This window comes from Pristiophorus japonicus, chromosome 17 (assembly GCF_044704955.1).
Source record: "Pristiophorus japonicus isolate sPriJap1 chromosome 17, sPriJap1.hap1, whole genome shotgun sequence".
Taxonomy (NCBI): domain Eukaryota; kingdom Metazoa; phylum Chordata; class Chondrichthyes; family Pristiophoridae; genus Pristiophorus; species Pristiophorus japonicus.
The window spans coordinates 44423720-44667512 of record NC_091993.1 but is presented as its reverse complement, the minus strand read 5'-3'; the positions used below and the strand labels follow the sequence as shown (position 1 = coordinate 44667512).

The following is a 243793-nucleotide window of genomic DNA, read 5'->3' as shown; positions in this document are numbered from 1 at the left end:
AGGATTAGAAGGATAAGGTGATGGGGTTAGAGGAAGAGAGGTGTGAGGGGGCGAGAGTGGAGCATAAACCCCGGCACGGACCTGTTGAGCCAAATGGCCTGTTCCTGCGCTGTACACTCGATGTAACCACGGCAAATGTTGAGTATGCTGCACATGCCACACATCGGACTAATCGAAAAGAAACTCGCCCCTACAATGTTTACATCCTATCGTTATATCAGAAGTATAACACTAAGAAAAATTATATAATTCCGTGCTTTCGAGTCCGGTGGAGATTTCCAGTCACATTTAACCTGGTTGCATTATTCCTCTGGAGCCGAGGCACAAAACAGGCGGCATCGGATTTGCCGCCGTTATACACAGCGCCTGATATTGTATCTCAGCGGAACTGACTATCAGGCGCTGCGGATAAAGAGCCCATATGGTGCCTCTGGCCGATACTAAACGGGCTTTGGGGAATGAAAGCCTGTTGTACTGAACCTGACTGAGGCACGGATCAAAGGCATTGAGCAAGCCGAGCGCCTGCACTGGGCGTTACAACACACGCACTCCCCATTGGCTCGGGGAAACTCAAACACTCACAGGGAGTGCCCCGCAGTCACTCGCTCTCTTTCTCAACTGTCAACATGTCCTTCCTGAAAGTTGCAGAGCACTCGGATTTCCCGATCCAGAACCTGCCTTTCGGTGTGTTTTCCACCGCCGACAATGTGAGTGAATCGAGGGGAGGGGCGGGCGAGGAGGGGATTTGTCAGTTTCAATCGGTGTGGCTGAAATTGACAGTGTCCGGCGCCTGGGCTGTGACATATTGACAGTGTTAGCGCCTGGGTTGTGACACATTGATAGTGTTAGCGCCTGGGCTGTGAAGTGCAACTTTCCCACTCAGGGCAGCACTGCAGACACCGCAATTGCTTTTATAAACTCTTCACCCTGGAATTGAAAGATGGAAATCCCCAGGTGGGGTAGGAACCCCCTGGGTGTCCGTGCAATAGGTGCTTTTTTTGTCTCCTGGCCAGTTTGCTTCGCTTTGTTTTGAATTTTTTTTGCCTTCCCTGATGTATAGCTCCCTGTGTAATGTTCATGGTGCCCATTGACTATTGAGCATCAGGACTTGCATTTATATAGTGCCTTTCACGTTCTCAGGACGTCCCAAAGTGAAATATTACAGCCAGCGAAATATTTCACAAGTGGTCACTGTTGTAATGAAGGGCACCTATCTAATTGCTCACAGCAAGTCCCAGAAACAGTGAGATAACAACTACTTGTATTTATATAGCGCCTTAAACGTCCCAAGGTGCTTCACAGGAGTGTTAAGTGAAAATCTGCTTTTTAAGTGATGTTGGTTGAAGGATAAATATTCGCCAGGATACTAGGGGGAACTCCCCAGCTCTTCTTGGAAATAATGCCGTGGTATCTTGTACATCCACCTGAGAGAGCAGACGAGGCCTCGGTTTAAATGTCTCATCCGAAAGACGGCCCCTTCCTCTGTACTGCACTGGGAGTGCTACCATCGGGCCTATCCAGTTATAACTTCTGTTCTTCAAATTCCCGACCAGTGCCATCTATTTGGCCTCATCTGGAAGTGGCATAGAGAGGGCTGAGTCAGGATAAGGCTGGGTAGTGTGCAGAGGGCGGGCAAGCACTCAGGTACAAAGACACATATCTGCTAATTACCATTGTCCATTTTACAATAATTTACATGGAGTGAAGAGACAGCTCGGACGTCTGTGGTGATTATTTTTAGAAAGCACGAAGTAAATCTCGTTGCAGGATATTGGCTGCTCAACATGCAAGAGCAACATTATTGATTTGGCAGAGATTTTGCAACTCTGTCCTTTTCATATCCCACAATCAGTACCAGAAGCACGTTGTCAGTAACATTTAGCAATGTAATCAAGAGGGAATATTAAAAGCAATTTAAATTAATTGAAAGAAAGATCCCATGTATGGATCAAATGAATCCGCTTGCACGCGCTTCACTTTCCATTGTGAGCGTTGTGGAGCTGGCAGTATAACTTCGATCTGCCCACCCTGCATTGCTGTCCACAGACGTCAGTCTGAGACCTGTATCAGTGAAGTCACCATGGCCTTGGATTGCATCAGGAGGCACACATTATCAGCAATCGTTGTTGCAAAAGTCAACAGGGGCTCTACAATTGTTGGAACTAAAGGAGACTGCAGAAAATGTGTTACTGATTTATAGCCATACCCCAAATAGATCGAACACAGACAGAGAATATAGCTGCTAACCTGCTCAATCTCTTGACTGAAGCAAGCGCTACTCCTAAGGGTCTAATACCAGTAATGGTTTATTTTTGTGCAATGTATTTATAATGACTAAACAGTGAGTGATCTCCCTGATGCTGCTTATGGGTAGTCTGGGTTCTGCAGCGAGGTTGTGGTGTTGGCCGCGGTCTCATTCGGGATGGGATTGGTGTTAAGGGGAGGAATCCCTTACCTGAAGTGTTTAGGAGAGGGATGCCAGGCAGATTGGGCTACCTGAAACATGTTTGATGCCCACCCATCAGTGCTCACCCACCAGTGCTCACCCACCAGTGCTCACCCACAGTGCTCACCCACCAGTGCTCACCCACCAGTGCTCACCCATCAGTGCTCACCCACAGTGCTCACCCACCAGTGCCCACCCATCAGTGCTCACCCACCAGTGCTCACCCACAGTGCTCACCCATCAGTGCTCACCCACCAGTGCTCACCCACCAGTGCCCACCCACAATGCTCACCCACCAGTGCTCACCCACAGTGCTCACCCACCAGTGCTCACCCACAGTGCCCACCCATCAGTGCCCATCCACCCACCAGTGCCCATTCACCAGTGCCCACCCACACACCACTGCTCACCCATCAGTGCCCACTCATCCACAGCCACAAAAGTGCCAGGCATGTCTCTGTAAAGAATCTCTTTTTATTTTTCAGTACAGGCTTGAAAAAGAGATTAGATAACTACCTTTTTCAGATTCACCTGTCTATGACAGTATTGGTAGGAGTGACCACCGCACAGTCCTTGTGGAGATGAAGTCATGTCTTCGTACTGAGGACACCCTCCTCCATCGTGTGGCACTACCACCATGCTAAATGGGATGATTCAGAACAAATCTAGCTGATCAAAACTGGGCATCCATGAGGTGGGCCATCAGCAGCAGCAGAATTATATCCCACCACAATCTGTAACCTCATGGCCCGGCATATCCCTCACTCTACCATTACCATCAAAGCCAGGGAACCAACCCTGGTTCAATGAGGAGTGTAGAAGAGCATGCCAGGAGCAGCTCCAGGTGTACCTAACAATGAGGTGCCAACCTGGGGAAGCTGCAACACAGGAGTACATACATGCAACACAGTGGCAGCAGCATGCTATAGACAAGGCTAAGCGATCCCACAATCAACAGATCAGATCAAAGCTCTGCAGTCCTGCCACATCCAATCATGAATGGTGGTGGACAATTAAACAACTAACGGGAGGAGGAGGGGGCTCCATGAATATCCCCCTCCTCAGTGATGGCGGAGCCCAGCACGTGAGAGCAAAAGACAAGGCTGAAGCGTTTGCAACCATCTTCAGCCAGAAGTGCCGAGTGTATGAGCAATCTCGGCCTCCTCCTGAGGTCCCCACCATCACATCATCTTCAGTTAGGTTCACTCCACATGATATCAAGAAACGGCTGAGCGCTCTGGATGCAGCAAAGGCTATGGGCCCCGACAACATCCCGGCTATAGTGTTGAAGCCTTGTGCTCCAGAACTAGCCGCGCCTCTAACCAAGCTGTTCTAGTACAGTTACAACACTGGCATCCACCTGACAAAGTGAAAAATTGCCCAGGTATGTCCTGTCCACAAAAAACAGGAGAAATCCAATCTGACCAATGAGGTGAGAGTGACTGCCCTTGACATCAGGGCAGCATTTTACCGAGTGTGGCATCAAGGAACCTGAGTAAAACTGAAGCCAATGGGAATCAGGGGGAAAACTCTCCACTGGCTGGAGTCATACCCAGCACAAAGGAAGATGGTTGTGGTGGTTGGAGGTCAATCATCACAGCCCCAAGACATCACTGCAGGAGTTCCTCAGGGCAGTGTCCTAGGCCCAACCATCTTCAGCTGCTTCATCAATGACCTTCCCTCCATCACAAGGTCAGAAGTGGGGATGTTCACTAATGGTTGCACAGTGTTCAGTTCCATTCGCAACTCCTCAGATAATGAAGCAATCCATGCCCACATACAGCAAGACTTGGACAACATTCAGGCTTGGGCTGATAAGTGGCAAGTAACATTTGAACCACACAAGTGCCAGGCAATGAACATCTCCAACAAGAGTTAGTCTAGCCACTACCCCTTGACATTCAACGGCATCACCATCGTCGAACCCCCACCATCAACATCTTGGGGGCCACCATTGACCAGAAACTTAACTGGACCAGCCATTTAAATTCTGTGGCAACAAGAGCGGGTCAGAGACTGGTTATTCTGTAGCGAGTGTCTCACCTCCTGACTCCTCAAAGCCTTTCCATCATCTACAAGGCACAAGTCAGGAGTGTGATGACATAGTTTTTATTTGCCTAGATGAGGGCAGCTCCAACACCCTCGACACCATCCAGGACAAAGTGGCTTGCTTGATTGGTGTCCTATCTGCCACCTTAAACATTCACTCCCTCCACCACTGGCGCACCGTGGCTACAGTGTGTACCATCTACAAGATTCACTGCAGCAACTCAGCAAGTCTTCATCAAAAACACCTCCCAAACCCGCGACCTCTACCCCCTAGGTGGACAAGGGCAGCAGGCGCGTGTGAACACCACCACCTCCAAGTTTCCCTCCTAGTCACACATCACCCTGACTTGGAAATATATCGCCGTTCCTTCATCGTCGCTGGGTCACAATCCTGGAACTCCCTCCCTAACAGCACTGCAGTGTATGAAGTAATAGGGCTCGGACTTGATCTCAATTAGTAATGATAAATCTTTTTTACGATTGTACAATGAAGATATACATCTTTATAGAAATACAGCGCTGAACAGGTTCTACATTATCGATTCAGGCACCGGTCAGCCTGGCACAGCAAACAATGTTTTCACCCTCTCCGGGGGGGGGCTCACTGCGTCCGCCCCCTTGGGGGTGGGGGGCTCACTGGGTCTGTCTCCTCCGGGGGGGGGGGGGGCTCACTGGGTCTGTCCCCTCGGAGGGGGCTCACTGGGTCTGTACCCTCGGGGGGAGGGGGGCTCACTGGGTCTGTCCCCTCGGGGGGCTCACTGGGTCTATCCCCTCGGGGGGAGCTCGCTGGGTCTGTCCTCTCGGGGGGTCACTGGGTCTGTCCCCTCGGGGGGAGCTCGCTGGGTCTGTCCCCTCGGGGTGGGGGGGGGGGTCACTGGGTCTGTCCCCTCGGGGGGTCATTGGGTCTGTCCCCTCGGGGGGAGCTCGCTGGGTCTGTCCCCTCGGGGGGAGGGGGGCTCACTGGATCTGTCCCCTCGGGGGGAGCTCACTGGGTCTGTCCCCTCGGGGGGAGAGGTGCTCACTGGATCTGTCCCCTCGGGGGGAGCTTGCTGGGTCTGTCCCCTCGGGGTGGGGGGGGGGGGTCACTGGGTCTGTCCCCTCGGGACAGCTCACTCGGCCCGTCCCCTTGGGGGGGGGGCTCACTCAGTCCGTCCCCTCGGGTGGGGGGCTCATTCAGCCCGTCCCTATGATGGCGACGATTAGTTACAATCCTTCTTCAATTGTACCTTTTTGCTGATTCTTTGATCACATGTCCCAGTTGCACCAGTTATTAGGGTATGTGCAGTAACTTACCCTGTGCACACTGCTTCTATCTTGTCTGGCACATTAGAGTGGTTTTCCTTTTCTCCCCTTCTCGACCTTTTGCAGTTTCAGTGGTTAAGGTTCAATTTATAATTGTCGCCCAGTTGAATAGTTTTAGCGCTATCAGCACATTGTTTTTTGCAAGCCAAGTCTCTACCTTTCGCAGAACAATCATCTCACATTCTGCAACAACAGGACGCAGCCATTGGCTTGAAGCTTAACGGTCAATTTAACAAGGCCCCAGCCTTATTAACCACACAATACAGCGGGAGCACCTTCACCGCACGGACTGCACCTTCTTGACGGGCAATTAGGGATGGGCAATAAATGCCAGCCTTGCCAGCGATGCCCACATCCCAGGAATGAATAAATAAAAACATTCTCCCCGGGGAGCTGGCATAACTTGAATAGAAAATCTACATTATGCACTTTAAGGTTCATAACTACTAACTGAATTGTAGCTGTACATAAAGGTGATTTGCATATGCACAGTTGTAAAGTGTGCCACATTCTCAATAACAGTGCACTTGGCACTGCAGGAAATTACACAACGAATAAAGCACAGAGCACAGTGGTATAGAATTGAGCCATTTGTGGATTTTTTAAGATACTTCAAACAGCTGCTCAAGTCCTTCCTCTCCACCCACCTTTTTATTGCCCCTCCCCGATGGGCCTCACTTCCACAGTCCAGAGTCCACAGCTGGCAGTGCAAATTTGCTACCTCGTCAGATTTTGTGCGTAAACCTGGTTAATGACGATAGCCAGGTATCTTGCCATGTGACTGCAGCAGCCCAATCCAGCCCAGCCTAGCTCAGTCCTGTCCAATCCAGTCAAGTCCAGCCCAATCCAATCCAGTCCAGTCCAATCCAGGGTCCAATCCAGCAGTCCAGCCTTATCCAGTCCAGTCCAGTCCTGTCCAGCTCAGTCCAGTCCTGTCCAACTCAGTCCAGTCCAGTCCTGTGCAGCTCAGTCCAGCCCTGTTCAGTCCAGTCCAGTCCTGTCCAGCTCAGTCCAGTCCTGTCCAGCTCTGTCCAGTCCAGTCCTGTCCAGCTCAGTCCAGCCCTGTCCAACTCAGTTCAGTCCATTCCTGTGCAGCTCAGTCCAGTCATGTCCAGTCCTTTCCTGTCCAATCCAATCCAATCCAATCCAGTCCAGTCCAGCCCAGCCCAGTGCAGTTCTGTCCAGCCCAGACCAGTCCTGTCCAGCTAAGTCCAATCCAGTCCAATCCAATCCAATCCAGTCCAGTCCAGCCCAGCCCAGTCCATTCCTGCCCAGCTCACTCCAGTCCTGTCCAGCTCAGTCCAGCCCAGCCCTGTCCAGCTCTGTGCCTCAGTCCAGTCCTGTCCAGCTCAGTCCAGTCCTGACCAGCTCAGTACAATCCAGTCATTTCCATACCAGTCCAGTCCAATCCAGTCCAATCCAGTCCTGTCCAGTCCAATCCAATCCAATCCAGGCCAGTCCAGCCCAGCCCATGCAGCAGTCCAATCCAATCCAGTTCAATCCAGTCAAGTCCAGCCCAGCCCAGCAGCCCTGTCCAGCTGTCGTCCAGCTCAGTCCAGCCCTGTCCAGCTTCCAGTCACCCAGCTCAGTGCTGACCAGTCCAGCCCTGTCCAGCTCAGTCCAGTCCTGTTCAGCTCAGTCCAGTCCTGTCCAGCTCCATCCAGCCCTGACCTGCAGTCCAGCCCAGTCCAGTCCTGTCCCATTCCAGCGCTGTCCAGCTCAGTCCAGTCATGTCCAGCCCTGCCCAGCCCTGGCCAGCTCAGTCCAGTCCTGTCCAGTTCAGTCCAGTCCTGCCCAGCTCAGTCCAGTCCTGGAGCTCAGTCCAGTCCTGTCCTGTCCAGCCCTGTCCAGCTCAGTCCAGTTTAGTCCAGCCCCATTCAGCTCAGTCCAGACCTGCCCAGCTCAGTCCTTTCCAGCTTAGTCCAGTCCTGTCCAGCTCAGTCCAGCCCTGTCCAGCAGGGGTCATTGGATTGTGCTCTGGGTTGCACTCTGTTTCCTGTAATGTAACTGTGGGCTGCACTAGCACCGTGTCTGTGACTGATTAACTCAGCACGGACTGTGGATGAACCTTGTACTGGCGGCTGACAGAGCGCCAAGCAAATCTGTGACATGCTCAACCATAGAAATGTATTTATTCATTCATGGGATGTGGGCGTCGCTGGCAAGGCCAGCATTTATTGTCCATCCCTAATTGCCCTTGAGAAGATGGTGGTGAGCTGCCTTCTTGAACCGCTGCAGTCCGTGTGGTGAAGGTGCTCCCACAGTGCTGTTAGAGAGGGAGTCCCAGGATTTTGACCCAGCGACGATGCAGGAACGGGAATATATTTCCAAGTCAGGTGTGTGACTTGGAGGGGAACGTGGAGGTGATGGTGTTCCCATGCGCCTACTGTCCTTGTCCTTCGAGGTGGTAGAGGTCGCGGGTCTCGGAGGCGCTGTCAATGAAGCCCTGGCGAGTTGCTGCAGTGCAACTTGTAGATGGTACACACCGCAGCCACGGTGCGCCGGTGGTGGAGGGAGTGTTTAATGTGTTGGATGCTTCGTCCTGGATGGTGTCGAGCTTCTTGAGTGTTGTTGGAGCTGCACTCATCCAGGCAAGTGGAGAGTATTCCATCACACTCCTGACTTGTGCCTTGTAGATGGTGGAAAGGCTTTGGGGAGCCAGGAGGTGAGACACTCGCTGCAGAATACCCAGCCTCTGACCCGCTCTTGTTGCCACAGTATTTATGTGGCTGGTCCAATTAAGGTTCTGATCAATGGTGGGAATCAGCAATGGTAGCCCTGTTAAATGTCATGGGGCGGTGGTTAGATTCTCGCTTGTTGGAGATGGTCATTGCCTGGCACTTGTGTGGCACGAATGTTACTTGACACTTATCAGCCCAAGCCTGAATGTTGTCCAGGTCTTGCTGCATGTGAGCATGGACTGCTTCATTATCTGAGAAGTTGCGAATGGAACTGAACACTGTGCAGTCATCAGCGAACATCCCCACTTCTGACCTTATGATGGAGGGAGGGTCATTGATGAAGCAACTGAAGATGGTTGGGCCTAGGACACTGCCCCGAGGAACTCCTGCAGCGATGTCCTGGGGCTGAGATGATTGTCCTCCAACAACCACAACCATCTTCCTTTGTGCTAGGTATGACTCCAGCCAGTGGAGAGTTTTCCCCCCGATCCCGATTAACTTCAGTTTTGCTCGGACTCCTTGATGCCACACTCAGTCAAATGCTGTCTGGATGTCGAGGACAGTCACTCTCATCTCACCTCTGGAATTCAGCTCATTTGTCCATGTTTGGTCCAAGGCTGTGATGAGGTCTGGAGCCACGTGGCCCTGGCAGAACCCAAACAGGGCATCAGTGAGCCGGTTATTGGTGAGTAAGTGTCACTTGATAGCACTGTCGACGATACCTTCCATTACTTTGCTGATGGTTGAGAGCAGACTGATGGGGCGGTAATTGGCCAGGTTGGTTTTGTCCTGCCTTTTGTGGACAGGACATATTTGGGCAGGTTTCCACATGGTCGGGTGGATACCAATATTAGTGAAAGCAGGAAAAGGGTACTGAGGTGAATGATCACCATGATCTTATTGAATGGTGGTGCAGGCTTGAAGGGCCGAATGGCCTGTTCCTGCACCTATTTTCTATGTTTCTATGTTTCTATGTATGGCAGAAATTACAGGAAGAGGCCTGTCCCAGGGCGTGCTCTTGAACTGGAGCAGTCTACCCTAATCCTGTCTTTCTGCCCTTTCTCTGTATTTTTACATACTTCCTTTTCAAATCCTTACCTAGTTATATTTTGATTGATCTGTGCTTTTATTTTCTCCCTTCAGCCGACCCATAGAATCGGTGTTGCCATTGGAGACCAGATCTTAGACCTCAGTGTCGTTAAACATCTTTTTACTGGCTCGGTTCTTTCCAAACACCAACATGTCCTCGCCCAGGTAACACACACCAGTTGCTGTAATTCGTTGTGAGTGGGAGTGAATGCTATTGGGCTTTCTGGTTTCTTGTTATGGAGAAAGAATGGTATGGGACTGGGGAGTGAGTGTGGGGACCGGGAGTGAGTGTGGGGACCTGGAGTGTGGGGACAGGGGGAGTGTGGGGACCGGGAGTGTGGGGACCGGGGAGTGTGGGGACCGGGGAATATGGGGACGGGGGGGAGTGTGGGGACGGGGGGAGTGTGGGGACCGGGAGTGTGGGGACCGGGAGTGTGGGGATGGGGGGAGTGTGGGGACCGGGGAGTGTGGGTACGGGGAGAATGTGGGGACAGGGGGATTGTGGGGACGGGGAGAGTGTGGGGACAGGGGGAGTGTGGGGACCGGGGAATGTGGGGACGGGGGAGTGTGGGGACTGGGAGTGTGGGGACGGGGGGAGTGTGGGGACGGGGGGAGTGTGGGGACGGGGGAGTGTGGGGACCGGGGGAGTGTGGGGACGGGGGGAGTGTGGGGACGGGGGAGTGTAGGGACGGAGGGAGTGTGGGGTACAGGGGGAGTGTGGGGCGGGGGAGTGTGGGGGGGTGGGGGAGCGTGGGGACCGGGGGAGTGTGGGGACCGGGGGAGTGTGGGGACGGGGGGAGTGTGGGGTACAGGGGGGGTGGGGGAGTGTGGGGACAGGGGGAGTGTGGGGTACAGGGGGAGTGTGGGGTACAGGGGGAGTGTGGAGACCGGGGAGTGTTGGGACGGGGGGGGTGTGTGGGGACAGGGGGAGTGTGGGGGTGGGGGAGAGTGGGGACAGGGGGAGTGTGGAGACAGGGGAGTGTTGGGACGGGGGGAGTGTGGGGACAGGGGGAGTGTGGGGGTGGGGGAGTGTGGAGACCGGGGAGTGTTGGGACGGGGCGAGTGTGGGGACAGGGGGTGTGTGGGGACAGGGGGAGTGTGGGGGTGGGGGAGAGTGGGGACAGGGGGAGTGTGGGGACAGGGGGAGTGTGGGGGTGGGGGAGAGTGGGGACAGGGGGAGTGTGGGGCGGGGGTGTTCGGGGGGTGAGGGTGGGGGAGTGTTTGGAGGTGAGGGTACAGGTGGGGGGGAGGGGGGATGCGGTGGTGACGAGTGTCGGGCTATTCTGTCATGTTAATTCCCGGGCATCATTTAAATACCAGGCCCGACCCCCACTTGAACCCGACGTCAGTGTTGTCGGGCCAGTGGGCAGGAGTTGTCCAAGCGTGGCAGCAGACATGACCAGGGAGCCACGGGTCAGCTGTGTGATGACGGTGGGGCCGGGGGAGGGGGGGATGGGGGCGTGTGGGGGATTGCAGTCAGGGGAGGGAATCCCAGGGTCCTAGGATTTCCTTGTGGGGCCCAGAGGAACCCCTATTGGCTCACAAGGACTTGTCCTTTCGGCCCGATTCTATGTCGTCTGCTGGCAAGGCTGGAACCGGCCACTGAGGGTTAAAATGTAGTCGGGTCTGAATTACATCATCAGGCCCCAACTTTTGAATTCCAGTGGGTCTGCTGAGAACACGCCTGTGGCATGGTGCACGGCCAGTGAGGATCGCTGCGAGCAATTTTAGATCCCTCCCCTTCCCTCCCTCCCCCCCACTCCCGCCCCCGCCCCCCCTCCTCCCCGCATGCTCTGTTCTTGTTGGGTGCAGGGGGTTAAAATCGGGGCTTCAATGTAAATCAAAAGAAAAATAACTGGAAGTTAGGGAACACTGGGCAAGTAGCTTGAAGAGATTCACATCACTGGGTCTAACCACCAGGGAGAGGGAAGAAGGGCCTGGGGGAGAGCTTGCCTGTTAACACTTGGACTTAAAGCATCATCTGGGCAGAGCAACAGAGGGTGAGGGGAAGCGACGGACATAGCGGAAGAGCCCGACTGTCCGCAAGACACTCACACTGCCCCCAGCGCCTTTTCCGGCCCTGAGCTTTCTACGTTTCTGAAGTACACGTTTGGAACACACCCCGCTGACACACTCCTTTAGCTTTGCTCCGCTGTGCCTCTGCTCTCATCTCTTGGGTCAGTTTATTGTATTTTTCCTCTAATCGATGCCCCTTTCTGATGAGCTGCTGGTTTCTATTTCTATTTGAACGGTCTCTCTGAATCTACAATCTCTTTGCTGCTCTGAATCTCAGCCAAAGGTTTAGACAGACTGGAGCTCAAAGGTCAGAGTTTGATGTTCTCTTTTTATTGATCCAATTGTTTGGTTTCTGCGGTGGTGAATGTAGTGTTTAGTTAATATTGTTTTCCCACTGGTGTAGGCCTCTTCAGTGCAGACATCCGTCTACTTTATAAGTTTTTAGAAGATATAAAGTATCTATAAAGAAGCCTTTTTTAAATTCGTTCGTGGGATGTGGGTGTCGCTGGCAAGCCCTAATTGCACTTGTGTGGTGCGAATGTTACTTGCCACTTATCAGCCCAAGCCTGAATGTTGTCCAGGTCTTGCTGCATGCGGGCATCGATTGCTTCATTATCTGAGGTGTTGTGAATGGAACTGAACACTGTGCAATCATCAGCGAACATCCCCACTTCTGACCTTATGATGGAGGGAATGTCATTGATGAAGCAGCTGAAGATGGTTGGGCCTAGGACACTGCCCCGAGGAATTCCTGCAGCGATGTCCTGGGGCTGGGATGATTGACCTCCAACCACCACAACCATCTTCCATTGTGCTAGGTATAATATAAGAACATTAGAAATAGGAGCAGGAGTCGGCCATACGGCCCCTCGAGCCTGCTCCGCCATTTAAAACGATCATGGCTGATCCGATCATGGACTTAGGTCCATTTCCCTGTCCGCTCCCCATAACTCCTTATTGCCTTATCGTTTAAGAAACTGTCTACTTCTGTCTTAAATTTATTCAATGTCCCAGCTTCCACAGCTCGCTGAGGCAGCGAATTCCACAGATTTACAACCCTCTGAGAGAAGAAATTTCTCCTCATCTCAGTTTTAAATGGGCGGCCTCTTATTCTAAGATTATGCCCCCTAGTTCCAGTCTCCCCCATCAGTGGAAACATCCTCTCTGCATCCACCTTGTCAAACCCCCTCATAATCTTATACGTTTCGATAAGATCACCTCTCATTCTTCTGAATTCCAATGAGTAGAGGCCCAACCTACTCAACCTTTCCTCATAAGTCAACCCCCCTCATCCCAGGAATCAACCTAGTGAACCTTCTCTGAACTGCCTCCAAAGCAAGTATATCCTTTTGTAAATATGACTCCAGCCAGTGGAGAGTTTTCCCCCTGACTCCCATTGAAGTATTATTTGCTGTCCCATTTATCCAGTGAAGTACATCCTTCTAATGTAATCTTTCTTTGCCAACTTACATAGAAATACATATAATGTACAGCACAGAAAGAGGCTATTCAGCCCAACAGATCCGTGCCGGTCTTTATGCTCCACACGAGCCTCCTCCCATCCCTCTTCAACTAACCCTATCAGAATAACCTTCTATTCCTTTCTCCCTCATGTGCTTATCTAGCTTATGCGCTTAAATGCATCTATGCTATTCACCTCAACCACTCCCTGAGGTAGAGAGTTTAACATTCTCACCACTCTTTAAAGAAGTTTCCCCTGAAGTCCCAATTGGATTTATTAGTGACTATCTTATATTTATGGCCCCTAGTTTTGGTCTCCCCCACATAGAAACATCTTCTCTACATCTACCCTATCGGAACCCCTTCATAATTGTAAAGACCTCCATTGTACCTTCTCCTCCCGAGCCTGGCAAGGACGGTGTCATGTATTCAACTGTCATTGTAACCCATGTATAAGTTGACCTAAGTTGTACACCTTGAGAACATTGACCACAAGGGGGTGAACTTGTGGGAGACACTCCTAACCTGGACTTTCAGGTATAAAAGGGGAAGCTCCACCCACCTTCATCACTTGAGGTCTTGGTAATAAAGGTAACTGGTCACATAGTGACCTTCTCTCAAGTATGGGCCTCGTGTGCATTTATATTGTATAGTAAGGACATATCATTGGCGATGAGAAACTGGGATTTAAACCACGTGAGCATGGCCACTAGCAACACAGAAGAGAGGTACTGTGTTGGTGATGATTGGGACGACTTTATTGAGAGACTACAGCAAAGTTTTGTCACTAAGGAATGGTTGGGACAGGATTCGGCCGACAAACGCAGGGCTCATCTCCTGATGGTTTGTGGATCCAGAACGTACTCCCTGATGAAGGACCTTCTAGAGCCAGAGAAGCCGGCTGACAAGATGTTCGAAGAGCTCAGTAAGTTGATCGGGAAACACTTTAAACCGGCGAGCAGCATGCACATGGCAACTCCCCGGTTTTACACGCACTGACGGTGAGAAGGGCAAAGCGTTCCAGACTTTGAGGCAGATCTCCGGCGACTGGCGAGCCTATGTAAGTTCCCAGATGCATGCAGAGCGGAGATGGTGCGAGACTTTTTTATTGAGGGCATCGGGCACGCTGGGGTTTTCAGGGAACTGATTGAGACCAAAGACTTGACCTTGGAAGCGGCGGCTCTGATAGCCCAGATAATTATCTCAGGGGAGGAAGAGACCAGAATGATGTATGACAAAAATCTTGGCTCAAATGCGGCAAACGACCAGGGAGTCAACATTGTTAACGCGGCACACAGTTCTCTAGGCAGACAAGGGCAATCGGATATGCCCCAGCATGTAGTCGAACCCAAAGGGGGAAGTCAACAGAGACAATAGCTAGCTGAACGGCGATTCATGCCATCGCAGTGGACAATGCTGGGTCCATCAACACCTGTTAATGGTGCGCTTAAGGACAGTTACAGAGACAGTCAGAGACAATCGACTGGTAATGGACCTTTTGTTTCCAACAACGGGGCCTCCAGCTCATACTGGAGGTGTGGAGGCAAACACCCAGCCAGAGCTTGCAGGTATCAGCAATATACCTGCAGAAACTGCAACGTCAGCGGTCACTTGGCGCATATGTGCAGGAAGCCTGCAACCAGGTTGATGTACGAGGAGGACAGGCCTGATGTAAGCCCTACGAGGCCAAATGAATACTGGGGGAAATCGCTGGAAGCTGAAGTTCAGTGAGTTCATGTGGAGCACATATACAGTTCATATACCAGGACGCCACCGATAATGATGAAAGTGCTCCTCAATGGCATCCCAGTATTAATGGAGCTAGACACGGGGGCCAGCCAGTCCCTGATGAGTATCAAACAGTTCGAAAGGTTGTGGGTGTCCAAGGCCAGGAGGCCAAAATTATTGCCGATTGACGCACTGCTACGGACATATACAAAGGAGATCATTCCGGTGCTAGGCAGCGCCACGGTAGTCGTGACCCACAAAGATTCGGAGAACAGGTTGCCACTCTGGATTGTCCCGGGGGATGGTCCCGCACTACTGGGGAGGAGTTGGCTTGCTGTCATGACATCATTGGCTTGATGTCAATGCAATTTCTTCTGTGGAGCGAGTATCATGCTCACAGGTCCTGGACAAATTTGACTCATTATTTCAACCCGGCATCGGCACTTTCATGGGGGCCAAAGTTGTGATTCACATAAACCTGGACGCCAGGCCAGTAACACCACAAGGCCAGGGCGGTGCCATACATGATGCGGGAAAAGATAGAATGCGAATTGGACCGCCTGCTGAGGGAAGGCATTATCACGGCAGTCGAATTCAGTGACTGGGTGAGCCCGATCGTGCCAGTGCTCAAGGCGGATGGGTCGGTCAGGATATGTGGCGATTACAAGGCCACCATCAATCGGGTGTCACTCCAAGACCAGTACCCACTACCGAGAGCGGAGGACCTCTTTGCGATGCTATCCGGTGGCAAACTTTTTTCAAAATTGGATCTGACCTCAGTTTACAGGAGCTGGCGAGTGATTTGAAGAAGCTGACCACCATCACGACACATAAGGGGTTGTTTGAGTATAACAGATGTCCGTTCGGTATTCGTTCGGCCGCCGCGATCTTTCAGCGAAATATGGAAAGCCTCCTCAAGTCGATTCCAAGGACGGTGGTTTTTCAAGATGACATCCTCGTCACGGGTTGCGATACTGAAGAACACCTCCTCAACCTGGAGGAGGTGTTACGCAGACTGGACCGGGTAGGGCTGCGACTGAAAAAGGCGAAGTGCGTCTTCTTGGCTCCAGAGGTAGAATTCCTGGGGAGGAGGGTAGCAGCAGATGGGATCAGACCCACTGCGTCCAAAATGGAAGTGATCCAGAGAGCACCCAGACCCCACAACACAACGGAGCTGCGTTCATTCCTGGGGCTCCTGAACTATTTTGGTAACTTTCTTCCAAAATTGAGCATGCTGTTACAGCCGCTACACGTGCTCCTACGCAAAGGTCACGATTGGGTCAGGGGGGACAGCCAGGAAAGGGCTTTTGATAGAGCACGCAATTTGTTATGCTCCAACAAACTGTTAACGTTATATGACCCATGTAAGAAACTTGTTCTAATGTGCAATGCATCGTCCTATGGGGTCGGGTGTGTGTTGCAGCATGTGAATGCCAATGGTCAGTTACAGCCGGTAGCTTATGCCTCCCAGGCAGAAAGGGGCTAAGGGATGGTAGAAAAGGAAGCACTAGCATGTGTGTATGCAGTAAAAAAAATGCACCAGTACCTGTTTGGCAGGAAATTTGAACTGGAGACAGATCACAAACCCCTACCGTCCCTTTTGGCCGACAACAAGGCCATAAATGCGAATGCACCGGCCCACATACAGAGGTGGGCACTTACGTTAGCCGCCTATGACTACACAATTCGGCACAGACCGGGCACCGAAAACTGCGGCGATGCACTCAGCAGGCTCCCACTAGCCACCACTGAGGGGGCAACTGAGCATGATGCTGAGATGGTCATGGCTGTTGAAGCTTTCGAAAGCGAAGGCTCACCTGACAACCCATCAGATTAAAGTCAGACAAATAAAGACCCGCTACTGTCTTTAGTTAAGAAACATGTCCTGAATGGGGACTGGGCAGCCACGTACGGGGCATGCCCTGAGGAATTTAAACCGTTTCATAGGCGCAAGGATGAACTCTCGATTCAGGCCGATTGCCTACTATGGGGAAACCGAGTCATCATGCCCCAGAGGGGCAGTGAGTTGTTTATCAGAGAACTTCACAATGAGTACCCGGGCATTGTCATGATGAAGGTAATTGCCAGGTCACACGTTTGGTGGCCAGGGATAGATGCAGACCTGGAACTTTGTGTGCTCAGCTGGGCAACACACCCAGGGAAGCCCCCCTTAGCCCCTGGTCCTGGCCCACCAAGCCATGGTCACACATCCATGTGGACTACGCAGGTCCTTCCATGGGAAAAATGTTTTTGGTTGTAGTAGACGCCTACTCCAAATGGATTGAGTATGCCATTTTAAAATTCAAGCACGTCCTTTGCCACGGTAGAAAGTCTACAGGCAATGTTTGCCGCCCATGGTCTACTGGATGTCTTGGTCAGCGACAATGGCCCGTGCCTCACAAGCACTGAATTACAGGACTTCATGGCAGGCAATGGAATCAACCATGTCAGAACGGCACCGTTCAAGCCAGCCTCAAACGGCCAGGCAGAATGAGCAGTGCAGATAATCAAACAAGGGATGCTCAGAATCCAAGGGGGTTCCCTACAATGCCGCTTATCACGCCTCCTGTTGGCCAATAGATCCCGACCACACTCACTCACAGGGGTTCCACCCGCAGAGCTGCTAATGAAAAGGACACTTAAAGCCAGGTTATCCCTTATACACCCTACTATGAAAGAAATTGTTGAGCGCAGGTGTCAGTCACAATGTGACTACTATGACAGGAATGTGAGGGCGCGATGTATTGATGTCAATGACCCTGTTTTTGTCCTTAATTACGCTGCAGGGCCCAAATGACTTGCAGGCACTGTGACTGCCAAAGAGGGGAATAGGGTTTTGGTAGTTAAACTTAACAATGGACAAATCTGCCGCAAACACGTGGATCAAACTAAAAGGAGGTTCAGCAACCCCATAGTAGAAGCAGAGGAAGAACACAATGTCGAGTTCACTCCACCATAGGTGATCGAACACCGGAACCAAGTGGAGGAGGGCCCAGTTACTGTGGGCAGTCCGGACAGGCCTGAGGCACCGCAAACAGCAGACACTCAGGCCAGCGCCCAACAACCGGAGCCTCAACTCAGGCGCTCTACAAGGGAGCGTAAACCACCAGAGAGACTTAACCTGTGATCCCAATAAGACTTTGGGGGGGAGGTGATGTCATGTATTCAGCTATCATTGTAACACATTTATAAGCTGACCTAAGTTGTACACCTTGAGAACATTGACCACAAGGGGGTGAACTTGTGGGAGACACTCCTAAGCTGGACTTTCAGGTATAAAAGGGGAAGCTCCACCCACCTTCATCACTTGAGGCCTTGGTAATAAAGGTAACTGGTCACAGAGTGACCTTCTCTCAAGTATGGGCCTCGTGTGCATTTATACTGTATAGTAAGGACATATCAGACGGGGAATTTGCAAAGGGACATAGACAGGCTAAGTGAGTGGACAAACATTTTGCAGAGTGATTATAATGTTGGAAAGTGTGAGGTCATGCACTTTGGCAGGAAAAATAAAAAAGCAAATTATTATTTAAATGGGGAGAGATTACAAAATGCTGAGGTACAGAGGGATCTGAGGGTCTTTGTGCATGAAACACAAAATGTTAGTATGCAGGTACAGCAAGTAATTAGGAAGGCAAATGGAATGTTGGTCTTTATTGCAGTGGAGTCCTGCAACAACTGTTGGTGAGACCACACCTGGGGTACTGCGTACAGTTTTGTATATTTAAGTATATTTAAGGAGGGATATACTTGCACTGGAGGCAGTTCCGAGAAGGTTCACGAGATTGATTCCTGGGCTTAAACAAAGGAGTCTATGAAGGTATGAGGGCAGAGTTGGATAAAGTGGACTGGGAAAATAGATTAAAGTGTAGGACGGTTGATGAACAGTGGTGTACATTTAAGGAGATATTTCACAACTCTCAAGAAAAATATATTCCAGTGAGGAGGAAAGCGTGTAAGAGAAAAGATAGCCATCCGTGGCTAACTAAAGAAATAAAGGACGGTATCCAATTAAAAACAATGGCATACAAAGTGGCCAAAACTACTGGGAGGACAGAAGATTGGGAAGCTTTTAAAATCCAGCAAAAAACGACTAAAAAAAATAATTAAGACTATGAAAGTAAACTAGCACAAAATATAAAAACTGATAGCAAGAGCTTCTATAGGTATATAAAAAGGAAAAGAGTGGCTAAACTAAATGTTGGTCCCTTCGACGATGAGACCGGGGAACTAGTGATGGGGAACATGGAGATGGCAGAAACTCTGAACAAATATTTTATGGCAGAGGACACTAACAATATTCCAACAGTGGATAGTCAAGGGGCTATAGAGGAGGTGGAGGGTGGGGGGGAGGAACTTTACACAATCACAATCACTAAGGAGGTGGTACTCAGTAAGATAATGTGACTAAAGGCGGATAAATCCCCTGGACTTGATGGATTGTATCCTAGGGTCTAGGGACTAGTAGTGGCAGGGATAGAGGATGCATTGGTTGTAATTTACCAAAATTCCCTGGATTCTGGGGAGGTCCCAGCAGATTGGAAAACTGCAAATGTAACGCCCCTATTTAAAAAAGGAGGCAGACAAAAAGCAGGAAACTATAGACCAGTTAGCCTAACATCTGTGGTTGGGAAAATGTTGGAGTCCATTATTAAAGAAGCAGTAGCAGGATATTTGGAAAAGCAAAATTCGGTCAGGCAGTGTCAGCATGGATTTATGAAGGGGAAGTCACGTTTGACAAATTTACTGGCATTCTTTGAGGATGTAATGAACAGGGTGGATAAAGGGGAACCAATGGATATGGTGTATTTGGACTTCCAGAAGGCATTTGACAAGGTGCCACATAAAAGGTTACTGCACAAGATAAAAGTTCACGGAGTTGGGGGTAATATATTAGCATGGATAGAAGATTGGCTAAAAAACAGAAAGCAGAGAGTAGGGATAAATGGTTCATTCTCTGGTTGGCAATCAGTAACTAGTGGGGTGCCACAGGGATCAGTGCTGGGACTCCAACTCTTTACAATCTATATTAACGACTTGGAAGAAGGGATCGAGTGTTACGTAGCCAAATTTGCTGATGATACAAAGATGGGAGGAAAAGCAATGTGTGAGGAGGACACAAAAAATCTGCAAAAGGATATAGATAGGCTAAGTGAGTGGGCAAAAATTTGGCAGATGGAATATAATGTTGGAAAGAGTGAATTTTGGCAGAAAAAAAATCAAAGAGCAAGTTATTATTTAAATGGAGAAAGATTGCAAAGTGCCACAGTACAGCGGGACCTGGGGGTACTTGTGCATGAAACACAAAAGGATAGCATGCAGGTACAGCAAGTGATCAGGAAGGCCAATGGTATCTTGGCATTTATTGCAAAGGGAATGGAGTATAAAAGCAGGGAAGTCTTGCTACAGCTATACAAAGTATTGGTGAGGCCACACCTGGAATACTGCGTACAGTTTTGGTTTCCATATTTACGAAAGGATATATTTGCTTTGGAGGCAGTTCAGAGTAGGTTCACTAGGTTGATTCTGGGGATGAGAGGGTTGACTTATGAGGAAAGGTTGAGGAGGTTGTGCCTCTACTCATTGGAGTTCAGAAGAATGAGAGGTGATCTTATCGAAACGTATAAGATCATGAGGGGGCTTGACAAGGTGGATGCAGAGAGGATGATTCGACTGATGGGGGAGACTAGAACTAGAGGGCATGATCTTAGAATAAGGGGCCGCCCATTTAAAACAGAGATAAGGAAGAATTTCAAGGGTTGTAAATCTGTGGAATTTGCTGCCTCGGAGAGCTGTGGAAGCTGGGACATTGAATACATTTAAGATAGAAATAGTCAGTTTCTTGAGCGATAAGGGGATAAGGGATTATGGGGAGCGGGCGGGTGTGGACCTGAGTCCATTATCAGATGAGCTATGATCGTATTAAATGGCGGAGCAGGCTCAAGGGGTTGTATGGCCTGCTCCTGCTCCTGTTTCTTTTGTTCTTATGAAGGGGTTGTCATATGAAGAAAGGTTGAGCAGGTTGGGCCTATATTCACATGAGTTTAGAAGAATGAGAGGTGATCTTATTGAAAAGTATCAGATTCTGAGGGAGCTCGACAAGGTAGATGCAGAGAGGATGTTTCACCTCCTGGGGGTATCTATAACTGGGGGCATAGTTTCAGAATAAGGTGTCACCCATTTAAAACGGAGATGAGGAGCAATTTCTTCTCTCAGAGGATCATGAATCTTTGGAATTCTCTGCCCCAGAGAGCTGTGGAGGCTGGGTCATTGAATATATTTAAGGTGGAGATAGACAGATTTTTGAACGATAAGGGAGTCAAGGGTTATGGGGAGCGGGCAGGGAAGTGCAGCTGAGCCCAGGATCAGATCAGCCGTGATATTATTGAATGGTGGTTTCTGCTTCTGTCACCTCTAATTCTCAATCTATTCTCCATGGTCCGAGCAGTTTAAACATAAGGATTTTGGCCAATCTTCTCTAGCTTCTTTGCTGAGACTCTCTCTCCATCAAATTATAAGATGTCCTCCCTCTCCTTGCTGGATTTTGTTTGATGCCATTTATTGCACTCCCACAGATCAGAGCACTGCAACCTCTTCATATCTACAAACTATTTCCTTTTTACTTATAACAACTTTAACTTTTTGCAGTTCATACATGGGTCTCTGAAAGCACACTTGGGCCCAATCTCTAATGACTGGAAAGGAGTCACACACTGAGTCCCGAGTTCATATCATCAGTACAGATCAACAAATCTGGTTGGCTTCGAGTACTTTACTCTATTTACAAACACTTGCAAGCGTCATCAATCAATTATCCAGTCCCTCACTTTACATTTGTCCACAATTATCATTACACTGGAGGCTAAGTTAGGATATTATAAGACTTATCTTTTATAAGAACAGGTTTTTATCCTGTAAAGTTTTGTCTTGTTCTTTTCACTAAACAGAGTCAAGACTTATTTACGACTTGACTACACTTTCAGAATTCAAACTTGTGAGACAAAGCAATAGGGGCCACGCTGCTGGCTGAGCTGCAAGACACAAATTATGTTATTAGAGAAGAAGGGGGTTCTAGGGTGACAAGGTGAGTCCAGCGCTACACACAGCATATGCACGACAAAAGCACCACCGCTCTCAAAATCATCGCAGACATCACATTTCATGACCATCAACACATTGTGCATTGCAATGATTTTCATTAGGCCAGCATTATTTCTATGACACTTTTTAGAAATCATCTATCGTATATGATTCTTCGGATATGAGTTGATGTGGTGTCTATTGACTTTACATCACGCAATGGTGCAAGCTTTTCTCACGTGGCATCACTTCAGGGTCTGCAGATGCATCCGTGGCTGTCCGGGGGTGCTTCCCCACGAGTGTGAGCACTCGCTCCTCCATCTCAGTGATGTCGCTGGGGACTGGTGGCCCCCCACCCGTTCACTTCTGCACAGACCTCATCGTCGATAGCTTCTTCTGTAAAAGGTGACAGGACGACATGGCATGAGATCATTGCGTGATATCATTGCTCGGTACTGTCACAGAAACTGATACAACACATAACCGACAGATGTAATCATGATTATTATGATTATTATCATTCTTTACCTAAAGACATACACCGTGACCGCAGGCTTTGAGTAAAACATTCCCGGTAAAAGTGAAAGACCTCACATCTGCTGATAGTCACTCATGACTGTTACAAATCAAATTATATAAATACATAAGTACATGTAAATCAATGTATTATTTACTCTTGCGGATCCCACAAGATCATTCCATCGTTTGCGGCATTGGTTGCCATCATGCACCTCATTAGTCGCCAACGAGACCACCTCTGCTATCTCGGTCCTTATCCTCTGGTAGGCCTTTGGGGTGAGCTTCCCACGCCCTCCCTGAATCAAATCACCCCAGCGTGACTCGACCTCCTGCAGGAGGGAGGCATTTGCCTCGTCCGAGAACCTCCTGGCTCTTTTGCGGCCTCCGATGTGCTCCTCTCCCACCTCACTGCTCTCTCCAGCGTCAGTCTCCACAGCATGCTGTGATGCCTCCTCCTCTCCCTCCATTATCGGGCAAATTCGGTCAAATATGTGGCTGGTAACAGCTACTTTTTGTTTGCCTACTTGCTGTGAAGCTCTAAAGTCTCTCTCTTTCCTCCCAAAGCAGCCACACCACACCCACACACGCCTTCAGTCCCTCTGAACTCCCTCCCTCTCTGTCTCCTCTTCTGCGCATGTCATGATGACCCTTGAGCTCCAAAATTGCGGGAATCGAGCGTTGCCATGCCATTGCTAAGGACGGCCACACTTTACGGCAGAAGGTCAAAAGAATTTAACGCTGCTGCCCATTTGATATCGCTCATGGTAACGCCCATTTAAAAAAATGTAAACTAGGTGTTTTGAGAATGGGCGAGAAGCCGGTGATCGGAAAATCCTTTTTTACCGCCCACGCCGGAAATAACGCCCATTTTTGGGCGATAAGCACAAAAGTGGAGGTTCTAGCCCATAGTCTCACACTGTTGCAAATCAGGACTTGACTTGCCAACGATGCACACACACCAGTATAACTGCAGTCTTAATGCCTACCACACACCAAATCTACCAATTCGTTTCCAAGGTTTGTAAAAATAAGAAGCCTTCTTCTGTCCACCCAGAAGAGCGCCATCAAATTAGTTACTTACGGTGATAACGTGATTTAGAATCATAGAATGATAGAAAGACTTGCATTTATATAGCGCCTTTCACAACCACCCGACATCTCAAAGCGTTTTACAGCCAATGAAGTGCTTCTGAAGTGTAGTCACTGTTGTAATGTGGGAAACGCGACAGCCAATTTGCGCACAGCAAGCTCCCACAAACCACAATGTGATAATGACCAGATAATCTGTTTTTTTGTTATGTTGATTGAGGGATAAATATTGGCCAGGACACCGGGCATAACTTCCCTGCCCTTCTTCGAAATAGTGCCATGGGGTCTTTTACACCCACCCGCGAGAGCAGACGGGGCCTCGGTTTAACATCTCATCAGAAAGACGGCACTTGCGACAGTGCAAGCTCCCTCAGCACTGCACTAGGAACGTCAGCCTAGATATGTTGGCACTCAAGTCCCTGGAGTGAGACTTGAACCCATAACTTTCTGACTCAGGGGCAAGGGTGCTGCCCACTGAGCCACAGCTGGCACTGATACGGCACAGAAGGAGGCCATTCGGCCCATCGTGCCTGTGCCGGAAGTGTGCTGTTGTGTGAGTTGTATGAGGCAAATGGATTTTACAATTTGCCGGGGTTTGTCTTCCAGCCGACTCTCAACTCCTTCATGGCCCTGGGCCGTGAGGCCTGGAGGGAAGCCCGAGCCTTTCTCCAGCAACTCCTGTCGGCTGATGAATCGACGCTACGGGACAACAAGGAACTGAGGAAGAAGTAAGAACGTAGACATGGAACTCACCACCACAGCTTTATTCATGCTGTTAAAAGTGATATTCTGAATTTAGTGTTGAGTAACCTCTCGCCCCTGAACCTTAGGGAAGGATTGGTTGACAAAAAATGCACATTGTGGAACTGCTGCTGATTGGCCTGCCAGTCACTCTAGGGCAATGGAACAATGCAGAAAGAAAGGGCCTCCCCAGCATAAATACCTACAACAACAACATTTTGTATTTATATAGCTCCTTTAACGTAGCAAAATGTCCAAAGACACTTCACAGGAGCGTTATCACCCAAAATTTGACACTGAGTTCCATAAGGAGTTACTAGGGATTAGAAACTGCCCCCTGCCTGAAATGGGGCTCACGCCTAAGGGGTGATGGTAACACCGAAGGGGCGGAAGTTGGGGCCGGAGTGGAGTGACCACCGCGATGACGTCATAACGGCACCGCATCACCACGGCTCTCCCCTTCACTTAAAGGAGAGAGCCTTCGCAATTTTAAGACTTCAGCCCACTGGGCCACCGGTTTTGGCCGGGCCAGTGGCTTGGCACCCAAGAGGGGGTACCAGACTGCCTGCTGGCAGCCCAGCCGAATCCGGGGGCATAATTATCGGACCGACCTGGCAGTTGGCCGACAAAAAAAACTCACGGCGGCAGCGGCAGTGCGCCTTCCCCTTTAAGGGAAGCCGCACCGCCGTTGCAGAAGGTCACAGCCTCACTGTGGACCACCGGGAAAAACAGGTCCTGGCATCACCGGGCGGGCTGAAGATTTTCAGAGGGGAATGTCACTGTCGGGGTGGGGGCGGGGGGGGTGGTAAAGGGGTAGATCAGCGGTGCGCACAGTGATGACGCACTTACCACGGATCAGCAGCAGCGGAGTGATGGCAGGAGGGAGGGCCATGGGGGGATGGGACACCGGGGCACCGCTCGGATACCTCGGGAGGGCAATTGGGCGAGCAGCAGCCGTTCCACCGAAAGTCATGGCCACTCCACTCCGCAGCGGGGCCGCCGATTTGCGGTGGTAACAGGCCTTAAGGAGACGGGCAATTTCGTCTCCTAGGGCAAGTGGCCAAAAGCTTGGTCAAAGAGGTATGTTTTAAGGAGTGCCTTAAAGGAGGAGAGAGAGGTAGAGAGCTAGAGAGGTTTAGGGAGGGAATTCCAGAGCTTGGGGCCCAGGCAGCTGAAGGCACGGCCGCCAATGCTGGAGCAACGGAAACTGGGGATGCGCAAGAGGCCAGAATTGGAGGAGCGCAGAGATCTCGGGGGATTGTGGGGCTGGAGGAGGTTACAGAGATAGGGAGGGGCGAGGCCATGGAGGAATTTGAAAACAATTTTGAAATCATGGCATTGTTTAACCGAGAGCCAATGTAGGCCAGCGAGCACAGGGGCGGTGGGTGAGCAGAACTTGGAACCAATGTAGGTCAGCGAGCACAGGGGCGATGGGTGAGCAGAACTTGGAGCCAGTGTAGGTCAGCGAGCACAGGGGCGATGGGTGAGCAGAACTTGGAACCAATGTAGGTCAGCGAGCACAGGGGCGATGGGTGAGCAGAACTTGGAGCCAGTGTAGGTCAGCGAGCACAGGGGCGGTGGGTGAGCAGAACTTGGAACCAATGTAGGTCAGCGAGCACAGGGGCGATGGGTGAGCAGAACTTGGAGCCAGTGTAGGTCAGCGAGCACAGGGGCGATGGGTGAGTGGGATTTGTGGACAGCAGAGTTTTGGATGAGCTTAAGTTTACGAAGTGCTTGGGTACATCAGTGTATAAATACAGCCCTCCATTCAGTTTCTTTTTAACAAAAAAAGTTGATATCTTCAACTTAAGATGAGGTGGATCTCCTCCAATGAAGATGAGAATGAGAGTGCTGGGAGATGAGATCCCATTAATATTTGGACTTTTACCCCAACACTTTTAAAATAAAAACAGAAAATGCTGGAAACACTCAGCAGGTCGGGCAGCATCTGTGCAGAGAGCAAAAGAGTTAATGTTTCAGGTCAATGACTTTTCGACAGAACAGACTTTCACTGCTTGTTCACAGAAAGAAAACATCTGTTTCTGTCTGGCTCCGTGTGTCCAGAGAGATATTGTGGAGCTCTTTACACGTCAGTGGGCAATGAAATGGAGGCTGAGCAGGGAGGGGGAACGGGAAGACAGGTCAGGTGGTCAGAGAGTCGCGGCTTTAGGAGGCAGCGAGGGAATGCTGAGGGAGGGAGTTACTGAGGGTGGAGGTATAGAGGCTGGAGTAGAGGGTGTGTATGAGCTAGAAATTGGTGGATGTTGGAGAAGCACAGAGACGGTGGGGACCATGGAAATTGGGAAGGATAACATCATACCCCCTAATCTGCAAGACTGTTGGAGAAAATAATCTTCCGTAGACTCCCTGAAAGCAATGTTTGTACATGAGTGAGGCCATAATTTCGCCCAACACTTCCAAAATGTGCTCCACCCAGCAGGACCTGCACCCTGCCTGTATTTGTGGGCTTAGGCCCCGACACTGTCCTGGTGCATGAATGCTCCTTAGAAAAGGCTGGGCCCAGAATAGAAACGTATCTTTCGGAGCTCCAGGAGCTTTCCTCCTGTCCCCTCTCAGTATCCCCCATTCTATGAGGGATGGCCATAAACACTGAGGCCTACTTCTTACGGGTGCTACTGCATTCGGGCCTCAGCCAAGTGCAGACGCCGGAGGCCTCACTCCCACCTCGTCACCATGCCATTTCAACCCTGCTGCCTGTTCCTGACTAAAGGGGTCTACACCCCTCTCTCCCGGGAGACCCTCAGAAGTGGACGTGAAGCGCAAATCAGTGAAAACCCAGAGGTGTAATTCTGCATTGTTTCTTTCTGTGCTTTGCACCCGGAAAATTAGGAAACCTGGGGTCAATGCAGGGAGGAAGCAGTCTATCGCTTGCATCACATGCAGGAACTGAACTGGGGTTAACACTGAACTCTGACCTTCAGCACTGAGTTGAAGAGGTGGCGGCTCCGTGTCAAGCAAAGCCTCTCACTTCAAGTGTTGCTTTCAAGGTGGCCCCGATTAGGGTGCTATTGGGTGCGATTAGAGACACGGACCCCGACAATCCCCGGACCCCCACAATCCCCGGACCCCGACAATCCACGGACCCCCACAATCCCCGGACCCCCACAATCCCCAGACCCTGACACAGACCCAGACAATCCCCGGACCCCCACAATCCCCGGACCCCCACAATCCCCAGACCCTGACACAGACCCAGACAATCCCCGGACCCCCACAATCCCCGGACCCCCACAATCCCCAGACCCTGACACGGACCCAGACAATCCCCGGACCCCCACAATCCCCGGACCCCCACAATCCCCGGACCCCCACAGTCCTCGGACCCCCACAATCCCCGGACCCCCATAATCCCCAGACCCTGACACAGTACCAGACAATCCCCGGACCCCCACAGTCCCTGGACCCCCACAATCCCCAGACCCCGACAATCCACGGGCCCCGAATCCCGACAATCCCCGGACCCCCATAATCCCCAGACCCCGACAATCCATGGGCCCCGGATCCCGACAATCCCCGGACCCCCATAATCCCCAGACCCTGACACGGACCCAGACACTCCCCGGACCCCCACAGTCCCCGGACCCCTACAATCCCCGGGCTGCCTGGTGCGCTCCTGCTCTAGGTCAGGCGAGCGGTGGAAGGCCCATGAAATATGACGGGTCCCGGACTGAGAGTTTCTGCGAGAGCCCGTTTGGCGTGGACCTTCCCAAATACAGGGTCACTCATCCAGGGAGGCGCGGCCAGGGGGCAGGAATCTCTCGGACCGAGAGTTTCTCAGCTCCGGCTTGGACTGGCCAATGAGCTCGGCCATAGGAGGTATACCGGCCTCCAGCCAGGACCAAGTGGAGGTCCAGGCCTGGATTCTGCCACCCGGGAAGACAAGGGCTTCCATTTTTCTGTAAGCGGCCCCTTTACACTCCGCAGAAAAATGCTGCTCCAGCCTTCACATCACTGAGGGCGTTAAATCACCAAGCAATTCCTTTTATTTATAAATATTGCTTTTAAATTGAATATAGGGCAGTATTTGTGAGACAAATGCACCAAGAGTCAGACTCCAAGAGCGATGAGACTGAGCACAGTTGTGTCTTTCTATAAACTCTGTCTTTGTTGTTTTGCAGTGCCTTTGTCCCACAGTCTGCAGCTGCCATGCATCTCCCTGCAGACATCGGTAGGTTGGATTTATCAATACAACAGTTCAATAGGATTGACAGCGAGGGGGTGCGTGAGAAGTATAAACACCAGCATGAAGCTGATGGGTCGAATGGCCTGTTGCTCTGCCCCAGATTCTGTGCAGTGTCTGAATCTAGGAGCATTTGAGTGAACAGCAAAAGACCAACAGGTCCATCCAGCCCGCCCCATACAGTTCTGGGCTGGGAGTTCCCGCTCGGTTGAGCTGGTTTTTTTGGGTCATAATTCGGCCAAAATCGGCACAACCCAGGCAAAAGATGGCAGAATTTTAAACGCAAATTACGTTCGGCACAACTGGAGTTTCCGCCATCTTTTGCACTGGTTTAAAAAACATTGTGCTGGAAGCTGGCCCCGCCCACAAAACCTTCCATACCCCAAGGGAGAATTAATCACCCATTGGGAGATCCCGCTAATTACACTTGTTTGTGGGCCTTCAAGGAGGCTCCAATAATTAATCCGTTTTGTTTGGGTGCAAGGACACTATCGGCACGTTTTTAAAGCTTTTGAATATAATTTTTTAAAATTTACTAAGAAACTGACTACCATACCCAAATATAACCAACAAATCCTTCTGTATAGTTTTTTTTAAAGTTATTTTCAGTTATTTAAAATTAGGTTACTCACAGGTGGTGGACTAGACAATGAATACAAATTCTCATTTTTTGTGATGAACCCATTTCCAGCTGGATTAATCAAACTGCACCAAGTTACTGCTCCATGGCGCTGGTCCATGACAGATTTTGCATTCAGCGATATGCAAATGAGTTAAAGCAGAGCTCGATTTCTGGGAGACCCGAGATTTACTGAATGGGCCCTGGCGGCGATCCTCGCGGCCTTACTGGGCCTCCTCCGGCTCCCGGTCGGCTAGGCACCCAGGGTAGGAGCAGCTCTCACTGCTCCCCAGCTCAGGCCTCAGATTAGGGCCTTGTCACACCATCAGAGCCTGATCTGCATATTTAAAGGGGACCCGCGGGTAAGGTCTGTGGGTTCAGTGACCGTGCATTGTCAGCGTGGAGCCTCAGCCAACAGGCCACAGACAGGGTCACAGCACAGGAACTCTCACCCTTTGCCCTGACACGTAGCCCAATGATTCCCCCTCCATAGAGCAACATATTGGCCCCTGCTGCCCATCGCTGAATATTGCTGTCTCATTGCTCCCCAAACCCGAGCACCACAGAAACCGCGCCCCCCTCAACGAGTCACCATTCCTCCGCTACATCGTATTGAGCATCATCATGCCCCGCCCCTTTCTGAGTCACCCTCCCCTCCTCTCCTCCTCCTCTCCCCCCTCCCCTTATCCTTCACCATGCCCTTCCATGGTAACTTCCCTCAACCATGGGCTCACCCCACTGCACCATTGGAAGGGTAACTGCGTGGAAAGAGATCTTAACAACACTCCCACCCCCTACCCTGTTAAGAAGCTTGTCAATCCCCTCCCACCCCATGCCTCCTTCTCCCACTGACCACATCGGGAGGTGGGGATCCCCCTCGCACTCCCTCCAATAGTGACCTGAGCAGCTCGTTCTCTCCCAGCCCCCCCCACACTGAGATGGGATAGAAGCTTTAGCTCCCCCCACTGCCCCTCCCAAACTCAGATGCCCCTCAACGCTGGGGTTGTTTCCCTATCATTGCCCCCCGCCCCTCCGCCATCCCCGACTGAGCATCAGGCTGGTCCCTGCTCCCCACCCCTACACTGAGCAGCAGCCCTACCCAGAACACAGGCACCCACCCACAGTTCGCCTCTCCCCCCCCAGATCTGCCCCCAGGAGGTGAGCCGAGCATGTACAGCGTTAACACCATCCCACAGTTAGATGGGCTGCGAGGCCTGTGTGTCTCGCCAATTGGTGAGCTTTTGTCTGTTGAACATTAAAACCTCTAACTTCATAAACTCAACATTTCAAATATTTTTGCTGACTGATCGTGTCGAACCTTGCTGTATGTTTTAGCAATTGCCCAAGTTATTGTCAGCAAACTGTCCCTTGCTTTCTGCGATTCTCCTGAAGCGAGTGCGCGTTTAGAAGTTGCTTCAGTCGTTGTACACAAGGGGGCAGCAGAGGGAATGCTCACTGCACAGAAATCCTCCCTCAACCATCATTGAACCCAATAATGTGACACAGCTTTCGGTATGAAAAATATCCCAGGTTGTCCTACTCCTGACCTGGCAACGTGCAGCTTGTGCTTCCTTTGTGTAAGAGTAACTGAGACCAGAAATGGTTTTAAATTTAACAGGATAAGCTGTTGTTATACACTTTGTTTTATTTTTTTATCTCCAGGGGATTACACAGACTTCTATTCATCTCGTCAGCATGCCATGAATGTTGGAATTATGTTCCGTGGGAAGGACACTGCCCTGATGCCCAACTGGTTAGTGTGACCCTGTAATGCTGTGCTGAGATACTCCAGGTGTGACTCTGGGAATGGGAGGTGCCTGTGGGGAGTTATCAACTCTGGTTGACTTATTCCTGGAGGTTTCATCCCATGATCTCCCGCCACAATCCGTCCCGCCCATATCTTTAGCACTAATAAAGGAAAATTTTCAAAGACAACGGTGAAAACACAGAATTTCTTCAATGGCCTTTGATTTTTCTCCCAGCAACATCCCGGAGATTAATTTTTAATTCCTGGAGGCTCCTGGAGGGTTGGCAAGCTGGTGCCCAGGCCAACAGAGCAAGTCATTGTGGTGAGCACACACCATGGGCGATGATCTCACTGTTACAGGCGTAGGTTTGAGGCCAGAGTACTGAGGAATCTCCGATTGGCACTGCAGCCAGTGATGCCTCTCCTGGTCGCTGAGACTTGCACTGGTATCAGTGCCAATCTCACAGACTGACCACAAACAACATGTGGATTTAACAGCCCATCGTGCTGTGCTGCCAGCTGCTATTCGCCCCAAAATTCCTCATAGCAGACATGTAAAATTACCCCCTCCGGCAATTTCTCCCAACTTCCCCCTACCTCCCCTCAACTGCCCGTCCAACTCCCAACTCTCCAAACTTCCCATCCACTCCCCCCCCACCTCCCCCTACTTCCCCTCAACTCCCCCAACCCCCCAACTCCTCCCAACTCCCCTCCCACCTCCCCCTAACCTCCCCAACTCTCCCCCAATTCCCCCCAACTCCCCCAACTCCTCCCAACTCCCCCACCACCTCCCCCTAACCCCCCCAACTCTCCCCCAAGTCCCCCCAACTCCGCCAAACCCCCCCAACTCCCCCCCACATCCCCCTAACCCCTCCAACTCCCCTCCATGTCTCCCCAACCCCCTCCGCCAACTCCCCCAAGATTGAGGAGACTAGGTCCAGCCTAATAGAACAAGAACCAGTCCTCTTGTTATGAATGACTGCAGAGATAGCCAGACTTTAAACCAATGCTCTGTCTAACACTCCCAGGTTGCATTTACCGGTTGGTTACCATGGTCGTGCATCATCTGTCATCGTGTCTGGGACCCCCGTTAGAAGACCCATGGGCCAGATGAGACCAGACGAGAGTAAGTATGAGGCCACACGGAATGTAGAGTGGACAAGGGAGAACCAGTTGATATGGTGTATTTGGACTTTCAGAAGGCTTTTGACAAGGTCCCACACAAGAGATTAGTGTGCAAAGATAAAGCACTTGGGATTGGGGGTAGTGTGCTGACGTGGATTGAGAACTGGTTGGCAGACAGGAAGCAAAGAGTAGGAGTAAATGGGTACTTTTCAGAATGGCAGGCAGTGACTAGTGGGGTACCGCTGTTTACATTGTACATTAATTATTTAGACGAGGGGATTAAATGTAGTATCTCCAAATTTGCGGATGACACTAAGTTGGGTGACAGTGTGAGCTGCGAGGAGGATGCTATGAGGCTGTAGAGTGACTTGGATAGGTTAGGTGAGTGGGCAAATGCATGGCAGATGAAGTATAATGTGGATAAATATGAGGTTATCCACTTTGGTTGTAAAAACAGAGAGACAGACTATTATCTGAATGGTGACAGATTAGGAAAAGGGGAGATGCAACGAGACCTGGGTGTCATGGTACATCAGTCATTGAAGGTTGGCATGCAGGTACAGCAGGCGGTTAAGAAAGCAAATGGCATGTTGGCCTTCATAGCGAGGGGATTTGAATACAGGGTCAGGGAGGTGTTGCTACAGTTGTACAGGGCCTTGGTGAGGCCACACCTGGAGTATTGTGTACAATTTTGGTCTCCTAACTTGAGGAAGGACGTTCTTGCTATTGAGGGAGTGCAGCGAAGGTTCACCAGACTGATTCCCGGGATGGCAGGACTGACATATCAAGAAAGACTGGATCAACTGGGCTTGTATTCACTGGAGTTCAGAAGAATGAGAGAGGATCACATAGAAACGTTTAAAATTCTGATGGGTTTAGACAGGTTAGATGCAGGAAGAATGTTCCCTATGTTGGGGAAGTCCAAAACTAGGGGTCACAGTCTAAGGATAAGGAGTAAGCCATTTAGGACCGAGATGAGGAGAAACTTCTTCACCCAGAGAGTGGTGAACCTGTGGAATTCTCTACCACAGAAAGTTGTTGAGGCCAATTCACTAAATATATTCAAAAAGGAGTTAGATGTAGTCCTTACTACTAGGGGGATCAAGGGGTATGGCGAGAAAGCAGGAATGGGGTACTGAAGTTGCATGTTCAGCCATGAACTCATTGAATGGCGGTGCAGGCTCGAAGGGCCGAATGGCCTATTCCTGCACCTATTTTCTATGTTTCTATGTCTATGTTTCTAATATCATCTCCGAGCGGTGAGAAATATTTTTAAGCTCCGAGCGTTGGCATATGGAAATTGCTTATTTAGAAATCATTTTGAAAGTTATTTTAACATTTTTATTCCTTAATAATTCCTCAAAACATTGACATCAGAAAGGGCCATGCTGGATGGACAACAGTAGCTCTGTTGATTAATGCTGAACCCTGCAGCACTTATGTCACAGTTCCGATATCTTTATAATATTGTCATATTGATTTTGTGTTCTGGATGTCCTTCAGCTGCTGATGAGGGTGGAAAATAGCAACAATGTTTGACACCATTTAATGGAAATTCATTTTAATAATCGTAAACAGTTGTGAGGGGGTGAAATTCCTCAGCAAGGGAAATGAATTAAATGGAAGCGAAATCATCCCCTTTACTTGGTGTGTACAACAACAACTTGCATTTATATAGCACCTTTAACGTAGTAACCTGTCCCAAGGCGCTTCACACGAGCGTCATAGAAACATGGAAATTTACAGCACAGAAGGAGGCCATTCCGACCCATCGTGTCCGCGCCGATCGACAAAGAGCCACACGACCCTCGGTCAGCAGCCCTGAAGGTTACATATAACCGTATAAGGTTATCAAACAACATTGACACCGAGCCATGTAGAGATTTTAGAACAGATGACCAAAAATTTGGTCGAAGAAGTCGGTTTTAAGGAACGTCTCAAAGGAGGAAAGAGAGGTAGTGAGGCGGAGAGGTTTAGGGAGGGAGTTCCAGAGCTTCGGGCCCAGGCCTCAATGATGGCTGAGCGATTATAATCGGGGATGCTCAAGAGGCCAGAATTGGAGGAGCGCAGATATCTCAGGGGGCTCTGGGACTTCAAGCAACATTCCCTTTAAGCTGCACTGCTGTTTCGAGGTCCCGTGCAGCCTGTGAGCTTCAGATAGGGAGGGGCGAGGAGGCCATGAAGTCAATGGAAAACAAGGATGAGAATTTTAACTTCGAGGCGTTGCTGGACCAGGAGCCAATGTAAATCATTGAGCACAGGGTGATGGGTGAACAGGGCTTGGTGTGAGTTAGGACACGGGGCAGAGAGCACAGGGTGATGGGTGAACAGGGCTTGGTGTGAGTTAGGACATGGGGCAGAGAGCACAGGGTGATAGGTGAACAGGGCTTGGTGTGAGTTAGGACACGGGACAGAGAGCACAGGGTGATGGGTGAACGGGACTTGGTGCGAGTTAGGACACGGGGCAGAGAGCACAGGGTGATGGGTGAACGGGACTTGGTGCGAGTTAGGACACGGGGCAGAGAGCACAGGGTGATGGGTGAACGGGACTTGGTGCGAGTTAGGACACGGGGCAGCAGAGTTTTGGATGAGTGCAAGTTTATGGAGGGTGGAAGATGGGAGGCCAGCCAGGAGAGCATTGGAATAGTCAAGTCTAGAGCTAACAAAGGCACGGGTGAGGGTTTCAGCTTCAGGTGAGCTCAGGTGGGACGGAGACGGGCGATGTTACAGAGGTGGAAGTTGCTGATCTTCGTGATGGAGCAGATGTGGGGTGGGAAGCTCATCTCAGGGTCAAACAGGACGCAAAGGTTGTGAATGGATTGGTTCTGCCTCAGACAGTAGCCAGGGAAATTTGCCCTGTTGTAAGTTGCTAGTTAGCTTTAATTGTATTAAGAACATAAAAAATAGGAACAGGAGTAGACCATTCGGCCCCTTGAACCTGCTCTACCATAAATTATGGACAACCAAGAGCTGGCTTAATTGTCTTTGGAAATCAGCAAGGAATTTTCCAGAGTTTTTCCTAAATTGGCCTCTCAGGGTAGTGGTGCTTGTAAAGTTGAACTGTCAAGTGGCTGGAGCAGTTTTGCCCAGGATGTATCACTTCACTCAGTGCCTTTGCTGGAGGTTGGGTAAATGAGTACGGAAGGGGCCATATTCAGCTATCAATGTAGATAGCCATTTATGCACGTCAGCAGCCCATTTTACATCTCTTCGAATTGTATTTCATTTGAAGTCAATGAATATAAGAGTGGGGAGAGATATGTAAAACAGGTTGCCAATTCACTATCACTCGTTTTACACTATTGGACAAAGTCAAGAGCTACCCCCATGAATCCCTTCTCTGTTGGGCCATGTGTTGGGTTGTGTATGTCTTTCCACCTCATTAACCTGAGAGCTGTCAGTTTTGGTGACTGGAGCATGTTTCTCACTTTGACTAGACGCAGAGTCCAATCCCAATAAAGAACCTCAGTCTGCCCAGTGAGCCTTTCCCTCTGGTTATTATATAAGAACATAAGAAATAGGAGCAGGAGTAGGCCATACGGACCCTCGTGCCTGCTCCGCCATTTAATACGATCATGGCTGATCCGATCATGGACTCAGGTCCACTTCCCAGCCCAATCCCCATAACCCCCTATTGCCTTATCGGTTAAGAAACTGTCTATCTCTGTCTTAAATTTATTCAATGTCCCAGCTTCCACAGCTCTCTGAGGCAGCGAATTCCACAGATCCACAACCCTCTGAGAGAAGAAATATTTCCTCATCTCAGTTTTAAATGGGCAGCCCCTTATTCTAAGATTATGCCCCCTAGTTCTAGTCTCCCCCATCAGTGGAAACATCCTCTCTGCATCCACCTTGTCAAGCCCCCTTATTATCTTATACGTTTCGATAAGATCACCTCTCATTCTTCTGAATTCCAATGAGTAGAGGCCCAACCTACTCAACCTTTCCTCATAAGTCAACCCCCTCATCTCCGGAATCAATCTTGTGAACCTTCTCTGAACTGCCTCCAAAGCAAGTATATCCTTTCGTAAATATGGAAACTAAAACTGCACGCAGTATTCCAGATGTGGCCTCACCAACAAGGAATTTCTTCTCCCAGAGGGTTGTGAATCTGTGGAATTCTCTGCCCAAGGAAGCAGTTGAGGCTAGCTCATTGAATGTATTCAAGTCACAGATAGATAGATTTTTAACCAATAAGGGAATTAAGGGTTATGGGGAGAGGGCGGGTAAGTGGAGCTGAGTCCACGGCCAGATCAGCCATGATCATATTGAATGGCGGAGCAGGCTCGAGGGGCTAGATGGCCTACTCCTGTTCCTAATTCTTATGTTCTTATGTTCTAATACCCTGTATAACTGTTTTTACACTCCATCCCCTTTGCAATAATTCTTGTGCCTCACAGAGCCAGGCTTTCACTGTGCAGCCTCAATTTGTGGGGAGGTTTGTTTCCGTGAACCACACCCACAGAGAGCTCAATCAAACTGCTCAATCTGATTTCACGCGAGTTATTTAAGGGGTTAGTGCAGCCGACGCCCGAGCTCTCTGTGACAGGGGTACATTTCACTCTGGAGTCATGGTCCAGTTAGTTTCTATCCACTACGTCCACGATCGGCGGGTGGACAGTCAAGCCTGCTGGGAATCGGGTTGTATACAGACCTCCGAAGGCTCTCCCCTCAGGCAAGGCTCTGCGTAGGAGTAGCTAAATCATAACACTTAGCGCACATGAGTGAAATATTTTATGTATAATGTTTGTACTTTAGAGTTGTTTAGTAATTTTATTACTGGAAGTATGCTTTCCTTGCTCGTATAATTATTACGCTATTTGTTGTTAGAAAGTTCTAACTAAGATTAAGAAGAATACATTGCATATGGTTGCCATGGTAATGTTTAACTGTTTGCGATGAAACGTTCTTGTTCCAGCGAAGCCGCCTGTGTTTGGAGCTTGTAAACTGCTGGACATTGAGCTGGAAATGGTATGTTTATTTCCTTCATACTTGGGACAGGGTGCCGCGAGAAAGGCCAGTAATCGTCAGTGTTGACGTCACTGTGTCAGCCAATGAGTTGGAGGCAGGGCGGGGCTCACGGCAAGGCTCACAGCAAACAGTCTACAGAGTCTATTTAAAAAATAGTGGGGAGAAATTCGCGTCGTTTGCCCCTCTGCCAATAATTTCTCGCCCAGGAGGGGGCGTTAGTGGCTCCCGCGAAATTGCGTGGGAGTTACGGGAGGCGCAAAACTGGCAGTGCCCCACTCCCGCCGGGAGTGCCCCGCGCCGCTGCGCCGACGACGATGATGTCATCACCGTGCGTGGCGACCTGCTTTCACCCTACGGCGGAAATTAGGGAGCACCCCGTGAGGCCACCGTGGGTGATGTCAGCGCTAACCTTGAGGGTCGCGAACCGGTCACACTCCGCTCGTGGGGCGAACAGTAATGGGGAGGTGCGTGCTGCCGTGATGGTGCAGCCCGACACTCCGCTTCCGTGCCGGTGCTCCGGCTATGGCACCCCGCTCCTTGGTGGCTGAGTGGAGGCCCCTCATCCCACGGCAGAGCTCGCGGAGAGGCCGTGTAGCGCTGGAAAATTCACGCGTTTACCACCCAGGTCCCGCCCCCCAGAGGAAATGAAGCGCCCGACATTACACCCCACTTCCTCTCGGGGGCGGGACCCCCAATTTCGCGGCCAGGGCGGGACAGGTGCAGGAAGTCCCGACTCGCCTCGGTTACCGCCCCCAATTTCGACCCCTAGGTCTCTACGAACTGCAGCAAACAGAACTCCTGAAACTGCAGCAACGTCTCCCGGCAAAGGCAGGGTTAAAATCAATCCCGGTCACTTACAGCACTGCAACATCTTCTGCACCTTTCTTTCTAAACTAGGCCTTCTTTGTGGGACCGGGCAACAAGTTAGGAGAGCCCGTCGACATTTCCCAGGCCCATGAACATATCTTTGGCATGGTTGTGATGAACGACTGGAGCGGTAAGACAGTGTATTTTGTAAATCATTATCTCACTGGTCAGGTTTACCGTCCAACGAAGGAAAGCTCACTGCCCGTGCAGGCCAAAGAACTTCGCCCAAACGCAGACGTTTCGACAGCCAATTGAAACCACCCAGGTAGTTTTCCTGTCAGTCTGCTCACATTGATTTCCTTCCACATAAATTAATAGCAGAACATGCTGGAAATCATCATTATCATCATAGGCGGTCCTTCGAAGCGAGGATGACTTGCTTCCACGCCAAAAATGGATGAGTTCACAGGTGTTTCAATGAAGGACCTAATATTCCGGATCCCGAACTGCATCCTGAAGGGTGGAAGATGCCTGTTCGTGGATTTTTTTAACGTGTGGTGGCCGTTGCACACCAACCACCACACGGGCTTGACAGAGCTAGGTCTTGGTCCAGTGGCAAGGGTTAACTAGGACGACTGGAGACCAGCTCTGCTGCATGGGTCTAGTGCGCACACATATTGCAGTGTGGGCTGGCCCGTGCTGCCCCTGGGCCCTCGCCTCTCCTGGGCCCCGAACTCACACCACTCCTGGGCCCCGGTCACATCCCTCCACAGTCTCTCGCCGCTCCTTCGCCCCGACCTCGCCGCTCATGCTGTACCTGCCCACGCTCCAATCAGCGACCTGGAACTTGATGATGTCATGGTTAGAAATACACAACTGGTCAGTCAGCAGCTGGAAAGGGAAAAGTTCGCTCATCATTTTCCTCTTCCTGTTATACGTGGAAATGGGCTGCTCGACCTAATGAGACCGTGTCAGCAATTACCCTCCACAGAAATAAATAGTCCTAATCCCATCTAACCACCTTGGTCCCATCTCCCTCCATCATCTTTTGCTTCATCCACCTATCCAATCTAATCCTGAGTGTTGACATCGTTTCAGCCTCAGCCACTATCCCTGGGAGTGAATCAGCCTCACAGCTCTCTGTGTAACCACGTTTCTCCCGCCCTCTGTTCTAAATCTCTAACATTTATTCTTGTATCTATAACCTCTTGTTCTTGACCACTCAACTACTGGCAACAGTCTGTTTCTATCTAGCCTGTCCCATCATTTCATAATTTTATCATAACACACTATAATCTGCATTATTCTAGTGAAATCAGACCCAATTTTTCAAGACTTTCCCCGTATTTCCTCATCCCTCTCTATTGCCCTACTATCCGCCCTATAGTGTGGAGCCCAACACTGTACACAGTACTCGAACTGAGCGCGCTCAGGCGTTATCCATGCTCATCATGTGATTAGGTCTAAATGTGATTAGGTTTTTATATTCTACACCTTGTGATAAAACCTGAAATTCCGTTATATGTTTTACAGTTTTATCAACCTGAGGTGCTGCCTTTAATGTCCTGTGAACCTGCCCCCCCCCAAACCCCTCTGCTCTCCCACCGCACTGAGCCCACTCCCATTCGCAGAGTAATTACAGCTGACGTTGATCCCCTCACACTTACTGACACTGAATTCCATCTGTCACTATTTAGTCCATTCACCCATTTTATCAATATCCCTTTACAGCTTCCTTTGTCTTCTAAGAAATGTATTATTCCTGCTTTTTTGGTATCATCTGCAAACCACTCCTTCTGGTCCAAATCATTGATCAGCGCACTGCACAGATTCAGCCCCAGAACTGAGCCCTGGGGCATGACAACCCATGACCCACCCACTCTGAAAAACTGCCCTTAACTCCTATTCTTCCCTCTCTTTGAACTAATGTTTAATGCAGTCTGCTATCTTCCCCTTAATTCCATACCCCTTTAATCTTCTCTAGTAACCTAGTCATCTAGTAATTGAGGGTACGGTAACATAATGGTTATGTTACTGTGTGCCAGGGGTAATCCCGAGGCCTGGGCCAATAATCCAGAGACGTGAGTTCAGATCCCACCACGGCAGCTGGGGAATTAAATTCAGTTAATTAAAGAAATTTGGAATTAAAAAGCATGTGTCAGTAATGGTGACCATGAAACCACTGGATTGTCAGAAAAACCCATCTGGTTCACTAATGTCCTTTCAGGAAGAAAATCTGCCGCCCTTACCCAGTCTGGGCCTCTATGTGACTCCAGACCCACACAATGTGGTTGATTTTTAACTACCCTCTGAATGGCCCAGCGAGACACTCCGTTGTATCAAACCGCTACAACAAAGGCAGCATTATGGGAGCACACCACACACCACACGGACTGCAGCGTTTCAAGAAGATGCCACCACCTTCTCAAGGGCAATTAGGGACGGGCAATAAATGCCGGCCTTGCCAGCGATGCCCATATCCCATAAATGAATTTTTAAAAAATCTCCCGTGTGGTATCTTGTCAAAGTCCATGCAGACTACATCCACCATATTTCCCCATCCACCATGCCTGTTACCTCCTCAAAGAATTCTATGAGATTTATCAAGCACAATTGTCTGTTTTGAAATACATGTTGGCCACTTCTATCTATTTTATCTTTATCAATTCGGGGAATTTCATCCTCAATTAGAGACTCTAAAAATGTTCCTGCTACAGATGTTGAGATAACTGGCTGGCAATTACTTGGATTAACTCTGTACCCCTTTTTAAAAATGGGTAATATATTGGCCATCCTCCAGTCTCTGGCTCATATCCACACTCAATACAGCCCTGAAATATGCGGGTGATATTACCCGTTATCCACCTGGCCATTTTACCCGTCAAACTCCAGTCCCACTGGTAATGGACCCTTCCCCGTGAGCAAAGCTCCTGCGACACTACCCAACACTGCCGGGAAGGATCATGTCCTGGTGTGAAAGGTTTCAGTGTTAAAGCTTATCTCATCCAATGGCAGAAAGCCTGGTGGAGGATAGAGTGGTGTTTGTGAGCTATGGATCGGTTGTGCCGTACTGGCTCCAGACTGACATGTGTGGTGTTTTGCAGCTCGAGATATTCAGAAATGGGAGTACATTCCTCTGGGACCGTTTCTGGGGAAGAGTTTCGGAACGACCATTTCACCCTGGGTTGTACCAATGGAAGCTCTACTGCCATTTGTCGTGGCCAATCCTGTTCAGGTAAATTGGGAGGTGACAAGTTACCAGACATGTTTCATGTGAATGTTAAATTAGAAGTGAAATAACTGACTCTGTCGTTGTGGCACCGTATGTCATTAGTTGATTAGAATGAAGGACTTGCATTTATATTTTCACAATCTCAGGATACTCCCAAAGTACTTTACAGCCAGTCAAAGACTTTTTGAAGTGTAGTCATTGTTGTAATGTAGGAAACATGGCAGCCAATTTACACACAGCAAGCTCCCACAAACTCATCATCATCATTATAGACAGTCCCTCAATCCAGGATGACTTGCTTCCACACGAGTTTCAATGAAGGATCTGATGTTCCAGTCCTGAACTCCAATTGAAGGGTGGAAGATGCCTGTGCGTGGATTTTTTTAACGTGTGGTGGCCGTTGCACCCCAGCCACCATACAGGCTTGACAGAGCTAGGTCTTGGTCCAGTGGCAAGGGTTAACCAAGATGACTGGAGACCTGCTTTGCTGCACGGACCCAGTGTGCACACATATCGCAATGTGGGCTGGTCCGTGCTGCCCCTGGGCCCTCGCCTCTTCTGGCCCCGAACTCACGCCTCTCCTGGGTCCTGGTCACTTCCCTCTACAAACTCTTGCCGCTCCTTGGCCCCTCCTGCTGTGCCTGCCCGCACCGCAATCAGCTCCCACAAACAGCAATGTGATAAATGACTCGATAATCTGATTGAGGGATAAATATTGGCCTGGACACCTGGGAAACTCCCCTGCTCTTCTTTCAATAGCGCCGTGGGATTCTTTACGTCCACCTGAGAGGGCATCAGTTTAACACCTCATCCAAAAGGCGGCACCTCTGACAGTGCAGCGCTCCCTTAGTGCTGCACTGGAGTATCAGCCTGGATTTTGTGCTCAACTATTTGGTGTAGGACTTGAACCTACAACCTTCTGACTCAGAGGCCAGAGTGCTCACAGTACCCAGCTAATGAAGCTTTGTGGCCAGCACTGGCTGGAGAATCAGGGCGATAGTGTTCACACCAGCCAACATGGCAGCATCTATCACTGAGAATGCCAAGAGTTTGACTCCCAACTGTAGCTGGTTTTGTGATGTGAGCCTGGACATATTTCACACATTTCGACAGCGAGACTTTCACCTGATCGGAGCTGGAGACAAAACCCAGGTGATGCACGTCCTCGCAGCAGATTTCCTGAAGAACTGGGAGGCCCATTGCCCATGTGTGTACTGCACAGAGAGAGAGAGTGGACTGGAACCTTGTAGGCAGCTAACGTCTAGTCAATCGGATAATTCTGGCTCTGCCAGTATGAGTGAGGTGGCATTATTCAAAGCACTTCACTTGGGACGTATGTGTGCAACAGTAACCTGTTACTCACTAGTATTTGTGAATGGGAGCACAGGTAAATGTCACAAAGAACTAATGATGATGCAATGGTCTTTGCCATTGGCTGGTGTCTGTAGAGGGCTAGTTTCCCTTTGTTTCCTGCATTGTCCCATTCAGTCTGTCTCTGGGGTAATGGACACAAAGTGCGGCAATCGCATCCAAGATTTCCAAATATACATTACTGACTGGCAAGGGAATCGTGGCTGCAATACTCCTGCCCTTCCACCTATTATAATATCGGAATCACTGGTACTGGAAGAGCAAGCTGAACTGTAATGAGAAGGTCCTGGACTTGAAATGAGAACAAGGGTTGTGAGAGATCTGTTTATGGAGTACCATTATATCTTTAAGCAGTTTAGGTTTAAAAGTGTGGCCTATTTTGATGGATGCTCCGATTAAAACCCTATCCCCACAAGTTTAAATGATTTTACAACATGTGTCACTCTTTATACTCATTTGTCCTGTTATTGGCCCTGCCATTTTTTAACTAAAATTGAAAACCACGAGGCAAAACCCACAAATCCCTGCATTTGGCCCCCATACAGGGATTGGTTGCCTAAGCCCTCCTGTACGGCTCAGATACATGGCCCAGAAACAGTCGACACCTCGATTTGCTGGAGAAATACCATCAACGATGTCTCCGCAAGATCCTGCAAATCCCCTGGGAGGACAGATGCACCAACATTAGCGTTCTCGACCAGGCCAACATCCCCAGCATCAAAGCACTGACCACACTTGATCAGCTCCGCTGGGCAGGCCACATTGTCCGCATGCCAGACACGAGACTCCCAAAGCAAGCGCTCTACTCGGAACTCCTTCACGGCAAACGAGCCAAAGGTGGGCAGAGGAAACGTTTCAAGGACACCCTCAAAGCCTCCCTGATAAAGTGCAACATCCCCATTGACACCTGGGAATCCCTGGCCAAAGACCGCCCTAAGTGGAGGAAGAGCACCCGGGGAGGGCGCTGAGCACCTCGAGTCTCATCGTCGAGAGCATGCGGAAATCAAGTGCAGGCAGCGGAAAGAGCGTACGGCAAACCAGTCCCACCCATCCCTTCCCTCAACAACTATCTGTCCCACCTGTGACAGGGACTGTGGTTCTCGTATTGGACTGTTCAGTCACCTAAGAATTCATTTTTAGAGTGGAAGCAGGTCTTCCTCGATTCCGAGGGACTGCCTATGTTGATGAAGTATTTACATATAAAGTTCCAGAGGCCATGCTACAGGAGGTATCTGAGCAATCACTTTCCCTAACATGGGCCGTGAAAGGACATTAACATGTGTCCTAATGCAGAGATTTCCTCTGGTGCAAGAGCCCAGAACAAGGGGCATAACCTTAAAATTAGAGCCCGGCCGTTCAGGGGTGATATCAGGAAGCACTTCTTCACACACAGGGCAGCAAAATCTGGAACTCTCTTCCCCAAAAGCCGTTGAGGCTGGGGATCAATTTCAAAACTGAGGTTGATAAATTTTTGTAAAGCAAGGGTGTTAAGGATTATCAAGACAGGTACATGGAGCTAAGATACAGATCATCCGTGATCTACATGAATGGCGGAACACGCACAAGGGGCTAAATGGCCTCCTCCTGATCCTAGGTTCTGAGAGTACAAAATCAAAGAACCATGCAACTTTATATCAGCAGAAGGAGGCCATTCAGCCCATCAGGTCTGCACTAGAATAATCCAAACCTATCCCACTGCCCCACTCTCTCCCCATAGCCCTGTATCCATCCCAAACCTACCCCACTGCCCCGCTGTCTCCCCATAGCCCTGTATCAATCCCAAACTAATCCCACTGCCCCGTTCTCTCCCCATAGCCCTGTATCAATCCCAAACTAATCCCACTGCCCCGCTCTCTCCCCATAGCCCTGTATCAATCCCCAAACTAATCCCACTGCCCCGCTCTCTCCCCATAGCCCTGTATCAATCCCAAACAAATCCCACTGCTCCGCTCTCTCCCCATAGCCCTGTATCAATCCCAAACTAATCCCACTGCCCCGCTCTCTCCCCATAGCCCTGTATCAATCCCAAACTAATCCCACTACCCTGCTCTCTCCCCACAGCCCTGTATCAATCCCAAACTAATCCCACTGACCCGCTCTCTCCCCATAGCCCTGTATCAATCCCTAAGCTAATCCCACTTCCCCGCTCTCTCCCCATAGCACTGTATCAATCCCAAACTAATCCCATTGCCCTGCTCTCTCCCCATAGCCCTGTATCAATCCCAAACTAATTCTACTGCTCCACTCTCTCCCCATAGCCCTGTATCAATCCCAAACTAATCCTAATGTCCCGCTCTCTCCCCCTAGACCTGTATCAATCCCAAACTAATCCCACTGCCCCGCTCTCTCCCCATAGCCCTGTATCAATCCCCAAACTAATCCCACTGCCCCGCTCTCTCCCCATGGCCCTGTATCAATCCCAAACAAATCCCACTGCCCCGCTCTCTCCCCATAGCCCTGTATCAATCCCAAACTAATCCCACTGCCCCGCTCTCTCCCCATAGCCCTGTATCAATCCCAAACTAATCCCACTGCCCCGCTCTCTCCCCATAGCCCTGTATCAATCCCAAACTAATCCCACTACCCTGCTCTCTCCCCACAGCCCTGTATCAATCCCAAACTAATCCCACTGACCCGCTCTCTCCCCATAGCCCTGTATCAATCCCTAAGCTAATCCCACTTCCCCGCTCTCTCCCCATAGCACTGTATCAATCCCAAACTAATCCCATTGCCCTGCTCTCTCCCCATAGCCCTGTATCAATCCCAAACTAATTCTACTGCTCCACTCTCTCCCCATAGCCCTGTATCAATCCCAAACTAATCCTAATGTCCCGCTCTCTCCCCCTAGACCTGTATCAATCCCAAACTAATCCCACTGCCCCGCTCTCTCCCCATAGCCCTGTATCAATCCCAAACTAATCCCACTGCCCCGCTCTCTCCCCATAGCCCTGTATCAATCCCAAGCTAATCCCACTGCCCCGCTCTCTCCCCATAGCCCTGTATCAATCCCCAAGCTAATCCCACTTCCCATCTCTCTCCCCATAGCACTGTATCAATCCCAAACTAATCCCACTGCCCCCCTCTCTCCCCATAGCCCTGTATCAATCCCCAAACTAATCCCACTGCCCCGCTCTCTCCCCATGGCCCTGTATCAATCACAAACAAATCCCACTGCTCCACTCTCTCCCCATAGCCCTGTATCAATCCCAAACTAATCCTAATGTCTCGCTCTCTCCCCCTAGACCTGTATCAATCCCAAACTAATTCCACTGGTCCCGCTCTCTCCCCATAGCCCTGGATCAATCCCCAAACTAATGCCACTGCCCTGCACTCTCCCCATAGCCCTGTTTCAATCCCAAATAAATCCCACTGCCCTGCTCTCTCCCCATAGCCCTGTATCAATCCCAAACTAATCCCACTGCCCCGCTCTCTCCCCATAGCTCTGTATCAATCCCAAACTAATCCTAATGTCCCGCTCTCTCCCCCTAGACCTGTATCAATCCCAAACTAATTCCACTGGTCCCGCTCTCTCCCCATAGCCCTGTATCAATCCCCAAACTAATGCCACTGCCCTGCACTCTCCCCATAGCCCTGTTTCAATCCCAAATGAATCCCACTGCCCCGCTCTCTCTCCATAGCCCTCTATCAATCTCCAAACTAATTCCACTGCCCCACGCTCTCCCTATTGCCCTTATCAATCCCCAAACTAATCCCATTGCCCCGCTCTCTCCCCATAGCCCTGTATGAATCCCATACTAATCCCACTGCACCGCTCTCACCCAATATCCCTGTATCAATCCCAAACTAATTTCACTGCCCCGCTCTCACCCCATAGCCCTGTATCAATCCCAGACTAATCCCACTGCCCCGCTCTCTCCCCATAGCCCTGTATCAATCCCAAACTAATCCCACTGCCCCACTCTCTCTCTATTGTCCTGTATCAATCCCAAACTAATCCCACTGCCCCACTCTCTCCCCATAGCCTTGTAATAATCCCCAAATTAATCCCACTGCCCCGCTCTCTCCCCATAGCCATGTATCAATCCCCAAACTAATTCCACTGCCCCGCTCTCTCCCCATAGCTCTGTATCAATCCCAAACTAATCCCACTGCACCCCTCTCTCCCCATAGCCCTGTATCAATCCCGAACTAATCCCACTGCCCCACTCTCTGCCCAAAGCCCTGTATCAATCCCAAACTAATCCCAATTACTAATTCTGGTTATCCGCTCATTCCCTTGGGCTGAAATCTTACACAGAGCTCTGCTGCTAAACAGCCCATGTTATATACTTTATCCTGTATTGACGAACATTCAATCCATTTAATCTGTATCAATAACATCCTGACCATGTAGACTCAGAAGCTGCTGCTAAACCACAGTGTAGACTAAAATGCCAAATGTGATCAATTTAATAGCAGACATATGTAGTGTATTTGCTTCATGGGTTCTTTGCTTAAGAATTCATTGGAACACATTATGATTAATAACTAGTTGGTTTATTAGCAAAGGTTTAACAATCACACTACACATTACCAGTTCATCCACCAGGCTCACAACCACCTGCCTCATTGTGGATCCCCCGAACCCAACTGGCTGGGGTTTTATTGAGTCTTGTGAATATCACGTGACTGACTAAGCCACTCCCAACTCAACAGCTCTACAACTATTTTAGTTGCACCTGTAAATCAAATGCTCCCTTATTAACAGGGGCACTAAAACTGACAAATAAACCAATTAACTTTTTGCCATAACTTAAATCAGATTAAAATTTGGTTGCTGGGGGCGATGATGCACTCCAGTCTCTCCGGCGCCCATCTTTTGCGGAAGACCACGAGCGTATCGGTGGGCACTGCGTGCTCCATCTTCAGGGACACTCTGGCTCAGATGTAGCCGCGAAAGAGAGGCTGCAGTCGGGCTGAACGACCCCCTCGATGGCTGATGGCCACCTTGACCTAAAGTTGAGCCCATTGTCACCATAGTATTTAATTAACTGAATTTAAATTCCAGAGATGCCACTTTGGGATTTGAACTCATATCTCCGGATCGTTAGTCCAGGTCGCTGGATTACTAGCCCAGTAACATAGCCACTGTACTACCGTACCTCCAGCAACAGTTCTACCAACCTGTGAGCATACTCACTGGTGCATACATTACAATAATACATACCGTCTGTTAATTTCTCACCCAGCTGATTAACCTATGAGGCCTTTCTTCGAACAAGGTTCCTACCTGTACGACTCCTACAGGGCGCCCCCTCTGGTGTGCAGAGCAGAGTTGGTGGGACGGGCTGTTCCTGCAGGGAGGAGGTGCCCGTGGCTGGTGACTGCCAGGCGTTGAGGGCCGGGCAGTCTGGCCCAGCCGGCTTGATGTCATGGTGGCAGGTTCTGGTTGAGCGGGTCACTGCCCTCGCCCACCTGCTTCACCCACGCCCCGTTACAATCAGGGCAACAGTTACTGCGGGGTGAATTTTAACCGTGGGCTGAGTTATCACCATCAGGCAGGTCCAGACAACACAACTGTCCAACATTCAGTCTATATTATTATATTTCAATCTGCTTAAAGCATTTTATGTGTTTTCTCAAAATCAAACTTGATTTCATTTTAATGCCATTAATCCAAAACTGTTGCTGGCCTGTTGTCTATAGTAAAATCTGTTTAAATTCAGGCTTTGTTAAGCAACTGTGCTGAAATGGAAGGGGGAGCAAACGGTCCCTTGAAATCCTGTTCCCTCTCGGCCGGGACTGGGTGCTCATTATTTCAGGGTAGAAAACATCTGACAGCAAAGGCTGATACTGTCATTTCCTAATTTTAACCGTCAGGTTGTAAAATACACCCGTTGGGTTTGTGGTGACGTCAGTGATTCTGGGGGAGTGAATGCTGAATATTAAACGAAAAAAAAGAAAGACTTGCATTTATATAGCGCCTTTCACGACCACCGGATGTCTCAAAGCCCTTTACAGCCAATGAAGTGCTTTTGGAGTGTAGTCACTGTTGTAATGTGTGTTTAAGTATTGAATGTAGCCTAGATTGTAGCCAGAGTCTATCGACTCTGGATCAGTTCCTATGGACTGGAGGATAGCTAATGTAACACCACTTTTTAAGAAAGGAGGGAGAGAGAAAACGGGTAATTATAGACCGATTAGCCTGACATCAGTAGTGGGGAAAATATTGGAATCAATTATTAAAGATGAAATAGCAGCGCATTTGGAAAGCAGTGACAGGATCGGTCCAAGTCAGCATGGATTTATGAAAGGGAAATCATGCTTGACAAATCTTCAGGAATTTTCTGAGGATGTAACTAGCAGAGTGGACAAGGGAGAACCAGTGGATGTGGTGTATTTGGACTTTCAAAAGGCTTTTGACAAGGTCCCACACAAGAGATTGGTGTGCAAAATTAAAGCACATGGTATTGGGGGTAATGTACTGACATGGATAGAGAGCTGGTTGGCAGACAGGAAGCAGAGTCGGGATAAACAGGTCCTTTTCAGAATAGCAGGCAGTGACTAGTGGAGTGCCGCAGGGCTCAGTGCTGGGACCCCAGCTATTTACAAAATACATTCATGATTTAGATGAAGGAATTGAGAGTAATATCTCCAAGTTTGCAGATGACACTAAACTGGGTGGTGGTGTGAGCTATGAGGAGGACGCTAAGAGGCTGCAGGGTGACTTGGACAGGTTAGATGAGTGGGCAAACGCATGGCAGATGCCGTATAATGTGGATAAATGTGAGGTTATCCACTTTGGTGGCAAAAACATGAAGACAGAATATTATCTGAATGGCGGCAGATTAGGAAAAGGGGAGGTGCAACGAGACCTGGGTGTCATGGTACATCTGTCATTGAAAGTTGGCATGCAGGTACAGCAGGCAGTGAAGAAGGCAAATGGTATGTTGGCCTTCATAGCTAGGGGATTTGAATATAGGAGCAGGGAGGTCTTACTGCAGTTGTACAGGGCCTTAGTGAGGCCTCACCTGGATTATTGTGTTCAGTTTTGGTCTCCTAATCTGAGGAAGGACGTTCCTGCTATTGAGGGAGTGCAGCGAAGGTTCACCAGTCTGATTCCTGGGATGGCAGGACTGACATATGAGGAGAGACTGGATCGACTGGGCCTGTATTCACTGGAGTTTAGAAGGATGAGAGGGGATCTCATAGAAACATATAACATTCTGACGGGACTGAACAGTTTAGATGCAGGAAGAATGTTCCCAATGTTGGGGAAGTCCAGTCTAAGGATAAGGGGTAAGCCATTTAGAACTGAGATGAGGAGAAACTTCTTCATTCAGAGAGTTGTTAACCTGTGGAATTCCCTACCGCAGAGAGTTGTTGATGCCAGTTCATTGGATATATTCAAGAGGGAGTTAGATATGGTCCTTATGGCTAAAGGGATCAAGGGGTATGGAGAGAAAGCAGGAAAGGGGTACTGAGGGAATGATCAGCCATTATCTTATTGAATGGTGGTGAAGACTCGAAGGGCCGTATGGCCTACTCCTGCACCTATTTTCTATGTTTCTATGTGCCTTTGGTTACCCTGCGTCCTGTGATCTTTTGACTGTGTAGGATCCCAAGCCTTTGCCGTACCTGTGCAGCGATGACCCCTACACTTTTGACATCAACCTGTTTGTTTCCATTAAAGGTGAGTGACACACAACAACGTTCAGCCTGCCCGCCTGCCACTTCTTAAAATCAACAGCAAAAGTTTACAAAGGTAAATTTGTAGAGGAGTTTGAACAGTGTAATGGTCGCGTATATTTGATAAATGCAAATATTCACTGTCTCGGGAGACTGAGGAGCCATTTCAGTCTCCCGATAGGACGGGTTTGTTTCGAATTCTCATTTAAATGATGGCCCTGCATTTCCTGGGGGTTCTCCCGATCCATGGCTGCAACCGGCGGGAAATTGCTGCTGTCCCAGAGAAACGGCATAAATAGCGGTTTATGCCCATTTGACTAATGCTGGAAATCCGTGTGCTCATCCATCTGTCCCATATTTGCATGTAATTTGCATGTGCTTTGCCTTGGTGCGCCCTCTTCAGGCAGAGTGGGGTACCAGCATCAGGGAGGACGTTTTCTGACCCAGCGCTGCTCAGTAGGGATTGCCTCTCACTTTCCCCTCTGTAACCACACCCCATTTCTCAGGCGCTATGTGGGAACAATGCAGAGGGAAGCTCTACCCAAGCATTTCATACTTGGGGGGCTGGTTTTATGATTTATGAGAGTTACTGGTGAGAAATTACAGGTGCACTGCCCATGATTTGCTGATCGACACCGGTGAGTGAGGCTCTTACATAAGAACAGAGAATTAGGAGCAGGAGGCCATTCGGCCCCTCGAGCCTGCTCCGCCATTCAATGAGATCATGGCTGACCTTCGACCGCAACATTTTCCCATGTGCCTTGATTCCCTTAATATTTAAAAATCTATCGCTGTCTGCCTTGCATATGTTCACCGACAGAGCCTCCACAGCCCTCTGGGGTAGAGAATTCCAGAGATTCACCACCCTCTGGTGAAGAGGTTTCTCCTCATCTCAGTTCTAAATGGCCGACCCCTTATTCTGAGACCGTGACCCCTGGTTCTAGACTCCGCAGCCAGGGGAAACATCCTCCCTGCCTCTATCCTATCCAAGCCCTGTAAGAACATTAAATGATTTCGGACAAGGGGTCTACAAGTGTGCGGCAACATTTGCAGAGTGTTCCACGAGTCACAGTATGCAGACCACAGCCTTCATTATTTGTACACATTTGTAAAAATAGCCCCTACACCCTGCGGGAACTTTGCTGGGATTGTAGCCCAGTGTCCCGGGTTTGTTCCCAGTGTCCCGGGATTGTTCCTAGTGTTTCGGGATTGTTCCCAGTGTCCCGGGATTGTCACTGGATGAATTCAGGGAGATGTTGCCCAAAATGTTTTCATACACAGAGGGTTCTTAGAACCTAGGATTATTTAATACAAGGGGCTGTTGAGACAGAGATGAGAACATTATTTTCAGAGGAATCAGACAAGTGTTGGCTTGGAAATATACTTTTGTTTCATTGGATGAAGTGATGGGAAGCAGAGAGTGAGGTGTAACCTCGCTCGATGTTTCAATGGAACAATCTATCCCTTTTCTAGTAATACTGAGACTGGGGACTGTTCAGTGGACTGGCAGTGAGTACAGTCGTGTTTGATGTTCAGCCCACTGGTGCACTAGATTCTGTTTAAAAATTAAATAAAAATGCTTGTTATTCCATTGTATCTTTTTTTTTAACCATTTAACGATTGTTTAAACGTTGACCTCTGACCGGGCTTCACGAATTCTCTCTGTGCACTTGACGGCAGGTGAAGCGATGACTGAAAAGGCAACTATCTGTCGGTCCAACTTCAAGGTGAGATCCCCTGACTTTCCTTCTCTAATATAACTGAGCATCATAGAATCTTCCAACACAGAATTGGCCATTCGGCCCATCGTGCCCGTGCTGGCTTTGTGACAGAGCGATCCAATTAGTCCCACTCCCCCGCTCTTTCCCCAAAGCTCTGCAAATTCCCCACTTCATGTATTTTTAACATTCCCCATTTGAAAGTTACTATTGAATCTGCTCTCACCGCCCTTTCAGGCAGCGCGTTCCAGATCACAGCAACCCGCTGTGCAAAAACATTCTCCTCATCGCCCCTCTTGTTCGTTTGCCAATTATCTTAAATCTGTGTCCTCGAGTTATCGATCGTCCTGACAGTGGGAATCGTTTCTCCTTATTTATTCTAAAAAATCTTTCATCATTTTGAACACCTCTATTAAATCTCTCCTTAACCTTCTCAGCTCTAACCCTAACCCTAACTCCGGGTTCCATTCTCCTCTGCGCCATCTCCAAGGCTGTGCTGTTACAGCTCATGTCCATTTACTTGCTTTGAACATTTCCGATGCTGGGATTGTTCCAGGGTGAGAGCAATAGTTTGTCGCCAGGCTGGAGAAATGGGCTTGGAAATCCTGCATGGATTCTCCCGATCTCCCATTCTACCTCTGGTGGGAAACCTACAAAACCCCGAACAAACAGCAGGAACCGGCCTTATCCTGGAGACTGGGAAAACACAGGCAATGGGCCCCAAGGGTTAAGTGTACGGAATGGTGTTGGGTTAGTTAGCACTCCTGGGGCAGAGCTCGGGTAACAGGAACGCAGATCGGGAATTCAGGGGCAGAGAGCAATGCACCTGATTCATGGCCTGGTGACATTCCATCGAATGGCCGCACAGAAAACAGAATACAAATCGAGGACGCTGAACTCCACATTGAATCGCTGATACCACCCGAGTCCCAGCTCGCACCAAGTCCCGCTCACCCATCACCCCTGTGCTCGCTGACCTACATTGGCTCCCAGTCCGCAACACCCCAATTTTAAAATTCTCATCCTCTTTTTCAAATCCAGCCATGGCCTCGCCCCTCCTTATCTCTGTAACCTCCTCCAGCCCTGCAACCCTCCGAGATCTCTGCGCTCCTCCAATTCTGGCCTCTTGCACATCTCCGATTTTCATCGCTCCACCATTGGTGGCCGTGCCTCCAGCTGCCTGGGTCCTAAGCTCTGGAATTCCCTCCCTAAACTTCTCTGCCTCTCTCTCTCCTCCTTTAATTCGCTCCTTAAAACCTTTGACCAAGCTTTTGGTCACCAGTCCTAATACCTCTTTATGTGGCACGGTGTCATGGAATGTTTTACTATGTTAAAGGCGCTATATGAATGCAAATTGTTGTTGCTTTGTTGTTGAATGTGTTTTCAAACAGACTATTCTTCATTCACTGTGCTTGTCTGCTTCTCTTCAGTACATGTACTGGACCATGAAGCAACAGTTGGCCCACCACACTGTTAACGGATGCAACATCAGACCAGGAGACTTGATGGCCTCTGGAACGATCAGTGGCCCCGTGAGTACCTGCTATCTTTTCTCTCTCATTGCTTGGTGGAAGTGAAATGTACAGAAAATCACAACAGGATTGTTGTGGATTAAACTTAGCATCTTTTGAATAATAATTATTTAACTTTTTATGATTAGCAACCATCTTTGTCATTTATTTCTGTGCATTTAAAATTGAGTTTACATTCAAATATGTTTAAGACATATCTGTTATATATTTAAAAATACCACCGGATCACAACAGTTTAATGGTATTGTGCCTGTCAGCGGCACTGTCAGGCTAAAATTATGGGACTCATTAACTTCAGTGGCACTCGATCTAACGTTATGTGACCGACAACCAACTTTCATAAAGCATCTTTTGTGAAATCTCAGTGCAGTTCTTGATTTTGGCCACTGGATGGTGCTGCAGCAATCCTTTCCTTGGAAAGGGGCAGACATGTTCGTGTAGGTGGCTCAAGGCTGAGGTCCAACAAAAAACCTGGGACCTTAAGAACAGGTGGTGGATGGAGAAAGCACAGGAGATACAGCAACTGGCCGACAACAGTACAAGGATTCTTCATCGCAGTCACCTACAGGCCAAACACCCAAGGCCCCACCCCACTGCTGGCCAAGAACGGGGAAACACTCATCAAGGACACCGAGGCAGTCAGGGCCCGCTGGAAGGAGCACTTTGAAGATCTCCTCAATCGAGACTCTACCTTTGACTCGAGTGTTCTCGACTCCATCCCGCAATATGCTACCCGCCACCACCCCAGTGAGACCCCAACACTGCACGAGGTAGAAAAAGCCATAAGACAGCTTAAAAACAACAAGGCTGCGGGTGCGGACAGAATCCCTGCTGAGGCATTGAAGTATGGCGGAGAGGCACTACTGGCACGAATACACGACCTCATCTCTCTCATCTGGAGGGAGGAGAGCATGCCGGGGGTTCTCAGAGATACAGTAATTATGACCATCATTAAAAAAGGGTACAAGTCCGACTGTGGCAACTACAGAGGAATCTCCCTGCTATCAGCCACTGGGAAAGTCATCGCTAGAGTCCTCCTCAACCGTCTGCTCCCCGTGGCCGAGGAGCTCCTCCCGGAGTCACAGTGCGGATTTCGTCACCTATGGGGCACAACAGACATGATTTTTGCAGCGCAACAGCTGCAGGAAAAATGCAGGGAACAGCACCAGCCCTTATACATGGCCTTCTTCGACCTTACAAAGACCTTTGACACTGTCAACCGCGAGGGTCTATGGAGCGTCCTCCTCCGTTTCGGATGCCCCCAAACGTTCGTCACCATCCTCCGCCTGCTCCACGACGACATGCAGGCCGTGATCCTTACCAATGGATCCGTTACAGACCCAATCCACGTCCGAACCGGGGTCAAACAGGGCTACGTCATCGCCCCAACCCTCTTCTCAATCTTTCTTGCCGCCATGCTCCACCTCACAGTCAACAAGCTCCGCGCTGGAGTGGAACTAAACTACAGAACCAGTGGGAACCTGTTCAACCTGTGCTGTGTCCAGGCCAGGTCCAAGACCACCCCAACCTCTATCGTCGAGCTGCAGTACGTGGACGACGCCTGCGTCTGCGCACATACAGAGGCTAAACTCCAGGATATAGTCGACGTATTTACTGAGGCGTATGAAAGCACGGGCCTTACGCTAAACATCCGTAAGACAAAGGTCCTCCACCAGCCTGTCCTCACCACACAGCACTGCCCCCCAGTCATCAAGATCCACGGCGTGGCCCTGGACACCGTGGACCACTTCCCATATCTCGGGAGCCTCCTATCAACAAGAGCAGGCATCGACAACGAGATCCAATACCGCCTCCAGTGCGCCAGTGCAGCCTTCGACTGCCTGAGGAAAAGAGTGTTAGAAGACCAGGTTCTCAAAACTGCCACCAAGCTCATGGTCTACAGGGCTGTAGTAATACCCGCCCTCCTGTACGGCTCAGAGACATGGACCATGTACAGTAGACACCTCAAGTTGCTGGAGAAATATCACCAACGATGTCTCCGCAAGATCCTACAAATCACCTGGGAGGACAGGTGCACCAACATCAGCGTCCTCGTCCAGGCCAACATCCCCAGCATTGAAGCACTGACCACACTCGATCAGCTCCGCTGGGCAGGCCACGTAGTTCGCATGCCAGACACGAGACTTCCAAGGCAAGTGCTCTACTCGGAGCTCCTTCACGGCAAATGAGCCAAAGGTGGGCAGCGGAAACGCCTCCCTGATAAAGTGTGACATCACCACTGACATCTGACCCAAGACCACCCTAAGTGGAAGAAGTGCATCCGAGAGGGCACTGAGCACCTCGAGTCTCAACGCCGAGAGCATGCAGAAATCAAGCGCAGGCAGCGGAAAGAGCGTGTGGCAAACCAGTCCCACCCATCCTCTCCCTCAACGACTGTCTGTCCCACCTGTGACAGAGTCTGTGGCTCTCATATTGGACTTTTCAGCCACCTAAGGACTCACTTCAGGAGTGGAAGCAAGTCTTCCTCGATTCCGAAGGACTGCCCATGATGATGATGATGATGTAAAGGTAAGTTATGAACATATGAAAATGAATGGTCAGGAAAGGACCATTTGATCCATCATACCTGCCACACGCAGTCATGATGCCTGAACCATCATGATTGTGCACGAAACACAAAAAGTGAGTATGCAGGTACAGCAAGTAATCAGGAAGGCAAATGGAATGTTGGCCTTTATTGCAAGAGGGATGGAGTATAAAAGCAGAGAAATCCTGCTACAACTGTACAGGGAATTGGTGAGGCCACACTCAGAGTACTGTGTACAGTTTTGGTCTCCGTATTTAAGGAAGGTTATACTTGCATTGGAGGCTGTTCAGAAAAGGTTCACTAGGTTGATTCCAGAAATTAAGGGTTTGACTTATGAAGAAAGGTTGAGTAGGTTGGGCCTATACACATTGGAGTTCAGAAGAATGAGAGGTGATCTTATTGAAACATAAAAGATAATTCGAGGGCTCGACAAGGTGGCTACAGAGAGGATGTTTCCACTGACGGGGGAAACTAAAACTAGGGGATATAGTCTTAGAGTAAGGGGCTGCCCATTTAAAACTGAGATGAGGAGGAATTTCTTTTCTCAGAGAGTTGTAAATCTATGGAATTCTCTGCCTCAGAGAGCTGTGGAGGCTGGGTCATTCAATATATTTAAGGTGGAGATAGACAGATTTTTGTGCGATAAGGGAGTCAAGGGTTATGGGGAGCGGGCAGGGAAGTGCAGCTGAGTCCATGATCAGATCAGCCATGATCTTATTGAATGGCGGAGCAGGCTCTAGGTGCCAAATGGCCGACTCCTGCTCCTATTTCTTATGTTATGTTATTATTAGAGGCAAAAATCCAGATTAAAAACCCAAGGCAAATTAGGAGGAAAGAAATCTGATAAATTCGATAAGAACGTGAGCAACAGGAGCAGCACTGGCCCCTCGAGCCATTCAATAAGATCATGGTGGATCTGATCTTGGCCTCAACTCCACTTCCCTGCCCGTTCCCCATTACCCTTGACTCTTGTACCATCTTTTCCAATTTCCTTAGGTGATGAAAACAAGTCCAGGAGCTCATGTTGAATGTTGTTATATTACCTGGTATCTCACCTACCTTTTATCAGAAGTGATCTCTGCCCCAGCCAGGGACAGGTCCAGCTCTCTTTTGAAGGTTGAGAGAGAGTCTGTACTCACCGCATGAGCCTGCATCTTGTCCCATAGGTCTACTATCCTCTGGGAAAAGATGAACTGCCTACCATCTAACCTCGCCCTCTACACATCTCTAAAGTGAATACACCCAGCTTTCTCAACCCATCCCAATAAAGGTTCATTGGGCTAGAGATTGGTCCTTGCTGCACGTGTTTTCTGGGTGGAGAACTGGGACAAAAAGGATCAATATTGGGCACAATGCCCCGTGCCTGTTCTGCGCCTGCAATAGTAGTGCTGCCATATTTCTCAATGGCCTCCTTCTGAAGAAAGGTGTCTTCATGGAAACATTTTTATGATTCCATGAAGGCACCTTTCCAGGCATCCCTGGCAGCCACCTGAAACAGGCATTAGGCCCCCTACCTATGCCAATCTGGATCTAACGCCTGATTCAGGCCCCCTGCCGGATATTCGTCTGCCTGGCGCCCCAACTCAAATGTAAGTATTTATTTCGAGACTTAGCTTGGTGTGGAGCTGAGAGGATCAGGAACTCTATCCAGCTCCAGATCATTATTGCAGATCTTTCCTCCATCAGTAGGTCTGAAGTGGGGATGTTTGCTGATGATTGCACAGTATTCAGTTCCATTCGCAACTGCTCAGATAATGAAGCAGTCCATGCCTGCATGCAGCGAGACCTGGATAACATTCAGGTTTGGGCTGATAAGTGGCAAGTAACATTGGCACCACGCAAGTGCCAGGCAATGACCATCTCCAACAAGCGAGAGTCTAACCACCGCCCCTTGACACACAACGGCATTACCATCGCTGAATCCCCCACCATCAACATCCTGGGGGTCACTATTGACCAGAAACTTAACTGGACCAGCCACATAAATACTGTGGCAACAAGAGCAGGTCAGAGGCTGGGTATTCTGTGGAGAGTGTCTCACCACAAAGCCTTTCCACCATCTACAAGGCACAAGTCAGGAGTGTGATGGAATACTCTCCACTTGCCTGGTTGAGTGCAGCTCCAACAACACTCAAGAAGCTCGACACCATCCAGAACAAAGCAGCCCGCTTGATTTGTACCCCATCCACCACCTTAAACATTCACTCCCTCAAACATTCACTCCCTCCACCACTGGCGCACCGTGGCTCCAGTGTGTACCATCTACAAGATGCACTGCAGCAAATCGCCAAGGCTTCTTTGGCAGCACCTCCCAAACCCACGACCTCTACCCCCTAGAAGGACAAGGGCAACAGGCACACGGGAGCACCATCACCTCCAAGTTCCCCCTCAAGTCAAACCCCATCCTCACTTCGAAGTATATCGGCCGTTCCTTCATCGTCGCTGGGACAAAATCCTGGAACTCCCTCCCTAACAGCACTGTGGGAGCACCTTCACCACACGGACTGCAGCGGTTCAAGGTGGCTCACCACCTTCTCAAGGGCAATTAGGGATGGACAATAAATTCCGGCCTTGCTAGCGATGCCCACATCCCGGAAAGAATAAAATAATACAGTGGTGCAGTATGGAGGATGAACCTTGTGCATCTTGAGATGTGCACGGTATGACCTTGAGTTGTTCCTGCGCACATTTTGCTGCAGGTGATGCTGAATGTGCATCTTTTCCCTCTCCTTGTTCCTCGTCCAATAACCAATGACCTTGGACTTGTTCTCAGGTCTCCTTCTGTTTTCTGTTGTTGAGGTGAATGCGGTGCCAAGGTGGAGATGTGTCTGTGGGAATCTGTTTGGGATTGGGGCTAAAACTCCAGCATGTGATTGGCCACTGGGTGCTGAGGTAGTGCCTCAAATGGAGGTAGAGAAGCTGGTTGTGGTAAGAAGTGAAATTTGTCGGCCAACAGAGCAAGATCTAGGAATAGTGAAGGGGCCTGCCTGTTCTGATGACTCCATTCTCGCTCCTGGATGCTTCCCATTGCACCAGATTTCAGCCACAATTACATTAATGCACGTCGGCTTCATACTGACTAAAGTTTTGGCCAAGATCTTTGCTTCTGGGTAGAGTATCTCTCCCCACTGCTGGTCCAAGTTCCTCTCCAAGTCACACACCATCCTGACTTGGAAATATTTCGCCATTCCTTCATCGTCGCTGGGTCAAAATCCTGGAACTCCCTCCCTAACAGCACTGTGGGAGAATCTTCACCACATGGACTGCAGCGATTCAAGAAGGCGGCTCACCATCATCTTCTCAAGGGGCAATTAGGGATGGGCAATAAATGTTGTCCGTGCTACTAACGGCCACATTCTATGAATACACTTTTTTAAAAGTATTTTTATGTGCATTTGGGCTCCAGTTCATAACAATCTATCGTCAGAGCAACAGGCTCATTATTTCTATTTGGGAGGTCGTGGCATCTCATTAAATTCTGTCCTTGATGTCCATTTCATAAACCTTAACTTGTTCACCATCTCCGCGATTTCATTTGTTGCCAGATTCTTTGACTCAAACTAATCCAAGGTCATTCCTTGTATTCTCAGCAGTTTGACAAGCTACGTGTGATGGGTTCAGGCCAGATCGGGTTTATCTGAAGGAGATCCGGCACATGATCTTGGCAGGATTTCTGCAGGCCATCCACATCGGCCTTGGGCCATCCCATTTTCCGCTGGAGTCCACAGCAGGGCCTGGCTGTAACACTGCTGGAAATCAGCACATTTTCTAATCTGCCAGTGCCTGACACACTGGGTGGTTTAAAACAAACACTGCCAGTGTATCTGTTGTCTAACCACCCATTTACTTTCCCACTTTGCCACAGGCAATGCAAACAAGGAACATTGGAGCAGGAGTAGCCATCCAGCCCATCGAGCCTGTCCCACCATTCAATGAGATCATGGCCGATCTGTATCTTAACTCCATCTACCAACCTTGGTTCTGTATCTCTTAATACCTTTACCGAACAAAAATCTATCCCTCTCTGTTTTAAAATTCTCAATTGACCCCCGGCCTCAACAGCTTTTTGGGGGAGAGAGTTCCAGATTCCCACTGCCCTGTGTGTGAAGAAGTGCCTCCTGAAAACACCCCTGAACGGCCGGGCTCTAATTTTAAGGTGACATGAGGAAAAACTTTTTTACGCAGCGAGTGGTTAGGATCTGGAATGCACTGCCTGAGAGGTGGTGGATGCAGACTCAATCGTGGCTTTCAAAAGGGAATTGGATAAGTGCCTGCAGGAAAAATTGCCGGGCTGCGGGGAAAGGGCGGGTGTGTGGAACTAGCTGAAGTGTTCTTGCAGGGAGCCGGCACGGGCTCAACGGGCCGAATGGCCCCCTTCTGTGCGGTAACCATTCTGTGATTCTATCATTCAATGTATACCCCCTTGTTCTGGTGCAGCTCCCTCAGTACTGCCCCTCCGACAGTGCAGCACTCCCTCAGTACTGCCCCTCCGACAGTGCAGCACTCCCTCAGTACTGCCCTTATGACAGTGCAGCACTCCCTCAGTACTGCCCCTCCCACAGTGCAGCGCTCCCTCAGTACTGTCCCTCTCACAGTGCAGTGCTCCCTCAGTACTGCCCCTCCGACAGTGCAGCACTCCCTCAGTACTGCCCCTCCGACAGTGCAGCACTCCCTCAGTACTGCCCCTCTGACAGTGCGGCGCTCCCTCAGTACTGCCGCTCCAACAGTGTAGCACTCCCTCAGTACTGCCCCTCCGACAGTGCGGCGCTCCCTCAGTACTGCCCCTCCGACAGTGCGGCGCTCCCTCAGTACTGCCCCTCCGACAGTGTGGCGTTCCCTCAGTACTGCCCCTCCGACAGTGCGGCGCTCCCTCAGTACTGCCCCTCCGACAGTGCAGCGCTCCCTCAGTACTGCCCCTCCCACAGTGCAGCGCTCCCTCAGCACTGCCCCTCCCACAATGCAGCGCTCCCTCAGTACTGCCCCTCCAACATCCTCATTCTCTCTATCTACTCTATCAAATCCTTCGATCATCTTAAACTCCCCAATCTTCTATCCTCAAGGGAATACAAGCCGTCCTCATCATTTAACCCTTTTAGCCCCGGCATCATTCTGATAATTGCAGACAAGGTGCTAAGTGCTGCTGAAGATGGTTTGAACCCACCCTCTCTCCCCACCCCGCTCTCCCCTACCTCCTCCCCCCATCCCCCACCCCCCATCCCCTCCCCCCACCCCCTCCAAAACATGGCAATTTCAGAAACAACCGTGCTACCTCAAAGGGAATAAAACACCAGGTTGGAACCAGGCCACTTGCTAAGGGAGCGCTGGTGTGTCATCACTTGGTGCAGTATTATTAATAGATTTGATGGATTCTTGCCAATGTTCCTAAAGTTCCCACAGAGAGTAATCCAACTCAATTACCCATTATGAAAACAACTACGTCGACAGTGTCATCGGTACAGTTTTCAGCATTGATATTTTCTAATCTTAGATAATAGTATTGGTTTTTGGCTGAGTGCTCAGTTCAGGTGTAGGATTGATGTTTGGGCGGACTGTGTGATGGACTATATGTGGTTATGCTCCACAGGACCCAGAGAGTTTTGGCTCAATGCTGGAGCAGTCATGGAAGGGAACGAAAGTCATTGACCTCGGCAATGGACAGACACGCAAATTCCTTCAGGATGGTGATAAAGTGACCTTGACTGGTAAGGCCACTTGTAACCAAATCACATCAGATGGTTCTTGTATGTTTAACTGCGTAAGCAGACCTTACAGGGTCACGCTCTCTGGGGCAGAGGGAGAGCAGACTCTGAGGCCATTTTCAGAATGGCAGGCAGTGACTAATGGGGTGTCGCAGGGCTCAGTGCTGGGACCCCAGCTCTTTACAATATACATTAATGATTTAGATGAAGGAATTGAGTGTAATATCTCCAAGTTTGCAGATGACACTAAACTGGGTGGTGGTGTGAGCTGTGAGGAGGACGCTAAGAGGCTGCAGGGTGACTTGGACAGGTTAAGTGAGTGGGTAAATGCATGGCAGATGCAGTATAATGTGGATAAATGTGAGGTTATCCATTTTGGGGGCAAAAACACGAAAGCAGAATATTATCTGAATGGCGGCAGATTAGGAAAAGGGGAGGTGCAACGAGACCTGGGTGTCATGGTTCATCAGTCATTGAAAGTTGGCATGCAGGTACAGCAGGTGGTGAAGAAGACAAATGATATGTTGGCCTTCATAGCTAGAGGATTTGAGTATATGAGCAGGGAGGTCTCACTGCAGTTGTACAGGTCCATAGTGAGGCCTCACCTGGAATATTGTGTTCAGTTTTGGTCTCCTAGTCTGAGGAAGGACGTTCTTGCTATTGAGGGAGTGCAGCGAAGATTCACCAGACTGATTCCCGGGATGGCAGGACTGACATATGAGGAGAGACTGGATCAACTGGGCTTTTATACACTGGAGTTTAGAAGGATGAGAGGGGATCTCATAGAACCATATAAGATTCTGACGGGACTGGACAAGTTAGATGTTGGAAGAATGTTCCCGATGTTGGGGAAGTCGAGAACCAGGGGACACAGTCTTAGGATAAGGGGCAGGACATTTAGGACTGAGATGAGGAGAAACATCTTCACTCAGAGTTGTTAACCTGTGGAATTCCCTGCCGCAGAGAGTTGTTGATGCCAGGTCATTGGATATATTCAAGAGGGAGTTAGATATGGCCCTTACGACTAAGGGGATCAAGGGGTATGGAGAGAAAGCAGGAAAGGGGTACTGAGGTGAATGATCAGCCATGATCTTATTGAATGGTGGTGCAGGTCGATGGCCTACACCTGCACCTATTTTCTATGTTTCTATGTTTCTACCCAGGTGCAAGTCAATGTGTTGTCGGCTCGCTGCCTTCTGTCTCTGAATTCCCGATACACACTCCCAGGGCTCAAGTTTGCCCAGGAGTTGCTCCTATTTTTTTGGAGCAACAAGATTTTTTTGGAGTATCTTAAAATTCTGCCCATTTAATTTGCTCCGTTCTAAGTGAGTTAGTTAGGTTTTTCTTTAGTTTAGTTTTTATTTTCAAAAGGGGGCTTAACCAGCCACTTATGCCTGTTTTGGCCATTTAAGCAAGTTTAGACAGCTAAAAGTTGCTCCAAACTAACTTAGTCCAGCGTATGTGGCCACTTGTGGCCACAGAGAAAAACCTTGCAGTGAGCTAAGATATCAGCGCAAGTAGCCAGAGTTGGTGGGGGGGCGGGGGTGGAATGGAAGTGAGAGACCTTGCAAAGCACTAAACACCTTCACAACAACATTAAAGAAGCATAAATACATGTAAACATCCAACACTAAACAAAGCACAACAATAAGCATTCAATAACAAATAAAAAATACAAGGAAGCTGAGAGAACCTGCACCAAGACTTACTTTTTTGTGCTTTGTTTAGTGCTTTGTAATCAGAAATTAATTAACAAATAAAAAATAGAAGGAACCCTGCACTTAAAGCATCAAGAGCAAAGTAATAAGCAATCAATCAGTAAATAACAAAGAAATAATAGAAGTCCGACCTTAGGGAACGCAGCGGGCCGCCGATGAGGGAGCCCATTCGGGCAGGGCTAGGGACGGTGTGCTTCGGGTCCTTCCCACACAGCCTGCAGAGCGCAAACTCTAGCGCGCATGTGCAGAGGTCCCGGCGCTGTTTTCAGTGCCAGGACCTGGCTCCACCCCCCCCCTGCCCCCCCACTGGATGTGGCGTGCTACACCGAGGCCGAAGACATCCTGAGGAGCGGGGAGAATTCCTCGGTAAGTTTTAGGCGCGGTTTTTCTTTTACAAAGTCGGTGTGCCTCACAGAGGTGCGCCGTTCGAAGCAGAGGGTGGGAAAACTTGAGCCCCTCAAGAAACTTGTGCATCTCTGTACAGGAGCTCAAATTCATTAAAGTCGTTCCTCATGGATCCAAATGTCATCTTCCAGTCTCACATTCCAGCCACAATAGTGCTGGAGGTGAGTCCAGAAACTAACTCCAACCCATGTACGAGTTAACACGTTCTTCAGTGAAAAATATTGTCCTTCAAGCTTTGGAATTGGAAGAAGAATCTTGAAGATTGCAGCTGGTTTCTCTTACACACGCTGCTGGAAACACTGAGGCGGTCAGGCAGCCCCTGTAGTGAGGACATTTTGGGAGTGGACCCTTCATCAGACTGGAAGAAATTGCAGATGAACAGCATTTAAAAAGAAACAGAATGTGGGGAAGGGTGGTCGGGAATAAATGACACAACCGCCCAGGCAGGAAAATAAATTAAATGCTCGAGTGGGGAACAGGATGGTTAAATGGCAGAAGTGATGTGCTCTTCCTCAGTGGTCCTCGCCTCTGAACGCAATGTTTAGTGGGTCAAGCCCCGCTCCAGAAACTTGAGCACATAATCTCGGCTGAATTTTCAGTGAGGAGGTGCTGCCTCTTGAATGAGACGTTAAACCGAGGCCCCGTCTGTTCTCAGTTGGAAGTAAAAGAGCCCATGGCACTATGTGAAGAAGAGCGGGGAGGGGGAGGGGGGATGAGGGGGGGTGGTCTGCCTGGTGTCCTTGGCCAATATTTATCTCTCAAATAAACAGATGATCTGGTCATTATCACATTGCAGTTTGTGGGAGCTTGCTGTGCGCAAATATGCCGCTACTTTCCGTACATTACAACAGTGACAGTGTCCCTAACGCTGCACGAGGTAGAAAAAGCCATCAGACAGCTTAAAAACAACAAGGCTACGGGTGCGGACGGAATCCCTGCTGAGGCATTGAAGTATGGCGGAGAGGCACTGCTGGCGCGAATACACGACCTCATCTCTCTCATCTGGAGGGAGGAGAGCATACCGGGGGTTCTCAGAGATGCAGTGATCGTGACCATCTTTAAAAAAGGGGACAAGTCCGACTGCAGCAACTACAGAGGAATCTCCCTGCTATCAGCCACTGGGAAAGTCGTCGCTAGTGTCCTCCTCAACTGTCTTCTTCCCGTGGCCGAGGAGCTCCTCCCGGAGTCACAGTGCAGATTTCGTTCCATACGGGGCACAACGGACATGATCTTTGCAGCGCAAGCTGCAGGAAAAATGCAGGGAGCAGCGCCAGCCCTTATACCTGGTCTTCTTCGACCTTACAAAGACCTTTGACACTGTCAACTGTGAGGGTCTATGGAGCGTCCTCCTCCGTTTCGGATGCCCTCAAACGTTCGTCACCATCCTCCGCCTGCTCTTCGATGACATGCAGGCCGTGATCCTTACCAACGGATCCGTTACAGACCCAATCCACGTCCGAACCGGGGTCAAACAGGGCTGCATCATCACCCCAACCCTTTTCTCGATCTTCCTCGCTGCCAGGCTCCACCTCACAGTCAACAAGCTCCCAGCTGGAGTGGAACTAAACTACAGAACCAGTGGAAACCTGTTCAACATGCGCCATCTCCAGGCCAGGTCCAAGACCGCTCCAACCCCTGTTGTCAAGCTACAGTACGCGGACGACGCCTGCGTTTGTGCACATACAGAGGCTGAACTCCAGGACATAGTCAACGTATTTATTGAGGCGTACGAAAGCATGGGCGTTATGCTAAAGATCTGTAAGACAAAGGTCCTCCACCAGCCTGTCCTCACTGCAGAGCACTGCCCCCCAGTCATCAAGATCCACGGCGCGGCCCTGGACACCGTGGACCACTTCCCATATCTCGGGAGCCTCCGATCAACAAGAGCAGGCATTGACGACGAGATCCAACACCACCTCCAGTGCACCAGTGCAGCCTTCGGCCGCCTAAGGAAAAGAGTGTTTGAAGATCAGGTCCTCAAAACTGCCACCAAGCTCATGGTCTACAGGGCTGTAGTAATACCTGCCCTCCTGTATGGCTCAGAGACATGGACCATGTACTGTAGACACCTCAAGTTGCTGGGGAAATAACACCAACGATGTCTCCGCAAGATCCTACAAATCAGCATCCTCGACCAGGCTAACATCCCCAGCATCGAAGCACTGACCACACTTGATCAGCTCCGTTGAGCAGGCCACATAGTTCGCATGCCAGACACGAGACTCCCAAGGCAAGTGCTCTACTCGGAGCTCCTTCACGGCAAACGAGCCAAAGATGGACAGCGGAAACGCTACAAGGACACCCTCAAAGCCTCCCTGATAAAGTGCAATATCCCCACCGACACCTGGGAGTCCCTGGCCAAAGACCGCCCTAAGTGGAGGAAGTGCATCCGAGAGGGCGCTGAGCACCTCGAGTCTCATCGCCGAGAACATGCAGAAACCAAGCGCAGACAGTGGAAGGAGCGTGCGGCAAACCAGTCCCACCCTTCCCTTCCCTCAACGACTATTTGTCCCACCTGTGACAGAGTCTGTGGCTCTCGTATTGGACTGTACAGCCACTTAAGAACTCAATTCAGGAGTGGAATCAAGTCTTTCTCGATTCTGAGGGACTGCCTATGACTGATGATGATGATGACAGCACTTCAAAAGTACTTCATAGGTTGTAAAGCGATTTAGGACGTCCTGAGGTTGTGAAAGGCACGATATAAATGCGGGTGCTTTCTTCCTCTTTTCTCCTTTCCCTTGTTCTTCCTGTTTAAAAGCTGTTCATCTGTACAATCTTCCAGTTCTGACGAAGGGTCCGTACCGAAAACACCTTGCCTGCCCTCTCCACAGACACCCCCCGCCCCGCTGAGCATTTCCAGCCTCTGTTTCAGATTTCCAGCATCTGCAATATTTTGCTTTCTGTTCAATGTTTTCTTACACACCTGGACGAGTATCGGTTTTCACAAGCTGCCTTTGCGCTCAATGTCCAGAGGACTTGTTTTTCATGGGACACTTGGACAAATCCTGGTTGGTGTGCGCTCTCTCACCATTTCCTTTGTCCTATTTGTGTTGCTAGGAGCTACCCGCTGCCTTGTTGGGCTCCAACAATCAGCAAGTAGAAATTAGCGCATGAATTTACCCAAAGTATCTCTCAGTATGGAGTCAGATTGTGGTCACAGAGCAGCGCTAACTTCTAGAAATGGCGAAAAGGTCACAGTGAATCCCACTTCGACTCAATCCTTCGGGAAAGTAGGAATAAAGAAAGGATGGAAGGAAGGAAAGACTTGCATTTATAAATATGAAAGTAGCTTATACCTTTTGAAATCAAAATGGTCACATTTCTTCAAAGGTAATCAAATAATCATCACTGCAGCATATTAAAGAATGAAAGGCTTGCAATTATACAGCGCCTTTCACAACCACAGGACGTCCCAAAGCGCTTTACAGCCAATGAAGTACTTCTGAAGTATAGTCCCTGTTGTATGGCTCAGATCGATAGATTTTTGGAGTCGAGGGGAAATCAAGGGATATGGAGATCGGGGGGAAAGTTGAGTTGAGGTCGATGATCAGCCATGATCTTATTGAATGGCGGAGCAAGCTCGAGGGGCTATATAACCTACTCCTGCTCCCATTTCTTATGTTCCAAATGAAGGAAACACGGCAGCCAATTTGTACACAGCAAGCTCCCACAGACAGCAATGTGATCATGACCCAATCATTTGTTTTTAAGCATGTTGGTTGAGGAATATTGTCCTGGACACCGGGGAGAACTCCCCGCCTCTTATTCGAAATAATACCATGGGATCTTTTACTTCCCACTGAGAGGGCAGACTCGGTTTAACATCTCATCTGAAAGATGGCAAATCCGACAGTGCAGCACTCCCTCAGTACTGCCCCTCCGACAGTGCAGTACTCCCTCAGTACTGCTCCTCCGACTGTGCAGCATTCCCTCAGTACTGCCCATCCGACAGTGCGGCGCTCCTTCAGAGCTGCCCCTCCGACAGTGCAGTACTCCCTCAGTACTGCCCCTCCGACAGTGCGGCACTCCCTCAGTACTGCCCCTACGACAGTACGGCACTCCCTCAGTACTGCCCCTCCAACAGTGCAGCACTCCCTCAGTACTGCCCCTCCGACAGTGCAGCACTCCCTCAGTACTGCCCCTCTGAGAGAGCTCCCTCAGTACTGCCCCTCCGACTGTGCAGCACTCCCTCAGTACTGCACCGCTGACAGAGCTCCCTCAGTACTGCCCCTCCGATAGCGCAGCACTCCCTCAGTACTGCCCCTCTGACAGAGCTCCCTCAGTACTGCCCCTCCGACTGTGCAGCACTCCCTCAGTACAGCCCCTCCGACAGTGCAGCACTCCCTCAGTACTGCCCTTCTGACAGAGCTCCCTCAGTACTACCCCTCCGACTGTGCAGCACTCCCTCAGTAATGCCCCTCTGACAGAGCTCCCTCAGTACTGCTCCTCCGACTGTGCAGCACTCCCTCAGTACTGCCCCTCTGACAGTGCAGCACTCCCTCAGTACTGCTCCTCTGACAGTGCAGCACTCCCTCAGTACCGCCCCTCTGAGAGAGCTCCCTCAGTACTGCCCCTCCGACTGTGCAGCACTCCCTCATACTGCCCCTCTGACAGAGCTCCCTCTGTATTGACCCTCCGACAGCGCAGCACTCCTTCATTAGTGCCCCTCCGACTGTGCAGCACTCCCTGAGTACTGCCCCTCCGACAGTGCAGCACTCCCTCAGTACTGCCCCTCTGACAGTGCAGCACTCCCTCAGTACCGCCCCTCTGAAAGAGCTCCCTCAGTACTGCCCCTCCGACTGTGCAGCACTCCCTCAGTACCGCCCCTCTGACAGAGCTCCCTCAGTACTGCCCCTCCGACTGTGCAGCACTCCCTCAGTACTGCACCGCTGACAGAGCTCCCTCAGTACTGCCCCTCCGATAGCGCAGCACTCCCTCAGTACTGCCCCTCTGACAGAGCTCCCTCAGTACTGCCCCTCCGACTGTGCAGCACTCCCTCAGTACTGCCCCTCCGACAGTGCAGCACTCCCTCAGTACTGCCCTTCTGACAGAGCTCCCTCAGTACTACCCCTCCGACTGTGCAGCACTCCCTCAGTAATGCCCCTCTGACACAGCTCCCTCAGTACTGCCCCTCCGACTGTGCAGCACTCCCTCAGTACCGCCCCTCTGACAGAGCTCCCTCAGTACTGCCCCTCTGACACAGCTCCCTCAGTACTGCCCCTCCGACTGTGCAGCACTCCCTCAGTACTGCCCCTCTGACAGAGCTCCCTCAGTACTGCCCCTCCGACAGTGCAGTACTCCCTCAGTACGGCCCTTCTGACAGAGCTCCCTCAGTACTGCCCCTCTGACTGTGCAGCACACCCTCAGTATTGCCCCTCCGACAGTGCAGCACTCCCTCGTACTGCCCCTCTGACAGTGCAGCACTCCCTCAGTACTGCCCCTCTGACAGTGCAGCACTCCCTCAGTACCGCCCCTCTGAGAGAGCTCCCTCAGTACTGCCCCTCCGACTGTGCAGCACTCCCTCAGTACCGCCCCTCTGACAGAGCTCCCTCAGTACTGCCCCTCCGACTGTGCAGCATTCCCTCAGTACTGCCCCTCTGACAGAGCTCCCTCAGTACTGCCCCTCCGACTGTGCAGCACTCCCTCAGTACTGCTCCTCCGACTTTGCAGCACTCCCTCAGTACCGCCCCTCTGACAGAGCTCCCTCAGTACTGCCCCTCCGACAGTGCAGCACTCCCTCAGTACTGCCTCTCCGACAGTGCAGTACTCCCTCAGTATGGCCCCTCTGACACAGCTCCCTCAGTACTGCCCCTCTGACAGTGCAGCACTCCCTCAATACTGCCCCTCTGACAAAGCTACCTCAGTATTGCCCCTCCGACAGCGCAACACTCCCTCAGTACTGTCCCTCGGACTGTGCAGCACTCCCTCAGTACTGCCTCTCTGACAGAGCTCCCTCAGTACTGCCCCTCCGACAGTGCGGCACTCCCTCAGAACTGCCCCTCTGACAGAGCTCCCTCAGTACTGCCCCTCCGACAGTATGGCACTCCCTCAGCACTGCCTCTCAGACAGTACAGCACCCCCTCGGTACTGCCCCACGACAGTGCAGCGCTCCCTCAGTGCTGCCATTCCGACAGTGCAGCGCTCCCTCAGTACTGCCCCTCCGACAGTGCGGCACACCCTCAGTAGTGCCCCTCCGACAGTGCAGCACTCCCTCAGTCCTGCCCCTCCGACAGTGCGGCGTTCGCTCAGTACTGCCCCTCCGACAGTGCGGCGCTCATTCAGTACTGCCCCTCTGACAGTGCAGCACTCCCTCAGTACTGCCCCTCTGACAGTGCAGCACTCCCTCATTACCGCCCCTCTGAGAGAGCTCCCTCAGTACTGCCCCTCTGACAGTGCAGCACTCCCTCAGTACCGCCCCTCTGAGAGAGCTCCCTCAGTACTGCCCCTCTGACAGTGCAGCACTCCCTCAGTACTGCCCCTCTGACAGTGCAGCACTCCCTCAGTACCGCCCCTCTGAGAGAGCTCCCTCAGTACTGCCCCTCCGACAGTGCAGCACTCCTTCAGTACTGCCCCTCCGACAGTGCAGTACTCCCTCAGTACGGCCCTTCTGACAGAGCTCCCTCAGTAATGCCCCTCTGACTGTGCAGTACACCTTCAGTACTACCCCTCCGACAGTGCAACACTCCCTCAATACTGCCCCTCTGACAAAGCTACCTCAGTATTGCCCCTCCGACAGCGCAATACTCCCTCAGTACTGCCCCTCGGACTGTGCAGCACTCCCTCAGTACTGCCCCTCTGACAGAGCTCCCTCAGTACTGCCCCTCCGACAGTGCGGCACTCCCTCAGAACTGCCCCTCTGACAGAGCTCCCTCAGTACTGCCCCTCCGACAGTACGGCACTCCCTCAGTACTGCCTCTCAGACAGTGCAGCACTCCCTCGGTACTGCCCCTCCGACAGTGCAGCGCTCCATCAGTGCTGCCCCTCCGACAGTGCGGCGCTCCCTCAGTACTGCCCCTCCGACAGCGTGGCACTCCCTCATTACTGCCCCTCCGACAGTGCAGCACTCCCTCAATCCTGTACCTCCGACAGTGCGGCGCTCGCTCAGTACGGGCCCTCTTACAGTGCGGCGCGCATTCAGTGCTGCCCCTCCGACAGTGCAGCACTCCCTCAGTACTGCCCCTCTGACAGTGCAACACTCACTCAGTACCGCCCCTCTGACAGAGCTCCCTCAGTACTGCCCCTCCGACTGTGCAGCACACGCTCAGTCCTACCCCTCCGACAGTGCAGCGCTCCCTCAGTGCTGCCCCTCCGACAGTGCGGCGCTCCCTCAGTACTGCCCCTCCGACAATGTGGCACTCCCTCTTTACTGCCCCTCCGACAGTGCAGCACTCCCTCAGTCCTGTCCCTCCGACAGTGCGGCGCTCGCTCAGTACTGCCCCTCTTACAGTGCGGCGCTCATTCAGTGCTGCCCCTCCGACAGTGCAGCACTCCCTCAGTACTGCCCCTCTGACAGTGCAATACTCACTCAGTACCGCCCCTCTGACAGAGCTCCCTCAGTACTGCCCCTCCGACTGTGCAGCAAACCCTCAGTACTACCCCTCCGACAGTGCAGCACTCCCTCAGTACTGCCCCTCCGACAGTGCAGCCCTTCTCAGTACTGCCCTTATGACAGTGCAGCACTCCCACAGTACTGCCCCTCTGACAGAGCTCCCTCAGTACTGCCCCTCGGACAGTGCAGCGCTCCCTCAGTACTGCCCCTCTGACAGTGCAGCACTCCCTCAGTACCGCCCCTCTGAGAGAGCTCCCTCAGTACTGCCCCTCCGACTGTGCAGCACTCCCTCAGTACCGCCCCTCTGACAGAGCTCCCTCAGTACTGCCCCTCCGACTGTGCAGCACTCCCTCAGTACCGCTCCTCCGACTTTGCAGCACTCCCTCAGTACCGCCCCTCTGACAGAGCTCCCTCAGTACTGCCCCTCCGACTGTGCAGCACTCCCTCAGTACCGCCCCTCTGACAGAGCTCCCTCAGTACTGCCCCTCCGACAGTGCAGCACTCCCTCAGTACTACCCCTCCGACTGTGCAGTACTCCCTCAGTATGGCCCCTCTGACACAGCTCCCTCAGTACTGCCCCTCTGACAGTGCAGCACTCCCTCAATACTGCCCCTCTGACAAAGCTACCTCAGTATTGCCCCTCCGACAGCGCAACACTCCCTCAGTACTGTCCCTCGGACTGTGCAGCACTCCCTCAGTACTGCCCCTCTGACAGAGCTCCCTCAGTATTGCCCCTCCGACAGTGCGGCGCTCATTCAGTGCTGCCCCTCCGACAGTGCGGCACTCCCACAGTACTGCCCCTCCGACAGTGCGGCGCTCCCTCAGTACTGCCCCTCCGACAGTGCGGCGCTCCTTCAGTGCTGCCGCTCCGACAGTGCGGCGCTCCCTCAGTACTGCCCCTCCAACAGTGCGGCACATCCTCAGTACTGCCCCTCCGACAGTGCAGCGCACCCTCAATGCTGCCCCTCCGACAGTGCAGCACTCCCTCAGTACTGCCTATCCGACAGTGCAGCACTCCCTCAGTACCGCCCCTCTGACAGAGCTCCCTCAGTACTGCCCCTCTGACACAGCTCCCTCAGTACTGCCCCTCCGACTGTGCAGCACTCCCTCAGTACTGCCCCTCTGACAGAGCTCCCTCAGTACTGCCCCTCCGACAGTGCAGTACTCCCTCAGTACGGCCCTTCTGACAGAGCTCCCTCAGTACTGCCCCTCTGACTGTGCAGCACACCCTCAGTATTGCCCCTCCGACAGTGCAGCACTCCCTCGTACTGCCCCTCTGACAGTGCAGCACTCCCTCAGTACTGCCCCTCTGACAGTGCAGCACTCCCTCAGTACCGCCCCTCTGAGAGAGCTCCCTCAGTACTGCCCCTCCGACTGTGCAGCACTCCCTCAGTACCGCCCCTCTGACAGAGCTCCCTCAGTACTGCCCCTCCGACTGTGCAGCATTCCCTCAGTACTGCCCCTCTGACAGAGCTCCCTCAGTACTGCCCCTCCGACTGTGCAGCACTCCCTCAGTACTGCTCCTCCGACTTTGCAGCACTCCCTCAGTACCGCCCCTCTGACAGAGCTCCCTCAGTACTGCCCCTCCGACAGTGCAGCACTCCCTCAGTACTGCCTCTCCGACAGTGCAGTACTCCCTCAGTATGGCCCCTCTGACACAGCTCCCTCAGTACTGCCCCTCTGACAGTGCAGCACTCCCTCAATACTGCCCCTCTGACAAAGCTACCTCAGTATTGCCCCTCCGACAGCGCAACACTCCCTCAGTACTGTCCCTCGGACTGTGCAGCACTCCCTCAGTACTGCCTCTCTGACAGAGCTCCCTCAGTACTGCCCCTCCGACAGTGCGGCACTCCCTCAGAACTGCCCCTCTGACAGAGCTCCCTCAGTACTGCCCCTCCGACAGTATGGCACTCCCTCAGCACTGCCTCTCAGACAGTACAGCACCCCCTCGGTACTGCCCCACGACAGTGCAGCGCTCCCTCAGTGCTGCCATTCCGACAGTGCAGCGCTCCCTCAGTACTGCCCCTCCGACAGTGCGGCACACCCTCAGTAGTGCCCCTCCGACAGTGCAGCACTCCCTCAGTCCTGCCCCTCCGACAGTGCGGCGTTCGCTCAGTACTGCCCCTCCGACAGTGCGGCGCTCATTCAGTACTGCCCCTCTGACAGTGCAGCACTCCCTCAGTACTGCCCCTCTGACAGTGCAGCACTCCCTCATTACCGCCCCTCTGAGAGAGCTCCCTCAGTACTGCCCCTCTGACAGTGCAGCACTCCCTCAGTACCGCCCCTCTGAGAGAGCTCCCTCAGTACTGCCCCTCTGACAGTGCAGCACTCCCTCAGTACTGCCCCTCTGACAGTGCAGCACTCCCTCAGTACCGCCCCTCTGAGAGAGCTCCCTCAGTACTGCCCCTCCGACAGTGCAGCACTCCTTCAGTACTGCCCCTCCGACAGTGCAGTACTCCCTCAGTACGGCCCTTCTGACAGAGCTCCCTCAGTAATGCCCCTCTGACTGTGCAGTACACCTTCAGTACTACCCCTCCGACAGTGCAACACTCCCTCAATACTGCCCCTCTGACAAAGCTACCTCAGTATTGCCCCTCCGACAGCGCAATACTCCCTCAGTACTGCCCCTCGGACTGTGCAGCACTCCCTCAGTACTGCCCCTCTGACAGAGCTCCCTCAGTACTGCCCCTCCGACAGTGCGGCACTCCCTCAGAACTGCCCCTCTGACAGAGCTCCCTCAGTACTGCCCCTCCGACAGTACGGCACTCCCTCAGTACTGCCTCTCAGACAGTGCAGCACTCCCTCGGTACTGCCCCTCCGACAGTGCAGCGCTCCATCAGTGCTGCCCCTCCGACAGTGCGGCGCTCCCTCAGTACTGCCCCTCCGACAGCGTGGCACTCCCTCATTACTGCCCCTCCGACAGTGCAGCACTCCCTCAATCCTGTACCTCCGACAGTGCGGCGCTCGCTCAGTACGGGCCCTCTTACAGTGCGGCGCGCATTCAGTGCTGCCCCTCCGACAGTGCAGCACTCCCTCAGTACTGCCCCTCTGACAGTGCAACACTCACTCAGTACCGCCCCTCTGACAGAGCTCCCTCAGTACTGCCCCTCCGACTGTGCAGCACACGCTCAGTCCTACCCCTCCGACAGTGCAGCGCTCCCTCAGTGCTGCCCCTCCGACAGTGCGGCGCTCCCTCAGTACTGCCCCTCCGACAATGTGGCACTCCCTCTTTACTGCCCCTCCGACAGTGCAGCACTCCCTCAGTCCTGTCCCTCCGACAGTGCGGCGCTCGCTCAGTACTGCCCCTCTTACAGTGCGGCGCTCATTCAGTGCTGCCCCTCCGACAGTGCAGCACTCCCTCAGTACTGCCCCTCTGACAGTGCAATACTCACTCAGTACCGCCCCTCTGACAGAGCTCCCTCAGTACTGCCCCTCCGACTGTGCAGCAAACCCTCAGTACTACCCCTCCGACAGTGCAGCACTCCCTCAGTACTGCCCCTCCGACAGTGCAGCCCTTCTCAGTACTGCCCTTATGACAGTGCAGCACTCCCACAGTACTGCCCCTCTGACAGAGCTCCCTCAGTACTGCCCCTCGGACAGTGCAGCGCTCCCTCAGTACTGCCCCTCTGACAGTGCAGCACTCCCTCAGTACCGCCCCTCTGAGAGAGCTCCCTCAGTACTGCCCCTCCGACTGTGCAGCACTCCCTCAGTACCGCCCCTCTGACAGAGCTCCCTCAGTACTGCCCCTCCGACTGTGCAGCACTCCCTCAGTACCGCTCCTCCGACTTTGCAGCACTCCCTCAGTACCGCCCCTCTGACAGAGCTCCCTCAGTACTGCCCCTCCGACTGTGCAGCACTCCCTCAGTACCGCCCCTCTGACAGAGCTCCCTCAGTACTGCCCCTCCGACAGTGCAGCACTCCCTCAGTACTACCCCTCCGACTGTGCAGTACTCCCTCAGTATGGCCCCTCTGACACAGCTCCCTCAGTACTGCCCCTCTGACAGTGCAGCACTCCCTCAATACTGCCCCTCTGACAAAGCTACCTCAGTATTGCCCCTCCGACAGCGCAACACTCCCTCAGTACTGTCCCTCGGACTGTGCAGCACTCCCTCAGTACTGCCCCTCTGACAGAGCTCCCTCAGTATTGCCCCTCCGACAGTGCGGCGCTCATTCAGTGCTGCCCCTCCGACAGTGCGGCACTCCCACAGTACTGCCCCTCCGACAGTGCGGCGCTCCCTCAGTACTGCCCCTCCGACAGTGCGGCGCTCCTTCAGTGCTGCCGCTCCGACAGTGCGGCGCTCCCTCAGTACTGCCCCTCCAACAGTGCGGCACATCCTCAGTACTGCCCCTCCGACAGTGCAGCGCACCCTCAATGCTGCCCCTCCGACAGTGCAGCACTCCCTCAGTACTGCCTATCCGACAGTGCAGCACTCCCTCAGTCCTGCCCCTCCGACAGTGCTGCGTTCGCTCAGTACTGCCCCTCCGACAGTGCGGCGCTCATTCAGTACTGCCCCTCTGACAGTGCAGCACTCCCTCAGTACTGCCCCTCTGACAGTGCAGCACTCCCTCAGTACCGCCCCTCTGACAGAGCTCCCTCAGTACTGCCCCTCTGACTGTGCAGTACACCCTCAGTACTACCCCTCCGACAGTGCAGCACTCCCTCAGTACTGCCCCTCCGACAGTGCAGCACTCCCTCAGTACTGCCCCTCTGACAGTGCAGCACTCCCTCAGTACTGCCCCTCTGACAGTGCAGCACTCCCTCAGTACCGCCCCTCTGAGAGAGCTCCCTCAGTACTGCCCCTCCGACTGTGCAGCACTCCCTCAGTACCGCCCCTCTGACAGAGCTCCCTCAGTACTGCCACTCCGACTGTGCAGCATTCCCTCAGTACTGCCCCTCTGACAGAGCTCCCTCAGTACTGCCCCTCCGACAGCGCAGCACTCCCTCAGTATTGCCCCTCTGACAGAGCTCCCTCAGTACTGCTCCTCCGACTTTGCAGCACTCCCTCAGTACCGCCCCTCTGACAGAGCTCCCTCAGTACTGCCCCTCCGACTGTGCAGCACTGCCTCAGTACCGCCCCTCTGACAGAGCTCCCTCAGTACTGCACCTCTGACAGTGCAGCACTCCCTCATACTGCCCCTCTGCTAGAGCTCCCTCTGTATTGACCCTCCGACAGCGCAGCACTCCTTCATTAGTGCCCCTCCGACTGTGCAGCACTCCCTCAGTACTGCCCCTCTGACAGAGCTCCCTCAGTACTGCCCCTCCGACTGTGCAGCACTCCCTTAGTACGGCCCCTCTGACAGCGCTCCCTCAGTACTGCCCTTCCGACAGTGCAGTACTCCCTCAGTACGGCCCCTCTGACAGAGCTCCCTCAGTACTGCCCCTCCGACAGTGCAGCATTCCCTCAGTATTGCCCCTCTGACAGAGCTCCCTCAGTACTGCCCCTCCGACAGCGCAACACTCCGTCAGAACTGTCCCTCCGACTGTGCAGCACTCCCTCAGTATTGCCCCTCTGACAGAGCTCCCTCAGTACTGCCCTCCGACAGTACGGCACTCCCTCAGTACTGCCTCTCCGACAGTGCAGCACTCCCTCGGTACTGCCCCTCCGACAGTGCAGCGCTCCCTCAGTACTGTCCCTCTGACAGAGCTCCCTCAGTACTGCCCCTCCGACAGTGCAGCACTCCCTCAGTACTGCCCCTCCGACAGTGCAGTACTCCCTCAGTAGGGCCCCTCTGACAGAGCTCCCTCAGTACTGCCCCTCCGACAGTGCAGCATTCCCTCAGTATTGCCCCTCTGACAGAGCTCCCTCAGTACTGCCCCTCCGACAGTGCAGCACTCCCTCAGTACTGCCCCTCCGACAGTGCAGTACTCCCTCAGTATGGCACCTCTGACACAGCTCCCTCAGTACTGCCCCTCTGACAGTGCAGCACTCCCTCAGTACCGCCCCTCTGACAGAGCTCCCTCAGTACTGCCCCTCCAACTGTGCAGCACTCCCTCAGTACCGCTCTTCCGACTTTGCAGCACTCCCTCAGTACCGCCCCTCTGACAGAGCTCCCTCAGTACTGCCCCTCCGACTGTGCAGCACTCCCTCAGTACCGCCCCTCTGACAGAGCTCCCTCAGTACTGCCCCTCCGACAGTGCAGCACTCCCTCAGTACTACCCCTCCGACTGTGCAGTACTCCCTCAGTACTGCCCCTCTGACAGAGCTCCCTCAGTACTGCCCCTCCGACTGTGCAGCACTCCCTCAGTACGGCCCCTCTGACAGCGCTCCCTCAGTACTGCCCCTCCGACAGTGCAGTACTCCCTCAGTACGGCCCCTCTGACAGAGCTCCCTCAGTACTGCCCCTCCGACAGTGCAGCATTCCCTCAGTATTGCCCCTCTGACAGAGCTCCCTCAGTACTGCCCCTCCGACAGCGCAACACTCCCTCAGTACTGTCCCTCCGACTGTGCAGCACTCCCTCAGTATTGCCCCTCTGACAGAGCTCCCTCAGTACTGCCCCTCCGACAGTACGGCACTCCCTCAGTACTGCCTCTCCGACAGTGCAGCACTCCCTCGGTACTGCCCCTCCGACAGTGCAGCGCTCCCTCAGTGCTGCTCCTCCGACAGTGCGGCGCTCCCTCAGTACTGCCCCTCCGACAGTGCAGCCCTCCCTCAGGGCTGCCCCTCCGACAGTGCAGCACTCCCTCGGTACTGCCGCTCCGACAGTGCAGCGCTCCCTCAGTGCTGCCCCTCCGACAGTGCGGCGCTTCCTCAGTACTGCCCCTCCGACAGTGTGGCACTCCCTCATTACTGCCCCTCCGACAGTGCAGCACTCCCTCAGTCCTGCCCTCCGACAGTGCGGCGCTCGCTCAGTACTGCCCCTCTTATAGTGCGGCGCTCATTCAGTGCTGCCCCTCCGACAGTGCAGCACTCCCTCAGTACTGCCCCTCTGACAGTGCAGCACTCCCTCAGTACCGCCCCTCTGAGAGAGCTCCCTCAGTACTGCCCCTCCGACTGTGCAGCACTCCCTCAGTACCGCCCCTCTGACAGAGCTCCCTCAGTACTGCCCCTCCAACTGTGCAGCTCTCCCTCAGTACCGCTCTTCCGACTTTGCAGCACTCCCTCAGTACCGCCCCTCTGACAGAGCTCCCTCAGTACTGCCCCTCCGACTGTGCAGCACTCCCTCAGTACCGCCCCTCTGACAGAGCTCCCTCAGTACTGCCCCTCCGACTGTGCAGCACTCCCTCAGTACCGCCCCTCTGACAGAGCTCCCTCAGTACTGCCCCTCCGACAGTGCAGCACTCCCTCAGTACTACCCCTCCGACTGTGCAGTACTCCCTCAGTATGGCCCCTCTGACACAGCTCCCTCAGTATTGCCCCTCTGACAGTGCAGCACTCCCTCAATACTGCCCCTCTGACAAAGCTACCTCAGTATTGCCCCTCCGACAGCGCAACACTCCCTCAGTACTGTCCCTCGGACTGTGCAGCACTCCCTCATTATTGCCCCTCTGACAGAGCTCCCTCAGTACTGCCCCTCCGACAGTGCGGCACTCCCTCAGTACTGCCCCTCTGACAGACCTCCCTCAGTACTGCCCCTCCGACAGTACGGCACTCCCTCAGTGCTGCCCCTCCGACAGTGCGGCGCTCCCTCAGTACTGCCCCTCCGAAAGTGCAGCGCTCCCTCAGGGCTGCCCCTCCGACTGTGTGGCACTCCCTCAGTACTGCCCCTCCGACAGTGCAGCACTCCCTCAGTCCTGCCCCTCCGACAGTGCGGCGCTCGCTCAGTACTGCCCCTCCGACAGTGCAGCCCTTCTCAGTACTGCCCTTATGACAGTGCAGCACTCCCACAGTACTGCCCCTCTGACAGAGCTCCCTCAGTACTGCCCCTCGGACAGTGCAGCGCTCCCTCAGTACTGCCCCTCTGTCAGTGCAGCACTCCCTCAGTACCGCCCCTCTGAGAGAGCTCCCTCAGTACTGCCCCTCCGACTGTGCAGCACTCCCTCAGTACCGCCCCTCTGACAGAGCTCCCTCAGTACTGCCCCTCCGACTGTGCAGCACTCCCTCAGTACCGCTCCTCCGACTTTGCAGCACTCACTCAGTACCGCCCCTCTGACAGAGCTCCCTCAGTACTGCCCCTCCGACTGTGCAGCACACGCTCAGTCCTACCCCTCCGACAGTGCAGCGCTCCCTCAGTGCTGCCCCTCCGACAGTGCGGCGCTCCCTCAGTACTGCCCCTCCGACAGTGTGGCACTCCCTCATTACTGCCCCTCCGACAGTGCAGCACTCCCTCAGTACTGCCTCTCCGACAGTGCAGCCCTTCTCAGTACTGCCCTTATGACAGTGCAGCAATCCCACAGTACTGCCCCTCTGACAGAGCTCCCTCAGTACTGCCCCTCGGACAGTGCAGCGCTCCCTCAGTACTGCCCCTCTGACAGTGCAGCACTCCCTCAGTACTGCCCCTCCGACAGTGCAGCACTCCCTCAGTACCGCTCCTCCGACTTTGCAGCACTCCCTCAGTACCGCCCCTCCGACTGTGCAGCACTCCCTCAGTACCGCCCCTCTGACAGAGCTCCCTCAGTACTGCCCCTCTGACAGTGCAGCACTCCCTCAGTACTGCCCCTCCGACTGTGCAGCACTCCCTCAGTACCGCTCCTCCGACTTTGCAGCACTCCCTCAGTACCGCCCCTCTGACAGAGCTCCCTCAGTACTGCCCCTCCGACTGTGCAGCACTCCCTCAGTACCGCCCCTCTGACAGAGCTCCCTCAGTACTGCCCCTCCGACAGTGCAGCACTCCCTCAGTACTACCCCTCCGACTGTGCAGTACTCCCTCAGTATGGCCCCTCTGACACAGCTCCCTCAGTACTGCCCCTCTGACAGTGCAGCACTCCCTCAATACTGCCCCTCTGACAAAGCTACCTCAGTATTGCCCCTCCGACAGCGCAACACTCCCTCAGTACTGTCCCTCGGACTGTGCAGCACTCCCTCAGTATTGCCCCTCTGACAGAGCTCCCTCAGTACTGCCCTCCGACAGTACGGCACTCCCTCAGTACTGCCCCTCTGACAGTGCAGCACTCCCTCAGTACTGCCCCTCTGACAGTGCAGCACTCCCTCAGTACCGCCCCTCTGAGAGAGCTCCCTCAGTACTGCCCCTCCGTCAGTGCAGCACTCCTTCAGTACTGCCCCTCCGACAGTGCAGCACTCCCTCAGTATTGCCCATCCGACATTGCAGCACTCCCTCAGTACTGCCCCTCCGACAGTGCAGCACTCCCTCAGTACTGCCCTTAGGACAGTGCAGCACTCCCTCAGTACTGCTCCTCCGACAGTGCAGCACTCCCTCAGTACTGCCCCTCTGACAGTGCAGCACTCCCTCAGTACTGCCCCTCTGACAGTGCAGCACTCCCTCAGTACCGCCCCTCTGAGAGAGCTCCCTCAGTACTGCCCCTCCGACTGTGCAGCACTCCCTCAGTACCGCCCCTCTGACAGAGCTCCCTCAGTACTGCCGCTCCGACTGTGCAGCACTCCCTCAGTACTGCTCTTCCGATTTTGCAGCACTCCCTCAGTACCGCCCCTCTGACAGAGCTCCCTCAGTACTGCCCCTCCGACTGTGCAGCACTCCCTCAGTACCGCCCCTCTGACAGAGCTCCCTCAGTACTGCCCCTCCGACTGTGCAGCACTCCCTCAGTACTGCCCCTCTGACAGAGCTCCCTCAGTACTGCCCCTCCGACAGTGCAGCACTCCCTCAGTACTGCCCCTCCGACAGTGCAGTACTCCCTCAATACGGCCCCTCTGACAGAGCTCCCTCAGTACTGCCCCTCCGACAGTGCAGCATTCCCTCAGTATTGCCCCTCTGACAGAGCTCCCTCAGTACTGCCCCTCCGACAGTGCAGCACTCCCTCAGTACTGCCCCTCCGACAGTGCAGTACTCCCTCAGTATGGCACCTCTGACACAGCTCCCTCAGTACTGCCCCTCTGACAGTGCAGCACTCCCTCAATACTGCCCCTCTGACAAAGCTACCTCAGTATTGCCCCTCCGACAGTGCGGCACTCCCTCAGAACTGCCCCTCTGACAGAGCTCCCTCAGTACTGCCCCTCCGACAGTACGGCACTCCCTCAGTACTGCCTCTCAGACAGTGCAGCACTCCCTCGGTACTGCCCCTCCGACAGTGCAGCGCTCCCTCAGTGCTGCCCCTCCGACAGTGCGGCGCTCCCTCAGTACTGCCCCTCCGACAGTGTGGCACTCCCTCATTACTGCCCCTCCGACAGTGCAGCACTCCCTCAGTCCTGTACCTCCGACAGTGCGGCGCTCGCTCAGTACGGGCCCTCTTACAGTGCGGCGCTCATTCAGTGCTGCCCCTCCGACAGTGCAGCACTCCCTCAGTACTGCCCCTCTGACAGTGCAACACTCACTCAGTACCGCCGCTCTGACAGAGCTCCCTCAGTACTGCCCCTCCGACTGTGCAGCACACGCTCAGTCCTACCCCTCCGACAGTGCAGCGCTCCCTCAGTGCTGCCCCTCCGACAGTGCGGCGCTCCCTCAGTACTGCCCCTCCGACAGTGTGGCACTCCCTCATTACTGCCCCTCCGACAGTGCAGCACTCCCTCAGTACTGCCTCTCCGACAGTGCAGCCCTTCTCAGTACTGCCCTTATGACAGTGCAGCAATCCCACAGTACTGCCCCTCTGACAGAGCTCCCTCAGTACTGCCCCTCGGACAGTGCAGCGCTCCCTCAGTACTGCCCCTCTGACAGTGCAGCACTCCCTCAGTACTGCCCCTCCGACAGTGCAGCACTCCCTCAGTACCGCTCCTCCGACTTTGCAGCACTCCCTCAATACCGCCCCTCCGACTGTGCAGCACTCCCTCAGTACCGCCCCTCTGACAGAGCTCCCTCAGTACTGCCCCTCCAACTGTGCAGCACTCCCTCAGTACCGCTCCTCCGACTTTGCAGCACTCCCTCAGTACCGCCCCTCTGACAGAGCTCCCTCAGTACTGCCCCTCCGACTGTGCAGCACTCCCTCAGTACCGCCCCTCTGACAGAGCTCCCTCAGTACTGCCCCTCCGACAGTGCAGCACTCCCTCAGTACTACCCCTCCGACTGTGCAGTACTCCCTCAGTATGGCCCCTCTGACACAGCTCCCTCAGTACTGCCCCTCTGACAGTGCAGCACTCCCTCAATACTGCCCCTCTGACAAAGCTACCTCAGTATTGCCCCTCCGACAGCGCAACACTCCCTCAGTACTGTCCCTCGGACTGTGCAGCACTCCCTCAGTACTGCCCCTCTGACAGAGCTCCCTCAGTACTGCCCCTCCGACAGTGCGGCACTCCCTCAGTACTGCCCCTCTGACAGAGCTCCTTCAGTGCTGCCCCTCCGACAGTCCGGCACTCCCACAGTACTGCCCCTCCGACAGTGCGGCGCTCCCTCATTACTGCCCCTCCGACAGTGCGGCGCTCCTTCAGTGCTGCCGCTCCGACAGTGCGGCGCTCCCTCAGTACTGCCCCTCCAACAGTGCGGCACATCCTCAGTACTGCCCCTCCGACAGTGCAGCGCACCCTCAATGCTGCCCCTCCGACAGTGCAGCACTCCCTCAGTACTGCCGATCCGACAGAGCTCCCTCAGCACTGCCCCTCCAGCAGTGCGGCACACCCTCAGTACTGCCCCTCCGACAGTGCAGCACTCCCTCAGTCCTGCCCCTCCGACAGTGCGGCGTTCGCTCAGTACTGCCCCTCCGACAGTGCGGCGCTCATTCAGTACTGCCCCTCTGACAGTGCAGCACTCCCTCAGTACTGCCCCTCTGACAGTGCAGCACTCCCTCAGTACCGCCCCTCTGAGAGAGCTCCCTCAGTACTGCCCCTCTGACAGTGCAGCACTCCCTCAGTACCGCCCCTCTGAGAGAGCTCCCTCAGTACTGCCCCTCTGACAGTGCAGCACTCCCTCAGTACTGCCCCTCTGACAGTGCAGCACTCCCTCAGTACCGCCCCTCTGAGAGAGCTCCCTCAGTACTGCCCCTCCGACAGTGCAGCACTCCTTCAGTACTGCCCCTCCGACAATGCAGTACTCCCTCAGTACGGCCCTTCTGACAGAGCTCCCTCAGTACTGCCCCTCTGACTGTGCAGTACACCCTCAGTACTACCCCTCCGACAGTGCAGCACTCCCTCAGTATTGCCCCTCCGACAGTGCAGCACTCCCTCAGTACTGCCCCTCCGACAGTGCAGCACTCCCTCAGTACTGCCCTTAGGACAGTGCAGCACTCCCTCAGTACTGCCTCTCCGACAGTGCAGCACTCCCTCAGTACTGCCCCTCTGACAGTGCAGCACTCCCTCAGTACTGCCCCTCTGACAGTGCAGCACTCCCTCAGTACCGCCCCTCTGAGAGAGCTCCCTCAGTACTGCCCCTCCGACTGTGCAGCACTCCCTCAGTACCGCCCCTCTGACAGAGCTCCCTCAGTACTGCCCCTCCGACTGTGCAGCATTCCCTCAGTACTGCCCCTCTGACAGAGCTCCCTCAGTACTGCCCCTCCGACAGCGCAGCACTCCCTCAGTACTGCCCCTCTGACAGAGCTCCCTCAGTACTGCTCCTCCGACTTTGCAGCACTCCCTCAGTACTACCCCTCCGACAGTGCAGCACTCCTTCAGTACTGCCCCTCCGACTGTGCAGTACTCCCTCAGTATGGCACCTCTGACACAGCTCCCTCAGTATTGCCCCTCCGACAGCGCAATACTCCCTCAGTACAGCCCCTCGGACTGTGCAGCACTCCCTCAGTACTGCCCCTCTGACAGAGCTCCCTCAGTACTGCCCCTCCGACAGTGCGGCACTCCCTCAGAACTGCCCCTCTGACAGAGCTCCCTCAGTACTGCCCCTCCGACAGTACGGCACTCCCTCAGTACTGCCTCTCAGACAGTGCAGCACTCCCTCGGTACTGCCCCTCCGACAGTGCAGCGCTCCATCAGTGCTGCCCCTCCGACAGTGCGGCGCTCCCTCAGTACTGCCCCTCCGACAGCGTGGCACTCCCTCATTACTGCCCCTCCGACAGTGCAGCACTCCCTCAATCCTGTACCTCCGACAGTGCGGCGCTCGCTCAGTACGGGCCCTCTTACAGTGCGGCGCGCATTCAGTGCTGCCCCTCCGACAGTGCAGCACTCCCTCAGTACTGCCCCTCTGACAGTGCAACACTCACTCAGTACCGCCCCTCTGACAGAGCTCCCTCAGTACTGCCCCTCCGACTGTGCAGCACACGCTCAGTCCTACCCCTCCGACAGTGCAGCGCTCCCTCAGTGCTGCCCCTCCGACAGTGCGGCGCTCCCTCAGTACTGCCCCTCCGACAATGTGGCACTCCCTCTTTACTGCCCCTCCGACAGTGCAGCACTCCCTCAGTCCTGTCCCTCCGACAGTGCGGCGCTCGCTCAGTACTGCCCCTCTTACAGTGCGGCGCTCATTCAGTGCTGCCCCTCCGACAGTGCAGCACTCCCTCAGTACTGCCCCTCTGACAGTGCAATACTCACTCAGTACCGCCCCTCTGACAGAGCTCCCTCAGTACTGCCCCTCCGACTGTGCAGCAAACCCTCAGTACTACCCCTCCGACAGTGCAGCACTCCCTCAGTACTGCCCCTCCGACAGTGCAGCCCTTCTCAGTACTGCCCTTATGACAGTGCAGCACTCCCACAGTACTGCCCCTCTGACAGAGCTCCCTCAGTACTGCCCCTCGGACAGTGCAGCGCTCCCTCAGTACTGCCCCTCTGACAGTGCAGCGCTCCCTCAGTACCGCCCCTCTGAGAGAGCTCCCTCAGTACTGCCCCTCCGACTGTGCAGCACTCCCTCAGTACCGCCCCTCTGACAGAGCTCCCTCAGTACTGCCCCTCCGACTGTGCAGCACTCCCTCAGTACCGCCCCTCTGACAGAGCTCCCTCAGTACTGCCCCTCCGACTGTGCAGCACTCTCTCAGTACCGCCCCTCTGACAGAGCTCCCTCAGTACTGCCCCTCCGACAGTGCAGCACTCCCTCAGTACTACCCCTCCGACTGTGCAGTACTCCCTCAGTATGGCCCCTCTGACACAGCTCCCTCAGTACTGCCTCTCTGACAGTGCAGCACTCCCTCAATACTGCCCCTCTGACAAAGCTACCTCAGTATTGCCCCTCCGACAGCGCAATACTCCCTCAGTACTGTCCCTCGGACTGTGCAGCACTCCCTCAGTACTGCCCCTCTGACAGAGCTCCCTCAGTATTGCCCCTCCGACAGTGCGGCGCTCATTCAGTGCTGCCCCTCCGACAGTGCGGCACTCCCACAGTACTGCCCCTCCGACAGTGCGGCGCTCCCTCAGTACTGCCTCTCCGACAGTGCGGCGCTCCTTCAGTGCTGCCGCTCCGACAGTGCGGCGCTCCCTCAGTACTGCCCCTCCAACAGTGCGGCACATCCTCAGTACTGCCCCTCCGACAGTGCAGCGCACCCTCAATGCTGCCCCTCCGACAGTGCAGCACTCCCTCAGTACTGCCTATCCGACAGTGCAGCACTCCCTCAGTCCTGCCCCTCCGACAGTGCGGCGTTCGCTCAGTACTGCCCCTCCGACAGTGCGGCGCTCATTCAGTACTGCCCCTCTGACAGTGCAGCACTCCCTCAGTACTGCCCCTCTGACAGTGCAGCACTCCCTCAGTACCGCCCCTCTGACAGAGCTCCCTCAGTACTGCCCCTCTGACTGTGCAGTACACCCTCAGTACTACCCCTCCGACAGTGCAGCACTCCCTCAGTACTGCCCCTCCGACAGTGCAGCACTCCCTCAGTACTGCCCCTCTGACAGTGCAGCACTCCCTCAGTACTGCCCCTCTGACAGTGCAGCACTCCCTCAGTACCGCCCCTCTGAGAGAGCTCCCTCAGTACTGCCCCTCCGACTGTGCAGCACTCCCTCAGTACCACCCCTCTGACAGAGCTCCCTCAGTACTGCCCCTCCGACTGTGCAGCATTCCCTCAGTACTGCCCCTCTGACAGAGCTCCCTCAGTACTGCCCCTCCGACAGCGCAGCACTCCCTCAGTATTGCCCCTCTGACAGAGCTCCCTCAGTACTGCTCCTCCGACTTTGCAGCACTCCCTCAGTACCGCCCCTCTGACAGAGCTCCCTCAGTACTGCCCCTCCGACTGTGCAGCACTGCCTCAGTACCGCCCCTCTGACAGAGCTCCCTCAGTACTGCACCTCTGACAGTGCAGCACTCCCTCATACTGCCCCTCTGATAGAGCTCCCTCTGTATTGACCCTCCGACAGCGCAGCACTCCTTCATTAGTGCCCCTCCGACTGTGCAGCACTCCCTCAGTACTGCCCCTCTGACAGAGCTCCCTCAGTACTGCCCCTCCGACTGTGCAGCACTCCCTCAGTACGGCCCCTCTGACAGCGCTCCCTCAGTACTGCCCCTCCGACAGTGCAGTACTCCCTCAGTACGGCCCCTCTGACAGAGCTCCCTCAGTACTGCCCCTCCGACAGTGCAGCATTCCCTCAGTATTGCCCCTCTGACAGAGCTCCCTCAGTACTGCCCCTCCGACAGCGCAACACTCCGTCAGAACTGTCCCTCCGACTGTGCAGCACTCCCTCAGTATTGCCCCTCTGACAGAGCTCCCTCAGTACTGCCCTCCGACAGTACGGCACTCCCTCAGTACTGCCTCTCCGACAGTGCAGCACTCCCTCGGTACTGCCCCTCCGACAGTGCAGCGCTCCCTCAGTACTGTCCCTCTGACAGAGCTCCCTCAGTACTGCCCCTCCGACAGTGCAGCACTCCCTCAGTACTGCCCCTCCGACAGTGCAGTACTCCCTCAGTAGGGCCCCTCTGACAGAGCTCCCTCAGTACTGCCCCTCCGACAGTGCAGCATTCCCTCAGTATTGCCCCTCTGACAGAGCTCCCTCAGTACTGCCCCTCCGACAGTGCAGCACTCCCTCAGTACTGCCCCTCCGACAGTGCAGTACTCCCTCAGTATGGCACCTCTGACACAGCTCCCTCAGTACTGCCCCTCTGACAGTGCAGCACTCCCTCAGTACCGCCCCTCTGACAGAGCTCCCTCAGTACTGCCCCTCCAACTGTGCAGCACTCCCTCAGTACCGCTCTTCCGACTTTGCAGCACTCCCTCAGTACCGCCCCTCTGACAGAGCTCCCTCAGTACTGCCCCTCCGACTGTGCAGCACTCCCTCAGTACCGCCCCTCTGACAGAGCTCCCTCAGTACTGCCCCTCCGACAGTGCAGCACTCCCTCAGTACTACCCCTCCGACTGTGCAGTACTCCCTCAGTACTGCCCCTCTGACAGAGCTCCCTCAGTACTGCCCCTCCGACTGTGCAGCACTCCCTCAGTACGGCCCCTCTGACAGCGCTCCCTCAGTACTGCCCCTCCGACAGTGCAGTACTCCCTCAGTACGGCCCCTCTGACAGAGCTCCCTCAGTACTGCCCCTCCGACAGTGCAGCATTCCCTCAGTATTGCCCCTCTGACAGAGCTCCCTCAGTACTGCCCCTCCGACAGCGCAACACTCCCTCAGTACTGTCCCTCCCACTGTGCAGCACTCCCTCAGTATTGCCCCTCTGACAGAGCTCCCTCAGTACTGCCCCTCCGACAGTACGGCACTCCCTCAGTACTGCCTCTCCGACAGTGCAGCACTCCCTCGGTACTGCCCCTCCGACAGTGCAGCGCTCCCTCAGTGCTGCCCCTCCGACAGTGCGGCGCTCCCTCAGTACTGCCCCTCCGACAGCGTGGCACTCCCTCATTACTGCCCCTCCGACAGTGCAGCACTCCCTCAATCCTGTACCTCCGACAGTGCGGCGCTCGCTCAGTACGGGCCCTCTTACAGTGCGGCGCGCACTCAGTGCTGCCCCTCCGACAGTGCAGCACTCCCTCAGTACTGCCCCTCTGACAGTGCAACACTCACTCAGTACCGCCCCTCTGACAGAGCTCCCTCAGTACTGCCCCTCCGACTGTGCAGCACACGCTCAGTCCTACCCCTCCGACAGTGCAGCGCTCCCTCAGTGCTGCCCCTCCGACAGTGCGGCGCTCCCTCAGTACTGCCCCTCCGACAATGTGGCACTCCCTCTTTACTGCCCCTCCGACAGTGCAGCACTCCCTCAGTCCTGTCCCTCCGACAGTGCGGCGCTCGCTCAGTACTGCCCCTCTTACAGTGCGGCGCTCATTCAGTGCTGCCCCTCCGACAGTGCAGCACTCCCTCAGTACTGCCCCTCTGACAGTGCAATACTCACTCAGTACCGCCCCTCTGACAGAGCTCCCTCAGTACTGCCCCTCCGACTGTGCAGCAAACCCTCAGTACTACCCCTCCGACAGTGCAGCACTCCCTCAGTACTGCCCCTCCGACAGTGCAGCCCTTCTCAGTACTGCCCTTATGACAGTGCAGCACTCCCACAGTACTGCCCCTCTGACAGAGCTCCCTCAGTACTGCCCCTCGGACAGTGCAGCGCTCCCTCAGTACTGCCCCTCTGACAGTGCAGCACTCCCTCAGTACCGCCCCTCTGAGAGAGCTCCCTCAGTACTGCCCCTCCGACTGTGCAGCACTCCCTCAGTACCGCCCCTCTGACAGAGCTCCCTCAGTACTGCCCCTCCGACTGTGCAGCACTCCCTCAGTACCGCTCCTCCGACTTTGCAGCACTCTATCAGTACCGCCCCTCTGACAGAGCTCCCTCAGTACTGCCCCTCCGACTGTGCAGCACTCCCTCAGTACCGCTCCTCTGACAGAGCTCCCTCAGTACTGCCCCTCCGACAGTGCAGCACTCCCTCAGTACTACCCCTCCGACTGTGCAGTACTCCCTCAGTATGGCCCCTCTGACACAGCTCCCTCAGTACTGCCCCTCTGACAGTGCAGCACTCCCTCAATACTGCCCCTCTGACAAAGCTACCTCAGTATTGCCCCTCCGACAGCGCAACACTCCCTCAGTACTGTCCCTCGGACTGTGCAGCACTCCCTCAGTACTGCCCCTCTGACAAAGCTCCCTCAGTATTGCCCCTCCGACAGTGCGGCGCTCATTCAGTGCTGCCCCTCCGACAGTGCGGCACTCCCACAGTACTGCCCCTCCGACAGTGCGGCGCTCCCTCAGTACTGCCCCTCCGACAGTGCGGCGCTCCTTCAGTGCTGCCGCTCCGACAGTGCGGCGCTCCCTCAGTACTGCCCCTCCAACAGTGCGGCACATCCTCAGTACTGCCCCTCCGACAGTGCAGCGCACCCTCAATGCTGCCCCTCCGACAGTGCAGCACTCCCTCAGTACTGCCTATCCGACAGTGCAGCACTCCCTCAGTCCTGCCCCTCCGACAGTGCGGTGTTCGCTCAGTACTGCCCCTCCGACAGTGCGGCGCTCATTCAGTACTGCCCCTCTGACAGTGCAGCACTCCCTCAGTACTGCCCCTCTGACAGTGCAGCACTCCCTCAGTACCGCCCCTCTGACAGATCTCCTTCAGTCATGCCCCTCCGACAGTACGGCACTCCCTCAGTGCTGCCCCTCCGACAGTGCGGCGCTCCCTCAGTACTGCCCCTCCGAAAGTGCAGCGCTCCCTCAGGGCTGCCCCTCCGACTGTGTGGCACTCCCTCAGTACTGCCCCTCCGACAGTGCAGCACTCCCTCAGTCCTGCCCCTCCGACAGTGCGGCGCTCGCTCAGTACTGCCCCTCCGACAGTGCAGCCCTTCTCAGTACTGCCCTTATGACAGTGCAGCACTCCCACAGTACTGCCCATCTGACAGAGCTCCCTCAGTACTGCCCCTCGGACAGTGCAGCGCTCCCTCAGTACTGCCCCTCTGTCAGTGCAGCACTCCCTCAGTACCGCCCCTCTGAGAGAGCTCCCTCAGTACTGCCCCTCCGACTGTGCAGCACTCCCTCAGTACCGCCCCTCTGACAGAGCTCCCTCAGTACTGCCCCTCCGACTGTGCAGCACTCCCTCAGTACCGCTCCTCCGACTTTGCAGCACTCACTCAGTACCGCCCCTCTGACAGAGCTCCCTCAGTACTGCCCCTCCGACTGTGCAGCACTCCCTCAGTACCGCCCCTCTGACAGAGCTCCCTCAGTACTGCCCCTCCGACAGTGCAGCACTCCCTCAGTACTACCCCTCCGACTGTGCAGTACTCCCTCAGTATGGCCCCTCTGACACAGCTCCCTCAGTACTGCCCCTCTGACAGTGCAGCACTCCCTCAATACTGCCCCTCTGACAAAGCTACCTCAGTATTGCCCCTCCGACAGCGCAACACTCCCTCAGTACTGTCCCTCGGACTGTGCAGCACTCCCTCAGTACTGCCCCTCTGACAGAGCTCCCTCAGTACTGCCGCTCCGACAGTGCGGCACTCCATCAGTACTGCCCCTCTGACAGAGCTCCCTCAGTACTGCCCCTCCGACAGTGCAGCGCTCATTCAGTGCTGCCCCTCCGACAGTGCGGCACTCCCACAGTACTGCCCCTCCGACAGTGCGGCGCTCCCTCAGTACTGCCCCTCCGACAGTGCGGCGCTCCTTCAGTGCTGCCGCTCCGACAGTGCGGCGCTCCCTCAGTACTGCCCCTCCAACAGTGCGGCACATCCTCAGTACTGCCCCTCCGACAGTGCAGCGCACCCTCAATGCTGCCCCTCCGACAGTGCAGCACTCCCTCAGTACTGCCCCTCCAACAGTGCGGCACATCCTCAGTACTGCCCCTCCGACAGTGCAGCACTCCCTCAGTCCTGCCCCTCCGACAGTGCGGCGTTCGCTCAGTACTGCCCCTCCGACAGTGCGGCGCTCATTCAGTACTGCCCCTCTGACAGTGCAGCACTCCCTCAGTACTGCCCCTCTGACAGTGCAGCACTCCCTCAGCATCGCCCCTCTGACAGAGCTCCCTCAGTACTGCCCCTCTGACTGTGCAGTACACCCTCAGTACTACCCCTCCGACAGTGCAGCACTCCCTCAGTATTGCCCATCCGACAGTGCAGCACTCCCTCAGTACTGCTCCTCCGACAGTGCAGCACTCCCTCAGTACCGCCCCTCTGAGAGAGCTCCCTCAGTACTGCCCCTCTGACTGTGCAGCACTCCCTCAGTACCGCCCCTCTGACAGAGCTCCCTCAGTACTGCCCCTCCGACTGTGCAGCATTCCCTCAGTACTGCCCCTCTGACAGAGCTCCCTCAGTACTGCCCCTCCGACAGCGCAGCACTCCCTCAGTACTGCCCCTCTGACAGAGCTCCCTCAGTACTGCTCCTCCGACTTTGCAGCACCCCCTCAGTATCGCCCCTCTGACAGAGCTCCTTTCAGCACTGCCCCTCCGACTGTGCAGCACTGCCTCAGTACCGCCCCTCTGACAGAGCTCCCTCAGTACTGCACCTCTGACAGTGCAGCACTCCCTCATACTGCCCCTCTGACAGAGCTCCCTCTGTATTGACCCTCCGACAGCGCAGCACTCCTTCATTAGTGCCCCTCCGACTGTGCAGCACTCCCTCAGTACTGCCCCTCTGACAGAGCTCCCTCAGTACTGCCCCTCCGACTGTGCAGCACTCCCTCAGTACGGCCCCTCTGACAGCGCTCCCTCAGTACTGCCCCTCCGACAGTGCAGTACTCCCTCAGTACGGCCCCTCTGACAGAGCTCCCTCAGTACTGCCCCTCCGACAGTGCAGCATTCCCTCAGTATTGCCCCTCTGACAGAGCTCCCTCAGTACTGCCCCTCCGACAGCGCAACACTCCGTCAGTACTGTCCCTCCGACTGTGCAGCACTCCCTCAGTATTGCCCCTCTGACAGAGCTCCCTCAGTACTGCCCCTCCGACAGTACGGCACTCCCTCAGTACTGCCTCTCCGACAGTGCAGCACTCCCTCGGTACTGCCCCTCCGACAGTGCAGCGCTCCCTCAGTACTGTCCCTCTGACAGAGCTCCCTCAGTACTGCCCCTCCGACAGTGCAGCACTCCCTCAGTACTGCCCCTCCGACAGTGCAGTACTCCCTCAGTAGGGACCCTCTGACAGAGCTCCCTCAGTACTGCCCCTCCGACAGTGCAGCATTCCCTCAGTATTGCCCCTCTGACAGAGCTCCCTCAGTACTGCCCCTCCGACAGTGCAGCACTCCCTCAGTACTGCCCCTCCGACAGTGCAGTACTCCCTCAGTATGGCACCTCTGACACAGTTCCCTCAGTACTGCCCCTCTGACAGTGCAGCACTCCCTCAGTACCGCCCCTCTGAGAGAGCTCCCTCAGTACTGCCCCTCCGACTGTGCAGCACTCCCTCAGTACCGCCCCTCTGACAGAGCTCCCTCAGTACTGCCCCTCCAACTGTGCAGCACTCCCTCAGTACCGCTCTTCCGACTTTGCAGCACTCCCTCAGTACCGCCCCTCTGACAGAGCTCCCTCAGTACTGCCCCTCCGACTGTGCAGCACTCCCTCAGTACCGCCCCTCTGACAGAGCTCCCTCAGTACTGCCCCTCCGACAGTGCAGCACTCCCTCAGTACTACCCCTCCGACTGTGCAGTACTCCCTCAGTACTGCCCCTCTGACAGAGCTCCCTCAGTACTGCCCCTCCGACTGTGCAGCACTCCCTCAGTACGGCCCCTCTGACAGCGCTCCCTCAGTACTGCCCCTCCGACAGTGCAGTACTCCCTCAGTACGGCCGCTCTGACAGAGCTCCCTCAGTACTGCCCCTCCGACAGTGCAGCATTCCCTCAGTATTGCCCCTCTGACAGAGCTCCCTCAGTACTGCCCCTCCGACAGCGCAACACTCCCTCAGTACTGTCCCTCCGACTGTGCAGCACTCCCTCAGTATTGCCCCTCTGACAGAGCTCCCTCAGTACTGCCCCTCCGACAGTACGGCACTCCCTCAGTACTGCCTCTCCGACAGTGCAGCACTCCCTCGGTACTGCCCCTCCGACAGTGCAGCGCTCCCTCAGTGCTGCCCCTCCGACAGTGCGGCGCTCCCTCAGTACTGCCCCTCCGACAGTGCAGCGCTCCCTCAGGGCTGCCCCTCCGACAGTGCGGCACTCCCTCGGTACTGCCCCTCCGACAGTGCAGCGCTCCCTCAGTGCTGCCCCTCCGACAGTGCGGCGCTCCCTCAGTACTGCCCCTCCGACAGTGTGGCACTCCCTCATTACTGCCCCTCCGACAGTGCAGCACTCCCTCAGTCCTGCCCTCCGACAGTGCGGCGCTCGCTCAGTACTGCCCCTCTTACAGTGCGGCGCTCATTCAGTGCTGCCCCTCCGACAGTGCAGCACTCCCTCAGTACTGCCCCTCTGACAGTGCAACATTCACTCAGTACCGCCCCTCTGACAGAGCTCCCTCAGTACTGCCCTTATGACAGTGCAGCACTCCCACAGTACTGCCCCTTTGACAGAGCTCCCTCAGTACTGCCCCTCTGACTGTGCAGCACTCCCTCAGTACCGCCCCTCTGACAGAGCTCCCTCAGTACTGCCCCTCCGACAGTGCAGCACTCCCTCAGTACTACCCCTCCGACTGTGCAGTACTCCCTCAGTATGGCCCCTCTGACACAGCTCCCTCAGTATTGCCCCTCTGACAGGGCAGCACTCCCTCAATACTGCCCCTCTGACAAAGCTACCTCAGTATTGCCCCTCCGACAGCGCAACACTCCCTCAGTACTGTCCCTCGGACTGTGCAGCACTCCCTCAGTACTGCCCCTCTGACAGAGCTCCCTCAGTACTGCCCCTCCGACAGAGCTCCCTCAGTACTGCCCCTCCGACAGTACGGCACTCCCTCAGTGCTGCCCCTCCGACAGTGCGGCGCTCCCTCAGTACTGCCCCTCCGAAAGTGCAGCGCTCCCTCAGGGCTGCCCCTCCGACTGTGTGGCACTCCCTCAGTACTGCCCCTCCGACAGTGCAGCAGTCCCTCAGTCCTGCCCCTCCGACAGTGCGGCGCTCGCTCAGTACTGCCCCTCCGACAGTGCAGCGCTCATTCAGTGCTGCCCCTCCGACAGTGCGGCACTCCCACAGTACTGCCCCTCCGACAGTGCGGCGCACCCTCAGTACTGCCCCTCCGACAGTGCGGCGCTCATTCAGTGCTGCCGCTCCGACAGTGCGGCGCTCCCTCAGTACTGCCCCTCCAACAGTGCGGCACATCCTCAGTACTGCCCCTCCGACAGAGCTCCCTCAGCACTGCCCCACCAGCAGTGCGGCACACCCTCAGTACTGCCCCTCCGACAGTGCAGCACTCCCTCAGTCCTGCCCCTCCGACAGTGCGGCGCTCGCTCAGTACTGCCCCTCCGACAGTGCGGGGCTCATTCAGGACTGCCCCTCTGACAGTGCAGCACTCCCTCAGTACTGCCCCTCCGACTGTGCAGCACTCCCTCAGTACGGCCCCTCTGACAGCGCTCCCTCAGTACTGCCCCTCCGACAGTGCAGTACTGCCTCAGTACGGCCCCTCTGACAGAGCTCCCTCAGTACTGCCCCTCCGACAGTGCAGCATTCCCTCAGTATTGCCCCTCTGACAGAGCTCCCTCAGTACTGCCCCTCTGACAGCGCAACACTCCGTCAGTACTGTCCCTCCGACTGTGCAGTACTCCCTCAGTATTGCCCCTCTGACAGAGCTCCCTCAGGACTGCCCCTCCGACAGTACGGCACTCCCTCAGTACTGCCTCTCCGACAGTGCAGCACTCCCTCGGTACTGCCCCTCCGACAGTGCAGCGCTCCCTCAGTTCTGTCCCTCTGACAGAGCTCCCTCAGTACTGCCCCTCCGACAGTGCAGCATTCCCTCAGTACTGCCCCTCCGACAGTGCAGTACTCCCTCAGTAGGGCCCCTCTGACAGAGCTCCCTCAGTACTGCCCCTCCGACAGTGCAGCATTCCCTCAGTATTGCCCCTCTGACAGAGCTCCCTCAGTACCGCCCCTCCGACAGTGCAGCACTCCCTCAGTATTGCCCCTCCGACAGTGCAGTACTCCCTCAGTATGGCACCTCTGACACAGCTCCCTCAGTACTGCCCCTCTGACAGTGCAGCACTCCCTCAATACTGCCCCTCTGACAAAGCTACCTCAGTATTGCCCCTCCGACAGCGCAATACTCCCTCAGTACTGCCCCTCGGACTGTGCAGCACTCCCTCAGTACTGCCCCTCTGACAGAGCTCCCTCAGTACTGCCCCTCCGACAGTGCGGCACTCACTCAGAACTGCCCCTCTGACAGAGCTCCCTCAGTACTGCCCCTCCGACAGTACGGCACTCCCTCAGTCCTGCCTCTCAGACAGTGCAGCACTCCCTCGATACTGCCCCTCCGACAGTGCAGCGCTCCCTCAGTGCTGCCCCTCCGACAGTGCGGCGCTCCCTCAGTACTGCCCCTCCGACAGTGTGGCACTCCCTCATTACTGCCCCTCCGACAGTGCAGCACTCCCTCAGTCCTGTCCCTCCGACAGTGCGGCGCTCGCTCAGTGCTGCCCCTCCGACAGTGCAGCACTCCCTCAGTACTGCCTCTCTGACAGTGCAACATTCACTCAGTACCGCCCCTCTGACAGAGCTCCCTCAGTACTGCCCTTATGACAGTGCAGCACTCCCACAGTACTGCCCCTCTGACAGACCTCCCTCAGTACTGCCCCTCGGACAGTGCAGCACTCCCTCAGTACTGCCCCTCTGACAGTGCAGCACTCCCTCAGTACCGCCACTCTGAGAGAGCTCCCTCAGTACTGCCCCTCCGACTGTGCAGCACTCCCTCAGTACCGCCCCTCTGACAGAGCTCCCTCAGTTCTGCCCCTCCAACTGTGCAGGTCTCCCTCAGTACCGCTCTTCCGACAGTGCAGCACTCCCTCAGTGCTGCCCTTCTGACAGAGCTCCCTCAGTACTACCCCTCCGACTGTGCAGCACTCCCTCAGTAATGCCCCTCTGACAGAGCTCCCTCAGTACTGCACCTCTGACAGTGCAGCACTCCCTCATACTGCCCCTCTGACAGAGCTCCCTCATTATTGACCCACCGAAAGCGCAGCACTCCTTCATTAGTGCCCCTCCGACTGTGCAGCACTCCCTCAGTACTGCCCCTCTGACAGAGCTCCCTCAGTCCTGCCCCTCCGACTGTGCAGCACTCCCTCAGTACTGCCTCGTGACAGAGCTCCCTCAGTACTGCCCCTCCGACAGTGCAGCACTCCCTCAGTACTGCCCCTCCGACAGTGCAGTATTCCCTCAGTATGGCCCCTCTGACACAGCTCCCTCAGTACTGCCCCTCTGACAGTGCAGCACTCCCTCAATACTGCCCCTCTGACAGAGCTCCCTCAGTATTGCCCCTCCGACAGCGCAACACTCCCTCAGTACTGCCCCTCCGACTGTGCAGCACTCCCTCAGTATTGCCCCTCTGACAGAGCTCCCTCAGTACTGCCCCTCCGACAGTGCGGCATTCTCTCAGTACTGCCCCTCTGACAGAGCTCCCTCAGTACTGCCCCTCCGACAGTACGGCAGTCCCTCAGTACTGCCTCTCAGACAGTGCAGCACTCCCTCGGTACTGCCCCTCCGACAGTGCAGCGCTCCCTCAGTGCTGCCCCTCCGACAGTGCGGCGCTCCCTCAGTACTGCCCCTCCGACAGTGTGGCACTAGCTCATTACTGCCCCTCTGACAGTGCAGCACTCCCTCAGTCCTGCCCCTCCGACAGTACGGCGCTCGCTCAGTGCTGCCCTTCTGACAGAGCTCCCTCAGTAGTACCCCTCCGACTGTGCAGCACACCCTCATTAATGCCCCTCTGACAGAGCTCCCTCAGTACTGCTCCTCCGACTTTGCAGCACTCCCTCAGTACCGCCCCTCTGACAGAGCTCCCTCAGTACTGCCCCTCCGACTGTGCAGCACTCCCTCAGTACCGCCCCTCTGACAGAGCTCCCTCAGTACTGCACCTCTGACAGTGCAGCACTCCCTCATACTGCCCCTCTGACAGAGCTCCCTCTGTATTGACCCTCCGACAGCGCAGCACTCCTTCAGTAGTGCCCCTCCGACTGTGCAGCACTCCCTCAGTACTGCCCCTCTGACAGAGCTCCCTCAGTACTGCCCCTCCGACTGTGCAGCACTACCTCAGTACGGCCCCTCTGACAGCGCTCCCTCAGTACTGCCCCTCCGACAGTGCAGTACTCCCTCAGTACGGCCCCTCTGACAGAGCTCCCTCAGTACTGCCCCTCCGACAGTGCAGCATTCCCTCAGTACTGCCCCTCCGACAGTGCAGTACTCCCTCAGTACGGCCCCTCTGACAGAGCTCCCTCAGTACTGCCCTCCGACAGTGCAGCATTCCCTCAGTATTGCCCCTCTGACAGAGCTCCCTCAGTACTGCCCCTCCGACAGTGCAGCACTCCCTCAGTACTGCCCCTCCGACAGTGCAGTACTCCCTCAGTATGGCACCTCTGACACAGCTCCCTCAGTACTGCCCCTCTGACAGTGCAGCACTCCCTCAATACTGCCCCTCTGACAAAGCTACCTCAGTATTGCCCCTCCGACAGCGCAATACTCCCTCAGTACTGCCCCTCGGACTGTGCAGCACTCCCTCAGTACTGCCCCTCTGACAGAGCTCCCTCAGTACTGCCCCTCCGACAGTGCGGCACTCCCTCAGAACTGCCCCTCTGACAGAGCTCCCTCAGTACTGCCCCTCCGACAGTACGGCACTCCCTCAGTACTGCCTCTCAGACAGTGCAGCACTCCCTCGGTACTGCCCCTCCGACAGTGCAGCGCTCCCTCAGTGCTGCCCCTCCGACAGTGTGGCACTCCCTCATTACTGCCCCTCCGACAGTGCAGCGCTCCCTCAGTACCGCCCCTCTGACAGAGCTCCCTCAGTACTGCCCCTCCGACTGTGCAGCAAACCCTCAGTACTACCCCTCCGACAGTGCAGCACTCCCTCAGTACTGCCCCTCCGACAGTGCAGCCCTTCTCAGCACTGCCCTTATGACAGTGCAGCACTCCCACAGTACTGCCCCTCTGACAGAGCTCCCTCAGTACTGCCCCTCGGACAGTGCAGCGCTCCCTCAGTACTGCCCCTCTGACAGTGCAGCACTCCCTCAGTACCGCCCCTCTGAGAGAGCTCCCTCAGTACTGCCCCTCCGACTGTGCAGCACTCCCTCAGTACCGCCCCTCTGACAGAGCTCCCTCAGTACTGCCCCTCCGACTGTGCAGCACTCCCTCAGTACTGCCCCTCTGACAGTGCAACACTCACTCAGTACCGCCCCTCTGACAGAGCTCCCTCAGTACTGCCCCTCCGACTGTGCAGCAAACCCTCAGTACTACCCCTCCGACAGTGCAGCACTCCCTCAGTACTGCCCCTCCGACAGTGCAGCCCTTCTCAGCACTGCCCTTATGACAGTGCAGCACTCCCACAGTACTGCCCCTCTGACAGAGCTCCCTCAGTACTGCCCCTCGGACAGTGCAGCGCTCCCTCAGTACTGCCCCTCTGACAGTGCAGCACTCCCTCAGTACCGCCCCTCTGAGAGAGCTCCCTCAGTACTGCCCCTCCGACTGTGCAGCACTCCCTCAGTACCGCCCCTCTGACAGAGCTCCCTCAGTACTGCCCCTCCGACTGTGCAGCACTCCCTCAGTACCGCTCCTCCGACTTTGCAGCACTCCCTCAGTACCGCCCCTCTGACAGAGCTCCCTCAGTACTGCCCCTCCGACTGTGCAGCACTCCCTCAATACCGCCCCTCTGACAGAGCTCCCTCAGTACTGCCCCTCCGACAGTGCAGCACTCCCTCAGTACTACCCCTCCGACTGTGCAGTAGTCCCTCAGTATGGCCCCTCTGACACAGCTCCCTCAGTATTGCCCCTCTGACAGTGCAGCACTCCCTCAATACTGCCCCTCTGACAAAGCTACCTCAGTATTGCCCCTCCGACAGCGCAACACTCCCTCAGTACTGTCCCTCGGACTGTGCAGCACTCCCTCAGTACTGCCCCTCTGACAGAGCTCCCTCAGTACTGCCCCTCCGACAGTGCGGCGCTCATTCAGTACTGCTCCTCCGACAGTGCAGCACTCTCTCAGTACTGCCCCTCTGACAGTGCAGCACTCCCTCATTACCGCCCCTCTGACAGAGCTCCCTCAGTACTGCCCCTCCGACAGTGCAGCACTCCCTCAGTACTGCCCCTCTGACAGAGCTCCCTCATTACTGCCCCTCCGACAGCGCAGCACTCCCTCAGTACTGCCCCTCTGACAGAGCTCCCTCAGTACTGCCCCTCCGACTGTGCAGCACTCCCTCAGTACTGCCCCTCCGACAGTGCAGCACTCCCTCAGTGCTGCCCTTCTGACAGAGCTCCCTCAGTACTACCCCTCCGACTGTGCAGCACTCCCTCAGTAATGCCCCTCTGACAGAGCTCCCTCAGTACTGCACCTCTGACAGTGCGGCATTCTCTCAGTACTGCCCCTCTGACAGAGCTCCCTCAATCCTGCCCCTCCGACTGTGCAGCACTCCCTCAGTACTGCCTCGTGACAGAGCTCCCTCAGTACTGCACCTCTGACAGTGCAGCACTCCCTCATACTGCCCCTCTGACAGAGCTCCCTCATTATTGACCCACCGACAGCGCAGCACTCCTTCATTAGTGCCCCTCCGACTGTGCAGCACTCCCTCAGTACTGCCCCTCTGACAGAGCTCCCTCAGTCCTGCCCCTCCGACTGTGCAGCACTCCCTCAGTACTGCCTCGTGACAGAGCTCCCTCAGTACTGCCCCTCCGACAGTGCAGCACTCCCTCAGTACTGCCCCTCCGACAGTGCAGTATTCCCTCAGTATGGCCCCTCTGACACAGCTCCCTCAGTACTGCCCCTCTGACAGTGCAGCACTCCCTCAATACTGCCCCTCTGACAGAGCTCCCTCAGTATTGCCCCTCCGACAGCGCAACACTCCCTCAGTACTGTCCCTCCGACTGTGCAGCACTCCCTCAGTATTGCCCCTCTGACAGAGCTCCCTCAGTACTGCCCCTCCGACAGTGCGGCATTCTCTCAGTACTGCCCCTCTGACAGAGCTCCCTCAGTACTGCCCCTCCGACAGTACGGCAGTCCCTCAGTACTGCCTCTCAGACAGTGCAGCACTCCCTCGGTACTGCCCCTCCGACAGTGCAGCGCTCCCTCAGTGCTGCCCCTCCGACAGTGCGGCGCTCCCTCAGTACTGCCCCTCCGACAGTGTGGCACTACCTCATTACTGCCCCTCTGACAGTGCAGCACTCCCTCAGTCCTGCCCCTCCGACAGTACGGCGCTCGCTCAGTGCTGCCCTTCTGACAGAGCTCCCTCAGTAGTACCCCTCCGACTGTGCAGCACACCCTCATTAATGCCCCTCTGACAGAGCTCCCTCAGTACTGCTCCTCCGACTTTGCAGCACTCCCTCAGTACCGCCCCTCTGACAGAGCTCCCTCAGTACTGCCCCTCCGACTGTGCAGCACTCCCTCAGTACCGCCCCTCTGACAGAGCTCCCTCAGTACTGCACCTCTGACAGTGCAGCACTCCCTCATACTGCCCCTCTGACAGAGCTCCCTCTGTATTGACCCTCCGACAGCGCAGCACTCCTTCAGTAGTGCCCCTCCGACTGTGCAGCACTCCCTCAGTACTGCCCCTCTGACAGAGCTCCCTCAGTACTGCCCCTCCGACTGTGCAGCACTACCTCAGTACGGCCCCTCTGACAGCGCTCCCTCAGTACTGCCCCTCCGACAGTGCAGCATTCCCTCAGTACTGCCCCTCCGACAGTGCAGTACTCCCTCAGTACGGCCCCTCTGACAGAGCTCCCTCAGTACTGCCCTCCGACAGTGCAGCATTCCCTCAGTATTGCCCTTCTGACAGAGCTCCCTCAGTACTGCCCCTCCGACAGTGCAGCACTCCCTCAGTACTGCCCCTCCGACAGTGCAGTACTCCCTCAGTATGGCACCTCTGACACAGCTCCCTCAGTACTGCCCCTCTGACAGTGCAGCACTCCCTCAATACTGCCCCTCTGACAAAGCTACCTCAGTATTGCCCCTCCGACAGCGCAATACTCCCTCAGTACTGCCCCTCGGACTGTGCAGCACTCCCTCAGTACTGCCCCTCTGACAGAGCTCCCTCAGTACTGCCCCTCCGACAGTGCGGCACTCCCTCAGAACTGCCCCTCTGACAGAGCTCCCTCAGTACTGCCCCTCCGACAGTACGGCACTCCCTCAGTACTCCCTCTCAGACAGTGCAGCACTCCCTCGGTACTGCCCCTCCGACAGTGCAGCGCTCCCTCAGTGCTGGCCCTCCGACAGTGTGGCACTCCCTCATTACTGCCCCTCCGACAGTGCAGCGCTCCCTCAGTCCTGTCCCTCCGACAGTGCGGCGCTCGCTCAGTTCTGCCCCTCCGACAGTGCAGCGCTCATCCAGTGCTGCCCCTCCGACAGTGCGGCGCTCCCTCAGTACTGCCCCTCCGACAGTGTGGCACTCCCTCATTACTGCCCCTCCGACAGTGCAGCACTCCTTCAGTCCTGTCCCTCCGACAGTGCGGCGCTCGCTCAGTACTGCCCCTCTTACAGTGCGGCGCTCATTCAGTGCTGCCCCTCCGACAGTGCAGCACTCCCTCAGTACTGCCCCTCTGACAGTGCAACACTCACTCAGTACCGCCCCTCTGACAGAGCTCCCTCAGTACTGCCCCTCCGACTGTGCAGCAAACCCTCAGTACTACCCCTCCGACAGTGCAGCACTCCCTCAGTACTGCCCCTCCGACAGTGCAGCCCTTCTCAGCACTGCCCTTATGACAGTGCAGCACTCCCACAGCACTGCCCCTCTGACAGAGCTCCCTCAGTACTGCCCCTCGGACAGTGCAGCGCTCCATCAGTACTGCCCCTCTGACAGTGCAGCACTCCCTCAGTACCGCCCCTCTGAGAGAGCTCCCTCAGTACTGCCCCTCCGACTGTGCAGCACTCCCTCAGTACCGCCCCTCTGACAGAGCTCCCTCAGTACTGCCCCTCCGACTGTGCAGCACTCCCTCAGTACCGCTCCTCCGACTTTGCAGCACTCCCTCAGTACCGCCCCTCTGACAGAGCTCCCTCAGTACTGCCCCTCAGACTGTGCAGCACTCCCTCAATACTGCCCCTCTGACAGAGCTCCCTCAGTACTGCCCCTCCGACAGTGCAGCACTCCCTCAGTACTACCCCTCCGACTGTGCAGTACTCCCTCAGTATGGCCCCTCTGACACAGCTCCCTCAGTACTGCCCCTCTGACAGAGCTCCCTCAGTACTGCCCCTCCGACAGTGCAGCATTCCCTCAGTACTGCCCCTCCGACAGTGCAGTACTCCCTCAGTAGGGCCCCTCTGACAGAGCTCCCTCAGTACTGCCCCTCCGACAGTGCAGCATTCCCTCCGTATTGCCCCTCTGACAGAGCTCCCTCAGTACTGCCCCTCCGACAGTGCAGCACTCCCTCAGTACTGCCCCTCCGACAGTGCAGTACTCCCTCAGTATGGCACCTCTGACACAGCTCCCTCAGTACTGCCCCTCTGACAGTGCAGCACTCCCTCAATACTGGCCCTCTGACAAAGCTACCTCAGTATTGCCCCTCCGACAGCGCAATACTCCCTCAGTACTGCCCCTCGGACTGTGCAGCACTCCCTCAGTACTGCCCCTCTGACAGAGCTCCCTCAGTACTGCCCCTCCGACAGTGCGGCACTCCCTCATAACTGCCCCTCTGACAGAGCTCCCTCAGTACTGCCCCTCCGACAGTACGGCACTCCCTCAGTCCTGCCTCTCAGACAGTGCAGCACTCCCTCGGTACTGCCCCTCCGACAGTGCAGCGCTCCCTCAGTGCTGCCCCTCCGACAGTGCGGCGCTCCCTCAGTACTGCCCCTCCGACAGTGTGGCACTCCCTCATTACTGCCCCTCCGACAGTGCAGCACTCCCTCAGTCCTGTCCCTCCGACAGTGCGGCGCTCGCTCAGTACTGCCCCTCTTACAGTGCGGCGCTCATTCAGTGTTGCCCCTCCGACAGTGCAGCACTCCCTCAGTACTGCCCCTCTGACAGTGCAGCACTCCCACAGTACGGCCCCTCTGACAGAGCTCCCTCAGTACTGCCCCTCGGACAGTGCAGCACGCCCTCAGTACTGCCCCTCTGACAGTGCAGCACTCCCTCAGTACCGCCCCTCTGAGAGAGCTCCCTCAGTACTGCCCCTCCGACTGTGCAGCACTCCCTCAGTACCGCCCCTCTGACAGAGCTCCCTCAGTACTGCCCCTCCAAATGTGCAGCTCTCCCTCAGTACCGCTCTTCCGACTTTGCAGCACTCCCTCAGTACCGCCCCTCTGACAGAGCTCCCTCAGTACTGCCCCTCCGACTGTGCAGCACTGCCTCAGTACCGGCCCTCTGACAGAGCTCCCTCAGTACTGCCCCTCCGACAGTGCAGCACTCCCTCAGTACTACCCCTCCCACTGTGCAGTACTCCCTCAGTATGGCCCCTCTGACACAGCTCCCTCAGTATTGCCCCTCTGACAGTGCAGCACTCCCTCAATACTGCCCCTCTGATAAAGCTACCTCAGTATTGCCCCTCCGACAGCGCAACACTCCCTCAGTACTGTCCCTCGGACTGTGCAGCACTCCCTCAGTACTGCCCCTCTGACAGAGCTCCCTCAGTACTGCCCCTCCGACAGTGCGGCACTCCCTCAGTACTGCCCCTCTGACAGAGCTCCCTCAGTACTGCCCCTCCGACAGTACGGCACTCCCTCAGTGCTGCCCCTCCGACAGTGCGGCGCTCCCTCAGTACTGCCCCTCCGACAGTGCAGCGCTCCCTCAGGGCTGCCCCTCCGACTGTGTGGCACTCCCTCAGTACTGCCCCTCCGACAGTGCAGCACTCCCTCAGTCCTGCCCCTCCGACAGTGCGGCGCTCGCTCAGTACTGCCCCTCCGACAGTGCAGCGCTCATTCAGTGCTGCCCCTCCGACAGTGCGGCACTCCCACAGTAATGCCCCTCCGACAGTGCGGCGCACCCTCAGTACTGCCCCTCCGACAGTGCGGCGCTCCTTCAGTGCTGCCGCTCCGACAGTGCAGTACTCCCTCAGTAGGGCCCCTCTGACAGAGCTCCCTCAGTACTGCCCCTCCGACAGTGCAGCATTCCCTCAGTACTGCCCCTCCGACAGTGCAGTACTCCCTCAGTAGGGCCCCTCTGACAGAGCTCCCTCAGTACTGCCCCTCCGACAGTGCAGCATTCCCTCCGTATTGCCCCTCTGACAGAGCTCCCTCAGTACTGCCCCTCCGACAGTGCAGCACTCCCTCAGTACTGCCCCTCCGACAGTGCAGTACTCCCTCAGTATGGCACCTCTGACACAGCTCCCTCAGTACTGCCCCTCTGACAGTGCAGCACTCCCTCAATACTGGCCCTCTGACAAAGCTACCTCAGTATTGCCCCTCCGACAGCGCAATACTCCCTCAGTACTGCCCCTCGGACTGTGCAGCACTCCCTCAGTACTGCCCCTCTGACAGAGCTCCCTCAGTACTGCCCCTCCGACAGTGCGGCACTCCCTCATAACTGCCCCTCTGACAGAGCTCCCTCAGTACTGCCCCTCCGACAGTACGGCACTCCCTCAGTCCTGCCTCTCAGACAGTGCAGCACTCCCTCGGTACTGCCCCTCCGACAGTGCAGCGCTCCCTCAGTGCTGCCCCTCCGACAGTGCGGCGCTCCCTCAGTACTGCCCCTCCGACAGTGTGGCACTCCCTCATTACTGCCCCTCCGACAGTGCAGCACTCCCTCAGTCCTGTCCCTCCGACAGTGCGGCGCTCGCTCAGTACTGCCCCTCTTACAGTGCGGCGCTCATTCAGTGTTGCCCCTCCGACAGTGCAGCACTCCCTCAGTACTGCCCCTCTGACAGTGCAGCACTCCCACAGTACGGCCCCTCTGACAGAGCTCCCTCAGTACTGCCCCTCGGACAGTGCAGCACGCCCTCAGTACTGCCCCTCTGACAGTGCAGCACTCCCTCAGTACCGCCCCTCTGAGAGAGCTCCCTCAGTACTGCCCCTCCGACTGTGCAGCACTCCCTCAGTACCGCCCCTCTGACAGAGCTCCCTCAGTACTGCCCCTCCAAATGTGCAGCTCTCCCTCAGTACCGCTCTTCCGACTTTGCAGCACTCCCTCAGTACCGCCCCTCTGACAGAGCTCCCTCAGTACTGCCCCTCCGACTGTGCAGCACTGCCTCAGTACCGGCCCTCTGACAGAGCTCCCTCAGTACTGCCCCTCCGACAGTGCAGCACTCCCTCAGTACTACCCCTCCCACTGTGCAGTACTCCCTCAGTATGGCCCCTCTGACACAGCTCCCTCAGTATTGCCCCTCTGACAGTGCAGCACTCCCTCAATACTGCCCCTCTGATAAAGCTACCTCAGTATTGCCCCTCCGACAGCGCAACACTCCCTCAGTACTGTCCCTCGGACTGTGCAGCACTCCCTCAGTACTGCCCCTCTGACAGAGCTCCCTCAGTACTGCCCCTCCGACAGTGCGGCACTCCCTCAGTACTGCCCCTCTGACAGAGCTCCCTCAGTACTGCCCCTCCGACAGTACGGCACTCCCTCAGTGCTGCCCCTCCGACAGTGCGGCGCTCCCTCAGTACTGCCCCTCCGACAGTGCAGCGCTCCCTCAGGGCTGCCCCTCCGACTGTGTGGCACTCCCTCAGTACTGCCCCTCCGACAGTGCAGCACTCCCTCAGTCCTGCCCCTCCGACAGTGCGGCGCTCGCTCAGTACTGCCCCTCCGACAGTGCAGCGCTCATTCAGTGCTGCCCCTCCGACAGTGCGGCACTCCCACAGTAATGCCCCTCCGACAGTGCGGCGCACCCTCAGTACTGCCCCTCCGACAGTGCGGCGCTCCTTCAGTGCTGCCGCTCCGACAGTGCGGCGCTCCCTCAGTACTGCCCCTCCAACAGTGCGGCACATCCTCAGTACTGCTCCTCCGACAGAGCTCCCTCAGCACTGCCCCACCAGCAGTGCGGCACACCCTCAGTACTGCCCCTCCGACAGTGCAGCACTCCCTCAGTCCTGCCCCTCCGACAGTGCGGTGCTCGCTCAGTACTGCCCCTCCGACAGTGCGGGGCTCATTCAGTACTGCCCCTCTGACAGTGCAGCACTCCCTCAGTACTGCCCCTCCGACTGTGCAGCACTCCCTCAGTACGGCCCCTCTGACAGCGCTCCCTCAGTACTGCCCCTCCGACAGTGCAGTACTCCCTCAGTACGGCCCCTCTGACAGAGCTCCCTCAGTACTGCCCCTCCGACAGTGCAGCATTCCCTCAGTATTGCCCCTCTGGCAGAGCTCCCTCAGTACTGCCCCTCCGACAGCGCAACACTCCGTCAGTACTGTCCCTCCGACTGTGCAGTACTCCCTCAGTATTGCCCCTCTGACAGAGCTCCCTCAGGACTGCCCCTCCGACAGTACGGCACTCCCTCAGTACTGCCTCTCCGATAGTGCAGCACTCCCTCGGTACTGCCCCTCCGACAGTGCAGCATTCCCTCAGTATTGCCCCTCTGACAGAGCTCCCTCAGTACTGCCCCTCCGACAGTGCAGCACTCCCTCAGTACTGCCCCTCCGACAGTGCAGTACTCCCTCAGTATGGCACCTCTGACACAGCTCCCTCAGTACTGCCCCTCTGACAGTGCAGCACTCCCTCAATACTGCCCCTCTGACAAAGCTACCTCAGTATTGCCCCTCCGACAGCGCAATACTCCCTCAGTACTGCCCCTCCGACTGTGCAGCACTCCCTCAGTACTGCCCCTCTGACAGAGCTCCCTCAGTACTGCCCCTCCGACAGTGCGGCACTCCCTCAGAACTGCCCCTCTGACAGAGCACCCTCAGTACTGCCCCTCCGACAGTACGGCACTCCCTCAGTCCTGCCTCTCAGACAGTGCAGCACTCCCTCGGTACTGCCACTCCGACAGTGCAGCGCTCCCTCAGTGCTGCCCCTTCGACAGTGCGGCGCTCCCTCAGTACTGCCCCTCCGACAGTGTGGCACTCCCTCATTACTGCCCCTCCGACAGTGCAGCACTCCCTCAGTCCTGTCCCTCCGACAGTGCGGCGCTTGCTCAGTACTGCCCCTCTTACAGTGCAGCGCTCATTCAGTGCTGCCCCTCCGACAGTGCAGCACTCCCTCAGTACTGCCCCTTTGACAGTGCAACATTCACTCAGTACCGCCCCTCTGACAGAGCTCCCTCAGTCCTGCCCTTATGACAGTGCAGCACTCCCACAGTACTGCCCCTCTGACAGAGCTCCCTCAGTACTGCCCCTCGGACAGTGCAGCACTCCCTCAGTACTGCCCCTCTGACAGTGCAGCACTCCCTCAGTACCGCCCCTCTGAGAGAGCTCCCTCAGTACTGCCCCTCCGACTGTGCAGCACTCCCTCAGTACCGCCCCTCTGACAGAGCTCCCTCAGTACTGCCCCTCCAACTGTGCAGCTCTCCCTCAGTACCGCTCTTCCGACTTTGCAGCACTCCCTCAGTACCGCTCTTCCGACTTTGCAGCACTCCCTCAGTACTGCCCATCTGACAGAGCTCCCTCAGTACTGCCCCTCCGACTGTGCAGCACTCCCTCAGTACCGCCCCTCTGACAGAGCTCCCTCAGTACTGCCCCTCCGACAGTGCAGCACTTCCTCAGTACTGCCCCTCCGACTGTGCAGTACTCCCTCGGTATGGCCCCTCTGACACAGCTCCCTCAGTATTGCCCCTCTGACAGTGCAGCACTCCCTCAATACTGCCCCTCTGACAAAGCTACCTCAGTATTGCCCCTCCGACAGCGCAACACTCCCTCAGTACTGTCCCTCGGACTGTGCAGCACTCCCTCAGTACTGCCCCTCTGACAGAGCTCCCTCAGTACTGCCCCTCCGACAGTGCGGCACACCCTCAGTACTGCCCCTCTGACAGAGCTCCCTCAGTACTGCCCCTCCGACAGTACGGCACTCCCTCAGTACTGCCTCTCAGACAGTGCAGCACCCCCTCGGTACTGCCCCACGACAGTGCAGCGCCCCCTCAGTGCTGCCATTCCGACAGTGCGGCGCTCCCTCAGTACTGCCCCTCCGACAGTGTGGCACTCCCTCATTACTGCCCCTCCGACAGTGCAGCACTCCCTCAGTCCTGCCCCTCCGACAGTGCGGCGCTCGCTCAGTGCTGCCCCTCCGACAGTGCGGCGCTCATTCAGTACTGCTCCTCCGATAGTGCAGCACTCCCTCAGTACTGCCCCTCTGACAGTGCAGCACTCCCTCATTACCGCCCCTCTGACAGAGCTCCCTCAGTACTGCCCCTCCGACAGTGCGGCGCTCATTCAGTACTGCCCCTCTGACAGTGCAGCACTCCCTCAGTACTGCCCCTCCGACAGTGCAGTACTCCCTCAGTACGGCCCCTCTGACAGAGCTCCCTCAGTACTGCCCCTCCGACAGTACGGCACTCCCTCAGTCCTGCCTCTCAGACAGTGCAGCACTCCCTCGATACTGCCCCTCCGACAGTGCAGCGCTCCCTCAGTGCTGCCCCTCCGACAGTGCGGCGCTCCATCAGTACTGCCCCTCCGACAGTGTGGCACTCCCTCATTACTGCCCCTCCGACAGTGCAGCACTCCCTCAGTCCTGTCCCTCCGACAGTGCGGCGCTCGCTCAGTGCTGCCCCTCCGACAGTGCAGCACTCCCTCAGTACTGCCCCTCTGACAGTGCAACATTCACTCAGTACCGCCCCTCTGACAGAGCTCCCTCAGTACTGCCCTTATGACAGTGCAGCACTCCCACAGTACTGCCCCTCTGACAGACCTCCCTCAGTACTGCCCCTCGGACAGTGCAGCACTCCCTCAGTACTGCCCCTCTGACAGTGCAGCACTCCCTCAGTACCGCCCCTCTGAGAGAGCTCCCTCAGTACTGCCCCTCCGACTGTGCAGCACTCCCTCAGTACCGCCCCTCTGACAGAGCTCCCTCAGTACTGCCCCTCCGACAGTGCAGCACTCCCTCAGTACTACCCCTCCGACTGTGCAGTACTCCCTCGGTATGGCCCCTCTGACACAGCTCCCTCAGTATTGCCCCTCTGACAGTGCAGCACTCCCTCAATACTGCCCCTCTGACAAAGCTACCTCAGTATTGCCCCTCCGACAGCGCAACACTCCCTCAGTACTGTCCCTCGGACTGTGCAGCACTCCCTCAGTACTGCCCCTCTGACAGAGCTCCCTCAGTACTGCCCCTCCGACAGTGCGGCACTCCCTCAGTACTGCCCCTCTGACAGAGCTCCCTCAGTACTGCCCCTCCGACAGTACGGCATTCCCTCAGTACTGCCTCTCAGACAGTGCAGCACCCCCTCGGTACTGCCCCACGACAGTGCAGCGCCCCCTCAGTGCTGCCATTCCGACAGTGCGGCGCTCCCTCAGTACTGCCCCTCCGACTGTGTGGCACTCCCTCATTACTGCCCCTCCGACAGTGCAGCACTCCCTCAGTCCTGCCCCTCCGACAGTGCGGCGCTCGCTCAGTGCTGCCCCTCCGACAGTGCGGCGCTCATTCAGTACTGCTCCTCCGACAGTGCAGCACTCCCTCAGTACTGCCCCTCTGACAGTGCAGCACTCCCTCATTACCGCCCCTCTGACAGAGCTCCCTCAGTACTGCCCCTCCGACAGTGCAGCACTCCCTCAGTACTGCCCCTCTGACAGAGCTCCCTCATTACTGCCCCTCCGACAGCGCAGCACTCCCTCAGTACTGCCCCTCTGACAGAGCTCCCTCAGTACTGCCGCTCCGACTGTGCAGCACTCCCTCAGTACTGCCCCTCCGACAGTGCAGCACTCCCTCAGTGCTGCCCTTCTGACAGAGCTCCCTCAGTACTACCCCTCCGACTGTGCAGCACTCCCTCAGTAATGCCCCTCTGACAGAGCTCCCTCAGTACTGCACCTCTGACAGTGCAGCACTCCCTCATACTGCCCCTCTGACAGAGCTCCCTCATTATTGACCCACCGACAGCGCAGCACTCCTTCATTAGTGCCCCTCCGACTGTGCAGCACTCCCTCAGTACTGCCCCTCTGACAGAGCTCCCTCAGTCCTGCCCCTCCGACTGTGCAGCACTCCCTCAGTACTGCCTCGTGACAGAGCTCCCTCAGTACTGCCCCTCCGACAGTGCAGCACTCCCTCAGTACTGCCCCTCCGACAGTGCAGTATTCCCTCAGTATGGCCCCTCTGACACAGCTCCCTCAGTACTGCCCCTCTGACAGTGCAGCACTCCCTCAATACTGCCCCTCTGACAGAGCTCCCTCAGTATTGCCCCTCCGACAGCGCAACACTCCCTCAGTACTGTCCCTCCGACTGTGCAGCACTCCCTCAGTATTGCCCCTCTGACAGAGCTCCCTCAGTACTGCCCCTCCGACAGTGCGGCATTCTCTCAGTACTGCCCCTCTGACAGAGCTCCCTCAGTACTGCCCCTCCGACAGTACGGCAGTCCCTCAGTACTGCCTCTCAGACAGTGCAGCACTCCCTCGGTACTGCCCCTCCGACAGTGCAGCGCTCCCTCAGTGCTGCCCCTCCGACAGTGCGGCGCTCCCTCAGTACTGCCCCTCCGACAGTGTGGCACTACCTCATTACTGCCCCTCTGACAGTGCAGCACTCCCTCAGTCCTGCCCCTCCGACAGTACGGCGCTCGCTCAGTGCTGCCCTTCTGACAGAGCTCCCTCAGTAGTACCCCTCCGACTGTGCAGCACACCCTCATTAATGCCCCTCTGACAGAGCTCCCTCAGTACTGCTCCTCCGACTTTGCAGCACTCCCTCAGTACCGCCCCTCTGACAGAGCTCCCTCAGTACTGCCCCTCCGACTGTGCAGCACTCCCTCAGTACCGCCCCTCTGACAGAGCTCCCTCAGTACTGCACCTCTGACAGTGCAGCACTCCCTCATACTGCCCCTCTGACAGAGCTCCCTCTGTATTGACCCTCCGACAGCGCAGCACTCCTTCAGTAGTGCCCCTCCGACTGTGCAGCACTCCCTCAGTACTGCCCCTCTGACAGAGCTCCCTCAGTACTGCCCCTCCGACTGTGCAGCACTACCTCAGTACGGCCCCTCTGACAGCGCTCCCTCAGTACTGCCCCTCCGACAGTGCAGTACTCCCTCAGTACGGCCCCTCTGACAGAGCTCCCTCAGTACTGCCCCTCCGACAGTGCAGCATTCCCTCAGTACTGCCCCTCCGACAGTGCAGTACTCCCTCAGTACGGCCCCTCTGACAGAGCTCCCTCAGTACTGCCCTCCGACAGTGCAGCATTCCCTCAGTATTGCCCCTCTGACAGAGCTCCCTCAGTACTGCCCCTCCGACAGTGCAGCACTCCCTCAGTACTGCCCCTCCGACAGTGCAGTACTCCCTCAGTATGGCACCTCTGACACAGCTCCCTCAGTACTGCCCCTCTGACAGTGCAGCACTCCCTCAATACTGCCCCTCTGACAAAGCTACCTCAGTATTGCCCCTCCGACAGCGCAATACTCCCTCAGTACTGCCCCTCGGACTGTGCAGCACTCCCTCAGTACTGCCCCTCTGACAGAGCTCCCTCAGTACTGCCCCTCCGACAGTGCGGCACTCCCTCAGAACTGCCCCTCTGACAGAGCTCCCTCAGTACTGCCCCTCCGACAGTACGGCACTCCCTCAGTACTGCCTCTCAGACAGTGCAGCACTCCCTCGGTACTGCCCCTCCGACAGTGCAGCGCTCCCTCAGTGCTGCCCCTCCGACAGTGTGGCACTCCCTCATTACTGCCCCTCCGACAGTGCAGCGCTCCCTCAGTCCTGTCCCTCCGACAGTGCGGCGCTCGCTCAGTTCTGCCCCTCCGACAGTGCAGCGCTCATCCAGTGCTGCCCCTCCGACAGTGCGGCGCTCCCTCAGTACTGCCCCTCCGACAGTGTGGCACTCCCTCATTACTGCCCCTCCGACAGTGCAGCACTCCTTCAGTCCTGTCCCTCCGACAGTGCGGCGCTCGCTCAGTACTGCCCCTCTTACAGTGCGGCGCTCATTCAGTGCTGCCCCTCCGACAGTGCAGCACTCCCTCAGTACTGCCCCTCTGACAGTGCAACACTCACTCAGTACCGCCCCTCTGACAGAGCTCCCTCAGTACTGCCCCTCCGACTGTGCAGCATACCCTCAGTACTACCCCTCCGACAGTGCAGCACTCCCTCAGTACTGCCCCTCCGACAGTGCAGCCCTTCTCAGCACTGCCCTTATGACAGTGCAGCACTCCCACAGTACTGCCCCTCTGACAGAGCTCCCTCAGTACTGCCCCTCGGACAGTGCAGCGCTCCCTCAGTACTGCCCCTCTGACAGTGCAGCACTCCCTCAGTACCGCCCCTCTGAGAGAGCTCCCTCAGTACTGCCCCTCCGACTGTGCAGCACTCCCTCAGTACCGCCCCTCTGACAGAGCTCCCTCAGTACTGCCCCTCCGACTGTGCAGCACTCCCTCAGTACCGCTCCTCCGACTTTGCAGCACTCCCTCAGTACCGCCCCTCTGACAGAGCTCCCTCAGTACTGCCCCTCCGACTGTGCAGCACTCCCTCAATACCGCCCCTCTGACAGAGCTCCCTCAGTACTGCCCCTCCGACAGTGCAGCACTCCCTCAGTACTACCCCTCCGACTGTGCAGTACTCCCTCAGTATGGCCCCTCAGAAACAGCTCCCTCAGTACTGCCCCTCTGACAGAGCTCCCTCAGTACTGCCCCTCCGACAGTGCAGCATTCCCTCAGTACTGCCCCTCCGACAGTGCAGTACTCCCTCAGTAGGGCCCCTCTGACAGAGCTCCCTCAGTACTGCCCCTCCGACAGTGCAGCATTCCCTCCGTATTGCCCCTCTGACAGAGCTCCCTCAGTACTGCCCCTCCGACAGTGCAGCACTCCCTCAGTACTGCCCCTCCGACAGTGCAGTACTCCCTCAGTATGGCACCTCTGACACAGCTCCCTCAGTACTGCCCCTCTGACAGTGCAGCACTCCCTCAATACTGGCCCTCTGACAAAGCTACCTCAGTATTGCCCCTCCGACAGCGCAATACTCCCTCAGTACCGCCCCTCGGACTGTGCAGCACTCCCTCAGTACTGCCCCTCTGACAGAGCTCCCTCAGTACTGCCCCTCCGACAGTGCGGCACTCCCTCAGAACTGCCCCTCTGACAGAGCTCCCTCAGTACTGCCCCTCCGACAGTACGGCACTCCCTCAGTCCTGCCTCTCAGACAGTGCAGCACTCCCTCGGTACTGCCCCTCCGACAGTGCAGCGCTCCCTCAGTGCTGCCCCTCCGACAGTGCGGCGCTCCCTCAGTACTGCCCCTCATACAGTGTGGCACTCCCTCATTACTGCCCCTCCGACAGTGCAGCACTCCCTCAGTCCTGTCCCTCCGACAGTGCGGCGCTCGCTCAGTACTGCCCCTCTTACAGTGCGGCGCTCATTCAGTGCTGCCCCTCCGACAGTGCAGCACTCCCTCAGTACTGCCCCTCTGACAGTGCAGCACTCCCACAGTACTGCCCCTCTGACAGAGCTCCCTCAGTACTGCCCCTCGGACAGTGCAGCACGCCCTCAGTACCGCTCTTCCGACTTTGCAGCACTCCCTCAGTACCGCCCCTCTGACAGAGCTCCCTCAGTACTGCCCCTCCGACTGTGCAGCACTGCCTCAGTACCGCCCCTCTGACAGAGCTCCCTCAGTACTGCCCCTCCGACAGTGCAGCACTCCCTCAGTACTACCCCTCCGACTGTGCAGTACTCCCTCAGTATGGCCCCTCTGACACAGCTCCCTCAGTATTGCCCCTCTGACAGTGCAGCACTCCCTCAATACTGCCCCTCTGACAAAGCTACCTCAGTATTGCCCCTCCGACAGCGCAACACTCCCTCAGTACTGTCCCTCGGACTGTGCAGCACTCCCTCAGTACTGCCCCTCTGACAGAGCTCCCTCAGTACTGCCCCTCCGACAGTGCGGCGCTCATTCAGTACTGCTCCTCCGACAGTGCAGCACTCCCTCAGTACTGCCCCTCTGACAGAGCTCCCTCATTACTGCCCCTCCGACAGCGCAGCACTCCCTCAGTACTGCCCCTCTGACAGAGCTCCCTCAGTACTGCCCCTCCGACTGTGCAGCACTCCCTCAGTACTGCCCCTCCGACAGTGCAGCACTCCCTCAGTGCTGCCCTTCTGACAGAGCTCCCTCAGTACTACCCCTCCGACTGTGCAGCACTCCCTCAGTGCTGCCCCTCTGACAGAGCTCCCTCAGTACCGCACCTCTGACAGTGCAGCACTCCCTCATACTGCCCCTCTGACAGAGCTCCCTCATTATTGACCCACCGACAGCGCAGCACTCCTTCATTAGTTCCCCTCCGACTGTGCAGCACTCCCTCAGTACTGCCCCTCTGACAGAGCTCCCTCAGTCCTGCCCCTCCGACTGTGCAGCACTCCCTCAGTACTGCCTCGTGACAGAGCTCCCTCAGTACTGCCCCTCCGACAGTGCAGCACTCCCTCAGTACTGCCCCTCCGACAGTGCAGTATTCCCTCAGTATGGCCCCTCTGACACAGCTCCCTCAGTACTGCCCCTCTGACAGTGCAGCACTCCCTCAATACTGCCCCTCTGACAGAGCTCCCTCAGTACTGCCCCTCCGACTGTGCAGCAAACCCTCAGTACTACCCCTCCGACAGTGCAGCACTCCCTCAGTACTGCCCCTCCGACAGTGCAGCCCTTCTCAGCACTGCCCTTATGACAGTGCAGCACTCCCACAGTACTGCCCCTCTGACAGAGCTCCCTCAGTACTGCCCCTCGGACAGTGCAGCGCTCCCTCAGTACTGCCCCTCTGACAGTGCAGCACTCCCTCAGTACCGCCCCTCTGAGAGAGCTCCCTCAGTACTGCCCCTCCGACTGTGCAGCACTCCCTCAGTACCGCCCCTCTGACAGAGCTCCCTCAGTACTGCCCCTCCGACTGTGCAGCACTCCCTCAGTACCGCTCCTCCGACTTTGCAGCACTCCCTCAGTACCGCCCCTCTGACAGAGCTCCCTCAGTACTGCCCCTCCGACTGTGCAGCACTCCCTCAATACCGCCCCTCTGACAGAGCTCCCTCAGTACTGCCCCTCCGACAGTGCAGCACTCCCTCAGTACTACCCCTCCGACTGTGCAGTACTCCCTCAGTATGGCCCCTCAGAAACAGCTCCCTCAGTACTGCCCCTCTGACAGAGCTCCCTCAGTACTGCCCCTCCGACAGTGCAGCATTCCCTCCGTATTGCCCCTCTGACAGAGCTCCCTCAGTACTGCCCCTCCGACAGTGCAGCACTCCCTCAGTACTGCCCCTCCGACAGTGCAGTACTCCCTCAGTATGGCACCTCTGACACAGCTCCCTCAGTACTGCCCCTCTGACAGTGCAGCACTCCCTCAATACTGGCCCTCTGACAAAGCTACCTCAGTATTGCCCCTCCGACAGCGCAATACTCCCTCAGTACTGCCCCTCGGACTGTGCAGCACTCCCTCAGTACTGCCCCTCTGACAGAGCTCCCTCAGTACTGCCCCTCCGACAGTGCGGCACTCCCTCAGAACTGCCCCTCTGACAGAGCTCCCTCAGTACTGCCCCTCCGACAGTACGGCACTCCCTCAGTCCTGCCTCTCAGACAGTGCAGCACTCCCTCGGTACTGCCCCTCCGACAGTGCAGCGCTCCCTCAGTGCTGCCCCTCCGACAGTGCGGCGCTCCCTCAGTACTGCCCCTCATACAGTGTGGCACTCCCTCATTACTGCCCCTCCGACAGTGCAGCACTCCCTCAGTCCTGTCCCTCCGACAGTGCGGCGCTCGCTCAGTACTGCCCCTCTTACAGTGCGGCGCTCATTCAGTGCTGCCCCTCCGACAGTGCAGCACTCCCTCAGTACTGCCCCTCTGACAGTGCAGCACTCCCACAGTACTGCCCCTCTGACAGAGCTCCCTCAGTACTGCCCCTCGGACAGTGCAGCACGCCCTCAGTACTGCCCCTCTGACAGTGCAGCACTCCCTCAGTACCGCCCCTCTGAGAGAGCTCCCTCAGTACTGCCCCTCCGACTGTGCAGCACTGCCTCAGTACCGCCCCTCTGACAGAGCTCCCTCAGTACTGCCCCTCCGACAGTGCAGCACTCCCTCAGTACTACCCCTCCGACTGTGCAGTACTCCCTCAGTATGGCCCCTCTGACACAGCTCCCTCAGTATTGCCCCTCTGACAGTGCAGCACTCCCTCAATACTGCCCCTCTGACAAAGCTACCTCAGTATTGCCCCTCCGACAGCGCAACACTCCCTCAGTACTGTCCCTCGGACTGTGCAGCACTCCCTCAGTACTGCCCCTCTGACAGAGCTCCCTCGGTACTGCCCCTCCGACAGTGCGGCGCTCATTCAGTACTGCTCCTCCGACAGTGCAGCACTCCCTCAGTACTGCCCCTCTGACAGTGCAGCACTCCCTCATTACCGCCCCTCTGACAGAGCTCCCTCAGTACTGCCCCTCCGACAGTGCAGCACTCCCTCAGTACTGCCCCTCTGACAGAGCTCCCTCATTACTGCCCCTCCGACAGCGCAGCACTCCCTCAGTACTGCCCCTCTGACAGAGCTCCCTCAGTACTGCCCCTCCGACTGTGCAGCACTCCCTCAGTACTGCCCCTCCGACAGTGCAGCACTCCCTCAGTGCTGCCCTTCTGACAGAGCTCCCTCAGTACTACCCCTCCGACTGTGCAGCACTCCCTCAGTGCTGCCCCTCTGACAGAGCTCCCTCAGTACTGCACCTCTGACAGTGCAGCACTCCCTCATACTGCCCCTCTGACAGAGCTCCCTCAGTACTGCCCCTCTGACAGTGCAGCACTCCCTCAGTACTACCCCTCCGACTGTGCAGTACTCCCTCAGTATGGCCCCTCTGACACAGCTCCCTCAGTACTGCCCCTCTGACAGAGCTCCCTCAGTACTGCCCCTCCGACAGTGCAGCATTCCCTCAGTACTGCCCCTCCGACAGTGCAGTACTCCCTCAGTAGGGCCCCTCTGACAGAGCTCCCTCAGTACTGCCCCTCCGACAGTGCAGCATTCCCTCCGTATTGCCCCTCTGACAGAGCTCCCTCAGTACTGCCCCTCCGACAGTGCAGCACTCCCTCAGTACTGCCCCTCCGACAGTGCAGTACTCCCTCAGTATGGCACCTCTGACACAGCTCCCTCAGTACTGCCCCTCTGACAGTGCAGCACTCCCTCAATACTGGCCCTCTGACAAAGCTACCTCAGTATTGCCCCTCCGACAGCGCAATACTCCCTCAGTACTGCCCCTCGAACTGTGCAGCACTCCCTCAGTACTGCCCCTCTGACAGAGCTCCCTCAGTACCGCCCCTCCGACAGTGCGGCACTCCCTCAGAACTGCCCCTCTGACAGAGCTCCCTCAGTACTGCCCCTCCGACAGTACGGCACTCCCTCAGTCCTGCCTCTCAGACAGTGCAGCACTCCCTCGGTACTGCCCCTCCGACAGTGCAGCGCTCCCTCAGTGCTGCCCCTCCGACAGTGCGGCGCTCCCTCAGTACTGCCCCTCCGACAGTGTGGCACTCCCTCATTACTGCCCCTCCGACAGTGCAGCACTCCCTCAGTCCTGTCCCTCCGACAGTGCGGCGCTCGCTCAGTACTGCCCCTCTTACAGTGCGGCGCTCATTCAGTGCTGCCCCTCCGACAGTGCAGCACTCCCTCAGTACTGCCCCTCTGACAGTGCAGCACTCCCACAGTACTGCCCCTCTGACAGAGCTCCCTCAGTACTGCCCCTCGGACAGTGCAGCACGCCCTCAGTACTGCCCCTCTGACAGTGCAGCACTCCCTCAGTACCGCCCCTCTGAGAGAGCTCCCTCAGTACTGCCCCTCCGACTGTGCAGCACTCCCTCAGTACCGCCCCTCTGACAGAGCTCCCTCAGTACTGCCCCTCCAACTGTGCAGCTCTCCCTCAGTACCGCTCTTCCGACTTTGCAGCACTCCCTCAGTACCGCCCCTCTGACAGAGCTCCCTCAGTACTGCCCCTCCGACTGTGCAGCACTGCCTCAGTACCGCCCCTCTGACAGAGCTCCCTCAGTACTGCCCCTCCGACAGTGCAGCACTCCCTCAGTACTACCCCTCCGACTGTGCAGTACTCCCTCAGTATGGCCCCTCTGACACAGCTCCCTCAGTATTGCCCCTCTGACAGTGCAGCACTCCCTCAATACTGCCCCTCTGACAAAGCTACCTCAGTATTACCCCTCCGACAGCGCAACACTCCCTCAGTACTGCCCCTCTGACAGAGCTCCCTCAGTACTGCCCCTCCGACAGTACGGCACTCCCTCAGTGCTGCCCCTCCGACAGTGCGGCGCTCCCTCAGTACTGCCCCTCCGACAGTGCAGCGCTCCCTCAGGGCTGCCCCTCCGACTGTGTGGCACTCCCTCAGTACTGCCCCTCCGACAGTGCAGCACTCCCTCAGTCCTGCCCCTCCGACAGTGCGGCGCTCGCTCAGTACTGCCCCTCCGACAGTGCAGCGCTCATTCAGTGCTGCCCCTCCGACAGTGCGGCACTCCCACAGTAATGCCCCTCCGACAGTGCGGCGCACCCTCAGTACTGCCCCTCCGACAGTGCGGCGCTCATTCAGTGCTGCCGCTCCGACAGTGCGGCGCTCCCTCAGTACTGCCCCTCCAACAGTGCGGCACATCCTCAGTACTGCTCCTCCGACAGAGCTCCCTCAGCACTGCCCCACCAGCAGTGCGGCACACCCTCAGTACTGCCCCTCCGACAGTGCAGCACTCCCTTAGTCCTGCCCCTCCGACAGTGCGGCGCTCGCTCAGTACTGCCCCTCCGACAGTGCGGGGCTCATTCAATACTGCCCCTCTGACAGTGCAGCACTCCCTCAGTACTGCCCCTCCGACTGTGCAGCACTCCCTCAGTACGGCCCCTCTGACAGCGCTCCCTCAGTACTGCCCCTCCGACAGTGCAGTACTCCCTCAGTACGGCCCCTCTGACAGAGCTCCCTCAGTACTGCCCCTCCGACAGTGCAGCATTCCCTCAGTATTGCCCCTCTGACAGAGCTCCCTCAGTACTGCCCCTCCGACAGCGCAACACTCCGTCAGTACTGTCCCTCCGACTGTGCAGTACTCCCTCAGTATTGCCCCTCTGACAGAGCTCCCTCAGGACTGCCCCTCCGACAGTACGTCACTCCCTCAGTACTACCCCTCCGACTGTGCAGTACTCCCTCAGTATGGCCCCTCTGACACAGCTCCCTCAGTATTGCCCCTCTGACAGTGCAGCACTCCCTCAATACTGCCCCTCTGACAAAGCTACCTCAGTATTGCCCCTCCGACAGCGCAACACTCCCTCAGTACTGTCCCTCGGACTGTGCAGCACTCCCTCAGTACTGCCCCTCTGACAGAGCTCCCTCAGTACTGCCCCTCCGACAGTGCGGCGCTCATTCAGTACTGCCCCTCCGACAGTGCAGCATTCCCTCAGTACTGCCCCTCCGACAGTGCAGTACTCCCTCAGTACGGCCCCTCTGACAGAGCTCCCTCAGTACTGCCCTCCGACAGTGCAGCATTCCCTCAGTATTGCCCCTCTGACAGAGCTCCCTCAGTACTGCCCCTCCGACAGTGCAGCACTCCCTCAGTACTGCCCCTCCGACAGTGCAGTACTCCCTCAGTATGGCCCCTCTGACACAGCTCCCTCAGTATTGCCCCTCTGACAGTGCAGCACTCCCTCAATACTGCCCCTCTGACAAAGCTACCTCAGTATTGCCCCTCCGACAGCGCAACACTCCCTCAGTACTGTCCCTCGGACTGTGCAGCACTCCCTCAGTACTGCCCCTCTGACAGAGCTCCCTCAGTACTGCCCCTCCGACAGTGCGGCGCTCATTCAGTACTGCTCCTCCGACAGTGCAGCACTCCCTCAGTACTGCCCCTCTGACAGTGCAGCACTCCCTCATTACCGCCCCTCTGACAGAGCTCCCTCAGTACTGCCCCTCCGACAGTGCAGCACTCCCTCAGTACTGCCCCTCTGACAGAGCTCCCTCATTACTGCCCCTCCGACAGCGCAGCACTCCCTCAGTACTGCCCCTCTGACAGAGCTCCCTCAGTACTGCCCCTCCGACTGTGCAGCACTCCCTCAGTACTGCCCCTCCGACAGTGCAGCACTCCCTCAGTGCTGCCCTTCTGACAGAGCTCCCTCAGTACTACCCCTCCGACTGTGCAGCACTCCCTCAGTAATGCCCCTCTGACAGAGCTCCCTCAGTACTGCACCTCTGACAGAGCTCCCTCATTATTGACCCACCGACAGCGCAGCACTCCTTCATTAGTGCCCCTCCGACTGTGCAGCACTCCCTCAGTACTGCCCCTCTGACAGAGCTCCCTCAGTCCTGCCCCTCCGACTGTGCAGCACTCCCTCAGTACTGCCTCGTGACAGAGCTCCCTCAGTACTGCCCCTCCGACAGTGCAGCACTCCCTCAGTACTGCCCCTCCGACAGTGCAGTATTCCCTCAGTATGGCCCCTCTGACACAGCTCCCTCAGTACTGCCCCTCTGACAGTGCAGCACTCCCTCAATACTGCCCCTCTGACAGAGCTCCCTCAGTATTGCCCCTCCGACAGCGCAACACTCCCTCAGTACTGTCCCTCCGACTGTGCAGCACTCCCTCATTATTGCCCCTCTGACAGAGCTCCCTCAGTACTGCCCCTCCGACAGTGCGGCATTCTCTCAGTACTGCCCCTCTGACAGAGCTCCCTCAGTACTGCCCCTCCGACAGTACGGCAGTCCCTCAGTACTGCCTCTCAGACAGTGCAGCACTCCCTCGGTACTGCCCCTCCGACAGTGCAGCGCTCCCTCAGTGCTGCCCCTCCGACAGTGCGGCGCTCCCTCAGTACTGCCCCTCCGACAGTGTGGCACTACCTCATTACTGCCCCTCTGACAGTGCAGCACTCCCTCAGTCCTGCCCCTCCGACAGTACGGCGCTCGCTCAGTGCTGCCCTTCTGACAGAGCTCCCTCAGTAGTACCCCTCCGACTGTGCAGCACACCCTCATTAATGCCCCTCTGACAGAGCTCCCTCAGTACTGCTCCTCCGACTTTGCAGCACTCCCTCAGTACCGCCCCTCTGACAGAGCTCCCTCAGTACTGCCCCTCTGACTGTGCAGCACTCCCTCAGTACCGCCCCTCTGACAGAGCTCCCTCAGTACTGCACCTCTGACAGTGCAGCACTCCCTCATACTGCCCCTCTGACAGAGCTCCCTCTGTATTGACCCTCCGACAGCGCAGCACTCCTTCAGTAGTGCCCCTCCGACTGTGCAGCACTCCCTCAGTACTGCCCCTCTGACAGAGCTCCCTCAGTACTGCCCCTCCGACTGTGCAGCACTACCTCAGTACGGCCCCTCTGACAGCGCTCCCTCAGTACTGCCCCTCCGACAGTGCAGTACTCCCTCAGTACGGCCCCTCTGACAGAGCTCCCTCAGTACTGCCCCTCCGACAGTGCAGCATTCCCTCAGTACTGCCCCTCCGACAGTGCAGTACTCCCTCAGTACGGCCCCTCTGACAGAGCTCCCTCAGTACTGCCCTCCGACAGTGCAGCATTCCCTCAGTATTGCCCCTCTGACAGAGCTCCCTCAGTACTGCCCCTCCGACAGTGCAGCACTCCCTCAGTACTGCCCCTCCGACAGTGCAGTACTCCCTCAGTATGGCACCTCTGACACAGCTCCCTCAGTACTGCCCCTCTGACAGTGCAGCACTCCCTCAATACTGCCCCTCTGACAAAGCTACCTCAGTATTGCCCCTCCGACAGCGCAATACTCCCTCAGTACTGCCCCTCGGACTGTGCAGCACTCCCTCAGTACTGCCCCTCTGACAGAGCTCCCTCAGTACTGCCCCTCCGACAGTGCGGCACTCCCTCAGAACTGCCCCTCTGACAGAGCTCCCTCAGTACTGCCCCTCCGACAGTATGGCACTCCCTCAGTACTGCCTCTCAGACAGTGCAGCACTCCCTCGGTACTGCCCCTCCGACAGTGCAGCGCTCCCTCAGTGCTGCCCCTCCGACAGTGTGGCACTCCCTCATTACTGCTCCTCCGACAGTGCAGCGCTCCCTCAGTCCTTTCCCTCCGACAGTGCGGCGCTCGCTCAGTTCTGTCCCTCCGACAGTGCAGCGCTCATCCAGTGCTGCCCCTCCGACAGTGCGGCGCTCCCTCAGTACTGCCCCTCCGACAGTGTGGCACTCCCTCAGTACTGCCCCTCCGACAGTGCAGTATTCCCTCAGTATGGCCCCTCTGACACAGCTCCCTCAGTACTGCCCCTCTGACAGTGCAGCACTCCCTCAATACTGCCCCTCTGACAGAGCTCCCTCAGTATTGCCCCTCCGACAGCGCAACACTCCCTCAGTATTGTCCCTCCGACTGTGCAGCACTCCCTCAGTATTGCCCCTCTGACAGAGCTCCCTCAGTACTGCCCCTCCGACAGTGCGGCATTCTCTCAGTACTGCCCCTCTGACAGAGCTCCCTCAGTACTACCCCTCCGACAGTACGGCAGTCCCTCAGTACTGCCTCTCAGACAGTGCAGCACTCCCTCGGTACTGCCCCTCCGACAGTGCAGCGCTCCCTCAGTGCTGCCCCTCCGACAGTGCGGCGCTCCCTCAGTACTGCCCCTCCGACAGTGTGGCACTACCTCATTACTGCCCCTCTGACAGTGCAGCACTCCCTCAGTCCTGCCCCTCCGACAGTACGGCGCTCGCTCAGTGCTGCCCTTCTGACAGAGCTCCCTCAGTAGTACCCCTCCGACTGTGCAGCACACCCTCATTAATGCCCCTCTGACAGAGCTCCCTCAGTACTGCTCCTCCGACTTTGCAGCACTCCCTCAGTACCGCCCCTCTGACAGAGCTCCCTCAGTACTGCCCCTCTGACTGTGCAGCACTCCCTCAGTACCGCCCCTCTGACAGAGCTCCCTCAGTACTGCACCTCTGAAGGTGCAGCACTCCCTCATACTGCCCCTCTGACAGAGCTCCCTCAGTACTGCCTCTCAGACAGTGCAGCACCCCTTCGGTACTGCCCCACGACAGTGCAGCGACCCTCAGTGCTGCCATTCCGACAGTGCGGCGCTCCCTCAGTACTGCCCCTCCGACAGTGTGGCACTCCCTCATTACTGCCCCTCCGACAGTGCAGCACTCCCTCAGTCCTGCCCCTCCGACAGTGCGGCGCTCGCTCAGTGCTGCCCCTCCGACAGTGCGGCGCTCATTCAGTACTGCTCCTCCGACAGTGCAGCACTCCCTCAGTACTGCCCCTCTGACAGTGCAGCACTCCCTCATTACCGCCCCTCTGACAGAGCTCCCTCAGTACTGCCCCTCCGACAGTGCGGCGCTCATTCAGTACTGCCCCTCTGACAGTGCAGCACTCCCTCATTACCGCCCCTCTGACAGAGCTCCCTCATTACTGCCCCTCCGACAGCGCAGCACTCCCTCAGTACTGCCCCTCTGACAGAGCTCCCTCAGTACTGCCCCTCCGACTGTGCAGCACTCCCTCAGTACTGCCCCTCCGACAGTGCAGCACTCCCTCAGTGCTGCCCTTCTGACAGAGCTCCCTCAGTACTACCCCTCCGACTGTGCAGCACTCCCTCAGTAATGCCCCTCTGACAGAGCTCCCTCAGTACTGCACCTCTGACAGTGCAGCACTCCCTCCTACTGCCCCTCTGACAGAGCTCCCTCATTATTGACCCTCTGACAGCGCAGCACTCCTTCATTAGTGCCCCTCCGACTGTGCAGCACTCCCTCAGTATTGCCCCTCTGACAGAGCTCCCTCAGTCCTGCCCCTCCGACAGTGCAGTACTCCCTCAGTATGGCCCCTCTGACACAGCTCCCTCAGTACTGCCCCTCTGACAGTGCAGCACTCCCTCAATACTGCCCCTCTGACAGAGCTCCCTCCGTATTGCCCCTCCGACAGCGCAACACTCCCTCTGTACTGTCCCTCCGACTGTGCAGCACTCCCTCAGTATTGCCCCTCTGACAGAGCTCCCTCAGTACTGCCCCTCCGACAGTGCGGCATTCTCTCAGTACTGCCCCTCTGACAGAGCTCCCTCAGTACTGCCCCTCCGACAGTACGGCAGTCCCTCAGTACTGCCTCTCAGACAGTGCAGCACTCCCTCGGTACTGCCCCTCCGACAGTGCAGCGCTCCCTCAGTGCTGCCCCTCCGACAGTGCGGCGCTCCCTCAGTCCTGCCCCTCCGACAGTGTGGCACTACCTCATTACTGCCCCTCTGACAGTGCAGCACTCCCTCAGTCCTGCCCCTCCGACAGTGCGGCGCTCGCTCAGTGCTGCCCTTCTGACAGAGCTCCCTCAGTAGTACCCCTCCGACTGTGCAGCACACCCTCATTAATGCCCCTCTGACAGAGCTCCCTCAGTACTGCTCCTCCGACTTTGCAGCACTCCCTCAGTACCGCCCCTCTGACAGAGCTCCCTCAGTACTGCCCCTCCGACTGTGCAGCACTGCCTCAGTACCGCCCCTCTGACAGAGATCCCTCAGTTCTGCACCTCTGACAGTGCAGCACTCCCTCATACTGCCCCTCTGACAGAGCTCCCTCTGTATTGACCCTCCGACAGCGCAGCACTCCTTCATTAGTGCCCCTCCGACTGTGCAGCACTCCCTCAGTACTGCCCCTCTGACAGAGCTCCCTCAGTACTGCCCCTCCGACTGTGCAGCACTCCCTCAGTACGGCCCCTCTGACAGCGCTCCCTCAGTACTGCCCCTCCGACAGTGCAGTACTCCCTCAGTACGGCCCCTCTGACAGAGCTCCCTCAGTACTGCCCCTCCGACAGTGCAGCATTCCCTCAGTACTGCCCCTCCGACAGTGCAGTACTCCCTCAGTACGGCCCCTCTGACAGAGCTCCCTCAGTACTGGCCCTCCGACAGTGCAGCATTCCCTCAGTATTGCCCCTCTGACAGAGCTCCCTCAGTACTGCCCCTCCGACAGTGCAGCACTCCCTCAGTACTGCCCCTCCGACAGTGCAGTACTCCCTCAGTATGGCACCTCTGACACAGCTCCCTCAGTACTGCCCCTCTGACAGTGCAGCACTCCCTCAATACTGCCCCTCTGACAAAGCTACCTCAGTATTGCCCCTCCGACAGCGCAATACTCCCTCAGCACTGCCCCTCGGACTGTGCAGCACTCCCTCAGTACTGCCCCTCTGACAGAGCTCCCTCAGTACTGCCCCTCCGACAGTGCGGCACTCCCTCAGAACTGCCCCTCTGACAGAGCTCCCTCAGTACTGCCCCTCCGACAGTACGGCACTCCCTCAGTACTGCCTCTCAGACAGTGCAGCACTCCCTCGGTACAGCCCCTCCGACAGTGCAGCGCTCCCTCAGTGCTGCCCCTCCGACAGTGTGGCACTCCCTCATTACTGCCCCTCCGACAGTTCAGCACTCCCTCAATCCTGTCCCTCCGACAGTGCGGCGCTCGCTCAGTACTGCCCCTCTTACAGTGCGGCGCTCATTCAGTGCTGCCCCTCCGACAGTGCAGCACTCCCTCAGTACTGCCCCTCTGACAGAGCTCCCTCAGTCCTGCCCCTCCGACTGTGCAGCACACGCTCAGTACTACCCATCCGACAGTGCAGTGCTCCCTCAGTACTGCCCCTCCGACAGTGTGGCACTCCCTCAGTACTGCCCCTCTGACAGTGCAACACTCACTCAGTACCGCCCCTCTGACAGATCTCTCTCAGTACTGCCCCTCCGACTGTGCAGCAAACCCTCAGTACTACCCCTCCGACAGTGCAGCACTCCCTCAGTACTGCCCCTCCGACAGTGCAGCCCTTCTCAGTACTGCCCTTATGACAGTGCAGCACTCCCACAGTACTGCCCCTCTGACAGAGCTCCCTCAGTACTGCCCCTCGGACAGTGCAGCGCTCCCTCAGTACTGCCCCTCTGACAGTGCAGCACTCCCTCAGTACCGCCCCTCTGAGAGAGCTCCCTCAGTACCGACCCTCCGACAGTGCAGCACTCCTTCAGTACTGCCCCTCCGACAGTGCAGTACTCCCTCAGTACGGCCCTTCTGACAGAGCTCCCTCAGTACTGCCCCTCTGACTGTGCAGTACACCCTCAGTACTACCCCTCCGACAGTGCAGCACTCCCTCAGTATTGCCCCTCCGACAGTGCAGCACTCCCTCAGTACTGCCCCTCCGACAGTGCAGCACTCCCTCAATACTGCCCTTAGGACAGTGCAGCACTCCCTCAGTACTGCCCCTCCGGCAGTGCAGCACTCCCTCAGTACTGTCCCTCTGACAGTGCAGCACTCCCTCAGTACTGCCCCTCTGACAGTGCAGCACTCCCTCAGTACCGCCCCTCTGAGAGAGCTCCCTCAGTACTGCCCCTCCGACTGTGCAGCACTCCCTCAGTACCGCCCCTCTGACAGAGCTCCCTCAGTACTGCCCCTCCGACTGTGCAGCATTCCCTCAGTACTGCCCCTCTGACCGAGCTCCCTCAGTACTGTCCCTCCGACAGCGCAGCACTCCCTCAGTACTGCCCCTCTGACAGAGCTCCCTCAGTACTGCCGCTCCGACTGTGCAGCACTCCCTCAGTACCGCCATTCTGACAGAGCTCCCTCAGTACTGCCCCTCCGACTGTGCAGCACTGCCTCAGTACCGCTCCTCTGACAGAGCTCCCTCAGTACTGCACCTCTGACAGTGCAGCACTCCCTCATACTGCCCCTCTGACAGAGCTCCCTCTGTATTGACCCTCCGACAGCGCAGCACTCCTTCATTAGTGCCCCTCCGACTGTGCAGTACTCCCTCAGTCCGGCCCCTCTGACAGAGCTCCCTCAGTACTGCCCCTCCGACAGTGCAGCATTCCCTCAGTATTGCCCCTCTGACAGAGCTCCCTCAGTTCTGCCCCTCCGACAGCGCAACACTCCGTCAGTACTGTCCCTCCGACTGTGCAGCACTCCCTCAGTATTGCCCCTCTGACAGAGCTCCCTCAGTACTGCCCCTCCGACAGTACAGCACTCCCTCAGTACTGCCTCTCCGACAGTGCAGCACTCCCTCGGTACGGCCCCTCCGACAGTGCAGCGCTCCCTCAGTACTGTCCCTCTGACAGAGCTCCCTCAGTACTGCCCCTCCGACAGTGCAGCATTCCCTCAGTATTGCCCCTCTGACAGAGCTCCCTCAGTACTGCCCCTCCGACAGTGCAGCACTCCCTCAGTACTGCCCCTCCGACAGTGCAGTACTCCCTCAGTATGGCACCTCTGACACAGCTCCCTCAGTACTGCCCCTCTGACAGTGCAGCACTCCCTCAATACTGCCCCTCTGACAAAGCTACCTCAGTATTGCCCCTCCGACAGCGCAATACTCCCTCAGTACTGCCCCTCGGACTGTGCAGCATTCCCTCAGTACTGCCCCTCTGACAGAGCTCCCTCAGTACTGCCCCTCCGACAGTGCGGCACTCCCTCAGAACTGCCCCTCTGACAGAGCTCCCTCAGTACTGCCCCTCCGACAGTGCAGCACTCCCTCAGTCCTGTCCCTCCGACAGTGCGGCGCTCGCTCAGTACTGCCCCTCTTACAGTGCGGCGCTCATTCAGTGCTGCCCCTCCGACAGTGCAGCACTCCCTCAGTACTGCCCCTCTGACAGTGCAACACTCACTCAGTACCGCCCCTCTGACAGAGCTCCCTCAGTACTGCCCCTCCGACTGTGCAGCACACCCTCAGTACTGCCCCTCCGACAGCGCAGCCCTTCTCAGTACTGCCCTTATGACAGTGCAGCACTCCCACAGTATGCCCCTCTGACAGAGCTCCCTCAGTACTGCCCCTCGGACAGTGCAGCACTCCCTCAGTACTGCCCCTCTGACAGTGCAGCACTCCCTCAGTACCGTCCCTCTGAGAGAGCTCCCTCAGTACTGCCCCTCCGACTGTGCAGCACTCCCTCAGTACCGCCCCTCTGACAGAGCTCCCTCAGTACTGCCCCTCCAACTGTGCAGCACTCCCTCAGTACCGCTCTTCCGACTTTGCAGCACTCCCTCAGTACCGCCCCTCTGACAGAGCTCCCTCAGTACTGCCCCTCCGACTGTGCAGCACTCCCTCAGTACTACCCCTCCGACTGTGCAGTACTCCCTCAGTATGGGCCCTCTGACACAGCTCCCTCAGTATTGCCCCTCTGACAGTGCAGCACTCCCTCAATACTGCCCCTCTGACAAAGCTACCTCAGTATTGCCCCTCCGACAGCGCAACACTCCCTCAGTACTGTCCCTCGGACTGTGCAGCACTCCCTCAGTACTGCCCCTCTGACAGAGCTCCCTCAGTACTGCCCCTCCGACAGTATGGCACTCCCTCAGTACTGCCCCTCTGACAGAGCTCCCTCAGTACTGCCCCTCCGACAGTACGGCACTCCCTCAGTACTGCCTCTCAGACAGTGCAGCACCCCCTCGGTACTGCCCCACGACAGTGCAGCGCTCCCTCAGTGCTGCCATTCCGACAGTGCGGCGCTCCCTCAGTACTGCCCCTCCGACAGTGCAGCACTCCCTCAGTCCTGTCCCTCCGACAGTGCGGCGCTCGCTCAGTGCTGCCCCTCCGACAGTGCGGCGCTCATTCAGTACTGCCCCTCTGACAGTGCAGCACTCCCTCAGTACCACCCTCTGAGAGAGCTCCCTCAGTACTGCCCCTCTGACTGTGCAGCACTCCCTCAGTACCGCCCCTCTGACAGAGCTCCCTCAGTACTGCCCCTCCGACTGAGCAGCACTCCCTCAGTACTACCCCTCTGACAGAGCTCCCTCAGTACTGCCCCTCCGACAGCGCAGCACTCCCTCAGTTCTGCCCCTCTGACAGAGGTCCCTCAGTACTGCCCCTCCGACTGTGCAGCACTCCCTCAGTACTGCCCCTCCGACAGTGCAGCACTCCCTCAGTGCTGCCCTTCTGACAGAGCTCCCTCAGTGCTACCCCTCCGACTGTGCAGCACTCCCTCAGTAATGCCCCTCTGACAGAGCTCCCTCAGTACTGCCCCTCCGACAGTGCGGCGCTCCCTCAGTACTGCCCCTCCGACAGTGTGGCACTACCTCATTACTGCCCCTCCGACAGTGCAGCACTCCCTCAGTCCTGCCCCTCCGACAGTGCGGCGCTCGCTCAGTGCTGCCCTTCTGACAGATCTCCCTCAGTAGTACCCCTCCGACTGTGCAGCACACCCTCATTAATGCCCCTCTGACAGAGCTCCCTTAGTACTGCCCCTCCGACTGTGCAGCACTGCCTCAGTACCGCCCCTCTGACCGAGCTCCCTCAGTACTGCCCCTCCGACTGTGCAGCACTGCCTCAGTACCGCCCCTCTGACAGAGCTCCCTCAATACTGCACCTCTGACAGTGCAGCACTCCCTCATACTGCCCCTCTGACAGAGCTCCCTCTGTATTGACCCTCCGACAGCACAGCACTCCTTCATTAGTGCCTCTCCGACTGTGCAGCACTCCCTCAGTACTGCCCCTCTGACAGAGCTCCCTCAGTACTGCCCCTCCGACAGTGCAGTACTCCCTCAGTACGGCCCCTCTGACAGAGCTCCCTCAGTACTGCCCCTCCGACAGCGCAACACTCCCTCAGTACTGTCCCTCCGACTGTGCAGCACTCCCTCAGTATTGCCCCTCTGACAGAGCTCCCTCAGTACTGCCCCTCCGACAGTGCAGCATTCCCTCAGTATTGCCCCTCTGACAGAGCTCCCTCAGTACTGCCCCTCCGACAGTGCAGCACTCCCTCAGTACTGCCCCTCCGACAGTGCAGTACTCCCTCAGTATGGCACCTCTGACACAGCTCCCTCAGTACTGCCCCTCTGACAGTGCAGCACTCCCTCAATACTGCCCCTCTGACAAAGCTACCTCAGTATTGCCCCTCCGACAGCGCAATACTCCCTCAGCACTGCCCCTCGGACTGTGCAGCACTCCCTCAGTACTGCCCCTCTGACAGAGCTCCCTCAGTACTGCCCCTCCGACAGTGCGGCACTCCCTCAGAACTGCCCCTCTGACAGAGCTCCCTCAGTACTGCCCCTCCGACAGTACGGCACTCCCTCAGTACTGCCTCTCAGACAGTGCAGCACTCCCTCGGTACAGCCCCTCCGACAGTGCAGCGCTCCCTCAGTGCTGCCCCTCCGACAGTGTGGCACTCCCTCATTACTGCCCCTCCGACAGTTCAGCACTCCCTCAATCCTGTCCCTCCGACAGTGCGGCGCTCGCTCAGTACTGCCCCTCTTACAGTGCGGCGCTCATTCAGTGCTGCCCCTCCGACAGTGCAGCACTCCCTCAGTACTGCCCCTCTGACAGAGCTCCCTCAGTCCTGCCCCTCCGACTGTGCAGCACACGCTCAGTACTACCCATCCGACAGTGCAGTGCTCCCTCAGTACTGCCCCTCCGACAGTGTGGCACTCCCTCAGTACTGCCCCTCTGACAGTGCAACACTCACTCAGTACCGCCCCTCTGACAGATCTCTCTCAGTACTGCCCCTCCGACTGTGCAGCAAACCCTCAGTACTACCCCTCCGACAGTGCAGCACTCCCTCAGTACTGCCCCTCCGACAGTGCAGCCCTTCTCAGTACTGCCCTTATGACAGTGCAGCACTCCCACAGTACTGCCCCTCTGACAGAGCTCCCTCAGTACTGCCCCTCGGACAGTGCAGCGCTCCCTCAGTACTGCCCCTCTGACAGTGCAGCACTCCCTCAGTACCGCCCCTCTGAGAGAGCTCCCTCAGTACCGACCCTCCGACAGTGCAGCACTCCTTCAGTACTGCCCCTCCGACAGTGCAGTACTCCCTCAGTACGGCCCTTCTGACAGAGCTCCCTCAGTACTGCCCCTCTGACTGTGCAGTACACCCTCAGTACTACCCCTCCGACAGTGCAGCACTCCCTCAGTATTGCCCCTCCGACAGTGCAGCACTCCCTCAGTACTGCCCCTCCGACAGTGCAGCACTCCCTCAATACTGCCCTTAGGACAGTGCAGCACTCCCTCAGTACTGCCCCTCCGGCAGTGCAGCACTCCCTCAGTACTGCCCCTCTGACAGTGCAGCACTCCCTCAGTACTGCCCCTCTGACAGTGCAGCACTCCCTCAGTACCGCCCCTCTGAGAGAGCTCCCTCAGTACTGCCCCTCCGACTGTGCAGCACTCCCTCAGTACCGCCCCTCTGACAGAGCTCCCTCAGTACTGCCCCTCCGACTGTGCAGCATTCCCTCAGTACTGCCCCTCTGACCGAGCTCCCTCAGTACTGTCCCTCCGACAGCGCAGCACTCCCTCAGTACTGCCCCTCTGACAGAGCTCCCTCAGTACTGCCGCTCCGACTGTGCAGCACTCCCTCAGTACCGCCATTCTGACAGAGCTCCCTCAGTACTGCCCCTCCGACTGTGCAGCACTGCCTCAGTACCGCTCCTCTGACAGAGCTCCCTCAGTACTGCACCTCTGACAGTGCAGCACTCCCTCATACTGCCCCTCTGACAGAGCTCCCTCTGTATTGACCCTCCGACAGCGCAGCACTCCTTCATTAGTGCCCCTCCGACTGTGCAGTACTCCCTCAGTCCGGCCCCTCTGACAGAGCTCCCTCAGTACTGCCCCTCCGACAGTGCAGCATTCCCTCAGTATTGCCCCTCTGACAGAGCTCCCTCAGTTCTGCCCCTCCGACAGCGCAACACTCCGTCAGTACTGTCCCTCCGACTGTGCAGCACTCCCTCAGTATTGCCCCTCTGACAGAGCTCCCTCAGTACTGCCCCTCCGACAGTACAGCACTCCCTCAGTACTGCCTCTCCGACAGTGCAGCACTCCCTCGGTACGGCCCCTCCGACAGTGCAGCGCTCCCTCAGTACTGTCCCTCTGACAGAGCTCCCTCAGTACTGCCCCTCCGACAGTGCAGCATTCCCTCAGTATTGCCCCTCTGACAGAGCTCCCTCAGTACTGCCCCTCCGACAGTGCAGCACTCCCTCAGTACTGCCCCTCCGACAGTGCAGTACTCCCTCAGTATGGCACCTCTGACACAGCTCCCTCAGTACTGCCCCTCTGACAGTGCAGCACTCCCTCAATACTGCCCCTCTGACAAAGCTACCTCAGTATTGCCCCTCCGACAGCGCAATACTCCCTCAGTACTGCCCCTCGGACTGTGCAGCACTCCCTCAGTACTGCCCCTCTGACAGAGCTCCCTCAGTACTGCCCCTCCGACAGTGCGGCACTCCCTCAGAACTGCCCCTCTGACAGAGCTCCCTCAGTACTGCCCCTCCGACAGTGCAGCACTCCCTCAGTCCTGTCCCTCCGACAGTGCGGCGCTCGCTCAGTACTGCCCCTCTTACAGTGCGGCGCTCATTCAGTGCTGCCCCTCCGACAGTGCAGCACTCCCTCAGTACTGCCCCTCTGACAGTGCAACACTCACTCAGTACCGCCCCTCTGACAGAGCTCCCTCAGTACTGCCCCTCCGACTGTGCAGCACACCCTCAGTACTGCCCCTCCGACAGCGCAGCCCTTCTCAGTACTGCCCTTATGACAGTGCAGCACTCCCACAGTATGCCCCTCTGACAGAGCTCCCTCAGTACTGCCCCTCGGACAGTGCAGCACTCCCTCAGTACTGCCCCTCTGACAGTGCAGCACTCCCTCAGTACCGTCCCTCTGAGAGAGCTCCCTCAGTACTGCCCCTCCGACTGTGCAGCACTCCCTCAGTACCGCCCCTCTGACAGAGCTCCCTCAGTACTGCCCCTCCAACTGTGCAGCACTCCCTCAGTACCGCTCTTCCGACTTTGCAGCACTCCCTCAGTACCGCCCCTCTGACAGAGCTCCCTCAGTACTGCCCCTCCGACTGTGCAGCACTCCCTCAGTACTACCCCTCCGACTGTGCAGTACTCCCTCAGTATGGGCCCTCTGACACAGCTCCCTCAGTATTGCCCCTCTGACAGTGCAGCACTCCCTCAATACTGCCCCTCTGACAAAGCTACCTCAGTATTGCCCCTCCGACAGCGCAACACTCCCTCAGTACTGTCCCTCGGACTGTGCAGCACTCCCTCAGTACTGCCCCTCTGACAGAGCTCCCTCAGTACTGCCCCTCCGACAGTGCGGCACTCCCTCAGTACTGCCCCTCTGACAGAGCTCCCTCAGTACTGCCCCTCCGACAGTACGGCACTCCCTCAGTACTGCCTCTCAGACAGTGCAGCACCCCCTCGGTACTGCCCCACGACAGTGCAGCGCTCCCTCAGTGCTGCCATTCCGACAGTGCGGCGCTCCCTCAGTACTGCCCCTCCGACAGTGCAGCACTCCCTCAGTCCTGTCCCTCCGACAGTGCGGCGCTCGCTCAGTGCTGCCCCTCCGACAGTGCGGCGCTCATTCAGTACTGCCCCTCTGACAGTGCAGCACTCCCTCAGTACCACCCTCTGAGAGAGCTCCCTCAGTACTGCCCCTCTGACTGTGCAGCACTCCCTCAGTACCGCCCCTCTGACAGAGCTCCCTCAGTACTGCCCCTCCGACTGAGCAGCACTCCCTCAGTACTACCCCTCTGACAGAGCTCCCTCAGTACTGCCCCTCCGACAGCGCAGCACTCCCTCAGTTCTGCCCCTCTGACAGAGGTCCCTCAGTACTGCCCCTCCGACTGTGCAGCACTCCCTCAGTACTGCCCCTCCGACAGTGCAGCACTCCCTCAGTGCTGCCCTTCTGACAGAGCTCCCTCAGTGCTACGCCTCCGACTGTGCAGCACTCCCTCAGTAATGCCCCTCTGACAGAGCTCCCTCAGTACTGCCCCTCCGACAGTGCGGCGCTCCCTCAGTACTGCCCCTCCGACAGTGTGGCACTACCTCATTACTGCCCCTCCGACAGTGCAGCACTCCCTCAGTCCTGCCCCTCCGACAGTGCGGCGCTCGCTCAGTGCTGCCCTTCTGACAGATCTCCCTCAGTAGTACCCCTCCGACTGTGCAGCACACCCTCATTAATGCCCCTCTGACAGAGCTCCCTTAGTACTGCCCCTCCGACTGTGCAGCACTGCCTCAGTACCGCCCCTCTGACCGAGCTCCCTCAGTACTGCCCCTCCGACTGTGCAGCACTGCCTCAGTACCGCCCCTCTGACAGAGCTCCCTCAATACTGCACCTCTGACAGTGCAGCACTCCCTCATACTGCCCCTCTGACAGAGCTCCCTCTGTATTGACCCTCCGACAGCACAGCACTCCTTCATTAGTGCCTCTCCGACTGTGCAGCACTCCCTCAGTACTGCCCCTCTGACAGAGCTCCCTCAGTACTGCCCCTCCGACAGTGCAGTACTCCCTCAGTACGGCCCCTCTGACAGAGCTCCCTCAGTACTGCCCCTCCGACAGCGCAACACTCCCTCAGTACTGTCCCTCCGACTGTGCAGCACTCCCTCAGTATTGCCCCTCTGACAGAGCTCCCTCAGTACTGCCCCTCCGACAGCACGGCACTCCCTCAGTACTGCCTCTCTGACAGTGCAGCACTCACTCGGTACTGCCCCTCCGACAGTGCAGCGCTCCCTCAGTGCTGCCCCTCCGACAGTGCGGCGCTCCCTCAGTACTGCCCCTCCGACAGTGCAGCGCTCCCTCAGGGCTGCCCCTCCGACAGTGTGGCACTCCCTCAGTACTGCCCCTCCAACAGTGCGGCACATCCTCAGTACTGCCCCTCCGACAGAGCTCCCTCAGCACTGCCCCACCAGCAGTGCGGCACCCCCTCAGTACTGCCCCTCCGACAGTGCTGCACTCCCTCAGTCCTGCCCCTCCGACAGTGCGGCGCTCGCTCAGTACTGCCCCTCCGACAGTGCGGGGCTCATTCAGTACTGCCCCTCTGACAGTGCAGCACTCCCTCAGTACTGCCCCTCCGACTGTGCAGCACTCCCTCAGTACGGCCCCCCTGACAGCGCTCCCTCAGTACTGCCCCTCCGACAGTGCAGTACTCCCTCAGTACGGCCCCTCTGACAGAGCTCCCTCAGTACTGCCCCTCCGACAGTGCAGCATTCCCTCAGTATTGCCCCTCTGACAGAGCTCCCTCAGTACTGCCCCTCCGACAGCGCAACACTCCGTCAGTACTGTCCCTCCGACTGTGCAGTACTCCCTCAGTATTGCCCCTCTGACAGAGCTCCCTCAGTACTGCCCCTCCGACAGTACGGCACTCCCTCAGTACTGCCTCTCCGACAGTGCAGCACTCCCTCGGTACTGCCCCTCCGACAGTGCAGCGCTCCCTCAGTACTGTCCCTGTGACAGAGCTCCCTCAGTACTGCCCCTCCGACAGTGCAGCACTCCCTCAGTACTGCCCCTCCGACAGTGCAGTACTCCCTCAGTAGGGCCCCTCTGACAGAGCTCCCTCAGTACTGCCCCTCCGACAGTACGGCACTCCCTCAGTCCTGCCTCTCCGACAGTGCAGCACTCCCTCGGTACTGCCCCTCCGACAGTGCAGCGCTCCCTCAGTGCTGCCCCTCCGACAGTGCGGCGCTCATTCAGTACTGCCCCTCCGACAGTGTGGCACTCCATCATTACTGCCCCTCCGACAGTGCAGCACTCCCTCAGTCCTGTCCCTCCGACAGTGCGGCGCTTGCTCAGTACTGCCCCTCTTACAGTGCGGCGCTCATTCAGTGCTGCCCCTCCGACAGTGCAGCACTCGCTCAGTACTGCCCCTCTGACAGTGCAACACTCACTCAGTACCGCCCCTCTGACAGAGCTCCCTCAGTACTGCCCCTCCGACTGTGCAGCACACCCTCAGTACTACCCCTCCGACAGTGCAGCACTCCCTCAGTACTGCCCCTCCAACAGCGCAGCCCTTCTCAGTACTGCCCTTATGACAGTGCAGCACTCCCACAGTACTGCCCCTCTGACAGAGCTCCCTCAGTACTGTCCCTCGGACAGTGCAGCACTCCCTCAGTACTGCCCCTCTGACAGTGCAGCACTCCCTCAGTACCGCCCCTCTGAGAGAGCTCCCTCAGTACCGACCCTCCGACAGTGCAGCACTCCTTCAGTACTGCCCCTCCGACAGTGCAGTACTCCCTCAGTACGGCCCTTCTGACAGAGCTCCCTCAGTACTGCCCCTCTGACTGTGCAGTACACCCTCAGTACTACCCCTCCGACAGTGCAGCACTCCCTCAGTATTGCCCCTCCGACAGTGCAGCACTCCCTCAGTACTGCCCCTCCGACAGTGCAGCACTCCCTCAATACTGCCCTTAGGACAGTGCAGCACTCCCTCAGTACTGCCCCTCCGGCAGTGCAGCACTCCCTCAGTACTGCCCCTCTGACAGTGCAGCACTCCCTCAGTACTGCCCCTCTGACAGTGCAGCACTCCCTCAGTACCGCCCCTCTTAGAGAGCTCCCTCAGTACTGCCCCTCCGACTGTGCAGCACTCCCTCAGTACCGCCCCTCTGACAGAGCTCCCTCAGTACTGCCCCTCCGACTGTGCAGCATTCCCTCAGTACTGCCCCTCTGACAGAGCTCCCTCAGTACTGCCCCTCCGACAGCGCAGCACTCCCTCAGTACTGCCCCTCTGACAGAGCTCCCTCAGTACTGCCGCTCCGACTGTGCAGCACTCCCTCAGTACCGCCATTCTGACAGAGCTCCCTCAGTACTGCCCCTCCGACTGTGCAGCACTGCCTCAGTACCGCCCCTCTGACAGAGCTCCCTCAGTACTGCACCTCTGACAGTGCAGCACTCCCTCATACTGCCCCTCTGACAGAGCTCCCTCTGTATTGACCCTCCGACAGCGCAGCACTCCTTCATTAGTGCCCCTCCGACTGTGCAGTACTCCCTCAGTCCGGCCCCTCTGACAGAGCTCCCTCAGTACTGCCCCTCCGACAGTGCAGCATTCCCTCAGTATTGCCCCTCTGACAGAGCTCCCTCAGTTCTGCCCCTCCGACAGCGCAACACTCCGTCAGTACTGTCCCTCCGACTGTGCAGCACTCCCTCAGTATTGCCCCTCTGACAGAGCTCCCTCAGTACTGCCCCTCCGACAGTACAGCACTCCCTCAGTACTGCCTCTCCGACAGTGCAGCACTCCCTCGGTACGGCCCCTCCGACAGTGCAGCGCTCCCTCAGTACTGTCCCTCTGACAGAGCTCCCTCAGTACTGCCCCTCCGACAGTGCAGCACTCCCTCAGTACTGCCCCTCCGACAGTGCAGTACTCCCTCAGTAGGGCCTCTCTGACAGAGCTCCCTCAGTACTGCCCCTCCGACAGTGCAGCATTCCCTCAGTATTGCCCCTCTGACAGAGCTCCCTCAGTACTGCCCCTCCGACAGTGCAGCACTCCCTCAGTACTGCCCCTCCGACAGTGCAGTACTCCCTCAGTATGGCACCTCTGACACAGCTCCCTCAGTACTGCCCCTCTGACAGTGCAGCACTCCCTCAATACTGCCCCTCTGACAAAGCTACCTCAGTATTGCCCCTCCGACAGCGCAATACTCCCTCAGTACTGCCCCTCGGACTGTGCAGCACTCCCTCAGTACTGCCCCTCTGACAGAGCTCCCTCAGTACTGCCCCTCCGACAGTGCGGCACTCCCTCAGAACTGCCCCTCTGACAGAGCTCCCTCAGTACTGCCCCTCCGACAGTGCAGCACTCCCTCAGTCCTGTCCCCCCGACAGTGCGGCGCTCGCTCAGTACTGCCCCTCTTACAGTGCGGCGCTCATTCAGTGCTGCCCCTCCGACAGTGCAGCACTCCCTCAGTACTGCCCCTCTGACAGTGCAACACTCACTCAGTACCGCCCCTCTGACAGAGCTCCCTCAGTACTGCCCCTCCGACTGTGCAGCACACCCTCAGTACTGCCCCTCCGACAGCGCAGCCCTTCTCAGTACTGCCCTTATGACAGTGCAGCACTCCCACAGTACTGCCCCTCTGACAGAGCTCCCTCAGTACTGCCCCTCGGACAGTGCAGCACTCCCTCAGTACTGCCCCTCTGACAGTGCAGCACTCCCTCAGTACCGTCCCTCTGAGAGAGCTCCCTCAGTACTGCCCCTCCGACTGTGCAGCACTCCCTCAGTACCGCCCCTCTGACAGAGCTCCCTCAGTACTGCCCCTCCGACTGTGCAGCACTCCCTCAGTACTACCCCTCCGACTGTGCAGTACTCCCTCAGTATGGGCCCTCTGACACAGCTCCCTCAGTATTGCCCCTCTGACAGTGCAGCACTCCCTCAATACTGCCCCTCTGACAAAGCTACCTCAGTATTGCCCCTCCGACAGCGCAACACTCCCTCAGTACTGTCCCTCGGACTGTGCAGCACTCCCTCAGTACTGCCCCTCTGACAGAGCTCCCTCAGTACTGCCCCTCCGACAGTATGGCACTCCCTCAGTACTGCCTCTCAGACAGTGCAGCACCCCCTCGGTACTGCCCCACGACAGTGCAGCGCTCCCTCAGTGCTGCCATTCCGACAGTGCGGCGCTCCCTCAGTACTGCCCCTCCGACAGTGCAGCACTCCCTCAGTCCTGCCCCTCCGACAGTGCGGCGCTCGCTCAGTGCTGCCCCTCCGACAGTGCGGCGCTCATTCAGTACTGCTCCTCCGACAGTGCAGCACTCCCTCAGTACTGCCCCTCTGACAGTGCAGCACTCCCTCAGTCCCACCCTCTGAGAGAGCTCCCTCAGTACTGCCCCTCCGACTGTGCAGCACTCCCTCAGTACCGCCCCTCTGACAGAGCTCCCTCAGTACTGCCCCTCCGACTGAGCAGCACTCCCTCAGTACTACCCCTCTGACAGAGCTCCCTCAGTACTGCCCCTTCGACAGCGCAGCACTCCCTCAGTTCTGCCCCTCTGACAGAGGTCCCTCAGTACTGCCCCTCCGACTGTGCAGCACTCCCTCAGTACTGCCCCTCCGACAGTGCAGCACTCCCTCAGTGCTGCCCTTCTGACAGAGCTCCCTCAGTACTACCCCTCCGACTGTGCAGCACTCCCTCAGTAATGCCCCTCTGACAGAGCTCCCTCAGTACTGCCCCTCCGACAGTGCGGCGCTCCCTCAGTACTGCCCCTCCGACAGTGTGGCACTACCTCATTACTGCCCCTCCGACAGTGCAGCACTCCCTCAGTCCTGCCCCTCCGACAGTGCGGCGCTCGCTCAGTGCTGCCCTTCTGACAGATCTCCCTCAGTAGTACCCCTCCGACTGTGCAGCACACCCTCATTAATGCCCCTCTGACAGAGCTCCCTTAGTACTGCCCCTCCGACTGTGCAGCACTGCCTCAGTACCGCCCCTCTGACAGAGCTCCCTCAGTACTGCCCCTCCGACTGTGCAGCACTGCCTCAGTACCGCCCCTCTGACAGAGCTCCCTCAATACTGCACCTCTGACAGTGCAGCACTCCCTCATACTGCCCCTCTGACAGAGCTCCCTCTGTATTGACCCTCCGACAGCACAGCACTCCTTCATTAGTGCCCCTCCGACTGTGCAGCACTCCCTCAGTACTGCCCCTCTGACAGAGCTCCCTCAGTACTGCCACTCCGACAGCGCAACACTCCCTCAGTACTGTCCCTCCGACTGTGCAGCACTCCCTCAGTATTGCCCCTCTGACAGAGCTCCCTCAGTACTGCCCCTCCGACAGTACGGCACTCCCTCAGTCCTGCCTCTCCGACAGTGCAGCACTCCCTCGGTACTGCCCCTCCGACAGTGCAGCGCTCCCTCAGTGCTGCCCCTCCGACAGTGCGGCGCTCATTCAGTACTGCCCCTCCGACAGTGTGGCACTCCATCATTACTGCCCCTCCGACAGTGCAGCACTCCCTCAGTCCTGTCCCTCCGACAGTGCGGCGCTTGCTCAGTACTGCCCCTCTTACAGTGCGGCGCTCATTCAGTGCTGCCCCTCCGACAGTGCAGCACTCCCTCAGTACTGCCCCTCTGACAGTGCAACACTCACTCAGTACCGCCCCTCTGACAGAGCTCCCTCAGTACTGCCCCTCCGACTGTGCAGCACACCCTCAGTACTACCCCTCCGACAGTGCAGCACTCCCTCAGTACTGCCCCTCCAACAGCGCAGCCCTTCTCAGTACTGCCCTTATGACAGTGCAGCACTCCCACAGTACTGCCCCTCTGACAGAGCTCCCTCAGTACTGTCCCTCGGACAGTGCAGCACTCCCTCAGTACTGCCCCTCTGACAGTGCAGCACTCCCTCAGTACCGCCCCTCTGAGAGAGCTCCCTCAGTACCGACCCTCCGACAGTGCAGCACTCCTTCAGTACTGCCCCTCCGACAGTGCAGTACTCCCTCAGTACGGCCCTTCTGACAGAGCTCCCTCAGTACTGCCCCTCTGACTGTGCAGTACACCCTCAGTACTACCCCTCCGACAGTGCAGCACTCCCTCAGTATTGCCCCTCCGACAGTGCAGCACTCCCTCAGTACTGCCCCTCCGACAGTGCAGCACTCCCTCAAGACTGCCCTTAGGACAGTGCAGCACTCCCTCAGTACTGCCCCTCCGGCAGTGCAGCACTCCCTCAGTACTGCCCCTCTGACAGTGCAGCACTCCCTCAGTACTGCCCCTCTGACAGTGCAGCACTCCCTCAGTACCGCCCCTCTGAGAGAGCTCCCTCAGTACTGCCCCTCCGACTGTGCAGCACTCCCTCAGTACCGCCCCTCTGACAGAGCTCCCTCAGTGCTGCCCCTCCGACTGTGCAGCATTCCCTCAGTACTGCCCCTCTGACAGAGCTCCCTCAGTACTGCCCCTCCGACAGCGCAGCACTCCCTCAGTACTGCCCCTCTGACAGAGCTCCCTCAGTACTGCCGCTCCGACTGTGCAGCACTCCCTCAGTACCGCCATTCTGACAGAGCTCCCTCAGTACTGCCCCTCCGACTGTGCAGCACTGCCTCAGTACCGCCCCTCTGACAGAGCTCCCTCAGTACTGCACCTCTGACAGTGCAGCACTCCCTCATACTGCCCCTCTGACAGAGCTCCCTCTGTATTGACCCTCCGACAGCGCAGCACTCCTTCATTAGTGCCCCTCCGACTGTGCAGTACTCCCTCAGTCCGGCCCCTCTGACAGAGCTCCCTCAGTACTGCCCCTCCGACAGTGCAGCATTCCCTCAGTATTGCCCCTCTGACAGAGCTCCCTCAGTTCTGCCCCTCCGACAGCGCAACACTCCGTCAGTACTGTCCCTCCGACTGTGCAGCACTCCCTCAGTATTGCCCCTCTGACAGAGCTCCCTCAGTACTGCCCCTCCGACAGTACAGCACTCCCTCAGTACTGCCTCTCCGACAGTGCAGCACTCCCTCGGTACGGCCCCTCCGACAGTGCAGCGCTCCCTCAGTACTGTCCCTCTGACAGAGCTCCCTCAGTACTGCCCCTCCGACAGTGCAGCACTCCCTCAGTACTGCCCCTCCGACAGTGCAGTACTCCCTCAGTAGGGCCTCTCTGACAGAGCTCCCTCAGTACTGCCCCTCCGACAGTGCAGCATTCCCTCAGTATTGCCCCTCTGACAGAGCTCCCTCAGTACTGCCCCTCCGACAGTGCAGCACTCCCTCAGTACTGCCCCTCCGACAGTGCAGTACTCCCTCAGTATGGCACCTCTGACACAGCTCCCTCAGTACTGCCCCTCTGACAGTGCAGCACTCCCTCAATACTGCCCCTCTGACAAAGCTACCTCAGTATTGCCCCTCCGACAGCGCAATACTCCCTCAGTACTGCCCCTCGGACTGTGCAGCACTCCCTCAGTACTGCCCCTCTGACAGAGCTCCCTCAGTACTGCCCCTCCGACAGTGCGGCACTCCCTCAGAACTGCCCCTCTGACAGAGCTCCCTCAGTACTGCCCCTCCGACAGTGCAGCACTCCCTCAGTCCTGTCCCCCCGACAGTGCGGCGCTCGCTCAGTACTGCCCCTCTTACAGTGCGGCGCTCATTCAGTGCTGCCCCTCCGACAGTGCAGCACTCCCTCAGTACTGCCCCTCTGACAGTGCAACACTCACTCAGTACCGCCCCTCTGACAGAGCTCCCTCAGTACTGCCCCTCCGACTGTGCAGCACACCCTCAGTACTGCCCCTCCGACAGCGCAGCCCTTCTCAGTACTGCCCTTATGACAGTGCAGCACTCCCACAGTACTGCCCCTCTGACAGAGCTCCCTCAGTACTGCCCCTCGGACAGTGCAGCACTCCCTCAGTACTGCCCCTCTGACAGTGCAGCACTCCCTCAGTACCGTCCCTCTGAGAGAGCTCCCTCAGTACTGCCCCTCCGACTGTGCAGCACTCCCTCAGTACCGCCCCTCTGACAGAGCTCCCTCAGTACTGCCCCTCCGACTGTGCAGCACTCCCTCAGTACTACCCCTCCGACTGTGCAGTACTCCCTCAGTATGGGCCCTCTGACACAGCTCCCTCAGTATTGCCCCTCTGACAGTGCAGCACTCCCTCAATACTGCCCCTCTGACAAAGCTACCTCAGTATTGCCCCTCCGACAGCGCAACACTCCCTCAGTACTGTCCCTCGGACTGTGCAGCACTCCCTCAGTACTGCCCCTCTGACAGAGCTCCCTCAGTACTGCCCCTCCGACAGTACGGCACTCCCTCAGTACTGCCTCTCAGACAGTGCAGCACCCCCTCGGTACTGCCCCACGACAGTGCAGCGCTCCCTCAGTGCTGCCATTCCGACAGTGCGGCGCTCCCTCAGTACTGCCCCTCCGACAGTGCAGCACTCCCTCAGTCCTGCCCCTCCGACAGTGCGGCGCTCGCTCAGTGCTGCCCCTCCGACAGTGCGGCGCTCATTCAGTACTGCTCCTCCGACAGTGCAGCACTCCCTCAGTACTGCCCCTCTGACAGTGCAGCACTCCCTCAGTCCCACCCTCTGAGAGAGCTCCCTCAGTACTGCCCCTCCGACTGTGCAGCACTCCCTCAGTACCGCCCCTCTGACAGAGCTCCCTCAGTACTGCCCCTCCGACTGAGCAGCACTCCCTCAGTACTACCCCTCTGACAGAGCTCCCTCAGTACTGCCCCTCCGACAGCGCAGCACTCCCTCAGTTCTGCCCCTCTGACAGAGGTCCCTCAGTACTGCCCCTCCGACTGTGCAGCACTCCCTCAGTACTGCCCCTCCGACAGTGCAGCACTCCCTCAGTGCTGCCCTTCTGACAGAGCTCCCTCAGTACTACCCCTCCGACTGTGCAGCACTCCCTCAGTAATGCCCCTCTGACAGAGCTCCCTCAGTACTGCCCCTCCGACAGTGCGGCGCTCCCTCAGTACTGCCCCTCCGACAGTGTGGCACTACCTCATTACTGCCCCTCCGACAGTGCAGCACTCCCTCAGTCCTGCCCCTCCGACAGTGCGGCGCTCGCTCAGTGCTGCCCTTCTGACAGATCTCCCTCAGTAGTACCCCTCCGACTGTGCAGCACACCCTCATTAATGCCCCTCTGACAGAGCTCCCTTAGTACTGCCCCTCCGACTGTGCAGCACTGCCTCAGTACCGCCCCTCTGACAGAGCTCCCTCAGTACTGCCCCTCCGACTGTGCAGCACTGCCTCAGTACCGCCCCTCTGACAGAGCTCCCTCAATACTGCACCTCTGACAGTGCAGCACTCCCTCATACTGCCCCTCTGACAGAGCTCCCTCTGTATTGACCCTCCGACAGCACAGCACTCCTTCATTAGTGCCCCTCCGACTGTGCAGCACTCCCTCAGTACTGCCCCTCTGACAGAGCTCCCTCAGTACTGCCCCTCCGACAGTGCAGTACTCCCTCAGTACGGCCCCTCTGACAGAGCTCCCTCAGTACTGCCCCTCCGACAGCGCAACACTCCCTCAGTACTGTCCCTCCGACTGTGCAGCACTCCCTCAGTATTGCCCCTCTGACAGAGCTCCCTCAGTACTGCCCCTCCGACAGTACGGCACTCCCTCAGTACTGCCTCTCCGACAGTGCAGCACTCACTCGGTACTGCCCCTCCGACAGTGCAGCGCTCCCTCAGTGCTGCCCCTCCGACAGTGCGGCGCTCCCTCAGTACTGCCCCTCCGACAGTGCAGCGCTCCCTCAGGGCTGCCCCTCCGACAGTGTGGCACTCCCTCAGTACTGCCCCTCCAACAGTGCGGCACATCCTCAGTACTGCCCCTCCGACAGAGCTCCCTCAGCACTGCCCCACCAGCAGTGCGGCACCCCCTCAGTACTGCCCCTCCGACAGTGCTGCACTCCCTCAGTCCTGCCCTCCGACAGTGCGGCGCTCGCTCAGTACTGCCCCTCCGACAGTGCGGGGCTCATTCAGTACTGCCCCTCTGACAGTGCAGCACTCCCTCAGTACTGCCCCTCCGACTGTGCAGCACTCCCTCAGTACGGCCCCCCTGACAGCGCTCCCTCAGTACTGCCCCTCCGACAGTGCAGTACTCCCTCAGTACGGCCCCTCTGACAGAGCTCCCTCAGTACTGCCCCTCCGACAGTGCAGCATTCCCTCAGTATTGCCCCTCTGACAGAGCTCCCTCAGTACTGCCCCTCCGACAGCGCAACACTCCGTCAGTACTGTCCCTCCGACTGTGCAGTACTCCCTCAGTATTGCCCCTCTGACAGAGCTCCCTCAGTACTGCCCCTCCGACAGTACGGCACTCCCTCAGTACTGCCTCTCCGACAGTGCAGCACTCCCTCGGTACTGCCCCTCCGACAGTGCAGCGCTCCCTCAGTACTGTCCCTGTGACAGAGCTCCCTCAGTACTGCCCCTCCGACAGTGCAGCACTCCCTCAGTACTGCCCCTCCGACAGTGCAGTACTCCCTCAGTAGGGCCCCTCTGACAGAGCTCCCTCAGTACTGCCCCTCCGACAGTGCGGCACTCCCTCAGAACTGCCCCTCTGACAGAGCTCCCTCAGTACTGCCCCTCCGACAGTACGGCACTCCCTCAGTCCTGCCTCTCCGACAGTGCAGCACTCCCTCGGTACTGCCCCTCCGACAGTGCAGCGCTCCCTCAGTGCTGCCCCTCCGACAGTGCGGCGCTCATTCAGTACTGCCCCTCCGACAGTGTGGCACTCCATCATTACTGCCCCTCCGACAGTGCAGCACTCCCTCAGTCCTGTCCCTCCGACAGTGCGGCGCTTGCTCAGTACTGCCCCTCTTACAGTGCGGCGCTCATTCAGTGCTGCCCCTCCGACAGTGCAGCACTCCCTCAGTACTGCCCCTCTGACAGTGCAACACTCACTCAGTACCGCCCCTCTGACAGAGCTCCCTCAGTACTGCCCCTCCGACTGTGCAGCACACCCTCAGTACTACCCCTCCGACAGTGCAGCACTCCCTCAGTACTGCCCCTCCAACAGCGCAGCCCTTCTCAGTACTGCCCTTATGACAGTGCAGCACTCCCACAGTACTGCCCCTCTGACAGAGCTCCCTCAGTACTGCCCCTCGGACAGTGCAGCACTCCCTCAGTACTGCCCCTCTGACAGTGCAGCACTCCCTCAGTACCGCCCCTCTGAGAGAGCTCCCTCAGTACTGCCCCTCCGACTGTGCAGCACTCCCTCAGTACCGCCCCTCTGACAGAGCTCCCTCAGTACTGCCCCTCCAACTGTGCAGCACTCCCTCAGTACCGCTCTTCCGACTTTGCAGCACTCCCTCAGTACCGCCCCTCTGACAGAGCTCCCTCAGTACTGCCCCTCCGACTGTGCAGCACTCCCTCAATACTGCCCCACTGATAGAGCTCCCTCAGTACTGCCCCTCCGACTGTGCAGCACTCCCTCAGTACTACCCCTCCGACTGTGCAGTACTCCCTCAGTATGGCCCCTCTGACACAGCTCCCTCAGTATTGCCCCTCTGACAGTGTAGCACTCCCTCAATACTGCCCCTCTGACAAAGCTACCTCAGTATTGCCCCTCCGACAGCGCAACACTCCCTCAGTACTGTCCCTCGGACTGTGCAGCACTCCCTCAGTACTGCCCCTCTGACAGAGCTCCCTCAGTACTGCCCCTCCGACAGTGCGGCACTCCCTCAGTACTGCCCCTCTGACAGAGCTCCCTCACTACTGCCCCTCCGACAGTACGGCACTCCCTCAGTACTGCCTCTCAGACAGTGCAGCACCCCCTCGGTACTGCCCCACGACAGTGCAGCGCTCCCTCAGTGCTGCCATTCCGACAGTGCGGCGCTCCCTCAGTACTGCCCCTCCGACAGTGTGGCACTCCCTCATTACTGCCCCTCCGACAGTGCAGCACTCCCTCAGTCCTGCCCCTCCGACAGTGCGGCGCTCGCTCAGTGCTGCCCCTCCGACAGTGCGGCGCTCATTCAGTACTGCTCCTCCGACAGCGCAGCACTCCCTCAGTACTGCCCCTCTGACAGTGCAGCACTCCCTCATTACCGCTCCTCTGACAGAGCTCCCTCAGTACTGCCCCTCCGACTGTGCAGCACTCCTCAGTACTGCCCCTTTGACAGAGCTCCCTCATTACTGCCCCTCCGACAGCGCAGCACTCCCTCAGTACTGCCCCTCTGACAGAGCTCCCTCAGTACTGCCCCTCCGACTGCGCAGCACTCCCTCAGTACTGCCCCTCCGACAGTGCAGCACTCCCTCAGTGCTGCCCTTCTGACAGAGCTCCCTCAGTACTACCCCTCCGACTGTGCAGCACTCCCTCAGTAATGCCCCTCTGACAGAGCTCCCTCAGTACTGCACCTCTGACAGTGCAGCACTCCCTCATACTGCCCCTCTGACAGAGCTCCCTCATTATTGACGCTCCGACAGCGCAGCACTCCTTCATTAGTGCCCCTCCGACTGTGCAGCACTCCCTCAGTACTGCCCCTCTGACAGAGCTCCCTCAGTACTGCCCCTCCGACAGTGCAGCACTCCCTCAGTACTGCCTCGTGACAGAGCTCCCTCAGTACTGCCCCTCCGACAGTGCAGCACTCCCTCAGTACTGCCCCTCCGACAGTGCAGTACTCCCTCAGTATGGCCCCTCTGACACAGCTCCCTCAGTGCTGCCCCTCTGACAGTGCAGCACTCCCTCAATACTGCCCCTCTGATAGAGCTCCCTCAGTATTGCCCCTCCGACAGCGCAACACTCCCTCAGTACTGTCCCTCCGACTGTGCAGCACTCCCTCAGTATTGCCCCTCTGACAGAGCTCCCTCAGTACTGCCCCTCCGACAGTGCAGCATTCCCTCAGTATTGCCCCTCTGACAGAGCTCCCTCAGTTCTGCCCCTCCGACAGCGCAACACTCCGTCAGTACTGTCCCTCCGACTGTGCAGCACTCCCTCAGTATTGCCCCTCTGACAGAGCTCCCTCAGTACTGCCCCTCCGACAGTACAGCACTCCCTCAGTACTGCCTCTCCGACAGTGCAGCACTCCCTCGGTACGGCCCCTCCGACAGTGCAGCGCTCCCTCAGTACTGTCCCTCTGACAGAGCTCCCTCAGTACTGCCCCTCCGACAGTGCAGCACTCCCTCAGTACTGCCCCTCCGACAGTGCAGTACTCCCTCAGTAGGGCCTCTCTGACAGAGCTCCCTCAGTACTGCCCCTCCGACAGTGCAGCATTCCCTCAGTATTGCCCCTCTGACAGAGCTCCCTCAGTACTGCCCCTCCGACAGTGCAGCACTCCCTCAGTACTGCCCCTCCGACAGTGCAGTACTCCCTCAGTATGGCACCTCTGACACAGCTCCCTCAGTACTGCCCCTCTGACAGTGCAGCACTCCCTCAATACTGCCCCTCTGACAAAGCTACCTCAGTATTGCCCCTCCGACAGCGCAATACTCCCTCAGTACTGCCCCTCGGACTGTGCAGCACTCCCTCAGTACTGCCCCTCTGACAGAGCTCCCTCAGTACTGCCCCTCCGACAGTGCGGCACTCCCTCAGAACTGCCCCTCTGACAGAGCTCCCTCAGTACTGCCCCTCCGACAGTGCAGCACTCCCTCAGTCCTGTCCCTCCGACAGTGCGGCGCTCGCTCAGTACTGCCCCTCTTACAGTGCGGCGCTCATTCAGTGCTGCCCCTCCGACAGTGCAGAACTCCCTCAGTACTGCCCCTCTGACAGTGCAACACTCACTCAGTACCGCCCCTCTGACAGAGCTCCCTCAGTACTGCCCCTCCGACTGTGCAGCACACCCTCAGTACTGCCCCTCCGACAGCGCAGCCCTTCTCAGTACTGCCCTTATGACAGTGCAGCACTCCCACAGTACTGCCCCTCTGACAGAGCTCCCTCAGTACTGCCCCTCGGACAGTGCAGCACTCCCTCAGTACTGCCCCTCTGACAGTGCAGCACTCCCTCAGTACCGTCCCTCTGAGAGAGCTCCCTCAGTACTGCCCCTCCGACTGTGCAGCACTCCCTCAGTACCGCCCCTCTGACAGAGCTCCCTCAGTACTGCCCCTCCAACTGTGCAGCACTCCCTCAGTACCGCTCTTCCGACTTTGCAGCACTCCCTCAGTACCGCCCCTCTGACAGAGCTCCCTCAGTACTGCCCCTCCGACTGTGCAGCACTCCCTCAGTACTACCCCTCCGACTGTGCAGTACTCCCTCAGTATGGGCCCTCTGACACAGCTCCCTCAGTATTGCCCCTCTGACAGTGCAGCACTCCCTCAATACTGCCCCTCTGACAAAGCTACCTCAGTATTGCCCCTCCGACAGCGCAACACTCCCTCAGTACTGTCCCTCGGACTGTGCAGCACTCCCTCAGTACTGCCCCTCTGACAGAGCTCCCTCAGTACTGCCCCTCCGACAGTGCGGCACTCCCTCAGTACTGCCCCTCTGACAGAGCTCCCTCAGTACTGCCCCTCCGACAGTACGGCACTCCCTCAGTACTGCCTCTCAGACAGTGCAGCACCCCCTCGGTACTGCCCCACGACAGTGCAGCGCTCCCTCAGTGCTGCCATTCCGACAGTGCGGCGCTCCCTCAGTACTGCCCCTCCGACAGTGCAGCACTCCCTCAGTCCTGCCCCTCCGACAGTGCGGCGCTCGCTCAGTGCTGCCCCTCCGACAGTGCGGCGCTCATTCAGTACTGCTCCTCCGACAGTGCAGCACTCCCTCAGTACTGCCCCTCTGACAGTGCAGCACTCCCTCAGTACCACCCTCTGAGAGAGCTTCCTCAGTACTGCCCCTCCGACTGTGCAGCACTCCCTCAGTACCGCCCCTCTGACAGAGCTCCCTCAGTACTGCCCCTCCGACTGAGCAGCACTCCCTCAGTACTACCCCTCTGACAGAGCTCCCTCAGTACTGCCCCTCCGACAGCGCAGCACTCCCTCAGTTCTGCCCCTCTGACAGAGGTCCCTCAGTACTGCCTCTCCGACTGTGCAGCACTCCCTCAGTACTGCCCCTGCGACAGTGCAGCACTCCCTCAGTGCTGCCCTTCTGACAGAGCTCCCTCAGTACTACCCCTCCGACTGTGCAGCACTCCCTCAGTAATGCCCCTCTGACAGAGCTCCCTCAGTACTGCCCCTCCGACAGTGCGGCGCTCCCTCAGTACTGCCCCTCCGACAGTGTGGCACTACCTCATTACTGCCCCTCCGACAGTGCAGCACTCCCTCAGTCCTGCCCCTCCGACAGTGCGGCGCTCGCTCAGTGCTGCCCTTCTGACAGATCTCCCTCAGTAGTACCCCTCCGACTGTGCAGCACACCCTCATTAATGCCCCTCTGACAGAGCTCCCTTAGTACTGCCCCTCCGACTGTGCAGCACTGCCTCAGTACCGCCGCTCTGACAGAGCTCCCTCAGTACTGCCCCTCCGACTGTGCAGCACTGCCTCAGTACCGCCCCTCTGACAGAGCTCCCTCAATACTGCACCTCTGACAGTGCAGCACTCCCTCATACTGCCCCTCTGACAGAGCTCCCTCTGTATTGACCCTCCGACAGCACAGCACTCCTTCATTAGTGCACCTCCGACTGTGCAGCACTCCCTCAGTACTGCCCCTCTGACAGAGCTCCCTCAGTACTGCCCCTCCGACAGTACAGTACTCCCTCAGTACGGCCCCTCTGACAGAGCTCCCTCAGTACTGCCCCTCCGACAGCGCAACACTCCCTCAGTACTGTCCCTCCGACTGTGCAGCACTCCCTCAGTATTGCCCCTCTGACAGAGCTCCCTCAGTACTGCCCCTCCGACAGTACGGCACTCCCTCAGTACTGCCTCTCCGACAGTGCAGCACTCACTCGGTACTGCCCCTCCGACAGTGCAGCGCTCCCTCAGTGCTGCCCCTCCGACAGTGCGGCGCTCCCTCAGTACTGCCCCTCCGACAGTGCAGCGCTCCCTCAGGGCTGCCCCTCCGACAGTGTGGCACTCCCTCAGTACTGCCCCTCCAACAGTGCGGCACATCCTCAGTACTGCCCCTCCGACAGAGCTCCCTCAGCACTGCCCCACCAGCAGTGCGGCACCCCCTCAGTACTGCCCCTCCGACAGTGCTGCACTCCCTCAGTCCTGCCCCTCCGACAGTGCGGCGCTCGCTCAGTACTGCCCCTCCGACAGTGCGGGGCTCATTCAGTACTGCCCCTCTGACAGTGCAGCACTCCCTCAGTACTGCCCCTCCGACTGTGCAGCACTCCCTCAGTACGGCCCCCCTGACAGCGCTCCCTCAGTACTGCCCCTCCGACAGTGCAGTACTCCCTCAGTACGGCCCCTCTGACAGAGCTCCCTCAGTACTGCCCCTCCGACAGTGCAGCATTCCCTCAGTATTGCCCCTCTGACAGAGCTCCCTCAGTACTGCCCCTCCGACAGCGCAACACTCCGTCAGTACTGTCCCTCCGACTGTGCAGTACTCCCTCAGTATTGCCCTTCTGACAGAGCTCCCTCAGTACTGCCCCTCCGACAGTACGGCACTCCCTCAGTACTGCCTCTCCGACAGTGTAGCACTCCCTCGGTACTGCCCCTCCGACAGTGCAGCGCTCCCTCAGTACTGTCCCTGTGACAGAGCTCCCTCAGTACTGCCCCTCCGACAGTGCAGCACTCCCTCAGTACTGCCCCTCCGACAGTGCAGTACTCCCTCAGTAGGGCCCCTCTGACAGAGCTCCCTCAGTACTGCCCCTCCGACAGTGCGGCACTCCCTCAGAACTGCCCCTCTGACAGAGCTCCCTCAGTACTGCCCCTCCGACAGTACGGCACTCCCTCAGTCCTGCCTCTCCGACAGTGCAGCACTCCCTCGGTACTGCCCCTCCGACAGTGCAGCGCTCCCTCAGTGCTGCCCCTCCGACAGTGCGGCGCTCATTCAGTACTGCCCCTCCGACAGTGTGGCACTCCATCATTACTGCCCCTCCGACAGTGCAGCACTCCCTCAGTCCTGTCCCTCCGACAGTGCGGCGCTTGCTCAGTACTGCCCCTCTTACAGTGCGGCGCTCATTCAGTGCTGCCCCTCCGACAGTGCAGCACTTCCTCAGTACTGCCCCTCTGACAGTGCAACACTCACTCAGTACCGCCCCTCTGACAGAGCTCCCTCAGTACTGCCCCTCCGACTGTGCAGCACACCCTCAGTACTACCCCTCCGACAGTGCAGCACTCCCTCAGTACTGCCCCTCCAACAGCGCAGCCCTTCTCAGTACTGCCCTTATGACAGTGCAGCACTCCCACAGTACTGCCCCTCTGACAGAGCTCCCTCAGTACTGCCCCTCGGACAGTGCAGCACTCCCTCAGTACTGCCCCTCTGACAGTGCAGCACTCCCTCAATACTGCCCCTCTGATAGAGCTCCCTCAGTACTGCCCCTCCGACTGTGCAGCACTCCCTCAGTACTACCCCTCCGACTGTGCAGTACTCCCTCAGTATGGCCCCTCTGACACAGCTCCCTCAGTATTGCCCCTCTGACAGTGTAGCACTCCCTCAATACTGCCCCTCTGACAAAGCTACCTCAGTATTGCCCCTCCGACAGCGCAACACTCCCTCAGTACTGTCCCTCGGACTGTGCAGCACTCCCTCAGTACTGCCCCTCTGACAGAGCTCCCTCAGTACTGCCCCTCCGACAGTGCGGCACTCCCTCAGTACTGCCCCTCTGACAGAGCTCCCTCAGTACTGCCCCTCCGACAGTACGGCACTCCCTCAGTACTGCCTCTCAGACAGTGCAGCACCCCCTCGGTACTGCCCCACGACAGTGCAGCGCTCCCTCAGTGCTGCCATTCCGACAGTGCGGCGCTCCCTCAGTACTGCCCCTCCGACAGTGTGGCACTCCCTCATTACTGCCCCTCCGACAGTGCAGCACTCCCTCAGTCCTGCCCCTCCGACAGTGCGGCGCTCGCTCAGTGCTGCCCCTCCGACAGTGCGGCGCTCATTCAGTACTGCTCCTCCGACAGTGCAGCACTCCCTCAGTACTGCCCCTCTGACAGTGCAGCACTCCCTCATTACCGCTCCTCTGACAGAGCTCCCTCAGTACTGCCCCTCCGACTGTGCAGCACTCCCTCAGTACTGCCCCTTTGACAGAGCTCCCTCATTACTGCCCCTCCGACAGCGCAGCACTCCCTCAGTACTGCCCCTCTGACAGAGCTCCCTCAGTACTGCCCCTCCGACTGCGCAGCACTCCCTCAGTACTGCCCCTCCGACAGTGCAGCACTCCCTCAGTGCTGCCCTTCTGACAGAGCTCCCTCAGTACTACCCCTCCGACTGTGCAGCACTCCCTCAGTAATGCCCCTCTGACAGAGCTCCCTCAGTACTGCACCTCTGACAGTGCAGCACTCCCTCATACTGCCCCTCTGACAGAGCTCCCTCATTATTGACGCTCCGACAGCGCAGCACTCCTTCATTAGTGCCCCTCCGACTTTGCAGCACTCCCTCAGTACTGCCCCTCTGACAGAGCTCCCTCAGTACTGCCCCTCCGACAGTGCAGCACTCCCTCAGTACTGCCTCGTGACAGAGCTCCCTCAGTACTGCCCCTCCGACAGTGCAGCACTCCCTCAGTACTGCCCCTCCGACAGTGCAGTACTCCCTCAGTATGGCCCCTCTGACACAGCTCCCTCAGTGCTGCCCCTCTGACAGTGCAGCACTCCCTCAATACTGCCCCTCTGATAGAGCTCCCTCAGTATTGCCCCTCCGACAGCGCAACACTCCCTCAGTACTGTCCCTCCGACTGTGCAGCACTCCCTCAGTATTGCCCCTCTGACAGAGCTCCCTCAGTACTGCCCCTCCGACAGTGCGGCATTCTCTCAGTACTGCCCCTCTGACAGCGCTCCCTCAGTACTGCCCCGCCGACAGTACAGCAGTCCCTCAGTACTGCCTCTCAGACAGTGCAGCACTCCCTCGGTACTGCCCCTCCGACAGTGCAGTGCTACCTCAGTGCTGCCCCTCCGACAGTGCGGCGTTCCCTCAGTACTGCCCCTCCGACAGTGTGGCACTACCTCAGTCCTGCCCCTCCGACACTGCGGCGCTCGCTCAGTGCTGCCCTTCTGACAGAGCTCCCTCAGTAGTACCCCTCCGACTGTGCAGCACACCTTCATTAATGCCCCTCTGACAGAGCTCCCTCAGTACTGCCCCTCCGACTGAGCAGCACTCCCTCAGTACTACCCCTCTGACAGAGCTCCCTCAGTACTGCCCCTCCGACAGCGCAGCACTCCCTCAGTTCTGCCCCTCTGACAGAGGTCCCTCAGTACTGCCCCTCCGACTGTGCAGCACTCCCTCAGTAATGCCCCTCTGACAGAGCTCCCTCAGTACTGCCCCTCCGACAGTGCGGCGCTCCCTCAGTACTGCCCCTCCGACAGTGTGGCACTACCTCATTACTGCCCCTCCGACAGTGCAGCACTCCCTCAGTCCTGCCCCTCCGACAGTGCGGCGCTCGCTCAGTGCTGCCCTTCTGACAGATCTCCCTCAGTAGTACCCCTCCGACTGTGCAGCACACCCTCATTAATGCCCCTCTGACAGAGCTCCCTTAGTACTGCCCCTCCGACTGTGCAGCACTGCCTCAGTACCGCCCCTCTGACAGAGCTCCCTCAGTACTGCCCCTCCGACTGTGCAGCACTGCCTCAGTACCGCCCCTCTGACAGAGCTCCCTCAATACTGCACCTCTGACAGTGCAGCACTCCCTCATACTGCCCCTCTGACAGAGCTCCCTCTGTATTGACCCTCCGACAGCACAGCACTCCTTCATTAGTGCACCTCCGACTGTGCAGCACTCCCTCAGTACTGCCCCTCTGACAGAGCTCCCTCAGTACTGCCCCTCCGACAGTGCAGTACTCCCTCAGTACGGCCCCTCTGACAGAGCTCCCTCAGTACTGCCCCTCCGACAGCGCAACACTCCCTCAGTACTGTCCCTCCGACTGTGCAGCACTCCCTCAGTATTGCCCCTCTGACAGAGCTCCCTCAGTACTGCCCCTCCGACAGTACGGCACTCCCTCAGTACTGCCTCTCCGACAGTGCAGCACTCACTCGGTACTGCCCCTCCGACAGTGCAGCGCTCCCTCAGTGCTGCCCCTCCGACAGTGCGGCGCTCCCTCAGTACTGCCCCTCCGACAGTGCAGCGCTCCCTCAGGGCTGCCCCTCCGACAGTGTGGCACTCCCTCAGTACTGCCCCTCCAACAGTGCGGCACATCCTCAGTACTGCCCCTCCGACAGAGCTCCCTCAGCACTGCCCCACCAGCAGTGCGGCACCCCCTCAGTACTGCCCCTCCGACAGTGCTGCACTCCCTCAGTCCTGCCCCTCCGACAGTGCGGCGCTCGCTCAGTACTGCCCCTCCGACAGTGCGGGGCTCATTCAGTACTGCCCCTCTGACAGTGCAGCACTCCCTCAGTACTGCCCCTCCGACTGTGCAGCACTCCCTCAGTACGGCCCCCCTGATAGCGCTCCCTCAGTACTGCCCCTCCGACAGTGCAGTACTCCCTCAGTACGGCCCCTCTGACAGAGCTCCCTCAGTACTGCCCCTCCGACAGTGCAGCATTCCCTCAGTATTGCCCCTCTGACAGAGCTCCCTCAGTACTGCCCCTCCGACAGCGCAACACTCCGTCAGTACTGTCCCTCCGACTGTGCAGTACTCCCTCAGTATTGCCCCTCTGACAGAGCTCCCTCAGTACTGCCCCTCCGACAGTACGGCACTCCCTCAGTACTGCCTCTCCGACAGTGTAGCACTCCCTCGGTACTGCCTCTCCGACAGTGCAGCGCTCCCTCAGTACTGTCCCTGTGACAGAGCTCCCTCAGTACTGCCCCTCCGACAGTGCAGCACTCCCTCAGTACTGCCCCTCCGACAGTGCAGTACTCCCTCAGTAGGGCCCCTCTGACAGAGCTCCCTCAGTACTGCCCCTCCGACAGTGCGGCACTCCCTCAGAACTGCCCCTCTGACAGAGCTCCCTCAGTACTGCCCCTCCGACAGTACGGCACTCCCTCAGTCCTGCCTCTCCGACAGTGCAGCACTCCCTCGGTACTGCCCCTCCGACAGTGCAGCGCTCCCTCAGTGCTGCCCCTCCGACAGTGCGGCGCTCATTCAGTACTGCCCCTCCGACAGTGTGGCACTCCATCATTACTGCCCCTCCGACAGTGCAGCACTCCCTCAGTCCTGTCCCTCCGACAGTGCGGCGCTTGCTCAGTACTGCCCCTCTTACAGTGCGGCGCTCATTCAGTGCTGCCCCTCCGACAGTGCAGCACTCCCTCAGTACTGCCCCTCTGACAGTGCAACACTCACTCAGTACCGCCCCTCTGACAGAGCTCCCTCAGTACTGCCCCTCCGACTGTGCAGCACACCCTCAGTACTACCCCTCCGACAGTGCAGCACTCCCTCAGTACTGCCCCTCCAACAGCGCAGCCCTTCTCAGTCCTGCCCTTATGACAGTGCAGCACTCCCACAGTACTGCCCCTCTGACAGAGCTCCCTCAGTACTGCCCCTCGGACAGTGCAGCACTCCCTCAGTACTGCCCCTCTGACAGTGCAGCACTCCCTCAGTACCGCCCCTCTGAGAGAGCTCCCTCAGTACTGCCCCTCCGACTGTGCAGCACTCCCTCAGTACCGCCCCTCTGACAGAGCTCCCTCAGTACTGCCCCTCCAACTGTGCAGCACTCCCTCAGTACCGCTCTTCCGACTTTGCAGCACTCCCTCAGTACCGCCCCTCTGACAGAGCTCCCTCAGTACTGCCCCTCCGACTGTGCAGCACTCCCTCAATACTGCCCCTCTGATAGAGCTCCCTCAGTACTGCCCCTCCGACTGTGCAGCACTCCCTCAGTACTACCCCTCCGACTGTGCAGTACTCCCTCAGTATGGCCCCTCTGACACAGCTCCCTCAGTATTGCCCCTCTGACAGTGTAGCACTCCCTCAATACTGCCCCTCTGACAAAGCTACCTCAGTATTGCCCCTCCGACAGCGCAACACTCCCTCAGTACTGTCCCTCGGACTGTGCAGCACTCCCTCAGTACTGCCCCTCTGACAGAGCTCCCTCAGTACTGCCCCTCCGACAGTGCGGCACTCCCTCAGTACTGCCCCTCTGACAGAGCTCCCTCAGTACTGCCCCTCCGACAGTACGGCACTCCCTCAGTACTGCCTCTCAGACAGTGCAGCACCCCCTCGGTACTGTCCCACGACAGTGCAGCGGTCCCTCAGTGCTGCCATTCCGACAGTGCGGCGCTCCCTCAGTACTGCCCCTCCGACAGTGTGGCACTCCCTCATTACTGCCCCTCCGACAGTGCAGCACTCCCTCAGTCCTGCCCCTCCGACAGTGCGGCGCTCGCTCAGTGCTGCCCCTCCGACAGTGCGGCGCTCATTCAGTACTGCTCCTCCGACAGTGCAGCACTCCCTCAGTACTGCCCCTCTGACAGTGCAGCACTCCCTCATTACCGCTCCTCTGACAGAGCTCCCTCAGTACTGCCCCTCCGACTGTGCAGCACTCCCTCAGTACTGCCCCTTTGACAGAGCTCCCTCATTACTGCCCCTCCGACAGCGCAGCACTCCCTCAGTACTGCCCCTCTGACAGAGCTCCCTCAGTACTGCCCCTCCGACTGCGCAGCACTCCCTCAGTACTGCCCCTCCGACAGTGCAGCACTCCCTCAGTGCTGCCCTTCTGACAGAGCTCCCTCAGTACTACCCCTCCGACTGTGCAGCACTCCCTCAGTAATGCCCCTCTGACAGAGCTCCCTCAGTACTGCACCTCTGACAGTGCAGCACTCCCTCATACTGCCCCTCTGACAGAGCTCCCTCATTATTGACGCTCCGACAGCGCAGCACTCCTTCATTAGTGCCCCTCCGACTGTGCAGCACTCCCTCAGTACTGCCCCTCTGACAGAGCTCCCTCAGTACTGCCCCTCCGACAGTGCAGCACTCCCTCAGTACTGCCTCGTGACAGAGCTCCCTCAGTACTGCCCCTCCGACAGTGCAGCACTCCCTCAGTACTGCCCCTCCGACAGTGCAGTACTCCCTCAGTATGGCCCCTCTGACACAGCTCCCTCAGTGCTGCCCCTCTGACAGTGCAGCACTCCCTCAATACTGCCCCTCTGATAGAGCTCCCTCAGTATTGCCCCTCCGACAGCGCAACACTCCCTCAGTACTGTCCCTCCGACTGTGCAGCACTCCCTCAGTATTGCCCCTCTGACAGAGCTCCCTCAGTACTGCCCCTCCGACAGTGCGGCATTCTCTCAGTACTGCCCCTCTGACAGCGCTCCCTCAGTACTGCCCCGCCGACAGTACAGCAGTCCCTCAGTACTGCCTCTCAGACAGTGCAGCACTCCCTCGGTACTGCCCCTCCGACAGTGCAGTGCTACCTCAGTGCTGCCCCTCCGACAGTGCGGCGTTCCCTCAGTACTGCCCCTCCGACAGTGTGGCACTACCTCAGTCCTGCCCCTCCGACACTGCGGCGCTCGCTCAGTGCTGCCCTTCTGACAGAGCTCCCTCAGTAGTACCCCTCCGACTGTGCAGCACACCCTCATTAATGCCCCTCTGACAGAGCTCCCTCAGTACTGCCCCTCCGACTGTGCAGCACACCCTCAGTACCGCCCCTCTGACAGAGCTCCCTCAGTACTGCCCCTCCGACTGTGCAGCACTGCCTCAGTACCGCCCCTCTGACAGAGCTCCCTCAGTACTGCACCTCTGACAGTGCAGCACTCCCTCATACTGCCCCTCTGACAGAGCTCCCTCTGTATTGACCCTCCGACAGCGCAGCACTCCTTCATTAGTGCCCCTCCGACTGTGCAGCACTCCCTCAGTACTGCCCCTCTGACAGAGCTCCCTCAGTACTGCCCCTCCGACTGTGCAGCACTCCCTCAGTACGGCCCCTCTGACAGCGCTCCCTCAGTACTGCCCCTCCGACAGTGCAGTACTCCCTCAGTACGGCCCCTCTGACAGAGCTCCCTCAGTACTGCCCCTCCGACAGCGCAACACTCCCTCAGTACTGTCCCTCCGACTGTGCAGCACTCCCTCAGTATTGCCCCTCTGACAGAGCTCCCTCAGTACTGCCCCTCCGACAGTACGGCACTCCCTCAGTACTGCCTCTCCGACAGTGCAGCACTCCCTCGGTACTGCCCCTCCGACAGTGCAGCGCTCCCTCAGGGCTGCCCCTCCGACAGTGCGGCGCTCCCTCGGTACTGCCCCTCCGACAGTGCAGCGCTCCCTCAGTGCTGCCCCTCCGACAGTGCAGTACTCCCTCAGTACGGCCCCTGTGACAGAGCTCCCTCAGTACTGCCCCTCCGACAGTGCAGCATTCCCTCAGTATTGCCCCTCTGATAGAGCTCCCTCAGTACTGCCCCTCCGACAGCGCAACACTCCCTCAGTACTGTCCCTCCGACTGTGCAGCACTCCCTCAGTATTGCCCCTCTGACAGAGCTCCCTCAGTACTGCCCCTCCGACAGTATGGCACTCCCTCAGTACTGCCTCTCCGACAGTGCAGCACTCCCTCGGTACTGCCCCTCCGACAGTGCAGCGCTCCCTCAGTGCTGCCCCTCCGACAGTGCGGCGCTCCCTCAGTACTGCCCCTCCGACAGTGCAGCGCTCCCTCAGTGCTGCCCCTCCGACAGTGTGGCACTCCCTCAGTACTGCCCCTCCGACAGTGCAGCACTCCCTCAGTCCTGCCCCTCCGACAGTGCGGCGCTCGCTCAGTACTGCCCCTCCGACAGTGCAGCGCTCATTCAGTGCTGCCCCTCCGACAGTGCGGCACTCCCACAGTACTGCCCCTCGGACAGTGCGGCGCTCCCTCAGTACTGCCCCTCCGACAGTGCGGCGCTCCTTCAGTGCTGCCCCTCCGACAGTGCGGCGCTCCTTCAGTGCTGCCGCTCCGACAGTGCGGCGCTCCCTCAGTACTGCCCCTCCAACCGTGCGGCACACCCTCAGTACTGCCCCTCCGACAGTGCAGCACTCCCTCAGTCCTGCCCCTCCGACAGTGCGGCGCTCGCTCAGTACTGCCCCTCCGACAGTGCGGCGCTCATTCAGTACTGCCCCTCTGACAGTGCAGCACTCCCTCAGTACTGCCCCTCTGACAGTGCAGCACTCCCTCAGTACCGCCCCTATGACAGAGCTCCCTCAGTACTGCCCCTCCGACTGTGCAGCACTCCCTCAGTACCGCCCCTCTGACAGAGCTCCCTCAGTACTGCCCCTCCGACAGTGTGGCACTCCCTCATTACTGCCCCTCCGACAATGCAGCACTCCCTCAGTCCTGCCCCTCCGACAGTGCGGCGCTCGCTCAGTGCTGCCCCTCCGACAGTGCGGCACACCCTCAATGCTGCCCCTCCGACAGTGCAGCACTCCCTCAGTACTGCCCATCCGACAGAGCTCCCTCAGCACTGTCCCTCCAGCAGTGCGACACACCCTCAGTACTGCCCCTCCGACAGTGCAGCACTCCCTCGGTCCTGCCCCTCCGACAGTGCGGTGCTCGCTCAGTACTGCCCCTCTGACAGTGCAGCACTCCCTCAGTACTGCCCCTCTGACAGTGCAGCATTCCCTCAGTACCGCCCCTCTGAGAGAGCTCCCTCAGTACTGCCCCTCCGACTGTGCAGCACTCCCTCAGTACCGCCCCTCTGACAGAGCTCCCTCAGTACTGCCCCTCCGACTGTGCAGCACTCCCTCAGTACTGCCCCTCTGACAGAGCTCCCTCAGTACTGCCCCTCCGACAGCGCAGCACTCCCTCAGTACTGCCCCTCTGACAGAGCTCCCTCAGTATTGCCCCTCCAACTGTGCAGCACACCCTCAGTACTAACCCTCCGACAGTGCAGCACTCCCTCAGTATTGCCCCTCCGACAGTGCAGCACTCCCTCAGTACTGCCCCTCCGACAGTGCAGCACTCCCTCAGTACTGCCCTTATGACAGTGCAGCACTCCCTCAGTGCTGCCCCTCCGACAGTGCAGCACTCCCTCAGTACTGCCCCTCTGACAGTGCATCACTCCCTCATACTGCCCCTCTGACAGAGCTCCCTCAGTATTGCCCCTCCGACAGCGCAACACTCCCTCAGTACTGCCCCTCCGACTGTGCAGGACTCCCTCAGTACTGCCCCTCTGACAGAGTTCCCTCAGTACTGCCCCTCCGACTGTGCAGCACTCCCTCATTACTGCCCCTCTGACAGAGCTCCCTCAGTACTGCCCCTCCGACAGTGCAGCACTCCCTCAGTACTGCCCCTCCGACAGTGCAGTACTCCCTCAGTACGGCCCCTCTGACAGAGCTCCCTCAGTACTGCCCCTCCGACAGTGCAGCATTCCCTCAGTATTGCCCCTCTGAAAGAGCTCCCTCAGTACTGCCCCTCCCACAGTGCAGCACTCCCTCAGTACTGCCCCTCCGACAGTGCAGTACTTCCTCAGTATGGCCCCTCTCACACAGCTCCCTCAGTACTGCCCCTCTGACAGTGCAGCACTCCCTCAATACTGCCCCTCTGACAAAGCTACCTCAGTTTTGCTCCTCCGACAGCGCAACACTCCCTCAGTACTGTCCCTCGGACTGTGCAGCACTCCCTCAGTACTGCCCCTCTGACAGAGCTCCCTCAGTACTGCACCTCCGACAGTGCAGCGCTCCCTCAGTGCTGCCCCTCCGACAGTGCGGCGCTCCCTCAGTACTGCCCCTCCGACAGTGCAGCACTCCCTCAGTACTGCCCCTCTGACAGGGCAGCACTCCCTCAGTACTGCCCCTCTGACAGAGCTCCCTCAGTACTGCCCCTCCGACAGTGCGGAGCTCCTTCAGTGCTGCCGCTCCGACAGTGCGGCGCTCCCTCAGTACTGCCCCTCCAACAGTGCGGCACATCCTCAGTACTGCCCCTCCGACAGTGCAGCGCACCCTCAATGCTGCCCCTCCGACAGTGCAGCACTCCCTCAGTACGGCCCCTCTGACAGAGCTCCCTCAGTACTGCCCCTCCGACAGTGCAGCATTCCCTCAGTATTGCCCCTCTGAAAGAGCTCCCTCAGTACTGCCCCTCCGACAGTGCAGCACTCCCTCAGTACTGCCCCTCCGACAGTGCAGTACTCCCTCAGTATGGCCCCTCTGACACAGCTCCCTCAGTACTGCCCCTCTGACAGTGCAGCACTCCCTCAATACTGCCCCTCTGACAAAGCTACCTCAGTATTGCTCCTCCGACAGCGCAACACTCCCTCAGTACTGTCACTCGGACTGTGCAGCACTCCCTCAGTACTGCCCCGCTGACAGAGCTCCCTCAGTACTGCCCCTCCGACAGTGCGGCAATCCCTCAGTACTGCCCCCCTGACAGAGCTCCCTCAGTACTGCCCCTCCGACAGTACGGCACTCCCTCAGTCCTGCCCCTCCGACAGTGCAGTACTCCCTCAGTACGGCCCTTCTGACAGAGCTCCCTCAGTACTGCCCCTCTGACATTGCAGCACTCCCTCATACTGCCGCACTGACAGAGCTCCTCAGTATTGCCCCGCCGACAGCGCAGCACACCCTCAGTACTGCCCCTCCGACTGTGCAGCACTCCCTCAGTACCGCCACTCTGACAGAGCTCCCTCAGTACTGCCCCTCCGACTGTGCAGCACACCCTCAGTACTACCCCTCCGACAGTGCAGCACTCCCTCTGTATTGCCCCTCCGACAGTGCAGCACTCCCTCAGTACTGCCCCTCCGACAGTGCAGCACTCCCTCAGTACTGCCCTTATGACAGTGCAGCACTCCCTCAGTACTGCCCCTCCGACAGTGCAGCACTCCCTCAGTACTGCCCCTCTGACAGTGCAGCACTCCCTCAGTACTGCCCCTCTGCCAGTGCAGCACGCACTCAGTACCGCCCCTCTGAGAGAGCTCCCTCAGTACTGCCCCTCCGACTGTGCAGCACTCCCTCAGTACCGCCCCTCTGACAGAGCTCCCTCAGTACTGCCCCTCTGACTGTGCAGCATTCCCTCCGTGCTGCCCCTCTGACAGAGCTCCCTCAGTACTGCCCCTCCGACAGCGCAGCACTCCCTCAGTACCGCCCCTCTGACAGAGCTCCCTCAGTACTGCCCCTCCGACAGTGCAGCGCTCCCTCAGTGCTGCCCCTCCGACAGTGTGGCGCTCCCTCAGTACTGCCCCTCCGACAGTGCAGCACTCCCTCAGTACTGCCCCTCTGACAGCGCGGCGCTCCCTCAGTACTGCCCCTCCGACAGTGCGGCACTCCCTCAGTACTGCCCCTCCGACAGTGCGGCGCTCCCTCAGTACTGCCCCTCCGACAGTGCTGCACTCCCTCAGTACTGCCCCTCCGACAGTGCAGCACTCCCTCAGTACTGCCCCTCTGACAGTGCAGCACACCCTCAGTACCGCCCCTCTGACAGATCTCCTTCAGTCATGCCCCTCCGACTGTGCAGCACTCCATCAGGACTGCCTATCCGACAGTGCAGCACTCCCTAAGTACTGCCCCTCCGACAGAGCTCCCTCTGTACTTCCCCTCCGACTGTGCAGCACTCCCTCATTACTGCCCCTCTGACAGAGCTCCCTCAGTACTGCCCCTCCGACAGTGCAGCACTCCCTCAGGACTGCCCCTCTGACAGAGCTTCCTCAGTGCTGCCCCTCCGACTGTGCAGCATTCCCTCAGTACCGCCCCTCTGACAGAGCTCCCTCAGTACTACCCTCCGACTGTGCAGCACTCCCTCAGTAATGCCCCTCTGACAGAGCTCCCTCAGGACTGCCCCTCCGACTGTGCAGCACTCCCTCTGTACTACCCCTCCGACAGTGCAGCACTCCCTCAATATTGCCCCTCAGACCGTGCAGCACTCCCTCAGTACTGCCCCTCCAACAGTGCGGCACTCCCTCGGTACTGCCCCTCCGACAGTGCAGCGCTCCCTCAGTGCTGCCCCTTACACAGTGCAGCGCTCACGAAGTACTGCCACTCCGACAGTGCAGCGCTCGCTCAGTGCTGCCCCTCCGACAGTGTGGTGCTCTCTCAGTACTGCCCCTCCGACAGTGCAGCACTCCCTCAGTACTGCCCCTCTGACAGTGCGGCGCTCCCTCAGTACTGCCTCTCTGACAGTGCAGCACTCCCTCAGTACCGCCCATCTGAGTACTGCCCCTCTGACAGTGCAGCACTCCCTCAGTACTACCCCTCCGACAGTGCAGCACTCCCTCATCATTGCCCCTCCGACAGTGCAGCACTCCCTCAGTACTGCCCCTCCGACAGTGCAGCACTCCCTCAGTACTGCCCTTATGACAGTGCAGCACTCCCTCAGTACTGCCCCTAGGACAGTGCAGTACTCCCTCAGTACGGCCCCTCTGACAGAGCTCCCTCAGTACTGCCCCTCCGACAGTGCAGCATTCCCTCAGTATTGCCCCTCTGAAAGAGCTCCCTCAGTACTGCCCCTCCGACAGTGCAGCACTCCCTCAGTACTGCCCCTCCGACAGTGCAGTACTCCCTCAGTATGGCCCCTCTGACACAGCTCCCTCAGTACTGCCCCTCTGACAGTGCAGCACTCCCTCAATACTGCCCCTCTGACAAAGCTACCTCAGTATTGCTCCTCCGACAGCGCAACACTCCCTCAGTACTGTCACTCGGACTGTGCAGCACTCCCTCAGTACTGCCCCGCTGACAGAGCTCCCTCAGTACTGCCCCTCCGACAGTGCGGCAATCCCTCAGTACTGCCCCCCTGACAGAGCTCCCTCAGTACTGCCCCTCCGACAGTACGGCACTCCCTCAGTCCTGCCCCTCCGACAGTGCAGTACTCCCTCAGTATGGCCCTTCTGACAGAGCTCCCTCAGTACTGCCCCTCTGACAGTGCAGCACTCCCTCATACTGCCGCTCTGACAGAGCTCCCTCAGTATTGCCCCGCCGACAGCGCAGCACACCCTCAGTACTGCCCCTCCGACTGTGCAGCACTCCCTCAGTACCGCCACTCTGACAGAGCTCCCTCAGTACTGCCCCTCCGACTGTGCAGCACACCCTCAGTACTACCCCTCCGACAGTGCAGCACTCCCTCAGTATTGCCCCTCCGACAGTGCAGCACTCCCTCAGTACTGCCCCTCCGACAGTGCAGCACACCCTCAGTACCGCCCCTCTGACAGATCTCCTTCAGTCATGCCCCTCCGACTGTGCAGCACTCCATCAGGACTGCCTATCCGACAGTGCAGCACTCCCTAAGTACTGCCCCTGCGACAGAGCTCCCTCTGTACTTCCCCTCCGACTGTGCAGCACTCCCTCATTACTGCCCCTCTGACAGAGCTCCCATAGTACTGCCCCTCCGACAGTGCAGCACTCCCTCAAGACTGCCCCTCTGACAGAGCTTCCTCAGTGCTGCCCCTCCGACTGTGCAGCATTCCCTCAGTACCGCCCCTCTGACAGAGCTCCCTCAGTACTACCCTCCGACTGTGCAGCACTCCCTCAGTAATGCCCCTCTGACAGAGCTCCCTCAGGACTGCCCCTCCGACTGTGCAGCACTCCCTCTGTACTACCCCTCCGACAGTGCAGCACTCCCTCAATATTGCCCCTCAGACCGTGCAGCACTCCCTCAGTACTGCCCCTCCGACAGTGCGGCACTCCCTCGGTACTGCACCTCCGACAGTGCAGCGCTCCCTCAGTGCTGCCCCTTACACAGTGCAGCGCTCACGAAGTACTGCCACTCCGACAGTGCAGCGCTCGCTCAGTGCTGCCCCTCCGACAGTGTGGTGCTCTCTCAGTACTGCCCCTCCGACAGTGCAGCACTCCCTCAGTACTGCCCCTCTGACAGTGCGGCGCTCCCTCAGTACTGCCTCTCTGACAGTGCAGCACTCCCTCAGTACCGCCCATCTGAGTACTGCCCCTCTGACAGTGCAGCACTCCCTCAGTACTACCCCTCCGACAGTGCAGCACTCCCTCATCATTGCCCCTCCGACAGTGCAGCACTCCCTCAGTACTGCCCCTCCGACAGTGCAGCACTCCCTCAGTACTGCCCTTATGACAGTGCAGCACTCCCTCAGTACTGCCCCTCCGACAGTGCAGTACTCCCTCAGTACGGCCCCTCTGACAGAGCTCCCTCAGTACTGCCCCTCCGACAGTGCAGCATTCCCTCAGTATTGCCCCTCTGAAAGAGCTCCCTCAGTACTGCCCCTCCGACAGTGCAGCACTCCTTCAGTACTGCCCCTCCGACAGTGCAGTACTCCCTCAGTATGGCCCCTCTGACACAGCTCCCTCAGTACTGCCCCTCTGACAGTGCAGCACTCCCTCAATACTGCCCCTCTGACAAAGCTACCTCAGTATTGCTCCTCCGACAGCGCAACACTCCCTCAGTACTGTCACTCGGACTGTGCAGCACTCCCTCAGTACTGCCCCGCTGACAGAGCTCCCTCAGTACTGCCCCTCCGACAGTGCGGCAATCCCTCAGTACTGCCCCCCTGACAGAGCTCCCTCAGTACTGCCCCTCCGACAGTACGGCACTCCCTCAGTCCTGCCCCTCCGACAGTGCAGTACTCCCTCAGTACGGCCCTTCTGACAGAGCTCCCTCAGTACTGCCCCTCTGACAGTGCAGCACTCCCTCATACTGCCGCTCTGACACAGCTCCCTCAGTACTGCCCCTCTGACAGTGCAGCACTCCCTCAGTACTGCCCCTCCGACAGTGCAGCACTCCCTCAGTACTGCCCCTCTGACAGTGCAGCACTCTCTCAGTACTGCCCCTCTGCCAGTGCAGCACGCACTCAGTACCGCCCCTCTGAGAGAGCTCCCTCAGTACTGCCCCTCCGACAGCGCAGCACTCCCTCAGTACCGCCCCTCTGACAGAGCTCCCTCAGTACTGCCCCTCCGACAGTGCAGCGCTCCCTCAGTGCTGCCCCTCCGACAGTGTGGCGCTCCCTCAGTACTGCCCCTCCGACAGTGCAGCACTCCCTCAGTACTGCCCCTCTGACAGTGCGGCGCTCCCTCAGTACTGCCCCTCCGACAGTGCGGCGCTCCCTCAGTACTGCCCCTCCGACAGTGCGGCGCTCCCTCAGTACTGCCCCTCCGACAGTGCTGCACTCCCTCAGTACTGCCCCTCCGACAGTGCAGCACTCCCTCAGTACTGCCCCTCTGACAGTGCAGCACACCCTCAGTACCGCCCCTCTGACAGATCTCCTTCAGTCATGCCCCTCCGACTGTGCAGCACTCCATCAGGACTGCCTATCCGACAGTGCAGCACTCCCTAAGTACTGCCCCTCCGACAGAGCTCCCTCTGTACTTCCCCTCCGACTGTGCAGCACTCCCTCATTACTGCCCCTCTGACAGAGCTCCCATAGTACTGCCCCTCCGACAGTGCAGCACTCCCTCAGGACTGCCCCTCTGACAGAGTTTCCTCAGTGCTGCCCCTCCGACTGTGCAGCATTCCCTCAGTCCCGCCCCTCTGACAGAGCTCCCTCAGTACTACCCTCTGACTGTGCAGCACTCCCTCAGTAATGCCCCTCTGACAGAGCTCCCTCAGGACTGCCCCTCCGACTGTGCAGCACTCCCTCTGTACTACCCCTCCGACAGTGCAGCACTCTCTCAATATTGCCCCTCAGACCGTGCAGCACTCCCTCAGTACTGCCCCTCCGACAGTGCGGCACTCCCTCGGTACTGCCCCTCCGACAGTGCAGCGCTCCCTCAGTGCTGCCCCTTACACAGTGCAGCGCTCACGAAGTACTGCCCCTCCGACAGTGCAGCACTCCCTCAGTACTGCCCCTCTGACAGTGCGGCGCTCCCTCAGTACTGCCCCTCCGAAAGTGCGGCGCTCCTTCAGTGTTGCCCCGCCGACAGTGCGGCGCTCCCTCAGTACTGCCTCTCTGACAGTGCAGCACTCCCTCAGTACCGCCCATCTGAGTACTGCCCCTCTGACAGTGCAGCACTCCGTCAGTACTACCCCTCCGACAGTGCAGCACTCCCTCATCATTGCCCCTCCGACAGTGCAGCACTCCCTCAGTACTGCCCCTCCGACAGTGCAGCATTCCCTCAGTATTGCCCCTCTGAAAGAGCTCCCTCAGTACTGCCCCTCCGACAGTGCAGCACTCCCTCAGTACTGCCCCTCCGACAGTGCAGTACTCCCTCAGTATGACCCCTCTGACACAGCTCCCTCAGTACTGCCCCTCTGACAGTGCAGCACTCCCTCAATACTGCCCCTCTGACAAAGCTACCTCAGTATTGCTCCTCCGACAGCGCAACACTCCCTCAGTACTGTCACTCGGACTGTGCAGCACTCCCTCAGTACTGCCCCGCTGACAGAGCTCCCTCAGTACTGCCCCTCCGACAGTGCGGCAATCCCTCAGTACTGCCCCCCTGACAGAGCTCCCTCAGTACTGCCCCTCCGACAGTACGGCACTCCCTCAGTCCTGCCCCTCCGACAGTGCAGTACTCCCTCAGTACGGCCCTTCTGACAGAGCTCCCTCAGTACTGCCCCTCCGACAGTACGGCACTCCCTCAGTCCTGCCCCTCCGACAGTGCAGTACTCCCTCAGTACGGCCCTTCTGACAGAGCTCCCTCAGTACTGCCCCTCTGACATTGCAGCACTCCCTCATACTGCCGCACTGACAGAGCTCCCTCAGTATTGCCCCGCCGACAGCGCAGCACACCCTCAGTACTGCCCCTCCGACTGTGCAGCACTCCCTCAGTACCGCCACTCTGACAGAGCTCCCTCAGTACTGCCCCTCCGACTGTGCAGCACACCCTCAGTACTACCCCTCCGACAGTGCAGCACTCCCTCTGTATTGCCCCTCCGACAGTGCAGCACTCCCTCAGTACTGCCCCTCCGACAGTGCAGCACTCCCTCAGTACTGCCCTTATGACAGTGCAGCACTCCCTCAGTACTGCCCCTCCGACAGTGCAGCACTCCCTCAGTACTGCCCCTCTGACAGTGCAGCACTCCCTCAGTACTGCCCCTCTGCCAGTGCAGCACGCACTCAGTACCGCCCCTCTGAGAGAGCTCCCTCAGTACTGCCCCTCCGACTGTGCAGCACTCCCTCAGTACCGCCCCTCTGACAGAGCTCCCTCAGTACTGCCCCTCTGACTGTGCAGCATTCCCTCAGTGCTGCCCCTCTGACAGAGCTCCCTCAGTACTGCCCCTCCGACAGCGCAGCACTCCCTCAGTACCGCCCCTCTGACAGAGCTCCCTCAGTACTGCCCCTCCGACAGTGCAGCGCTCCGTCAGTGCTGCCCCTCCGACAGTGTGGCGCTCCCTCAGTACTGCCCCTCCGACAGTGCAGCACTCCCTCAGTACTGCCCCTCTGACAGTGCGGCGCTCCCTCAGTACTGCCCCTCCGACAGTGCGGCACTCCCTCAGTACTGCCCCTCCGACAGTGCGGCGCTCCCTCAGTACTGCCCCTCCGACAGTGCTGCACTCCCTCAGTACTGCCCCTCCGACAGTGCAGCACTCCCTCAGTACTGCCCCTCTGACAGTGCAGCACACCCTCAGTACCGCCCCTCTGACAGATCTCCTTCAGTCATGCCCCTCCGACTGTGCAGCACTCCATCAGGACTGCCTATCCGACAGTGCAGCACTCCCTAAGTACTGCCCCTCCGACAGAGCTCCCTCTGTACTTCCCCTCCGACTGTGCAGCACTCCCTCATTACTGCCCCTCTGACAGAGCTCCCTCAGTACTGCCCCTCCGACAGTGCAGCACTCCCTCAGGACTGCCCCTCTGACAGAGCTTCCTCAGTGCTGCCCCTCCGACTGTGCAGCATTCCCTCAGTACCGCCCCTCTGACAGAGCTCCCTCAGTACTACCCTCCGACTGTGCAGCACTCCCTCAGTAATGCCCCTCTGACAGAGCTCCCTCAGGACTGCCCCTCCGACTGTGCAGCACTCCCTCTGTACTACCCCTCCGACAGTGCAGCACTCCCTCAATATTGCCCCTCAGACCGTGCAGCACTCCCTCAGTACTGCCCCTCCAACAGTGCGGCACTCCCTCGGTACTGCCCCTCCGACAGTGCAGCGCTCCCTCAGTGCTGCCCCTTACACAGTGCAGCGCTCACGAAGTACTGCCACTCCGACAGTGCAGCGCTCGCTCAGTGCTGCCCCTCCGACAGTGTGGTGCTCTCTCAGTACTGCCCCTCCGACAGTGCAGCACTCCCTCAGTACTGCCCCTCTGACAGTGCGGCGCTCCCTCAGTACTGCCTCTCTGACAGTGCAGCACTCCCTCAGTACCGCCCATCTGAGTACTGCCCCTCTGACAGTGCAGCACTCCCTCAGTACTACCCCTCCGACAGTGCAGCACTCCCTCATCATTGCCCCTCCGACAGTGCAGCACTCCCTCAGTACTGCCCCTCCGACAGTGCAGCACTCCCTCAGTACTGCCCCTAGGACAGTGCAGTACTCCCTCAGTACGGCCCCTCTGACAGAGCTCCCTCAGTACTGCCCCTCCGACAGTGCAGCATTCCCTCAGTATTGCCCCTCTGAAAGAGCTCCCTCAGTACTGCCCCTCCGACAGTGCAGCACTCCCTCAGTACTGCCCCTCCGACAGTGCAGTACTCCCTCAGTATGGCCCCTCTGACACAGCTCCCTCAGTACTGCCCCTCTGACAGTGCAGCACTCCCTCAATACTGCCCCTCTGACAAAGCTACCTCAGTATTGCTCCTCCGACAGCGCAACACTCCCTCAGTACTGTCACTCGGACTGTGCAGCACTCCCTCAGTACTGCCCCGCTGACAGAGCTCCCTCAGTACTGCCCCTCCGACAGTGCGGCAATCCCTCAGTACTGCCCCCCTGACAGAGCTCCCTCAGTACTGCCCCTCCGACAGTACGGCACTCCCTCAGTCCTGCCCCTCCGACAGTGCAGTACTCCCTCAGTATGGCCCTTCTGACAGAGCTCCCTCAGTACTGCCCCTCTGACAGTGCAGCACTCCCTCATACTGCCGCTCTGACAGAGCTCCCTCAGTATTGCCCCGCCGACAGCGCAGCACACCCTCAGTACTGCCCCTCCGACTGTGCAGCACTCCCTCAGTACCGCCACTCTGACAGAGCTCCCTCAGTACTGCCCCTCCGACTGTGCAGCACACCCTCAGTACTACCCCTCCGACAGTGCAGCACTCCCTCAGTATTGCCCCTCCGACAGTGCAGCACACCCTCAGTACCGCCCCTCTGACAGATCTCCTTCAGTCATGCCCCTCCGACTGTGCAGCACTCCATCAGGACTGCCTATCCGACAGTGCAGCACTCCCTAAGTACTGCCCCTGCGACAGAGCTCCCTCTGTACTTCCCCTCCGACTGTGCAGCACTCCCTCATTACTGCCCCTCTGACAGAGCTCCCATAGTACTGCCCCTCCGACAGTGCAGCACTCCCTCAGGACTGCCCCTCTGACAGAGCTTCCTCAGTGCTGCCCCTCCGACTGTGCAGCATTCCCTCAGTACCGCCCCTCTGACAGAGCTCCCTCAGTACTACCCTCCGACTGTGCAGCACTCCCTCAGTAATGCCCCTCTGACAGAGCTCCCTCAGGACTGCCCCTCCGACTGTGCAGCACTCCCTCTGTACTACCCCTCCGACAGTGCAGCACTCCCTCAATATTGCCCCTCAGACCGTGCAGCACTCCCTCAGTACTGCCCCTCCGACAGTGCGGCACTCCCTCGGTACTGCCCCTCCGACAGTGCAGCGCTCCCTCAGTGCTGCCCCTTACACAGTGCAGCGCTCACGAAGTACTGCCACTCCGACAGTGCAGCGCTCCCTCAGTGCTGCCCCTCCGACAGTGTGGTGCTCTCTCAGTACTGCCCCTCCGACAGTGCAGCACTCCCTCAGTACTGCCCCTCTGACAGTGCGGCGCTCCCTCAGTACTGCCCCTCCGACAGTGCGGCGCTCCTTCAGTGTTGCCCCGCCTACAGTGCGGCGCTCCCTCAGTACTGCCTCTCTGACAGTGCAGCACTCCCTCAGTACCGCCCATCTGAGTACTGCCCCTCTGACAGTGCAGCACTCCCTCAGTACTACCCCTCCGACAGTGCAGCACTCCCTCATCATTGCCCCTCCGACAGTGCAGCACTCCCTCAGTACTGCCCCTCCGACAGTGCAGCACTCCCTCAGTAATGCCCCTCTGACAGAGCTCCCTCAGGACTGCCCCTCCGACTGTGCAGCACTCCCTCTGTACTACCCCTCCGACAGTGCAGCACTCCCTCAATATTGCCCCTCAGACCGTGCAGCACTCCCTCAGTACTGCCCCTCCGACAGTGCGGCACTCCCTCGGTACTGCCCCTCCGACAGTGCAGCGCTCCCTCAGTGCTGCCCCTTACACAGTGCAGCGCTCACGAAGTACTGCCACTCCGACAGTGCAGCGCTCGCTCAGTGCTGCCCCTCCGACAGTGTGGTGCTCTCTCAGTACTGCCCCTCCGACAGTGCAGCACTCCCTCAGTACTGCCCCTCTGACAGTGCGGCGCTCCCTCAGTACTGCCTCTCTGACAGTGCAGCACTCCCTCAGTACCGCCCATCTGAGTACTGCCCCTCTGACAGTGCAGCACTCCCTCAGTACTACCCCTCCGACAGTGCAGCACTCCCTCATCATTGCCCCTCCGACAGTGCAGCACTCCCTCAGTACTGCCCCTCCGACAGTGCAGCACTCCCTCAGTACTGCCCTTATGACAGTGCAGCACTCCCTCAGTACTGCCCCTCCGACAGTGCAGTACTCCCTCAGTACGGCCCCTCTGACAGAGCTCCCTCAGTACTGCCCCTCCGACAGTGCAGCATTCCCTCAGTATTGCCCCTCTGAAAGAGCTCCCTCAGTACTGCCCCTCCGACAGTGCAGCACTCCCTCAGTACTGCCCCTCCGACAGTGCAGTACTCCCTCAGTATGGCCCCTCTGACACAGCTCCCTCAGTACTGCCCCTCTGACAGTGCAGCACTCCCTCAATACTGCCCCTCTGACAAAGCTACCTCAGTATTGCTCCTCCGACAGCGCAACACTCCCTCAGTACTGTCACTCGGACTGTGCAGCACTCCCTCAGTACTGCCCCGCTGACAGAGCTCCCTCAGTACTGCCCCTCCGACAGTGCGGCAATCCCTCAGTACTGCCCCCCTGACAGAGCTCCCTCAGTACTGCCCCTCCGACAGTACGGCACTCCCTCAGTCCTGCCCCTCCGACAGTGCAGTACTCCCTCAGTACGGCCCTTCTGACAGAGCTCCCTCAGTACTGCCCCTCTGACAGTGCAGCACTCCCTCATACTGCCGCTCTGACACAGCTCCCTCAGTACTGCCCCTCTGACAGTGCAGCACTCCCTCAGTACTGCCCCTCCGACAGTGCAGCACTCCCTCAGTACTGCCCCTCTGACAGTGCAGCACTCTCTCAGTACTGCCCCTCTGCCAGTGCAGCACGCACTCAGTACCGCCCCTCTGAGAGAGCTCCCTCAGTACTGCCCCTCCGACAGCGCAGCACTCCCTCAGTACCGCCCCTCTGACAGAGCTCCCTCAGTACTGCCCCTCCGACAGTGCAGCGCTCCCTCAGTGCTGCCCCTCCGACAGTGTGGCGCTCCCTCAGTACTGCCCCTCCGACAGTGCAGCACTCCCTCAGTACTGCCCCTCTGACAGTGCGGCGCTCCCTCAGTACTGCCCCTCCGACAGTGCGGCGCTCCCTCAGTACTGCCCCTCCGACAGTGCGGCGCTCCCTCAGTACTGCCCCTCCGACAGTGCTGCACTCCCTCAGTACTGCCCCTCCGACAGTGCAGCACTCCCTCAGTACTGCCCCTCTGACAGTGCAGCACACCCTCAGTACCGCCCCTCTGACAGATCTCCTTCAGTCATGCCCCTCCGACTGTGCAGCACTCCATCAGGACTGCCTATCCGACAGTGCAGCACTCCCTAAGTACTGCCCCTCCGACAGAGCTCCCTCTGTACTTCCCCTCCGACTGTGCAGCACTCCCTCATTACTGCCCCTCTGACAGAGCTCCCATAGTACTGCCCCTCCGACAGTGCAGCACTCCCTCAGGACTGCCCCTCTGACAGAGTTTCCTCAGTGCTGCCCCTCCGACTGTGCAGCATTCCCTCAGTCCCGCCCCTCTGACAGAGCTCCCTCAGTAACACCCTCTGACTGTGCAGCACTCCCTCAGTAATGCCCCTCTGACAGAGCTCCCTCAGGACTGCCCCTCCGACTGTGCAGCACTCCCTCTGTACTACCCCTCCGACAGTGCAGCACTCTCTCAATATTGCCCCTCAGACCGTGCAGCACTCCCTCAGTACTGCCCCTCCGACAGTGCGGCACTCCCTCGGTACTGCCCCTCCGACAGTGCAGCGCTCCCTCAGTGCTGCCCCTTACACAGTGCAGCGCTCACGAAGTACTGCCCCTCCGACAGTGCAGCGCTCCCTCAGTACTGCCCCTCTGACAGTGCGGCGCTCCCTCAGTACTGCCCCTCCGAAAGTGCGGCGCTCCTTCAGTGTTGCCCCGCCGACAGTGCGGCGCTCCCTCAGTACTGCCTCTCTGACAGTGCAGCACTCCCTCAGTACCGCCCATCTGAGTACTGCCCCTCTGACAGTGCAGCACTCCGTCAGTACTACCCCTCCGACAGTGCAGCACTCCCTCATCATTGCCCCTCCGACAGTGCAGCACTCCCTCAGTACTGCCCCTCCGACAGTGCAGCATTCCCTCAGTATTGCCCCTCTGAAAGAGCTCCCTCAGTACTGCCCCTCCGACAGTGCAGCACTCCCTCAATACTGCCCCTCTGACAAAGCTACCTCAGTATTGCTCCTCCGACAGCGCAACACTCCCTCAGTACTGTCACTCGGACTGTGCAGCACTCCCTCAGTACTGCCCCGCTGACAGAGCTCCCTCAGTACTGCCCCTCCGACAGTGCGGCAATCCCTCAGTACTGCCCCCCTGACAGAGCTCCCTCAGTACTGCCCCTCCGACAGTACGGCACTCCCTCAGTCCTGCCCCTCCGACAGTGCAGTACTCCCTCAGTACGGCCCTTCTGACAGAGCTCCCTCAGTACTGCCCCTCTGACAGTGCAGTACTCCCTCATACTGCCGCTCTGACAGAGCTCCCTCAGTATTGCCCCGCCGACAGCGCAGCACACCCTCAGTACTGCCCCTCCGACTGTGCAGCACTCCCTCAGTACCGCCACTCTGACAGAGCTCCCTCAGTACTGCCCCTCCGACTGTGCAGCACACCCTCAGTACTACCCCTCCGACAGTGCAGCACTCCCTCAGTATTGCCCCTCCGACAGTGCAGCACTCCCTCAGTACTGCCCCTCCGACAGTGCAGCACACCCTCAGTACCGCCCCTCTGACAGATCTCCTTCAGTCATGCCCCTCCGACTGTGCAGCACTCCATCAGGACTGCCTATCCGACAGTGCAGCACTCCCTAAGTACTGCCCCTCCGACAGAGCTCCCTCTGTACTTCCCCTCCGACTGTGCAGCACTCCCTCATTACTGCCCCTCTGACAGAGCTCCCATAGTACTGCCCCTCCGACAGTGCAGCACTCCCTCAGGACTGCCCCTCTGACAGAGCTTCCTCAGTGCTGCCCCTCCGACTGTGCAGCATTCCCTCAGTCCCGCCCCTCTGACAGAGCTCCCTCAGTACTACCCTCCGACTGTGCAGCACTCCCTCAGTAATGCCCCTCTGACAGAGCTCCCTCAGGACTGCCCCTCCGACTGTGCAGCACTCCCTCTGTACTACCCCTCCGACAGTGCAGCACTCCCTCAATATTGCCCCTCAGACCGTGCAGCACTCCCTCAGTACTGCCCCTCCGACAGTGCGGCACTCCCTCGGTACTGCCCCTCCGACAGTGCAGCGCTCCCTCAGTGCTGCCCCTTACACAGTGCAGCGCTCACGAAGTACTGCCACTCCGACAGTGCAGCGCTCGCTCAGTGCTGCCCCTCCGACAGTGTGGTGCTCTCTCAGTACTGCCCCTCCGACAGTGCAGCACTCCCTCAGTACTGCCCCTCTGACAGTGCGGCGCTCCCTCAGTACTGCCTCTCTGACAGTGCAGCACTCCCTCAGTACCGCCCATCTGAGTACTGCCCCTCTGACAGTGCAGCACTCCCTCAGTACTACCCCTCCGACAGTGCAGCACTCCCTCATCATTGCCCCTCCGACAGTGCAGCACTCCCTCAGTACTGCCCCTCCGACAGTGCAGCACTCCCTCAGTACTGCCCTTATGACAGTGCAGCACTCCCTCAGTACTGCCCCTCCGACAGTGCAGTACTCCCTCAGTACGGCCCCTCTGACAGAGCTCCCTCAGTACTGCCCCTCCGACAGTGCAGCATTCCCTCAGTATTGCCCCTCTGAAAGAGCTCCCTCAGTACTGCCCCTCCGACAGTGCAGCACTCCCTCAGTACTGCCCCTCCGACAGTGCAGTACTCCCTCAGTATGGCCCCTCTGACACAGCTCCCTCAGTACTGCCCCTCTGACAGTGCAGCACTCCCTCAATACTGCCCCTCTGACAAAGCTACCTCAGTATTGCTCCTCCGACAGCGCAACACTCCCTCAGTACTGTCACTCGGACTGTGCAGCACTCCCTCAGTACTGCCCCGCTGACAGAGCTCCCTCAGTACTGCCCCTCCGACAGTGCGGCAATCCCTCAGTACTGCCCCCCTGACAGAGCTCCCTCAGTACTGCCCCTCCGACAGTACGGCACTCCCTCAGTCCTGCCCCTCCGACAGTGCAGTACTCCCTCAGTACGGCCCTTCTGACAGAGCTCCCTCAGTACTGCCCCTCTGACAGTGCAGCACTCCCTCATACTGCCGCTCTGACAGAGCTCCCTCAGTATTGCCCCGCCGACAGCGCAGCACACCCTCAGTACTGCCCCTCCGACAGTGCAGCACTCCCTCAGTACTGCCCTTATGACAGTGCAGCACTCCCTCAGTACTGCCCCTCCGACAGTGCAGCACTCCCTCAGTACTGCCCCTCTGACAGTGCAGCACTCTCTCAGTACTGCCCCTCTGCCAGTGCAGCACGCACTCAGTACCGCCCCTCTGAGAGAGCTCCCTCAGTACTGCCCCTCCGACAGCGCAGCACTCCCTCAGTACCGCCCCTCTGACAGAGCTCCCTCAGTACTGCCCCTCCGACAGTGCAGCGCTCCCTCAGTGCTGCCCCTCCGACAGTGTGGCACTCCCTCAGTACTGCCCCTCCGACAGTTCAGCACTCCCTCAGTACTGCCCCTCTGACAGTGCGGCGCTCCCTCAGTACTGCCCCTCCGACAGTGCGGCGCTCCCTCAGTACTGCCCCTCCGACAGTGCGGCGCTCCCTCAGTACTGCCCATCCGACAGTGCTGCACTCCCTCAGTACTGCCCCTCCGACAGTGCAGCACTCCCTCAGTACTGCCCCTCTGACAGTGCAGCACACCCTCAGTACCGCCCCTCTGACAGATCTCCTTCAGTCATGCCCCTCCGACTGTGCAGCACTCCATCAGGACTGCCTATCCGACAGTGCAGCACTCCCTAAGTACTGCCCCTCCGACAGAGCTCCCTCTGTACTTCCCCTCCGACTGTGCAGCACTCCCTCATTACTGCCCCTCTGACAGAGCTCCCATAGTACTGCCCCTCCGACAGTGCAGCACTACCTCAGGACTGCCCCTCTGACAGAGCTTCCTCAGTGCTGCCCCTCCGACTGTGCAGCATTCCCTCAGTCCCGCCCCTCTGACAGAGCTCCCTCAGTACTACCCTCCGACTGTGCAGCACTCCCTCAGTAATGCCCCTCTGACAGAGCTCCCTCAGGACTGCCCCTCCGACTGTGCAGCACTCCCTCTGTACTACCCCTCCGACAGTGCAGCACTCCCTCAATATTGCCCCTCAGACCGTGCAGCACTCCCTCAGTACTGCCCCTCCGACAGTGCGGCACTCCCTCGGTACTGCCCCTCCGACAGTGCAGCGCTCCCTCAGTGCTGCCCCTTACACAGTGCAGCGCTCACGAAGTACTGCCACTCCGACAGTGCAGCGCTCCCTCAGTGCTGCCCCTCCGACAGTGTGGTGCTCTCTCAGTACTGCCCCTCCGACAGTGCAGCACTCCCTCAGTACTGCCCCTCTGACAGTGCGGCGCTCCCTCAGTACTGCCCCTCCGACAGTGCGGCGCTCCTTCAGTGTTGCCCCGCCTACAGTGCGGCGCTCCCTCAGTACTGCCTCTCTGACAGTGCAGCACTCCCTCAGTACCGCCCATCTGAGTACTGCCCCTCTGACAGTGCAGCACTCCCTCAGTACTACCCCTCCGACAGTGCAGCACTCCCTCATCATTGCCCCTCCGACAGTGCAGCACTCCCTCAGTACTGCCCCTCCGACAGTGCAGCACTCCCTCAGTACTGCCCTTATGACAGTGCAGCACTCCCTCAGTACTGCCCCTCCGACAGTGCAGTACTCCCTCAGTACGGTCCCTCTGACAGAGCTCCCTCAGTACTGCCCCTCCGACAGTGCAGCATTCCCTCAGTATTGCCCCTCTGAAAGAGCTCCCTCAGTACTGTCCCTCCGACAGTGCAGCACTCCCTCAGTACTGCCCCTCCGACAGTGCAGTACTCCCTCAGTATGGCCCCTCTGACACAGCTCCCTCAGTACTGCCCCTCTGACAGTGCAGCACTCCCTCAATACTGCCCCTCTGACAAAGCTACCTCAGTATTGCTCCTCCGACAGCGCAACACTCCCTCAGTACTGTCACTCGGACTGTGCAGCACTCCCTCAGTACTGCCCCGCTGACAGAGCTCCCTCAGTACTGCCCCTCCGACAGTGCGGCAATCCCTCAGTACTGCCCCCCTGACAGAGCTCCCTCAGTACTGCCCCTCCGACAGTACGGCACTCCCTCAGTCCTGCCCCTCCGACAGTGCAGTACTCCCTCAGTACGGCCCTTCTGACAGAGCTCCCTCAGTACTGCCCCTCTGACAGTGCAGCACTCCCTCATACTGCCGCTCTGACAGAGCTCCCTCAGTATTGCCCCGCCGACAGCGCAGCACACCCTCAGTACTGCCCCTCCGACTGTGCAGCACTCCCTCAGTACCGCCACTCTGACAGAGCTCCCTCAGTACTGCCCCTCCGACTGTGCAGCACACCCTCAGTACTACCCCTCCGACAGTGCAGCACTCCCTCAGTATTGCCCCTCCGACAGTGCAGCACTCCCTCAGTACTGCCCCTCCGACAGTGCAGCACTCCCTCAGTACTGCCCTTATGACAGTGCAGCACTCCTCAGTACTGCCCCTCCGACAGTGCAGCACTCCCTCAGTACAGCCCCTCTGACAGTGCAGCACTCCCTCAGTACTGCCCCTCTGCCAGTGCAGCACGCACTCAGTACCGCCCCTCTGAGAGAGCTCCATCAGTACTGCCCCTCCGACTGTGGAGCACTCCCTCAGTACCGCCCCTCTGACAGAGCTCCCTCAGTACTGCCCCTCCGACTGTGCAGCATTCCCTCAGTGCTGCCGCTCTGACAGAGCTCCCTCAGTACTGCCCCTCCGACAGCGCAGCACTCCCTCAATACCGCCCCTCTGACAGAGCTCCCTCAGTACTGCCCCTCCGACAGTGCAGCGCTCCCTCAGTGCTGCCCCTCCGACAGTGTGGCGCTCCCTCAGTACTGCCCCTCCGACAGTGCAGCACTCCCTCAGTACTGCCCCTCTGACAGTGCGGCGCTCCCTCAGTACTGCCCCTCCGACAGTGCGGCGCTCCCTCAGTTCTGCCCCTCCGACAGTGCGGCGCTCCCTCAGTACTGCCCCTCCGACAGTGCTGCACTCCCTCAGTACTGCCCCTCCGACAGTGCAGCACTCCCTCAGTACTGCCCCTCTGACAGTGCAGCACACCCTCAGTACCGCCCCTCTGACAGATCTCCTTCAGTCATGCCCCTCCGACTGTGCAGCACTCCATCAGGACTGCCTATCCGACAGTGCAGCACTCCCTAAGTACTGCCCCTCCGACAGAGCTCCCTCTGTACTTCCCCTCCGACTGTGCAGCACTCCCTCATTACTGCCCCTCTGACAGAGCTCCCATAGTACTGCCCCTCCGACAGTGCAGCACTCCCTCAGGACTGCCCCTCTGACAGAGTTTCCTCAGTGCTGCCCCTCCGACTGTGCAGCATTCCCTCAGTCCCGCCCCTCTGACAGAGCTCCCTCAGTACTACCCTCTGACTGTGCAGCACTCCCTCAGTAATGCCCCTCTGACAGAGCTCCCTCAGGACTGCCCCTCCGACTGTGCAGCACTCCCTCTGTACTACCCCTCCGACAGTGCAGCACTCTCTCAATATTGCCCCTCAGACCGTGCAGCACTCCCTCAGTACTGCCCCTCCGACAGTGCGGCACTCCCTCGGTACTGCCCCTCCGACAGTGCAGCGCTCCCTCAGTGCTGCCCCTTACACAGTGCAGCGCTCACGAAGTACTGCCACTCCGACAGTGCAGCACTCCCTCAGTACTGCCCCTCCGACAGTGCAGTACTCCCTCAGTATGGCCCCTCTGACACAGCTCCCTCAGTACTGCCCCTCTGACAGTGCAGCACTCCCTCAATACTGCCCCTCTGACAAAGCTACCTCAGTATTGCTCCTCCGACAGCGCAACACTCCCTCAGTACTGTCACTCGGACTGTGCAGCACTCCCTCAGTACTGCCCCGCTGACAGAGCTCCCTCAGTACTGCCCCTCCGACAGTGCGGCAATCCCTCAGTACTGCCCCCCTGACAGAGCTCCCTCAGTACTGCCCCTCCGACAGTACGGCACTCCCTCAGTCCTGCCCCTCCGACAGTGCAGTACTCCCTCAGTACGGCCCTTCTGACAGAGCTCCCTCAGTACTGCCCCTCTGACAGTGCAGCACTCCCTCATACTGCCGCTCTGACAGAGCTCCCTCAGTATTGCCCCGCCGACAGCGCAGCACACCCTCAGTACTGCCCCTCCGACTGTGCAGCAATCCCTCAGTACCGCCACTCTGACAGAGCTCCCTCAGTACTGCCCCTCCGACTGTGCAGCACACCCTCAGTACTACCCCTCCGACAGTGCAGCACTCCCTCAGTATTGCCCCTCCGACAGTGCAGCACTCCCTCAGTACTGCCCCTCCGACAGTGCAGCACTCCCTCAGTACTGCCCTTATGACAGTGCAGCACTCCTCAGTACTGCCCCTCCGACAGTGCAGCACTCCCTCAGTACTGCCCCTCTGACAGTGCAGCACTCCCTCAGTACTGCCCCCCTGCCAGTGCAGCACGCACTCAGTACCGCCCCTCTGAGAGAGCTCCATCAGTACTGCCCCTCCGACTGTGGAGCACTCCCTCAGTACCGCCCCTCTGACAGAGCTCCCTCAGTACTGCCCCTCCGACTGTGCAGCATTCCCTCAGTGCTGCCGCTCTGACAGAGGTCCCTCAGTACTGCCCCTCCGACAGCGCAGCACTCCCTCAATACCGCCCCTCTGACAGAGCTCCCTCAGTACTGCCCCTCCGACAGTGCAGCGCTCCCTCAGTGCTGCCCCTCCGACAGTGTGGCGCTCCCTCAGTACTGCCCCTCCGACAGTGCAGCACTCCCTCAGTACTGCCCCTCTGACAGTGCGGCGCTCCCTCAGTACTGCCCCTCCGACAGTGCGGCGCTCCCTCAGTTCTGCCCCTCCGACAGTGCGGCGCTCCCTCAGTACTGCCCCTCCGACAGTGCTGCACTCCCTCAGTACTGCCCCTCCGACAGTGCAGCACTCCCTCAGTACTGCCCCTCTGACAGTGCAGCACAACCTCAGTACCGCCCCTCTGACAGATCTCCTTCAGTCATGCCCCTCCGACTGTGCAGCACTCCATCAGGACTGCCTATCCGACAGTGCAGCACTCCCTAAGTACTGCCCCTCCGACAGAGCTCCCTCTGTACTTCACCTCCGACTGTGCAGCACTCCCTCATTACTGCCCCTCTGACAGAGCTCCCATAGTACTGCCCCTCCGACAGTGCAGCACTCCCTCAGGACTGCCCCTCTGACAGAGTTTCCTCAGTGCTGCCCCTCCGACTGTGCAGCATTCCCTCAGTCCCGCCCCTCTGACAGAGCTCCCTCAGTACTACCCTCTGACTGTGCAGCACTCCCTCAGTAATGCCCCTCTGACAGAGCTCCCTCAGGACTGCCCCTCCGACTGTGCAGCACTCCCTCTGTACTACCCCTCCGACAGTGCAGCACTCTCTCAATATTGCCCCTCAGACCGTGCAGCACTCCCTCAGTACTGCCCCTCCGACAGTGCGGCACTCCCTCGGTACTGCCCCTCCGACAGTGCAGCGCTCCCTCAGTGCTGCCCCTTACACAGTGCAGCGCTCACGAAGTACTGCCACTCCGACAGTGCAGCGCTCCCTCAGTGCTGCCCCTCCGACAGTGTGGTGCTCTCTCAGTACTGCCCCTCCGACAGTGCAGCACTCCCTCAGTACTGCCCCTCTGACAGTGCGGCGCTCCCTCAGTACTGCCCCTCCGACAGTGCGGCGCTCCTTCAGTGTTGCCCCGCCGACAGTGCGGCGCTCCCTCAGTACTGCCTCTCTGACAGTGCAGCACTCCCTCAGTACCGCCCATCTGAGTACTGCCCCTCTGACAGTGCAGCACTCCGTCAGTACTACCCCTCCGACAGTGCAGCACTCCCTCATCATTGCCCCTCCGACAGTGCAGCACTCCCTCAGTACTGCCCCTCCGACAGTGCAGCACTCCCTCAGTACTGCCCTTATGACAGTGCAGCACTCCCTCAGTACTGCCCCTCCGACAGTGCAGCACTCCCTCAGTACCACCCCTCTGAGAGAGCTCCCTCAGTTCTGCCCCTCCGACTGTGCAGCACTCCCTCAGTACTGCCCCTCTGACAGAGCTCCCTTAGTACTGCACCTTCGACTGTGCAGCACTCCCTAAGTACTGCCCCTCTGACAGAGCTCCCTCAGTAATGCCCCTCCGACTGTGCAGCAGTCCCTCAGTACTGCCCCTCCGACAGTGCAACACTCCCTCAGTAATGCCCCTCTGACAGAGCTCCCTCAGTACTGCCCCTCCAACTGTGCAGCACTCCCTCAGTACCGCCCCTCTGACAGAGCTCCCTCAGTACTGCCCCTCCCACTGTGCAGTACTCCCTTAGTACTGCCCCTCTGACAGAGTTCCCTCAGTACTGCCCCTCCGACAGTGCAGCACTCCCTCAGTACTGCCCCTCCGACAGTGCAGTAATCCCTCAGTACGGCCCTTCTGACAGTGCAGGACTCACTTAGTACTGCCCCTCTGACAGAGCTCCCTCAGTACTTCCCCTCTGACTGTGCAGCACTCCCTCCGTACCGCCCCTATGACAGAGCTCCCTCAGTACTGCCCCTCCGACTGTGCAGCACTCCCTCAGTACTGCCCCTCTGACAGAGCTCCCTCGGTACTGCCCCTCCGACTGTGCAGCACTCCCTCAGTAATGCCCCTCTGACAGAGCTCCCTCAGTACTGCTCCTCCGACTGTGCAGCACTCCCTCAGTACTGCCCCTCTGACAGAGCTCCCTCAGTACTGCCGCTCCGACTGTGCAGCACTCCCTCAGTACTGCCCCTTTGACAGAGCTCCCTCAGTACTGCCCCTCCGACTGTGCAGCACTCCCTCAGTACTGCCCCTCTGACAGAGCTCCCTCAGTACTGCCCCTCCGACTGTGCAGCACTCCCTCAGTACCGCCCCTCTGACGGAGCTCCCTCTGTACTGCCCCTCCGACTGTGCAGCACTCCCTCAGTACTGCCCCTCTGGCAGAGCTCCCTCAGTACTGCCCCTCGGACAGTGCAGCACTCCCTCAGTACTGCCCCTCTGACAGTGCAGCACTCCCTCAGTGCTGCCCCTCTGACAGTGCAGCACTCCGTCAGTACCGCCCCTCCGACAGTGCAGCACTCCCTCAGCACTGCCCCTCCAGCAGTGCGGCACACCCTCAGTACTGCCCCTCCGACAGTGCAGCGCACCCTCAATGCTGCCCCTCCGACAGTGCAGCACTCCCTCAGTACTGCCCCACCGACAGTGCAGTACTCCCTCTGTACGGCTCCTCTGACAGAGCTCGCTCAGTACTGCCCCTCTGACAGTGCATCACTCCCTCATACTGCCCCTCTGACAGAGCTCCCTCAGTATTGCCCCTCCGACAACGCAACACTCCCTCAGTACTGCCCCTCCGACTGTGCAGGACTCCCTCAGTACTGCCCCTCTGACAGAGTTCCCTCAGTACTGCCCCTCCGACTGTGCTGCACTCCCTCATTACTGCCCCTCTGACAGAGCTCCCTCAGTACTGCCCCTCCGACAGTGCAGCACTCCCTCAGTACTGCCCCTCCGACAGTGCAGTACTCCCTCAGTACGGCCCCTCTGACAGAGCTCCCTCAGTACTGCCCCTCCGACAGTGCAGCATTCCCTCAGTATTGCCCCTCTGAAAGAGCTCCCTCAGTACTGCCCCTCCGACAGTGTAGCACTCCCTCAGTACTGCCCCTCCGACAGTGCAGTACTCCCTCAGTATGGCCCCTCTCACACAGCTCCCTCAGTACTGCCCCTCTGACAGTGCAGCACTCCCTCAATACTGCCCCTCTGACAAAGCTACCTCAGTTTTGCTCCTCCGACAGCGCAACACTCCCTCAGTACTGTCCCTCGGACTGTGCAGCACTCCCTCAGTACTGCCCCTCTGACAGAGCTCCCTCAGTACTGCCCCTCCGACAGTGCAGCGCTCCCTCAGTGCTGCCCCTCCGACAGTGCGGCGCTCCCTCAGTACTGCCCCTCCGACAGTGCAGCACTCCCTCAGTACTGCCCCTCTGACAGGGCAGCACTCCCTCAGTACTGCCCCTCTGAGAGAGCTCCCTCAGTACTGCCCTTATGACAGTGCAGCACTCCCTCAGTACTGCCCCTCCGACAGTGCAGCACTCCCTCAGTACCGCCTCTCTGAGAGAGCTCCCTCAGTACTGCCCCTCCGACAGTGCAGCACTCCCTCAGTACTGCCCCTCTGACAATGCAGCACTCCCTCAGTATTGCCCCTCCGACAGTGCAGCACTCCCTCAGTACTGCCCCTCCGACAGTGCAGCGCTCATTCAGTGCTGCCCCTCCGACAGTGCGGCACTCCCACAGTACTGCCCCTCCGACAGTGCGGCGCTCCCTCAGTACTGCCCCTCCGACAGTGCGGCGCTCCTTCAGTGCTGCCGCTCCGACAGTGCGGCGCTCCCTCAGTACTGCCCCTCCAACAGTGCGGCACATCCTCAGTACTGCCCCTCCGACAGTGCAGCACACCCTCAATGCTGCCCCTCCGACAGTGCAGCACTCCCTCAGTACTGCCCCTCCGACAGAGCTCCCTCAGCAATGCCCCTCCAGCAGTGCGGCACACCCTCAGTACTGCCCCTCCGACAGTGCAGCGCACCCTCAATGCTGCCCCTCCGACAGTGCAGCACTCCCTCAGTACTGCCCCACCGACAGTGCAGTACTCCCTCTGTACGGCTCCTCTGACATAGCTCGCTCAGTACTGCCCCTCTGACAGTGCAGCACTCCCTCATACTGCCCCTCTGACAGAGCTCCCTCAGTATTGCCCCTCCGACAGCGCAACACTCCCTCAGTATTGCCCCTCCGACTGTGCAGGACTCCCTCAGTACTGCCCCTCTGACAGAGCTCCCTCAGTGCTGCCCCTCCGACTGTGCAGCACTCCCTCAGTACCGCCCCTCTGACAGAGCTCCCTCAGTACTGCCCCTCCGACTGTGCAGCACTCCCTCAGTACTGCCCCTCTGACAGAGCTCCCTCAGTACTGCCCCTCCGACAGTGCAGCACTCCCTCAGTACTGCCCCTCCGACAGTGCAGTACTCCCTCAGTACGGCCCCTCTGACAGAGCTCCCTCAGTACTGCCCCTCCGACAGTGCAGCATTCCCTCAGTATTGCCCCTCTGAAAGAGCTCCCTCAGTACTGCCCCTCCGACAGTGCAGCACTCCCTCAGTACTGCCCCTCCGACAGTGCAGTACTCCCTCAGTATGGCCCCTCTGACACAGGTCCCTCAGTACTGCCCCTCTGACAGTGCAGCACTCCCTCAATACTGCCCCTCTGACAAAGCTACCTCAGTATTGCTCCTCCGACAGCGCAACACTCCCTCAGTACTGTCACTCGGACTGTGCAGCACTCCCTCAGTACTGCCCCTCTGACAGAGCTCCCTCAGTACTGCCCCTCCGACAGTGCGGCAATCCCTCAGTACTGCCCCCCTGACAGAGCTCCCTCAGTACTGCCCCTCCGACAGTACGGCACTCCCTCAGTCCTGCCCCTCCGACAGTGCAGTACTCCCTCAGTACGGCCCTTCTGACAGAGCTCCCTCAGTACTGCCCCTCTGACAGTGCAGCACTCCCTCATACTGCCGCTCTGACAGAGCTCCCTCAGTATTGCCCCGCCGACAGCGCAGCACACCCTCAGTACTACCCCTCCGACAGTGCAGCACTCCCTCTGTATTGCCCCTCCGACAGTGCAGCACTCCCTCAGTACTGCCCCTCCGACAGTGCAGCACTCCCTCAGTACTGCCCTTATGACAGTGCAGCACTCCCTCAGTACTGCCCCTCCGACAGTGCAGCACTCCCTCAGTACTGCCCCTCTGACAGTGCAGCACCCCCTCAGTACTGCCCCTCTGCCAGTGCAGCACGCACTCAGTTCCGCCCCTCTGAGAGAGCTCCCTCAGTACTGCCCCTCTGACTGTGCAGCACTCCCTCAGTACCGCCCCTCTGACAGAGCTCCCTCAGTACTGCCCCTCCGACTGTGCAGCATTCCCTCAGTGCTGCCCCTCTGACAGAGCTCCCTCAGTACTGCCCCTCCGACAGCGCAGCACTCCCTCAGTACCGCCCCTCCGACAGTGCAGCACTCCCTCAGTACTGCCCCTCTGACAGTGCAGCACACCCTCAGTACCGCCCCTCTGACAGATCTCCTTCAGTCATGCCCCTCCGACTGTGCAGCACTCCATCAGGACTGCCTATCCGACAGTGCAGCACTCCCTAAGTACTGCCCCTCCGACAGAGCTCCCTCTGTACTTCCCCTCCGACTGTGCAGCACTCCCTCATTACTGCCCCTCTGACAGAGCTCCCATAGTACTGCCCCTCCGACAGTGCAGCACTCCCTCAGGACTGCCCCTCTGACAGAGCTTCCTCAGTGCTGCCCCTCCGACTGTGCAGCATTCCCTCAGTCCCGCCCCTCTGACAGAGCTCCCTCAGTACTACCCTCCGACTGTGCAGCACTCCCTCAGTAATGCCCCTCTGACAGAGCTCCCTCAGGACTGCCCCTCCGACTGTGCAGCACTCCCTCTGTACTACCCCTCCGACAGTGCAGCACTCCCTCAATGTTGCCCCTCAGACCGTGCAGCACTCCCTCAGTACTGCCCCTCCGACAGTGGGGCACTCCCTCGGTACTGCCCCTCCGACAGTGCAGCGCTCCCTCAGTGCTGCCCCTTACACAGTGCAGCGCTCACGAAGTACTGCCACTCCGACAGTGCAGCGCTCCCTCAGTGCTGCCCCTCCGACAGTGTGGTGCTCTCTCAGTACTGCCCCTCCGACAGTGCAGCACTCCCTCAGTACTGCCCCTCTGACAGTGCGGCGCTCCCTCAGTACTGCCCCTCCGACAGTGCGGCGCTCCTTCAGTGTTGCCCCGCCGACAGTGCGGCGCTCCCTCAGTACTGCCTCTCTGACAGTGCAGCACTCCCTCAGTACCGCCCATCTGAGTACTGCCCCTCTGACAGTGCAGCACTCCCTCAGTACTACCCCTCCGACAGTGCAGCACTCCCTCATCATTGCCCCTCCGACAGTGCAGCACTCCCTCAGTACTGCCCCTCCGACAGTGCAGCACTCCCTCAGTACTGCCCTTATGACAGTGCAGCACTCCCTCAGTACTGCCCCTCCGACAGTGCAGCACTCCCTCAGTACCGCCCCTCTGAGAGAGCTCCCTCAGTTCTGCCCCTCCGACTGTGCAGCACTCCCTCAGTACTGCCCCTCTGACAGAGCTCCCTTCGTACTGCCCCTTCGACTGTGCAGCACTCCCTAAGTACTGCCCCTCTGACAGAGCTCCCTCAGTACTGCCCCTCCGACAGCGCAGCACTCCCTCAGTACTGCCCCTCTGACAGAGCTCCCTCAGTAATGCCGCTCCGACTGTGCAGCAGTCCCTCAGTACTGCCCCTCCGACAGTGCAACACTCCCTCAGTAATGCCCCTCTGACAGAGCTCCCTCAGTACTGCCCCTCCAACTGTGCAGCACTCCCTCAGTACCGCCCCTCTGACAGAGCTCCCTCAGTACTGCCCCTCCAACTGTGCAGTACTCCCTTAGTACTGCCCCTCTGACAGAGTTCTCTCAGTACTGCCCCTCCGACAGTGCAGCACTCCCTCAGTACGGCCCCTCTGACAGAGCTCCCTCAGTACTGCCCTCCAACTGTGCAGCACTCCCTCAGTACCGCCCCTCTGACAGAGCTCTCTCAGTACTGCCCCTCCAACTGTGCAGTACTCCCTTAGTACTGCCCCTCTGACAGAGTTCCCTCAGTACTGCCCCTCCGACAGTGCAGCACTCCCTCAGTACTGCCCCTCCGACAGTGCAGTAATCCCTCAGTACGGCCCTTCTGACAGTGCAGGACTCACTTAGTACTGCCCCTCTGACAGAGCTCCCTCAGTACTTCCCCTCTGACTGTGCAGCACTCCCTCCGTACCGCCCCTATGACAGAGCTCCCTCAGTACTGCCCCTCCGACTGTGCAGCACTCCCTCAGTACTGCCCCTCTGACAGAGCTCCCTCAGTACTGCCCCTCCGACTGTGCAGCACTCCCTCAGTACTGCCCCTCTGACAGAGCTCCCTCAGTACTGCTCCTCCGACTGTGCAGCACTCCCTCAGTACTGCCCCTCTGACAGAGCTCCCTCAGTACTGCCGCTCCGACTGTGCAGCACTCCCTCAGTACTGCCCCTCTGACAGAGCTCCCTCAGTACTGCCCCTCCGACTGTGCAGCACTCCCTCAGTACTGCCCCTCTGACATAGCTCCCTCAGTACTGCCCCTCCGACTGTGCAGCACTCCCTCAGTACCGCCCCTCTGACGGAGCTCCCTCTGTACTGCCCCTCCGACTGTGCAGCACTCCCTCAGTACTGCCCCTCTGGCAGAGCTCCCTCAGTACTGCCCCTCGGACAGTGCAGCACTCCCTCAGTACTGCCCCTCTGACAGTGCAGCACTCCCTCAGTGCTGCCCCTCTGACAGTGCAGCACTCCGTCAGTACCGCCCCTCCGACAGTGCAGCACTCCCTCAGTACTGCCCCTCCGACAGTGCAGCACTCCCTCAGTACTGCCCTTATGACAGTGCAGCACTCCCTCAGTCCTGCCCCTCCGACAGTGCAGCAGTCCCTCAGTACTGCCCCTCTGACAGTGCAGCACTCCCTCAGTACTGCCCCTCTGCCAGTGCAGCACGCACTCAGTACCGCCCCTCTGAGAGAGCTCCCTCAGTACTGCCCCTCCGACTGTGCAGCACTCCCTCAGTACCGCCCCTCTGACAGAGCTCCCTCAGTACTGCCCCTCCGACTGTGCAGCATTCCCTCAGTGCTGCCCCTCTGACAGAGCTCCCTCAGTACTGCCCCTCCGACAGCGCAGCACTCCCTCAGTACCGCCCCTCTGACAGAGGTCCCTCAGTACTGCCCCTCCGACAGTGCAGCGCTCCCTCAGTGCTGCCCCTCCGACAGTGTGGCGCTCCCTCAGTACTGCCCCTCCGACAGTGCTGCACTCCCTCAGTACTGCCCCTCTGACAGATCTCCTTCAGTCATGCCCCTCCGACAGTGCAGCACTCCCTCAGTACTGCCCCTCTGACAGTGCGGCGCTCCCTCAGTACTGCCCCTCCGACAGTGCGGCGCTCCCTCAGTACTGCCCCTCCGACAGTGCGGCGCTCCCTCAGTACTGCCCCTCCGACATTGCTGCACTCCCTCAGTACTGCCCCTCTGACAGAGCTTCCTCAGTGCTGCCCCTCCGACTGTGCAGCATTCCCTCAGTCCCGCCCCTCTGACAGAGCTCCCTCAGTACTACCCTCCGACTGTGCAGCACTCCCTTAGTAATGCCCCTCTGACAGAGCTCCCTCAGGACTGCCCCTCCGACTGTGCAGCACTCCCTCTGTACTACCCCTCCGACAGTGCAGCACTCCCTCAATATTGCCCCTCAGACCGTGCAGCACTCCCTCAGTACTGCCCCTCCGACAGTGCGGCACTCCCTCGGTACTGCCCCTCCGACAGTGCAGCGCTCCCTCAGTGCTGCCCCTTAGACAGTGCAGCGCTCACGAAGTACTGCCACTCCGACAGTGCTACGCTCCCTCAGTGCTGCCCCTCCGACAGTGTGGTGCTCTCTCAGTACTGCCCCTCCGACAGTGCAGCACTCCCTCAGTACTGCCCCTCTGACAGTGCGGCGCTCCCTCAGTACTGCCCCTCCGACAGTGCGGCGCTCCTTCAGTGTTGCCCCGCCGACAGTGCGGCGCTCCCTCAGTACTGCCTCTCTGACAGTGCAGCACTCCCTCAGTACCGCCCATCTGAGTACTGCCCCTCTGACAGTGCAGCACTCCCTCAGTACTACCCCCCGACAGTGCAGCACTCCCTCATCATTGCCCCTCCGACAGTGCAGCACTCCCTCAGTACTGCCCCTCCGACAGTGCAGCACTCCCTCAGTACTGCCCTTATGACAGTGCAGCACTCCCTCAGTACTGCCCCTCCGACAGTACAGCACTCCCTCAGTACTGCCCCTCTGACAGTGCAGCACTCCCTCAGTACTGCCCCTCTGACAGTGCAGCACTCCCTCAGTACCGCCCCTCTGAGAGAGCTCCCTCAGTTCTGCCCCTCCGACTGTGCAGCACTCCCTCAGTACTGCCCCTCTGACAGAGCTCCCTTAGTACTGCCCCTTCGACTGTGCAGCACTCCCTCAGTACTGCCCCTCTGACAGTGCACCACTCCCTCAGTACTGCCCCTCTGCCAGTGCAGCACGCACTCAGTACCGCCCCTCTGAGAGAGCTCCCTCAGTACTGCCCCTCCGACTGTGCAGCACTCCCTCAGTACCGCCCCTCTGACAGAGCTCCCTCAGTACTGCCCCTCCGACTGTGCAGCATTCCCTCAGTGCTGCCCCTCTGACAGAGCTCCCTCAGTACTGCCCCTCCGACAGCGCAGCACTCCCTCAGTACCGCCCCTCTGACAGAGGTCCCTCAGTACTGCCCCTCCGACAGTGCAGCGCTCCCTCAGTGCTGCCCCTCCGACAGTGTGGCGCTCCCTCAGTACTGCCCCTCCGACAGTGCTGCACTCCCTCAGTACTGCCCCTCTGACAGATCTCCTTCAGTCATGCCCCTCCGACAGTGCAGCACTCCCTCAGTACTGCCCCTCTGACAGTGCGGCGCTCCCTCAGTACTGCCCCTCCGACAGTGCGGCGCTCCCTCAGTACTGCCCCTCCGACAGTGCGGCGCTCCCTCAGTACTGCCTCTCTGACAGTGCAGCACTCCCTCAGTACCGCCCATCTGAGTACTGCCCCTCTGACAGTGCAGCACTCCCTCAGTACTACCCCTCCGACAGTGCAGCACTCCCTCATCATTGCCCCTCCGACAGTGCAGCACTCCCTCAGTACTGCCCCTCCGACAGTGCAGCACTCCCTCAGTACTGCCCTTATGACAGTGCAGCACTCCCTCAGTACTGCCCCTCCGACAGTGCAGCACTCCCTCAGTACCGCCCCTCTGAGAGAGCTCCCTCAGTTCTGCCCCTCCGACTGTGCAGCACTCCCTCAGTACTGCCCCTCTGACAGAGCTCCCTTCGTACTGCCCCTTCGACTGTGCAGCACTCCCTAAGTACTGCCCCTCTGACAGAGCTCCCTCAGTACTGCCCCTCCGACAGCGCAGCACTCCCTCAGTACTGCCCCTCTGACAGAGCTCCCTCAGTAATGCCGCTCCGACTGTGCAGCAGTCCCTCAGTACTGCCCCTCCGACAGTGCAACACTCCCTCAGTAATGCCCCTCTGACAGAGCTCCCTCAGTACTGCCCCTCCAACTGTGCAGCACTCCCTCAGTACCGCCCCTCTGACAGAGCTCCCTCAGTACTGCCCCTCCAACTGTGCAGTACTCCCTTAGTACTGCCCCTCTGACAGAGTTCTCTCAGTACTGCCCCTCCGACAGTGCAGCACTCCCTCAGTACTGCCCCTCCGACAGTGCAGTACTCCCTCAGTACGGCCCCTCTGACAGAGCTCCCTCAGTACTGCCCTCCAACTGTGCAGCACTCCCTCAGTACCGCCCCTCTGACAGAGCTCTCTCAGTACTGCCCCTCCAACTGTGCAGTACTCCCTTAGTACTGCCCCTCTGACAGAGTTCCCTCAGTACTGCCCCTCCGACAGTGCAGCACTCCCTCAGTACTGCCCCTCCGACAGTGCAGTAATCCCTCAGTACGGCCCTTCTGACAGTGCAGGACTCACTTAGTACTGCCCCTCTGACAGAGCTCCCTCAGTACTTCCCCTCTGACTGTGCAGCACTCCCTCCGTACCGCCCCTATGACAGAGCTCCCTCAGTACTGCCCCTCCGACTGTGCAGCACTCCCTCAGTACTGCCCCTCTGACAGAGCTCCCTCAGTACTGCCCCTCCGACTGTGCAGCACTCCCTCAGTACTGCCCCTCTGACAGAGCTCCCTCAGTACTGCTCCTCCGACTGTGCAGCACTCCCTCAGTACTGCCCCTCTGACAGAGCTCCCTCAGTACTGCCGCTCCGACTGTGCAGCACTCCCTCAGTACTGCCCCTCTGACAGAGCTCCCTCAGTACTGCCCCTCCGACTGTGCAGCACTCCCTCAGTACTGCCCCTCTGACATAGCTCCCTCAGTACTGCCCCTCCGACTGTGCAGCACTCCCTCAGTACCGCCCCTCTGACGGAGCTCCCTCTGTACTGCCCCTCCGACTGTGCAGCACTCCCTCAGTACTGCCCCTCTGGCAGAGCTCCCTCAGTACTGCCCCTCGGACAGTGCAGCACTCCCTCAGTACTGCCCCTCTGACAGTGCAGCACTCCCTCAGTGCTGCCCCTCTGACAGTGCAGCACTCCGTCAGTACCGCCCCTCCGACAGTGCAGCACTCCCTCAGTACTGCCCCTCCGACAGTGCAGCACTCCCTCAGTACTGCCCTTATGACAGTGCAGCACTCCCTCAGTCCTGCCCCTCCGACAGTGCAGCAGTCCCTCAGTACTGCCCCTCTGACAGTGCAGCACTCCCTCAGTACTGCCCCTCTGCCAGTGCAGCACGCACTCAGTACCGCCCCTCTGAGAGAGCTCCCTCAGTACTGCCCCTCCGACTGTGCAGCACTCCCTCAGTACCGCCCCTCTGACAGAGCTCCCTCAGTACTGCCCCTCCGACTGTGCAGCATTCCCTCAGTGCTGCCCCTCTGACAGAGCTCCCTCAGTACTGCCCCTCCGACAGCGCAGCAAATCCCTCAGTACCGCCCCTCTGACAGAGGTCCCTCAGTACTGCCCCTCCGACAGTGCAGCGCTCCCTCAGTGCTGCCCCTCCGACAGTGTGGCGCTCCCTCAGTACTGCCCCTCCGACAGTGCTGCACTCCCTCAGTACTGCCCCTCTGACAGATCTCCTTCAGTCATGCCCCTCCGACAGTGCAGCACTCCCTCAGTACTGCCCCTCTGACAGTGCGGCGCTCCCTCAGTACTGCCCCTCCGACAGTGCGGCGCTCCCTCAGTACTGCCCCTCCGACAGTGCGGCGCTCCCTCAGTACTGCCCCTCCGACATTGCTGCACTCCCTCAGTACTGCCCCTCTGACAGAGCTTCCTCAGTGCTGCCCCTCCGACTGTGCAGCATTCCCTCAGTCCCGCCCCTCTGACAGAGCTCCCTCAGTACTACCCTCCGACTGTGCAGCACTCCCTTAGTAATGCCCCTCTGACAGAGCTCCCTCAGGACTGCCCCTCCGACTGTGCAGCACTCCCTCTGTACTACCCCTCCGACAGTGCAGCACTCCCTCAATATTGCCCCTCAGACCGTGCAGCACTCCCTCAGTACTGCCCCTCCGACAGTGCGGCACTCCCTCGGTACTGCCCCTCCGACAGTGCAGCGCTCCCTCAGTGCTGCCCCTTAGACAGTGCAGCGCTCACGAAGTACTGCCACTCCGACAGTGCAGCGCTCCCTCAGTGCTGCCCCTCCGACAGTGTGGTGCTCTCTCAGTACTGCCCCTCCGACAGTGCAGCACTCCCTCAGTACTGCCCCTCTGACAGTGCGGCGCTCCCTCAGTACTGCCCCTCCGACAGTGCGGCGCTCCTTCAGTGTTGCCCCGCCGACAGTGCGGCGCTCCCTCAGTACTGCCTCTCTGACAGTGCAGCACTCCCTCAGTACCGCCCATCTGAGTACTGCCCCTCTGACAGTGCAGCACTCCCTCAGTACTACCCCCCGACAGTGCAGCACTCCCTCATCATTGCCCCTCCGACAGTGCAGCACTCCCTCAGTACTGCCCCTCCGACAGTGCAGCACTCCCTCAGTATTGCCCTTATGACAGTGCAGCACTCCCTCAGTACTGCCCCTCCGACAGTACAGCACTCCCTCAGTACTGCCCCTCTGACAGTGCAGCACTCCCTCAGTACTGCCCCTCTGACAGTGCAGCACTCCCTCAGTACCGCCCCTCTGAGAGAGCTCTCTCAGTTCTGCCCCTCCGACTGTGCAGCACTCCCTCAGTACTGCCCCTCTGACAGAGCTCCCTTAGTACTGCCCCTTCGACTGTGCAGCACTCCCTCAGTACTGCCCCTCTGACAGTGCACCACTCCCTCAGTACTGCCCCTCTGCCAGTGCAGCACGCACTCAGTACCGCCCCTCTGAGAGAGCTCCCTCAGTACTGCCCCTCCGACTGTGCAGCACTCCCTCAGTACCGCCCCTCTGACAGAGCTCCCTCAGTACTGCCCCTCCGACTGTGCAGCATTCCCTCAGTGCTGCCCCTCTGACAGAGCTCCCTCAGTACTGCCCCTCCGACAGCGCAGCACTCCCTCAGTACCGCCCCTCTGACAGAGATCCCTCAGTACTGCCCCTCCGACAGTGCAGCGCTCCCTCAGTGCTGCCCCTCCGACAGTGTGGCGCTCCCTCAGTACTGCCCCTCCGACAGTGCTGCACTCCCTCAGTACTGCCCCTCTGACAGATCTCCTTCAGTCATGCCCCTCCGACAGTGCAGCACTCCCTCAGTACTGCCCCTCTGACAGTGCGGCGCTCCCTCAGTACTGCCCCTCCGACAGTGCGGCGCTCCCTTAGTACTGCCCCTCCGACAGTGCGGCGCTCCCTCAGTACTGCCCCTCCGACAGTGCTGCACTCCCTCAGTACTGCCCCTCCAACAGTGCAGCACTCCCTCAGTACTGCCCCTCTGACAGTGCAGCACACCCTCAGTACCGCCCCTCTGACAGATCTCCTTCAGTCATGCCCCTCCGACTGTGCAGCACTCCATCAGTACTGCCTATCCGACAGTGCAGCACTCCCGAAGTACTGCCCCTCCGACAGAGCTCCCTCTGTACTTCCGCTCCGACTGTGCAGCACTCCCTCATTACTGCCCCTCTGACAGAGCTCCCATAGTACTGCCCCTCCGACAGTGCAGCACTCCCTCAGTACTGCCCCTCTGACAGAGCTTCCTCAGTGCTGCCCCTCCGACTGTGCAGCATTCCCTCAGTCCCGCCCCTCTGACAGAGCTCCCTCAGTACTGCCCCTCCGACTGTGCAGCACTCCCTCAGTACCGCCCCTCTGACGGAGCTCCCTCTGTACTGCCCCTCCGACTGTGCAGCACTCCCTCAGTACTGCCCCTCTGGCAGAGCTCCCTCAGTGCTGCTCCTCCGACTGTGCAGCACTCCCTCAGTACTGCCCCTCCGACAGTGCGGCGCTCCCTCAGTACTGCCCCTCCGACAGTGCGGTGATCCTTCAGTGCTGCCCCTCCGACAGTGCGGCGCTCCCTCAGTACTGCCCCTCCGAAGTGCGGCGATCCTTCAGTGCTGCCCCTCCGACAGTGCGGTGATCCTTCAATACTGCCCCTACGACAGTGCTGCACTCCCTCAGTCCTGCCCCTCCAACAGTGCAGCACTCCCTCAGTACTGCCGCTCCGACAGTGCAGTACTCCCTCAGTACGGCCCCTCTGACAGAGCTCCCTCAGTATTGGCCCTCCAACAGCGCAGCACTCCCTCAGTACTGCCCCTCTGACAGAGCTCCCTCAGTACTGCCACTATGACTGTGCAGCACTCCCTCAGTACTGCCGCTCCGACATTGCGGCGCTCCCTCAGTACTGCCCCTCCGACAGTGCGGCGATCCTTCAGTGCTGCCCCTCCGACAGTGCGGCGCTCCCTAAGTACTGCCACTCCGACAGTGCAGCGCTCCCTCAGTGCTGCCCCTCCTACAGTGTGGTGCTCCCTCAGTACTGCTGCTCAGACAGTGCAGCACTCCCTCAGTTCTACCCCATCCGACAATGCGGCGCTCCCTCAGTACTGCCCCTACGACAGTGCTGCACTCCCTCAGTACTGCCCCTCCGACAGTGCAGCACTCCCTCAGTACTGCCGATCCGACAGTGCAGGACTCACTTAGTACTGCCCCTCTGACAGAGCTCCCTCAGTACTGCCCCTCTGACTGTGCAGCACTCCCTCCGTACCGCCCCTATGACAGAGCTCCCTCAGTACTGCTCCTCCGACTGTGCAGCACTCCCTCATTACTGCCCCTCTGACAGAGCTCCCATAGTACTGCCCCTCCGACAGTGCAGCACTCCCTCAGGACTGCCCCTCTGACAGAGCTTCCTCAGTGCTGCCCCTCCGACTGTGCAGCATTCCCTCAGTACCGCCCCTCTGACAGAGCTCCCTCAGTACTACCCTCCGACTGTGCAGCACTCCCTCAGTAATGCCCCTCTGACAGAGCTCCCTCAGGACTGCCCCTCCGACTGTGCAGCACTCCCTCTGTACTACCCCTCCGACAGTGCAGCACTCCCTCAATATTGCCCCTCAGACCGTGCAGCACTCCCTCAGTACTGCCCCTCCGACAGTGCGGCACTCCCTCGGTACTGCCCCTCCGACAGTGCAGCGCTCCCTCAGTGCTGCCCCTTAGACAGTGCAGCGCTCACGAAGTACTGCCACTCCGACAGTGCAGCGCTCCCTCAGTGCTGCCCCTCCGACAGTGTGGTGCTCTCTCAGTACTGCCCGTCCGACAGTGCAGCACTCCCTCAGTACTGCCCCTCTGACAGTGCGGCGCTCCCTCAGTACTGCCCCTCCGACAGTGCGGCGCTCCTTCAGTGTTGCCCCGCCGACAGTGCGGCGCTCCCTCAGTACTGCCTCTCTGACAGTGCAGCACTCCCTCAGTACCGCCCATCTGAGTACTGCCCCTCTGACAGTGCAGCACTCCCTCAGTACTATCCCTCCGACAGTGCAGCACTCCCTCATCATTGCCCCTCCGACAGTGCAGCACTCCCTCAGTACTGCCCCTCCGACAGTGCAGCACTCCCTCAGTACTGCCCTTATGACAGTGCAGCACTCCCTCAGTACTGCCTCTCCGACAGTACAGCACTCCCTCAGTACTGCCCCTCTGACAGTGCAGCACTCCCTCAGTACCGCCCCTCTGAGAGAGCTCCCTCAGTTCTGCCCCTCCGACTGTGCAGCACTCCCTCAGTACTGCCCCTCTGACAGAGCTCCCTTAGTTCTGCCCCTTCGACTGTGCAGCACTCCCTAAGTACTGCCCCTCTGACAGAGCTCCCTCAGTACTGCCCCTCCGACAGCGCAGCACTCCCTCAGTACTGCCCCTCTGACAGAGCTCCCTCAGTAATGCCCCTCCGACTGTGCAGCAGTCCCTCAGTACTGCCCCTCCGACAGTGCAACACTCCCTCAGTAATGCCCCTCTGACAGAGCTCCCTCAGTACTGCCCCTCCAACTGTGCAGCACTCCCTCAGTACCGCCCCTCTGACAGAGCTCCCTCAGTACTGCCCCTCCAACTGTGCAGTACTCCCTCAGTACTGTCCCTCTGACAGAGTTCCCTCAGTGCTGCCCCTCCGACAGTGCAGCACTCCCTCAGTACTGCCCCTCCAACAGTGCAGTACTCCCTCAGTACGGCCCCTCTGACAGAGCTCCCTCAGTACTGCCCCTCCAACTGTGCAGCACTCCCTCAGTACCGCCCCTCTGACAGAGCTCCCTCAGTACTGCCCCTCCAACTGTGCAGTACTCCCTCAGTACTGCCCCTCTGACAGAGTTCCCTCAGTACTGCCCCTCCAACAGTGCAGCACTCCCTCAGTACTGCCCCTCCGACAGTGCAGTAATCCCTCAGTACGGCCCTTCTGACAGTGCAGGACTCACTTAGTACTGCCCCTCTGACAGAGCTCCCTCAGTACTTCCCCTCTGACTGTGCAGCACTCCCTCCGTACCGCCCCTATGACAGAGCTCCCTCAGTACTGCCCCTCCGACTGTGCAGCACTCCCTCAGTACTGCCCCTCTGACAGAGCTCCCTCAGTACTGCTCCTCCGACTGTGCAGCACTCCCTCAGTACTGCCCCTCTGACAGAGCTCCCTCAGTACTGCCGCTCCGACTGTGCAGCACTCCCTCAGTACTGCCCCTCTGACAGAGCTCCCTCAGTACTGCCCCTCCGACTGTGCAGCACTCCCTCAGTACTGCCCCTCTGACAGAGCTCCCTCAGTACTGCCCCTCCGACTGTGCAGCACTCCCTCAGTACCGCCCCTCTGACGGAGCTCCCTCTGTACTGCCCCTCCGACTGTGCAGCACTCCTTCAGCACTGCCCCTCTGGCAGAGCTCCCTCAGTACTGCCCCTCGGACAGTGCAGCACTCCCTCAGTACTGCCCCTCTGACAGTGCAGCACTCCCTCAGTGCTGCCCCTCTGACAGTGCAGCACTCCGTCAGTACCGCCCCTCTGACAGAGCTCCCTCAGTACTGCCCCTCCGACTGTGCAGCACTCCCTCAGTCCTGCCCCTCTGACAGAGCTCCCTCAGTACTGCCCCTCCGACAGTGCGGCACTCCCACAGTACTGCCCCTCCGACAGTGCAGCACCCCCTCGGTACTGTCCCTCCGACAGTGCAGCACTCCCTCAGTACTGCCCCTCTGACAGAGCTCCCTCAGTACTGCCCCTCCGACTGTGCAGCACTCCCTCAATACTGCCCCTCCGACAGTGCAGTACACCCTCAGTACGGCCCCTCTGACAGAGCTCCCTCAGTACTGCCCCTCCGACAGTGCAGCACTCCCTCAGTACTGCCCCTCTGACAGAGCTCCCTCAGTACTGCCACTACGACTGTGCAGCACTCCCTCAGTACTGCCGCTCCGACATTGCGGCGCTCCCTCAGTACTGTCCCTCCGACAGTGCAACGCTCCCTAAGTACTGCCACTCCGACAGTGCAGCGCTCCCTCAGTGCTGCCCCTCCTGCAGTGTGGTGCTCCCTCAGTACTTCTGCTCAGACAGTGCAGCACTCCCTCAGTTCTACCCCATCCGACAATGCGGCGCTTCCTCAGTACTGCCCCTACGACAGTGCTGCACTCCCTCAGTACTGCCCCTCCGACAGTGTAGCACTCCCTCAGTACTGCCGATCCGACAGTGCAGGACTCACTTTGTACTGCCCCTCTGACAGAGCTCCCTCAGTACTGCCCCTCTGACTGTGCAGCACTCCCTCCGTACTGCCCCTATGACAGAGCTCCCTCAGTACTGCTCCTCCGACTGTGCAGCACTCCCTCAGTACTGCCCCTCTGACAGAGCTCCCTCAGTATTGCCCCTCCGACTGTGCAGCATTCCCTCAGTACTGCCCCTCTGACAGAGCTCCCTCAGTACTGCTCCTCCGACTGTGCAGCATTCCCTCAGTACTGCCCCTCTGACAGAGCTCCCTCAGTACTGCCCCTCCAACTGTGCAGCACTCCCTCAGTACTGCCCCTCTGGCAGAGCTCCCTCAGTACTGCCCCTCGGACAGTGCAGCACTCCCTCAGTACTGCCCCTCTGACAGTGCAGCACTCCCTCAGTGCTGCCCCTCTGACAGTGCAGCACTCCGTCAGTACCGCCCCTCTGACAGAGCTCCCTCAGTACTGCCCCTCCGACTGTGCAGCACTCCCTCAGTACTGCCCCTCCGACAGTGCAGCACTCCCTCAGTACTGCCCCTCTGACAGAGCTCCCTCAGTACTGCCCCTCCGACAGTGCCGCACTCCCTCAGTACTGCCCCTCTGACAGAGCTCCCCCAGTACTGCCCCTCCGACAGTGCGGCACTCCCACAGTACTGCCCCTCCGACAGTGCAGCACCCCCTCGGTACTGTCCCTCCGACAGTGCAGCACTCCCTCAGTACTGCCCCTCTGACAGAGCTCCCTCAGTACTGCCCCTCCGACTGTGCAGCACTCCCTCAGTACTGCCCCTCTGACAGATTTCCCTCAGTACTGCTCCTCCGACTGTGCAGCACTCCCTCAGTACTGCCCCTCCGACAGTGTGGCGCTCCCTCAGTACTGCCCCTCCGACGGTGCAGCGCTCCCTCAATGCTGCCCCTCCGACAGTGCGGCGCTCCCTCAGTACTGCCCCTACGACAGTGCAGCACTCCCTCAGTGCTGCCCCTCCGATAGTGCAGCACTCCCTCAGTACTGCCTCTCCGACAGTGCAGCAGTCCCTCAGTGCTGCCCCTCCGACAGTGCGGCGCTCCCTAAGTACTGCCACTCCGACAGTGCAGCGCTCCCTCAGTACTGCCGATCCGACAGTACAGTACTCCCACAGTACGGCCCCTCTGACAGAGCTTCCTCAGTACTGCCCCTGTGACAGTGCAGCACTCCCTCATACTGCCCCTCTGACAGAGCTCCCTCAGTATTGGCCCTCCAACAGCGCAGCACTCCCTCAGTACTGCCCCTCCGACTGTGCAGCACTCCCTCAGTACTGCCCCTCCGACAGTGCAGTACACCCTCAGTACGGCCCCTCTGACAGAGCTCCCTCAGTACTGCCCCTCCGACAGTGCAGCACTACCTCAGTACTGCCCCTCTGACAGAGCTCGCTCAGTACTGCCACTCCGACTGTGCAGCACTCCCTCATTACCGCCCCTCTGACAGAGCTCCCTCAGTACTGCCACTCTGACAGTGCAGCACTCCCTCAGTACTGCCCCTGCGACAGTGCAGTACTCGATAAGTACAGCCCCTCTGACAGAGCTCCCTCAGTACTGCCCCTCTGACAGTGCAGCACTCCCTCAATACTGCCATCTGTCAGAGCTCTCTCAGTGTTGCCCCTCCGACAGCGCAACACTCGCTAAGTACTGCCCCTCCGACTGTGCAGCACTCCCTCAGTACTGCCCCTCTGACAGATCTCCCTCAGTACTGCCCCTCCGACAGTGGCGCACTCCCTCAGTACTGCCCCTCTGACAGAGCTCCCTCAGTACTGCCCCTCCGACAGTGCGGCACTCCCTCAGTACTGCCTCTCCGACAGTGCAGCACTCCCTCGGTACTGCCACTCCGACAGTGCTGCGCTCCCTCAGTGCTGCCCCTCCGACAGTGTGACGCTCCCTCAGTACTGCCCCTCCGACAGTGCAGCACTCCCTCAGTACTGCCCCTCCGACAGTGCGGTGCTACCTCAGTACTGCCCCTCCGACAGTGCGGCGATCCTTCAGTGTTGCCCCTCCGACAGTGCGGCGCTCCCTCAGTACTGCCCCTCCGACAGTGCAGCGCTCCCTCAATGCTGCCCCTCCGACAGTGCGGCGCTCCCTCAGTACTGCCCCCTACGACAGTGCAGCACTCCCTCAGTACTGCCCCTCCAACAGTGCAGCACTCCCTCAGTACTGCCCCTCCGACAGTGCAGCACTCCCTCAGTACTGCCCCTCCGACAGTGCAGCACTCCCTCAGTACTGCCCCTCCGACAGTGCGGCAGTCCCAGAGTACTGCCCCTCCGACAGTGCAGCACTCCCTTGGTACTGTCCCTCCGACAGTGCAGGACTCACTTAGTACTGCCCCTCTGACAGAGCTCCCTCAGTACTGCCCCTCCGACTGTGCAGCACTCCCTCAGTACCGCCCCTATGACAGAGCTCCCTCAGTACTGCCCCTCCGACTGTGCAGCACTCCCTCAGTACTGCCCCTCTGACAGAGCTCCCTCAGTACTGCTCCTCCGACTGTGCAGCACTCCCTCAGTACTGCCCCTCTGGCAGAGCTCCCTCAGTACTGCCCCTCCGACTGTGCAGCACTCCCTCAGTACCGCCCCTCTGACGGAGCTCCCTCTGTACTGCCCCTCCGACTGTGCAGCACTCCCTCAGTACTGCCCCTCTGGCAGAGCTCCCTGAGTACTGCCCCTCCGAAAGTGCAGCACTCCCTCAGTACTGCCCCTCTGACAGTGCAGCACTCCGTCAGTACCGCCCCTCTGACAGAGCTCCCTCAGTACTGCCCCTGCGACTGTGCAGCATTCCCTCAGTACTGCTCCTCCGACAGTGCAGCACTCCCTCAGTACTGCCCCTCTGACAGAGCTCCCTCAGTACTGCCCCTCCAACAGTGCCGCACTCCCTCAGTACTGCCCCTCTGACAGAGCTCCCTCAGTACTGCTCCTCCAACAGTGCGGCACTCCCACAGTACTGCCCCTCCGACAGTGCAGCGCTCCCTCAATGCTGCCCCTCCGACAGTGCGGCGCTCCCTCAGTACTGCCCCTACGACAGTGCAGCACTCCCTCAGTACTGCCCCTCCGATAGTGCAGCACTCCCTCAGTACTGCCCCTCCGACAGTGCCGCACTCCCTCAGTACTGCCCCTCTGACAGAGCTCCCTCAGTACTGCCCCTCCGACAGTGCGGCACTCCCTCAGTACTGCCTCTCCGACAGTGCAGCACTCCCTCAGTGCTGCCACTCCGACAGTGCAGCGATCCCTCAGTGCTGCCCCTCCTACAGTGTGGTGCTCCCTCAGTACTGCTGCTCCGACAGTGCAGCACTCCCTCAGTACTACCCCTCCGACAATGCGGCGCTCCCTCAGTACTGCCCCTACGACAGTGCTGCACTCCCTCAGTCCTGCCCCTCCGACAGTGTAGCACTCCCTCAGTACTGCCGATCCGACAGTGCAGTACTCCCTCAGTACGGCCCCTCTAACAGAGCTTCCTCAGTACTGCCCCTGTGACAGTGCAGCACTCCCTCATACTGCCCCTCTGACAGAGCTCCCTCAGTATTGGCCCTCCAACAGCGCAGCACTCCCTCAGTACTGCCCCTCCAACTGTGCAGCACTCCCTCAGTACTGCCCCTCCGACAGTGCAGTACACCCTCAGTACGGCCCCTCTGACAGAGCTCCCTCAGTACTGCCCCTCCGACAGTGCAGCACTCCCTCAGTACTGCCCCTCTGACAGAGCTCCCTCAGTACTGCCACTCCGACTGTGCAGCACTCTCTCAGTACTGCCCCTGTGACAGATCTCCCTCAGTACTGCCCCTCCGACAGTGCAGCATTCCCTCAGTACTGCCCCTCCGACAGTGCAGTACTCGCTCAGTACGGCCCCTCTGTCAGAGCTCTCTCAGTATTGCCCCTCCGACAGCGCAACACTCGCTAAGTACTGCCCCTCCGACTGTGCAGCACTCCCTCAGTACTGCCCCTCTGACAGTGCGGCACTCCCTTAGTACTGCATCTCCGACAGTGCAGCACTCCCTCGGTACTGCCCCTCCGACAGTGCAGCGCTCCCTCAGTGCTGCCCCTCCGACAGTGTGGCGCTCCCTAAGTACTGCCACTCCGACAGTGCGGCGCTCCCTCAGTGCTGCCCCTCCGACAGTGTGACGCTCCCTCAGTCCTGCCCCTCCGACAGTGCAGCACTCCCTCAGTACTGCCCCTCCGACAGTGCGGCGCTACCTCAGTACTGCCCCTCCGACAGTGCGGCGATCCTTCAGTGCTGCCCCTCCGACAGTGCGGCGCTCCCTCAGTACTGCCCCTCCGACAGTGCAGCGCTCCCTCAATGCTGCCCCTCCGACAGTGCGGCGCTCCCTCAGTACTGCCCCTACGACAGTGCAGCACTCCCTCAGTACTGCCCCTCCGACAGAGCAGCACTCCCTCAGTACTGCCCCTCCGACAGTGCAGCACTCCCTCAGTACTGCCCCTCCGACAGTGCAGCATTCCCTCAGTACTGCCCCTCCGACAGTGCGGCACTCCCACAGTACTGCCCCTCCGACAGTGCAGCACTCCCTCGGTACTGTCCCTCCGACAGTGCAGCACTCCCTCAGTACTGCCCCTCTGACAGAGCTCCCTCAGTACTGCCCCTCCGACTGTGCAGCACTCCCTCAGTACTGCCCCTCTGACAGAGCTCCCTCAGTACTGCTCCTCCGACTGTGCAGCACTCCCTCAGTACTGCCCCTCTGACAGAGCTCCCTCAGTACTGCCCCTCCGACTGTGCAGAATTCCCTCAGTACTGCTCCTCCGACAGTGCACCACTCCCTCAGTACTGCCCCTCTGACGGAGCTCCCTCTGTACTGCCCCTCCGACTGTGCAGCACTCCCTCAGTACTGCCCCTCTGGCAGAGCTCCCTCAGTACTGCCCCTCCGACAGTGCAGCACTCCCTCAGTACTGCCCCTCTGACAGTGCAGCACTCCCTCAGTGCTGCCCCTCTGACAGTGCAGCACTCCGTCAGTACCGCCCCTCTGACAGAGCTCCCTCAGTACTGCCCCTGCGACTGTGCAGTATTCCCTCAGTACTGCTCCTCCGACAGTGCAGCACTCCCTCAGTACTGCCCCTCTGACAGAGCTCCCTCAGTACTGCCCCTCCGACAGTGCCGCACTCCCTCAGCACTGCCCCTCTGACAGAGCTCCCTCAGTACTGCCCCTCCGACAGTGCGGCACTCCCACAGTACTGCCCCTCCGACAATGCAGCACCCCCTCGGTACTGTCCCTCCGACAGTGCAGCACTCCCTCAGTACTGCTCCTCTGACAGTGCAGCACTACCTCAGTACTGCCCCTCTGACAGAGCCCCCTTCGTACTGCCCCTCCGACTGTGCAGCACTCCCTCAGTACCGCCCCTCTGACAGAGTTCCCTCAGTATGCCCCTCCGACTGTGCAGCACTCCATCAGTACTGCCCCTCTGACAAAGCTCCCTCAGTACTGCCCCTCCGACAGTGCAGCACTCCCTCAGTACTGCCCCTCCGACAGTGCAGTGCTCCCTCAGTACGGCCCCTCTGACAGAGCTCCCTCAGTACTGCCCCTCTGACAGTGCAGCACTCCCTCAATACTGCCCCTCTGACAGAGCTCCCTCAGTATTGCCCCTCCGACAGCACAGCTGGCCTTCAGTACTGACCCTCCGACTGTGCAGCACTCCCTCAGTACTGCCCGTCTGACAGAGCTCCCTCAGTGCTTGTTAGATCTCTTAATTTCCAATGAAATACGAACTCCGATGGTAGTTTTAACTTTTTAATCTTGGCAGAGAGCAACAAACTGCTGGCTGATTGCCAGTTTCTTTGTGTTACTGAGACACATTGTCAAAATGGCTGTATTTTATACCTGGATCAATTTACAGAAAAGAACTCGCCTTCTTTGACCTTATTGGCTCAATTGAAAGTCTTTTAATGTTTTATTGGCTCGCTACCCAAGGTCCGAAAATGTCAAGTTGATTGATGAGTTCATGCAACATGCCGAATTGCATGTAGCAGCCTTGACTTGGGGGTCTGTGAATTTTCAGTCTGTTTAAATGAGCCTGTTTGAATTCTCTATCAATCTCCCCTTTGATTCTTTCACTAACTGAATCATAAAACATCAGGTATCACTGGTTAAACATTCTACAAAATAATTTCATACATGTTCATAGAGTTTCCATCTAAAATTTGTTGATGTATTTCGCCACATGTCCGGACTAGTAGCTTCCACACAAATTTACACCAACCTGAGTTCCATCGTGGCCACAATGGAAGTCTGATTTTAGTAGGTTAATTCACCTTATTCCAATTTAATCCAAATCAATATCTTAATTCAACCAGTAAACAACCTTTCCTTAAGCATAACATACCCCCGTGCCGCGTACAGACGGTCTGCTGGGACCGGCAAGGTGTCTCACCTGCGGGACAGCCGTCTGGTCGCAACAACATTTAATCAACATAAACAAACAATATAAAAGTAAAAGGTACTTACATGTAATTCCCTTGCTACTCTACTATTTCCCTTTGGTGCAGAGGGTCGGCTAGTAAGAAGTAGGCCTATGCCTAGAATACCTACAATCAATACTGCAGTAAATTTATACATTTTCGCGAAAAGTAATTGTCCTTATTAGATTTCAGCTTCAGTTACGGGTGCTCGTTTAACGTGTGAAGCGTGGATCCAGGCTTTCTTTCCTTGGACTTTAACAGCTGCCTGGGTGGTCAATAACACTTGATAAGGTCCCTCCCACTTGGCACCCAAAGGTTCTTTATGCAACTTTTTCACATACACCCAGACTCCCGGGATGATGTCGTGTCCTCCTTCGGGTGGATTACCCCAAGCTGCCGATACCTGTCGGGAAACAGAACTAATAGCATTGGTTAAGTTCTGACAGTATGGTAACAAAGTGTCACTCATTAAGTGAACATCAGCTTTCCGTAAATCGATAGTTCCTGGCAGTGACATGGGTCTTCCTGTTATAATTTCAAATGGGCTTAGGCCTGTAGTTCTGTTCGGGGTTGCCCTAATGCTACATAGCACTATTGGTAGTGCCTGGGGCCACGGTGTTCCTTCTTGGTGATATTTGGCAAGCTGTTGTTTCAGAGTTCGATTCATTCGCTCTACTTGTCCTGATGATTGTGGATGATAAGGACAGTGTAAATCCCACGTAATGTTCAGTAACCTACAGAATTCTTGCCAGACAGCACCTGTGAAGTGTGTTCCCTGATCTGAGTCAATGCTACTCGGGACTCCCCATCGGGGAATGTAATCCTTACACAACACCTTTGCAGCTTCTACCCATCTAGAGAATCTGTCGACCATGACAAGAATGTTAGTGTATCCTTGGCATGAAGGAAGAGATATATAATCAACCTGCAGATGCTGGAATGGTCCGACAGGGGCAGGGGGCCTCAGTTGGGGCATTACCGTGATGGGTCCAGAATTATTTTTCTGGCAGACCACACAGCGGTCTGTTACCAGCTGGGCATGTTTTTTAAATCCCCGACCCCACCAGCTTTTCTGGAACCGTGCCGTCATCTGTTGTGAGGCCAAGTGTCCCCACGAGTGGATCTGTTGGGCTAAAAAAGGCATAAGCGCTTGTGGCGCGACTGGCTTGTCGGTAACTCTTTGTCTCCAGACACCATCTTCGCATAGCTTAATTCCTGCCTCAATCCATGTCCATTTTTCCTCTCGGGAGCACTCGCCTTGCATTGTTTGAAGGTCTCGTGTCAGAGTCCTGAGTGCTTTCAATCTGCACATCTGTGTTGGTTCTTCTGGAGGAACGCCCTGTGAGGCGGCATCTTTAGCTGCCTGATCGGCTAGGGCATTTCCCTGTGCTTCTGTGGTATTTTCCTTGGTATGGGCCTTACACTTCAGGATGGACACTTCCTGAGGTAATTGTATGGCCTCCAGTAAGTCTCGGACTTCTTTTCCATTTCGGATAGGTGTACCAGCAGCAGTGAGGAATCCTCTTTTCCGCCAAAACATACCAAAGTCGTGAGCGACTCCAAAAGCATAACGCGAATCTGTGTAGACATTAGCTGTCTGTCCTTCTGCTATTCGACATGCTTCTGACAGGGCCCGTAACTCGGCCTGTTGTGCTGACGTTCCTGAGGGTAAACATCCTTTTGCCACTACCTCATATAAGGTTGTAACTGCCCATCCTGCTTTTCTGGTACCATTGTCAACAAAGGAGGAACCATCTGTAAACAGGATGAGGTCTGGGTTGTGCAGAGGCTCCTCTGCTGCTAAGGCTGCTTCTTCTGTTTCTTTTAAAATCTCCACGCAGTCATGCTCTTCACATTCTCTCCCCTCTTGCTCCCTCGATTCTGACATCGGAAGCATAGTTGCGGGATTAACCGGGCTGGCCCGGACGATATGGAGATTAGGAGCTTCCAAAACTGCTGTCCAGTGGGTCCATCTAGCTGCCGTCACCTGAGACATTCTATTCATAGACAGCAAAGCGTGTACGGTGTGGGGACACTTGACAATCAGCTTTTGGTCGAGGACTAGACCCGCAGTGATGATTACCGCTCGACATGTAGCTTCCATGGCCCTTAGGCAACTTCCCCATCCGAGGGCTACCGCATCCAGTTTTGCCGAATAATAGCCAATAGGTCTTTGCCGAGCCCCATGTTCTTGTGTCAGTATAGCTGTCATATATCCTTCTTTCTCATGAACAAACAGAGTAAATGGCTTACCACTGTCAGGGATTCCCAGAGCCGGTGCTGAACACAAAACCTTTTTCAAACTCAGGAAGGCCTCTTGCTGTTCTTTAGTGAGGGTGATGGCTTCTTTAGAGGCACGTTTCCCCTTTAAAATATCATTCAGTGGCTGAGCAAGCTGTGTGAAGGAGTCAATCCAATTTCTGTTAAAGTTACACAATCCCAAAAAAGACCTTAGTTCCTGAATAGTGGTGGGTTTTTTAGCAGCCCGAATGGCTGCAGTTCTATCCTGGGTAAGTTCTCTCTTTCCTTGTGAAATCTTTTGTCCCAGGTATACAACCTCTTCTTGGGATATTTGTGCTTTGTCGATGCTGGCTTTATGTCCTTTCAGCCGAAGGTGATCCAGCAAAGCTCGTAAATCTTGTTCATGCTGTTCTTTCGTGTTTGAAGCCAGCAGGATATCGTCTACATATTGGATGACTGTGGATGACAGGGGAGGTAATTCTCGCAAATGGCTTTGTAAAGCCATGTGGAATACCGTAGGGCTGTTGTGGAAACCTTGCGGTAACCGGGTCCAAGTATACTGTTGTCCTTGGACAGTGAAAGCAAACCACCTTCGAACCTCCGGTGCCAGAGGCACCGACCAAAATCCGTTGGCTATATCTATAACCGAGAAATATTTATGTTCAGGTTTGAGGGCATTAAAAATGGTGGAGGGATCTGCGACCAAAGGAGCTTTTTGATCAATACACTGGTTAGCTTTCCTATAATCGACAGTCAATCGCCAAGTCTCATTAGATTTCTGTACCGGTCACACGGGGCTATTGGAGGAGCTATGCGTTTTAATAAGCACCCCTTGTTTCTCCAATTGCTGAATAACCGGTAAGATTCCCGCGATGGCAGTTAGACTGATGGGATACTGTTTAGTGCATGGAGGCTTGGTCCCTGTAAATGACGTAGGCTCCATCTTGAGTAGGCCACAATCGTTCTTATCTTTAGCCCATATCGGGTGTTCCTTCAATTCTTCTTTCTTCAAAGTTCTAATTGACCATGTCACCCGACCATCCTCGAAATGCAACGATGAATCTATTTGGATTAGAACGTCCATTCCCAAAAGGGGTTGATTTACTGGACCTATCCAGACCGGCTTGGTTAGTTCATGTGGATCCAGCCCTATAAGTACCGGTGTTGTCCTTTTAATTTCCATTTTATGGCCCCCAACTCCATAGGCTGTACGTGCCCTACCATCCAACGGCAAAAAGTCTCCATATTGTAGGGGTAAGCATGTTAATTCCGCCCCTGTATCTAAAAGACAGTCCACATCCTTATCGCCCACCCTCACAGTTATATATAGCCCATCTCCCCTTTGTTGTATTAGTGCGAGGAAGGGGGACAGGGTGAGCTCTAATTGTTTTTTGCTATCCCAAGTAACTCCTTCTGTTGTTGTATTGTCAGTCGCTTAAATGCTTCTATGAGGTCGTTACCTTGTGACAAGCCTGGCTTGTTGGCTGAATTGTATCCCGGGCCACGTCCTCTTCCCCAGCCATGACCTTTCTGTTTTGCCCTGCACGTCTTGGCCCAGTGACCTTCTTTCCCACAATAATGACATTTTCCGGATAATTTTCCTAATGACTGTTTATCGGAATCCTGGGATTTCCATCCCATAGCCTGTACAGCTCGGACTTTAGCTCCCATATCCCGATCTAATTGGTTACATCGATCCACCAATGCTGCAAAGGTAGTTCCTCTACCTTCCCAGTCCGGTAACACTACCTTAAGCATTTTGGACAGTTCTGGCTTTAGACCTGCCACGAAAGCTGCTTTCAGGACTCCAAACACTTGTTCATCCATTTCCTCATCCGTATTATTCATACCCGAATGTTCTAGCCACGTGCATCTAAACCGCTCGTCATACTCCAGGACCTCCTCTGTTCCTTTCTGTTGGCAGGCTGCAATTTTTCCCCAGTCTGTCTTAGCTGGACTGAAGGCTTGCAGCCAGTGTTTAATCGCCTCCCATCCTGCATCTAATTCTTGCTCATTCTGCCCCAAAGCTTCTTCTACTTTGTCGTGCAATTTTCTTCCCTGTGTTTTTGGCACCATTATGGTCAAAATTTGCACTCCGTCCCAGGGATGAAGTTGATATATATTTCTTAAGCGGTCCAATTGGTCCCACGTTTTTACTCCCCCTTTCTTTGGATTGGGCAACTCCTTGGACCATTTATCAATTTTGTCTGAGTCTGCCGGATCATGAACTAAGTATTCTTCATACACCCTTCTCTTTGTTTTTTTGGTTCCGCCCTCATCCGCAGTCTCTTCTGATTTGACTACAACTCGTCTTTTTTTAAACGGGGCAAAGCGCACCCCTAATTCTTCATCACCCTCCGACACTGTATTGTCGGAGGATTCAGAAACCGTATCTATTCCTCGGTCGTGTCTTCGGGTTTGCGCTTTTAATTTATCCAAACATGGGTACCCTGGGAATTGATTAATACATTTTCCTTTTCCTATTACTGTCTCTTGACCTAATGATTTTTTCCATTCTTTAATTTCACCTTTAAGTTCTTTAACTTCTGCTTCCAGCTTTTCAAGTTCAAGCTTTTTCTGTCGCAGCTGCACACAAACAGCTTGCAATTGATCCTTTGTACTGGTCAGTTCTCGATCATGTTGGGAATGCATTATAATTTCATTCCGGTTTCGGATCTGGCCCATAACCGCTAGGGACCATCTAGTTCGCTCTTTATTTTTCATACGGGTCGTTTTTCCCCAGACCCTTTTGATCTCGTCCAAGGACCATTGTCCTTTGGAGGTTCCGTACTTTTGTTCGATCTTAATACAGGTTTTAGATAAGTTGAATTGTTGCTCTATGTATTCTTTCAACAGTTCAAGAATTAAATCTAGTGAAACTTCAGGTGGTGCCTGCCCACCTTTAACAGCTGTAGGCAATTCTTTGCCCTTATCTCCTGCCGCCATTTCTTTACTGAGTTCTTTACTGGGGTCTCGAATCGTAGGCCTGCTAGCCGATCAATAGGTCAGTGATTAAGTAACTAACACACCGCCGAAGTTTAGATGTCTATGGGACCTTGAGCCGACTACCAAGTGGAGGGTTCGCAAACCGGAGGCTTTCGGAATCGCGTAGAAGGAGAGGCGAATTTAGACTTTTGACCGAGGACTTTTTTTAAAAAGAGGAGTCCTTACCTCAGTATGTAGGTCCGATGTCCAAAATTGACGCTGCTCGCAGCGCCAAAATTGTTAGATCTCGTAATTTCCAATGAAATACGAACTCCGATGGTAGTTTTAACTTTTTAATCTTGGCAGAAAGCAACAAACTGCTGGCTGATTGCCAGTTTCTTTGTCTTACTGAGACACATGGTCAAAATGGCTGTATTTTATATCTGGATCAATTTACAGAAAAGAACTCGCCTTCTTTGACCTTATTGGCTCAATTGAAAGTCTTTTAACGTTTTATTGGCTCGCTACCCAAGGTCCGAAAATGTCAAGTTGATTGATGAGTTAATGCAACATGCCGAACTGCAACGAGCAGCCTTGACTTGGGGGTCTGTGAATTTTCACAGTCTGTTTAAATGAGCCAGTTTGAATTGTCTATCACTCCTGCCCCACTGACAGTGCAGCACTCCCTCAGTACTGCCCCTCTGACAGAGCTCCCTCGGTACTGCCCCTCCGACAGTACAGCACTCCCTCAGTACTGCCCCTCTGACAGAGCTCCCTCAGTACTGCTCCTCCGACTCTGCAGCACTCCCTCAGTACTGCCCCTCTGACAGAGCTCCCTCAGTACTGCCCCTCCGACTGTGCAGCACTCCCTATGTACTGCCCCTCTGACAGAGCTCCCTCAGTACTGCCCCTCTGACAGATCTCCCTCAGTACTGCCCCTCCGATTGTGCAGCACTCCCTCAGTACCGTCCCTCTGACAGAGCTCCCTCAGTACTGCCCCTCCGACTGTGCAGCACTCCCTATGTACTTCCCCTCTGACAGAGCTCCCTCAGTACTGCCCCTCCGACAATGCAGCACTCCCTCAGTACTGCCCCTCCGACAGTGCAGTACTCCCTCAGTACGGCCCCTCTGACAGAGGTCCCTCAGTACTGCCCCTCTGACAGTGCAGCACTCCCTCAATACTGCCCCTCTGACAGCACTCCCTCAGTACTCCCCCTCTGACAGAGCTCCCTCAGTACTGCCCCCTCCGACAGTGCCGCACTCCCTCAGTACTGCCCCTCTGACAGAGCTCCCTCAGCACTGCCCCTCCGACAGTGCGGCACTCCCTCAGTACTGCCCCTCCGACAGTGCAGCACTCCCTCGGTACTGCCCCTCCGACAGTGCAGCGCTCCCTCAGTGCTGCCCTTCCGACAGTGCGGCGCTCCCTCAGTACTGGCCCTCCGACAGTGCGGCACTCCCTCAGTACTGCCCCTCCGACAGTGCAGCACTCCCTCAGTACTGCCCCTCCGACAGTGCAGCACTCCCTCAGTACTGCCCCTCCGACAGTGCAGCACTCCCTCAATACTGCACTGAACTGTCAGCAATTCCCAAACCAATTATAACTACATGCTGCTCATCATTATCCGAGTCATTTACAATTGCTGAATGGCTCCTCTGTAGCTGTACTCTGTTCCTTTGGCTTGACTGGCTGCCATAGCTTGGTTGTGGTGGTGAGTTACAGCAAGGGGGAAACAAGGGAATACTATGGGCAGGTGAAGGGCCCCCATTCTGCAGAGCTGGAGTGGAGCAGCCCTGTTGAAGCCAGGGTGATATTTCAGCATCTTGCACTTGCTGAGTATGTGGGCTTAACCTCACGCGACGCTGGAGCTCCCAATCAGACCATCATCGAGCACTGCCCCCTGGCAGGCAGCCGACAAGGTATCCACGTTGTTACACTGCAAGCTTTGGCCTGGATATCTGACTGAGATATTGACATTTGATTTGCTTTGTCACTCCCACAATAGCCCTAACCGCAAGCTATGATCTGAAGGGCGCTCTGATTTTCAACTGCACTGAACACATTTAAAAACAATGTTAATGTTATTTTATTTGAATTTCAGGTTATTGCCAGGGCGACGGCTATCGAATAGGCTTTGGCGAATGTGTTGGAAAAGTGCTTCCAGCAATTCAGGTGTAATGGCCCGAGTGTGCCCTGAATGGGGAATGCCATCGAGATTCTCTTGCAATAGTTACTCAGTGTCCTCTCGCTCGGCCTGAGTGTCCCATTAGGACGTGGGCTTGGCACCGTCCCTCTCATCAATCAGTGTGGGGCGTTTTATTGTCTTTCAGAACGTAACTCTGCCTCAATCATTGTAATGTGGCTAAAGCATAAATTCACTTGCTGTTGGACTCTGAGCAAATTGTTCAAAGACTATTTCAGAATTAATGCCTGTGTAAACAGAACATTTCAATAAAGTTTGTAATTACAAGGCCAATTACCGGCTCGTGCTTGGAGATCCTGTCAGTCGCGAATAATAAAGAAAAAAGACTTGCATTTATATAGTGCCTTTCATGACCTCAGGACGTCCCATTGGCTTTACAGCCAATGAAGTACTTTAGAAGTGTAGTCACTGTTGTAATGTAGGAACAGCGTCATCCAACATGCGCACAGCAAGCTCCCACAAACAGTAATCTGAGAATGACCAGACAATCTGTTTTAGTGAGGTTGGTTGAGGGATAAATATTGGCCAGGACACTGGGGAGAACTCCGCTGCTCTTTAAAATAATGCCGTGGGATCTTTTACATCCACCTGTGAGGGCAGACAGAGCCACGGTTTCACGCAGGGCTGGGCAATTAATTGGGCTGGAGGGCCACTTAACAAGTTTTGCTGAGCTATTGAGGGCCGCACACATAAAATGATCTGTGTTAACAACAGCTAACAGTCAAATATGTTCGGCCCATTGTATAAAGAACCCTTTACGTCGTTTCCACACTTAATAAAAATAATAAGACTTATTAACATGCTAACAAACACAAAAATAGACAGAGGTCACATGTGCAACTATTCACAACCAAAGGCTTAGAATACACAACAAATCTAATCGAGTTCTCTGTAAATTATTGTTAAATGCATCCTTTCTAGCAGTCTGCCCATACTTATTTTTAACCCTAGGTCTTAACAATTATTTTAAAGCCTTAATTTTTAATGTTATTTTAAAACCATTAACTTGTACACAGGAGCTTAAAATCGGCCGGTGCCATAGAGTGAAGGGATTAAACGCAGAGTGTTATTTCCACAGTGAAGAGACAACATTGTGCTGTCCCGAATATTTTAATCACCGATCAGATGATCTTAATTTAAAAGTTGCTATTTTAAGACATGTTGAAATCTATACACACAGTAGTTATGGAATTAAAGAATGAATGATGTTCCTATTGACTGTTTCCTCTTCTGTATAAAATCAAACAGTGATCAGTCAATAGACAAACTGCTTGAGACAACTGCTGAGCAGGAAAACAGACACTCAAACTCGAACATTGGTAATAACGTCACCTCTTAAACTGGGACTCGTATTCGGTTTCTTGTTGGGCTTTGGTCACGTTTCTGCACTAAAACTATCGGGAGAAGCTGGTACCCATTGTAAAATACTCAACTATCTGGCCCCAGCTGCAAACAGCTGACTTCCGATACAAATCAGTTTTAAGTGGAGAGATTTGAAGGGGAGATTTTTGTTCCCTCCCGTGGGTCTGTAGACAAGGTCAAGCACCGAGGGCTAGAGTCAGACATAAGGCTCCCGAATGCCCCATCACTCCACACAAACACACTGTACTTCCTTCAACACTTACCCAAAACACTATGTTGAGAGCAAGGAAGAAAGACTTGCATTTATATAGCGCCTTTCATGACTACCAGACGTCTGAAAGCACTTCACAGCCAATGAAGTTGTTTTGGAGTGTAGTCACTGTTGCAATATGGGAAACGCAGCAGCCAATTTGCGCACGGCAAGCTCCCACACACAGTAATGTGATAATGACCAGATAATCTGCTTTTTTGTTATGCTGAGTGAGGGATAAATATTGGCCAGGACACTGGGGATAACTCTTCTGCTCTTCTTCGAAATAGTGCCATGGGATCTTTTACATCTGCCCGAGAGAGCAGACGGGGCTTCGGTTTAACGTCTCATCCGCACAAAACATATTTAACGATAACTAACAGCTAAGTTCAGGTCCTTTAAAATGTTTCCCAGACATGGTGAGCGGGCAGCGAGTTGTAAACAGTGAAACCAAGAGCCGGGTGGCCTTCTTTACCGAGGTCTAACACCAAACCTGAGAAGCAAGGGACCGAGGCCTGCCCTCTGGACAAACATCGGGCTTCAGTCAGGCAGTGAGCCGAGGGACTAAGTCCGATTCAGCTCACAGCTCCATCCTGATCGCCCAGCTCACCGATCCAGCGCCCGCGACCAGCGGTCACCATAGAGGCCGGTTTGAGAACCACAGTGTGGGCCGGATTGAATCACTGAGCGGGTCAAATACAATCCTGGGCTGTATTTTGCCCAACACTGTCTCAATGTCTCATCCGAAAGAGGGAAATAATTCAAATTTTGCTGAGATGATAATAAACATAAGAATTAGGAGCAGGAGTCGGCCATTTGGCCCCTCGAGCCTGCTCCGCCATTCAATAAGATCATGGCTGATCTTCTACCTCAACTCCACTTTCCTGCACTATCCCCATACCCTCGATTCCCTCAATATCCGAAAATCTATCTGAGTCGGCCATTTGGCCCCTCGAGCCTGCTCCGCCATTCAATAAGATCATGGCTGATCTTCTACCTCAACTCCACTTTCCTGCACTATCCCCATACCCTCGATTCCCTTAATATCTAAAAATCTATCTGTCTTGAATATAGAAACATAGAAACATAGAAAATAGGTGCAGGAGCTGGCCATTCAGCCCTTCTAGCCTGCACCGCCATTCAATGAGTTCATGGCTGAACATGCAACTTCAGTACCCCATTCCTGCTTTCTCGCCATACCCCTTGATCCCCCTAGTAGTAAGGACTTCATTTAACTCCCTTTTGAATATATTTAGTGAATTGGCCTCAACTACTTTCTGTGGCAGAGAATTCCACAGGTTCACCACTCTCTGGGTGAGCAAGTTTCTCCTCATATCGGTCCTAAATGGCTTACCCCTTATCCTTAGACTGTGACCCCTGGTTCTGGACTTCCCTAACATTGGGAACATTCTTCCTGCATCTAACCTGTCTAAACCCATCAGAATTTTAAACATTTCTAAGAACTCCAGTGAATACAAGCCCAGTTGATCCAGTCTTTCTTGATAGGTCAGTCCCATCATCCCGGGAATCAGTCTGGTGAATCTTCGCTGCACTCCCTCAATAGCAAGAATGTCCTTCCTCAAGTTAGGAGACCAAAACTGTACACAATACTCCAGGTGTGGCTTCACCAAGGCCCTGTACAACTGTAGCAACACCTCCCTGCCCCTGTACTCAAATCCCCTCGCTATGAAGGCCAACATGCCATTTGCTTTCTTAACCGCCTGCTGTACCTGCATGCCAACCTTCAATGACTGATGTACCATGACACCCAGGTCTCGTTGCACCTCCCCTTTTCCTAATCTGTCACCATTCAGATAATAGTCTGTCTCTCTGTTTTTATCACCAAAGTGGATAACCTCACATTTATCCACATTATACTTCATCTGCCATGCATTTGCCCACTCGCCTAACCTATCCAAGTCACTCTGCAGCCTCAAAGCATCCTCCTCGCAGCTCACACTGCCACCCAACTTAGTGTCATCCGCAAATTTGGAGATACTACATTTAATCCCCTCGTCCAAATCATTAATGTACAGTGTAAACAGCTGGGGCCCCAGCACAGAACCCCACTAGTCACTGCCTGCCATTCTGAAAAGTACCCATTTACTCCTACTCTTTGCTACTCTTTGCTTCCTGTCTGACAACCAGTTCTCAATATACTCAACGACTGAGCCTCCACAGCCCTCTGGGGCAGAGAATTCCAAAGATTCACCACCCTCTGAGTGAAGACATTTCTCCTGGTCTCAGGCTTATCCTGAGACTGTGACCCCTAGTTCTAGATCCTCCAGCCAGGGGGGAAACAGCCTCTCAGCATCTACCCTGTCAAGTCCTCTCAGAATGTTATACGTTTCAATAAGCTATTGGGACCTAACTTTACTTCTTTAACCACAGAGAAATTAGCAGTTGTTCAGCTCACAAGCTCATCACAATATCTTCACAGTAATCGTTTGTTCACATAAAGGCATCTGTAACACGATAACCTTTCCAAAACAAGGCATCTAAAACATCCCGAGCCTAATAGTGCCAGCTTTGCTCAGTTGGAAGTGTTCACACTGCTGAGGGAGGAGGCAGTGGGTTCAAACCCCACTGCTGGATTTGAGCCCGTAATCTATGCCGACGCTTCAGTGCAATACTGAGGGAGCAAATGTTGGGAAAACCGAAGCCATTGCCTTTGGTCCCCGCCACAAACAACATTCCCTAGCCACTGACTCCATCCCTCTCCTGAGCATCTGTCTGAAGCTGAACCAGACTGTTCGCAACCTCGGTGTCATATTTGGTCCTGAAATGAGCTTCCGGCCAGAAATCCGCAGCATAACTAAACCCGCCTATTTCTACCTCCGTAACATCGCCTGCCTCCACCCCTGCCTCAGCTCATCTGCTGCTGAAACCCTCATCCATGCCTTTGTTACCGCTAGATTTGACTACTCCAACACACTCCTGGCCGGCCTCCCACATTCTACCCTACATAAACCTGAGGTCATCCAAAACTTGGCTGCCTGTGTCCTAACTCGCTTCGAGTCCCGCTCACCCATCACCTCCTGTGCTCACTGCCCCTTTTCCTAACTCACACCAAGTCCCGCTCATCCATCACCCCTGTGCTCACTGACCTATATAGTTAAGTATCGCCTTGATTTCAAAATTCTCATCCTTGTTTACAAATCCCATGGCCTCTCCCCTCCCTATCTCTGTAATCTCCTCCAGCCCCACAATCCCCCGAGATTTCTGCGCTCCTCTAATTCTGCCCTCATGACCATCCCTGATTATAATCGCTCAACCATCGGTGGCCGTGCCTTCAGCTCTGGAACTCCCTCCGTAAACCTCTCCGCCTCTCTTTCCTCCTTTAAGATGCTCCTTAAAAGATACCTCTTTGACCAAGCTTTTGGCCACCTGCTGGAATTTCTTCCTATGTGGCTTGGCGTGAAATTTATTTATTTTGTCTTATAATCCTCCTTGGGATTGATATTACGCTAAAGACGCTATATAAATAAGCTTTATTGTTATTGAGTGCTGCACTGTTGGAAGACAAGTCAGGAGGGGGCCTGATTGACATTTCTCTTTTAACGACTAAAAACTGACCCTTCGTTAATTTGTTAGAGGGATCTTCCTGTCAGTAAATGCGCTGTATTGGTTTGGGGCATATGCTGGTCAGATGCATTGCAGCTACCAGCTTTCGCACTGCTAGCTCTGTGACCAGATTATACCAGCCAATCGGATGGTTAGCCCTATGCAGCGGAGGAGCTTTAAGGATCCCATAACCTACTGATGAAGGGAGGCCACCCAGGCACGTACTCCGTGGGATGACCACCCAGAATTAAGAGCTGGAGATCCAGGCTCCATTCAGCTGGGCTGTTGGGAGCAGGGTTTGAAGCCAACAAGTACTGATGGAGAATACTAACCATAGGCTCACTCCACCTGTTTTGTTTGATGGGAGTCCCTGGCCAAGGAACGCCCTAAGTGGAGGAAGTGCATCCGGGAGGGCGCTGAGCACCTCGAGTCTCATCGCCGAGAGCATGCAGAAAGCAAGCGCAGGCAGCGGAAGGAGCGTGCGGCAAACCAGTCCCACCCTCCCTTTCCTTCAACCACTGTCTGTCCCACCTGTGACAGTGACTGGGTTCTCGTATTGGACTGTTCAGCAACCTAATGACTCACTTTTAGAGTAGAAACAAGTCTTCCTCGATTCCGAGGGACTGGATATGATGATCACATTGAAAGCAGTGACTGCACTTCAATAGCCGTGCAACACTTTGGGATGTCCTGCGGACAGAAAAGGCGCTATGCTAATTCAACGTTGTTCTTTTGTTCTAAAGCAGCCCTGCAGTGTCAGCACCGGAGTCCCTGGCCAGACCATGCCCCCTCCGGCACTGCTTTGAATCGGCCAGAAGCTCTGGTCCCAGAAGCCCCGCGGAAACTGCAAGCCTGCCACCCGTACCAGCCAGAATATTAAAGTCACGAGTAAGTCAAGAGAACTGTTTCCACTGGCGCGTGGGTTGGTAACCAGAGGGCACAGTTGTAAGATAACTGGTTAAAGAACCGGTGGGGGGTGGGGGTGAAGGCATGTTGTGATCTGGAACGCGCTGCCGGAAAGGACGGTGGAAGCAGATTCAATAATAACTTTCTAAAAGGAAATTGGATAAATACCTAAAGAGGAAAAATTGCAGGGCTATGGGAAAGAGGAGTGAGTGGGACTATTAAAAGATCACTCTTTCAAAGCGCTGGCTCAGGCACGATGGGCCGAACGGCCTCCAGTGGTGTATCATTCTATCAATTGCTGCACGAGGGACGGAGGGTTTACAGCCCCTAATTTAAGGGTCATTCTACTCCCTGTCAGTGAATTCACGCAGAAAGAACACAAAGAAACACTTGCATTTATAGCGTGCCTTTCACGATCTCAGGATGACCCAAAACGCTTTCCAGTTAATCAGGTACTTTTGAAGTGTAGTTATTGGCAATCATGGTCTGTGGCCCCAACTCTGACCTCAGCTCAGCGCGACTGTGGGAGAAATCAAAGCACTCATTCATCACACAGAGTCAGGGCAGAATCTTCACTGCGATCGACAGCACTCGCCAGAAGTGAGTCCCACCGAGTGCAAGATCTGTGGGGTAATTCATATTGGTATTTGAAAGATGAAAGAAAGAACTTGCATTTATATAGCACCTTTCACATCCACCGAATGTCCAACACACTTCAACAACAACAACAACAACAACATGGGGGGAGAAGTTCGGTCCTTTGTGACTCCTGTTCGCACTCCTGAATTTTCCCCCGGGCGCAGTGCCACCACCGACTCAGCAAAATCCCGCGTGTCATTTATCTTACATTATTATATATAACTGTATCCTAACATGCTATACATGACTGTAATAAGATATGACCTGTAACCACCAGCATACCTTACCACCAGGGGTGCACTTGCAAGAGACAGGTATATAAGGACAGGTCTCAGGCAAGTGCAGCATTCCAGAGCGGTGAAATAAAAGGTGCAGGTCCAGAATGACCTTGACTTCACTACATGCCTCGTGTAAATCTGTACTGAGGGGACAGGACTTTACAGTGGCGACGAGTTATGGGATTACAGAATCCACAGAATGGCGAACAACTGATCAGATGAAAAGTAAAATGCTGGAGACAATTGGGAGGACTTTATAGAAAGGCTCCAGCAAAGCTTTGTAACCAAAGACTGGTTAGGAGACGACAAAGCAGACAAGAGAAGAGCCCATCTCTTGACCAGCTGTGGCTTGAAAACATACGCTTTAATGAAGGATCTGCTGGCACCTGAGAAACCAGCAAGCAAGTCGTTTGAAGAATTGAGCACACTGGTAAGAGACCATCTGAAGCCAGCGAGCAGCCTACACATGGCCAGAAAAGGTTCTACAACTACAGACGCTGTGTGGGCCAGAGCATACCCGACTTCGTGGCGGAACTTCGGAGGTTGGCTAGTTTACGTGAGTTCTCCGATGAATTGAGGAGAGAAATGCTGAGAGACATTTTCATTGAAGGAATAGGCCACGCAGGCATATTCCGAAAGCTCAGAGAGACCAAGAACCTGACTTTAGAGGCAGCAGCACCGGTTGCACAGACATTCTTGGTAGGGGAAGAAGAAACGAGGTTGATTTACAATGCAGGTACGACAACTAACGAAATATCGGAACAAGAAGTTCACAGCATTAAACAAGCTGCTACCCCCACACACAGACAAAACCGGGAGAACAGGCTCTCGACAGCAGGCAGTCGCGCCAGAAGCCATCAAGGGCCACAGGAACGGCCGTTCACACCTCATCAACCCACAATGCGAGCAATCAACTACAAACTGAGAGAAGCTCAAGAGAGATCAGCCAGACGCAGCTCATTCTTTGCAAGCAGTCTGTGCTGGAGGTGTGGGGGTGGGTACTCGTCAAGGGGATGTCGATTTAATCAGGCTGTTTGCAGGATCTGTGAATATACAGGGCATTTGGCCCGCATGTGCAAAAAACCGGCAGCTCGGCTGGTATAGAATCGGATGGGTCAGAAAGCGGACCAGAAGACGGTGGGGACAGTACCCGGGACACCAATGTACAGCGGGTCAACACGATCAATGGCTGTTGCTCCTACAACAGGATGCCTCCTATAATGATGAGGGTCCTACTCAACGGGATACCTGTCAACATGGAGCTGGATACGGGAGCGAGTCAATCTCTCATGGGCGCTCAACAATTTGAACAACTGTGGCCGCGTAAAAGAGACAGACCAAAACTCACAAGGGTCGACACCAAACTAAGGACCTATACCAAAAAAATCGTACCAGTCCTCGGCAGCGCCAAGCTCTCTGTCACACACAAAGGGACAGTGAACCGACTTCCCCTGTGGATTGTCCCCGGAGACCCCCCAGCACTGCTGGGGAGAAGCTGGCTGGCAAAACTAAACAGGAAATGGGATGATGTCCATGCCATGTCATTAGAGGAACGGACCTCCTGCTCAACAGTTATAAAGCGATTTGAACATCTCTTTCAGCCAGGTGTGGGCACTTTCAAAGGGGCCAAAGTCAAAATCGACATCACATGGGATGCTAGACCAGTCCATCACAAGGCCAGAGCTGTACCCTATGTGATGAGGGAAAAGATTGAACAAGAACTAGACAGGCTTCTGTGGGAAGGCATTATATCACCTGTGGAATTTAGCGACTGGGCAAGTCCCATCGTCCCAGTCATGAAGCCTGATGGATCCGTACAAATCTGTGGGGACTCCAAATCTACCATAAACAGAGTCTCCCTACAGGACCAGTACCCGCTGCCCAGAGCGGAAGACTTATTTGCCACATTAGCTGGAGGTAAACTTTTCTCAAAATTAGACCTCACATCTGCGTATATGACGCAAGAATTGACCGAGGAATCCAAGCTACTCACCACCAACAATTCACATCGAGGCCTTTTCATGTACAATCGATGCCCATTCGGCATCAGGTTGGCAGCTGCCATATTCCAGCGCAACATGGAGAGTCTGCTCAAGTCCATCCAGGGGACGGTTGTATTTCAAGACGACATACTTATCACGGCCAGGGACACCGACACCCATCTCCGTAATTTGGAGGAAGTACTAAAGCGGTTGGATCGGGTAGGTCTACGAGTCAAGAAATCCAAGTGCCTGTTTTTCGCACTCGAGGTTGAATTTTTGGGCAGAAGGATTGCCGCTGATGGAATCCGCCCAACAGAGTCCAAAACAGAAGCAATTCGCCTGGCACCCAGGCCCCGGAATGTCTCAGAACTGCGCGCCTTTCTCGGGCTACTCAATTACTTTGGGAACTTTATGCAGAACTTAAGCACGCTGCTGGAGTCTCTCCACATGCTACTCAGGAAGGGGTGCGATTGGTTTTGGGGGGACGCCCATGAACGCGCCTTCAATAAGGCACACAACCTTCTGTGTTCCAACAGTGTTTTGACTTTCTTTGACCCAGGTAAAAAGCTAGTTCTCACATGCGATGTGTCAGCGTATGGGGTCGGGTGCGTTTTGCAACATGTCAATAGTGCGGGCAAATTACAACCCATAGCTTATGCCTCCAGGTCACTTTCGCAGGCGGAACGCGGGTACGGAATGGTAGAGATGGAGGTGCTCGCGTGCATGTACGGTGTCAAAAAGATGCACCAATACCTTTTCGGGGCCAAGTTCGCGTTAGAAACCGACCACAAGCCCCTCACCTCCCTCCTATCCGAGAGCAAGGCAATAAATGCCAACGCCTCGGCGCGAATTCAATGATGGGCACTCATGCTGGCGTCCTACGACTATACTATCAGGCACAGACCAGGCACAGACAACTGTGCCGACGCGCTCAGCAGGCTACCCCTGGCGACCACGGAAGGGTCTGACGAACAGGACTGTGAGATAGTCATGGCAATCAATGCCTTTGAGTCCACAGGTTCGCCCATGACGGCTCGCCAAATCAGAGCCTGGACGGCCAGCGACCCCACGTTATCCTTAGTAAAAAGATGTGTCCTAACCGGTGACTGGGCAGAGGCTCGTGATGCCTGCCCAGAGGAATTAAAATCCTTTCACAGGCGCATGCATGAGCTATTACTACAAGCAGACTGACTGATGTGGGGTAGCCGAGTAGTCATGCCTCTGCGAGGCAGAGAGGCATTTGTCCGGGAGCTCCACCGCGAGCACCCGGGGATCGTTCTCATGAATGCCGTAGCCAGATGCCACGTCTGGTGGCCTGGTATTGACACGGACTTGGAGCTCTGCGTCCGAAGGTGCACCATTTGTGCCCAACTCAGCAATGCCCCCAGGGAGGCTCCCCTGAGCCCCTGGCCCTGGCCTACCAAACTGTGGTCGCGGGTGCACGTAGACTATGCGGGCCCATTCATGGGCAAAATGTTCCTCGTAGTTGTAGATGCATTTTCAAAGTGGATCGAATGCACCATTTTAAATTCGAGCACAATCTCCACCACTGTGGAGAGCCTCGCAACCATGTTTGCAACGCACGGAATCCCTGACATATTAGTCAGTGACAATGGTCCGTGCTTCACCAGCACAGAATTCCAAGACTTTATAATTGACCACGGCATAAATCACGTCAAGACGGCACCGTTCAAGCCGGCCTCCAATGGCCAGGCGGAGAGAGCAGTGCAAATCATTAAACAAGGCATGCTTAAAATCCAAGGTCCCATGCTGCAGGGTCGCCTGTCGCGACTGCTGTTGGCATACAGATCTCATCCGCACTCACTGACTGGGATCCCCTTCGCGCAACTGTTGATGAAAAGGACTTTAAAAATAAGGCTCTCATTAATCCTCCCAGACATGCACAAAATCGTTGAGGCAAAGTGCCGTAAGCTGACTGAGTACCATGACAGAAATTCGAGGGGGAGATGGAATGAGATAGGGGACAAAGTGTTTGTACTAAACTATGGCAGGGGTTCAAAATGGCTTGCAGGGACAGTAATGGGCAAGGAAGGAAACAGGCTACTGGTAGTACAAATGGACAATGGCAAAACCTGCCGGAGGCATGTAGACCAAGTCAAAAGCAGATTTATCAACAGCACTGCGGAACCAGAGGCAGACTACAATGTGGAACTCGCACCACACCTGGTGGACAGACAGAGGGAACAACCTGAGGAAAGGGCAATCCCAACAGACAGCCCAGGCGAGTCAACAACAATCACACCAATCGAAACAGACAGCCCAGGCGAAATACCAGCAACCACACCCAAAGAAAAACAGACACCAAGGCAAACAACTGAACCAGAACTCAGTCGCTCCACGCGAGAGCGTAGACCACCTGAGAGACTGAACCTATAAAGACAATAAGACCTTGGGGGAGGGTGATGTCATGTATCTTACATTATTATATATAACTGTATCCTAACATGCTATACACGACTGTAATAAGATATGACCTGTAACCGCCAGCATACCTTACCACCGGGGGTGCACTTACAAGAGACAGGTATATAAGGACAGGTCTCAGGCAAGTGCAGCATTCGAGAGCTGGAAAATAAAGGTGCAGGTCCAGAGTGACCTTGACTTCACTACATGCCTCGTGTGAATCTGTACTGAGGGGACAGGACTTTACAATGACCATCTCCAACAAGTGAGAGTCTAACCACTGCCCCTTGACATTCAATGCCATTACCATCGCCGAATCCCCCACCATCAACATCCTGGCGGGGGGGGGGGGGGGGGGGGGGGTTACCATTGACCAGAAACTTAACTGGACCAGCCACATAAATACTGTGGCAACAAGAGCAGGTCAGAGGCTGGGTATTCTGGGGCGAGTGTGTCATCTCCTGACTCCCTAAAGCCTTTCCACCATCTACAAGGCACAAGTTGGGAGTGTGATGGAATACTCTCCACTTGCCTGGATGAATGCAGCGCCAACAACACTCGAGAAGTTCAACACCATCCAGGACAAAGCAGCCCACTTGATTGGCACCCCATCCACCACCTTCAACATTCACTCCCTCCACCACCAGCGCACCGTGGCTGCAGTGTGTACCATCTACAAGATGCACTGCAACAACTCGCCAAGGCTTCTTTGACAGCATCTCCCAAACCCGCGACCTCTACCACCTAGCAGGACAAGGGCAGCAGGCGCATGGGAACACCACCACCTCCACGTTCCCTCCGACTCACACACACTGCCCTGATTTGGAAGTATATCATCATTCCTTCGTCGTCGCTGGGTCTAAATCCTGGAACTCCCTCCCTAACAGCACTTGTGGGAGCACCTTCACCACACGGACTGCAGCGGTTCAAGAAGGCAGCTCACCACTACCTTCTCAAGGGGCAATTAGGGACGGGCAATAAATGCTGTCTTTGCCAGTGACGCTCACATCCCGTAAACGAATAAAGCAAAGTCAATGTTTTAGTGAGGTGCTGGTGTTGGTATAAAGAGTGTCGGTCACGTCAGATACATGTCGTCGAACGGCTGCCTGATTGAAGTTTCTGAAATCAATTCAAAGTGCTGAAGCTTGAACTGTGCGAACCTGCAGAGCTGCTCAGAGACACTACATTCTCTCTTCAAGCTGCTCTCTTTTCATAGATCCATTATCTCATTGAAACGTACATGATTCGTAAAGGGCTTGACAAGGTAGTTGCTGAGAGGACGTTATCCTTCGCTGGAGAGTCGAAAACCAGGATCAATAGCCTCAGGATAAGGGGTCGGCCATTTAGCACTCAGACGCTGGTGCATCTTTGGAATTCTCTACCCCAGAGGACTGTGGATGCTTAGCTGTTGAGTATATTCAAGAAAAGATCGCGAGAGTTTTGGGCATCAAGGGATATGGAGATCGAGCGGGAAAGTGGAGTTGATGTAGAGGATCAGCCATCATCGCATTAAATGGCGGAGCAGGCTCGAGGGGCCGTAGGGTCTACTCCTGTTCCTATTTCTTATGTTCTTATCTTATGTTCATTCTATCATCCGAAAGATGGCACCCCCAACAATGCAGCACTCCCTCAGCACTGCACTGGAGTGTCAGCCTGGATTATGAGCTCAAGTCTCTGGCATGGGGCTTGAACCCACAACCTTCTGATTCAGAAGTGCTGACAATTACAGGAGCAATCGCCATTGGTATCACACAGCTCAAGGGAAAAGATTAATATTCCTGAAAGATAGCTCCCTATGCGATGCTGGTGCATCAGATTATTTTGTGTCAGAATCAGTTAATGAAATGTTACAAGTCTCCTCTAAATGTGAACAATCCGGAGGGATTGGGTGGTGTGAAGATGGAGATGTGACCCCTCCCTCCCGGGGAAGGGGAGAGGGAGTTGTGTATAAACGGAAGAATCCATAAGGATTTGTAGAGCGAAAGGCAGACAGAAGGCAAGTTCCATTGCGAGTGATGACTTGTATTAATGTTACTGGTACCTGTATTCAGTCGCACTCTGTTGCGGCGTTAACACAGGCAGGACGGTAAATTGTGCGTCGGGAAATGGTTTGTGCCTCCAGCCGCACAGTTCACCAGCTGGGCTCTGAGTGTGGGGTGGAGCGCTAAGGGAGAAATTCCACACCTCTGTTAGGGCGCTAGGCCGGCTGAGCAACTGAAAATCCCGAGCTAAACATCCGGCCTCTGAGCGCCCTGAGAGAGGCTTCACAGGGGGAAAAAATCGGAAAGAAACCCACCAAAAACATTCCCAATACCTTACTGATGCCACATCAACAAAAATCGCAAAAATAAAAAAATAAAACCCAATCACACTGACCTCAGGGCAACATTCCTTCCCTCACTGCGGCCGGTCCAGCTCGGACTGCCCGCGTTCCCAGGCGGTCCCACCAGGGGGCGCTGCGGGGCACTATACAGATCAGGGGAAATAGGAGGTAGGTGGGGTGGCTTGACCCATCCACCTCCACGGAGGTGGGTGGGGGGCACACACCCACCTCCATGGCACGAACCTGGTATTGCAGTACTTCCAGGAACGATGCAGTGGCTCTAGGACTTTTGGCTAAGAGCATTGGCGCAGAGTGATCCTTGACAGGTGCAGGGTGACCTCTGGCGTTTGTGATTTGACAAAGAATTGGAAAGATTGGCAACGAATTAAAAAAAAAATACAGATCAGGCACAAAACAAATATCGAGCTGGTGTCACAACCAGGGGCGTTGCACACCGGCTCACCTCTCCCGGGCGGTAATGCCCCACGCCCCGCAAACCCCGCACCGAATGTCCCGGCGGAGCGCTGGAAGCTAGTCTCCCGCCCGGAAATGTTCTCCGCCGCCATTACCGTCCCTCCGGGGTGCAAACAGAGGCGGCAATGGACCAAAAATCCAACCCGGTGAATACATAACCATGTTGACATCTTTGTCAAAGGCTCTTTAGGTGCTTATGCGGATCTCAATGTATTAATTCTATGTTTAAGTCAAAGAATTGTTGACATATTAGTAAAATGTAACTCGGTTAACATTATTTAATGTGAGAAAGACTTGCATTTATATAGCGCCTTTCACGATCTCAGGATGTCCCAAAGCGCTTCACAGCCAATGAAGTACTTTTGAAGTGTAGTCAATATTGTAATGTGGGAAACGCAGCAGCAAATTTGCGCACAGCAAGCTTCCACAGATAGCAATGTGATAATGACCAGATAATGGGCCTGAAATCACGCTCCCCATGGGCATGTACAATGGGCACACATGCCCGTGGGGTCCCCGCAAATTCCGGGTTTAGGTATGTGAAGCGCATGCGCCTAAACCCGGCACTTGCAATCTGTCAAAAATTCTTTTGACCGATCCACCGTATCTGGGAGTAAAGGGTCTCAGTGGGTAGAGAGGCGGGCTATCTGCTATTTGCCCAACTCCTGCCTGGTGAATGTCCGTCAAATTCTTACAACTGAAAAAAGCAGGCGTAAGGTGTGCTTTTATCAGCATGACTTTTAAAGTACATAAAAAGACATTTAAAAAAACAAATTTAAACATTTAAAATCCTGTAAGTTTATTTTTGGGCCCTTTAAAATATGTAAAATAAATTCTGTTTTAAATGATTAATTTAATTCCATTTTTATTAAGTTGAAATATGTGATTTAAAAAAAAAGTTCTTTTCAGTGTTTGTGTGTTTTTTGGTGAATTTTCATTCATGCATACGTACATACGGAATCACCATAAGTATGAATGGGGATCCACCTCGTCTGATAGGTTGGGCCAACCCATGTGATCCCAGTGATGCGTGCGGAACCCTGACGCTCCTGGGATATGTGTGCGCCTACGCAGGCCTTCGCTAGAGGCCCAGGACCACAAGCCTCTGAAGCTCCGGGACCACCGGGTAGATTCACAGAAGGTTCTCAGGTCGGTACGTCCGCCCATGGGAAACCTCCAACCACAACTTCTGGGCCAATCTGATGTTGATTGAGGGATAAATATTGGCCAGGACAATGAGGAGAACTCCCCTGCTCTTCTTCGAAATAGTGCCATGGGATCTTTTACATCCACCTGAGAGAGCAGATGGGGCCTCGGTTCAATATCTCATCCAAAAGACAAATTAAGTCTCAACTGTGCAAAATCTGTAATGTAATTATATTATTCAGACAGGACAATGAAAGATTAAATTGCGATTTGTTTGAGTTTTTCTAACTGAACCCTATTTGTGTAAAGTTAATAGTCCTTCCAAGAGTAGGTTTTATTTGCAGATTGAGAATCTCCGAGCTCACACTGAGAGCACAGCAGGGTGTGGGGATAATTACTGCTGACTGCTTAGAAACATAGAAACATAGGCCCCAAGTTTCCACATGATTTGCTCCTGATTTTTAGGAGCAACTGGTGTAGAACGGAGTATCTTAGAAATCGGAATTCTCGACATTTAGTTTGCTCCAGTTCTAGTCAGTTAGAACAGTTTCACTTTGGAACAGAATTTTCTTTTCAAAAGGGGGCGTGTCCGGCCACTTACGCCTGATTTCAAAGTTTTGTGAGTGAAAACTTACTCCAAACTAACTTAGAATGGAGTAAGTGAAGATTTTTGTACGCTCGAAAAAACCTTGTCTACACTTTAGAAAATCAGGCATAGGTTACAAATTAGGCGCAGGGAATAAGGTGGGGGGGGAGGGGGGGAAGGGAAGTCATTAAATTCTACAATCAATCCTTAGTTATACTTATACAAATATTATACAAATAAATCCAACCTGAATAAAAATTTATAAGCAAAGAAAAGATTAAATAAACCATGTTCCTACCTGTGTGAAAGTGCTTCAGGCAGGCCTTTCATGTTGGAGACAGGCAGCGGTGTGGCGTCAGTGTCTCGACGGCAGCGGCAGCAAGCTTCGAGCTGAGCTGCAGTGCTTGAGGCAGGCCTTCATTCTCTTCGTGGCTGGCCGCGAAGAAGCAGCACCGGACGGACCCGAGGCCATTCGGCCATGAGATATCAGCGGTGTCATTGGCTGGCCGGCAGCCGAAGAATCAGCGGACCGATGTGAGGCCATTCGGCCATGAGATAGCAGCGGCGTCAGTGGCTGGCCGGCAGCCGAAGAATCAACGCAGGACACACGCAGCTCATTAAGGTTCTTGAGGCCATTCGGCCACGCTTTAGGGGCGGCGTCAGTGGCTGGCCGGCAGCCAAAGAATCAGCAGCGGACGGACGTGAGGCCATTCGGCCATAGGATATCAGCGGCGTCAGTGGCTGGCCGGCAGCCGAAGATACAGCAGCAGCCTTCGAGCTGTGAGGGGGACTGAGGCCATTTGGACAGGGAGAGGCAGCCACATCGACAGTTTTATATTTAAATTTGCAGAATGGGTGCTGCATTGTCAACACCATGTATTATTGCAAAGTTGAATTGGCACTCTTATTTCTCCAAACACACAGTCCTTAATTTGCATGCACCAATGCAGCACCGGTTCTGCAAGTTTAGCAGTGAAAAGCTGAACTCACTGATTTCAGCAGGTGATTTATTCAGCAGTGCTGCTAAAAACACTCCCTCACACACAGAAATATCAAAAGAAAATTAAATTACAAGCCTTTGCAGGAGTCCAAGAAACAAATCTTCACTTTTTCTGCAGTATTTTTAAAAATGGCCGAGTGCCAATGTTTGTGTGAGACTGCGTGTGCATGCACGTTCCAACGCGCACGCGCAGGGTTGCCGGCACCACGAAGGCTAATTTAAATTGTACCCGCCCCCTGCTACTTAGAAAATTGGCGCGAGTGTTAGGCTCCGCCCCCTGCTGTGAAGAGCGCGGCGCGCCAAGCAGACATCGAGCTCCAAGGAGCTCGAGAATATCGGATTTATTTTTTAGGCACAGTTTTCGGCGCGAAAAACAGGCACCCAGCTCGGAGGTGCGCCGTTTTCGCCGCGGCACGAAACTTGGCGCCATAGAAAATAGGTGCAGGAATAGGCCATTCGGCCCTTCAAGCCTGCTCCACCATTCAATATGATCATGGCTGATCATGCAACTTTAGTACCCCATTCCTGCTTTCTCTCCATACCCTTTGATGCCTTTAGCCGTAAGGGCCACATCAAACTTCCTCTTGAATATATCTAACGAACTGGCCTCAACAACTTTCTGTGGCAAAGAATTCCACAGGTTCACAATTCTCTGAGTGAAGAAGTTTCTCCTCATCTCAGTCCTAAATGGCTTACCCCTTATCCTTACAAGTATAGGAGGCCCCAGAGAACTCACATGAGCTGTGATCCTGAACGACAGCAGGCCCCGCCCTCCCCCAGTGAGATCTCTTCACATCAACAGCCTCTGCTTTTAGTGAAAAGAAATGCTGCCTTTCAGATGTGACCTTAACCCAACGTCCCGTCGGCCTATAATGGCACTATTCAAAGAGAAGGGATTTTTTCCACTCTACCAAGCTATATCCCTCAATTTACACCATGAAAATCATCATCATCATCATCATAGGCAGTCCCTCGGAATCGAGGAAGACTTGCTTCCACTCTAACAATGAGTCCTTAGGTTGCTGAACAGTCCAATATGAGAAACACAGTCTCTGTCACAGGTGGGACAGACAGTCGTTGAGGGAAAGGGTGAGTGGGACAGGTTTGCCGCATGCTCCTTCCGCTGCCTGCACTTGTTTTCTGCATGCTCTCAGCGATGAGACTCGAGGTGCTCAGCGCCCTCCCGGATGCACCTCCTCCACTTAGGGCGGTCTTTGGCCAGGGAGTCCCAGGTATCGGTGGGGATGCAGGCTGTGGAGGGAAGGAGGCGAGTGCTGTACCCTGACACAGGCAGACCGAGTTGCGAGGTCCTCACCAATCGCTGTGGAGGTCTCAGAGACCCCCATTCATGACTGCACTGCCACCCAGTGCCGAGATCGGATAAACAACATCTTCTGTCTGATGAAAGTGAGTACCTATTGCACCAACTGCTGACCCATCAGCGAGCCTCTCCTTCATCCTTCTCTCATCACCACCTTCACTATATAGTCACTGAAGCAGCATTTCACTGTCAGGCATTGTTATTTCAGATGCCAGCATGCGCAGTATTTTGCTTTCCTTATCAGAATAGGGAAGTGGGGGGTGGGGCCTTTATTAATTTTACAGAGTTCAGTTATAGCCCGCCCATCGATAGTATTCCCCCATTTCCCTCCCCTCTGTGCTGTTCCCCCGGATTCTGGTTTTATTTCAGATTGCAGCATCCGCAGAAACTGCTGGGATTTACAGCACTTTCTGTTTTCGTTCCCTATTCTGATGTTACGATGCATGGGTTTATAGGATTTGTAGTTTTCTCATTGATACCTCTATGATGTGGCACAACACGATGGATTAGGACAAGGACTACACGCCCCAGAAATGCCATGAACTGTCCCTGTGCGGTCATGCTGGGCAGAGATGGTGCTGGTGCATTGCTGAGTTTAGTTTAGTTTCGGCATCTTCCTTAAATTTAACCCCGGCCCAGCAACGCTGTCCTAATTGAAACTGAACAAGGTCAGACCGAAAGGCAGTGCCTGGCTGGGGCTCATCATCATAGGCAGTGCCTCGGAATCGAGGAAGACTTGCTTCCACTCTAAAAATGAGTCCTTAGGCGACTGAACAGCCCAATACGAGAGCCACTGTCCCTGTTTGCCGCACGCTCCTTCCGCTGCCTGTGCTTGATTTCTGCATGCTCTCGGTGATGAGACTTGAGGTGCTCAGCGCTCTCCCGGATGCACTTCCTCCACTTAGGGTGGTCTTTAGCCAGGGGCTCCCAGGTGTCAGTGGGGATGTTGCATTTTATCAGGGAGGCTTTGAGGATGTCCTTGTAACGTTTCCCCTGCCCACTTTAGGTTTGTTTGCCGTGAAGGAGTTCCGAGTAAAGCGCTTGCTTTGGGAGTCTCGTGTGGGGCATGTGAACAATATGGCCCGCCCAACGGAGCTGATCAAGTGTGGTCAGTGCTTCGATGCTGGGGATGTTGGCCTGGCCAGGACTGATTCTGTAATGACTGGCCCCAGACCAGCAGCCACAGCACAATCCCACTCCATTGTAGCTTACCCTGGACAGTAAGCATCGTTTAATGGCGGGGCAGTGAGCGTACTCTGTTCTATGGTGGAAGGGCTACTCAATTTCTTGGGATAGCTCATACTCTCATTTCCATTGAATATTTTCTTCACTTTCCCGAAAGGCAGCGATTCACACAGTTCAACCCCTTAATGAATATAAAAGCTATAATACTGCAGCTGCTGGAAATCTGAAATAAAAACAGAAAATACTCAGCAGGCCAAGTGGCATCTGTGGAGAGAGAAACAGAGTTAATGTTTCAGGTCGATGACCCTTCGTCAGAACTGGAAACATTTAGAGATATAACAGGTTTTTAAGCAAGTGTCTTCTTGCTTAAAGGGCCAGGGAAAGAGGGAGGGGAGGAATGAACAAAAGGGAAGGACTTTGATAGGGTGGAAGGCAGGAGAGATTAGAGAGACAAAAGGGATGATGGCGCTGTTGTGTATGCAATAACTCAATAGACTGAATACTGTAAACTCCGAACAGGTACAAACCTGGCTCTACTTTATTAGGGCCCGAAGTGATTACATTACAAAATGGTTGGTCTTTTATACCTAGGCCACACACACATGCGCACAGCCCAATAACCTCCGACAGTGGCGCCACCTGGTGGCTAGTAAACCAAGCATGCATACATGACAATATCCCCCTTTAAGATATTAATAACGGTCTTTTTACAAATTGAGACGATCCGGGGTTTTCTGCTCCCAAGTCTCAGTTCAACTCCAGCCTTGGACAAGCGTTCTGAGTCAGTTACGGCTGGGGGCTGGGTAGCCGATCTGATGAGAGTGGTAATGACCATGTCAGGGATTGAAAGTCCAGATTCATTGATGACAGCGGAGTCCTCTGATGACTGAGGGTAGGTTGGTTGGTCACTGATTGTGTCTTCCTCAGACTGTTCCGGTTCATCCGTGTGCCGCAGCTTTATCTGATCGACATGTTTCCCATTCTTGAGCTTAACGATAAACACTCTGTAACCCTCCTTGGCCGTAACAGTACCGGTGATCCATTTGGGACCTTGAACATAGTTCAGTATCATTGATAGAAATGTCGCGTGACACAGCAGCGCGATCATGATACCCTTGCTTACTTTGACGTCAGTATTCGACACGATTATTGAAGTCAGGGTGGATAAGGGAGAGCCTGGTCTTGAGACCTCTCTTCATCAATAGTTCAGCAGAGGAGACCTCGATAAGTGTATGGAGTCTTGTCCTGTAACTAAGCAATATACATGACAAGCGAGTTTGCAGTGACCCTTGAGTTACACGTTTCATACTCTGCTTGATGGTTTGGACCGCACGCTCTGCTTGTCCATTGGATGAGGGTTTGAATGATGCTGACCTCACATGTTTGATAACACTGAGTTTCATGAACTCTTGAAACTCCATACTGGTGAAGCAAGATCCATTGTCGCTTACAATGATGTCAGGCAGACCATGCGTAGCAAACATGACACGAAGGCTCTCAATGGTACCTGTGGATGTACTGGATGACATGATTGCACACTCTATCCACTTGGAATAAGCATCCACCACAACTAAGAGCATCTTTCCCAGGAAGGGACCTGCAAAGTCGATGTGGATCCTGGACCATGGTTTAGATGGCCACGACCACAGACTCAGTGGCGATTCCGCTGGTGCTTTGCTAAGCTGCATGCAAGTGTTGCACTGATGCACACATGATTCCAGATCAGAGCAAATTCCAGGCCACCATACATGAGACCTGGCAATGACTTTTATCATGATATTACCGGGATGCGTGCTATGTAGATCATGCACAAATTTCTCTCTGCCTTTCTTGGGCATAACAACACGATTACCCCACAGTATACAATCTGATTGAATGAATAGTTTGTCTTTGCGACGGATGTAATGTTTGGTCTCCTCACACGTTTGCTTTGGTATGGCAGACCAATCACCACTAAGGATACAGCATTTCACAACTGATAATATCTGGTCCTGGCTGGTCCAGGTCTTAACTTGTTGGGCCGTGACAGAGGTTCCTTCACTTTCAAAAGCATCCATGACTAACAGTAGGTCTGCCGGTTGTGGCGTTTCCACCTCCGGTGTGGACAGTGGCAGATGGCTCAATGCATCGGCACAATTCTCAGTGCCAGGTCTATGATGAATGACATAATCATAGGCAGCGCCCACCTCTGGATGCGGGACGATGCGTTGGTACTGATACCTTTGTTTTCCGAAAACAATGAAATGAGTGGCTTGTTTCCAGTTCAAACTGAAGACCAAACAGATACTGATGCATCTTTTTAACCCCATACACACAGGCTAGTGCTTCTTTCTCTACCATGCTGTAGGCTCTTTCCGCCTTTGACAAACTTTTAGAAGCATAAGCAAGAGGTTGTAATTTGCCCGACTCATTAGCTTGTTGGAGCACACAACCAACTCCATATGACGAAGCCAATGCTAAACACTCACACGGATCATAATGTACCAGCAGCTTGTTCGAGCAAAGCAGATTAGTAGCTTTCTCAAAAGCTCTATCTTGAGACACACCCAGTTGTCGTCTTTTATTAGCAGCATGTGTAGGGGCTCTAGTAAGGTGCTCAATCTGGGTAAGAAATTACCGAAGTAGTTGAGTAGACCAAGGAACGAACGCAGCTCTGTCACATTCTGAGGCTTGGGTGCATTCTTGATGGCCTTGGTTTTTGAGTCTGTAGGCCTGATACCATCAGCAGCAATTTCCCTCCCCAGGAATTCGACCTCTGGTGCCATGAAGATGCACTTTGAACATTTCAGTCTGAGTCCCACTTTGTCCAGACGATGTAGAACCTCTTCCAGATTGTTCAGATGTTCGGTGGAGTCACGACCTGTGACCAGTATGTCATCTTGGAACATGACGGTTCCGGGGATGGACTTCAGTGGACTCTCCATGTTTCTCTCAAATATGGCTGCAGCCAAGCAAATTCCAAAAGGTAACCTGTTGTAGATAAACAGTCCTTTATGAGTGTTGATGCACGCAAGTTTCTTTGACATGTTGACCAGATCCTGTGTCATGCAGGCCGACGTCAGATCAAGTTTTGTGAACGACTTCACCCCGGCTAGAATTGTAAACAGGTCATCAGACTCCGGTAATGGGTATTGATACTGTTTCCAAACTCGGTTGATCGTAACCTTGTAGTCTCCATAAATCCTGGCAGTGCCATCACTTTTCAACACGGGAACAATGGGGCTGGCCCATTCGTTAAATTCAACCGGTGATATGATCCCTTCACGCTGGAGTCTGTCCAGTTCGATTTCGACCTTCGCCCTAATCATGTACGGAGCTGCCCGAGCTTTATGATGGATCGGTCTTGCATCCAAGTCTACATGGATCTGCACCTTGGCTCCCGTGAAATTGCCGATGCCTGGTTCAAACAGCGAGGGGAACTTGCTCAGCATTAGAGCACATGGAGTATCTTCCTCCGACGACAACACTTTGATCTCATTCCAGTTCCATTTGATTTTTTCGAACCAGTTCCTGCCGAACAGCGTTGGACCATTGCCTGGAACAATCCAAAACAGTAAATCGTGAATCACACCATCACCAGTAAACCTTGATTACTGCACTGCCAATCACCATTATGAGTTCTTCAGTGTACGTACGCAACTTGGCATTGACTGGACTCAACTTAGGCCTCATAGCCTTGGTATCCCACAGCCTGTCGAATGTCCTCTGGCTCATTATTGATTGACTCACACTCGTGTCCAATTTCATCGATACTGGCATACCATTAAGTTTTACATTAATCATTATCAGTTGGCTCTTTGTTAGGAACAAATACAGTCCATACACTTCCTCCTCTGGTATCTTGGATTGTATATCCGGATCCGCGCTATATGGGTCATCATCCTCCACGTGGTGTGTCGCAGCACGCTTGCTCAGTTGCGGACACATGCGCTGGAAATGCCCCACTCTTGAACAGCCATTGCAAATATACTGTTTAAACTGACACTGATGATGCCGATGATTTCCCCCACAACGTCAACATGGTGATATCGGATTCATTCCCATTGATGGACTTTGAGCAGCCACAGGTTTCGCATACGCAGTCAGGTAGGCCCTGCCAAATGCAGCTCTGCCAATTGACAATATTGTTTACAGTACTTGCCGAGTTGGGTCCTGGTTGATCCAGGTCTTAACTTGTTGGGCCGTGACAGGGGTTCCTTCACTTTCAAAGGCATCCATGACTAACAGTAGGTCTGCCGGTTGTGGCGTTTCCACCTCCGGTGTGGGCAATGGCAGATGGCTCAATGCATCGGCACAATTCTCAGTGCCAGGTCTACGGCGAATGACATAATCATAGGCAGATGATGTCAGCGCCCACCTCTGGATGCGGGATGATGCATTGGTATTGATACTTTTGTTTTCCGAGAATAATTAAATGAGTGGCTTGTGACCTGTTTCCAATTCAAAATGAAGACCAAACAGGTACTGATGCATCTTTTTAACCCCATATACACAGGCTAGTGCTTCATTCTCTACCTTGTTGTAGGCTCTTTCCGCCTTTGACAAACTTTTTGATGCATATGCAACAGGTTGTAATTTGCCCGACTCACTAGCTTGTTGGAGCATGCAACCAACTCCATATGACGAAGCATCACAGGCCAATACTAGATGCTTACACAGATCATAATGTACCAGCAGCTTGTTAGAGCAAAACAGATTAGTAGCTTTCTCAAAAGCTCTATCTTGAGACGTACCCCAAACCTGTTGTTGCCTTTTCTTAGCAGCATGTGCAGTGCTCAATCTGGGTAAGAAATTACCGAAGTAGTTGAGTAGACCAAGGAGCGAAGGCAGCTCCGTCACATTTTGAGGGTTGGGTGCATTTTTGATGGCCTTAGTTTTCGAGTCCATAGGCCTGATACCGTCAGCAGCAATTTTCCTCCCCAGGAATTCGACTTCCGGTGCCATAAAGATGCACTTCGAGCGTTTCAGTCTGAGTCCCACTTTGTCCAGATGATGTAGAACCTCTTCCAGGTTGTTCAGATGTTCGGCAGAGTCACGACCTGTTACCAGTATGTCATCTTGGAACACGACGGTTCTGGGGACGGACTTCAGTAGACTCTCCATGTTCCTCTAAAATATGGCTGCAGCCAAGCGAATTCCAAAAGGGCACCTGTTGTAGATAAACAGTCATTTATGAGTGTTGATGCACGTAAGTTTCTTTGATGTGTCGACCAGTTCCTGTGTCATGTAGGCCGACGTCAGATCCAGTTTTGTGAACGACTTCCCCCCGGCTAGCGTTGCAAACAGGTAATCAGCCTTTGGTAATGGGTATTGTTTCTGTTTCGAAACTCGGTTGATCGTAACCTTGTAGTCTCCACAAATCCTGACAGTGCCATCACTTTTCAACACGGGAACAATGGGGTTGGCCCATTCATTAAATTTGACCAGTAATATGATCCCTTCACGCTGGAGTCTGTCCAGTTCGATTTCGACCTTCTCCCTCATCATGTACGGAACTGCCCGAGCTTTATGATGGACGGGTCTTGCATCCGTGGATCTGCACCTTGGCTCCCGGAAATTGCCGATGCCTGGTTGAAACAGCAAGGGGAACTTGCTCAGCACTGGAGCACATGGAGTATTCTCCTCCTCCGACAACTTTGATCTCGTTCTAGTTCCATTTTTTCAAGCCAATTCCTGCCAAACAGCGTTGAACCATTGCCTGGAACAATCCATAACGGTAAATCGTGAACTGCAGCATCATACGACACCTTGATTATTGCACTGCCAATCATCATTATGAGTTCTTTAGTGTACGTACGCAACTTGGCATTGACTGGACTCAGCTTAGGCCTCACAGCTTTTGTATCCCACAGCTTGTCGAATGTCCTCTGGCTCATTATTGATTGACTCACAGCCAAGGGGTAAGTGATTGGCTGGTGATTGGTGAGTAGTTTTTCTTTCTTCTCTTCTATAACAGTGAGTAAACTTTAGCATTGTTGTTGCCTATCTAAGGGTTAAGTCATGACAGGACAGCTCGGTCACGTGTTATGCTCCTCCTGTACCATGTGGGAACTCATGGACGACTCCAGTGTTCCTGATGACTACGTGTGCGGGAAGTGTGTCCGCCTCCAGCTCCTGACAGACCGCGTTGCGGAGTTGGAGCTGAGGGTGGATTCACTCTGGAGAATCCACGATGCTGAGAATGATGTGTGTAGCGAGTTGGTCTTACCGCAGGTGAAGGGTCCACAGCCAGATAGGGAATGGAAGACCAGCAGAAAGAGCAATGCAAGGAAGGTAGTGCAGGGGTCCCCTGTGGTCATCCCCCTGCAAAACAGATACACTGCTTTGAGTACTGTTGAAGGGGATGACTCATCAGGGGAGGGCAGCAGCAGCCAAGTTCATGGCACCGTGGCTGGCTCTGTTGAACAGGAGGGGAGGAAAAAGAGTGGGAGAGCGATAGTGATAGGGGATTCAATTGTAAGGGGAATAGATAGGCGTTTCTGCGGCCGCAACCGAGACTCCAGGATGGTATGTTGCCTCCCTGGTGCAAGGGTAAGGATGTCTCTGAGCGGTTGCAGGACATTCTAAAAAAGGAGGGAGAACAGCCAGTTGTCGTGGTGCACATTGGTACCAACGACATAGGTAAAAAAAGGGATGAGGTCCTACGAAATGAATTTAAGGAGCTAGGAGCTAAATTAAAAAGTAGGACCTCAAAAGTAGTAATCTCGGGATTGCTACCAGTGCCACGTGCTAATCAGAGTAGGAATCGCAGGATAGCGCAGATGAATACATGGCTTGAGCAGTGGTGCAGCAGGGAGGGATTCAAATTCCTGGGGCATTGGAACTGGTTCTGGGGGAGCTGGGACCAGTACAAAGTGGACGGTCTGCACCTGGGCAGGACCAGAACCAATGTCCTAGGGGGAGTGTTTGCTAGTGCTGTTGGGGAGGAGTTAAACTAATGTGGCAGGGGGATGGGAATCAATGCAGGGAGACAGAGGGAAACAAAAAGGAGACAAAAGCAAAAGACAGAAAGGAGATGAGTAAAAGTGGAGGGCAGAGAAACCCAAGACAAAAAACAAAAAGGGCCACTGTACAGCAAAATCCTAAAAGGAAAAAGGGTGTTAAAAAAACAAGTCTGAAGGCTTTGTGTCTTAATGCAAGGAGTATCCGTAATAAGGTGGATGAATTAACTGTGCAAATAGATGTTAACAAATATGATGTGATTGGGATTACGGAGACGTGGCTCCAGGATGATCAGGGCTGGGAACTCAACATCCAGGGCTATTCAACATTCAGGAAGGATAGAATAAAAGGAAAAGGAGGTGGAGTAGCATTGCTGGTTAAAGAAGAGATTAATGCAATAGTTAGAATGGACATTAGCTTGGATGATGTGGAATCTATATGGGTAGAACTGCAGAACACCAAAGGGCAAAAAACATTAGTGGGAGTTGTGTACAGACCTCCAAACAGTAGTAGTAATGTTGGGGAGGGCAGCAAACAGGAAATTAGGGGTGCATGCAATAAGGGTGCAGGAGTTATAATGGGTGACTTTAATATGCACATAGATTGGGCTAACCAAACTGGAAGCAATACGGTGGAGGAGGATTTCCTGGAGTGCATAAGGGATGGTTTTCTAGACCAATATGCTGAGGAACCAACTAGGGGGGGGGCCATCTTAGACTGGGTGTTGTGTAATGAGAGAGGATTAATTAGCAATACCATTGTGCGAGGCCCCTTGGGGAAGAGTGACCATAATATGGTGGAATTCTGCATTAGGATGGAGAATGAAACAGTTAATTCAGAGACCATGGTCCAGAACTTAAAGAAGGGTAACTTTGAAGGTATGAGGCGTGAATTAGCTAGGATTGATTGCCGAATGATACTGAAGGGGTTGACTGTGGATGGGCAATGGCAGACATTTAGAGACCGCATGGATGAACTACAACAATTGTACATTCCTGTCTGTCGTAAAAATAAAAAAGGGAAGGTGGATCAACCGTGGCTATCTAGGGAAATCAGGGATAGTATTAAAGCCAAGGAAGTGGCATACAAATTGGCCAGAAATAGCAGTGAACCCGGAGACTGGGAGAAATTTAGAACTCAGCAGAGGAGGACAAAGGGTTTTATTAGGGCATGGAAAATGGAGTACGAGAAGAAGCTTGCAGTGAATAATAAGACGGATTGCAAAAGTTTCTATAGATATATAAAGAGAAAAAGGTTAGTAAAGACAAACGTAGGTCCCCTGCAGTCAGAATCAGGGAAAGTCATAACGGGGAACAAAGAAATGGCGGACGAATTGAACAAGTACTTTAGTTCGGTATTCACTAAGGAGGACACTAACAACCTTCCGGATATAAGAGGGGTGAGAGGGTCTAGTAAGGAGGAGGAACTGAGGGAAATCCTTATTAGTCGGGAAATTGTGTTGGGGAAATTGATGGGATTGAAGGCCGATAAATCCCCAGGGCCTGATGGACTGCATCCCAGAGTACTTAAGGAGGTGGCCTTGGAAATAGTGGATGCATTGACAGTCATTTTCCAATATTCCATTGACTCTGGATCAGTTCTTATGGAGTGGAGGGTATCCAATGTAACCCCACTTTTTAAAAAAGGAGGGAGAGAGAAAACAGGGAATTATAGACCGGTCAGCCTGACAACTGTAGTGGGTAAAATGATGGAATCAATTATTAAGGATGTCATAGCAGCGCATTTGGAAAATGGTGACATGATAGGTCCAAGTCAGCATGGATTTGTGAAAGGGAAATCATGCCTGACAAATCTTCTGGAATTTTTTGAGGATGTTTCCAGTAGAGTGGACAAGGGAGAACCAGTTGATGTGGTATATTTGGACTTTCAGAAGGCTTTCGACAAGGTCCCACACAGGAGATTAATGTGCAAAGTTAAAGCACATGGGATTGGGGGTAGTGTGCTGACATGGGTTGAGAACTGTTTGTCAGACAGGAAGCAAAGAGTAGGAGTAAATGGGGAATTTTCAGAATGGCAGGCAGTGACTAGTGGGGTACCGCAAGGTTCTGTGCTGGGGCACCAGCTGTTTACACTGTACATTAATGATTTAGACGAGGGGATTAAATGTAGTATCTCCAAATTTGCGGATGACACTAAGTTGGGTGGCAGTGTGAGCTGCGAGGAGGATGCTATGAGGCTGCAGAGTGACTTGGATAGGTTAGGTGAGTGGGCAAATGCATGGCAGATGAAGTATAATGTGAATAAATGTGAGGTTATCCACTTTGGTGGTAAAAACAGAGAGACAGACTATTATCTGAATGGTGACAGATTAGGAAAAGGGGAGGTGCAAAGAGACCTGGGTGTCATGGTACATCAGTCATTGAAGGTTGGCATGCAGGTACAGCAGGCGGTTAAGAAAGCAAATGGCATGTTGGCCTTCATAGCGAGGGGATTTGAGTACAGGGGCAGGGAGGTGTTGCTACAATTGTACAGGGCATTGGTGAGGCCACACCTGGAGTATTGTGTACAGTTTTGGTCTCCTAACCTGAGGAAGGACATTCTTGCTATTGAGGGAGTGCAGCGAAGGTTCACCAGACTGATTCCCGGGATGGCGGGACTGACCTATCAAGAAAGACTGGATCAACTGGGCTTGTATTCACTGGAGTTCAGAAGAATGAGAGGGGACCTCATAGAAATGTTTAAAATTCTGACGGGGTTAGACAGGTTAGATGCAGGAAGAATGTTCCCAATGTTGGGGAAGTCCAGAACCAGGGGACACAGTCTAAGGATAAGGGGGAAGCCATTTAGGACCGAGATGAGGAGGAATTTCTTCACCCAGAGAGTGGTGAACCTGTGGAATTCTTTACCACAGAAAGTTGTTGAGGCCAATTCACTAAATATATTCAAAAAGGAGTTAGATGAAGTCCTTACTACTAGGGGAATCAAGGGGTATGGTGAGAAAGCAGGAATGGGGTACTGAAGTTGCATGTTCAGCCATGAACTCATTGAATGGCGGTGCAGGCTAGAAGGGCCGAATGGCCTACTCCTGCACCTATTTTCTATGTTTCTATGTTTCTATGTATATACTGTGCTCCCAAGGGTTGCTGGGATCCCTTGGTACTCCAATAGGTAGGCCCTCTGGTGGTAGTGTAATACAGGTTGCAACGGGTTAAATACATAACATCGTGGTTGATGCCGATTACAAAGAAGTCCCGCAGCATGTCTGACAATGCAGTTTCAAACTTACACGGTCCAGCTAGACGTCTTAGGTCGGCAATGAATTCCGATACATCCTGGCCCTCAGAACGAACGTGCATATAGAATTGATATCTTGAGATGATGATGCTTTCACCTGGTTTGAGATGGTCACGTACCAGAGCACACAATGTTTCATAGTCCTTGTCCTTTGGACTTAAGGGCCAGAGGAGATTCTTTATGAGTCCATAGGTTTTCGGACCGCAAACTGTGAGGAGGACCGCCCGGCGTCAAACTGCATTTGCCTCTTCCTCCATTTTCTTGGCCACGAAGTACTGGTTCAAACGGGCTACAAAGTCTGTCCCATCTTCTCCCTCCACGAATCGCTCCAGATTTCCAACTGTGCTCACTTTTGCGAAGGTTCTTGTTATTTCGTCGCCAAATGTTGTGTGTGCAATAATTCAATAGACTGAATACTGTAATCTCCGAACAGGTACAAACCTGGCTGTACTTTATTAGGGTCCAAAGTGATTACATTACAAGATGGCTGGCCTTTTATACCTGGGCTGCACACATGTGCGCACAGCCCAATGATTCCGACAATGGCGCCACCTAGTGGCTAGTAAACCCAAGCATACATACATGACAGGTGCGAGGCGAAAGGAGATGGTAATGGAACAAGTTATTATTATTGATATGTGTGTGCACTCGGTCCGTGCAACAGAGCAGGTCTCCAGTCATCCTGGTTCACCCTTGCCACTGGATAAAGGCCTAGCTATGTCAAGCCCGTGTGGTGGCTGATGGGCAACGGTCACCACATGTTAAAAAAATCTACGCACAGGCATCTTCCACCCCTGGAATTCAGGACTAGAACATTGGGTCCTCCATTGAAACATCTGTGAACTCATCGCTTTTGGTGTGGAAGCAAGTCATCCTCGTTCGAGGGACCGCCTATGATGATGATGATGATGATGATTTCACTGTTGAGACCTGTATATATATATATATATGTGTGTTCTCACAATGGAGGCTCTCTTTCATGTCACAGTTACAGTTGCATGTCAGGGACACGCCTGTGCACTCATTTCTGAGGCCTCATCACACTGTTATGCAGCAAGCCTTCTTTGTTTTGCAGGCCAAGGTTGCTCACAACAGAATGGAGCAAAGGAGGACTGGTGGTGGCGAGCCCCAGCTTCAAATGCTGACACCTTTGGATGAGAGGGTGGAGGCCCTAATGGGCAGACATGCGGCCTTCCCTGTGGCCTCCGGTACTGGCGATGCCGAGCCCCCCGTGGGCAGCATGGGTAAATGAGGCCCTCCTTTAATGCTCTCTCTCCCTGAAAGTGCCAGCACCCATTGTGCCTTTCCTTCCGAAAGTCCACTAGTTGCAGCTTTCATGCGTCAATCCCCTACCTCCCCCTCACGGCATCCCTTGCGCCATTTATGCTTGCAGATGAGAGGCCGAGTGACAGCCAGTGAGGGGGTCCGAGCGCTGGTGCGAGTGGGTGGGCAATGGTGGAGGACAGCCTTGAAAGCAGTGGCAGCGGAGGCCAGGGAGAGGATGACATGGAGAGTGGGAGGCGAGGCCTGGATGACAGCACTGAGGGCACTGAAAGCCATGCGGATCCTGACAACCTGGAGGACATTGTGGCCTCGAGCCTAGATGAGACCCTGCAGCCCCCTCCATCCGTTGGTGCCAACTCAGATGAGGCAGAGGATGAGGGGGACACGGCTGGCTGCATTGCGTCACTGCTTCCAATCACACGAGCCAGCTCAGATACTGGGAGGACGCAGCCCGATCTAGTCCAGATAGTACAGGGGTCTGCACTGGGTGTTGCACCGGGGCCTCGCATGGTGTCGGGCAAAGGGAACCTCGGGTGCCATCTCTCCGGGGTCGAGTCTGCACCGGAGTCCTACTGAGGAGGACTCAGATGAGCCCATCTGCTGTGTTCCTAACACAGATGAGGCTGCACACAGGGAGGTTAAAATAACAGTGACCTCAGTCTTTAATAAGACACTCCAGAGTGAGGAACAGGCCTTAGGGGCCGGCTTATATACAGTGCTCCCAAGGGATGCTGGGATCCCTTGGGACTTCAGGGGATACACTCCTTGGTGGCGGAACATGGGAGTGCATGCTTTACAGATATACAACATCACCCCCCCACCCCCGCAAAGTCAAAGTGAAAACTATTTACAAGGTGAGACAGTCGGGAGCCTTTCTTTCCCTGGTGGACCGCCTCGGTACAAATGTCTGTTCTGGTGTGTTGGCTGTGCCCTCGCTGGGCTGGCGTGTTGTTGGCCCTGCAGGGCTGCTAGTTGAGCCTGGCCTTGCTGG

The 243793-nt window shown here is 56.2% G+C and overlaps 1 protein-coding gene across 1 annotated transcript; it reads left to right on the top strand.

Moving 5' to 3' along the window:
* The first annotated feature begins 625 nt into the window (after positions 1-625).
* On the top strand, positions 626-212143 carry fah (fumarylacetoacetate hydrolase (fumarylacetoacetase)). The gene is made up of 14 exons (XM_070859356.1): positions 626-707; positions 9622-9732; positions 24067-24188; positions 28341-28390; positions 30684-30774; positions 31797-31894; positions 36812-36864; positions 37762-37861; positions 40776-40906; positions 49832-49907; positions 51584-51630; positions 53052-53153; positions 61286-61403; positions 211780-212143. The coding sequence occupies exons 1-14, from the start codon at positions 627-629 to the stop codon at positions 211854-211856; spliced, it is 1257 nt and encodes a 418-aa protein (XP_070715457.1). The 5' UTR covers position 626; the 3' UTR covers positions 211857-212143.
* The last annotated feature ends 31650 nt before the right edge of the window (positions 212144-243793 follow it).

Coding starts and splice junctions, on each gene's coding strand:
- fah (XM_070859356.1), top strand. CDS start 627: ATGTCCTTCCTGAAAGTTGCAGAGCACTCGGATTTCCCGATCCAGAAC. Junction 51,631..53,051: donor TCTGTCGGTCCAACTTCAAG/GTGAGATCCCCT, acceptor GCTTCTCTTCAG/TACATGTACTGGACCATGAA. Junction 53,154..61,285: donor CTGGAACGATCAGTGGCCCC/GTGAGTACCTGC, acceptor TATGCTCCACAG/GACCCAGAGAGTTTTGGCTC.